The 288358-nt window shown below is 43.4% G+C and overlaps 4 protein-coding genes across 12 annotated transcripts in view; 3 read left to right on the forward strand and 1 right to left on the reverse strand.

The window, feature by feature from the left end:
- Window positions 1–1814: 1814 nt before the first annotated feature.
- Window positions 1815–31702, reverse strand: CA5A (carbonic anhydrase 5A). Of its 2 annotated transcripts, none has more exons than XM_082229218.1 (7): window positions 31457–31702; window positions 15277–15474; window positions 8600–8718; window positions 8184–8279; window positions 7195–7257; window positions 6056–6211; window positions 1815–4334 (listed from the first exon to the last, which is right to left on the reverse strand). In XM_082229218.1, the coding sequence occupies exons 1-7, from the start codon at window positions 31599–31601 to the stop codon at window positions 4125–4127; spliced, it is 987 nt and encodes a 328-aa protein (XP_082085344.1). In that variant the 5' UTR covers window positions 31602–31702; the 3' UTR covers window positions 1815–4124. The 2 variants fall into 2 exon arrangements, with proteins under 2 accessions (XP_082085344.1, XP_082085343.1); XM_082229217.1 differs by lacking the exon at window positions 31457–31702 and adding an exon at window positions 17837–18108.
- Window positions 18514–26900, forward strand: LOC309535811 (E3 ubiquitin-protein ligase TRIM17-like). 2 transcript variants are annotated; one of them, XR_014221405.1, is made up of 4 exons: window positions 18514–20463; window positions 20984–21079; window positions 22710–22889; window positions 26886–26900. XR_014221405.1 is itself a non-coding variant. In XM_082229229.1 (4 exons), the coding sequence occupies exons 2-4, from the start codon at window positions 20053–20055 to the stop codon at window positions 22716–22718; spliced, it is 516 nt and encodes a 171-aa protein (XP_082085355.1). In that variant the 5' UTR covers window positions 18722–19323; window positions 20041–20052; the 3' UTR covers window positions 22719–23520. The 2 variants fall into 2 exon arrangements, 1 of the variants encoding a protein (XP_082085355.1); XM_082229229.1 differs by lacking the exon at window positions 26886–26900 and having other exon boundaries at window positions 18722–19323; window positions 20041–20463; window positions 22710–23520.
- Window positions 31703–35706: 4004 nt separating the features above from the next.
- On the forward strand, window positions 35707–190026 carry BANP (BTG3 associated nuclear protein). 3 transcript variants are annotated; one of them, XM_082229209.1, is made up of 13 exons: window positions 35711–36129; window positions 49608–49736; window positions 50358–50452; window positions 52458–52657; window positions 69537–69659; window positions 72193–72368; window positions 89406–89645; window positions 107056–107223; window positions 115973–116103; window positions 120707–120769; window positions 122911–122955; window positions 179989–180135; window positions 189171–190026. In XM_082229209.1, exons 2-13 carry the CDS (start codon window positions 49667–49669, stop codon window positions 189240–189242), a joined length of 1530 nt encoding a protein of 509 aa, XP_082085335.1. In that variant the 5' UTR covers window positions 35711–36129; window positions 49608–49666; the 3' UTR covers window positions 189243–190026. The 3 variants fall into 3 exon arrangements, with proteins under 3 accessions (XP_082085336.1, XP_082085335.1, XP_082085337.1); XM_082229210.1 differs by lacking the exons at window positions 120707–120769; window positions 122911–122955; window positions 179989–180135; window positions 189171–190026 and adding an exon at window positions 118883–119971 and having other exon boundaries at window positions 35707–36129; XM_082229211.1 differs by lacking the exons at window positions 35711–36129; window positions 49608–49736; window positions 50358–50452 and having other exon boundaries at window positions 120698–120769.
- Window positions 190027–193058: 3032 nt separating this feature from the next.
- The window catches only part of ZNF469 (zinc finger protein 469), a 290027-nt gene continuing 194727 nt past the window's right edge, over window positions 193059–288358 (forward strand). For 2 of the 5 annotated variants that reach the window (XM_082229174.1, XM_082229178.1), the window contains exons 1-2: window positions 196267–196375; window positions 230940–231030. The gene's annotated coding sequence lies outside the window, so the exon portion shown is untranslated. Of the gene's footprint in view, window positions 193079–196266; window positions 196376–214874; window positions 214894–226445; window positions 226520–230939; window positions 231031–288358 lie in introns of those variants that run through there. The other 3 variants (XM_082229176.1, XM_082229177.1, XM_082229175.1) reach the window with 3 other exon arrangements.

Raw genomic sequence — 288358 nt, forward strand, 5'->3', positions numbered from 1 at the left:
AGGCACAAAGGCTTCCCATTTTCATTCCTTCTGTTGCGAAGGCAATGGCAACCCCCATTTTATGGATGGAGAAACATATCCTGCTTGAAGGAGTAGAAATGTGCGGTATACACCCTCTGAGGAGCCTGTGGCCAGCAACCATTTGAATTCGGGTCCAGTGCTCTTTCCACCCATTCACACGGTAAAATTAGATTATGTCCATTTCCAGCCATTTCAAATATATGAAACCCGTTGTCTCTTCTGCAAAAGGAGAGGGGATTATTTTGCACTTGGAGCTTTGAAGTTACCACGCAAAACATAGGAGTAACAGCTCTGAGTGCTTGCCCTATTACCACTCCAGTCCTTGCATTCAGCCACGGACCCTTTGAAGAAGATTCAATTATAGAATCAGTACTCCATGTGCTAATACTCAGACAAGCGGCGTTTGTCACATCAAAGGGACTCCTTGCTCACATGGGATAATTATACCTGAAGCAAAAGTGGCCCCAAGGCCAGAGATAATGCACAGGTGACTTTCAACTATCAGGATAATTGCTTTGCTCCAAAATGTAAGCTATTGCTACACACACACACACACACACACACACACACACGGTTTTACGTTCTAGCCAATATCTGGAGCTGGTCCTAGCATTCAATAGCTAATTGATTTAGATATCATCTTTATGACACAATCCTGCAGCAGACGATTTGTATAGAACAGGCACGTCCAACTCCCAAGTGACTGCGATCTACTAACAGTATAAAAATACTGGCAGTGATCTACCCATTGTCATTGTCAGGCAAAGTTGTTGAGCCTTTTGGGTGGAGGCAAAGCTGTTGTTGAGCATTGTTTGGGGGGAGGCACAGTTACTTTCCCCCCTACTTCTTTAATTGTACACGATCGACCATTAATGTCCTGCGATCGACTGGTAGATTGCAACCGACCTGTTGGACATGCCTGGTATAGAACAAAGAATCTCCACTAGCCCCAGAACTTGCTTCAGTTTAGACATGTTCTGTTCTTGGGACAGCATCAGCTTTATCACAGGGCAAGGATTTGATGGAGGGTCCCACACACCCAGAGGCAAGATGCTGCACCCAGAGGCCCTTTTGCTGCTTCACAGGCATTATGATACTGGATGGTGTAGAAGTTTCTTTCCAGACATTGATTTATAGCAGCCAGGAGTCAGGCGGAAGATTGGAGAGGGGCATTTTTGTACAGTTGCACTCAACACTGAAAACGCAAGGAGAGAAGAGGCAGATAATGTTTCTGCATAAGAATATCTGTAAAAAAATAGGGGTCAAAATAGGAGGGAGTGGAAGAACGGGGTCAAATTATTAATATTGCTGAGGCCTAGTTACAAAGTGAGTTTTATTCCTTGCAATGCATATAACGTGGTTCCCCCATTAAAAGCAAATGGTATAGACATTTATCAGCTTTACCCTATCACATATTTTATATGCAACCAGTTCTTCCATTCTGAGATGCCAAAGAACTTTTTTTTTTGCAGACGTATCTATGGGCTTGTACATGCCCCCAGAATAGCTTGCAAATCAGTGCTCTCTGCTTCTCTTATCTTGAGAGGTTCAAATGCTTCTGAGCCATTTCAGAAACCTCTGGCCTAGCATTCATGAAAAGCCCTGCTTGGCTCCGGGGTCCCGCAACACTGTATTGTGCCAGCACGTTCATGCGCTGCTTCTGCACGCAGCCTAGCCACTCCACTGGGAAGATGGAGGGAGGCGGCCAGGCAAACCATCCAGCCTCCATCCAGATCTCCCCCGGGAGGCCCCAGTGATTTACAGATTTAAAAAAAAAAATGCCTAGTAAGCAGTTTGCTTGGTATTCTTTATGGTTACTGCTCAAGCGAACAGGCAAATACAATGGCATTCAAAGCACCCAGATTGCTTTTGGAGTGCATGTTTCATGCAGTCCAGGAGCATAATGAACCATTACGTTATTCTTCAGCAAGTACTGCTCTCAACACAGTGTGTTATTGTTCTTCCGTTCCAAGTACAATGCAATTCAGTAGATTTTTTATCTAGTCACAGGCGCACTCCATACAATGAAACAGTTCATTTTTCCTCCCTAAAAGGAGGATAAAACTGGAATAACTTCTGGCAACAGGAGGAGAGGCTTGTAAATACGCATTGTGTTTAACCAATTCACCAACTTAAGTGTCAGAGGTTTTTCGTTTTAGAAAACAGGTGTTAACAGCCTATATAAATTGTTTCTGCCTGGTATCCAAGCCACATGGAGACACATTAACTAAATCAGAATCACCGCATCATACTATTACTAATTTGAAAGCAATTCATTTAGCATATTCAGAACAAGGGGTATATATGATAGCAGATTTTATAAATACACAGGCATAAGAACAGTCAGGAAGATAAACCATTTATCAAAAAGACAACCCTGAAGTACAGAAGCCAATTCCGTTTCCTAAAAGTTGTGTAAACTACCTGGCTCCTGTTCTCACCAGCCTAAGTGGAATTAAAGGGTTGATGCAACTAGGCAGACCCACTGAAATTAATGGGCCCAAGTTAGTCATGTCCATTCATTTGAATGGGTCTTCTCTGAGTAGAACTATCATTGGCCATAACCTAAAGTTGCCACCTTCTGCAAGGATTAAAACCATTGTGCATGCCAAACTGAGCTCCTATCCTTAGGCCAAGTGTGGGGACTCTCTAGATGTTGCTGAAGTACAACTCCCATCAGCCCCAGCAAGCTTGAGCAATGGGCCAGGGATGATGGGATTTGTAGTTCAGCAATATCTGGAGGGCCAAAGCTTTTCTACACCTGCCCTATTTAGTTTCTGAGAATAGATTGGTCCAAATATATCCATACGGCTGATGCCATATTCTAATTTTTGCTATACTCAAGTTATATTTGGCACACAAGACCCACCAGCCTATGGTTGAAATGGAGAGGACACCCTTGCAGAAAACAAGCCGTGTGCTGAAGACACTCCCTGTGGGCAAGTGGGAAACGTAAAATTAATCCCACTTTTGTATGGAGCAAAATGAGGGCATACATGTAAACAAAAACTGATGCTTGCAGAAAGTGGATTTCAGTTCACCCTATAATTTAAGTAACATGACTAATGAAGCTTGTTTTTCAAAACTGCTAGAACAATTTATTTCTACTTTTGACATGTACATGTTTTGAAACTGTAACAGAACACTCCTCAGTACTATTATGTGATATTTGGGGGGGGGGGTCTGAAAAGGGCTGCAATGCTAAAAGCAATTGATTAATTCTGGCACATGATAAATCTCAAGATAGCTTTAGCAGAAGATGGATCCCGGATGAGGCTTGTTTCTGCTGCAAATGCTTTGCAGGCTTTTGTTTAAAAATACAATTGAGACTTGAGATCAGCCTACAGAGTAGGGGGGAAATATATATTTATAGGTGTGCTCATGCCGAAGTCTACAAGTGGGAGTCCCAACCATGTCAGTAAATATATACTGATGTGTACATACACCAAAGCCCAGTCCTATGCCCATTTCCTTAGAAGTTGGTCCTGCTGATCTTAATTGAGCTCATTTCCAAGGAAGCACACTTAGGATTTCATCCAGAATCCATTTAAATCCACTGGTTTGTGGAAATGGCTCATTCCCTGGATCTAAGAGAACTAAAACAAACACCTCTGGTAGGCACAAAAGATACAGTGAAAAATTATTTAACTGTTATAAAGTTAAATGCTCAGAGGTAGACAGAATAGGACCGTGTGTACCAATATAAGCACAAGTCCACGCATAAAAAAGTCATCTACTTGTGCAAACTCTCCATTTCCTAGAGCTATGCTTTAGTTATGTCTTTCCTTGAATGTGTCCTCTTGAGGACATCTTTTGCCACCATACAGCTTATGAAACTGAGAATCTGCAAATATATATATATTGCAATAGAGAAGTCTTGATGACAAAGCTTGGAATTCTACTTGATGTATACTCTGAATGACTATTTGTGGGAGGGGTTTAAGTTAAAGCAGGTTATTGTGCTACAGAAAAAGCAGCTCATTACAAGAGGAAAGGACCCCAAAACAAACCCAATACCCTTTAAAGTAAGTGACCTTGCATCAAGATATATTCTAAACATATAAAGTGCTAATAAACATTGTATATATTCCGCCCCCCTCTCCTTAAAGGCGCACGTGCCCCGCCTGGGGCGTTTCCTGCTGGGCATGATGTATCTGTTCATCTGATCTTGTTTCAATGTTCCGTCGGTGCTGGATTAGGAAAGAGGAACGGACGGTACGATCCATTATTGGCTGAAGTGGACGGAAATTGTCCACCATCCTTTGCTCTTCTTCTCCCGCAGGGGTGAAAAGCAACATCCGAAACACCTCAAGCTGGAAATGAGAAAGGGCAAAGCCCAGAAAAAGTTAGGGAAGAAACAAAATTGGTCTCTCTCTCTCTCTCTCTCTCACACCCACACACCCCTCTAATACCCAAGTTAATGGTTCGGCTCTCTTCCAGAGCTGCTTAAGAAGAGACTGGGCCGCCCTTGGCCACCTGGAGACAAAATCCATCTCTTATCATTTGCAGCTTGTCAGCCTTTGAGAACATTATCAAATCCTAGACATTTGCAGGATGGCGGCATGCCATCTCTTAATCAAGCCTACATTCTTAAGCTGCCCCAGTTTCCAGGATTCAAACACCCAGAAGTTAGAGGCCCAGTGCAGTCACAACTATGGTTTGTTGCCTTGGCTCCGAAGATCCCAAATGTGCAACAAAAGCAACCACAGTTTATCTTAACTAGCTAAGCTCTGCACCCAGAGGCCATGCAAGACCAGGCTGCTGTTAACAGGGAAGCTGCCTTAACCATGGTTTGCTCAACAACAGTTATTACTTTGTTGTTGTTGTTCTGATTATGTTATACATTTTTAAGTTAGCTTTGTACTGGCCTTTTTCTCTCTCCCTTAACCCGAATTCTAATGGCCACTACAGATCTCTTCTTCTGAGTCAAAAAAGGAATGTAAGTCTTTAAATGAAAGAAAACATTAATCACAAGCCACAATTTCGCAATCAGGTTTGTGATCAATTCTTACTCATGACTCAGATGCAATGCTCAGCTTTGGCTAAAGGAAAGCAAACCATGGTTAAGCATTATGACTGTACCGAGTTAGTGAATCCTGGAAAAGGAATCTAAGGAGAAAAGTGAGAAGCCCATTGCTAGGAAAAGAATTCAAACATAATTTGACCCATAGAAACTGCAAAGGCCCAATGCATGCCACAAAAGCAAGTGTTATTTTAGAGAAGGAAGGAACAGAGCTTAAAAAGAGGGAAATAGCTGAAATCCTCAGGACCCAACCAGGAAAGTAAATCCCACTGAGATAAGCAGGAATTGCTTCCAAATGAGAATCCGTATGATTTTGCTTGTTCCAATAGTGATATTATTGTACTTCCACTGTTAGGAACAGGAAGCATTTCATTTTGTTTCTCATCATCTGTCTGTCTCTCTCAGCACCAGACATTGTTTAAAATGCTCATACTTGGAGCCAAATTGAATGTAATGCTCAACATGCCATTTGCAATCATGTCAGTTTACAAAACAATTACCGGTAACACAGGAACTGGACAATTTTCACTGAGAGGGCTTAACCTCCCCCCACCCCACCATGATCCCAAAGTCACCCAAAACCCCCAGAACACTATCTCCCCGGAAGCTGCAATTAGCATTGGGTGGGAAGCTTTGAGATACCAAACAAAAATTACATTTTTTTTACCCACATGGTTGCAAGTTACATGTTCGTGACTACTAGTTTAGCTTGCAACACACACACACACACAAACCTCCACAATACAGAGTTTTAAAGATTTGCCTTTCCACATATAAACTCAGCCTAACAGTGTTGGATACGTCTGCAGGTATTATTCAGCAGTATGTGCTTTCTATACTGCACTTGCAGAGGTGAAAATAAAGTAGAGTTGCATTCACAACATTTTAGAAGACATCAAGTTCCTCCTAGAAAGCTTTTTCCCAGCTGAGAATCTCATTCTCCCTTCTGCTTTCCCACATCCATCCCCAGCAATACACCAGCTACAGATGGCGAGTTTCCATTTGCTCTACCTGATCATCATCAACCTCTATCGCCTTCTTCTTGATGATCCAGGTGACAGACTCTGAAAGCGGTGGGGTGGTCAGAGATCCTGCGTACGTCCAATAATCAGGGCATGATGGCAACAAGCAGGATGGGTCAAATTCATCAAACTCAACAAGATCATCCTAGCAAATGCAAGCATCAGTGATTAGTCTGGGTTATTCTGTGCAATTGCCTTAAAACTTAGGGAACAAGCTGTGATATCATCATGATTAAGGTTTTAAATGACACTTCAGGTTATATTTTAGTGAGTAAGATCTAATTTATATATTTTAACTGCTGCTATATCTGTACTGTCCCTGTCATACCGAACTGCTAATTTAAATGTATCCCTATTGTGTTTCATGACTTCCCTGATTTTGTATGTGAGCTGGAACTGGTCTGTGACCGAAATAATAAATTCATTCAGTCTGGATTATTTGTGATGGGATCCTCAGCTTGCATTACTGGTCTTCCTGGGTCCTCAGGCACCAAGCGTGGAGAGAGGAGCCACAATTCAATACAGTCCTCCAGCACAGCATCCCCATCACATATAGTAGGCCTCAGCTCCTTTTGTACTGCTTCTGACAGAGCCTGTAGCCAGGGACGATCTTATCTTTCTATGTATGTACACAGGGAACATGGAAAGCTATCCTACAAGAAGTCAGACCACTGGCTCATCTTAATATTGTCTACATGGACTGGCAGCAGCTCTCCAGGGTTACAGGCTGGGTTCTCTCCCAGCCTGACTTGAAGATGCTGCCAGAGATCAAACCTGGAACCATCTGCATGAAAGGCAGACGCTCTTCCACTGAGCTACAGCCCTTCCAGAAGCCGCTGGGAGAATGGCACACACATCCTGGCTCCTCTGTTTGGAATCAGGCTGCTCAACTCTCTGAACAAATGCCTGGCTCAAAGTGGGAGCAAGGCCTTGTGAGGTTCCAGTGCTCTAGGCCACCTGTGACATAACACAGGCACCATAAGGCCACCAGCATAAACACAACAGGCGAAAGCATCATCCAGGAATGATCACCGTCTTCAGGCTGACTTCAGGGCAAACCTACTGATTGCTCCTGTGCATTGTGTGAGATGGATACTGAATAGCAACTAAGGTTAAAATTCTCTTTACCTTGTGTTTAATTGATGGCAAGGCATCTACTAACTTCTGAAGCCCACTGTGATTGGCTCCAAGCTGCGAAGGGAATGGGAGAAAGAGTATGTTTTTATTCACTGAAATCTAGAGATCAAGTGGTTTAGTGCAAACTCCTATGACACGAGGTCAGCCTTCTCTAACCTGCTGCCCTGAAAATGTTTTTTACTACAACTCCCATCAGCCCCAGTTGGCTGGGACTGATGGGAGTTGTAGTCCAAAAGTTCCACAGGGCAACAGATTAGCAAAGGTTGCACTATGCCATTAGCCTTTGCTGGACACAGTTGAAATATTTTCTGGTATTTATTTGTTCCCACCAACTGCATCACACTATGCAAGGGAATGCTGGAAGTTCTCAATCAATACAATAATTGAACTGCTGCAGGGAGGACACACATGCAGTTTGGGTGCTGAAAAGTCCTCACTCTTTTCCCCCTTTCTCTCTTCCCCCCTCCCTATAATTCATTTTTTTCTCCATTTATTCCTTCTTCCTGCTCAGTACGATCCTTGGTTTCTGGTTTTGTAACTGAACTAGTTAACCAACAAGATGTATGCTTATATTACTGTGATATAAACAAAAAGTTAAAAGGTTACTTGCAGTGCACTCCTATAGATGTCCACTCAGATGTAAGTGCTATTGAATCACAGAATCATAGAAATGTAGAGTTGGAAGGGACCCCAAGGGTCAAGTAGGCCAACTGCCCACAATGTAGGAATCACAGCTAAAGAATCCTTGACAGGTGGTCATCTGTTTAAAAATCTCAAAAGAAGGAGAGTCCACCACCTTCCGACACTGCCCATTCCATGGCTGAGCAGCTCTTACCACTGAAAGGAAGAGTTCAGTTGGACGTATTCCCAGGTAAATGTGCAGCCTTGAAGGTGCTCTTTGTGTAAGGAAGTGTCTCCACACTTATAAGTGACAGTTCAGAATGAACCACTGGAAGATTACAGGCTTCCCACCATCATACCTTCAAGAAAACTCCAATCACAGCCAAACCATTTTCTTCCATCAAAGCTTCTTCAAAACTTTCATATTTGCAAGAATTCCAGTGTACCAAATGCAGCTGAAATTAAATTCAATCCATATTTTAGAACTGTGAAAGAAATGAGATGGAACAATCTTTTTCTTCAGAAACTGCAATGAATCGGGTATGGTTCTCAAAGACCTTGCAGTAGAGTTCTGAGCCTTCTACTCTTGGCTGCCCAAGAGCAACCCCACCCCCACACAAAAAAGAGAAATGGCCGCATGGCTACCGGCCAAATCTTTCCACGTGTTGACAGAACACAGAGGAAATGTCACAGGCCCAAAATGCTTTTGTGAACACTTCTGAGTAAGACTCACTGGTGCACAACATTCCAGAATCTCGCGAAAGTATCCTCTTACCTCTGCTGGGAAGACCTTACAGTCAATCGTGTGCTCCGAGCCCCATTCATTTATGGCCCCCCAGTGAAAGTGGAATTGCTTCAGCCGGTAGTTGTTTTCTAAGGGGCCTCCTGTAATAACTTGGATAAGAGGAAAAATAATGTTAGGAGGCCAACACTTATGCCCCAAGCCTATACAATTACCTGAAAGTAAGCTCCCATGAAATAAATGAGATTCATTTCTGAATACACATGGGTAAGATTGCACTGTTGTATCTCTCTCATCCCTCTCCCTCTTAATCTAGAGACACCTGGCAAGTAGGAAGTAGCAGCAGAGTCTGCCTGGTTCTCCTGAAAGTATGTGGATGGCATCAAATGGCAACAACACAGAGGCCAAAAGCAGAAGTGGGGCAGATTTGGCTTGGTGCACAAAGTGCATTGTGCTGGAGAGAGGAGGGGTGTTGCGGGATTGGCAAGAATCTTACAGCAACGTCCTTCTAACTGTTCACACTTCAGAAGGGGAACAAACCACAGCAGGGCTAGCAAAATCACAGTGAAGATGCACAGTGTGACTTCTCTGCTGCTGTAAATAGGAGTCTCTGGGCTGGCTCACTGAGATATTATAGGATGCTTACATCCACAGTATCCAAACATAGTCTCTGCATTGATCCCATGATCTTACAGGGATGCTTCTGGAAGCCTGAAAAATATTGGTGACCACGAAAGACAGAGCTATTCCTGGAGTTCTAGCTGAGCCATCTGAACACAAGCCTGGCATGTTTACCGGGAAGTTAGACTCGGTGGTTATGACCGACACCTTATATACATATAGTAAAGCACACTTGAGATCACAGATTAATTACATTTCTTATCCACACCGTAGCAGCAAGAGATTGCCATTAATGCAATGCAAGAATTCTCACGACTTGCTTTTGCTTAGGAAAAGTAAAATTCTGGAAAAGGTTTTCTGCAGTAACACTTTAGTAATTTAGCACCGTTGCAAGGACTGTTCTTCTGGACTATTTTCCTTCTTTCCGATGGAAGCAAATGTCAAACACATCTGCTGGATACACATCATCAAAGATGCAGAATCTTTGGCACACCTAGCACATGACCTAAAAAGCTCCAGAGGAAGAGAACTACCGTGTGTGACAGCACCTACAGTATCCAATGTGGTCTGGTGTGCATGCATTATCCCTCCTACTTCACTCCCTATTATTTCAGTTTAATAGATGTAACCATTGATGAAAAGAATGGATATTGAAATATAATTTTGAATTGTTACAATTACTTGCCTGTCTTCCCCAATCTAAACATCCTATGTTATTGCACATCGTAATGTCATTGTAATTACTCTGGCATTCATGCTCTCCCATAACTCTGTCTACAAGTTCAAAATGATATTATTTTGGACTGTTTTATTTTATTGTATTGTTGTAAGTTATACGTTGATATGCAACCAAATCTGTAAGCCTATGCAAATGTATTTTTAAATTTTACAAGAAAATCAATTTTAAAAGCCTAAGTTAGAATTGCCATATGTGGATAATTCCTTACAGAAACAGAGTCCCCATTTAGATTTTTCATCACTAGGATGGCAGCTGAAACTTCCATTGGGCTCACATACGAGGACAACCTAATAAAGTTATCTGTTGCTTAATGACGCCAAATCCTTTATAAGAGATTGAAAACGGTATGTTGTTATGCTGTGTTTAGTCTGTTACTTGCTAGACGCCATTCCTTTGGCTGACTTTAAAAAGGGGTAATCTACCTATGTGAGCCCAAACATAAGACAGTGCACCCTGCACAACTAAAACCACTTTCCTCCAGGATGTATAGAGAAAAGGGTTTGTGAGCATCTGCAGAGAATTGTGGATGAATGTAGCAGAAAATGAGGCTGAATATGACTGCCCCCTTGTGGTAAAAATAAGTACTCGCATTCTTAAGTCATGTGCTAGTACAACAAAAACATTACTTCTATGTTACTCGGCAATTTCTATACATGCGTGATTACAAAACAAGCGTGATTTTGCAAAAAAAGTGCATATGCAGACACTGAGCAAAATTCCTGAGATGCTTGCTGCCCTCTCATGCCTTATCCACTTGATAGGAAGTGCTGAAGGGTCAAAAAGCGACGTCGCTACCACATGCTTGTTTTTCTACCACATGCTAAATAAGCAGTTCCTAAAGTTTTAAATTAAGGAGAATGGGAGGAAATGCAATATAATGTGGTCTCTTTTGCACCATAGCCTGTATCTCTAGGTGCAGGTGGGAAAGTCCCTGTATATTCTGACAGAACAATCCTAATTACAGAAAGCCAGTGTAAGTGACTCCTCCATGCAGGAGGAATTTGACTGCTTGTCAGCTAAGTTCCACTGGGTTTCCAGTCACAGACCAAAGTGAAGGAATAAGTTTGGAACAGGTGTAAGTCTCTCCTCGTCCCTTCATGTGCCAACACACCCCTGGAACACTGCTTTTGGGAGATTTGCACTGACATATATTATGTCATTTTAAGTTCCACCAGCTGAGCCTAGTTTATGCCGGCATAACTCTGGCCCAGCTGGGGTGGGGGACTTACACTGGGCGCAGCCCCGGCTCAGCCGAGAAAGCTCAGGATCTGACGAATCCAAGTTCTCTCTTCCTGGTGGATCTTGGGCTTGGACTGCACTGCCAAATAGTAACTGCAGGCAATCCCACAATGCACTGGGAGGTGCCTCTAACTCCACTTTGGAAGTTCTGCCTGTCACCAAAAACAGCGGACACCAACACCACAAAGCACCCACCAGAGGGCAACACTGTGCACACAACCACCAGCACTTACCTGCCTTGTCCAACGCCTTTGTTTCTCATTTCCTTCTCTCTCTCGCCATTTGATTTCATTCTACTCCCAGTAGTGCAGCTAGCCTCATCCTTGGAACAAATCTGATTTAGATCCCATCTCAGGTGCCACCTCTCTTAAAAGCACGCTCCTTTATTCAGTTTACTGCCATTGTCTTCCTTCTTACTTTTTGACTCTAATCCACTCTTTTTCCTCTTCTCTATCTGTGCAGCTGCCTATTACTGTCAGACAGCAGAAGCAAGGAGAAAGAAAACAAAGGAAGAAGAGAGCATCAGGAGCAGGTGGGAAATAAGAGTAAGTTACGTGTTTAGGAGTCAGAAAGAACCACAAAGAAGAAAAGCATTATAGTAAAGCAAGAACAAGCCTATAATTTAAGTCCCTTCCTAATCCTGCTCCCATTGGAATGAGCAGGGTTTGCAGCAGGGGGACTGCAGCACAGGGAAGGTACATTTATTCATTTTGGGGCTTGAGTAATGTAAATGACACTTGGCTGGATGCTTATCATGCAAGTTAAGACATTTTTATGCCAACAGCACAAATGTGTTTTATTTTATTGTCTTGTAAAATGAGCCTCAAGGATGGTCCATCTAACCTTAGCATCCTGCTCTCACAGTGGCCAACTAAATACCCTAATGGGAAACCCAAAAGCAGAACCTGAATGCAATGGCATTCTGCCCACCTGCAATTGCCAGCAACTCGTATTGAGGTAAAATGCCTCTCTGACAGCAGAGGTAGCATATAAGCATCACCACTAGCAGCTGTCTCTGCTTAGATATTTAAAAAGAGGGAGAAGTTATAGGCATATAATGATTAGATTGAAAAGAGTGACGTGGATCAGAATGACTTCAAAGCAAACCTAAAGAGTTTCAATGGAAACCGGCAGAGAACACCGGATGTTAGCAGCTGAAATTTAGAGAGCAAAAGTTCCTCTCGAGGAAGGCTAGGAAACTTGAGCAAGAAGGCCAAGATAGAGAATGCAGAGGAACAGGAAAGGAGGGTGGTGTCTGAAGTAAGCCACAGCTATGATAATCATCAAATTTGGAGGGGAGGGGGTTGGGGAGAGAGACCGCTGTGCAATTTCTCTTAGCAGAAACCAAGGGACAGTGTGCAGGATAATGGGAAATGTGAGTCATATCAGGATGCTAAGATAGAAGAGAGATCTTGGAAATGCAAAGCAAAGGTGCTGTTTTCTGCTAGTAAATCTATCAACCTTGCCTAGTATCTTTTGTCCATGTTTAATATATTAGAAGCCTGCTTAAGGAGACCCCCAACACAATTTTAATGTTTTCACTTATACTGCTGGATTGTAAAAATGTATCACAACAGTTTACAACAGTATACAAACATCAAACCAAACAATAAAATCACAAAAAGTTAAAAAAATAAAAATAAATTAAAAACAAACCTCAATAGACCATTGTGGGGAGTGTACCCTTAATTGCCTGCAGGTCATAGTTATCTACATATATTTATACACCAGCATGAACATAAAAACCTGTCTTATGCTGAATGAGCCCACCTGGCCCAATAATGTCTACTCTGACTGCTAGCAGCTCTCTGAGGATTTTGGTGGACGTTTCTCAAGCCCCACCCTCCAGGATGCTTTCTTAAGGTGGAGATTACAGGGAACTGGGTCTGTGACCATCTGCATCCAAAGCATGCCCTCTAACACTGAGCTACATCCACAGCTCATCCTCTCACAAATATGGATCTGTGAATTCCATCACTGTAGGTAAATGGCCATGTTACTATTAGTACACACTACAATTTTAACCTCTCCTCCTCTGGGACTGCAAGACAAGCAAAAAGAAAAGCCATAAAAAGCAACTGCAGTATCTAAAATAGCTTTCTTAAGATACTTGATACAACCCAAACACAAGCTCTAAGCTTCAGCCCAGGAAAGTTACTACCAGAGAACGATTATGCTTCTTAAAGAGTGCTGTGATGGGCAGCCTATGGCTCATAAATTGGATCCAGGTGAGGCCACACTAGGATGATGCCTTATAGAATCACTAGTCCATCTAGCTCGGTACTGTCAACACCAGAGGGCAGCAGCTTTAATTGGTATGAGGAATTTCCCTATATCAGGACTTGAACCCAGGACCTTTTGCATGGATAACATGTATCCCACCACAGGGCTATGACCCTTCTCTAATTTAAACATACTCTTTGCATAATGGCTACTCAGGTAACTGGACTTAATCCAAGTACTGTGTAACGTACAACTTACTTAATGAGTGCTGCTAAGTGTTCTAACCACACACCACTAACAGCCACCACAATGTTAGTTATTGGCTAAACAGATTATCAAGGTACAACTTTTGAGGCTCTGTCTTATCTGTTTAAAATTAAAACAATCATTACAGCATTAAGCACAGAGCACTTGGTTCCAGTGAGCTAACAAAACCTGACTTTTCTTTTCATGAAGAATAAAAAGAGCTCTTCCAATGCCAGAGAAGGCAGCTATATTCAGTTTCCTTCAATTTACTGAGGTTTCAATACAATTCCAAGGGGAACCAGAGAACAAGGTGCTTTGCTAGAACCAAGCACCTATCTTGCCTTCTAGATATTTTCCAAGTACATTATTCAAAAGCTTATCTGTGAAATGCAGCCAAAGTGATAAACAACCTTTTATTTCATTAATGTTTAATGCCAGTGTTATACTATTCATTTGGGAACATGCACACATGAAACCTCCTCAAGGGCTTCCTCTACAAAAATGAATGGGTAAAAGTTGAATGAAAAAGCATCCAAAAGAATGAAAAAAATGCATCCAAATAAAGAACGTCAGCTGCTCCCCAAGTCTTGTATGGATTACAGCTGGAGTGAATTTTAGCCAAGAGACAAAATTAATGGAAATCATAGCAAAAAAGAATAATTGCTGGACTACTGGACTAAGATTGCTTGACTAAGACCCTGATGGAAAAACTTGCTTGGCAGTAAAGTTCTCTGAGCTATTGTGCTGCACCCCAACCTACCTCAGAGGGTTGCTGAGAATTAAAACAAAAAACAAAAATGAGGAAGTTTCCAGCTATGCTGCCCTGAGCTCCATGGAGGAGGAATGTGTGTGGTTAAAATGTAATACATACATAACAGGAAACAGCCTTTGTTAAGGATTAGTTCCTACATTGAATGTACTGTAAATATGCATAGTTTCTCAAAAACCAGGGATGGGGAGACAAAACTAGATACTGTATTAATTATCTTAGAGATTAGTTAAGAATTTCCACCCACACACTTCACTCATGAACATTTATACGGCCCTTTTCAGGTATAAAACGCGATACAATTCTCATCTGAACAGGGGCCTTTATTTGGTAGGGCTCTGGGGTCAGGAGAGCCACGTAACCAAACCCACGTAATCGGCCTCCTGGAAAAAGGGGAGATTTGAATATAGATCTCCAGACCAAAAACCTGGCTTTTACCCTAGCAAATTAGCAGGGCAATTGTCACTCGTATTTTAAAGATGTGGATCAACTTTCACAAGGGCATGGATACGAGCAAAAATGCAAGGATTCACATGACACATATTTGCCCAGATATTTAGGGAAATGGGAAATAACTTGCAGAAATGTCTGCCAACGTACTTAGCTTTTGCCAACTGGAGGGGTGGCGAAAGGTGCCTACTAGGCCAGAACTTAACAGCAGGACCAGTGGGTCTTAGGAGTCTGCTCTACACCAAGTCAGATCATTGGTGCATCTAGCTCAGTACTGTCTACACTGAATGGCAGCAATGGGTCTTCAGGGTTTCAAGCAGGGGGCATTACCGGCCCGAGCTGGAGAAGCCATCAGGCATACAAAGCAAGTGCTCTACCACGGAGCTATTATCCTATGATCCCAGTCATCCCCTTAAGTCTTACTTGATTTGTCTGTGGTATCCTCAAACTCAACCAGGAATGAGTATCCGTTGTTCCACATATGGAGGCATGTGGCTGGATCGTAGCGTATTTCAAGGGGTTTAAGATGGGGGTCATAGACGCTGTCTCTCCACTGGATATTGATCGGAGACTGCCGGCTGCCCCCCGGGATTGTAATCGGGCTCTGCCACAGTGGATGTACTGGAAGAAGAGGAGGACACAGGAAGTTTCTCATAAGCTGTATGGAACTTACAGATATGTTTTAGGCTGATCGATCAATGGAAGTTGCTTGGAAGAGTAGGCAATCAATTCTCCAAGTTGTTCTGCATGTCCAGGGGGCCTTTGGCTGCAAAACAACACTTGCCCAGTTCTGAAACGAAGGGGAGTTTCAAAAGCAGTTTACAGCAACGCATGAAAATTCAAAACATCCCACCAAGCGATGGGAAGCTCTTCAGCTCGCCTGAAGTACTTCTCTTGACCCTGGTGACAGCGTTCCAGCTGGCAACCATATTCCAAGCCAGCCTGCTTCCAAAAGTTATCAATGAACAGTGGCGTAGCGTGGGGGGTGCAGTGGGTGCCGGCCGCACCGGGCGCAACATCTGGGGGGGGGCGCGCTTGCACTCGCAGCTCTCTGCCCCTACCTGGCTCACTCACTCTCTCTCACTTCAGTGCTGGCTGTGCGAATCCGATCTGAGCCGCTGGGTCGCCGCCCACTGTGGAGGGGGTGGGTGCCAGGCACGCGGTGCAGAGAGAGAGCGAGGGACTATCTGGGGGAGGGACAGTGCAGCGGCCACCCAGCGCAGCGCTGAGCGCAGGAGAGAACCACACCAGACCAGACCAGGCAGCAGCAAGAAGAAGCTGGCAGCGGTGGCAGGTTAGGGGTTAGGGGGCGCAAATTACTTGCCTTGCCCCGGGTGCTGACAACCCAGGCTACGCCACTGTCAATGAAAGTAATAAACAGTTGCAATTCAGATTCACACAGAGAAGCCAAAACTAGATTTGCACTTTAACACCACCCTGAACCTGATGCTCCCTCACACTGTAGTCAACACCTTTGCATTCTCCAATAATTCTTTTAGGTTTCTGCACTGATTTTAATGCAATTGCTTTCAAAAGATACGCTGTCACATCATTCCCTAATCTGTGGTCTTTCCTGCCACTGCTAAATATCAGCACAATTCCCAAGAAAGCCTGGATGTCAGTGCAAAGGAAAGGAAAGGAAAGCTGCTCTGGGGAGAAAAGTCTGACAACTGAGTATGGAGCATGGTTGAGGGAGACTTCCAACAAGTGGCAGACTTTTGGGCTCTCAAATTTCAGCAGCGCCGTGTGCAATGCTAACATTCAGCACTACACCCCAGCCCATCTCTTGCAATCCATTCTATATCCTGAGGTGCCAGCACCTAGTTCAGCCAAACCAGTTCCACTATCCTCATATCATATCGTACAACTCCATGACTAGGGGACTGTCCCCTATGAGATAAATCCATGATCCATTTTTCCAATCAACTGTTGCATTTGTGCAATACTGAAAAGTATGTGGGGACCCCAGATGTGAACAACAAATAAGGAACTACAGGTGTGCATTTGGGTCACCCCACATTATACATCCCCTCCCCCTGAAGACTGTCCTTTGCAAGATGGCATCAGGACATACGGCTCTGTGACATTTCCCTGCAAAGACCAGCTGAGACCAAAGGGGGCCACTGTCTAAAGACCCTGCTGTGCTGTTGCTACAAAACCATGGACTAGTAGGTTGGGACTTGGGGGGGTTTCTGAAGTGGGTGCAAACAGGTGAGGAAGAAACTGGGAAGGACAGTGCGAAGTGTGTTGCGATTTAATTTATCAAAAAGTTTTAACTCCTCCTTTACCTAATGAGAGCTGGTATGGTGTAGTTGTTAATAGAGTGTTCGGTTAGGGCCTGGGAGAAACCAGGGTTCAAGCCCCAACTCAGTAATGTAGCAACTGGGTCACCTTGAGCCCGTCACTACCTCCCAGGGCTGTTGTGAGGATAAAATGAGGAGAACCATGTATGCTGCCTTGGAAACTCCTTAAGAGAAAGGTATGGTACAGATGCTATAATAATGTACATATACACAACAGCAAGGTATGCAGAATACAAAACAAGAAGTCCACACAATAATCCACCATACAATATTGGGGTGCTAGGGAAAGGGCACAACCACTGGGGTTCATAAAAGCAGATCAGAAATGAAAAAGATTTAAGGTGGGGACAGGTGGAGAATGAATTGAGAGGGGTATTTTGGGCAGGGGCGAGATTGTAATAGTACATTAGGGTTGTACCTAACTAAGCAAAAAGCAAACTCTATTGTGTGTGTGGGGGGGGGGGCTATTAGAGAATGAGAAAAGGAACATGGGAGGGGGATAATAAGCAGGGTGTGGACAGCTGGGGAAAGAGATGGGGAGGGGGGCGAAGGGGAAATATTAGGGCCTTATGGACTCCAGGTACAGACCATACTTTTTTGGGGGGGAGGGAATGTTCCTGCAGAGAGAAGAGGGGGAGCCTCTTTTCGGGGGGGGGGTCGCCGCGGGGTGTGTCACTCACCGCCGTCCCGGAGGCGGTAGGAGGCGCAGGCGCCCAAGCTGCACCGCCTCACCCCGCCGCCGCGGCGGACGGGGAGGGCGGCTGGACCCGGCCGAGGGTCCCTGCCGAGGCGGAGGAGCAGCGGCGGCAGGAGACGACGAGCCATGGCTGAGGCGGCAGGAGAAGGCGGCGGCGGCGGCGTTGTTTGGAAGCGAAGGGCTCCCTCAGTCCTCGGCCGGCCCAGCCGAGCCAGCCCCTTCCGGGGCCTCGCCCACCATCTCCGCCCGGCAAAGCGCAGCGGCCGCCAGCGGGAGGGACTGCAGAGTCATTTCCCCGCTCGCCGCCTGAGGCGCCAAAAACGCTCCGCGCCGGAGTTGGCGGGCGAGAGAAACTTTCCCGGCTCGATCCGGCAAAGAGCAGGTTTCGGTGCAAGTGGCACTGGAGAAACCTAAGGGAAAGAGCGGGGCACCTCCATCCCCTCGAGGCGCATTTTATTAAGAGATTTGGCGAGGGAGATAACAAGGCGCTGCAACGTTTTTAACCGGTCCGATGATCGGATGGCCTGGAGCGCTTTCAGCGAGGAAGCCCCGTTGTGTAGGGCTTACTCCTGAGTAGACACCAATAAGGACTGAGGTGTTAACGTGGGAGAGAGAGGGCGGCCACTTAGGCATGGCGTGGGGGGGGGGATTTGCATGAAATTATCACTTGCTAATGTCAGATGTGTATCAGATGCAAATTTCTAAATGATTACAATACTATGATTTTAAAAGGCACGCGAGAGCTCTCACCCAAGGAGGGAAAGGGAGTTTCTCTGCGCCTGCTCAAGCCACTGACTGACTGTTCATAGGCAGCTGTTTTATAGGCCTATAAAACGCTGTACTAACTGCTCCTTCTACTGTTTTATAGGCAACGTTATATAGGCTAACGTCCAAACACCCAGTCTTTCATTTCTGGGCTATAGAAAAAAATTATACTGCGAATGAAGCATACAGACAATTTGATCCTCCCTTTCTTCCCTGGAAATGAGATTAAGAACACAATTCCTCAAAGAGTTAAATGAAGATTCACAGTGCAGTCCTACTCAGAAGTTGAATCCCGTAGGACTTACTCCTAGATGGGTGTACAGCCTGAATATGGAAAGGTCCTCGAATAAGCAAGGACTCTCTCATTAGTGAGCTAACTGGTTACAGGTGCTCCAATGACCAGGTGTGGGGGAGCTTTGGCTCGCTGGATGTTACAGAACTACAATTCCCATCAGCCCCAGAAAACATGCTCAGTGGTCAGGGATGATGGGAGTCGTGGTTTGGCAACATCTAGAGGGCCAAAGGTTTCTCTTAACCTTCAGAATACTATAAAATCCAGGCAGGCTTCATGTTAAGGATGCTGGGAATTGTAGCTCCATAAGGGACAAGCTACAGTTCCCAGGATTCTTTACAGAAAGTAATGTGCTTTAAATGTGTGGGTGAGATCTTTGTCTGGATTCCAGTATTTCTTGGTGGTGTTTAACTGTAAGTAAACTACTGGATTAAGAAAGTAGTGTGGTTATTTAAAGTGATCAAATTTAGTACATGGCTGTTTAGAATGGTGGCTCTTTCTCTGGGGTAGACACTCCTCATCAGAAGGTATTTGTTATACTGTGATCCTAGGTATCTTTACTTAGAAGTAAATTAAGCTGAGTTCAATGGGACTTACTGTCAGATAAGTGCACAGGGTTGTCATCTTAAGTTTATAAGCTTATCCTATCAACTGGTATGCAGTTACCTAAGAGTAAACCCTAGCGCTTATTTTTAAAAGAATACATATATAGGATTGGGTAGCTGTGTAACTTCAACTAAATTCCTGTTTAAAAAAATAATATGAAACACTTGTGTTTAGTTTGGCTTATTGGTCGAACTCTTGAATTGTTTTCACCTTTTTTTAGGTGGACTTTAAAAAATTTATGTTGAAATTATGGTGTAAACTTGAAACATATGCTACTTATGAAATATTTGTAGTGTCCTCATCAAAAGACTTGTCCCTTAAAATATGTTGGATGTTGATAGTTTGGAAGGAATTTGTGCTCTGTAAGTTTTGAAGGCATTTCTGTTCTGTAAGTTTTGCAACAAAGTGGATTTGGACTTTATAATGAGTAAGACCTCATTGTTTTGCCCACTACCACCATTTTTGTTGCTCTTGAACTATTTTAAATTAGAAATGAAACCCAACCTGCTGTTATTGCCCTCTAGGGAGAAGTAAGGATGGCAACTGAGGGACCTCTTGAGGAGCTTATTGATGCAATTACTTGTCCCATCTGCCTGGGATATTTCAAAGATCCTGTGATGTTGGACTGCGGGCATAATTTCTGCAAAGCCTGCATTGTCCAGTCCTGGCCTGAATCTGAGGGAGCCTCTGCTTGCCCCGAGTGTAGGAGACTCTTTCAGCCAATGGACAGCAGGCCAAACTGGCAACTGGCAAAAGTGGTCCATCTTGTCAAGCTGTGGGTGGAGAGATGCACAGAAAGGAGAAGAGAGGTGTGTAAAAGGCATCGGAAGCCCCTGAAGTTCTTTTGTAAGGATGATGAAGCCTCGCTTTGTATGGTGTGTAAACGGACCAAGGCGCACAGCGGCCATAAGGTAGCCCTGTTGGAGGAGGTTGCCCGAGAGCTCAAGGTAAGCAAGGCAAACATTGTAATCTGCTTTATACTGAGGCTGTTTGGGGGAAAGGCCACAGCTTAGTGGTAGAGCATCTGCTCTGCAGGCAAAAGGTCTGAGGTTCAGTCTCCAGGTAGAACTTAGTCTGTATCCCTAGAAAGCTGCTGCCAGTCAGTGTAGACAATACTGAGCTAGATGGACCAATGGCCTGACTCCTTATAAGGCAGTGTCCTGTGTCCATGTGGCTCAGAACTGGCTGGCAGCAGCTCTCCAGGGTTTCAGATGGAGAACATTCCCAGCCCTACCTGCAGATGCCTGTAACTGAACCAAGGACTTCCTGCATGCAAAATATATGCTCCACCCCTGAGCTCTGACCTTCATTAGTGGGATTTGCTGCCACCTTATAAAGATGTGGAGGTGGCCTTGGGTTGTTTTAACTTGGGGGTGGGGGGGGTGGACAAACAAATCAAGTAAAGGGGAAATCTCCCTGATAAAGCAAAAAACATCATTATTTGTTGTTGTTGTTGTTGTTGTTCAGGAGAAAACCAAAGCCCAGCTGAAGGCTATGGAGGAAGAGAGGAAGAACCTTGAGGGCTGTAAAATTACTCAAGAGCTGGGAAGATCAGAATGGCTGGTAAATGTTTTGATTTATATAGCTTGCACAACCTTGCCGCTCCTCTCTCCTGTTTTCCAGCCCCAGGCAGCAACTGCACTGCAATGCCCCACTTCCACTTGGGAAGAGGTATTTCTTCTTTTAGGTTAAACTTGTCCTGTTCAGTATTAAGTGGTTGAAACAAATGACCCCACCCCAGAAAATCCGCAGTAAGAAAGGTTACAGGATTTTAGCAGGGAGCTGCAGGATGTGCACTGATTGTAAACGAAGCTGTGTCAACTCTGAAACTTCTGCAGGCACAAACGGTACTCATAGTAATCACCCTGACACCCACAATCATTAATTCATGATATAAAGGCTTTATGGGTGGCGGGGCTAAGTTAGTTGCTGCCCTTCTTCTGATAAGAGGCTTGGAAGGAAAACAAGGGAGTAAGTAAGGTAATTTCCTGGCAGTGATTAAGGAAGTGTCTGGGAAGAGGAAACCACACTGCAGGTCTCTGGAGACCAGGTGATGCACACACCCCACCAAGCATAGTCCATCTGGCCACTCCTACTAGTGAATGCAGACAGAAATGAAGCAGCCCATGGAGATTGCGAAATGAAAGGGAAGCACTGGTCTGCTCTGAGGACCCCTGAGTTGCTGGATCTTCCATTTGCACAGGGAGATGGCACTATCAATAAATCTTGTCCTGTCCAGCTCTGGGATTATGTCTTTTTTACTGGAGCTGTGGGAGTTAAATATATACAGTGGTACCTTGGTTCTCAGACTTAATCCATTCCGGAAGTCTGTTCCAAAACCAAAGCGTTCCAAAACCAAGGTGCGCTTTCCCATAGAAAGTAATGCAAAACGGATTAATCCATTCCAGACTTTTAAAAACAACCCCTAAAACAGCAATTTAACATGAATTTTACTATCTAATGAGACCATTGATCCATAAAATGAAAGCAATAATCAATGTACTGTACTATAAAATAAATAAGTCAGTATAGTTGATGATAATTAATTTTTTTTCTTATTTTGTGAGAAAAAAACTGCTCCTTTTCCCTTATGGGGTACCCAAGAGCCCATATATGTAGGTTCCTTATGTAGGTTTTCTATTGGTAGGAGAAAAATAACAGAGGCCAGCCAGAGAATATTGAGAAGCAAAGCAGCTAGTAAGCCTGATCTTTATTAAACTGTTGCAACAGGGTGCTCACCTTAAAAACAAAAACGCAAAATAAATAGCAAAAACAAAAGCATCAAACTTAATTCGTTTTGGAAGTCCGTTTGACTTCCGAAATGTTTGAAAACCAAGGTGCAGCTTCTGATTGGTGCAGGTGGCCCAGAAACAATAGCTGACAGCCTCATCAGACGTTCAGCTTCCAAAAAACGTTTGAAAACTGGAACACTTACATCCGGGTTTTCAGCGTTTGGGAACCAAGGCATTTGAGTAGCAAGGTGTTTGAGAACCAAGGTACCACTGTTTATCTTAATAACTAGCCACTACATTCTCTTTGTCCTTGACTTGCCTCTACTAACTTGAAGGGAGTATTTTCTGCTCTCTGCGAGGCTTCCTGACCAAATCCATGTGAAGTTTGAAGAGAGAATGTTTTGTGAATCTGCATCCCCTGATCTCACCCATCCTTCTCCTTTTCTTTCTCTGCCCTGCAGAAAATGTGACTGGACCCAGGCATAGCACCCTATCCCCTGTCAATCTGTCTGAGGACCCTAAGGGTGTGAGACGCAAGGTGTAATAGATTTGGAACCTGCCTGTCCACCCTCTGATGTTGTACAAAACAGAAAGGAATCCAACTCCCACGAGCATCACTCTGAAGAGAGAGGGACCACCAGGTTGTGAGTCCTCGGAAACTTTAGCCCCATCCCATAATTCAATGTGCGTGTTCAGTCATGGGTGGGGAGATGGCAGGCTCCACCTCCCCACCTGTAAACTTGCATTTGAACTCCCATGTAAAATTCCCACGTAGAGGGATCTGTTCAGGAATTCAAATGCACATACTGAGTTACTAACCCTATGCTTCTGTTGAGGAAGCCTTAATACTTACGTTTACCTAGTTGATTCTAGGTTCTTAAATTCCTTCTAAACTAACACTTTTGCCCAGGGAGAAGACTGTTTTTTTCCTCTGGACTTTTAGAGGATTTTTTAGAACTTTAATTTCAGCCTTGCTTTGTGAGGTTTGGATTGATCCCTAAAATAAACTGCTGGGAACAATTTTTTAACATACCTCAGGCAGGGAGTAAATATACACCTTAGTGACCAGAGTCCTTTACTTACAATGGTTCCTAGAGCAAACTGATAAGTGTTATAATGCCATCTCATCCATCTTGCATTTTTATGTGCTTATCAGATATTCTGATCAAGTGGCATCTCTTTGCTGAGGTTTGTTCTTATATATTTTTGGGGTGGGGCGGGGGGTTGGTTACATATGAGCACTGAAAAAATAAAAATAAAGCTTTTAACAAACTAAGCAGAAATGTATCACATTGCTGCTTATCAAAGAGAAACTCTTCCATGATCACCCTGATGGCTCTTGCAAGAAGATTTATCTCCAGCCCTCAGTCGTCTAGAGATGCTTGAGAGCCCGATGATGTTTGAGGGAGTTGTTTCCTCCAGGGGCATAGACCTGATTGCGAGCAGAGGGAGAGGGAGGAGGGAGAAACACCTGGTCAAAACTCTGTGGATTAAACAAGCAAGGAGACCAGGGTCTTAGTGTGGGAATGTTCAGGGAGGCAGGAGAGGATATATTGTTTAATGATATCCTTCCTAACTTGTGTTAGCAAGTTCTGTATCTTAACAGAGTAACATTCCCCTTTAAACGCACAGCGGTTTGCTTGTTGCAGGCTCGTCTGAGCCTCTCAATACAGTGGTACCTCAGGTTACATACGCTTCACGTTACAGACTCTGCTAACCCAGAAATAGTACCTCAGGTTAAGAACTTTGCTTCAGGATGAGAACAGAAATTGTGCTCCGGCGGCAGGGCGGCAGCAGGAGGCCCCATTAGCTAAAGTAGTACCTCAGGTTAAGAAGAGTTTCAGGTTAAGAACGGACCTCCGGAACAAATTAAGTACTTAACCTGAGGTACCACTGTATAAGATTCCTGGTAAGATCCCTTATTGTCCCTTTTAAAAAGAATAGAAACGACAATCTTATGAAAGTCAACATAAAAGTAGTTTACTCACAATCTTTCAGTTCACAGTTAGATCCCTGAAGGCAGACTTAGGTTGCAAAAGTACAGATCTACATGAACTATCCCATAAGGGAGTTAGTCCCAAGTGACTGCGACTGAGCAGCCACTTCTTTGAACACATAGGAAAACAAAATGGAGAAGAAGACAGCAAGAGAAGAATGTGTGCTCCTTCTTGCCCAGATTAGGCCTCTCTCTCACGCACACAGGCCTCTAGCCACATACAGAGGAAGTTTGTCACAGCTCAGGAGGAAACAGGAAATTTTATCATGACTGCATACAAAGCACCCCCTCGCATGTTCATTCTAGGAATGTTGTACTTGACTGCTATGTGTTTCACATTCCACACTTAGAGGCAGCAGCAGCAGCAGGGGATTTCTGTTGCCTTTGCGCTGCACTTGTGGGCTTCTAGTAGTAGAGCACTTTTTGCATGCAGAATGTCTCCCAGGTTCAGTTGCCAATGGGCCACTCCAGGACTGGAAGAGACCCCTTTGAAGAGATTCCCAGGGCCCTCAAATATTTTAGTAGGGGGTCTGAAGGGACCTCGGACTCTAGGAGCTGGCTTCAGAGCTTTTAAAACGTGTTGGAACAGTTCCTTAGGATGGAAAGAACATCAAAGGGGAGGGATTACATTGAAAGAAAAGCATGTAAGGTTAAAAAAGAGGAACCCGTTTGTTTTATTGCTTGAAATATATGTTGCTTTAAAAGTTTGCCTAAGGATAAAAGTAAGGGAAAGGGCAGGATTGCACCATTAACTGATAAGAGCAGTTGTGTTCTGTCTACCTACGCAAATAGCTGAGGACACATGATCACTCCTGGGATTCCCTTGTCATGTGGATAGACAGGAAACTGGTTTTTGCCCACACTACTGAAATTAACAAGTTGTAGCAGTAGAGTGGTTCAAAACTACACACCTAGTAAAATTATCCATTTCATAGTGAGTGTGTGAAACAGTAACAAAAAGTCATGAGTAACAAACTTTCCTCTTCGTGTAGCAAGCAATGAATGTACTGATTTTCCTGGCTGCTTGCCATCTGGCAGATTTCTGTGTTATCTGGCAGGTTGCTTACTGACAGCACAAACAGAAGAAGGTGTTCCAAAGAAAGTAAACAGAAATAATTATTTTCTAAAAGCAGCAGGAGGTGTATCTGTTCCCCCAAAAAGCCAGAGAAGCAAATAGGTGGGATAAATGAGTTAAATAATAACAATGAACGTAGCAAATACAGACAGTGGGTATGTTGTAATATTTGTCTGGCCCGAAGTCTCCAAAAGTAGAAGTAGCACTTATTAACAGTGAAGGGCAGACAGAATAATACATTTCTTTTTTTTAAAGAAAAGACTGGCTATGTTTATGAGAGACTGCTCAATATGGTGATTAGGACGATTAATGCTCTTTCTGAGGGTCATCCCCCCCCCCCCATCTTAAACTTCAGTAGGCAAGAAACAACCTGGAGGGAACAGGGATTTCAGTTTGTAGCGTGCTTGTACTATTGTAAGTTTCCATAAGGGGCTGTGTTTTGTCAGTGTCAACATTCAAGCATGACACACAATTATCTTGACTCGGTGAAGTTGTGTTTTAAGCTCTCTGTACTTTTCCATGCCAATGTGAATTCATATTTGCCTAATATTGTGGCTAAAAAATATCTGAAAGGGCATTAAATTAAATCTTCCGCTGGAGTAAGAACTCTTATCCAAATTGCAATATTTGGGGGAGGTGAAGAATAGTGGGGGGGAGGAGGCATGTGCTTTTTTAAAGAGAATACTTTTTTTAAAAAAGTTTTTGTAGCAAAATAAACAAACCCCTGAATAGGATGTGGGCAGGGGAAATGGAAACTGTTCCTTTCTAACAAAGAGGCTTTTCGTTACAGGCTGAGCTAGTATAATTGCCATGGTGATACATTTCCAAACATAAAACAAATTTATATGGCTGAATATGTTGCTTCTTTGTTGTTTCGTCTCCTTCATATGCATGTCCAAACCAATATAGGTGGTTTTGTATCCCCAACATCTCCTCCCAGTGCCATAAATATTTCAAATCATCCCTATTCCCTACCCATCCAATCTGCCTCTTTAAAAACAAACCCCCAAAAAACTGTCTGTCTTGTAGATAGTTTCTGCGCTAGGTTGCCACTTCAGCAGTGATCTTTAAATGGGTTGGAGAAACTGTTGTGCAGTCCCGTCCCACCCCTTTGTTTAGAGACGATCAAGGGGTCTGCAATGGATTTTGACAAGGGAAAACCCACCTGTCCATCATGTAATAGCAGTGACATCATGTGATTGGCAAGTTGATTGTCCCACCCACCTGTAAAAGTTGGTCTGCAAGTTAGTTCCCCAAAAAGTTTCTCCATTCCTGATTTGTATAATATACGTGAAAAGCAAGAGTAACACTCCATGCATCTATTGAAGTGGGATCCAGTTCAGAAAGTGTCTGCCACAGGGACTCATCTATAGTGGGGCAAAGATACTATAGTTCACCCACCCCAAATTATGTTATTCAATACATAAACTCCTTGCGGGCAAGGACCTTTCTCTTTTTGCCTGTGAAGGCCAGGAAGGCGCTAGGTGCGCTGTACAAAGAACAATAAGCACATTTTCTCGCTGAGACGCATCTTGCCATAATCAGCATAATCTGTTTGCTTGGCAGAGTTCTGTTTGGGAGGATGTCACTCTTTCGAACCAGGAAATTGCCAGCTTCAGTTGACTAAGGCTTTAATCCCTTTCAGGCCTCAACAAAGAAAAAATACAGAAGGTATTTTCACCCCTCCCCCTGCAAAAAAAAAAATCCCTATCTGAAGGTGCACTGGATTGTGTCTGAAACTTGTTATGCAGCATTGCCTGTGAAATATGAAAGAGGAGAGAGGACATAAACATATGAATTCAGAAGCTGCATGTAGGATGACTCAGGGCTGATGCCATTCCTGACCCCACTCAGCATAGATAGGGGTGGTATGAAGGGCAGTTTCTACAGGGCCTTTTTACATCCAAGCACAGCTGATATCCAAGTGATGTAATGATGTGATACAGGAGATCTGAACACCCATTTGCAATACAAGTCACTCTCTACCCCCATCTTCAAGCACCAAGTTTGCCTTTGCCCTCCTCTGCGCCCTTGCCAAATCCTTTTATTTTTGTCTCATGTCTTTTAGATTGTAAGCCTGAGGGCAGGGACTGTCTTATCACTGACATCTGGAAACCACTCTGGAGGCCTTTTTTTGGCTGAAAAGCAGGTGCGTTTTTTAAAAAATGCTTTAAAGTTCCTATTAACATTGTGTGACCTCCAGACAGTGGAGCTGAGAAGGGATTGACATACCTTCCGGGAACCACGACAACATCCAGCACATCAACAGTGCTTGTATTCCCATGATCTCAGTGCCTCTTTTATTAGGTCCAACAGACCCAGGTGTGGCTAAGGACAGCCTTTGGCAGCCTGGTGTCCTCTTCATATACTATGTACTACAGCTCCTATCAACAGGGACGCGGGTGGCGCTGTGGGTTAAACCACAGAGCCTAGGGCTTGCCGATCAGAAGGTCGGCGGTTCAAATCCCCACGACGGGGTGAGCTCCTGTTGCTCGGTCCCTGCTCCTGCCAACCTAGCAGTTCGAAAGCACATCAGAGTGCAAGTAGATAAATAGGAACGGTGTTTCCGTGCGCTGCTCTGGTTCGCCAGAAGCGGCTTAGTCATGCTGGCCACATGACTTGGAAGCTGTACGCCGGCTCCCTTGGCCAATAAAGTGAGATGAGCGCTGCAACCCCAGAGTTGGTCACGACTAGACCTAATGGTCAGGGGTCCCTTTACCTTTACAGCTCTCATCAGTCCCAGCATCATATGGCTGCAATGGCTGGGAGTGATGGGAGTTCTAGTCCAAAACATCTGGAGGGCTCTGTGCTGGGGAAGGCTGACTTAGGATAACAAACAACAGAGATGGGTGGGGTTGGCTCTGCAGTATAATCACATTGTCTGCCTGGAGGCATCTGACTGTCACTTGGTTGCCTGAAGACAGGGAGGGCAAAGTTGTTTTCTCCTGGCCAGAATGTGCTTGAAATAGAAGTGCCAGGTGGGGAGGATGCAGGAACAAATTGTTCTGAAAGTGGGGATGATATATTGCGGATCTGGCTGAGCTGCTTGTTAGGCTGAAGTATTGGGAGATAATGGACAAAAATCCAAACCATCTAGAGATCACCAGGTTGGAAAAGACAACAAGGGGTGGATCAAGGTGGATCAAACTTCTTGGATTAGTGTAAATGTGGCCTGCATTGGACATGCTGGTCTTTGGAGAGTGCTCAGAGAAAATCTAGGTCATGTGGGTATAGGGAATTATCTGCCTTGGATGCTATGGGAAAGGGAATACAGGGCTGGCTGGATCTGAGAGTGAAAATTTCAGGCATCGTGTTCAAATGGATTTATTTCAGGAGGCCTTTGCACCATGGATGCTGCTCTACTTTTTTTACTCTTTTATGTTTGGAACATACAGTGAGTCAGACCACCAGTAGTGGCTTTATGATCTGTGGTGCCCTATGTGCAGTCCACTTGGGGGCCCCTATTAGTTCACACAAATAAATTTGACTATGTCAAGTGTATTCACAACAGAAACAAAATACCCACTTAGCAACCCCCACCCTGATGGACCAGCCTCCTCAGTTCCTCACCTATAAAACAGGAGTGGAATAGTGACTTACAGGGCCTTGTGAAAGTGATCAAGATAAAGGTTATCATGGGCTTGGCTCAATGAGCCTACACACCTAAGAATGCTCATTTGGGAGTAAATTTAATTGAAATCACTGAAATATAGTCCTGAGTAAGCATGCAAAGGATCAGGCTGCAAAAATGAGAAGATGTGTTGCTTTCAATCATCATTATAGCTAGCTATATACTGTATATATCACATAATAACCTGTGCTTCTTGAATAAAACTCTGGCGCTGAGAGCAGGGCATGGAAAGTGAGTTTTTTTAGGCTGATAGCATTGGTTTCAGAAAACATTTTGAAAGGCCAGAAAGGGGAAACTCCCTGTTACAGACACACTTCTGAGTCATACCATGTACTAAGATGGGAATAGATGACTCAAAATGTCCTGCGGATTTGCTTTAGTGTTAAAAAGATTTGGCAATAATTGTGCCTCAGTGGGGGGAGGCTGGAATGATGGAGACTAGCACAGAAATTATGAAATTCTGTGCCTTTTATGGTTAGAAATTGTATATTTTGCTCCTTAAGTTGTAGGAGTCCTTAAAAACCTTGATCTTGTTTTCTATTCAAAAGTAGTTTTAGCAGATTAATCTTTTCTAGGCAACATTCCAAACCCCACAGTCAGCATTACCTTTGTTAGGACCAACAAAAATGCCTCAAACTTATTTTCACTATTTTGCCCCTAAACTGAAAAATGTCCTCCCTGATTTGTATCCAAAAGCTTAAAAGTTCATTTACTATTTTGTGAAGGTGCTGCCTGACTGGATTTTGGATTTTTTTATTTATTTTTTTGGTGGATCATTCACACAGCTTCTTTTGGCTTTTGTGCTGCCAAGAAATGTGTTTTTCTTAATGTGAATCATTAGTGCAATTAGTTCCACTTTATCAATTGACAATGTTCTGAATGGATTTAGTTCTGCTTTGTTCTGTGTTTCAGTTTTTCCTGAAAAACAAACCTGTCAATTTAAACTCTTTTAAAGAAAATCTTGCATACACTGGTCAGAAAACACCCCAAAGTTTGTTGGCTTGGTTCCTTAAGTGAACAATGCACCAGCAAATTTTATACAAACTTGAATGAATCATTCTTAATAATCTCCACAGTAGCATGGTATAGAGTTCCAAGTTCAAGGATATTAATTATTAGAGGATTTACAATAAAGTATACATCTGAATATCATTCCATGTCACTGGCTTCTTGAAATACTAGACAGGCAATGAATGGCAAAGGGTTTTTGCTCTCCACTTTCTTGGGCACATTTGGAAATCTAGGAAACAGTTGTGGGCATCACAAAATACCCATTACATTAAAAGAAAGAAATAAAGGTGACCTTGGTGGGCACCAAGCATGTTTTCTGAAGATTCCACATTGGGGATTTCAGCAAGGAACACTACAGAAACATTAAGGATAACTTTTCCTGCCACTTGTCAAAAAACACGAATTAATGTAGAGGAACGCAAGGATGGACATTTAGAGAAAGTGTGACATTGCCCAAGTATCAGCAAGAATGTGGTATTACACCATCTCTCATTCTCTAGAACAAACACACCAATTACTTCGCACACCTAATCCTTCTTCAAAAAGCAGTCATTTATTATGGAGCAAAATTCTTCATAAGTAATTAGCTCCCTCATTCTCATAATAAATCTTATGAGGTGGGTTGTGCACACCCCCATTTTAAAGATGGAAAGCTGAGTCTGGGGGGAAATTATTCACCTGCAGTCAGGTTTCATCCGAACCAGTACAAAATCCAGTTAAGAAAGCTGCAGAATGGGTGGGCTAATCGTAAAGATGGCAATTACTCTGAGCATGCACAGAATGCATTTTTGCTCCACCAATCAACCACAGCCTGCACTTTCACATTTAGAATTGCGGGACAGGTTTTTCTGTGTATTTTCTAGGCAGCTTCATCCCCAGCACCCATTTTTAGAAAGGTAGCCCTGCAGAGAGCTTCTGCTCCAGAGGCAGTTTCAACCCAGCTCTTGTTAAAATGCAAACAGTTCTCTATTTGCAACACGACACTAGCATTTTCCTCCTCTCTGATATTTTGTAGAAGCTCAGTATGCATTGGCATTCAGGCTGACTGGCAAGAATGAAAACTTTTTCCTATTCAGTTTGGCTCCTATTAGATAGCTAATGACTTACATTCATTTTCATATAATATAACCATTACAGCTGCTGCTTTCACCAAACTCACAATTTGTAGAATAATTACTAACTCAAATGTACCAGCAAACTCGTAAAGGGTGACATTTTATTCCTATGCAGCTGGCAAGGAGGAAAGTCCACTGAACATTGGCAGTGAATATTCAATTTCTCCTTTATTCTCTTATAAAATTATATTTCTTTCCCCCTGTTTCAATCACAGTATAAAATTCCCTCTGGGTTCTTTCTCATCTGAAATAATGGCCACCATTTTCCTTAACTTTCATAAATGGGTTTCACCCTCACAGTTTCTTCTGTGCTGCCTCATCCTCACACAGGTGCCAGCGATGCACTTCTAACAAGAAGGATAACAAATATAGATACTTACATGAAGCGTATCTGTTTTTATAAGTACAAGTGGCCAAGCTGCATGCCCTGGCTGGTATCAGATGCTGGTGCTGCCCCCAGAGAGTTGTCAGCTGCTTGCTGAAATGTGTCATGTTCGTTACCTTCAGGTTGGTCAGAAAGACCATTTTGGACCAGCACCAAGGCCTCCTGCAGGGTCTATATAGCCAGAGGAACGAGTGCTCTCCCAACGCAAAGTTGGAATAATATGCTATGAGTGATCGGACTTGAATAAACCCAGTTCTGTTTATGAACTATTCTGATCACCCAGGGGCACACCCATTTGGTGGTGGTGGTGGTGGTGGTGGGGAGCCAAACAGATAGTTAAATTTCAACCCATCACACAGCTGGATTCTTCATTGGTTCTAATTTTTGGTGGAGAGGCTGGACTCACTAGCTGCTGCCTGTGAGTTTTGCATATAGAAATGGCCCAAATAAATTCCCTGCCTTGTGCAGGACATTCTTCTGCAGAGTCCGGTGTGATGCTTTAGTGATTTGCATACCTTACTCTTCTTTTGCTTCTTTTTAAAGATAGTGTTGTTTGTTCAGTATCCATCCACACTGTTTACAGATGGCAAACAGGCAGATGAAGGACAAAGTGCTTGTGGAGGGGGCAATGGTAAGAATATTGTTACACACCATTGCAATCCCTGAGCAGTAAGAGACTCTGCAGGTTCCAAGCGCTTACCCAGTGTTCATTTTTGGGGGAATGAGGATCAGTGGAGACTGTGGTGTCTTTAGGATATATGGATTTATTTACCCATGTATATAACCTGAGCATAGGATGGTGGGGCTCACAGCATTAACACTGCCATAGATATTGCTTTCGCCTTAGGTTTCCAGGGGAGCCCCAGCACAGAGCAAGACCTGTCTCTCTGTAGCTACTGTTTTCATATACAGTGGTATCTCGGGTTAAGTACTTGATTCGTTCCGGAGGTCCATTCTTAACCTGAAACTGTTTTTAACCTGAAGCACCACTTTAGCTAATGCTGCTGCTGCGCCGCCGGAGCCCGATTTCTGTTCTCATCCTGAAGCAAAGTTCTTAACCCGAGGTACTATTTCTGGGTTAGTGGAGCCTGTAACCTGAAGTGTATGTAACCTGAAGCGTATGTAACCCAAGGTACCACTGTATATACGTATCTATATATATGTATCACACACAAAGACTACTGGTATATTTTTCTCCTATAGTCTGCTTAGGTGAGGGGTGCAGGAAAGGCTCACCTATTTGTTCTGTGAGCAACTTTTTTTGGTTATGCTAAATTGTGCTATTTAACTAGTCAGTCCAAACCATTACCTTGAAAGATCCCTGGCAACATCACTTCACAGTTTATTGCTTTCTGTGTTTGTTGGGGACTTTGCTTCACTAGAAGGATTTCAGAATGGAAACAATTTCCCAATAAATGCTTTTTGGGGTGTGGAGTGGGATTGCAGACTGAGTGTGGACTACAAAGAAAAATTAAGTACTCTGTGTCTACTGATTCCAGAATAAAATGTGTGAATGCAGCCTAAGAATGTCTTAAGAACTGGGGCCTCAATTTGCTTGTTTTCCTTCCCCACCTCACCTTCCTTTTCTCTCATGTATCTTAGATTATAAACTTGATGGAAAGGACAATTTTATTTTTTTTAACCTTTGTACAGCGCCTGGGAAACTTTGGCACCTTATAAATTTTATAATTTTTTATTAATAATACACATGTAATGTTTTGAACAGTCACAATCTGCTATACATTCACTCATGCTATATAAAATTTTTAACTGTTTATGACAAGATTTCTCATCTATCTTTTTCTGCTCTATATCTGGAGACCTGCTATAGGTTACACAGGAAATTTCTACAGATGAACATGTATGATTTTTTGACCTCTTTACATGGGGCAACCTTTGCACTGACCCTTTGCAAAACTGTGTGTACAGAGAGTTAATTTTTTACATTAAATCGGTGCTCCCCCGCAGGGGTACGCATACCCCCTAAACATTTTTTGAATCTAAGTTTGGCCTCATTGAGGGACAATATTTCAATATAAGTAGGAAAACGAGAGTATCCCTAAACATACTTTTAAAAGAAAAAAAGCACTGCCTTAAATTATACACTGGGTATATAGAATTTGCTTTGAATAATAATATTTAAAAATGCATTGAACTGATAAATGAGGTTATGGACAGTGTTTGTCAAGCACTGATTTGCTTGGGAAAAGCAGAGAATCCCAGGGCCCTGCCATGGTTGACAGAAACTTAAAACATCAGCAAATCTAGTATGGCATAATACATGTGGAGGAATAAAATCTACATGAAGTGTTATTTGCAGTTATTAGGTGTAGAAGTTGGAGGGACCTTATAAGTTTCTGTAGATGAGAGTTCTCATCAATAGATATATGAACTGTTATTCTCATGAAGTGGACTGTAGCCCATGAAAGGTTATGCTGAATTGTTAACCTTTTATGATGCCACATACAGTGGTACCTCAGGTTAAGTACTTAATTCGTTCCAGAGGTCCATACTTAACCTGAAACTGTTCTTAACCTGAAGCACCACTTTAGCTAATGGGGCCTCCTGCTGCTGCCGCGCCGCTGGAGCACCATTTCTGTTCTCATCCTGAAGCAAAGTTCTTAACCTAAGCACTATTTCTGGGTTAGCGGAATCTGTAACCTGAGGCGTATGCAACCTGAAGCGTATGTAAACTGAGGTACCACTGTGGTTCCCCCTCTCTCTGAATTTGTAACCAGTGAGGCCAAAAGACAATGAATCACAATGGGAAGCTGCAGTTCAGTTACATTTGTATACATAATTCAACATACGCACCAGCTGTCCCAGTTTACCAGAAACAGTACCCTTTTCTTGCTACACTTGCCTTGCAAATTGCTATCCCTGTTCTGGCCATTTGCAGATGCCATTTCAATTATTATTATTTTGCATGAGATACCACGCTTCCAGCTCCAGCTCTTTACCTAGGATCTCTAGAGTTACACCCACAACCTACATTTACAGCACATGGCTTCTCCTGAATAATCCTGGGAACTGTAGTTTCTTAAATGTGCTGGGTATTTAGTTGTGTGAGGGGTAAACCATAGTTCCCTGGAATGTTTTTTGGGGGGGCGGGCAACCATGTGCTTCAGATGAATGGCACTGGATGTGGTGCTGCTATCCTAGTGAGATTTACTTCTTGAGTAATCATGAGTAAGAGTGTGCTGCATATAGACACATGGCTAGACAATTTGTCTACCTGGCTTTGTAAATGCCTTAGAGATTTTTATGTATTTATTTTATTGAGTGGTCTATAAATCTTGTTGAATAAGCAAATAAAATAAAAACAGAATGGTATTTGTACAAAAGCTTACGTTGGACTAAATTGAAATAAAAAAATTCCTTCCAGTAGCACCTTAAAGACCAACTAAGTTAGTTCTTGGTATGAGCTTTCGTGTGCATGCACACTTCTTCAGATACACTGAAACAGAAGTTGCCAGATCCTTCTATATAGTGAGAAGGTGGGGAGGGGTATTACTCAGAAGGGTGGTGGGAATGGGAGATTGGCAGATAGCTGAGATGAGCCTGTTGACGACTCTTAACGACTGCAATAGGTCTTACAGGGAAAGGCAAGGGATGAGAAGGTGAAAAATGGCTTAGTCATGTATAATGAGATAAGAATCCAATGTCTCTGTTCAGACCAGGTCTATCCATGGTTTTAAGTTTGGACTAAATTGGTTCACCTTTAAGGTGCTACAAGATAAATTATTTTGCTTTCTTACTGACCAGCACCAGCTTTCCAGGTTTTCAGACAGGAGCCTTTCCCAGCCCTGGGACCTTTTGCATGTAAAGTAGCTGCTCTGTCACAGAGCTAGACCTTCTTCCACATTTCTGACTGGTTTTAACACCAAGCCAGTTCCTCCTTGTTGTTCAATGTATAGGACTAAGATAGGGGAGACTGTGATTCCAGTCCCCACTCAGTCGTGAAGCTCACTCGGTGACCTGGGGAAAATCGCTGTTTCTCAGGGTTGTTGTGCAGATAAAATGGGAAGAGGGAGAACAGTGAATGCCAGCTTGAGGCCCTTGGAAGAAAGGCAGGGTATTAATGTGATAAAATGAAAATAATGATGTCTCTCTCCCTGTATATGTAATGTATCGGTCTCTGTCTATGTGTTTGAGCCACACACACATCATATATACAAAATCACGCTACACGCTTATTGAGGCTTTGAGCAATATTTGCCGGGAATGACAATCCGTGAAAACATGACCTAACCATCGCTCTGCTTTATTTCTGCCGCCTGGTGGCCTTAAGCTTTCAAACTCTGAGCCCAAAGCATTATTGAGCTTTACAACTACACTCCCCAGCGTCCACTTCTTCTTTCCCTGGTTACTACAACTCCCAGCATGCCTCGGGAGAAGCGGGCTTCACGGGAGTCCCCCGCGCGCAAGGCCCTCCGGGACGTGTAGTCCACCCATTCGCCGGCTGGAGGCTCTGGCGTTGGGTTGGCTGCCGTGGACCAAAGGTGGGAGCCCTTCAGCGCGCGTGCGCGGCGCCTCGAGGCAGTCGAAGGGGAGCGGCGGGGCTTTGTGGCGCCTGCGCAGTGGCGACTCTGGAGGATCTCTCGCGAGGAAGGACGCCATTATCGCAGCCGCCCGACCAAACACCACGAGAATTCGGCAAGGCAAACGGTAACCTCGCTCTCCCCCGCGGCTGGGCGGCTGGCTCGGGCTGGAGCTCCTCGGCGCGGGCCTCGCGCGGCTCCCTCACGACGCCGGAAAACCCGCTCGGTTTCCCTCACAGCGCCTCGGCCGCTGGGCCGCGAGGGGGAGGCGGGAGGAGGGCGAGCGAGGGGCGGGGCTTCACTCTCAGCCTCTCACTCCCCCCCCCGCGCCGCCGCCGCGAGCCGCTTGGCCCCTCCCCTCCTGGAACGGGAGGCGGGATTTCCCTCCTGATCTCTTTCACCGCCCCACCGCCTTGCACGAATTTAGATGATAAGACACCATTTATTTAGGATTATAAATGTTAAATATGTGTGCGTGTATCTGTCTGTTAGCTTCCTGATTTGCATATATTTGCATACCGCAGTTATTCGTATTTAACTCGCATTTAAACGAGTAAAACCACTCGTTTAAAAACGTAGGGTTGCAACTTTTTGATTTTCTAGATAATATTGATTGATCCTTATGGTTTCATCAGCGCGTGTGCTGGTGCCTTTTAAAAAAACGAACAACAGCAACAAAATACAGATCCTTGCCCGGAAGGGCATGCATACCTACTAGACACAACACAGAGATAAGGTTATAATCTAATCTGCTTTCCCACAGAAGAACAGCGTTCAAGGTGGATTGTAGTATAGGAAGTGAAAAACCACAACAAGCATGTGTGATTGAGTAAAAACAAATTTGAATAGGTTGAAAATGTGTTCTTAATTTGGTGGGAAGCCACTTAAATATATGTATTTACATATCAATGGGGTATTTTAGCCTATGGAAGCCTGGTGTCAGTCCTGCCACCAAGGTTTTCCTCTGTTGCTGTGCCTAGGCTCTGGAGTATCAGCTACCTCCCTGACAACATTTGTCATCACTTGAAGATTGCTCTGTTCTGAGAAGCATTTGGCTTGTTTTTGATTATTTTTTGATTATTTGCTGTTTCTGTTGTATTTTTGTTTTTCAGTATGTGTTTACACACACACACACGGGATCTCCCAACCTTAGAACTTAATAATAATGATAATAGGATGCTTAATTAATCTTGTCATGATGGAGTCTGAGTGGATAATGTTTAGAAACACATTCAAACTACCTCTGTTTTGTAGTCATCCTCTTATTAACTCCCAGATTCCTCCTTTGCTACCAAAGTTTCATTGCCAGTTTCGTTCATTTTAACCTGATGAATTTTTTTTACACTTGTTCAGTTATTGTCAAAAGGCTAATTGAACGTTACAATTTCAGTAATGCACACATGTTGGAACAACAACCACATGAAATCTTGATTGTGACACTGTGCAAAGAAAAATCCAATGAAAACATGTTCAATATTTTGGAACCATATTTATCCTTGGCTGGACTTGAAGTGAATGCACTCCTTTTGATTAAGCTTGACGTGAATACAATACATAATCTAGTTTTAGGACAAGGATAGGGAATCTGTGGCCCTCTGGATGTTCATTTGGGAGGATGGAAGTTGTAGTCCAACAAAATCTCCTGGAGGGCCACAGGTTCCCTATGCTTGCTGTAGGGCAAGCACATGTTTTCTAGGCTCTCACTCCCCATTGTTGATATAAGCTAAACTTCAGTGATCTCCAGGCTACTTTACAATTTTGCAAAGTTGTAACCGGCAAGCTTTGCATATAACTGGGATAGGCAACTTGTTTAGTGCTATTAGAAAGTGAGATGGGCCACAATGGAGCTTGCTGCAAGTTTATTATAGGTAACTGATTATTAATATATTAATATTATTTAGATAATTTCTCACAACCTAGTTAAATGCCAGGCGTGGCATGTAAATGTACTGTATTTCTGTTTTCTATAATGCAGAACTTGTTTATACTGTGCTCTCAGTATGCATGAAGATATGATAATAGAGAAAAAGGGAGCTTACAATTTATCCAACCAGAGCAGGAGAAGCAACAGAATAAGTCTGGAAATGGAAGTGACAAGTGTTGCAAACAGTAGCCCTTAAGGCATCCTCATGGGTCATAATATGGGATTACAGTGGTACCTCTAGATGTGAACGGGGTCCGTTCTGGAGCGCTGTTCGCATCTAGAAGCAAACGTAACTAATGATGGCACGTCTGCGCGTGTCACTTTTCGCCGTTTCTGCGCATGCGCGTGACATCATTTTGAGTATCTGCGCATGTGCAAGCGGAGAAACACGGAAGTAATGTGCCCTGTTACTTCCAGGTTGCCGCGGAGCGCAACTCGAACGCGCTCATCCCAAAGCACATTCAACCCAAGGTATGATTGTACAAGTGAATTGTTGCACCCTGTTTACATTTCTTAAGTGCCATAACATTTGCCCTCAAACTACACGTTGCCAGAGAGTGAAGTCAGTTGCATGAAACTGTTTAAATTCTTAACCCCAAACACACAAACAATGAAATGAGATTTGAAAGCAAGAAAATTAGTTCAGCTGCCATTGCAAAACCTGCTTGGAACCAGGGTTTGTGGGAAATTCAAATACTATTTATTGTACATATATTTATGGTCTAAAAAGGAACATGAAACTGCCCTCCCTGCTGGAGCCATGCAGGTCTGGGTCAGATCAGTACCTGCAAACCACACGTCTGCCACTTGGATTTCCATGATGGAAGAAAGACAGGCTATAAATATAAGAAAAATAAATTAGGGGGAAGGAGGCAGATTACTGTTCTTTGAATATTGATGAATTGGGAGGTATACAGAAGAATAGCTCAGAGGTAGTTTTTGCCTGCTTTGTGTGCAGACAGGCCCAGCTTCAATCGCTGAGGAATCGTTGATTGAATCGGGGTCAGTGGGAATGCTGGTGGGAAGGACTCTTCTGATTGCCTGAAACCACCCAGAGAGCTTCTGGTCACACAAGACCAGAGTGTACTAAATGGACAAATAATCTGGCCTGATAAAAGGCAACTTCCTACATTCCTGTGAAAACTAGTCTGTGTCCATCCTTGCTGAAATAATATTTCTTTTTTGCTTGGATCCATTCCTCCTTTTCACTGGTTTAGGGTCAAGATAATCTCCCTTATGTTGTTGCTTCTTATTCACTGCTTCTTTCTGTTCACACCATTATCCTTTACCATCTTAAACAGAAAAAGTGTAACAAAAGAGTGCTATTTGGATTTGCAGCTGCATAGTTCACCTGTTTTGTTTGTTTGGTTTGCTGCTCAAGACACTTGTGGTGCATTCTGCAAGGACATACTGGTTTTTCACCAGATGGCGCTCTGCCCTTGAAAATTATGAGCAGCAAATGTATTACTGTACAGTATATTCAGTGCTATTTTTCTAGAAAAAGAGGTGCTGGAACCATGAACACCTCCCTCATTCCCTTAGAATGGCAAATGGCGCCTACCTGAGTGGTGCCGGAACTGAGTTCCTGAGTTCCCCCTGAAAAAAATCCCTGATTATATTGATAATGCAATACAAATTTGACATACTAGCCAATCATTGGCTCTAGCAATTGCTTTCAAACAGCTTCAGTCTTGTGGGTTCTTTTTTAAACTGTTGGAAACCTTCTGAAGGATATTTAAAGCAAAATCTTTGTTAAAATAAATATTTAAACTCAGAACTGTTATGTTGTGTAATTTGTTTTGATGATGTCAATCCAATCAGTTTGGCAAAGTTACTCCATAATCTGTGTTCGGAATCCCTGAAGTGGATTTACAAGTACAAGCAATTTCTGTTCTCCCTGCTCAGTGATCTGCATTGTTAAAATAACTATGCAGAATCCAAGTGTGACTTTTGCAATTGGATCTTGTCCTTTCTAACTTATACGTAAATTTCTGAGAAAAACAAAAACTGCTCCCTATAGGTGTGTTAAGGATTGCAGCCTTAGTTTTTCTTCTTTGTTGCTTCTTTTTGTACTGTTCATTAACTTGGGGTGAAAGGGGGTTAGACATATGGTTTAAAGTGTTGAAACAGTATATTGGAAATGTGTGAGAGCACGCCCTTGGCAGCCTAAATCAGTAATGGCATATAGTGCTTGGGTTTGTTTTAGATGGCTGAAGGCTGTGAAGCAGGCTGAAGTACTGGAACTCAGCTCTCTCTCTCCATGTGGGGCTGGGTTCCAGTCCCACAAGATTCCCTACAGCTGTGCTTCCCAAACTTAGAATAACCGCATAATGCTTTTGAGAGTTTAGTCTCACTGGCATACCCTTTCTCTGGCAAAGATAACTTGGAGGTAGTTTTAATAATACTATTTTATCTAGACCAGAACAAATTCTGCCATATACCCTTTGAAAGCCTTTTGAATACGCCTGAGAGTATACCACACTTTGCGGAACACTGCACTACAGGATAGGAGCTTGCCCTCTCTGCTCTCCTCCCCACTAAAGGTGTATTGCGGGGGGGGGGGGGGAAGGGTTTGCTGTCTCTAGATACTGTGTGCTCCCAGCCCCATCTATATATGTGGGTCAGGGTTTGGAGTATGCAAATACCATTGGGGAAAAGTTAAGCAGAGTTCCATTGTGGGACTTGCTTCGTCATTCTCCCAGTCCATTGGTTTAATCTTCATAACACAGATGGACAGTGATACTCTTGAGTGCAGCAAACACAATACCATCATTTTCTTCTTGCTCCTATTAATTGATAACGTGTGTCAGATGGTCACACTTTTTAGTAAAAAACTAAAAAAGAATACACCGAATTCTATTTTAAAGTGGCAATCTTCTTATATTTGTTTAAAGTTTCTACAGTTCTCTCCCAAGCACTGCCCACCCCCATATATGGCAAGCACCCATATCCCCCCAAAGTATTAGTTTTCTGCAGCATTCTAAAAAGAGGTCCTTTATTTAAAGAGTTAGTGTAAATTCTTTGGATAATTTGAAGTAAGATGTATCCAGGTTGTTTGCACTTCAATCAGCATGTACAAATATTTTGATTTACAGACAAGTTGACTGCCGAGAAATGTTTCTTTGCCTTTGCTGTAAACATCTAAATGGTCAAGAACATTTGGTAAATACAAACCATTTGTCCACCACAACTCCTTCCCTTTCTGCACCAGTCATACAATCTTATTTTCTGCTAATATTTTGTAGGCACTTCTGTTTGAAGGCTGTTCATATTAAAGGCTAATGATGCAGCCTCTGTAAAGGGTTGAGATGGAACAGGAGTTTTGTTTGTGTTCTTCCTATGTACCTGTGACCCTGTGCCTGTGATGATACCGCGTGACGTTGCTCTGTGTCCATGGGCTGGTGTGGTGCCAGGAAGAGAGACTTATCAAACCATGAGGCCATGTAGATTCACAGTATACCATATTTTTTTGTGTATAACATGCCCCCATGTATGACGCCTCCTATTTTTGGGGACTCCAAATTAAGAAAATGGGAGATTGCCCAGAGTTGGGGGGGGCTCAGACTTGTTGAGATTTTTTGTGGGGGGAATGCCGAAATTTGGTCACCTAACTGCTACTTGCACATGGTGCAAAAGCTGCCTATCGTCTGTCCCCTCGCCAGCAGAAGCCGGCAGCCACCCAACCAATTGCCGTAGCGACAGCCAGTAAAAACTAGCCCTTGATGCAACCACCAACAATATCATGCCCAATAGCTGCTGATAATCTCCAGCTCGTGGCAGCAACCAATCCCAAGTCCCCCCATGCACATTCCGTGTATAAGACAACCCCCAATTTTTAACATTTTTAAATAAACCTCGTCTTATACACAGAAAAGTACAGTAGTTTAAAACTGCAGTTTGGGTTCCTAAGAAAATTACAATGATGTTTGCCCTTTTAGGCCTCCCCAGTGCCAGAGAAGCACAAGTGACCTTACAAAGGGAGCATAACATGGAGTGGATAATGCACGTTTAGATTTCTGCATAGGAGTGAAATAGCATTACACTTTGCACAAATGAATGTATAGGGTAGATGTATTTTACCCTTAAAGCAAAATGAGGTAATGAGTGCAAAGGCTATGGTTGTTGATAAATGGTTTCTTTTAATTGCCATTTATCAACTCGGAGAGGTTGAGGGTTCTTGACCACTTCAAAGGCCACACAGTAAGCTTTGTGACTGAATGGGGAGCAGTGTAGAACATGACTCTGAAACTTTGTTCAGTGCCTCAGTCTCCCCTAGTGCAGAGAGAAGAAATGCCTTAGTGCACCTGCAGCAGCGAAACCCGACGCCTTCATCTACCCCACCTGCAAAACATACATTTTTCTCATATCGGTCTCTACAGCTGCATCAGACGCTGTAACTCTCCCAATGGTTTGACTTCACTCTTGAATGCACACTCTACCATAGTCTCCTGAGACAGATGCCAACAACCATGTACATATTGCACAGCAGTCCTACAAACACTTACTTGGGAATAGGTTCTATTGAACTTTATGGGAATATCTTCCATGTAGGCTGCATCTATGTAAGCCAAAAGAGGCATTGGTTGCCTCTTGGTATCTTTTTGGCATATCAAGGCCTTTACACTGCCTGTAAATGGAAGCTTCCAAAAGCACAGCTGTAGTTTCACATGACAACTCTGTCAGATCAGGCCAAGGCCCTTCCAGTATGGCATTCTGGTCTCAGACTAAATGCCGATTTATGTTCTGCACCATGCAGGCTTTTGATGAATTTTTGATGATTATAGTTGTGATTAAAATTAGTAAGAATCCGAAGTAGGCAAATGAGGATTGGAAGAACACATTAAATTCTGAAGAGCCAACATTTAGGGGAAAATGCTTCATGGAACTGAGAAAACATCAACATGAATGACTAGTTGCCTAGGGTTTTCCCAGTCCAGATGCAAGCAATTTGAAAAATAGCTCTATATGGAGGCAAGAAGGAAGGCAAAAACTAAGAAGAACTGGAGTTCTGTAATCTTGAGACTGGACACGTTTGGGTTCCCTTTGTAGTTTTATGAGGGTGCCTGTGTAGCATGAAATCTCTCTTTCCAGTGAGAATCCTTTTGAGGTTCTGCATCTTAATTCTACCCTTAAAAGTCATGCAGAAAAGGCCCTCGGAGAACTGGCAGGGCTCCTGCTTACAATGCGGTTGACCTTCTTTTACTAAAGGGCTGCTTTTTATTATGTTATGCCTATTAATCAATGTTACAATATGTTGACATATGATGTAATTGGTTAGGGAGCAATGGGCTAGCATGAGATGACTAAGATCTAGCTGCCAACAGGTCTGCCGATAGGAGCCAAGTGTAAGGTTTATAAAGTTAGAACAAATCACAGAGGTGACTGGGTTTGTAAAAGAGCGTTCTTAGCTGTTTATGTCAGAGCTGGATGAAGGGCAAGTGGGCTACTAAAGGAAGATTTGGCTGTCATTTGGTGCCTGGGAAAGGAAAAATGATGCATTGAATAACCATGACAGCTATGTGTTAGAATGTTCATAAATTCTCACCTCACACTGGACTTATTTAATCTTAAGTTTTTGGGTTTTTTTAATACCAGGAAAGAATTTCTGTTTGGGCAGTAAATTACTACAGTACCACAAACATGCATGATAGAAGAAAATTGGTTCGGAAGGCAGTTAGTTATGTGACTAGAAAAGCCAAGAATTACACTTCAATTAAATACCCTTTAAGTACTGGAAAAACCTTTGTATCTTGACACGTAGCTTCTTTTTATTAATTTTAGTTTATTTTGTATGTTTTAGAATAACTGTGACAGGTTTCAAATGCTGAGTATAGTTTTTTGGATTAAGATGTTGACAGAATGTTATGATTGTACTTTGTAAGCTGTAAAAATGTTTGGGCAGTTCTATTTTTAAACTGATACGGCTTTTGATACCTAGTTTTATTTTGGAATAGGAAATAATTACAGATTCTTAGATGACAATATCAAGTATTTAGGTGCCCACACTGAAAAAGCAGAGGCCATTGTTCCTAGGTGCCCGGGATCTCTCTCTACTCATGTTTTTTACCCTTAAAACAGCAAAGGATGGCAGCTGTGAAGGATGTACAGGATTTATTAGAGTTTCCCCCTATATTTCTATTACTGTTATAGCTGTCACTTGGAACCAAAGTTAATAGACAGAGACATTGTTGTAAATATGGATCCCGACCAAGATTTTTAAAGCCGCCAAAAATATGACAGCATGAGTATTCATTGACCTTTTCTGCTTTTGTGAAATATATTGTGGGCTTTAGCCCACATATGTTTACACCATGCTAACTATGAAACCTTAAACATGCTTCTTCAGAAGTAAATCCCACAGAACAGACATACAGTGGTGCCTCGCAAGACGAAATTAATCCGTTCCGCGAGTCTATTCGTCTAGCGGTTTTTTCGTCTTGCGAAGCAACCCTATTAGCGGATTAGCGCTATTAGCGGTTTAGCGGCTATTAAAGGCTTAGCGGCTATTAAAGGCTTAGCGGATTAGTGGCTAAAAGGCTATTAGCGGCTTAGCGGCTTAGAAAAAGGGGGGGGAGCGAAAAAAAATCAGAACACTCGCAAGACGTTTTTGTCTTGCAAAGCAAGCCCATAGGGAAAATCGTCTTGCGAAGCAGCTCAAAAACGGAAAACCCTTTCGTCTAGCGGGTTTTCCATCTTGCGAGGCATTCGTCTTGCGGGGCACCACTGTACTCCCTATTTGCAGCGGCCAGCAAACTTTTTCAGCAGGGGGCCGGTCCACTGTCCCTCAGACCTTGTGGGGGGGCCAGACTATATTTTGAAAAAAAAAAAAATGAACGAGTTCCTATGCCCCACAAATAACCCAGAGATGCAATTTAAATAAAAGCATACATTCTACTCATGTAAAAACACCAGGCAGGTCCCACAAATAACGCAGAGATGCATTTTAAATAAAAGTACACATTCTACTCATGTAAAAACACGCTGATTCCTGGACCGTTCACGGGCCAGATTTAGAAGACGACTGGGCTGGATATGGCCCTGGGCCTTAGTTTGCCCACCCATGCCCTAGTGAATGTATTGGGGATTGAAGCTTACAATTCCTTAAACCTCAATGGTGACACAAGACCCTCTAATTCTCTGCAACAGACTTACACGACTGCCTCTGGGTTCACTGTTAGTGTTCTCTTACCTTAGTATGTAAGCTATTTTTCAGGCTGAGGACTGCATTTCCTTGCAGGTAACCCCCAGGGTAGGGGTGGGAGGCAGAACACGTTAGTAATAGGTGGGGCCAGAGGTGAAGTAGAGTGGACCGACAGATGCAACTCTCATCTTTGTACAATGGCAAACATTCTGGCCTTGTGAGGGCTCATGGTTTCTACTGAGGGCATGGCACCCAAAATTGGGATGTCACATTTCAACTGGGACAGTTGAGGGTTATGGGACACATTCCAGTTTTGCAAAAGCACTTAAATGCCTGGATAAGGGCTGCTGAGGGGTGGCTTGTTGAAAGAAGTGTGGGGCCTGGGAAGATTTCTTAGGGCCTGGTAGAGAGCCCTAGAGTGTTCATTCTGCTTCTGGGCCAAACATTCTCCACCCCTCATATAAACTGTCATTTCAGTTTTACAAAATGTGTAGATGGCCAGAAGATGTAAATTGGTAGAATTCTGTGTGATGCATCCCAATGATGTCATTTGCCGAATACCTGATGATTTTCATGGATTTTGATTTTTTCTTTTAAACTGTGACCCAAAGCATGCTTGGTTGAAAGTTAGTTCAGTTTAAGAGGTTATTGCCAAGTTGCATATGTTTTTAGGATTGAAGTTCCAGTAAGGAATGGATAACTGACAGCTCACAAATCAACTCAGGCCCAATTTTTCTTGGCCTTCGGACACTTAATGAAATTGAAATAATTTTCAGTTTTCATTAAAATGAAAAGCAAACACCTCAGTACTGCATAGAATAATAAGCTATTTTTGTGGCTTTGGAGCAAAGTGTGGAAAACACATCTGTGACAAAGCCCAAGGCAAGATTTCTTGAATTGGGAAAAAGACTCAGCTGAGTGCTATCCGCATATGGTACCAAGTTGAATTTGAAATGGATAAACCAATCTTATGCATAAAAATCATCTTACCATGAAAAGGAGGGGAAATGCCTTTCTTATAACTAAACAAACAAAACTAAGCATGGGTAACAAAACAATGTAGTGTTTTCAAAATGTTTTGGGAAGTAACCCAAAGCAGTCCCATGCATTGCCCTTCTGGTGGGGGGCTGCCAGAAACTCATTGCCACATTGAGTCCTCTATGTTGGGACAGCTATTGGCAAGGCTGCTATATGGCATTTCAAAGGCACTCTATCTTGTCTGTGGGCTTTCCATGAGGCATTAGGTTGCATCTTATGGACCTTTAATCTGATCTAGGAAAGCTCTTATGTTCTTAAGTTCTGTTCAAGATATGCTGGCCAAAAAGAGAACCTGCACAAGAGCCCAAATATTCCCCAATTTGTTCCAAAAGTTGTGTAATCAGGCAGGAGACACTTGTGAGTGCACCTATAAAACTGCAAAAGGTACTTGACATGAAGAAGAGCATAAACTGAAAAATGGAGCAGGACCAGCTGGTCTTAATGTGCAGTACTATAATATGCTTTATATGATTCAAACTTTCCAATTTTTTTATTTTTAAGAAAAGTAGGGGACTAGGCTGATTTCTTCTCCCTTGGCAGGATGCAAAATTGATTCCTAAGCCTGATAATTACCCAGCATTGCTTGAGAACTGTCTGTCTATCTCTCTTAGTGTAGATAATAAAATACCAACCTCTGCATAATAAGCCATTACTAAAGCATTTATTATTATTTTATTTTATTTTATTTTATTTTATTGCAGAGGAGGAACATATTATAAAATACAAAACATATAGTGGTGTTTGTCACTGCAGAAAAGGCCTTTGATAGGCTGGAATGCAAGTAAGCAGAGAATGCAACTTATCCTAAATAATATAGGGATTATCTTTTAAACATAAATACCTAGGATGAACAGTACATTTTCAAATTGTATTTTAAACTTCAAGCTAAAAAAACCCAAGGATAAAAGGACACTGTAAAAATGGGTGTGACCTCTTGGTGAACTGCTCTGCATGTGGAACACTGACTACAACTTTATATGATTTTGGACTCTCTGGTTGGTCACCAGAACCTGCAGTATGGTGATTGTAAAATACACATGCATACATATGTCAATATTACTTTAAATTGCGGGACATGTATTGTGTTAATCTGTGTGAATTTTGATTTTCTTACGAGTAAAGGAAGATGAAAAGCGGGTGGGGGATTTTGACTTGTTCTTTCCCTTTTCTTAATGCATGGATTGAAATATTCTTTCCCTTCAAGTTCAGGGCAGGGCTTCCAATAGCTTGCAGTTAGTGACAATATGAAACAGTAATCCTAGCACAGCTGTTTTATTATGTTACAACTGGCTATTTTCCAGGACTTCTGAGAAATGGCAAACTTAATTTGCCAAAATGATAGAAATGGCAACCACATGCCCTAAATCTCTTGCTAGGTTACTTGGGCATGCTGCCACAGCGAATGCAATCACAATAGTTTCCACGGTGATCCGAATTTCAAATGAATCTCTTGGCAGCAGAAGTGTTTTGAGTAAATGCCTCCAATACCGTGTAGTGTCCTCATTTGGAAGAATCTAGAATGCATATATTTTTTGTAATGAGCAGCTGCTGCCTTGGCTGGTCCAGGAACCTGGGCGATGCTGTGGTGTTCTCCACCTGCCTGTTTTAATTGCATTCTTATATTTGAGCAGAAGAAGGGAAAAGTCGTTGTGTGCAGTTGGCTTTGATTCAGTGCTAGTGGTTAATGATAAATTGCCATTTCCACTGGCAAATGAAGTTTATTTCCCCAATATTTTTTTGCTTCAGGTATTGAAAACCCCCCTCAATCTGCCTGTTCTTCTCTCTCTCTCTCTCTCTCTCTCTCTCCATTTCTCCCCCTCCCCCAAGTGTGGGAAATGCAGATGTGAATTGCTCCAGCAATTTTAATTCAGCTTTTGGAGGCTGGAGATTTCCTTTAATAAGACCTCTAACAATCCCTGACAGGGAACTCCAGGGGGACAGTGCTGAAAAATGTTTGGCTCTAGAACCAGAGCTGAATGCTGGGATTGGAACTGAATATTGCAGGAGCTGAATTGTGGAAACTCTGGAGGCTGGAGAGAGAAAACTGATTTAATTCAAACCAAAGCAGCTTCCAAATCTCATTTTGTGCTGACAAAGAGAGCCTATGACAGCCTTCCTCAACCAGGTGCCCTTCAGATGTTTTGGATGCTGCTGCATGATGCTAGGGCTGATGGCAGTCGTAGCCCAAAAAAATCTGGAGAGCACCAGTTTGGAGAAGACTGGTTTATGAGAATGTCTCACTTTTTGGCATAATTCCTCATATATCTGTGTGTACAGATGTACACTGGATCAGTCCAGGACAAGGAAAGAGGACTTAGGGAAGGAAGTGGCAGAGCGCAAGCCACTCTATCACTTGATGGCAGTAAAGACTAGTCCCATCCTCTCCTCTTTCCTGCAATCCACCATGCTGCCCCAATCTGCTCTAGAGAGTTGGTGTATTCTCCAAGACAGTCCGGGGTGGGGTGGGGTGGAGGGCTGCAGGGGGCGGGGGTGGTGAGGAGAGGAAGGGAGAATCCTATTGTAGAAGTGGAAGTCTGCTTGTGGGACATTTGAGTTCACCTCTTACTTTAATTTTCAATCTTTTGTCTGCTTTGAATATTATTGATTTGTTAGTCTCCCTTGGGGATAAGGTGGGGTAGAATATTAATAAATAAATGCCGTCTTGCTTAGAAGAGAATAATAGAATCATAGAATTATGTCGGTGTTAAGAGTATGCATGTTACAGTGTCTGCATCATCTAAAAACAAAGTTCCTGCTTTAGAACTATTGCTTGCCTCCATATACACATTTAATTTTCTAGAACTCTGCTGACTTACTAGGAAGCAAGCACCACTGAACTTAGTGGGACTTAACGTCTGAGTTGACAAGTATAGAATTTCACTGTTAAGCTAAAAAAAGGAAGACATCAGCTATCATTTCTTTAACTGTCCTAGAATCTTAATATATAAGCATGAAAATGGTGAGAAAAATATGTCTACCACTATTTACGCACCTCTTATGGTTTACATTAGAAGGCTAATTGTGCAAGTATGTTGTGGTAACTAATTTCAAGATGAAGAGCTTTTGAGACTTCTCACAATGAGTCATCCAAGGGTAAGAAGAGGGTAGCTTTTTCTTCCATTTTCTTCCTTTTTCTTCTTATGAGTGCAGTGGGAAATTCTAACCTTAGCATTTAGTAATTGTGAATATTGAGTTTCTCTCTCTCTCTCTGTGTGTGTGTAGAGAGAGATTTCAGATTGCTATAGTAATATAATTATGTATATGCAGCATGAATTATCTGCCTATTGTTGCTGTTGGAGACAGTGCTGTACTAAATGACCGATGGAAACCTGGTTCTTTATGAGGATCAAGGGGATGTTTTCTAAAAAAAAGAGAAATGAATAAAAATATTTTTGAAAAAGCTCATAAATATGATTTGAACATACTCTTACCCCCTTGTGACATATGGTGACTCTTGCATCCACTGTGTTTATTACAATTTCTTCTTAACAATGTTTTACAGGATCAGATTTGCATGAACTGATACATCTCTTCAGGACCAGCGCTGCTGCCTGTTTCTGAATGATGACAGAACAGGATTTAGCTGAGGTGGTTCAAATTGCTGTTGAGGACTTGAATCCGGATCATCCAGGTATGCTGTTGGAGGGGACACACAGTGGGAGATGTAACACAGAGAGGAATAAATGCTAAGGCACCCTATATTTTGCTGTTGGTTGCATGTATGTTTTATTATATGACTTGTACAAATGAAGAATGATGAAGAACTGCTCTATAGAATCTCATGTTTCTTTGGGACTAAATAAAATAGTGCTTTAGTAGTACAGGCTACCACACACCCAGAGTTTATGTGCTCTTTTTCCAGTCCCTACTTCCTGTGTCTCATATTGTACTATGCCCTAAACATTTCTTATGATACTGAAGCATGACAACTGAGACTGAGGTGCTGGCAGCCACCAGCAACAGAATCCATGTTAGGATTCAACATGATTGAAGATGGTTGGCAAGCTTGATGTAGACTGTGGCTTGGCCTGTTTGGGAGCATGGATCTAGAGCTTATCTTAGTCTGAATCAACCATTGAAACACCCTCGGATAGGAGGTAGCTTCAGCTGTTAAAATAGGACTGGAGAAAGGTATTTCCTTGCATGTACTCAAGTGGCAACTTTGCATTCAAAGGCTGTATTTAATTTGTACTGGTTGTGCAGTGTCCTTTCTGGAAATTCTGGAAATAGCTTCTCTGTTTTTGTTTTGCAGTTGTGTTGGAAAATCATGATGTGACAGAGGAAGATGTAGACCCCCCTATAAAGCGTCAACGGATCGAAATTAATTGCCAGGATCCCTCAATTAAGGTGCCTGTGGACATTTGTTGTTATTTACTACATGTTGTCAAGTATTGGATGGACAAGGGTAGGTTCTGTTACTGCAGTCATGGGGACTTTGTGGCCCTCCAGATGTTGTAGCATTCCATTTCCCATCAGTGCCAGCCATCATAACCAATGGTGATGGGAGTTGTAGCTAAGCAACATCTGGAGATCCACAGGTTCCCCATCTCTGTATTGTGGGCTAAAGACTTCTAAATTGTCTGCAGCTGCAGGTTTCTTGTTCTCCTTAAGAAAGACAGAGACAGGTGCTTCAGAAGCTAACCCAAGAATCTTGCCACAGCAGATTGACTCCATACTCCTAGTACTAGGTGCTTCTTTATGGGGCTATTGGGCAGATAGTAGAGGTGGTTGCATCAAAAGCCCTCCAGGGGCTAGATTTCATTGTATGCTTTAGCTCCTTCTGTAGGGAAATGGCTTAATATTTTGTTAACTAGTTAATTTAAGCTTTGTATTTTTTCCAAGCTGTTTTTTCTATCTTGAATAACTAACCTAACGGGCTAAATTTGCTGCTTCTGTGTAACTTTTAATTAAAGTCCACCAGGGGGCACAATAGAAATTTCTTTAAGTAAATCGCAACAGAGTGAAAATCAAAACAAAAATATTTCGTAGTGTGGGGAAGGTTCTTCTTAATGCTGCTCTTTTGTTATTTCTTTAGGAAATTAATCACAGTAATTGCACAAAGGGTGTGTGTATGTATATTTACCAAACTTGCTTCAGAACCCAAAACTTTGGGAATTGACTATAAAATATTTATATCCCTCCTTTGTTTCCAAAAACAACCAAAGTGCCGCTTAGTTTAAAACCTATTGGAACATCAGATTAAAAATTACTTTGGTGGGAGGCGTAGGATAACAGATCAGATATCAAGCCCTAGGGCCTGCTAGAGCAATATAGATCTTACCTGAGATTGGGGTATCATTAAGAAAAAATATTTCCACAGCCTAGTACAGTGGAAATGGCCTCTCCACATGTCCCCACCACTTATGTTTCTAGAAGTGGTGGACATGTGTGTTACAAAGACCTAAGTGATCTGCTTAGTTGAATGTTTTATGTTAAAATGAAAAGATTTCATTAATAATAATAGTAATAATAATTTTTATTTGTACCCGGCCCTCCCCAGCCAAGACCGGGCTCAGGTCAGCTAACATCAGGTATAATAACAATTGATTCAAATACAACTTAAAAACAGGATTAAAGTACAACTTAAAATGCAGCCTCATTTCAGTGGACACCCAGATCAAAACTGGGGGAGAAAACGTGAAATCTTCACCAAGGCCAACTATCCAGATTGGTCCTACGTGGGCCAGAAAAAAGCCAGGGAAGTGCCCAAATAGGGGTTTCATCACAGAAGGAAAAGGAAAGAGGGGGAGGGGATCAGGCTGATTCCAAGCCAAAGGCCAGGCGGAACAACTCTGTCTTACAGGCCCTGCGGAAAGAAATCAGATCCCACAGGGCCCTGGTTTCATGAGACAGAGTGTTCCACCAGGCTGGAGCCAGTGTTGAAAAGGCCCTGGTCCTGGTTGAAGCTAATATGACTTCCTTAGGGCCCAGGACCTCTAGAGTGTTGCTATTTATGGACCTTAAGGTCCTCTGTGGGGCATACCAGGAGAGGCGGTCCTGTAGGTACGAGGATCCAAGGCAGACATAGGTATTATGACCATTTTCTGGAAACCATTGCATCTGATTTGATGACTGCATATCCTCAGAGACACCCATATTAAGGGTAAAGTTATGGCATTGAAAACAAGGTTCTGGAGTTTGACCTCAAATTCAGAGCCATCTAAACTGAGACTTGCAGGTAAGCCTCAATAATGCTGTGATATTCCATCAACTTTGCGAATGATCATACTTAGAGACCAGGTGGCCTGATAGTGCTCCTTTAGTAAACGGGGCATTTAGTTGAATATTGATGTGTGTGTGTTCTTTGAAGATATATATACCACTGTTTTATTTGGCTGCTTCTCTTCCCTAGTCGTTCCTGTATTCCATTAATCAGACAATATGCCTGCGATTGGATAGTATTGAAGCAAAGCTGCTGGCCCTAGAAGCTACTTGCAAATCACTGGAAGAGAAACTGGACCTTGTCATGAACAAGCAGCATAGCCCTATCCAAGTCCCCATGGTGGCAGGTTCCCCGCTTGGTGCTACACAGACATGCAACAAAGTGAGATGGTAAGACATTAATGTGTGAGGACAGCCTGTGCTGTCTCCAGAGCATCTGCTTGGCATGAACAAGCTGGGCAGCTTTTTGGATAACTGTCAGGAGCTTGGTATGCAGTTTAGAATGACAAATGAATTCCTCTCAGGGGCTATTGCACTGTCAGGTTCACAGTGTTGCTTTCTGTGAGACAGAGACTGAACACGCCCCCTTACTTTGTGAATGACTTGGAAATGCTACCACATTTTGCCTTAGCTTTTGCCTGGGTGTAGGGTACATTACAGATGGAGTGGCTTGGCTTCTGTTTTAGCTTGGTGGCAGATCGCTCCTGGTTTATCCTGGGGCAATTGGCTGGGATTTCATTTTTATCCTTTCAATGAAGAATTCAGCATTCTGAGAATTTATTTATATAACATAAATACAAAGACTAGGGTGATATACAAAAATAAATACCAATAATAAAAGATTACAATCAGTGAAGAACAGTTAATTAACTACATGCTGTGGTCCAGACATATGCATCAAAGGCCTGATGAAAAATATGGTTTCACAATTTGAGCATTTGCTTTTTAAAGCAAACTTCTAGCTCTTAGCTAATGCGTCTGTCAACAGCCATGGCCTTTCAGATGTTGGACAACAGCTTGCATCATCCCTCACCAGGGCTGGAGGGACTTGGAGGACCAGATGTTCCCCATCCATAGTGTAATGACTAGCAATCTCTTGGAAGCCTGAGCAGGCAGTGGTTAGAAGGCATGACTTTGGGGCTCTGTATAGATTCTGGCTACTCCACACTAACTTTGTATAAATAGCACAATTAGATTTGCATAATTATTTTTGTCACAGAATTAAGCTTTCTTTGGTGCTGAATTTGGGATGTATTGGTACTGATTTGGTATGTATTTTAGTGTGGTTCACAGCCCCTTTACCTTTAGTCTCATAGATAGTATGGTCCAGTCAGAGGGCAGGAAGCCAAAATGCACCAGACATATAAAATGAAGACATAATATGGGTTGAAGAGAGCATGCTTGCACCTGGAGAGCCAAATGTTCCCCACACCTGTTTTAAAGCAGCCAATGAATTTCTGTTATCCCTTTATTTGGAGGATTTTCTGTAGTATAATACTTTTGATTCTTAGGGAGGTTCTTCCCAACCAATTCTGAACAATAACTACTTTTTTGCTTTGACTTTTGTACTTCATTTGTTTATACTCTCCTTTCCTTTTACTGTCTTAAATAGCTGTGTTTGAGCAGTTACTTCTTTCTACACCTGGGTGTATTTTCTATCTGTATAATATATCTATATCTGTATCTATATATATCTTTAAAATTCATTGGCGAACTCTGCAAGTTTCTGAATATTTTTCTGGTATGTGATGCTAGAAAGTGATCTCAGTATTGCAGGTGCCCTGGATACTCACAGAAAGAAGCTGTTCTCTTCTGGCTTCATAATGACAGGCTTGCACATCAGTAGCACAGAACATCTTTTGTTGACATACAAATCCTTTCCTATCTGATTTGGCATCCATGTTTAGCCCTAATCCTTTACTGGATGGCTTCTTCTTTGGTTTCTTTCCAACTCACGCTCCTCTCCTTATTTTTTTTAATAACATTTCATTCCTTACAGATACTAGCAGATATACTCAGTGGAATCTATTTATTTCATGAATGTACAATTCATAGCTTTGCTACTTTTTAATGCACATGTTAAAATGATACTGGACTTTTTACAGTGCTGATCATCTCAGCCATCTCAGTCTATGATTCCATACCCCAAGTATTATATAAACATAATACTAGTAACCATGTATCCCTCTGTGGAAGGATTATTGTGAGTGAATCACTGGTGAAAGCATTCCCCTGCATTGGCAGCAAGACTAGCGTGTGCTGCATTGTGGTCAAGCTGCTGCTGTGCCATAAACTTCAGTTTGTCTCTATCTGCTTACCCTCCTATAGAAAAGGATCTTTCCAAATATTCTGGATGTTTGTCAGGATGGTTTCACCCAAACCTAAGAAAGTCTGCTTGTGTCCCTATTGGAGCTAGAACTGTGAACTTTGGTGTGCCTTCTTATCTTGCATGAAAAACAGAAATTAGGTTGCATTGATCCAGTTCTTACATAATGCTAAGCCAAACCATGGCTTAGTGCAAACGTACAGGTTCTGAAGAGATCACAGGCTTCCATGCCCTGCTGCTGCATTGCTGCGACCTAATCCATGGTTTATGTAGTATGTAGTCCAAACACAGGCTTGTGGTTTGACTCATTTCAGACAAACTGCAAACTATAACCAAGGGTTGTTCTTAGTTTACAGCTTGTGGTTTGCCTGGAGAAGATTAACCACGAGCCTGGTTTTGGATGACACACTATACTAAACTATTGCTCAGTACATCAGAAGCAGTACATCTGGAGGAGGAACAAAGTGGCTGCAATCTCCTCTCCAGGGATATGCATGCTTGCACATTTGCGCTAAGCCATAGTTTGGGTTAGTGTTACAGGCAAACTGAGCCATTTCCTATCCATAATTTACTAGCATGAAGCAGTTTTTAATGTGTTGTATTACTACTTGTGTGTATACCCTGTCTTGTATAATCTTTCTCTTGCGTTGGCCTTTTTGCTGAAAATGCACTATGAAGGAGATTTCTTGAGGCGAATAACTTGGTTAGGAACCCAATAATGCATGTCCAGCGAATGTCACTCTTCACCAGCTTTTACTAATTAGACTCTCTGACAGATTTAGCATGTGCCCCAAGGCTGTGCTTTGCCTTCTGAAGACTTGGGGGCCATTGATAGGCATTCTGATGGAGCTTCACAATTAATCTCTCACCTGGGGAAGTACTTTTATTGAAAATGTTTTCTTCCCAGGTGGAAAGAACACAGTTTTGTTAGTTGAGATATATGTTATATAGTGATGATATATGGTCTTGCTCTGCTTTCCATTGCCATTAAATGCCAGTGAAATGAGCCTTGCTGTTTTATGGGCTCATCATAAATATCAGCTTCCATAAAAGAAAGTAGAAATTTATGCTCTTCAAGACAGAAGCGGTGCTGTAGGTAGGGAAAGAGCAGGAGAGAGTTGTTATCACTTGCCTTATCTTTAAGAGTCTTTAATTAGATTTGTATGCTTTACTAAATTACTTTTTCCTTTGGGCTTAAAGGAAAACTGGTTCGGGATTTCCCCTTCTAAGAAGCATTTCTCTTTCTAGGTAGCAACCACATTTCTTTTGTTATCTATATTAATGAAATATGAGTGAGAGGTGTAGCATAGAACCTTCTCCAGCCCCTTCCAACCTGGTGACTTTGACTGCAGGTTAAACAAAAAAGTTGTGCTGTCCCCAGGGTAAAAGAAAAGTAATGAAGACATTTACTTCCTCTGTTCACCACAGAGGTGATGGAAAGACTTGTGAAAATGATAACTGCAGTCCCATGAGTTGGTGTGCATATGGGAGTTGATGTGAGAGCCATTGTTCTTTTCAGTCACTTTGATGGTGAGGGTGAATTCACTTGGGCATCTTCGGATCAGAACCTAGGACTGATAATGTTTAGCATAAGTTTAGAACCTGCAGTTCAATTCTCGGTCTCAGTTTGATGGCTGCTGAAGCAGCACCAGAGCTCTGCTCTCCTGTAGTGTAGCCAAATGCCCAGCACCTAGCCTGAGTCTTGTTGTGACTTGCATCTAGCCTGAGCCTGGCCTGAGATCAGTTATTGCTTCACAATAGTTATTTCTAGTAGAAACTTGACACTGTTGCGTTTACCTTTTCTCTTTTTGTTTCCATCCTCTGCCTTGAGTGTCGACTGTAGTGGATACGTGCCAATTTCAGTAGGCATTTTTTTCATTTAGGTGCTCAGCTTCTTTACCTGAGTGAGAGGGATCCCTACCTTCTCTGCTGCTTGCCATAATTATGGCGGTTAACGTTCCTCTCCCCCAATCTGTAACACAAACTTTGGGTGTTCTAGTGAGCAAAAAGGTGTAGGACAGATGGTTTTAAGCCCAACAACACTGTCTTGATTGAGTGCCCAAAAAAACAAGCTTGCTCTTTCCCCCGTCAAAAATAAACACTTATACATGTTATGGTATTTTATTTCCAGTGCCTGCAAACTTTGTTGGAGTTATATGTCAGTTAACTGCTTACAGTGATGTGACATGCATTTTTCATAATCAAGACCTGAGCCAGTTTTACTGCTTTAGGCTGCTCTTTTTTATTACATTTTTTTTAAAAAAAGTGATACTGTTTAAGTGTATTCCTTTTGGCATATTAGTTTCCCAGTCAGCAGTCTCAATCTCTGGTGGCAGAGCCCTTTTTTATATGTTGCAATCTAGAAATTTGTGATTCTCAGGTCATAGCATTGTTTAAATTTGCATGAACATCCCCTAGGCAGGATCGGACTGCTCACATGGATGAAAATGTATTATGTAAATTGTCCTTAGAATCATAGGGTTGGATCCAGTCTTAGTTGTACTCGGAGTCGATCCATTGACGTTTACAAGCAGAACATGAACACAACAGCACTCCTTTTTTAGTTTTCCATAGCATCATGAATTTTAGCATTACACGGTCACTTTCCAAAAAGTTCCTACTACATTATCTCATTGGTTGAGATTTAGTCAAGGATAGCTGATCTCCTCATTCCTTTCTGCCCCTTACTGAAAGAAAAAGTTGTCAGCAAAGCATGGCAGGAATTTGTTGGAGATTCTGTGCTTAGCGGTGTTTGTTGCCCAACAGATATCAGAGTAGTTGAAGTCCCAGATTGCTACTGACTATCTGAAACATGTGTAATTTGAGACAAGAAAGCGTCATTGACATCCTTACCTTGACTTTGCAAACTATTGTGGAATGCGGCTACAATGTTGTTTTATTTCTATTTCCATTTATTTTACCCAAATGGGATACCTTGTTCACTCTCTTGAATTTCTGAGAAGGCATACACATTTGACATATAATGTTATGTCCTCTCCTTTTCTTTTGCATCTATATTTTATTTATTTATTGACCAACATGAGTCATCCCCATCAAGTCTGTTATTCCTATCAAAAAATACTTACTGTCCTGAAGTAGTAGTTGCTGCTCATCTTGTTTTCCATACCTGTTAGTGTATAGACACAGAAAGCACTGAATATTCTGCTCTGAGTTTCCCCTACTACGGTATCTTAGTGTTGAGTTTGGCACCTACAGTACCTCCTGGTTTTTGCTGTAGCGTCATAGTCCTTGTCTTTAGTGAACTTACCTTCAGGCTGTTTTCTCTTTCCCTATAGGATTTAGTTTAAAGTCCTCTTGATCAGATTCATCATGCTCTGCCAATCATCTTCATGAGATGCTGCCCATCTCCTGACAAGTAGGAACATATAGACTGTGGTCCTAGAAACTGAACCTCTCTTATTGACATTTTCTTTGTGGGTGGTCATTTGCCTGAAGTACTCTTCTCTCTCTTTGTAGTCCTCTACCTTTTGCAAGAAGAATGGATGAGCACAAGGTCTGAGCTCAATCTCATCAGTTCTTCCTCAGATGATTATCTGTTGGGGATAAGGGTGATTCCTGTATATCTGGGTATGTTTGTTGTAGCAAAACCAGCAAAGAACCTGAGACAAAGCAAGAGCCCAAGAGCCCAAGAAAGAAAGGATAATGATACAATAATTACATTGATATTTAAAGTGCCAAAGGGCATTGATTTTTATTCCACTGTCCACTCCATCTTTCTGTGCCAACTTGGTGTTGCAGTGTGCTGGCTTTAGAGGAACAATTTAATTTACACATCCCAGCTTTTCATTCCTTTTGGATTGTGATATAGAATGTCCGAGTCTTCTGATGCTGCACTTTGCAGTAGAATTTCCTTCCTTTTCAAAATTTTGATTGAGTAATTCTAGACTGTAGAAGCCCCTGCCTGAGAAATGCCCATCCTTTCCTGTATAGTGACAAGGGGCCCATGAGTTTCAAGGTTTTGTGTAGAAAATGAGTGGAATTGAAAGGGATCCTTGCCTTATTGATCAGAAAGTGCGAAGGCGTTACACACAGAGAGACTATCTCCACTCTCATGCACATTCTTTTAAAAAACAGTCACTTAATGGCCCATAACTAAGGAGAGTTGTAATAATGATTAAATAAATAGGTGGGAAATAAATATGTAGCTTTTAGTCTTATCTACCAAGCCAGGCCTGTGGCCCTCTAATACTATGTGGATGTTTTTATGTGCTCTATTTATTTTTGTTGCTAAATTAATATACTAGAGAGGGAGCTGTTTTCAGATTTGTGTTTTACCATGGAGCTTTAAATCAGCCAAGAACTGTGTACCTTTTTCCTCTGGGAAAGAGAGGAAGAGAGAGGTGTGTGTCAATAAGAAATATGACTACTATGTTCATCTGCGGCAAAAACAAAGAGTTTTACGGCACCTGAAAGACTTAATTTGTTGGTTGTGAGCTGAGCTTTTGTGGGCATATGCCTGCATCTTTGGATGAAGTGCATGTTTTAAATATTTTAATATATTTGGAGTATTCTCAGCCTCACTTAGCTTTCTTCAGCTCTGTTCATCTTTTCATCCTGCCTGTTCCCGACATGCATTATCTGGCCTTGGGCCGCAGTCTCTTTAATTTCCTAAACGTCTGGCTCCAGAATTATCTTATCCTTCAAGGAAATATGCTGACCACAGCTTCCAACATGATAATTGACAGCCATGTTTTCTTTTTACTGCAGTATGACATCAGATTTCATCATATTGTAACCATCATGATTCTGTTAATGTGCTAGAAAATGTGCAGTGGCACACAGAATCAAAGCTCTGATATACCAAGTCCAATGTGTTGGCCATGATCCAGCCAGGTGGCACCAGTAGTTCTGCTTGCCCAGCAAGCTTTTATTTCTAGAAGCTTTTGTTCTGTAGTGTAGATTCTTTATCTGTTTTAAAAATGGGTCTAAACTACAAAACACTTAGGAAATGTTGACTTGACTTGTTGTGTGTCTTGGATTTGTTTTCAGCACAGCAGCAAAGGAATAGTTGCCCTTTCAGTTGCCAAATGTAACCAAGCATTTATCATGTGTGTTTCATAAAAGGAATCTGGTGACTGCCACTTTATGTAACCTTGGTATGTGTGCATTTTGTAGGTGTAGCTTTGTGATATGCAATGTGTCTTGCCCTCTCTCAGGATTCAGCAGATTTGGATGTGTTAGGTTTTGATTGATGGGATACATCTTGTGCCATATCTCTGGTATGCCAGCTGGAACGGTTTATTGGCTGGTGTACTGGTATAATTCAATAATGCAGGGTGAGGAAAGTTGCTGTGTATATTGCCCTTAGGAAAGTAATGTGCAAATATGAACAAGAATATATAGACTCAATAAATAAAATAAATGAAAGTTTAGAATCCTAAGGGGAAAGTAATTAAGTTATACATATATACATTTGCATCAACACCAATACATTAGCTAGGCTATCTTCTGGCTGTCAGCAGCAAAGCTTGGTGCGTGTCCTTCCCCCCCTTTTCTTTATATTTGAATCGTAAAGATGTTCATTGATTGCAATAAACTATCCCACAGGCTTGGCCATGTGGTTTAAAATAGGAAAATGGGTTGTAGTTTTAATCACAAAACTTTGATGGCTTAGTCTCTGGGGTGTGCGCTAATCCTCCTTTTCCAGCACTTAAGAGTAGCAGATGTGGAAATTCATTGGATAATGTATTCAGCCCTCAAAAATTTGGTTTACGTATGAATTCTCTTCCTTTTACCCTTTTACCTTTCTTCCTCACTCTAGAGCACCAAGTATGCAGATACAGGTTCTCTTCAACATTCATGATAGGAGCTTGTTCCCATCCTTGCTGAATCAATGTACTTGAAAATTCTTTGGATGTCTGTCTGCTGCAATTTCTCATAATTCTAACCATTACTATTAGGACTAGCTGATGGTCAATTGCTGACTGCGTGAGTAACAACTTAATTTATATAACACATAGACATTGCAAAGTGCTTTACAATAAGTTTTTTATGGCAAGCATCCTTGCTCCATTATTAAGCATGCAAAAGGTCAAAGGTTGAGTTATTGGCATCTGCACGTAGAGTTGGGAAGGTTGCTTCCAGTTGTACCTGAAGTCATTTCTGAGCTAAATTGGTTATGGTTTGACTCTGTAAAAGGCAGCTTCCTGTGCTCCTACAAGTACAATGGCTTGGGAAGTCATTATTCTTCCCATTTTATCTGTGGAGAATTGAGTCTGAGAGTGACCTGCGAAAGACTGTTCTCCAGATTCGTGAGCTCAAGGGAGTGTGTGAGTGTCCCCTGAGAGAAGACTGTAAGCCTCAGACAAGAGGAGAGTTGCCCCCTTAAATTGGTTCAGCACTTGTTCTGTCTGAAATCTCACATTCTTCCATTCTTGCACTTAAAGGTGAAGGAGCCAAGGATTCAATAGTTTGGTGCTGACATATTACAAGTCCTGGAAAAACATAGCCCTTTCCAATATGAGCACTGGTGTTGAGTTTCACAAGGTCAGTTTATAGAATTAAGAATTAAAGCCAATGCTGCTTATGGGACTGATAGTGGAGTCCAATCATTCATGCGAACACATTGCAGAATTACATTTGTCAAACCTTCTTGAACTGACCGAGATCTGAACTGCATTTACTCCATGTTTTCAGAGCCAGCTGCTATTGTTTTCTAATAAGCCATTTATTTTAGGATTGTTGAAGGCTTCATGTAACAAGTTGAGTGCTTCAAGCAACTGATAGATAAATAATAAGATCAAATGCAACTTGCCAGGTTTTTTTTATACATGGCTTGGGGGGCGGACTAAAGGGATTGTATCTGAATTTTTAATCACGTATCTTAAGGCAAAGAACAATAACAAGCTTCATGTTGCAAACGATTACTGTAAAAAGATCTTGTAAAATCTTAACATCTCTGCAAGCCAGAAAACTTTATAAAAGATTTCAAAGAAGAACGTAAATTAACAAGGTGATAACTATAACCAGAAAAGAAGAAATATGAAAGCAACAAAACCAGAGATGTTTGAGTTCTGATGTTCCTTTAGAAGGATTGTGATCCATCCTGAACAGTCAGGAATAGCAAATAGTAAGGTGGAAGCAGAATTGATCTAGCTTTCATAAATCAGGAGAATTGGTTTTCAATTTGTGTGATTATCAAACTGTAATCCTATACACTTTCCCAGTAGTGATGTATGGAAGTGAGAGCTGGACCATAAAGAAGGCTGATCGCCGAAGAATTGATGCTTTTGAATTATGGTGCTGGAGGAGACTCTTGAGAGTCCCATGGACTGCAAGAAGTTCAAACCTATCCATTCTTAAGGAAATCAGCCCTGAGTGCTCACTGGAAGGACAGATCCTGAAGCTGAGGCTCCAATACTTTGGCCACCTCATGAGAAGAGAAGACTCCCTGGAAAAGACCCTGATGTTGGGAAAGATGGAGGGCACAAGGAGAAGGGGACGACAGAGGACGAGATGGTTGGATAGCGTTCTCGAAGCTACCAGCATGAGTTTGACTAAATTGCGGGAGGCAGTGGAAGACAGAAGTGCCTGGCGTGCTCTGGTCCATGGGGTCACGAAGAGTCGGACATGACTAAACGACTAAACAACATCAAATCCTATACACATTCCTGTGGAAGGACTGATTGCCACATTATACTCCTTATGAGGGAATTTGTGTATGGAGTGTGTGTGTTTGAGCTCCCTTCTGTCTATTTTGAGGTCCCAAAGAATGGAGCAGATGTTCACTAATTCAGGTTAAGGGGGTTGAAGACAGTTTCTAGAGAGGAGATGGTATCTCTCTTTGCAAAGTATGCAGTGCATTGCCATAGGTTGTGCACATGTTTATAGAAGTGTGACTTTTTGCAGTATATATATATATGAGCAAGGAGGTCTAATCTCTGTTAAGTTGTCATCTCCTTTGTTTTAAAGAGATCTAACACTTTAGCCACTGACTCATGCTGGCTTCCATTTGCTGTGCCCTTTAGGGTACTTAGCAGCTTCGCCACATGTTTGATTTTGGGGTATGATCTAGAAACTTCATGTGCAAGCCATATTATTCTTATGGAACTTGCATCCATATCAGTGAGGTCCATAGTGCAAAGAACATGTGAAGATACCAGAAACCATCATTTTGGAATTGACCTCTATGCTGGTAATTCTGGATATCTTAGTAAATGTTTGAAAGCATTGTTCTCAAATTCAATGAGTTGCATGAGATTTTTCTTGGTTTAGTTAATAGTAAACAGAAGGGGGCAGAAAAGTATTATATATAAAGCTGAACTTTTGGCACTTATGAGCTCAAAATACTTGGCATGTATCTAATTTTTGCATATGGGGATCAGGTTGAAAATGCAAGCTTTAAAAGCCACCTTGTAGTAAGTTGGGGTGCATGACAGTAGGGGTGTCCTTTAAGAATAAGACTGAGGAGAGCCTGTATGTAAATTATGACTGGAAAGGATACAGAGTGTTACCTGTATGTGTATATGTGTGTGTGTGTGCGTGCGCGCGCGCGCGCACACACACACACACGTATACCCCCCCCCCGAGTGCTAAATAAGTGGGAAGGTGCTTTGGGTTGCCCTGAGCACAATAAATCAACTAACAAATGTTAAAAATGAAGAAATAAAAAAGCTGACTTACCTCAACATGGACATTGTCCAGATTTATTTCTCTTCTTTACCAGCTTCATAGCCTGCATTAAAAGCTGGGGCCAAAGGGTTATTTAGAGACCTTTACATTTAGGGATGTAAATTTCATTATCAAAGCTTTTTGGCCATGTTTAAAAATAACAGCTCATAACAGGGAATGTATGAGCAAGTTCCTTTTAAAAAAAAACCACGATGTCTAGGTATTGTAAAACAGCAGCAAGCTTCTCTTTCCCAGTCTTGGGATCTGTGAGTCATAGAAGCATCAGCCGGACAATTGCTCCATAAATGAACCTTTTGCAATTGAATGCAGTATTTTTTTTCATGAATGGTTACAGTGGGCAATGCCTCTGTGTTAAATGGCCTCCCCCAGAGGAAAACAAACCGCAACAGACTTTATTTAAACAGGCTTTCCGTATTGGTTGCTGAAGTTGGACTTGAAACCATTAAATCATCCCTATGTGCTTGTCTGCCCATTCAAAGGGACTCTTTGTAGAGCTAGGGCTGAGGGGATAAACCCCAGCATAAATGTCTTCTGTAGCTTAGAGAAAGCCACAGTTTTTTGTGCATATCTGAACTGAAAGGTGCTTTTTTAGAAACATACTCGGAATGTTTTTGCTGTTTTAATAAATGCTGCTTTTTTGCCTGTTCATTTTGCAAATTGACCACAACTTCATAAATCTTTCAAGTTCATGAGTCACATTGGGAGGATGGCTGGTATGTTTTGGCTTCTAACCATAAAGTGACTTTAATAATCACATAGGCTATCATTATAATGTCTGCCTTGTTGTGATGCTCCAGATACTTGGGACCCAAAGTGAAGTTTCAAGGTGTGAAATTAAGAGCTGCATTTGGCAAACACAAACACTGTTTGCCCCACCTATTCAGTCAGCTGCAACCAGGGAGACCAGTCATGCTAATGAAATCAAGCACTGTGAAGGTTTTTCCAGTGCAGTTGTCCTTCCACCATGACTTGTGCTGCCACTTAAAGGACCCCCTCATTTGTGTGGGGCTTGTATACTTGTGATCCTTTAGAAGGCAATTGTCTCCCTTGGCTTCAGTTTCCCACATCCATAGCCTGGGCATATCTGAAGCATTGCCTCTTTTCTCTGTCCTGTTGCAGCTTGAGGGCCATGGCCAGATAATCTTAATAGATGTGCAACCCCCCGCACCCCATGTTGGAACATGAAAAGGACCTGCCTCTTAGGGCTGGTCTCTATATGCGACAGAATGAGGTAGTATAGAGGATTGTCTCTCTTCAGAATGCAGGTGTGTGTGGGAAATCTGCCTATAAGTAGAAAGCTAGCTCTTCAGGGAGAGGGCAGGGGTAGAATCTTTTTCTCCTGAGGTGCTTAAAAGTTAAAGGTAAAGGGACCCCTGAAAATCAGGTCTAGTCATGGCCAACTCTGGGGTTGCAGCGCTCATTTGCTTTATTGGCTGAGGGAGCTGGCGTACAGCTTCTGGGTCATGTGGCCAGCATGACTAAGCTGCTTCTGGTGAACCAGAGCAGCGCATGGAAACGCTGTTTACCTTCCCGCCGGAGCGGTACCTATTTATCTACTTGCACTTTGACATGCTTTCGAACTGCTAGGTTGGCAGGAGCAGGGACCAAGCAACGGGAGCTTACCCCGTCGCGGGGATTCAAACCGCTGACCTTCTGATCGGCAAGTCCTAGGCTCTGTGGTTTAACCCACAGTGCCACCCGCGTCCCCCTGAGGTGCTTAGCTTCTTGCTAATGGGGGCCTTTGGTTTGTTTTTACTTGTTTATTAATGCAAGCTTTCAGAAATGGTACTGATTGAAAACTGTGTCGGCAGGTCATAAGAGCCCTGCTGCATCAGACGAAAGGTCTGTCTAGCCTAATATCCTGATTCCCTTAGTGGCCAATCAGATTCCTCTGAGAAGCCCAAAGATGGACATGCAGGCTGTAGCTCTCTTCTGCTGTTGCCACTGCTACTCCCCACAAGTGGTATCTTTTCATATCTTTACATATATGTCAGGACAGTGGGATAAAGATATAATAAAATAAATCCCCAGCTCTTGTGCTACCATCTGATTCTGATGCTAATGTCGGCTAGAACTGTGGTCAGTATCGGAGCAAACAAAGTTGGTACTCTACAAGCCTAGCAAAAACAGTTGGCTCAAATTCTATTATCTAGTATTGCATACAGATATGGGCACTGACAACTGGTGCAGACGCTGAGAAGCAATATAGCAAGCCAATTAATTTGTAAGCGTGGTTTAAGTAATGAAACAGTTTCACTGGTCACCCTTGAAAGTGTGTGTGTGTGTGTGTGTGTGTGTATACAGTCTTGAAAATAGAGACAATGCATGTACTTTTGTAACCCAAGAAATAAAAACAACAGTAAAAAAGGAAAACAGACTGTACTTATAACTGTGTTTAAGGAAAGGCGTGTATCCACTGTACTGCATATTTGATGTGAGTGCATCTAGGATTGTGTTTATAAAGAATGAACAAAGAATACATTTCAAGCCAGGTCCTGGAAATCTCGCTGCCCCTCCTTCATCTCTTTCACCCGGCGAAGTATTTCTATAAATAGCCCATTGATCTGAGCTGTGAGAGGAATCAGCTCCATGCCCAAAGTGTTCCTGTGTGAGTTTTCCCATAACACCAGTCTGACCCAACTCCTTTGATCATTTACCTTGAGGGAGGTGAAATGTCAGTTGGTTCCTTCTGGTTTCCTTCTGGTTTCCTTCTGCCCCACCCAATTCCTTCTCTTCCAGAGTAATGCAGTCTGGAGGGTGCCAACAGTCCTCTTCTTTTACTGGCTGCCTCCTGGGTAAGTGACAGGTTGTGGGCCAAGAAAAGCGAAATGCTGATGGTGATGGATATGAGTCACACATGCTCTTTCCATGTTAAAACTTACCTCTGGCAGGAACTTAATTGTGAAGTACAAACACTTTTTCAAAACAGAGGCCAAAATATGAGAGCCTGAAAAGCCAAGTCCCACAACTTTATTAATGGCATAAATAACTGGTTGAGGCATTTATGCTTTTAATAAACCTGTGCTTTATTTTTCCTCATACTGAGACATAGAAAAATATCCCATATTGTGCAAACCCCTTCCCCTTCTTCTCTTCCCTATTGTAACCCTGTGCCCACCCCACCCCCCTTGGATCTGTAGGGTCCTCCAACTCTCCTGAGCATATTTAGGAAGTGCATAGAGCAGATGAGAGGAAGAAAAGTCATGTTGCCTGAGCAGAAGTCCATTCCACTTGCACCCATAAGCAATACAGCTTATTCTAAAAGTGTTTGTAGTTAGTATATCCAGAATAAACAGACGTCTCAAATTTTTCAGTATATACTGAAGGACTGAACAATGTCCTCTGTCTGAATGCAATGTTGTGTGTCTTTCTCTTCCTCCATTCTGTAGTTTGCTTCCAAATGTTTCCAATTCCCAAGTTATTTTGGTGAAGCTATGCTGGCAGCTCTTCTAGGAAGAACCTTCTTACATTGGGTTTGTACAGACAGAAATGTTTTTAGTTGATGCTGATTAGCTCAGATGACAGGCCTTCTGGCTAACCTTCCTATGATCAGTGGAATCTTCTTCTTCTAACTGAGAAATGTTTTTTAAAGATCTGATACCACCTGCAATTAACCTTTATTCTGATTCTTTGGGGGGGAAGAGGGCTTGTTTGTTTGTTTGTTGTTGTTTTATGCTTTGTTTTGTTAAAAGGTAGAATTGCTTTCACCACATCCTGCTCTCTCTGATTTAGGTTGTTCCTTCTACCACGTGTGGCATGATATATAATTAATTTTAACACTCTTAACTATCTACAGGATTTTGTTTAATCAATACATTTTTAGTTTTTTGCTCATGTGTGTTAAGTATTTTGGTTGTAGTTTGTAGCTAATTGTGTTTGCCTTTTAATATCTGTTTTACCCCCCCCCCCCAAAAAAAAGTATTTGAATGCAAATTGCTTCTTTGGGTCAAGTCCTTTGTGTCCATCAGATAGTACAATTATATGTACAGGAAAAAGAATCTTGGCAGAAGCTTGAGAACCCAACTTAAGCAACTGATATCATGTAGACTTAAGCATTCCTGTCGTCTTAAAAATAGTACCAAGCCCTGTGCAATTAGGATGTGCTTGCTTTCAGACACAATGTTGGCATCTGCCTGTCTCAAGAGACAGTGGAGTGCACCTCCAAGGATGCTCCTTTAGCAGCACAGAAATGACCTCCACAGGGCGCAAGCCTGGGCAGTGTGGATGGAGGTCCTGGACTGCCCAGATAACAAAAAGCCCTCTGGGTATCTCTGATGTGGTTCAAAGGAAAGCAGAACAATACGTTTGGCACCAGCTTGGTTGCAGGAACTGCCAGAAGTCCCAAACTCACTGCATGCAACATGTTTAGTTTTATGTCTGAACTACCAAATTGATTTTGTTGCCTACATCTTGGATAGTTCTGTCCCAAATGTTTTATGCATAGTCATAGCTCTGGATTTTGCCTCTGACTAGAGAATGAAACCATCTCAAACTATCCTGTTCTGAACACCTGACCCTGGTAAGTTGGGAGATAAACCTCCAAAGCCACAATGTCCATTTCTGATGGGCCTTCGGGAATAGTTTCCACCAGATGTTATCAAAGAGCTCCTTAACCCAAGAAATAATACTGGTCTCTTGTGCTAACCCTCTCATCTTGCATGTGTCTTCTTGGCACCTGTGCATACCTGAAGCAACACACACACATGAACGCTCCCCCTCTGCATCCCAAGAGCTGCTTCTCAATACCTCCTGCAACTTCCCACCTGAATAGCACATTCAAGCAGTGTACGTGAAGAGCCATTTCAGCTGAAAGAATTTTCCTCCAGATCTGTTAATGAATCCAGCACATGCAGTATCAATGGCTACATTTAGAAGTTCACCCGTTCACGGAACTTCCACACCAACTTGAATCTTGGCACCTCTGTTTGTACAAATGAAGCTGTGAGTAAATGCATCCTGCACGTAGCTCCAGTCGCTTGGAAGTTCCTTTTGCCAGAGATTTTACTGAGTAGAAGAAGGAAAAATGTGGCCTAATTCAGTGTCACTTTGGAAAAGGGCACAGCTAAAGACAGCTGGGGCTGGGGACAAGTGGTACTTGGTGAGACCACGTTCTCTGCAGTGCAGAGGACCCATAACCCTTTGTGCTCGTTAAATTAATTACTAATGGCTTATATCAGGGCATTTCTTCTCCTTTCATTTTTAAGTTGTTTTAAGTTAATTAAATGCCATCAGGCACACTTTAAAATGGTCTACAAAAATGAATTAGTTCTTTTCTTAAAAAAAGGACTTTCCCATTTTATATCAATTTTCATTTTAAAGATTTTTCTATTCAAAGGAAACTACAGAATGAGCAAAAGCCTGAGGTCTCCATAAATGGAAGCTTAATTTTATTGCATTTATCTCTATTGCTGCAATTAATTATTCAGAGTGTTCATTAAAAATTGCAGCCTTGGTAAGTGACACTTTTTAAACAGGCATTCTGAGTTTATTGAAATTGAGGGATGTGGGTGATAAAGAATTGGACATCCAAAGGAATGGCATTAAAGTGTCTCAAAGAAGGTTCAGAATGTCATTTAAAACTCACAAGTCAAATTGTAGAATACCTGAAAAGTTCTGGGGGAACATGAAATAGAGCAGATAAGTGTGGTGTTTTGTTGTGACCCCTTTAAGCCAAAGGGCTTCCTTCGAGCATGCAAATGGATGCATGGTTGGAGTTGACCCTTTTGTTGGAATGAAATGGAGAAGACTGTTTGTGCAAGAGTATCATGTGTACAACAGCACATGCGGGTTCCTGGACACTGTGTGTAGTGCATCCTTTAGCGTTACCTAAGCTAAATCTGCAAATGCTTTATTCATCTTTTTCTCTCTGCCCCTTAACTTTTCCTACTTCTTTTAGTTAAAGGGTCCCACAACTGGAGTTCCTGTGTTGAGCTGAAAAGGAGAAAGGAGAACATCAAGCAGACTCCCCCCCCCCTTGTGTGTACTTTGAGTTGATAACAAAAATTGAATAATTTTGCTAGAGGTCAGAAAACATTACATAATCCCACAGAAACAGTCAGCCCCTTGAAAGAATTATGAGTTCTAGGAATGGTACAGAGATCAAAATATGATGGATTACAAGCCTTAACAACTGATACATATTAAACAGCCTTGAAACCAAAGAAGGGGAATAACCCAACACATCCGTGGAAGAACTCATTAAAATACCAAGTGTGGCTTAATGAATGGCAGAAGAGCTTTTGACTTTCATTCTGTTTATTCTTCTTTCCTCTACATTTATTGTCTTTACAGTGTTGTCCCTCAGACCACAGTAATCCTCAACAATGACCGTCAGAATTCGATTGTAGCCAAGATGGTAGGACAGGAAGAGCCATTGACCAGACCAGCGGATTCACTGGAAAACATCCTTAGCACGTTAGTAATTGCAACTTAGCAATGCTCTTCCTTCAGTGTACATAGGAAATTTCTTTATACTGAGTCAAGCCTTTGGTCCACCTGACTCAATATTGTCTACACTGAACCGGCAGAGGCTCTCCAGGGTGAATTGTTGTGAGGTTGAAAGGAGTGGAAGGGATGTGAGACATACCCTTGCAACTTAGTGCCCTGGAATTATTTTAGCTCCCTGTATTGGAGCTCATTTGCTTGCTATTCGTCTGTGGCGCTCAGTGCCATGGACATTACATGAATGTATTTATGTTTGCAGTATTGCAGAGAAAATGCTGTTCTGGATGAGTTGATATATGCATGTGACATACCATGGTATGGTATGGTATGTTATGTTATTGATGTATTTTAAAATTATTTCTATACTGTCCTTCATGAAATATGATTCCAGAGCTGTTTACAACAGTGCAGATATCCCTGTACAATAAAACCAGCTTATTAAAATATAGTAATATTCCAACCACAGCAAACCTGTCAGATTTCTAACCATAAGCTCAGTATTAACAACCAACTAATATGGCCCAGATAAAGTGCTTTTTAGACTGAGCTTAAGACTCTGGTTTGCCTAAAGGGAAGTGAGTAAAAAGAGCACAGCAAAGGCAACAGAGCAGCTCACCTCTGGCACAGCTGCTCCCTCTCTGCCCTTGGTCAGTAAAAACACTTGCAGCCTTCAGACAAAGGAGCAAGGATACCCAGTCAGGCAATGGACCACATTGATTGCCTGCAGGATGAAAGCTGAAGGGAATAGCTACAAGGATCTACTGAGAGCCAAGGTTTTGGGTGGGAGCATATGCCTTGGGTCGTCTTCAAGATTGAAAGGCAGGATAGAAATCTAACAAAATAAAATATATTCAGAGTTTATATTTTGAGTTCCTTTATATAGTATGTTGTTGGCATATGTCTGTCTCAGGAGACAATGGAGGAGTGCGCCTTTTGGGGTGAAGTCAAACTGTTGGAAGGTTGCAGTGCCTTCCGTGGCTGTAGAGACTGATACGGGATGTGCTGCTACAGATGCACCGCAGTGTTTCTTCTCTTTGCGCTCCTTCTGGTGGTCATTCCTCCTCTGGTCACTGCTTTGGATACATGACCTGTCTCCAGGCACTGCAGTTGTCTGCAAGGGATTCCCACATGTTATGGTTGATGTTACTAGCTGCCTTGTCACATTTGCAGGCATCTTTGTAACAGAGAGTTGCTAGTGGGCCTGGTGCCTGAAGCCAGTTCCCTGTAGAGCACACCCTTGGGGATCCTGTCATCTTCTGTTCTGTGTACATTACCAAGCCAGTGCAGACGTCACTGAAACAGAAGTGTGAATGTGCTGGGAATGTGGGCTTGGGAGATAGCCTGTCGGTAGAGCATGAGACTCTCGAGGTTGTGTGTTTGAGCCCCATGTTGAGCAGAAGATTCCTGCATTGCAGAGGGATGGACTAGATCAGTGTTTCCCAAACGTTTTTGGGCAACGGCACACCTGTTTACTGAAAAAAAATCTCGCGGCACACCACCATTAAAGCCCCGCCCCGTGACGTCAGCGCGCAGCGAAACGCCGGGAGGGACGCACAAAAGTGAAAGTTTTTTCCCTCCCCCTTGCCGGGGAACCTCCAAGCTTTGGGCAGGCAGGCAGGCAGAGCTGGGAAGGGGGTTTCCAGGGGACACGGCAGCTCCTCGAAAGGCTTCTCTCAGCTGCGCTCAATCCTCCTCGGAGAGGATTTCCCCTCCGGTCCCATGCCTTCGTTTGGGGCATCGCTCCGGCTGCTCCCTCTCCCGCCGCGCAGGAGCGATGCCTCTCTCTGGCTCTCCCTCCGCGCAGGCTGAGGGAGGGAGGGAGGTGCGCGTGTGACCCGTCTCTGCTGGGAGACCAAACCCAGCGAGGCAGAGTCGCGCGGAGGCGCCCAGGCAGCGCTGCTGCCTGCGAGGAGGAGCGCCAGGCAGCAGCAGGAGGCGCGGCCTCTCCTCGCCGCCGCCGCCCCGCCTCTCGCCGCCCGACTCGCCCGCCTCCCTCCAGGCATCTCGCGGCACACGAGGCAACGTCTCACGGCACACTCGTGTGCCGCGGAACACCGGTTGGGAAACACTGGACTAGATGACACTCATGGACCTTCCAACTCTATGATTCTATTATCTGTACTTGAAATTCTGCCCTGCCATGTGATACCCAAAATCATCCTGACACAGCACATGTGGAAGGCATTGAGGTGTACCTGCTTTTCATGCAAAAGGTCCAGATTCAATGCCTGGCATCTCCAGGTAGGGCTGGGAGAGATTCCCTGTCTGAATTCCTGGAGAGTTTTTGGCAGTCAGGGTAGGCAGTCTTGAGCCAGATGGACCAATGATCTGATTTGTTATAAGGCAGCTTCCTATAGTCTTGTGTTCCTATACATGTTGCTGTCCTCCTGTTACATAGAAAGCTCACTTGATAAACTTAGTGTTCTGCAGCACCATGCTGAAATCAGTAAAGCTGTGCAAATATGATTTCCTCAAATTGTATGAATTTCTCCCACTTCCTCAGTGCTGTTCCTGGACGGAGGCAGAATACCATTGTTGTGAAGGTGCCGGGGCATGAAGACAGCCATAATGAGGATGGGGAGAGTGGTTCTGAAGCCAGTGACTCAGTTTCCAACAGTGGCCAATTAGGAAGCCAGAATATTGGGAACAATGTTACCCTTATTACACTGAATTCTGAAGGTAAGCAGATAATAGTTAAGTTCTTTGTCCAAATTAGGGTTGATTTGAATGTTGGAGCCGTAACAGCCTGGTACGGTGCAATCTTTCTGTTCTAGGAGAGGCATGCACAAAGTAGTTTTCCTGTTTCAAAAAAACTTTATAGTTGCCTTTCCTCCCTATTTTTGGCTTGTAGTCTGCAGCACTCTTGTATTTAGCACACCTGCAGTCCCCACTTGCTCTTTTTCAAATGGCATTAGCATCTAAAGAACTATTTGCTCTGGTTTTGTTCAAGGAGCACTGGGTTAACTGAATAGTACTAAAGTGTATTGATGTGTTCTCTGGTTATTTCTTAAACTGTCAATTGGGGGATGTATTGCTTTGTTTTCTTCAAGCAGCAGGTGATGGGCAGCTCCTAAAATGCCAGGGAAATTCACCCCCTTCCACTAGGGTTTGATGTCACCCGTACTCTATGTTCTGTAGTTTTTAAAGTGGCAGATATTATAACAAACACTGCATACAAACCAGCTTTTTTTCATTACTTGCTCTTATTGGTCCAAACAGGCGTTGTGTTCCTGGGACATATCCAGAACAGAATAATTTTTTCAAGTGATTCTGGTAGTCTAACAGATCAAGAACACTTGATTTCAAAAAGTATATAAGGCTTTCAGAACTGTGACTTAATTCTGTGGTTGTGCCTAGAGTTGAAACACAGTCCTATGAAAACAGCTTCATTTCTCTAAGAAGCAACATAATGTACCAGCATGCTGCCTCCTGTAACTCATTATGCCCTTCTGTTAATGTGGAACTCTTCTGAAAGTAAACAGTTACTTTGGCAACTCTAAACAATATTTTTAAAAACAGGAAATTCCCATCAAAAATGTATTGTTTATAGGATAGCCTTGTCAGCAATTTCTTAGTTTCCAAAACTCTGTTCTGGTCTTCAAATATCTGAAAATCAACATTGCTGGAATGCAACCATTTGGAATATGTCTCTAATAATCCTTTTTTCCCCTTCATTGTATATTGAGTCCATATATAATTCCAAATGAAAAATAGGTGCAGCAATCAATAGACGTGGCAAACAATACAGAGTGTGGCAACTGAGAGGAGCAGCCTTGTGTAATTTGAGGGAGTCAGTCTGTGTCTGGGTTGGGGAGGGGGCCTTCCATTATAGTGTTCCTTCTTCGTACACAAAGTGTTCCTTCATGGATAAAACTCTCATGTTGAGAAGAAGACTAGGCTTTTACTATTCTTCCTACCATACCCATTTTCTGTATGGAGGAGCCCTTACTGGAGTGGTACAGCCTAGAACAGTTGTGGCAGATGGGCTAGATACAGAGGTATCTCAGGTAACTGGAGAGCCAGCCAGTCATTAGCACTTAATGCAGTTGCTTTGTCCCTTGAAGTATTAAGAGGTTGCCAGGGATTGATGCATAGGTGATCTTGTTAGGACTATGATCAGAAGGTGACTCTTGTGGGATTCTAAAGTTAAGAGGTGTGGTGATAAATAACTGCAGCAAGATGTGTTGTGGGTGGCAGAGAGGAGGAGGGTGGTGAATGAACTGGAGTGAAGAATTTGTGGTTCGAGGACCCGACCCCCGCGAAGTGAAATGAAGACACAAGGACACGTGATATAAGGTTGATGGGCTAGAAAAGGCCACAACTTTATTGATTACAGCAATGAAAAGGTATTGGCTTAGGCATTGGATCGAAACAAGTGGGTTTATTCACCAGTAGGTGGAGCCTGTTGATGCTAATCCAACTATAGGCTCACCCCTGCTGTCACCGAGGGTCGTGCCATGGCCTCCCGCCAAGGAGGCATCGGACGGAATACACGACCCACAGATTCCTTTAACGGAATACCCCTAAAAATTGAAGGCATAGGCGATGGCCACACCTAGCACTTCGACACACCACAACACATTATTCCAGTGCCTAATCTACCCACCAATACCACAAAAGTTGTGACGATTGCTACGAGGTAGGTGAAAAAACCAAAAAGCCTAATGCCAAATGGAAAAACTCCTACCAGGCCCCCCGGGCAACCAGGGCGACCAACCTAAGGTCCATAGCAAGGCCAATGACCTAAGCCCTAACTAGGGGAGTGGAGGGTGGGTGACTCGCGAGGGGACGACAAGGAGGAATGAGGCCAGGGAGAAGCTGGCGCTGCAGCAAAAGGCTGCTGAACACGCCCCCTCCGCGGCACCTGGTTGGGTGGCCACCGGGGGGGGGCGTGAGCGCCAGCCAGGTGAGCTGGAGGCAGGGGGCCACGCCCCCTGCTGGGCGGTGCTCGGGCTCCTGCCCACAACCGCTCCCCTCTCTTTCAGGGAGGAGAGTCTTTGTCATTAAAGATGTTTCTGAATGGTGGTGTGCCCCCATTCCCATAATGAAGGTGTAACTGCAGAAGCAAAATTCAAATTCTTCATTCCAGTCCATGGGAACATTTTAAAACTCAGAAATAAATAATACTTAAGAAAATTGGTGGAATGTTTTATGTCTTTTGAAAAAGCTCAAATATGAACAGGATCTCCTCCCCCACTTCCTTATGAGAATTGGGATGTTTGTCACGTTGTAGTCAAATTTTCTAAGCAGTAGACTACAGTTAAAATTTTCTGCCCGCAGTATATATTGGAAAAGGCAATAATTTTGAGTAATTCTCTCAGCTGTTTATTTAAGGGAAGCAATTTCTAATGGAGTAAAAAGAGGTTGTAGCAGTCTGACCTTTTCAACATGATTCTTTGGCACAGATTTTCATGCAGACAGATGTTGGACTTTTAATAGGAATCTTGTATATATAAATGCTGGTGAAACCGCCTTTGGGACATCCATCCAGTAAAGCTCGCACCAAGATTTATGAACGCTTTGAGAACAAAGATTAGTTATAGGAATTGCCCTCCAGGCCCCACCCTTGTGTCTCTTGCCTTAAAAGTCTAGAGGTGACTTTGCTCAGCTGTAGAGAAGGCTCAGAAGATAAATTCACTGCATGTCAAATTATTGGGCATAGCTTAACACACATAATGTGCCGTGTAGTTTACCGTGTCTATCATGACAGAAATGTGAGAGAAACACTACAACAGACCCATCATTCAGAAGGAAAACTGGGACTGACCCTGACCAAACTGAACAAATGGTTGCAGAGAAGTGTAGGTCGGGCCTATTCAGTTTCCTCATTCAGTGTACAAGATTTCATTCTCCCTCCTGCCTGGTTTCCTGATTTCCCTTTGCCAGCAGTCAGACAGTTTTCTGGTCCCATGGAACATGCTCAGTCCTCATTGTATTAGGGGTCTCTCTCGTCTAGGTCCCCCTCCCCAGATATTTTTGTATACCTATGCAAACTTCTGGATTTCCCCAAACCTGCTGATATCTCCCTCTTGTGTGTTGGTAGTATGGTTTTAGGCTATAAAAGCCACACCACTTCTGCCTCAGCATTGGAGATAAAGGGAAAGGTATGACTAGCATGCTCTCTCTCTCTCTCTCCCACCCCCCCCCCACGTGGCCTCCAGTGCTGCATCATAAGTTGCTTTTAAATTTAGGATAGCTATTTGCAAAATGCACCAGGATATGCAAGGAAGAGTTAAGGTTAAAATGGCTGAAGAAATTTCTGATTTGGTCACAAAATGTTCATTTCTTTGTTAATGAATAGGAAGATGTTGTGGTCCAAACAAACATGTAGGGACACAGAGTACGGAGCACAATCTGTCACATCAAAGGAATCATGTGCATTTCAGTTGATTTCTGAAACAAGGTTTCAGATTGGTTTTAAGAAGATGAAACAGGTAAAGTCATTTACTAGCCTTGGATTGCTTATACTGAACTCATCAAATGCCCTGTTTATTTTTTTGGGTCTATATCAGTCAACAACTACTTTTTAAAAAGCAGAGTAACACTTAACTGGGGTGCTAGAAGCAGATGAGAATTTTTCTTCTTCTTACTAATCAGTAGAAAGCAGTGCTTTTAAAACCAACAGTTCTATAGCATTATTTTATACTGCAGGGGGAGCTCTATGTCAAGTGAACTTGAAAACATTCTCTGTGTATCTGTGTGCGAGTGTGAGTGTGCACATGTGTTAGTGGTATTTTACAGATAGGGGGTCATTTTCTTCACCACTTTGAAACCTGGAAAATGATGTCACTTTAAAAGTGTTTGTAAACCAACCCAATCAACCTATTTTTTATGATTTTTATAGGCATGATACAGCTTAGTACCTTAAAATAGTTTATATCAGAGGTTTTCAACCTTTTTGAGTCCACTGTTTCCTTGACCAGCTACACTCTTTCTGTGGCACCCCTGTGGAGAAACATACAACGAGCCTCAAAAGGCCAGTTATGTCACCCCTTGCCTGCAAAGGCGGCAAGCTCCTCACCCCTTTTTGAACACCCTCCCTTGTGGAGTGTTCCCTCAGCCTCCTCTCCCCTCTCCTTGGCAGTCCCCCCACCTCAAAAAGAGGTGCCTCATCATGCCGCCACACAGGGGCCTGGGAAGAAGATGCCCGCAGCCTTAATGGCCCAACAAGAGGAAGGGAAGGGAAGAGGGATGGAAGCCAGTGTTGCCCGCGGCACCCTTGACCATCTTTCGAGCCACCCCAGGGTGCCACGGCACACTGGTTGAAAACCATTGGTTTATATGTTTCTACTGTAACCTTCACTTTTAAATTTATTCTTATTTTATGCCTTTAATACATTTATCACTTACTTCAAGAAGATTTTCCAATGAGGGCTCCGGGTTTTCTAATTTTAATATTAATACACACAAAGAGAAAATGATATATATGTCTCTTGAGAAGTGAATTCTACTAAATTCACTGGGGTTCACTCCCAGGTAAGTGTCTACAAAATTGCAGCCTAAGAAACAAATAAAAAGACCCCCACTTTTTATCCCTCTTGGCAAAATGTCTGGACAACTTAAAATTCTGTGCATTTCTTCTGGCTGTAACTGAAGATTTGGTGAATTCCCAAATTTACAAGCCTCCATTTGTGCTTGGTGCATAAAAGGGATCATGAAGAATGTTGAATTTTAGATTGTAACCTCTTCAGGACAGAGGGCTGACTTCTTGTCATTTCTCTATAAACCACCATGCACCCTGATTGTTCTATATGAACAATAATTTAAGAAGCCACTCTGAACCTGTCACCCCTTGGATGTGTTGGGGCCAAGCTGGAAACTTGTACCTGTGCTTGCATTTCCGTGGCAGAAAGCCACCAATGTAATATTCACATCTTCTCCCCTGAAGTGTTTTTAAGTAAGTGGCAATGTAATGGTTAGAATATTTTCCAAATTAACCATTAAGTATTCTTTCAAAGCTATCCCTTCTGCTCTGAAGAACAGTTTGTAGAAACTTGACAAATCATTCAACTATTTCCATGTGCATGGTAGGCTCCCATCTGCTTTGGTTGTCTTTTGGAAACTGCTCATTCTTTGATTATATAGACATTCTTAGTTTATATAAATATTTGCTTTTTAAAAATAATTCTTGCAAGTTATAGCATAACCTGTCAAATATTTAAACAAAGCATTTTGCCATTCCAGCATATATCTATGTGGACAGAGGCTGAGCTTCTCAAACGTTTTGGTGGATGAAAACAGAATAAACATTCAAACAAACCCATTTTTGTTTTGCCTCTTTTCAGCCAGAGAACATTTTTCTTTACTCTAGAGAAATTAAAGTTCAAGACAGAGCATGGGGATATTTTTCTTCCTGTTGGCCACAATGAATATTACGTTTTTAAAAACCAATATGGATTTTGTGATTGTGATTGCAGACATTTGAAAAGAGGGGTGGTAGAATTAAGGGGATGTGTAATGTTGGCTTTGGAAGCTAGTTCATCCGTGTGACCTCAAGACCTGTTGGCTGTACTAAGGTCTACTCAGAGTAGATCTATTGAAATTAATGGGCCAAGGTTAGTCCATTAATTTCATGGAGTCTGCTCTAAGTAGAACTAACATTGGTTGCAACCCTGATATATTGTATGTTGGAGATTGGCAACAGGTCAGATCCACTTCCTGTTGTACCATTTTGCATGGTGATGGTGGGGACAGCCATGGCAGTGGTCTTGCAACTTCATGGCAGCCTAGTTTGGGAGCTGGAATTGGGAGTATGGTCTACTGTAATCCAACCTGGTTGAGGTTATTTAGCTTTTGAGATTGAGCTGCTGGGCAGGGTTATATGGCCTTTGAGATACCAGCGGAACCCCAATAGGCAAATAGCTCTCAGTCTTATCCAATTACATTAAATGTCTAGCTGCTTGCAAGCTGGGATATTCAAACAGCAGGTGCTCTGGCCAGTCTGCTCATAATCATTCCTAGTAGCCTTCGGAATATGGTCTGTGTTGAGCGACTGCAGATAACTTCTTTTATACTTTAGAGAGTTTGCTGCGTGATGAAGAAATCAGATTGTGATGAGCATCACAGTTTTAAGATGTAGTTTCATTTATAAAAATAAGCAAATGCTGATTGATCTAATATTTTTTAAAACAATTGAAACAAATGAAAAATATTAGCCAAATAAGGAAAGTTATTAGTGTTTGTAGAAACAGACTTGGTGACCATTGTTCAACTAATTAAACACTGCAGTTGGACTTTCTGATTGATTCCAGACATGCAGATGACAAACCTAACCATTATATAAGTATGCGTTCTTGAAAGCAGAGTTGTGCAATTTAGCAGGCCATCTGTGGAGAATTTTAATATATTTGAAATAATTCCTCAGTTGCAAAGAGAGAAAATCTCCCTTCTCAGTAATGGTGGCTTTTACATTTTAATGCTAATACAGCAAAGAATGAGACAGACTGAGATCTCCGGAACTGGGAAGACAATAGCATAGTAATAGCAGACAATAGTAGAAATAAGGAATCAACTCAGTAAGCTGAACAAAACTACCCAATATTGTTCACACAAACATGATTTGAGACTTCAGTTTGCTAGGAAATGGGGAAAGATTTGGTGATTCTTGTGTGATTTGTGTTCATTTTACAGCTGCTATATTGAGTACCCTGGAGCAGCAGTGCAGTGAATGGGAGACTAGTACATTCCTGAAATTGATAGTTACAGGCTGCTCTTCTGAGCAGAGCTATACCAGTTTTCTGTGCTCCTTAAAAAAACAAATTCCCTCAAGTTTCCAATCTATTTAAGCTCTGAACACTGGCACTCCTGCATTGATAGATAATGGGAAGGATAGAGAATGAAGGTGGATTGGTGGAAGACTTTGTGAAGCAGAAGGTTGGGAGCTGGTCCCTGACCTTCTCTGCTGTTGTGTGCACATGTTGGGATGGATGTATTATGTTTGTCCTGATGGAGAGACCCTCTCTGGCCTCTCATGGGATTGCATTGGAATTTCTTCCTGTTAACTGCTAATCTTGAATTCTTTTCCCAGAGTGCCCACTACAGAGTGACTGGGCTACAAGACAATAATTCCAAAAGTCTTCATTATCACTACTCTGGGATCACTACTCTAAATGAATAGTTTATGGTTGAAACTCCAGCCGGCAGGAAACTTCCTTGTGTTTTTGCTAGAGGTAAAAAGCACTGCCAAACAGAAGCCTGTTGCAACTGAACAACAGTTGAAAACTTTGTTATCTGAGAATAACTTACCTCACACATCGTTTTCCTTGGATGCAGTTGTTGGGTGGAAGCATAACACTTTATCTTCAGGTGAATCTCCTTATAGTTAGTGAATTAGTATGAGTTAGTAAAATGGTTTGTTTGGGGAAAACACTATTTCTTTATAAAACTGAGATCGGTTTTACTTGCCTCATGTTTGCATTTGCATTGAATTCAATCTCCCCCCCCCCCATCCCCAGCTGTGTTCTATTTCATTTTCTGTCAGGTGAAACTTTTATAGGCATCAGGGGAACATAGGAAGTGAATCTTGTGAGTGGATCCCTGGGCGCACCTGTGGTTTTTTTGGACCTTCTTATCCCCACATGTCCTCACAATGTTTACTGCAAATGAGTTCCATGGTCCCAAGAGTGCCATGGTGCTTCTTCCAGTGGACCTTTGGTGGTAACTCATTCCATATGTTTAGAACCCTTTGGGTGATACTGTTTTGCCAAAATAATTTGCGTTCCCAGTTTCCTAAGGTTGAGATCATTTTCCTTGGATTTGTTTTCTTGATCATTTTTGAAGAGTTTGTCAGTTTCATAAATCTTCTCTACAATGTAAGGAAAAAACAATTAAGTCACCAGCAATCCATTTGTCTTGGCCAAAGATAATACATTGAACAGACGAGCAGCCAGTGTTACAGTAGAACTTGGAACCAGTGCTTGGTTGGAAATCACGGAAAGGCCTGTATGTGCTGCATTTGGGATGAGCATTTGGGCAAGTTAACTGAAGAATGAGACTTCGAAGTTAATTCTTTCACAAATAGTAGTAGTTTTGCTGGGGCCAGGAATTTAAAGTTGAACAAGTGGCTGAGATGGGCAACCCTTAGTTTTGTTCAGATATGGAGTTGCTCTTATATCTGACAGGATATGTGTTAAATGAATCTAAGAGTCCCAGATTTGTTTACAGCTAGGCTGTCTTTCATCTTGAACCTTCAGATTAGTTTGCCACTGAATACCAGTTACTAGGAACATAAAACCAAGGAGAACTATTGCCTTCATGCCCTGATTCCCTGAGGCACCCACTAGGAAGAAGGATGCAGGGCTGTTGTTATGTTTTCAAGCATGTATACATTGACGACAGTACCAATCAAGATAATTATGCATAAAGTACACAGATTAGATGAGGCAATCCAACAGAAATATGTTTTCAAGGTTTTCTTACTAATGGCCTTCAGAGAGAGAGTGAGAGTGTCAAGTGCTTGGAGCCACACCCAGGGCTAGAGCTACTTTCCTGCAGTTTGTTTTCATGCCATTATCCTCCTGATAAGTTTTTCCATTTCCCGGTGTACCTGTCAACACCTTACAGGGGAAAGATGCATCATGAGAAGAGAGCTGGATTTTACTGCAGTGAAAATAATTTTGGTCACTGTGTCAGGGGAAAGCTTGGGAATATCTCGCTTGTTTAGATTCTCCATCGAGGAATTATTTTGGTGGAGGGGTTCTCTCCGAATTGCCTTTCTGCTCTTAAAGCACCTGTTTCCCCCTGTCACAGGTATTTTGGTGAGCTTCCAGTCTGAGGAAGAGTCCCCTGCTTCAGTGCTCTCAGCATACAAACTGGGCTGACTAGGTAGTGTTTATATCATCCCGGCTTCAAGTTATATGGATGACATCAGTGGGAGAAAAAAGTTGGAAAAGGTTCATAGACTGTACTCAAAATGGCAACACTTGGCTGACCTGCAAGCCCATAATGAATAGGCAGCACTTTTTGTTGAGGAGTCTCCATGGTCTTACGTCTGGCAGCATCTCACCTGCATCAGTTTCTCCGGACCTAGCCACAGGTCTGACCTTTCTGTTCCATGCTAGTGCCTTGATTCATCTGCCCTCCCAAGTTTGTAGCACCTGTTAGAGTCTATCTCCAATTAAGAAGGCAACTGTGGAACCCCCATATTTGTCACAGCCCAATGGTTTGCCTAGCACCAGAGATACTTGTTGCTACAAAGCCCTCCTGTGTGGAACTTTGTTGTGTTGGGGGTTTGGCAATCAACAGCCTTGGGGTTCTGGTTACAAGGCAGCAGCTGATGAATAGTAGGGATTTGTTAATGGCCAGTTCAAGCCTTTGGATATGAATCCTGGGGAAATAGACCGTAGCCGTATGCTGCTGGATTTCTTTGTGCCAAATGTCATATTGCTTAAACTTTTTTATTACCTTAATAAGCATTGTGACATTTCTCTCCCACTTACTCTTCAGTGTTGACTCTTAAAATGAGTTCTATCAACCTGTTTGATAAAATGTTTAGGATGTTGGGATATGTGTACAGTTGACTTCTTGTCTATCCCAAGATATTTCAACTACTTATTGTTAACATTTTGGCGAGTATTTAGCATGCTTTCTGCCTTTTATTTGAAGGTCTTGATTTAAAACTTTATGAAGGGCAGTATGCAGGCAAAGAGGATAATCTGCACACTGAGGAACTGCACTGACTCTTCTTGCCAGTGCTAGCGCAAGCGTCTGAACCTTGGTAGAAACATCAGGTGTACCTGAGTTCCAGCACAAGCCAATCAGCAAAGCAGTTATAGCACAGGAAACAACATGTTGGTTAAGATTGTTTTATAGAACAGAATGTGTGCAGTTAAAGTAGGACTTGTAGTTTGATACACAAAGAGAGTTGTGCTTTCCTATGTGAGATGCATTATCAGTTCCATCATTCCTAATGCATAAGTAGTGAGGAGTGACTGCTGCCCCCCCAATCAAGAAAAATAAATAAAAATACATAGAAAACTGAGGTTCTGCCCCCCTAACAAAAATACTGGCTACGCCTATGGTCTGCCACTCTGCCCCCTTAAACATACTGCAATGTCTGGCTGTTAATACAAATTAGGAAATCAGAAACATCAAGAAGTTAAATGAAGAAAACTAAAAGAAGCACTGCATCTGGATTGCTATTGAGTTGTGCTTTCTTTGTCAGTACCAGCTTTCTTTCTTGTGTGGAAATAATTTTGATACCTCCCCCTCCTTGATGAATGAGGATCCAGTATTTGTTGGTCTTATCTCTCTGTGTGTATTTAGATATGTATGTATACATCTACATATTTTTGCCATATCCACTGAAGTGTTTTGGCTGCAGTGTAAAATTTCATGAAACAGTAGTGCTGAATTTGATGCTCCTAAAAAGGTTAGAGTCCATCATGCCTTTTTTTCAGAATCTATTTCAATGACAATAAATGGACTTCTTGTTCCCTTGTATATAAGGGATAAAAATCAGCACGACCTATCCTGTTTATACCACACGAGTGTCCCAAAGAAAAATATATCTCTGTTAGTTCTATTATGCTTGATTAAAAGGAGTTTTTAAAAAGTCCAAACAGATTTAAAAGAAGAAGAAGCTGAAAGGACTATTACATTTCAAAGGAAGATGATATTGAACTAAAAATGTTTGCTCATGAGGCACTGCACTAAAAATGTATGTGCATGAATAAAGTGAAGGTGCTGTTTTATTTTTGAAAATCAGCACTATTTATGTAGTTTAGCAGCTCAGGAAAAACCATAGGGAGTTTAAGTTTTAGTTCTATGTGCTTTAAAAGGTTTTCAGAGTGAAACATACTGGAAATGAGCTTCTGAGAACAAAATAAGCTGGGGTTATTTGGGGGGTAAAGTACTTTGTAAAGCATTTTTGATTTTGCGCATGTGTAAAAGGTTTGGCACAAATTTCATGATCGGTGTCAACCTGAAATAATCCTGTGTGACAAAGGCAGGCTTTGTGTGTGATCTGTTCATACAAATTCAAAATCATGAGCGCTTTGTATTCCTGTAGTATTGTGACTTCTGCTACATCAGAAAAAAGCATCCTCTCCTGATTTCTTAAATATTGGCATTTTGGCTGTCTCTTGCTCCCCTCCCCCTTCGACTCCGTCCCAGATTCTTGTGTCTCAGAAGTGAAGTTCAAGCTAAATCCTAGTTGACATTGCTTTGTGGAATGCAATAAGAACAGCGTTTGTTTTAACTCCTCAGTGACATACAAAAGCCAAATAAAACCAAAGAAACTGAATTCTTCCGGCCAAACTGTTCTCTCAAGATTCCCTTTTAGTTTTTAAATGCATTATGTTTGTTTTCAGATCAAGAGGAACATACAAATTGGTAATGGTTTTAAAGAGGGATTCCTTTCTGTTTGTTTATTTTTAATAACACCTGGAGTAGCAGCATGTGCAAAGATGATTATCACTGTGCAGGTTAAGCTAGAAAGAGTGAGGGGCTTAGTAGTGGCTGTTCTAAACTTAATATCCTTGAGGGTAGAAAAGGCAGGGTAAAAATAAGTTAAATAAAATAAACCAACTCATGCTTATATTTGGCTAACCTGCTAGCCTCAAAATCTACCCTTCATACCTTTTAACTCTGTCCTTCCCACCTACATGCCTTTCTATCTGCAGAGTTATGTTATAGACTTGGGAATTCTAGACTGGCAATCTTCACTGAAAATACCCATTAACTCTTTCAGTTCAGGTTTTGCTGGTCTAAGGTTAAAAGGTAAAGGTAAAGGGACCCCTGACCATTAGGTCCAGTCACAAACGACTCTGGGGTTGCAGTGCTCATCTCGCTTTATTGGCCGAGGGAGCCGGCGTACAGCTTCCGGGTTATGTGGCCAGCATGACTAAGCCGCTTCTGGTGAACCAGAGCAGCGCACGGAAATCCCTTTTACCTTCCCACCGGAGCGGTACCTATTTATCTACTTGCACGTGCTTTCAAACTGCTAGGTTGGCAGGATAGACATCCTTAATGATCAGTTCTCTCAAACAATATTCAATGTTTTCAACTTTCTCATTGGAAAAAAGAATGGCTGATGGCAGTTTATGTTACATTTAAAAAAGGATCTACAATTTTGCCAAGAGATTATTTAATTGTGTGGTGTTATATTTTTAGTGTTCTGTTTAAGATTATTTCTGTGTTCTGCCTTTCTGGTGCAACTACCAGCTTGACTGCCAGACTTACACCCAGCTTTGGTTCATCAAATAAATAAAAACTGTTCTGACAAATGGAACCAGTTAATTATCTAAATATTTACATGGGCAAGTGTTTAGTTGGCTTTCCCTTTGTTTTAAAGAGTTGATTGATGGCACCTCAAAGTGAGAAAACATCTCTGGAATTTTCCTTCTAGATCTTGGTGATGTTCATATGTCAGACAAGTTAAGGGAATGTTTCCTGGTGGATTAAAGCGAGTAGCAAGGCCAGGTCAACAATCTCCTTAGGAGAGGAGAAAATGTGCACATGCAGATGTAGGAAAAGCCTTCTAAAAAGGCTGTTTCTTGGTGATGCAAGTCTTGCATCTATCCAGAATTTAGGTTATCCCTGGTGGTTTGCTTCCACAGCAACAAATTTTCTTTGACTACCCTCATTCCTCCCACCTTTGCAGACATGCGTCACAGCAGGTAGCCACCTGACTTGTGAGTGAGAGCGCAGTAAACTTAATGCCTCTTGGAAGGATCGGTTTTGTGAAGCAAATGATTTTCCTCTTTGTGCAGGGTCAGAAATAAAACATCTGACCCAGGATTGAGATTGAGTGGAACCTGTGTGCACGTGTGGGTGGGTGTGGCATAGGCAAGCATTAAAATGATGATTTATGGGTACTTTCCTCCCTCTTTAGCTAAATGCTTTAAAGATAGTGGAGCCTGCTGGAATGCCTCGTCTATCTCATGCTTTTCATGAATGCCCTGTGTCTTTTGTACATTCTGGGAGCTTGTGTACTTTAAGCCGAGGAGATCAAGCAATGTGTTCCTTTTACAAAAAGGGAAGAGGTCTTCCCCCCTCTCCTATAATTTGAGCAGCAAGTTCTCATAGAAGTAACTGAGGGCTGGAAAAAAGAAAACCACTTTTATGTCAGGCTGCATTATTTTAACTCTAGGCATTTTCCAGCACTGAAGCCCTGTCTGCTGTCAGAAAAGACTTCATTTCAAATGCAGCTCTCTTGACGTGGGAAAATTAAAGAGTGTGACATGTTCAAGCCAATCTTGTTTTAACTGAGCCAAAGAGAGGCTATTGAAAGTTTCAGGATAAAGGAGCAAAAGAAGTAGTGGCAGTAATAGTATATTATTGCAGTTATAACTACACTGCAAATGCACACAGGATTTAAACTGGTCTAACTATTATGCTTTCCTCTAGGGAGAAGGTAGGCAAAAGAAGCCAGTGGAAGCCACCTCCATCTCTGTGACCAGTCCAAGTGGTCTGGGGATTCCTTGACCGAGCTAGCAGTTTCAGTGCTGGTCATTTCTGGCTTGGACTGGGGGGAGGGGGAAGCAAAGAACCAGTAGTGTAAATAGCATTCTCCTAGCCTGAAACACCAGTGATTGGTAATGGTTTTTATAATGGTTTGAAGAACATTAGCAGATGTAACTCTCTTCCACTGAAATCAGTGGCTGGCTGAATTTTTTTAAATTCTCCCCAACAACCCTTCGAGATTGATTGTTAATATTCTAGTTATCTAGATGGAGAGATGAGATTAAGAGATTTGAACCCAGCATCCCCGTCCAACATACTCCAAACATTGGCTTCCAAAGGTATTGGGGGGAGGGATGCTTTTTTTCTTTGAAAAAAAACAAAACAAAAAAACAATTCCTGCAAAAAAAATCTAGTGGAAGACTTCAAAAGCTGTTTAGCATTTCATGTTATCACAGTTCACCTGTGTTAAACTTGGATCTACTGATAGTTACATCATTATGCCTTTGATGAGGTGTTAGACAAATGATCCTGAGCATCAGGCCTGCCTCTTGGGCTAGACATTTATTGCTTTCTTCCTGGCATTCTATCTAACAGAATGCAGGCCATTTAACTTGAGCCAATGGCAGGAAATAAAGATCGTGCTTTTTAGGGGTCATGCATGTGCATTCAGCCTGGAAAAGGCTCTTCTATCTGAACTCTGCATGGCTTAGAGCTTTCAAATAGGATAGGCATGAAAAACAGGAATTTGTGACTTGGTGTTTATGGGGTGCTCTGCCTATGTCCAGCCAGATGAAGGCTGTTTTTCTCCCCGCTCCTGTTTGCCTCCCACTACCGCCAGCAGCTGATATTTAGAGGGAAACTACCTGTAAGCTGGGGTGGGGGGTAGGGGGAGGTTCCATTTTAGCTGTCAGGTCTGTTACCTATAGATAGACCTCTCCGCTTCCTTAAATTAATCTGAACCCCATTTAAAGCCATTGGCAGCCCACCATATTCTGTTGGCAGTGAATCTCATAAGATACCGTATTTTTCGCCCTATAGGACGCACTTTTCCCCCTCCAAAAATGAAGGGGAAATCTGTGTGCATCCTATGGGGCGAATACAGGCTTTCGCTGAAGCTTGGAGAGCGAGAGGGATCGGAGTTCCCGCAGGGCTCCCTAGGCTGCGGATAGCAGCCTGCTGTCTGGCGCGCGGGCGCCCTGAAGCAGAGCGCCCATCGCGCCGGGCAGATATCCACAGCCTGGATAGCAGCCTGCTGTCCAGTGCGCGGGTGCCCTGAAGCAGAGCGCCCCTCGCGCCGGGCAGATATCCGCAGCCTGGGGAGCCCTGCGGGAGTTCCTGCAGGGCTCCCTAGGCTGCAGATGGCAGCCTGCTGCACGGAGCGCGGGGCGCGCTGAAGCAGAATGCCCCGTGCTTCGGGCAGACATTGGCCAGCCCCACAAGCTCGGGGGACAGCGGGGAGGTGCAGCGCCGCCATCCCGCTGTTCCTCGACCTGGTTTTGTTTCCCCGACCTGGTTTTGGGGGAGAAATAAAGGAATTCCCCCCCTTTATTTCCCCCCAAAAAAACTAGGTGCGTCCTATGGGACGAAAAATACGGTAGCTTGAAGAAATACTTTCCTCTGTCCTGAATTTACTACTGCCAGTCAATTTAATTGGGTGACTCTAAATGTTAGTACTATATTTTTAAAGATGGAGAAAAGTACTTTGATCCTCTTTCCTCACATCACGCATTACTTTGCAAAAAACATTGACCATGTCTCTTAATCATCTCCCCCCACCCCCTGTACAAACTTTAGGCGGAAAGACCCCTAAATACTTCAGCCATTCATTGCAAGGAGAACCTCCAGTCTCTTGAGCATTTTCAGCAACCTTTTCTCATCATCAATTTATTGCAGTCAGCTGCAGTCAAATATATTAAGTAGGCATTGGACAGTGTGTGGTATGGAGGTGGCAGGATAAAGAAGAAAGTGATAATAGCAGGAGCTGTAGGACAGGGAGGTAAAATGGTCCTAGGAGTTTGGCTCTGCCATGGGCCTTCATTCTGCATCTTGGTCTTGACAATATAAAGTTGAAGTAAAAAGACCAGATTTCCCATGTATACTGCTCCTTTTGCGAAATCGTGACAAACGAAGTAAGCATATTTCTTCAGCTGAGTTACTTATTATATATTAAATATCAGGACTGTATTAAAAATAAGGCAAAAATGGTCTTGAAATAAAAGCCAAGTTGCTGTGCCTGTAGCTTGAGAATAAGCCGTCCTCTTCCTCTGTCCCTGCCACTTATAAGTATTATTTGCCGACATAATAAAAAACGCTTTCTGCTCCTTTTGATGACCTCAGCTTTCAGATGCACTTGGGAGATGAACTATGGTGATTCATTTTCAGTGCTGGGGTCTGCCGATTTGGTAAATGACGTGTTTAGGAAATAATGCAGGCTCCCATTCAGTAAGTCTGAAAGAAAATGCAAATCCATTTCCATTTGGGAGCTTTGGTTCCAGTTGAGTGACTTCCTTTAATAAACCCTGCTAGTAATTAATCAAGTAAATTGCCACTTGCTGCTGCTCATGTGCTGCATTTTCCAAGTTGTTCCCAGCTCCTGCTGAGTCAACAGTCCTGTTCCCACAACTGTTGTGACTCATATCTCTACGTTTGCTGACTAAGATTCCATCAGTTTTTTGTAGACAGCTCTGAGCAGTGAGCGACTTCTGTTTATCTCTAAAGTGGTTTTCAGTAGTTGGGATGTTAGTGTATTGTAGACATGTTGTAAATCATTGAACTGGTTGAAGAACGTTTATAAAATGTCACTCTGCAAAGAGTTCCAATTTCTAATGTGTTATGCAGAATTCACCAAGTTTACTTCTGTCCCCATGTGTCTTATTCTCACTGGTGATAATAATAATAAATAATAAAAAGTGGTTCCCCAAGTTAAGGCAATACAGAAAATACTTTTAAAAGTGAAAGTGGAAACTTTTAATCTCGGAGGGAGGGGGAGCATGTAAGCTTGCTGTGGTTCTTTCATGTAGCACAGGGCTGGGGAACCTGTGCCCCTATATATGTTGTAGGACACAATATTTTTTAAAAAATGTTTTAAATATAATTTTACATGGGCGTTTTTTTCCTGTTGTTGCCCAGTTTGGGGATCTACAGTTGTGTGGAAAGGAAGGATAGAAATGCGAGAAACAAGAATAATAAATATTAATTAGTTCACATGCTATCATAGCTTCCCAAAAATTCTAGGGGGGAAATGGGAAATACCAAGAGTCTGGCTACTCTCTAATAATGTGATATAAAATATCCTGTATGTGTATTTTTTAGAGGATTATCCCAGTGGGACGTGGCTGGGAGATGAAATCAACCCTGAGATGCGGGTGCGTTGCCCCATCACGCCAGCAGACATGCTGCACATTAGCACCAACTGCCGCACTGCTGAGAAGATGGCGCTGACGCTGCTTGATTACCTCTTTCACCGGGAAATCCAGGCCATCTCCAACCTTTCAGGGCAGGGGAAGCATGGGAAGAAACAACTAGATCCTCTCATGATTTACGGCATCCGTTGTAAGTATACGTTCCCTTAGGAATTTGGAACTCCTGCCATTAGTACATACTTTACAATTTGTTCTTGGGCAGTTCAGAGAGACAGATGAAGTTAGATATGTAGCAAATATAGATTAGAATGTTTTCCTATTTCCTTCTGTTTGTGTGTGTGGTGTATTTGTGTGTAATTATTGTATTGCTCAGTGGGTTCTTTCCAAGTATCATACGGTCCAGGCTTACAGAGGACCTTTGCCAGCAGCCCTGTCATGATGGTGCAGAATGGCTGTTGTCTCCCAGAACCAGTCTGACATTTCTGCACCAGTCCCACTGAAATTTGTTTGGAAGATGTATCGGACTTGACTGGGAGGAAGTTTGAGACCAACTCTGTTTTGCGGTGATGTGTGCTCTGGGTTAGCAATTGTGTGGCTGACGTCTAGACCAAAGACTTCATCAGTCTGGGCATACATGACCTATCAGTTTCCCACCTGCTGCTGTGGAAAGCATCAGAAGTTGGTGGCTATGCAGGGGGTTTGCTTTGTAATTTCTGAAATCAGTGAATCACATTTAAAGGATTCAGCTGCCTCCGATGATCAGATTCCAGCTCTGCATTTTTGCAGATGTTGGAAACTGGTTTGTTTCCCCTTACCTCCAGGCAGATGTTTTGCTAGCTTCTTTTAAAGGCAAGTTCCTCGAGGACCAATTAGGGTTGTAATGCACTCAATGGCTCCCCTGTAGCAGCATCTCAAGTCCTGTTTCGGTTCATGGTGTCACTCTGAATTCATTTTAGCTTGCAGTTAGAGAACATACCCAGGTGTAGCACACATTCCTGATGGAGGAGGTGATTGAAAAAATGGAACCTAGTAGTAATAATAGCTGCATCTCAAAACACAGATGTTGCTCAAGTATTCAGGATAGCCACAGATTGGAAACAGCAGCCAAAGCAGTCAAAGCAGATACATTCTCTGTTTTGAGCTGATCAGAAACAGAGATCCAAACAGGACAAGCTCATTTAATTCTTGTTTTCCACATGCATCATTTCAAAAGATTGAATGTTGATCATGTTGAAATGCACAGAACTAGAGCAAATTTCACTGCTGCTCGTAAAACTATATATTCCTCTGCTTAAGGAAAAACTTAAACTGACATACAACTTCAATAAAACCCTCTTAAGAGCTGAAGTCTGTGTTTTCTGTCCAGCTAGAAATGAATACTTAGGAGGTGGTTAAGTTCTGCTAGTTAGGAAGAATGCAAAGTCAGGTTTGGAAGGTAGGGTTCAGGTTTTTACAGGGGTGCCTGGAATGCCCCCAAGCAATCACAGGAGGAGGAAGATTAAGGCCTGCAAGGAACAGTCCGTTACCTGATAAGGCAACACAGAAGGGATAATACTAAGCAAGGAGAGGGTGAATTTCAAGAGCACGTAGCTCCCACTTCCACCCTGTAATTGTTGTGTGTATTCGTTGGCCCCTTAGCCACTGTATTTCCTCATTCTTTGCTCTTGCTTTTGAGAGGAGAAGTAAAGGTCGCTATGGCTCTTTTCTTATCCTAGGACAGAGTGGGGAATGATAGGAGAAATGATGTGAGTTGCAGTCCAGCAATATCTGTAGGGTCATAGGTCCCCTATTCTTGCCCCAGGGAAAAGGGAAACCACTAACTAAATTTACACATCACACCAAACCATGGTTAATGAAGATTTTTTTTTGTTTTGCTATGATGTCTGAATTGGGAAACAACAGTTTGTAATTGGGCAGCAAACTAGAATAAAAAAGCATGATTTGAAGTGGGCTTGTTATCCATGCATTAACTAATGTTTGGTGTGATGCCTCCATTGACAAACTATAATTTCAGCCGTTACAGTGGTACCTCTAGTTACAAACTTAATTCGTTCCGGTGGTCCGTTCTTAACCTGAAACTGTTCTTAACTAGAGGTGTGCTTTCGCTAATGGGGCCTCTTGCTGCCGCTGCGCCACACGATTTCTGTTCTCATCCTGGGGCAAAGTTCTCAACTCAAGGTAACTCTTCCAGGTTAGTGGAGTTTGTAACCTGAGGTATTTGTAACCTGAGGCATTTGTAACTCGAGGTACCACTGTACTGAGTGCTGATAGAAGGGGAAATGAAAGCAGACAAGTAGCTCTAAACAATGGTTTATTGTACATCTAGAAGCTCAAAACTATGGTTTGGTTCTGAATCACAGTCAGCGCAAGCCATGGTTTGGTATGTGGACTCTGTACTCTGCTGTTTCCAGAGTTTCCTTGGAATAAGACAAGTTGGCTTCTAGCAGAGATCTGGCAACATGTGCTGGAAGATTTCTGGTTACAACTTTTGGTTCATATACCATTTTCAAGGGCAGTGGGAGATCCACCAGCAACTCTGAAAATACCACTTGAATATTATGGAAGTCGAAGCATCCAGTGTGGTGTAGTGGTTAAGAGCGGTAGACTTGTAATCTGGTGAACAGGGTTTGCATCTCTGCTCCTCCACATGCAGCTGCTGAGTGACCTTGGGCTAGTCACACTTCTTTGAAGTCTCTCAGCCCCACTCACCTCACAGAGTGATTGTTGTGGGGGAGGAACAGAAAGGGGAATGTTAGCCGCTTTGAGACTCCTTCGGGTAGTGATAAAGCAGGATATCAAATCCTACTACTACTACTACTACTGTTCTTCTTCTTCTTCTTCTTCATCATCATCATCATCATCATCATCATCATCATCATAATTCCTGGGAACCTCTTTTGTACTGGTCCCTCTCTGGACCTCCTGACCCATAATGGACTTGTTCAAGTTGTATGTGGGTCAGTCTGGTCCTACTTTGCACCTTTCTCTAGAATGGCACTCCCACCGTGCTATTTTCAGCTTGGATGCTGAATGAATGTCATCACCAAATGCCAGCTACACAGCGTGATTGCCAAAGTCGCCTTTTACTCAAGTCTCTTCTTTCAGCTTGTCAGTGGAAAGATTTTTGTCCCTTTCCTTGTTCTGGGAAAAGAGCCCCCAACCAAATCTGTATTTAATAGAAAATATTTTGAAAAGTATATAGTACTCCGAAGCCACACTTTCCAAACTCAGGGAAATATGCTTATTAAAAATTCTTGATATACTGCATAAGCTTTCCCACAAAGCATTTATCTTCTTGAGGTATATGCTTTCATTTGGTTGTTGCTGTAATGGCAGTGGAGGTTGCAGAGAGAAACTTTGGGGCAATTAATTGATGTCTGTATGATTCAGGCAAACAGTATGGTTTTAGTAACTTGTTACATCAATGCTACTAAAATAACGGGATTTGGGGATGGGGGTGAAATCTGATAGGCAGCAGTTAGGAGTATATGTGTAATTGAAAATATAGGCTTGGATATTTTGATATTTGACAAGAACCACTGCAAATTTGTGCCTTTAAAAAAGTCCAGCCTCAATGTTTAAAGAAAATGATACATTGCCTATGCAACTTGGGATTGGAGTATCTTAAGGACCACCTGCTCCCAAGTGTAGCTAACCATCCTCTAAGGCCTGCATCAGCGGCTCTTTTCCAGGTGCTGGGCTGCCTTTGTGGCAGCACCCCCAATAGAGGCATGGTCTTTCCAGGAATGCTTATCCAGTGTTGACTTTTTATTAGCTTTCAAGCATAAGGTGAAGATAATTTTATTATCCTGACAGTTTAGTATATACTACTTTAATGTTCTCCTCCTTGTTTTATTGCTATTTACAGCTTTTCTGACTGCTGATTATTTTTGGTTGTTGTTTTTTTATCACTTCCCTTTGGTGTATGTTACGTATTTTTGTACTGAAAGGCGGGATAGAAATGTTTTAGATTAAAATAAATAATGCTTAGATAAGTATTCCAGATGCTAGTTAGAAAAGTTGAGGTTGATAAGGAATTGTTGTTGCTTCTGGTACAGGGGAAGTCACTTAACAAATAATGCTGAGATTTTAAATTATCTCCTTGGCAATATAGAGGATGACCGTTCATATTTTTATTGATGGGCCATGGCAAAATGACACAGCTTCCTCTGGACATAAAATGTCACTCATGTTGTACATGGCATACATACTTCAGTGGTCTTCCAAACAAAAAGGGAAAGGGTGGGGGGAGTTTGTGGAGGATCCTGAAATCAGCAGTTGTAAGTTTTACCAAATTCTGAGTAGTTATCTCATGGTGTTGCAGTTTTGCTTTCTTCAGCAATATAACGAAGGAGTAGGAAAGAGAATATTAAAGGAGAGGTTGGGGTGTTACGGGGAGCATGACTTGAGGCACTAAGAGAGAGCATGATAGCCATGCTTGGCATCCTCCCCAGGGGACATTAAGTTAAACTCCTTTGGCAAAGGTGCTGAAAAATTCCAGAAGTGGACACCAGAACCACAGAACAGCTATTGTCAGCACAGCAGAAAGAAATAGCAAATTTTAAAATGCATCTTTATAAAATTATTATTAATAATAATCTGTATAATGTCAAACAGAGTGTAACAGCCTGGCCCTCTATATTGAACCTGTTATCGGCTTAATTCATCTGCTCTTGGGTGTGTTTCATCTGGAACCCATCAGTGTTTAAAGTAGCCCAGACAGACTGCTGCAACCTAAAACTCAGATTACGCAACCCTATCAAAATAGAACAAGGAAAATAAGCTTCTACGTTCTTCCTGTTAAATCAGAATGAACTTCATCTAAGGGTGTATGATTTGCAGGTACTATAGAACTATTCCTTCTAATGTTGATCTTGTTTAAAACATCAGGATAGCATAAAAAAGAAGAGGGAAAATCTTGGGAGGATCGAACTATATAGTATAAAGCTTAGAACTGTATAGTATAAAGCTGACAATAGAAAAGACAATGCTTTCACAGATAGGCAAGCTGTCCTAGAGATATGAAAACAATGTCAAGTGGATTGGGAGTGAGCATTCCTCAGAAGAGGTGTGAGCTGCTCCTGTGTGATGCAGTGCCCTACTCCTTTTCTGCTAAGTTGCAGACCACCCAAATGGATTTAATGGGGAACACATTTGAATCCTGCTTGATTTTTGATAGAATATTCACTTCAGTGTTCTCTTCCATCTTGTGAAATTGTCCATCTGTTTATTTGCCCACTGTCCAGGCTTCTTGCATACATTGTAATATAAGAAGCCAGTCAGTTGAAGCTTAGATAACAAATATATGGTCAGTTGTTTTGTTGGAAGCCACCCAGAATTGCTGGAGTAATCTAGTCAGATGGATGGCATATAAAATCATCATCATCATCATCATCATTTCACCCAAAAAAAGGGCTGTTAGGTCAGAGACCTTTGAGTGCATCACAGTTTCAGTTAGATTCATTTCCAGTTACCCAAGTATCAGTCTCATTTTCTGCTCTGCACTTGATGGTAGTTTCTATTAAGTCCTAACATTTGTTGCATGTTCTGCTCAACCAGAGTTCTATTAATAAAAATCTATTTGAGCACATGCTGTAACTCATAATGTTCATATTTCTGCTATTAACCTGGGGAGTTGTTCCTACTCCCTTGCTTTCCACTAAGCATCCCTGGGCCAGGTGTTAAATCTGGAAACTGATGAGGCTCACCACAACAGCCTCTGCTTGATGAACTGTAATAAGAAGCCAAGCTGAGCCAGAGGAAACGGGCGTGCCTGCCATTTCTGAGCCTTACCACTAATAAAACTGTGCACGGAACACTTGGATTCCATCTGCGGAACCAAAAATGAAAGCTGTTCTCATGCTGAACTTGCTATCTTGTTTTACTCAAATGCTCGGTAAGTATCCTTAACCAACTTGTTGAACAAATCTTTATTTTGCTCACACCAGATGAGCTGTTGAAAGTTACTTCCTGTTGGGCTTGGGGACCCCCTGCCCAACTTTCTTTAAAGAACAGGAGTGTATGAAATTATACCTGAGTGCCCAGAAACATGAATGCTGAAAACATACTTAAAATTAATAGTGATTTTTTTATCGACATTCCAAATCTAGCAAGAGTGGGTTAGCTTCAACAAGGTTTGCTGGATCTGTGTGGAACCATTTCTAATATTACAGACTTAATAAATAATATGTTTTCTTTACAATTCTCTATACATATTCTCAGGAATCTACAATTTTGCTTACCATGGTGAGTGCTCCACCACCTTTTTGCAAGCTTGCCATGCCCTATGTTTACTCCCATCTTTTGGGTTGGGCAGGGGGCAGGGATTTCTCTATTATGCAGCTGGCTGTGTTTTAGAGGTACTGGGTGCAATTGTGGGGACATTCCTACCCCTTCCTGGAAACCTGGGGTTTGTATTGGCACCACACTTCCCTGGTACAGTCATACTTGGGGTTGCGAATGCTGCGGGTTGCGCGTTTTCGGGTTATGGACACACCGAACCCAGAAGTACCGGAACGGGTTACTTCCAGGTTTCGGCGCTCACGCATGCGCAGAAACACTAAATCGCGCTTTGCGCATGCGCAGAAGTGTTGAATTGCGTCACACGCGTGCGCAGACACAACACCGTGGGTTGCAAACGCTGTGGGTTGCACACGTGCCTCCCGCACGGATCATGTTTGCAACCCAAGGTTCCACTATACTTGAAGGTATGAGGTGGAGATGGAGGTGGGACTTGTTTTTTGCATCTCCACACAGCGCAATTCCAGGAACAAACCAGTGTCCCAACTCCCAGCTCTAAGCTTAGGGTTAGCAATGGTAGCAAGAGAGTGTCACTGCTTCTTTGCTGCATTTTTGAACAAGGTTTTCCCCTTGTCAAGGTCTAGGTGACCACAGATGGGTGTTCGCCACTAAGGTCAGCCAAAATTTGTGAACTCTGCTTTTCTTGAACTTAATTCTTTCAAATATGCAATGTCATAATGAGGCATAAAACAGCCCAAGTGTTTTGTGAATAGCATCTTTGGTGTGTTCAGAAGAGGAAGTCTCCAAGGCTTGCAGGAGTCAGCTGGTCCATATGTCCAGAACTGAAGCATCCAAACTCCCGCCTCCAACATCTGTACAGCCAACTGCCCTGAAGTAGGAGCCTGGATTGCTGTTGTGGTGCTTCTCTGCAAACACTTTCTCCTCTTTATTGAAGCTGCCAGAATCTGGCTTCAATTTCAAACAGCTCTTTGTAAATCAGTTCAGTCCTGCCATATGGAGGGAGGCAGTCACACATTTCAAGGCGAGGGGAAAAGATAGATGCAAATGATGAAGGCCGCAGCCCTCTGCATGCCAAAACCCCTTGGAATCCAGCAGGCTTTGCATTTGAGTGAACGTGCTCAGGATTGCGCTGCATGTTCTCTCCAACTGTAGTTCTGTGGAAAACCATATGGACTGGCAACTTGATATAAACCATGGGTAGGCAAACTGAGGCCCGGGGACCGGATGCGGCCCAATCGCCTTCTCAATCCGGCCTGTGGACGGTCCAGGAATCGGCGTGTTTTTACAAGAGTAGAGTGTGTCCTTTTATTTAAAATGCATCTCTGGATTATTTGTGGGGCATAGGAATTCGTTCACCCCCCCCATATAGTCCGGCCCCCGACAAGATCTGAGGGACAGTGGACCGGCCCCCTGCTGAAAAAGTTTGCTGACCCCTGTAAACTCATTAAACGTTGCTGTCTGGCATCTTCCCATTTTGCCCCCCTGTTCTTGCTTCCGTGTGGTGTCACTGACTAGTTGCAGTTTGAAACAAGTGGTGCAATATAAGGAAATGAATAACTGGCAGTGGTGCATTGTACGCTTGCCTCCCCCAGCACATTTACCACAAGCTGTCCATCATTCAAGAATGCAAAATAAATGAATTTAACTTTCTAGTTATTTCCTACTAGCAGTTTTCTTGGTTGTTGGTCGCAAACAGAATATTGTTCCACTCAATCATGCAGAATATTATATCAAGAAGCCCCTCAGTTCCTAGAAAAACAAGAAATGGAAAGAAGTGGTCTTAAACATGGTTTGCTCTAAATCATTTATTATAATTTATATTCATAAAATTTGTATATCACTTTTCACCAGTGAGATTGTCCCAAAGTGGCTTCATTTGCTCTTCAGTGCTCTCTCCCATTTGGTTTTAAATTAGGTTCTCCTCTGTTCCAAGGAGGTAGTCAATACAGGTTTAATATAAGTACCTCTGTGCTCTTAATAACTTAAAACGTGCCCCTCTGATCAGAGCAGAGTTCATCTAATCCAGTGTTCTCTTGGTAACCAGATTCCTCCAGGAAAAAAACCCCACCATCTAGACATGGGGGCAGCAGCACTCTCTTGTTGCTCCCCAGCAATTGCTTCCCAGAGATACTCTGCTTCTAAAAGAAAGGATCCATTTAACCATCACAACTAAGAGCCATGAATAGACCATTCGACTTCCATGAAATTGTCTAAATGTGGCACTCAGTTGGATAAATTAAGTGTATGCTATACAGCATTTTGTGTGTGCTTTCAATAAGCTTCACTGGATGACCCTGAGTTCTAGTATTTTAAGAGAGGAAGAAAAGCTTACCCAACTCCTATTCATTTCAGTGGTCCTTGTGCTGGAGATCTTCTTAAGGGATTGAGCCCCATTAATACAGAACCTGACCAAAATCTAGGAAGCCATAACAGCATTGTTATGCTTGCCTTGATCTGTTCATCACCATCTCATATCTCTGCAGTTCTGTGAAAACTGCTTTGATGGAAAAGCAGCTAGAGCATGTGGATGTGTTCTGAGGGGTGTCTGTGTAGTTTTGAGTCTCTTATTTTCTGCTTGTCCCACTAGTTGGACACCCACACCAACCTCTTTACAGTGGCTCATTAGCCCATCTGTTTTTACTGCTTGCACAACCTTTTCCTCATTTGCTGGGATTCTCATCCCTTCTCAATCTTCCCAGTGATGTGTGCTGTGCATCTTTTTTTATGGTGATGTTTGCTAACATACAGTACAACAGTGTGTTCCTTTCAAGCTTTGGAAACCTACTATTTTTTCAGTTGTTTTTGCCATACTCAAAACTTTATCCAGCCACTGACTCTCTGCCTTTTAATTTACAATGAACACTCGTACTGCCAAGTGGTGAAATGTCCTTGGCAGTGTAGGCATAGTGATATCTTAAAAGACACTAAGCGGTTGATCATTGGTTCAGAACTGTAGCTATTTCTTCCCTTGGAGAGGCAAGAGCCCCTCAAGATATGGGTCCTGGCCAAGAAGCTCATTTTTGCAGGTGGTAGGGGTCACTGTCAAATGCTTTGTGCACCTACAAGAGATCCAAGTGGTTGTATTACAACTCCAGTTTTAATTGCCCAGTTTTCATTTTTGCATACCTATGAGCGGAGCTTGGAGTATATGATTTATAGCAAGTAGCGCTAGGTCCTTCGTAGACTTTGTCATCCTCCTGCTTCTTCCTGTCTTGCCTTCTGTTGCAGCAGAGGGACAGGGACTGAGTTATTGGGTACCTGACAGGATGGGGCTCTTCTTATTGCAATTCCTACCTTCCTCTGTGGATGAAAAAGCAGGTGGGAAAAGAGTGGTGGATGAATTTCTTTGCATCCTGGTTTGTGCTAGATCGTTATGGCTGTAGCGTCTGGCATGTGATTTTTCTCTTATAGGATTTAGAAGTCAGAAGGCATCCCTGGAATCACTTAATCCCTGTTGTCATTGAGAGAGGAAAAACAGTCTCGCCGCTGAATGCGAGCTGTTGCCTTGCGTGAGAATTAATGTACAGCTCATCTGGAAAATACATTGCGTGATTCAAGGAAAGTGATGAGTTCATGAACACTCGTAAATTGAATTCCAGAAAGTTGCATTGCCCATTCTTTTCAGACACACTCTCTTTGTCACCCTGAAAGAGTTAAACCATCAAGAATTGGAGCTGCTGGTACCATTGTTGGCAAAATGTAAATAATTTTACGTATCCATTGGTTTTCTGTCACGCCAGGGCTTTCCAAAGCCGCAAGCTCCTTTGGAAGGGGAGAAATTTGTGTTGTTGATTCCTAAGTTAGTTTTTCTTGGCGGCACATAGGGTGGCTTTTGCCATCCAGCTGGAATTCTGTGATGCTGTGGAAAAGAGCTTATGTAACAGGATGTCTCAAGAAGGCTTTTACATTTTTAAGATATATATTTATGGGGGGGGCGGGAGCAAGAGCACACACAAATTAGTGGGGGGTGGAAATATCTCCCTCAGTTTTTTCCATCTACAGATTCTGAGATGTCAAAATTGAATCAGGTTTCCTTTAAAAATATAAACATTGTTTGTTTACTAATTTATTGCTACAGACTAGAAAGTCAGACTTGACAATGTGCAAGTTGCCGGTACATTAGTGATAGGTTTGTTGAGGTACTTGTTTTGTTTTTAAAAGGTGTTTTATCTTGGTTGAGAATACCATAGTGCAATTAGATGAGACAGTGGGAAATACATGGTAGGATCTCCTGTGATTTGTTTTCAAAAAGAGAAAATCAAGCTGTGGGACACAGATTTGATAGGGAATGATAAACACACGCGCACACACACACACAGTTGGCACAAGAAATTTTGGTGCCTGAGGCGCATCCCCACCCCACCCCACCAGGGAAGAAGGGGTGAAAATCTACATTAGAAATGTGTGTGTGTGTGTGGGGGAGATCAAATTAACCTTGCTCAATGGTTGAAGTGGAAATCAAAGGCCATTTGGGGGGTGAGGGCTGCTTTGAATCACACTGGATGGGTGCAGTGCCCAGGAGACCCCAGAAGGCAGCCCCCCCATTTTTTCCTTAGGAGTGGGAGGAGAGCAGTAGTGCCTCCTCCTTGCCAAGAGGCTGCTCTAGAGGTGGCATTTGGGTGGGGGCTGCTGAGGAGGAGGCAGATCTGACCTCCAAGGAGGATGCTGCAACTGTTGCTGTTACTGTGGCAGCAGCAGTGGATGGTGCATTCCTTAGAGGCCAGATCTGCTGCCCCTGTGGCTACTACTGCCTGAGATGATCACCCTAACTTGCCTCATGGGTGGGCCGGCCCTGCACACACACACACACACACACACACACACAACATTACTGGGTATCCTATGACTATCCGTCTGTTTGGCTGTTTCACCTTTATGTGCAACCACATGTGCCATTTGAAAAGGGGTGAAAAGCAAAGTTCACACTGCAAGCGTTTATGTACAGATTCAAAAAGTCCTTCCAGTAGCACCTTAGAGACCAGCTAAGTTAGTTATTGGCATGAGCTTTCGTGTGCATGCACACTTCTTCAGATATCTGGGTATCTAAAGAAGTGTGCATGCACACAAAAGCTCATACCAATCTTAGCTGGTCTCTAAGGTGCTACTGGAAGGACTTTTTGATTTTGTTTTGACTACGGCAGGCCAACATGGCTACCTACCTGTGTCTGAAACTGTGGAAGTGCACAGATTGTCTTTAAAAGTGCCAGCTGCAGGTTCAAACAAAGTAAATAAGTTTGCTAGTTTCATATTTCACTTTAGGCTTTGCCCATATTCATCCAGTTGCACTTAGGGATGGGAATGCACATACAGTGATATGTACATTCCATTGAAAGTAATGCAGTGTATTCACACAGCTGTGTATTCATGTACAGTCTGTGGTTTTTCTCCCTCTCTGCTTAGCTTGCACAAGCGTTTGCACACGTATCTTCTAATGATTACTTCCCCTCGCATTCCCCAGAAAGGAAATTTGAGGGGAATTGGACAGAAGGAAGGTTTGGAGTAATTATCCATATCCATAGAGCCACCAAGTGCACCTGATGGATCCCTTGTCAGTGAAGAACAGCATAGCTTTGGTCAGGTTGGATACATAATAAAAGTTATATAAGTGCTTGAGAACACTTTCATCCTTCAGAATGATGGGTGGAAACAGGATTCCTCAGATAATTTATGAGCTTTCCCTTCTACCTGCTACCTAAATCCCATTTTGAAACTGCCAAGCATAATATTGATTGGTTGTTGATGGTCTTCCTTTTCTGTCTTCTGCTATTGGACATTCTGTCTGTTCACCTTGGTTCAGTGATCATATATGCATCTGGAATCTCTCTCTGGTTTTGCTGAAACTTCTGGTTCTTTCTCTTTGCCCTTATACTTGTACTGATGCTACACTTCTTCCCAAAATTGGTACACAAGTCTGCAAGACCACTAGATGTGGCCAATATGTGCCTTCAAATATTTAATCATATACCAAGAAATCCTGAAATCCCTGGTGGAGCTTACTTTTGAGTCGACATCCTTCTGAGTAAGATTGTTCTGTTATGTTCTCTATCATATTCCATTATGACTGGGGGCGGGGAGGACTACACAGGTAATCCATTTTGACACAATGCCCACTCTTTTGAACTTATGACATGTAGAAGAAGCATTCCTGTGAATGTCAAATAATTGCATGAACCTGCTTTTAGACAGCAGATGAGAAGGTCCCTCCCTAGTCTTGATAAGGTTAACAATGTCATGAAGCATAGGTTCATGAGTTTTAGAGGGCTATGCTGTTCAGATTCCTTGAAAGAGAATTATGTTTGCGCGCGCGCACACACCCCACACCAGTTTTGGTATAAACTAAGCAACAAATACTTGCAATGCACTAACAATTATTCTCTTCAAAATGATTTCAATATGAGAGTGATGCATGACCAGCACGGAAGAATTGAAGCCTCCAGGCAAAGGACCAGCGTCAGCCGTGTTTATGCCTCTTTGTTTTTTATTATTACTATCTACTGCTCTCTGAATTCTATTGTCAAATGTTATTAGTTTAATATAAGAATTTGTTATTGCCTTCTATGTTCCTTCTTAGCGTAATTTTCTGTGTAACAGCTGTTGAGCCTGACCAACTGCTGCTTCTGGAAGGATTCTGAGTGTAAAAAAATATATGAGAAAGGCCCTGCAGGACCAGGCCACTGGCCCATCTAGTCCAGCATCCTGTTCTCACAGTGGCCAATGAGGTGCCTGTGGGAAACCCTCAAGCAGAACCTGAGTGCAATAGCGCTCTCCCTTTCTGTGGTTCCCAGCAAGTGGTCTTCAGAAGGATTACAGCCTCCAGCTGTGGAGGACAGAGCATGGCCATTGTGGCTAGCAGCCGCTGATAGCCTTATCCTCCATGAATTTGTCCAGCCATTCGAGTTGGTGGCCATCACTGCCTCCTTTATGTTATCCACCCCAAATCTTCCAATATTCAGCTTCATTAGATGTCCATGTAGTGTTACCTACCTCGATCTACTTTCTCCATGCCATGCATAATGTTAAAAACTTCTATCACTTGCCTTAATGCAGAATAGCATTTATAGGTGCTATTGTTGTATTGTTCACGGGAGCATTTTACATTTCATTCAGATGGACAGTATGCTCAATATGGGCATGAGGCCTGGATCTGTCAGCATTTTCTATCCTTTGGAAAGGGTTACCAAAGTGCTATGTAGGACCAGAATATTTACCCATTATTATCCATTCCGGAGCCCTGTTCGCATCTAGAAGAAAACGTAACTAGCGACGGCACGTCTGCACACATGCACGCCGCTTCTCGCCACTTCTGCGCATGCACGTGATGTCATTCTGAGTGTCTGCGCATGCGCAAGTGGCGAAACCCGGAAGTAACGTGCTCCGTTACTTCCGGGTTGCCGCAGAGCGCAACTCGAACGCACTCATCCCGAAGCACATTCAACCCGAGGTATGACTGTCCTCTGACTGGCAGCAGTGGGGCTAGGGTAGAAAGAGATTCCTCCCATTGCCTGCTGCCTGATCCTTCTAAATGAAGTCTTGCTGGGCTTTCAACCGGAGACCTTCTGCTGATCCCTGATGCTGGCTTTGCCATCTGCATATAAAGGATATGCTCTACTGAGCATATGCAGTCCTTTCCTGAAGGGAGGAAGCTCACCACTCTCGCTATTGCCCTGGGAGTCTCATTCCAACCTCTCCTGATGTCTAAATCTGCAACAGAAACTGCGTCCCCGTATTTCTCTAGCAGAAAGAAGTACAGAAGTATCTTTTAAAATATGCTTTGCATTCCCTATGTATGGTGTGATGGTGGAATCCAATTCTCGGCCCCTCAATTCCTGGTGTGATCCTGGCCATTCCAATGTGTAGCTCTGCCACATGTAGCTGAGACATGCCCTGCTGTAATTTCTAGCAAGAAATTGGCCCGCTTATTGTGGGTAATGTGACATGATGCTTTAATTAAAATAGCAAGATGGGTTTTAACTGGGAACTTCTGAAATGCTGACTGTGTCTAATGCATTAGTTTTCCATTTATTTTTTTGATAGTACTCTCCTGGAAGCTTAAGCCATGGGTTCCTTCCACATTTGCTGTGGTCGCTCTCTTTTCAGACTTGGCCTTTGTTTATACTATTGTCAGCCCTGGTGGAGCTGGCTGCAGTCATTGCTGAGGCAAGCATTGCCCAGTGTTGCTGTTCCTTCCTCTCAGTTGCTAAGGACCCCTCAGCTGGTATCAGGATGTAAGACCTGCTTTTGAAAACAAGGGACACTTCCTTGCATTTATCAGTTCTGCAACTGTTGCCTAGTGAGGGCAATATATTTCTCTTTATACTGGGCTAGGATGGGTTGGTTGATCAGTTTGAAGGGACATGGAATCCTTTCTTCTGCCATGTGGAGGCAGCTGCAGTGGAGCAAATGTCATGTGTGCCACAAGTGGTAGCTGCTTTATGTTCACCAGGTAAACTGTGGGAGCATTTTGTGTGGGGCAGCGTTTGGGTACAGGGCCTTGCAAAGCTGTCAGAAGCTCCCTCATCCTCAGTCTGGCCCATCTAGCCCATGCTCTGATTTGCATTTTCTCTCCAGGGTCTCCTTTAACTGGACTAGAGCCTGGGACATTATATATGCAAAACAAATGTTCTGTCACTGAGCTATGAAGTTGCCCAGAAGAGTGGTGAAATTTCCTTCCCTGGAAATTTTGAAGAAGAGACACTATGTGCAGTTCTGACAGGCCTGGTGCTCGTCTAAGGCATCCTGCTGTTGAGGGAAACTGGCTGTAGGCATCATCATGCTTAAACTGGTTTATTAAACATTCCAGAGAACTGTAGTTTAGTTCTTGGCATTTCGTACATAGAATTCTCAGTGCCCTAACTAAACTGCATTTCCCATAATTCTTTGGAAGAAGCTGTGTTTGCTAAACTTATAAAACATAAGTTTGTTGTCTTTTTAAAAAAAATGATATTTATTAAGCATTTTAAAATTATAGAAAAAACAAAAAGACAAAGAAGAAAAAAAACAAGAGAAAAACAAACAGCAATTAAACAATACAAATCGATAAAAATCAAAAGCAAAAAGCAAAACCAAAACACATAACACATCAAAATCAAAAAACAAAAGTAAACCACAAAAATTTAAAAACAGATCCAATAGTCTCAAATCCTTAACTGTCATTGCCTTATTTCATCGACCTCCTCACACCTCCCTTTTTTGTATTCTAGTTATTATCACAGCAAATCCTTCCCATTTTTCATAATATTCTGTCATTAAATTACCTTAATCTATTTTAACCTTATCTTACTATAAAAAACCCTAAAACTTAAATCTTATTTATACCAATTTCTCATAACCATAACATATTCTTGCATAGTTCTTTTTAACATTTCTGCTAAAGCCAAATAATTTCGTTCCAACATTTTTCTAATACTCATTAATTTTAAAAAACAATCCTAAATATTTTTTTAAAAAAACTTTCTTCCAATCTTCATCCAACGTCTCTTCCTCCTGGTCCCGGGTTTTGTCAGTCCTTTCTATCCCATCCATCTAGTTCATTAACCTGGTAATCTTATGTCCGAGGCCCTTAAGTCTCTTCCATGTCCCTTCCGCAGATCTTCTTCATATTTATACCTGTACTTTACTTTGTCTCCTGGTCCTTTCACTCGTGGAAACTCCAACTTGACAGTATTTTTGTCCCTTCTCGACAGATCAGCCCCTTTTCCATAGTCCACACTGAACTCCATGTGGTATTTAAAAGCATGTTTCAAGGTCCCTCCAGAGTTGAGGACCCCCACAACCCCAAACTCCTCACGGCCCATTGCCAGACTTGAAAAGTCAAGACATCCCTGCATAGGGGGGTCTATCCAGCCCCCCATCTCCAAGCCAAACAAAACTTTATCTCTCCAAATCTGGCTTTTTCCAAGTTCATTTGTCAGATCCAACAACTCATGTTCCTGCTGGGCCACAGCTCCCTCCATCTCTGCCACCCGAGGTCCAGCAACAACCTCCTCCCTCATCTGATCTGTCAGAGCACACTCCTGAGTTGATTCCTGGGTGGGCTCTATATAGATACCCACTACCTGTCCAAAATTTCTAATCGCAACAGTCATCAAATCCGTCTTCTCATGTAACTGTTCCAATAAAGCACTTGTCTTGCAGAAAGCACGCACCAGAGCCTCTGAATACATTGTTATGCAAGGTCAGAAGTCTGTTCCCACGATCTTAATTTGTTTGCAGCTGCGAAGCTCCCCAGTTCAAATTTAATAACAGTTTCACAAGCTCCCTCTAGGGGAAGAACTTTTATTTGTATCAATCTCTTTTCTTTTTTTTCCTTTTTTAAACAGCAGATCTAACAACAAAGTTTCCTTTTTCAGATATTTTGTCAATATTTGTTCCTTTAAAATGCGAAAGAGAACAATGGAATCACTATGTTTCTCTTCTTTTAACTGTCTGTCAAAAACATTTGTCTATAGTCAATGAACTTCCCAAAAACATCTGTCCTGACACCCCGCTCCCAGGTTCAAGATGGTGGAAAATTACTTTTCTTTACACTCTCTTCTGCAGGTTTAAACAGTCCGGAAAAAATCCCCCCTCTTCTCCTACTTCCGAAGGGGGTTCAGTAGTTTTAGATGATGAAAGTTGATCCTTTAGAAATGATTTTCTAAACTCTAGTTTGCCATGTCTTTGCTTTGATCTATCTACAAGAAATGGAAGGCTGACTTCCTGTTTAGACCTTCCCGCTTCAGTGCCAAATTAAGAGGAATTTCTTAATCCAATTTTCCATTCTACTCACAGATTGTTGTTTAAAATCCAATTGTCCAAATTTAATCTGCTCACGGGTAGTTGTTTTTGTAGCCACATTGTCCCAGGAAAAAGGTAGCGCTCTCCGGCAACGGCTGTGCGGCTTCGCTTCATGGAAGAAGCAGTGGACTCTCAGCACCGCGCCACTAGCCCCTCTTCGCTCCGGAGCCCGTAATTGGCTTCCTTTACGAATTGGGGGTGCGCAAAAGGTGCCCGCCGAGTCCCATGGTCACAGGCTTCATCCGCCTGTGATTTTTTAAAGGGTCCCCACTTCGCTGTAGTGGAACAGACCCGTTTTCCGTGGAGCTAGTCCCTTCGGATCAGAGGGAATCCGCCATTACCGATGGCGCCACCCCGGAAGTCCCAACATAAGTTTGTTTTCATATGAGCTCTGAGTGCCTTTGTGCTGGGTATGCAGGTATGATCCATATATGTACAAAATGGAAGTGGCAGAAGTTGGCTTAGGTGGCCATCACATGTTTCTAAATCTGCAGCCCATTAATTGAAGCCCACAAACTAAAATATGGATTTTGGCATAGTGCATTTTTTTTTTTGCTTTGCAGGTCACCTTTTCTATAAGTTTGGAATCACAGAGTCTGACTGGTACCGGATCAAGCAGAGCATAGATTCCAAGTGCCGGACAGCTTGGCGGCGAAAGCAGCGAGGCCAGAGTCTGGCGGTGAAAAGCTTTTCAAGACGGACACCTTCCTCATCCTCTTATAGTGGCTCAGGTAAAAAGCATCCTCCTTTGCTGGAAATTAGCAAACTTCTGATCTTCCTTATTTAATTTTATTAGGGTTAACACTATTCTAAAAAAACCAAAACCCACTTTCCCTTCAAACAAAACTTAGAATGTGAAAATAATTAAGAACATTGTCAAAACACAATAAAAGAGCACGTAAACAACAGCAATAACAAGACAGCTCCTTGCTGCTGATGTATCCACGGCTACTGTTCACTGCGACTTGCCACTATAGACCACCTTTCTCTTCCTGGAGAAAAGAAAAAAATATTGAGAAGCTACATCAGGAAGTGCATTTAGATATGTTTCATTTGCGTTTTCTTCATGTCAAATTTAGGAGCACTTTTTTGTTTGAACAGCCCCTGCTAATATACAGGGGAGGGGGAACTATTATCACTAAAAGTAGGATCTTGCAGTGTCTAGTAAATACAGGCCACTAGATAAAGGCTGTGAGTGAGTGAAAGTTTTTATCCTAATCGTATGTGTTCCTTTTGTTAAATGTACTGCTGCTCCTGAGGAATTACTCCTGTGGATGAGCCGAGGGTTGAGTGGGGTTGGTGGGGATATCTGAATAAAGGATCCCTTAATACTGCATTCCAATCGAGGAAGCATTTCTATCATGTATTGTTATTTTGACCCCTGATTATTCAATGTCAAGTTTGTTTACACTATTTCTAACTTGCCCTTCTCCAACTCGTCCAAAGTTCTGCCATCTGTCTCCGCTCTCTCCTTTCCACAATGTGTTTCTAGAGGGTATTGTGTGTGTTCCTTTTTTGCCCACATCTAGTTCATGAATGCTTCTGCCATGATAAATCTGTTAGACTTTGTGTTGCAGGTGTTTCATGGAACAGTTTATATTTATCAGTGGTTTCAGTTTATAATAGGAACCGAGTCAGGCACATTTTATTTATTAGTATATGCTTAATTTCATTCAGAAAAAAACTTTTTCCACTACCACCACCCCTCCAAGAAATGTACACATTCTCACAAATCTTGTGAGCTGCTCAGCTTTCTACATAGATTTAAGCATGAATGATAAATGGCAAAATATTGACCGAAGGAATGTCCTCTCGGGACCCTTCTGGCTCATGCTTATATTAAAAGCAGGGCTGTGGGATGTTTGTATATCATATATTAAAAGCAGGGGTTTGGAATGGAGCCGAAAAGAGAGGAAATAAGTTTATTTGCCCACATGAAGGTTTGGGTTACATGTTAACACTAACCACTATATAGTAGGCAAGGAATGACAAAATCTGCTTTTGCTGGAAAATTCTGATATATGATCAACTTGATAGCCTTTACCCAAATGACAGCTAATTAGCACTGTGTCCTCACTGACTATATCTATTGTAATGGTTCTAGGGGTTGCTTGTGCGTAAATCGGTGCCACACCTGGCTGGGTTGCCTGAGTGAACCCTTTCTGTCTGGACAGCCACTCGCCCATGGCTGTCTCAATCGCTGGCAGAATCCGTCAGTGGGCATTTCTTGAACTTCTTCCAGCAAAGAAGCTCTTTGACGCCTAGTCTCTGCCTAGCTTCCCTGCGCGGAAGCCTTCTGCACAGGGAGGGTGTGGGCATCGGAGGACCCGTGCTCTCCCCATTGGTTCCCGGCGAGGAGTCTTGGAGCCACCTCGCCTATTCCCCCATCTGCCCCCCCTCTCCACTGGTGTTACGCTGATTTCCTTCCCCAGAAGATGTGCTGCTTCTCTCCCTCCCGGGACGCTCTCCGGAACCCCTCTGGAGCCCTCCCTCTCCCTCTGGCTCTGATGGCAGTTCCCTGACATCCATGGTGGGGATTTTTCTTCTAAGCTTCTACTTCTTTGCTTTGTGGATCCAATAGGCATGTACTTATTTGTCTGTGCATTCCCTTGATACATACACTGGAAAGTCTTTTTATCTGTAGGATGATGTTGGAACCACACACCAATATGGTCCTATTAGAAGTGTACCAAGAGGAAACTCACCTAGGGGTGGCCCTCTCTCCAGCTACAAAAAAGACACCACAAATGTGCCACTGAGACAGTTTGCAAATGGAGCATGTCGGTTTTTCATTTTCTCTTCCTGCTTTTATTTATTTGTTTAGTTAGGTGAAGGCATATTAGACAACTGATAAAAAATGGCAAAATGTGGGAATTAAAACAAAATAACAGCTGCAGAATTAATGCAGCAGCATTAATTTTAAAACAAAAATTTAAAAGGTATGATTTGCATTTCCCCCTAAAAACTTTAAAGTGATGTGCACAGGGGTGCTGTCTCTGGGCGTTGGGGTTTTAGTGGGAAAGGCCCTGCTTCTTGCTTGAAGTCTTCTATCGCCTGGTCTAAGCATGTAGCAGAATGGAGTGGTAGAGTGCTGAGAAGAGAGAGTAGACTCTCTGGTTTAAAATGCTGCACCTTCCCCTTAACAAAAACGCCCTGCAAATAGAAGGCCCTCTTTCCATAGAAAATACTTACCACACAACTCACAGCTAAACCATGGCATTTATTGCTACATGATGTGGGGATACCAACCATCTGGATGACTTTAAGAGGGGATTCGACCAAATCCACGAAGGAGAATAAGACCCATGATAGCCCATATGGAGCCTCCAGGTTCAGAGATGACATACCTCTGAATCAGTGGCTGGTGGACACTGATGAAAGAAGGCCATTGCCTTCATGCCCAGATTGTGATCTTCTCAGTTGCTGCTGTTTGTCTGCCATAGGAAGTAGGATGCTGGACAAGGTGGACTTTTGGTCTGACACAGCAGAGGTTCTTCCATTTATTAGGAGTGTAGGAAGCTGCTTTCTACCAAGCCAGTCCACTGGTCCATCTAGATCAGTAAACAGCATTGTCTACACTGTATTGGCAGTGGCTCTGCAGACGGGAATCCTTCCTAACCCTACCTGCAGATGTCGTGGACTGAACCCGTGACCTACTGAATGCAAGGCAGGTGCTGTACCACTGAGCTACTTGAAGCAAGATATGGTTGCTTCTTGAAGAGCAGGCATCCCATGCCATGTAGCAAACCACTTTGGAAACTACACAAGTAGCTTGTACCATGACTGTGTGTGTGTGTGTGTGTGTGTTTTCATGGTACTTAAAGAGAAAAAGTAGAAAGTTCCACTGGGTCTGCCTGTACCCATGGGTGTACCTATAATAGAACTGTAAAACCTAATTGCTGTTTATCAGGTCCCACAATTCACCAGTCAAGTTTGTGAGCCTGCAGGAGACCAATCTGATGGTTGTAGATGTGCCTTGTGAAGTGGAAGCTTCTAGCACTGAAAAAGAAGCTGGGAGCACCTGAGAAACCATGTGAGGGGTACTCCCTGCATTAAACCTGTGTGAGTGAAGTACACCTTTTTCAGGTGCAAAGTCCCAGATTCCATCCCTAGCCATTGCTGCTGGAGGATCCCAGGGTTACATAAGACCTTGAAGAGCTGCTGCAGTCAGAATAGACGACACTGGGCTAGACATGCCAATGATCTGACTCAGTATAAAGCAGTCCTTTTGTCACAGTGCCAGTGTTCTGTTATAGTCCACTTCAGATCAAAATTTGCCTGCCTCACTCAGTTGGTAAGGCTGATGTTGACTCTCCTTTTTAGGGCCCATCCTTTTATCTTCCAGCCAACAAACTTGTCTTTCTGATGCTCACACAAGATAAGGGGGGGGGGGAATGATGGCTGAGTATAGTAGTAGCATTTACTTTCTGTGACCAGTTTTGGTATGGAAAATAGTTGTTGAAACAAGAAATGTTTTGGAAATCTCACTCCACCCCGAAAATGAGCCTGCAGGAGAACAAAAGAAATGGTAGCGATCCAGTTCACAGAACAATTTTAAACCCAATACATAAATAAAAGCAACAAATGAAAATAGTTATTCTGAATGTGTTTCTCTTGATGTGGAGGGATGGCTGGATTGGGCTCTAACCAAATGGGCTCCCTGCCATGATTTTAATGGTCTGCTGCTGCCCTATTGTGTAAAGGGGGCCTAGTTTATTCTTTCATAGGACTCTAAATGATCTGTAGCTTGGAACAGCTCTATCCTGTTGACTGGCAGAAATGAGGATAAATGTGAAAGGATGTACCTAACGGGATGATGGCAAATCTGATAGCCCGAAGCCTGAATCTCAGACCTATAAGATTGTTCAGTACAGTACAGGATCCCCATGTTCCAAAGGGACAGCCATGTTAGCCTCTACGGTGCAGCAGGACTTGCTTTTTAAACCCTGGTATCAGGCCCTGGCCCTAACCTGTATGACTGGTAGACCTGGGGCAGATTGAGTAACAAAGTGTAGGACTGCTCCCATACTGGTCCCAATTGGCAGCCATCAATCATGGAACTAAATTGAAGAAAAGCTAATGTGCAATTCCAGGCAGAAAATGCCCAATGAAAATAATGCAACTCCCCACCCGCCTTGCTGTCATGTCCTTCCTCCACCCACCCCACAAGATGTTTATTAAGGTTGCTCTCTGTTTAACTGACTGAGCAAGTTTACAACTGTCACAAGATTTACTAGTTTATTCTCATAGTAACCAGAGCTGGGTTACCCCCCGCTCGCCCATTTCTTTTGGCACAGTTGCTCTAAAAATATTGCTTTTTGTGCTGGAGGTATTGATTACTGTGGTTTGGGCTATGTTCCCCAGAATCAGGCTTCTAGCTTCTGCCTTTCTGTGTGTTTTAGTTTTGTGTTTTTCCTGATGGGGGTGGCAAGAGAGGCTGCTGGAATTATTTCACCAGGTACCCTTTCCAATAGCACATTTTTAAGAGCCAGGAACAGGGCTCGGATTTGGGATGCTGCTTTCCTCTCCATCTTTTAAAATTTGCTGTTGCAGGCACCCCCAAATTCCCCAGTTAGGTTTGATATAGCTCTGTGTTTCCCCGAATTCCCTCTAGTGAGATGTGCTCGTCTCCCACCCAAATTAAAACTGGAGCCAGTGTGGTGTAGTGGTTAAGAGCGGTAGTCACGTAATCTGGGAAACCGGGTTCGTGTCGCCGCTCCTCCACATGCAGCTGCTGGGTGACCTTGGGCCAGTCACACTCCTGTGAAGTCTCTCAGCCCCACTCACCTCACAGAGTGTTTGTTGTGGGGGAGGAAGGGAAAGGAGAATGTTAGCCGCTTTGAGACTCCTGAAGGGGAGTGAAAGGCCGGGTATCAAATCCAAACTCTTCTTCTTCTTCTTCTTCTTCTTCTTCTTCTTCTTCTTCTTCTTCTTCCTCCTCCATAAAAAAAGTGAGGGAGTGTAATAGACTCCCTCCCCTGGTGCCTATATGTGGGATCCTGTGCTGGGAATGCTACCTTCAAGGGCTGGTAATTCTGCAGCATGAAGAGTAATTGGATGACCCAGTCACACCAAATGCACCAGACCCTCCAAGTGTCCCTATTTTCCAGGGACAGTCCTAGATTTACAAAAGCCCTCCCAGTTCCTGATTTGATCCCAGAATGACCCTCTTTTCCTTAGGCCATCCCTATTTTCATAAGAGAAATGTTGGAGGATATGAATGCACAGATTCAGCATATAAAAAGCCCACTGACAGTGGAAGCTTCTTGAAAGGAGACAAGACTGGAGGAAAGGAGACTTAGACTGAGTCACAGTGGGCAGCCCGGACTCAGAGTCTTTAGTGATGTTCCTAGCACACTTGTCTGCCCCTGTAGAAACGGTAGAAAGAACTGCAATGCCTTAGGGCAGGCTTGTATTTGAGCCATCACCTGGTCACTTTTCGTCAGCCTGAGGATCACAGAGTCAGGCTGTTGCTACAACTCTGCTTCCTTCTTTAACATAGAGGCAGGGTTACAAGAGAGCAGGATGAAGTGACATCAGGGAGTGGAGGAACCTGGGGCAGTGTGCAGGAAGGCAGATGAAGGGCAAGCTGGTGATAGTTCTTTTGCTAAATTCATTTTTATAAAACATCTGTGTGAATGGAGCTGAACTGCCAGCCAGGACTCATTTTTGCAGCTGAAGACACATGTCAGCTATGCACAAAGCTGCTCTTGGTCCAAGAAACCAACTTTACCCGTTTACTAAAAGGAGATGACTTTGAACAGACGTGGGGTTTGCCATGGTTTTGAGCAGCTGATTAATATCAGATGGTCTTGGGAAGACAACTTCTGACCTTTTAGATTTTATGGGGTTCTTTCAGCCCCTACATAAACCTTTAGAACGATTAGGCCTAGATTATTTTAAGAGGCAATGAAGAAATGGAAAAATGGAAAAAGCTATGTGGCAACAGCCAGAGGTTTCGTCTTTGGGGTGAAGAATGTTCATATTTTCACAGTTTGAAAGCTAAAAACACTCACTTTTGAAACAGTTACAAACTACTTTTGTCTGACAAATCTTCCTGTTCTGACTTTTGAAGGAGGTGTACCTTTTGGAGACAGGCCACAGAAGTGTGTCTATGTCTACAATGAATATTTTTCCAAAATGTTTAAAACTAGCTTGATGAGTATCATTTTTTAAATGAAACAAAATATCTTTACCCTGGCTTAGTTCTTCTAATTCATTGGGGCCCTTGTTTTGAAATGAGAATATTTTAAAGAAATCTGACTATTGCAGTTTTTCTCTCTACTTCGTTATCCTCTATCTGTAGAAATTCAGGACCTAGTTTGCTAAAGGGCTGTTTGATTTTTGGCTGTTCCAACACTTTACTGGAAAGAAGGATGCTGCAGATATAAGCTTGTTACCTGCATTGCCACAACAGTGTTCAGTTGGGTTTTTTTTGACACTGGCCCAATGTAATTTCTGTTTTATAAGCAGCACATTAGAATGTTTTAAATACAACAGCTCTCCTCCAAGCCATGGATTTTTCAGTATATCAAAGCCGCAAAAGAGAGGCCAGATTGCTTACATTTTGACGATCTGTAACTATGGATGTGTCCCTTCCATTCAAGCTGCCTGCAGTATTCATATTCCTTTTTATGTTGAAAATAAATAAATTTTACTTCTGCCTAGCCTCACAGGTTTTTTTATGTGGTGGTGCATCCAGCAATTATGCATGACTGATGATTTTAGGGTTTAGATATGGATAAATCCTCTCTTTCCCTTTTCTATCTAGGGCCATGACATTGCTGACAGATGCTGAAATTCTGTTTATAAGCAAACTTGCTTCTTTCGAGATGTAGTTGTGAATGCATGACTTTTTTTTAGTGTTATGTTTGCGGCATTCACCAGTACACTACTTTAACCCGGGAGATGTGAAAATAGTGTTTAAACATCTGTAGAGAAGCAGCTGGCCAGCAACAAATATGGGTCTCTTTGTGTTGTTCCATTACAAACAAATTTCAGTGCTGCTTTAATGTGCTGTAGGTCTTGTTACTCAAGCACATTCATGGATTAATGGGACATTACTGGTCAGTAAGTAAACCTGTTGGGAGTCTCTTTTCCCAGGAGCACAGCACCACCAAAAAATGCAGTTTGAACATGGGTTGGGAGCTAGCTCAATGCCGAGGATAGCTCCATTGTCTGGCTCACACTCATTATGATAAAAACAATGGCTTAAAATGGCATTATAAAACTCAAAACAGGCTATGCTGGTAAATCCAATTTAGAAATATACTAAAATGTAGTCTCATGTCCTGCCACCAATATATGTTTGCCCAAACAGGAAATACTTGGTTTTGGAAGATGCCTGCTGGAGCATTGCAGCTTCATTGCTTATTTTAATGGCATCTGTTTGGTGCATAAATAGCATGACTTAGTATGCTCTTCTGCATTGTTTTGGTAGACTTCAGGTTGTGAGGAACATATCCACACATTTGTGTACATGTATACTGTACACAGAGAGAGAGAGAGAGAGAGGGAGAGAGGGAGGGAAGGAAGGAGAGAGATGCATGTAGTTATGGGACTTCCCCACAGTACAATTTCACGCTGCTACAGAATGTAGTTCTGAGATAGTAATAAGTGAATGTGATGTGGAAACATTTTCTACATGGATTTAGAAACACAGGGGATCTGACCATCTCTCTTTATTTTGGAATCTCTAACAGATTTAGAACCCCATTTTAATAAAAATGAGGAGTCTAATAATATGTCCCATAAGCTGCTTGAAAGCATCTCCTGCTTTGCATGTAGATTATAGGTGATGCATTCCCTTCGCTTCTCCTCTTCCAACTCTGTACTGAGGCAATATTAAATACTTGGGTACTTCCAAACTGGCAATCTTTTTATGAGTGAGACACTTTTTTATGCTATCCTTCAGTTGTGTTGGGAGTTTGGCACCTATTGGGAGGAGGGAAAAGTGGGAACATTTGAGATTATAGATTTGGACATGCAGACTGGCCAGCTGTTAAGTTGTAGGGTGGGTTTGAACGGCATATTGGAAACATGAAGTCACAACTGGATGGACTCAAAGTAATCAGTGCATTGAAGAAAAAAAAGGGGGGGGGGAATAAAACTTACTTTCCAAATTGGAAACTATGTTAATTAATCTGGAACCATTCATAGGTTAATAAAGCAGAGCTGGTAGAAACGTGAACTTACAGAAAGTTTAAGTTTATGCAGCTGGGTGAAAAGGTGCCGTATAATTTTTATCTCCCCGGGAAGTGTTTTACTCAATCAGTCAGTCTATCAGACATCATCGGCTGCACACATTTTGGTTAGCCCTTTTCATTACAGATGAAGGATCAATCCCTTTCTTTTAACTGCAGTTCTAGAATGACCAACAGCACCTTCCTCATTTTCTTCCCTGCAGTTTCCAAGTGTTCTTAATGGCCACAAGCAGACAGATTCCTAATGAATAATGCTGAGCTTTGGTTTGTTTTCCAGAGAGTGCTCAGAGTACCACATCGGCACCAAATGAAATTCAGGCCAACCAGCCACAAGCGCTTCACTACGCCCTGGCCAATGCCCAGCAAGTCCAGATCCACCAGATAGGAGAAGATGGCCAAGTCCAAGTAGTATGTACTCATTCTTTACAATCTCTTCTTGTCTCCTGAGCAGCTTTCAGTTTTATGTACTTGCAGCTTAGCTTCAACTTTTCCTTCCTTCCAAAAATACTTTTTTTGTTTTGTTTTTAAATAATGTATATTCTGCTGCCAGTTGTACACATGCAAAATATAGGTGCACCACTGATATGAATAACTAGTGATTTTGTGTGGATATATGAATTTGCAAGCAAATGATCACCTACACTTTCCAGTTCTTCCTTCCACATTCAGGGCACATTCACAGGGGATTATGCATTTGTACCCCCAGCCCCTGAAGTACTAGCAGTCTGGAAATCCATTTTAGATTCATTTAGCCTCATTTTTTCCAAAGTGTGTTCTGAAGCATTTTTCAACATCTGTTAGCTGAATTCCTTACATGTGTATCCATTTAAATTCATGTATATAAGCAAAGCTTATAAACATTGACATTAAATTCTTCTTTCAAAAAGTTTAAATAAAGTTAACACTTTGACCCAAAACCCACAGAAGACAGGAAGTTTAAAAGTTAAGCGTGACACTCTTGCCATTACTCAAGCTTTTGTGTTTCTTTTTTTTAAAAAAATGATTGCGCTGGTGGGCCATGGAAAAGCTTGCATTGGCTTCTGTAGCTTTGCTTCGTATCATTAAATCAAATGCAATGTTGCATGGAACTTAAATATGATCCCCACAGTTAGGTGGAGGGAATGCATACTTCGCCTACTGATATTTTCATAAGTTTCCAAGTAGTGTAGTTTTCTCCAGCAGTGGCGAATGTGATTGGCAGACAACTAGTTCACTGCGGTTGGCTGAGTACTGTCCCTTCTAGGTCCAGCAAGAAAGCTCTCAATCCTTGTTGATCCCACTTTAGTCTAAAGCAGGGGTCTGCAACCTTTAAGACAAAAAGAGCCACTTGGACCCATTTCCGAAGGGGAAAAAAGCTGGGAGCCGCAAAACCACTGCGACATTTAAAACAAATATATCTCTGGAGCCGCGATCTGACAGCGGGCGGGAAGGTGACGTCGGGATGGTGCGTGACTAACGCATGCACCGCCCCCATGCGACGTCACAGCCAGTACAGCGCCCGCCACAGTGGGGAGTGTCGGGGCACACAATGCGCCTCCTCCCCTCGCTAGTATCCGCCCCGGAGCCGCGGCAAAGGTGTAAAAGAGCCACATGCTGCTCCGAAGCCGCGGGTTGCAGACCCCTGGTCTAAAGCTACCAGGCCAGTTCAGTAATCCCCTCACTCATCCACGGACTGCGGGGTGGTTTATCCATTTGCGTGATTTGGGGCTTTATTGTTGTCCACTATATTTACATGTGAGGATTTTTTAATAAAAAAACAACCAATAACAACACCTGGGTATATATGACCCACATTTTACTGCTTTTCTGTTTTGAAGTTCATTCATTCTCAGACCTGTGATAGCAGCAGTGCTAGCATCTCCACTTAGAACCAGGAGTGCCAATTTGCCCCCACAACTGTGGGTGCCAGAGATCATGGTGCTATGCAGCGTGCATGGCCCCGGCACCGAAAATTGTGGGTGCCTGGCCCCTTCATGGGGATTTTTGTGGGTGCTCAGGCACCCAGGGTCCCAGGGAGTTGGCACCTATGCTTAGAGCTGAGATGGCCACTTGTTTTCTGATGGCCTAGAGACTGGCAACATCTGAACCTGATGGGAAGGTATAGAATATGAGTGGCTCACAGTGTGAGGAACATCCCTCAGGTGTGTAGTTTATGTGCAGCCATTTTGAATGAAGCTGGCTTTATATTTACAATGAGCCACTTCAAAAGGCTGTACATTCTAGCCAGAAAATATTCAAGTCAATCCAGTACTTGAAATTGCTTGTACATCACAGCACTAAGAACTAGACTGGAGTATCTTCCCTCTGATTATTTTACTTGTACATAATATTTGAAGGTGTCCAAGATAACAACAAAATAGGTTTTGCACACATGAATGAACAAATGTTTTGAATGAAGAAGACTTTTTCATGCATACCATGGAAAGCCCTTTTCCATGTCCATCATGATCCACTGAGAATGTCATACTGATTATTCCAGTTCTGTGCCATATTCACATCTTAGGGATAAACTAGCCACCTTGAGCACCCTTGGATGGAAAACTGGAGTATAAATTTACCATGTTGAATAATAAACAAACAAACAATATGAAATGGTTTTTAAAAGGACCTCCCATTTAGTTTGCTATTTTTCATAGCAACCTATTCAGTTCAGGACTATGGCACTGAGTGAGGATTAAAAACAAAGAACAGAAGCACATTTTTCACCCTTGCTTGTTTCTCAATGTAAACCACCCCTCAACATTGCTATTTGCCTGGGGTGGGTGGAGGAAGAAACATACAGGTATGGAAACCTTCCTTTTTCCCACCTCCTTTGAAAATTTTGTGTGACTTGCAAACAGCTTAATGAGATTAAAATAATAATAAAAACCAACCAACCAAACGTTTTGAACATTTCCCCCTAGAAGCCAGTAAGAGCTTATTATTGTGAAGGGAAGGCGATTTGATCTCGACATGGATTGGATCTGTGGTCTAATTTTATATACAGTTCCTATTGTCGTTTTGATACTTTCGGCATGCTGCTTCTCCCTATAAATAGACAGTTTCCTTCCAAAGGAAATGAAACTGTTTGAAATAGAAGGGCCTGTGTTTCTTTGAAATTCATGTGCAATTGTTGGTACGTTATAATATAAGGAAGGCCTTTGACAAAATTCCACATGGATATCTTTAATCTTGGTTTCCTACACAGGCATGTGAAAATGAACACAAAAGACTTTTACAAACCAAAGTAGCAGCCAGTTTGCCAGCAGGTAAATTTCTCTTGCAAAGGGCCAGTCAGGATTTGGGAGGAAGTTTCTTTGCCTTCCTTGATCAATTTTTTCCCTTTTTAAATCAAGTGATATGCTTGATTTTATTGCCGAGGTAGTTGTACAGGTCAGTGATGTATAGTAGTGATTTCTTTAATATATTAAAACTCTTCAGGCTAGATTCTCTGCAGTTGTTATCTGGCACAACTTCAATAGAGAATGATTGGACAGCTGCCATTCTACACCAGTGGAAATGTTGTCCTTTAGTGTTTGTGTGTGTGGGGGGGTGTAGTGCTCTTCTCCTCTCCATACAGAGCAAAGGGCATAGACAATTCATCACATGAATACTATGGCGGTAATTATTCAGTGATGGTGGCAGTGATCTTAAAGGGAACCTTTCAAGTATACTTCTCACCCTGTGCCAAAGCCATGGTGTTCCTAGTGAGCATTGCTTTGTGATAATTCTTTGTGGGGTGGGAAATGCCTGAATGGTAACCAGTGTCATTTGCAACATAGGGTTGGAAATACAAGACGGGGCAAACATTTAATTCATTAATTTACAAAAAACATTCATATCTGGCTTTCAAAGAAATATGAGACTCTGCAGAACAATTAGACAATGGAAAAATGTGACAATAAAAGCTATCAATAAGACAGCAAAACATAACTCTTGATTACAGTAACTAAGCATGCCAGGAGCTGGTATTAACAGCCAGGGTGCTGTGTATCAGTATCAGTATCAAACTTTATTTCGGTCACATATCAGCATAAGATAAAACATATGGATAAACGAAACACATAAGACTTAAAACAGGTAAGGGATAAAAGCTAATAATTAAAAGGTGATAATACCATACATAACTTAAAAAGATAAAAACAAGGACAGATAGTTGAAAGCGACTTTAAGGGAGGGAACCATCTTTCTATCCCTTTAAATAATTTGTCCTGTTTCTCAGCATCCTATTGCAATTAAAATGTTCATGAACATTCCATGGCACCTCTGTAGCTCAGCTTTGTTGAAACAATCCCTCCCTCTCTCCCTCCCTCCCTCCCCCCCCCCTCTCTCTCTCTCTCTCTCTCTGTGTGTGTGTTTTTGGGGCAGGGGTTGTTTCAGTATTGTCAAATCAACTGAGGGCCTGGGATCTATAACCTCTTGTTTTAATACAGTAATTGATACAGGATGACTGTGTGTTCAAGTGCTTGTCCATGCTAGGAAAGGTCAGGGTGTACCTGTAGCTTATTCTCTCCTTATGGAGGGATAAAGCTTTCCTAAAGAGCTCGACCTTGCACTTCCCAAACAAGCCATGCCTCAGTGGATATTTTCCAGGCTCTATACCAGGGAGACAACTTTGAATTCTCTTTTGTTGTTGTTTAATCGTTTAGTCGTGACCGACTCTTCGTGACCCCATGGACTAGAGCACGCCAGGCACTCCTATCTTCCACTGCCTCCCGCAGTTTGGTCAGACTCATGAATTCTCTACAAGCATCTAAATTATACTCTTTCTGTCACCACCAGAGTCGGAAAATCTCTAGATACTGAGAAAATAAAACCTTGGATAATTTAGTCATGTACCACCCAGGGCTCAGCAATCCCATCTGTACTTGAAATGGAATGCTGTTAAAGTGTGCGTGCAGCAAGTATTCCGAAACAAGAGGCATTGATTTCTTCTGTGTCTGCTGAGTTGATTTGCTTTGAGCCTATTGTATTCCACTGATTTTGACTGATGCTTCTTGTGTTTCTTTCCCTCCGCTCATGGATCCCACAGGGTCACCTCCACATAGCCCAGGTGCCACAAGGAGAGCAGGTCCAGATCACGCAAGACAGCGAGGTGAGTCCATAGACTGAGTGGCCAGCTGGGTAAAACCTGTCCTGCAGTTGTAGTGATCTTACAATTCTTAGCATGGCTAACATGTTGATAGAAGGAGGCAACAAGGATGAAGTTAAACTTATGGCATTGTAAAGGAAAGCAGCACATTCCAGTCCTAGGCATGCACCATTGAAATGAAGATATGTAGGACATTGCATATGCCCTTAGTTTATTCTCCCCACCCTTGGTTTCCAGCTGTATTAAAAACACAGCAGGATGAACCAAGGATCACATTCCACTTTATACATTTATATACACAGATCCACACTTCTTTATAATGTAATGTATGAGCATTCATGCAGGGGTTTCCTTTTCAGCTCAGTATACATGACTAGAAGCTGATCTGTATTTGTGTCTTCAGCTATTTTTGCTTAAAAGGTGAAAGTAGGAAAGTAGTGCCAGAAGCTGCTCTAAAACTATGTGTATTCAGAACTAGCCATGTATAGCCTAATGATAGTTACTCTGGATCTCATGTGGTGCTGAGGAAACTCCAGAGAGGCTTTGTCTCTTGCGATGTTAACAAATTACGGGAAGAGTCTGTTCCTGCACGCCCATATGACTTAAGAGGGAGTTGTCTTGGACATGAAGGAAAGCAGGATCAGGTCCTTCTTTCATCCATGTGGATAGAAAACATCTGGATTGGAGTTTATTCCAGTTTATTCTCCATTCCTTTGGATGGAAGCAGAATAGTTGCTGACAGCATGAAAAGGATGACAACTGACTACCCCCCTCTTAGAGGAATACTCATTTTGCCTCTTACCATGTGAAAAATCTATGGGAAATTACCTTTCCCCCTTTCCCCTTGCCTTGTTTCAGGCAGCTACTAAGAGCGTAATTGCAGATTGCATAGAAATGTCTTCCTGTGCTTCATTTCTTCCTTTATGCTTCTAGACCCAGAGGCTTCTCCCAAAATCGGCTGCAACATTTAGAATCTTTTATAACTGATGTCTTTTGTGACTTCCATAATGGAGCCCCTGTTTGCCTGTGGAACCGAGTTTTGACAAAAAGAAGAGAAATAGTTGCTAGCTAATAGAAATGAGAGCCCCAGTATAGCAAATATTGTATCCATTTAGGAGAGTTGCATTCTATTCCAGCCAAAGCTGTGCCATATTACTCTGCTAATTTTAGGCTGATAGACATTTTGATTTTAGGTATGTCTGCATGTTTGCAAATCTGAGCAAATAAACAAAGGATGCTATTGCTTAAAAGCTAGAACAAACAACAACAACAACAACAACACCACTGTATGTTGATCAGCCACGCTTTCCAGAGAATCACCAGCAGGGCTTTGCATAGTTTGCAAGGCATGAACAGAGAAATTCCTGTTGGGTATAGTTTATAGCACCCTGAAGTTCTCGGCTTTTTTTAAAAGCAACAATGAAGTTTCTAGCCCTCATGGCTGCAAATAAAGTTCAAAAACTTATGAGGAATGGTAGATAAAGCCTTAGAAAACAGAAGCAGTCTGAGTAGTTGTGATGTGAAGCTGCACTCCTTCTAACCTCCCCATAGCAGGTAGCAAAAACTGAACACTTAATTCAGGCAGTGACAAAAGTCTGGTGCCCCCGCTTTGGGGGGGACATGCAGCTGTGCTTGGGAATAGTTGCTTAGAGCTGGGAGATTTGTGGCGGGTTTTTAAAAAAGTATTTTAATTTTCATTGACTACCAAATGCTTGGGAGGAGAGATAGGCTACGGCAGAATAGAGTCCCATAAGAGAATGAGCGGGATGGGAAGTTGAGAATTTAAAATTGCATTTAAAATGTTGTATAATACCACTGTAGGGACCTGAGAGTTGAAAAGTGAGTAGGACCTAAATAAATAAATCAGCTCATTTGCTTAGTTTATTTAGATACACCATTCTTGGTGCAGAATATACACATTTATAGCCATTAGCCCTGTCCATGGGTTGGATAGCTTTGTGTATATAAAACAAGGGTTTTATATGGTTCTTACTGCCAGGCACGATAATTCACTTCTAAAACTGGGTGAATTTCCTTAAGTAAAGTAATGAAGAACACTAATAAGGTACAGAAATGTGCCCTTTTTGCAGTCTTCCTTCCTCTTAATTCATAGCTTACATTTAATGTATAATTTTTCCCCCCAGGGTAACTTGCAGATACATCAGGTTCATGTCGGACAAGATGGCCAGGTAGGGATTCACCTCTTGAATGAACTTCTAAGAAGCATTTGTGATCTTGTTGGTGGGAAGCACACTTTTCCTGCATCCTCCTGAGACTAGGCAGTGTGTGTTTTTTTTAATGTAAACAAATTTGAAATGTAATCCAGCTTGTAGCAAATGTGGCTGCCTGACATCCTTCTGTCAGTATATCTTAAAACTTCCTTGAGTGCTGGTTGCCCTGGTGTTGTGCTGGATGGAAAGGATGTTCCTCCTTCCTTATCATCGGCTGTCAGCATGGCCAGATGTGATCAACAAATTCTCCAGACATGGGGATGTTTGATGCTAAGATGATAACGGACACTTGACTTAATCACCATCGTGAGAAAGAGAAGCCTTTCCACATCTGCTTTCATTTATTTCAGTAACTGCAAACTTTTTTTCTGTAATTCTCAGATGCTTGGGGATATGGTTAGGGATTCTGCACATGCTTAAACAGCTCTCTTCTTCCTGTTTTATATGTCCCAGAGCAGTTCCATGACTGTGGTGAGTCTTTTTACCATGGGAACTTCCAGTCAATAGCCTAAAGTATGAACATACCCTCACAAGGACCTTTGAACCTAGTCCATAAAACTATAATGTGCAGAATTGTCTTAAGATTGCGCAGATGTGTGGCACAAGGTGCTAGAAAATCTTACCTAGGAAATATTAACCCAGAGAAAAGATAGCCAAGCTCTAGTCTGTAGAAGTGCTTGTAGTATCAGCGTCTCTGGTGTCACCAGTTGTGCGTCTTCCTCCATTCTCTCTCTCTCTCTCTCCCCCCCCCTTGTAATTTTTTTGTCCTGGTAGTTGCTTTGGATTTAGGTCTTGTTTTTCTGGCATGATAGTCCATGGAACCAACAAAATCCTGCCAAAAAGAACTCTCTCTACCTCCACATGTGTTCTATTAGCTCAACGTTTCATATTTCAGTGCACGTTTAATAGAAATACCAAACTGCAGAAATAATTAAACGTTGTATTTTAGCTAATGGAGTGTATACAAGTCTTCAGAACAATGGGAGAGTTCAGTTCTTGGCAACAGATATAGATTCTCCCAGAGGTTTCCTCATTGTCTGTCTTTGTTCTTTTTTGACCTCCATCTACTCTTCTGCTGCTGCCCAAACCTCCCCCTCCCCACTCTTCTTCCTAATGCTGAACTTCAGGGAGTGACCAGGCCCCACAGGTATTGGATGTGTCTATCCTACACAAGGCATGTGGAGATAAGCCCTCAATGTCCTGTACAAGGAGGAGAGCAGAGCATGTTAATAAATGCCTTCTACTTATTTTCTCTGCCATTTCCTTTGTGCAGCCCAGCAACAGCCCACCTCTTCTAATAACAGAAAATTTAGCATGACTCTAGAAAAATAGAAGTTGACTAAAACATTAGATTTTCCAGCCTGCTCAGAGTTTGCTCGCAAATTCTGGCTTTTCAGAAATTGGAAATCAATGATAGGGAGACTTAATGCCCACCGGAGCACTCTTCCATTGTCTCCTGAGACAGATGGATGCCAACCAACCAACCAACCAGATTTAGTGAGCTCCACCTCTTCAATCTTGAGCAAGAGGTGGAACCTGCATAGAGCTTTCAAAAGGTTTCCTGAGAGCAGGGAGAACAGGGAAGAGAAAAACGTGTTGAAACTGTGTGTCTGGTGTTCCTAGATGGAAACGCTGAGTGCTTTGAAAAAGATCCCCTTTTGTGGTGTTTGAGGATGGATTGATGCGGGGTGTGTGAATGAGAGAGAGAGAGAGAGTGCGCAAAAGCAAGCATGTGAAGTGGTGATGCATCACCTCAGTTTCTCAGCACTCACAGTGTGGGGTGGGGGGTGAGCAAGAGCAAGGCTCTGTCTCATCTACTTTCCTCACGCAGTTCCCAGCAGGATACAGAGCTTTGCAAACTTTTCATGTTGGTGACACATTTTAGACATGCATCATTTTGTGACACAGTAATTCAGTTTTACTAGCAAACCAGAGGTTAAGCTAGCCCCTTTGCAGCCCTGGGAGGAGTGTGGGGAGCATTCGTGCGGCACACCTACACACTGTAGCTGACACACTAACATGTCGCGACACACAGTTTGGAAAGCTCTGTTCTACACTACAGGAATACACATTTGATTTGAAGTGGGGTGGGGAAATTTTCCCACCCTTCTGTAAACAGCCTGCTGTTAGCATGCAAATAAATGGGAAATCTGGTTGCAGAATCTAATCTTCCTACACTCCAAATTTAGACTCCTTTTCTTCAGAATTAGGAAATGATTTGGTAGAAGTTTCACAGGCCTTTGTTACCCTTGAAAGAAGGGTAAAGTGTTAGCTTATATACTTATCCAGGGCAAAATGTATTGACAACTCTTGCTAAAACAGCTGCTTGTGTTGCCATAACAGATGCATGCTCCTCTGCAACCTCTTGTTCGTTTTAAGGAGGCTTCTGCAGGATAAGATCCCAGATGATAATTGTCCCTGATGTGATGCTGTGAGGTCTGTGATATTTGGGTCTTCCTGCTGCACACAAGAGCTGAATTTACAGCATCTGTTCCCAGCATGATCTGCCATAGGAAGCTGAACAGTTGCTATGTGAAGTGCAATGTGGACGAGTTAGTGTGTTCTACTTACCTCACAGCCTTATCAGGAACTTCCAAATGCAGTTATCTGTGGGAGGACAATCTGTACATCTTAGGGGAAGACTAAAGGGAAAAAACAAGGGGCCCACAAAGGATGTCTATTTTCTCTGCCAGTCACTGCACTCTAGAAGCTGTTTATTTGCAATTAGCTTATGCCAAGAGGCAAATTTGCTTGTTCACAGAGAGATCCAACTATTCACAGAAAGGTCTCAAACCAGCCCTGTTTTAACATTAGCTTTTCATGATACATGTCCCCTTCCTTCTCTTCAAATTATACTGATTGCATCTTGCATTTGATTCGTATCAAAGAGGCATCTCATTGGTTGGAGTTTGTTTAATATCTAGTTTTATCCTGTAATAGCAAGTTTGTTGCAGATGTTGAAAAAAATAAATATACCAGCCTCACACTGTCATTTTTTAAAAATGAGACTTGCTTTGACTGACCAAGTTTAACATAACCAGTCCATGGGCTAGGAATATCTCCCTGGTTCAGAAAGAAAGCAAAAGCAAAACAGCCTTCGTTTTTCTCGTTGAAATAGCTTTCTGGCTTAATATATATGTTTTATTTTTCTGTTTGTGCAATGGTATATGGCTTCCAGGATTAAATGCAGTGTCCTACACAGGAATAATAAAGGGGACGTGGGTGGCGCTGTGGGTTAAACCACAGAGTCTAGGACTTGCTGATCAGAAGGTTCGCAGTTTGAATCCCCGCGGCGGGGTGAGCTCCTGTTGTTCGGTCCCAGCTCCTGCCAACCTAGCAGTTCGAAAGTGCTGCTCTGGTTCGCCAGAAGCAGCTTAGTCATGCTGGCCACATGACCCGGAGGCTGTCTGCGGACAAATGCCGGCTCCCTCGGCCAATAAAGCGAGATGAGCACCGCAACCCCAGAGTCTGTTATGACTGGACCTAATGGTCAGGGGTCCCTTTATCTTTACCTTTTACACAGGAATAAAAAACAACCAAACAATCAAAACCCCTGTAGCAAATACATGTATTGGTCTTAACCGCAGAGTTGATCAGCACATGAAAAGTGTTAACTTGCATACTCTCTTTACACTGTTCCTGCTTAATTCTGAGATCACCTTACTCCACCCCAAACTCCTTCAGCTACAGAGCCTCTGATTTAAAAATGTCTTTTGTGCTCCTTTTTTATTTTAATATTTTATTTAATATTTTAATGTTTTATTTTAATAAAAGTCTTTGTTTTTCTCTTTTCCCCTGCCCCGGATGACAGAACTCTGTTATGTGTCCCATGCATAGCCAGGTTTAAATAGGGTTAGGGTTACAGGATAAGAACAAAAAAACCAGATAACTAAACAATAGCCAACACATCTACTTAAATATAAGCAAGAAGCAGCAGCAGAACAACCTGGAAAAAACCAGTTGCACCAACTAGCTAGGGATGTTGCAAATCATTCAAAGATCCAACAAAACAGACTTAAATTTACAAAGCAGGAGATTGCCTGTAGTATGGGAGTCTCATACAGATCTTCAAGCGGGGCGGCGGGGGTGTTCTACAACTGGGCACTGCTACTGAAAAGGTTTTGTCCAATGCCTCTACTAGCAGCACATCTGGCAGTGGTGGGAAGAAGGCCTCTGCATCCAAACCATACAGCTTGAAAGAGAGTGACCAACATTTTGAGTTATGCTCAAAAATGAATTGGCAGAAACCCCACACTCATTCACACAGTGTAGAGCGATGCTGAAACTACTGAGCTCTAGTTAGCTTCCAGACATTGGCTGAAACATGCGCTCTGTTTTCGTGCATATCTGTTCAATGGAAGATTCTCCCTCATCAAATGTGCAAATTTCTATAAGAAAAGTGAAGCTTGTGAGAATTTGGTTCAGCTTGAAACATTGTATAGTTTCAGCTTTAAAAGATTGCTGCTTGCCCTGATATCTTCTTGATCAGGCAGTTAAAATAAATGCATGCACAGCTTTCAAAGTTTTTTCTTCTTCAGATTATGAAACATAAGGTTGCTAAGCACCCAAATGTAATCCTTTTAATTCTCTTTACTGACGGCTCAAGTTTGGTTTCTCTCGGGATGCAATTAGGTGGGTGCTTTAAATATAGGCCAGTTCAGTAATTTTTGTTTTGTAAATACTATCTTGACACTCACTCGTGGGGATAGTCTTTTATTATAATGTAGGAATGTTACTAATGTTTCTTGTGTTTTGGCCTTTTGTGGCATCCATGCCAAAGAGCTGATTCTGCTGGAATCTCTCTCGCTCTCCTGGGCCCTTCTGTTATTTGCGTGTGACCAACAGAGGGCAGTGCTAGTAAGATCTTTGTTGCACACTTTTCTAGAGGTTTGAAGAAACAGAGAGGAAACAGAGACACTGGACATCTCCTGCATCCTCTAACTCCGTGTTAGGGGGACACAGGCATTCAGAAGGTGGTTGTTCCAGCTCCTCCAATGCCAGAGGCTCTTTCACTCTTTTGTGTACACGAAAACTGTTTGCCTGTTTCAGCACATCTGCTTTGAATAATCAAGGCGGAGAAACAAACAAGATTGTTAGGAGAAAAACAACAAAATGAAAAACTAAACGCTGTGCAGCTGGAAACAAGAAACTGCTCGCCTTTTTAAAGAAAAAAAATTGAAAAGGAGAAAAATTAGCGTCATTACTGGCAATTCGTTGATAAATGATTGCAAACAGCTTTTCCTGGATTTGCCCTAGTTCTTAGAAACTAAAATATTAATTTGAAGTGAAGAGCTTTAAAACTGTGTTCATAGGAGCTTACAGACAATTCTTTTTTTGATGAAATCTTTTGCAGTTTTCATTCTTGAAAACAGTTTCCACATAAACTTTAGTGGTTTTTAACTTTCCAGAATTGGGAGCTGTCTTATCCCTATGTTCCTGGGATAAAGTATTCCAAACGGGCATCTCCTTGGCACTCACTTTTTTTAGTGAATAATTTTGCAGTGTTTCCATGCACACTTGGAACTCTTTGTGCGGAGCAGCTTTTTGTTTATTTCTCCATTTCAGGAAGGTGGAGCTTGGAGCTCTAAGGGAGCACAGAGCTTATGGCTTCCATCCCTTCCTGACTCAGAAACGGGTCTTGATCTAGGCAGGTCCTTATGTGTGTTTCCCCCCAGCTCCTGCATCAGCTAGCCAGGAACTTCATCAATAGCCCTGATGTTCCTGCCATGGTTTGCTGTCATTGCTGCAGCCCTGGGGTCGATGAGAGTAAGAGCCAGCCAGAAACCCATGTGGCAGGAGTTGTGCCTCTAGGGTACAGGCCATAACTCAGTGGCAAAGCACCCACTTTGCATGCAGAAGGTTCCTGGTTCTGTCCTTAGTCTTTTCCAGCCAGGACTGGAACCCTGGAGAGCTGCTGCCAAACAGTGCATACAGTACTGCTCCAGATGGACCCAATGGTCTGATTCCATATAAAGCAGCTTTCTATGTTCCGTGTTCTTTCCATCTGCTACTGAACTGGGTCTGCCACATCCTTCTTGTTGAAAATCTCCTAAATACAGATGCTAAGGAGTAAGTGTCGCTGAACACAGTAAACTTACTTCAGTCTTTATATGTATAGGATTGAAATGCATGTCTAAGATGTTATATCTCCATTGTAGTTAAGTAGTTTTGATTGATTATCAACCGGTCATTTAACTGATTATTCAAATCAACACACAAATAAATTTGTGTATCTCCAAAATTTCAGTTTTGGTGCCTTGTTGACATATAGAAGGTAATGCAGAATAACATAAGCAAAAGATTATTTCTCATTGTTAATGTGGGGTTTGTGCAGTAGTTAGTTAAGGGTGGATTGGTTCCTTGTTTTCCCAGCTTATTAGAACCTGAAGTTAATTGTTTAGTATATGATAGATATGCTTCATTATCTGTATGGTCCGTTTTCATACTTCTAAGTTGGGGGGAAGCCATTGCAGAAAGAGCAGCCGTTTAGCATTTTACAAATTGCTGAAACTATTTACAGTTCAGGTTTTAGCAGTTTCTGTTTGAGCATTAAAATAGAACTATAACTGTGCCTCCACAGCGTAAGTTCTTTTTAAGTTTTAGTTTCTTTTTTTAAGGCAAATTATGAAGGCATATCAGATGTACATAACTTCTGTCCAATTTTGCAAGCGAAGGTTGTTGCCGTCCTCCTTTTACATGCTATTTGTCATGGCAGAGAAAGCAGCAAAAAACTCTATCCTCCCGTGAAGTTACTGCTTTGGAATAACAGCTCTGGGTGCTGTATAATGGCTTGTGATATTAAGTTGAATGTAAAATGTCTACTACAGGTTATAAAATTTGATGGCTGCTCTGCAAAATTGTTCATGCTTTAATGGGAAGGGTAAATGCTTAATACTGTGATTGTTATAAGTGTTCCAACACAAGAGAGTGAGTCACACTTCAGCAAATTAGGGCAGGTGCTGGTATTCAAGAGAATTTCAGCAGCTGGGCATACTATAAGCTCTCAGAAGTAAGCAGCAGGAATCGGTGTACTCTTCAGTCTGGAGTGTAGTTTGCTAAGTATGCTTTAATGGCAGCTTCACCAGACACAATTCAAAGTAGGTTAAACACATTTAAAGTCCCTTGGAAATAAAATGAGGCTTTCAGCCCTTAACTACGTGCTAAAGCCCTGTTGATTACAATGGCAACTAAATTTGGTTTGATATTTATTTATTTGTGGGGCTGTCACCTGATTAAAGAAATATTGGTCTATGAATCATATAAGGTTTAGTGAATCAAGTGAATTCTGCCTAAGTTTGCACATGAGAAAACCATAGCTCTGAAGAAAAAGCTTTCTAAGTTTATTTTTAGGTAATGCATATGTGTGCCATAGCAGGCATTGTCTTAGATGTGTCTCTGTCACATAAGGAGTCGATGCCTTTTTAAAGATGGTGCATGTACTGTGTTCATAAGTGTTTCTGTTAGAATCATTTTACAGATTTTTAAAATAGGCAGATTAATCAGTGGGCGCCTTTTCAGTCAACCAGAATGGTTTTTAACCAGCTAATCTAACTTGTTGCCATTAAGCATTATAGCCATATTTACTGATCGCTTGTCCCCTCCTGAAAGTGCAGAGTGGGTTGCCATTTTAAAAGCATAAAGTCCATTAGGATACTGTCATGCAGTTGAGCCATTCTTGCCCCCAACCAATCCACTCTCTGAATAAACATTCATGCTGCCTGACTGAGAAGATAAAAAAGTTCAGATGTATACAGCCAGGACTGTATTGATAAGAAAGTGATACTTCCACACCCAATATGTGAAATATTTCAACCCATGCTGGTTGCTCTCTGGCTGCCTGTGATCAGTGCTGGGCCAGTGTATTTCCTGCTGTAAGGGGCAAATATGAAAGTGTCATAAAGAGAAAAGCGCCATCCCCATAAAATAGATGCACTCTATGCTTTATGAGACTGCCCAGAGTACATAGGAAGCTGAGTATTGCTGCATATAGCTCAGTACTATCTACACTGACTAGCAGTGACTCTCCAGGGTTTCAGGCAGGGTTCTCTCCCAGCCCTGCCTGGAGATGCCAGGGATTGAATCTGGGACACCTGCATACAAAGCAGATGCACTGCCACTGAGTCATGGCCCTCCCCAAACTGTAGAGGAAACTTGTTGCTGCTTCTGTTGTGGCAGCTAGTCAGAATAGATGAATGCCGTTTCTCTAAGAATATCAGCTCTCTTTTTATCCATCTTTTTATATCTCAAGTAGCAGCATTCGTAGATCACCACACCATTAGTTTAACTGCACTTGTTAATACAATACATGTTTACAATTTTGTAATTGTTCCACACCATTAGTTTAACTGCACTTGTTAATTTAAGTTGCTATTTTTAATCTCATGAATCTTTTAAACATGTATTGTATTTTAATGCCAATGCCATCCTGCTTTTAAGAAACTTGACAGATGGAAGGAACTATTTTAGGAAGGAAGGCATTGAGCAAGTATTATTAACTTCACCTCCCCCAAAACACTCTCTTATCCTTTCTTTCTCTATTATATCCTCATGGCCATCACTACTTTGTTTAGATTACAGATAGGTAGCCATGTTGGTCTGCCATAGTCAAAATAAAAAAATTCCTTCCAGTAGCACCTTAAAGACCAACTAAGTTAGTTCTTGGTATGAGCTTTCGTGTGCATGCACACTTCTTCAGATACACGGTTTAGATTAGTGCTGTTATGGCTCAGTAGCTAAGATGTCTGAGTCAGGAAGCCCCCAGTTTAAATGTTGCCCCAGCTACAAGACCCCAAAAAGGATCAAGGCAAGACACCTGGTTTTTTTTTTTTAAAAAATGTTGTTTAAACATTTAAACAACATTTGGCTCACTATGATCCAAAGACCTGCAAGTTGGCTCTGCTGGCTTTGGTTTCAGATGTGCATGCACTAAGGGAAGGTATAGGGGACAGCTTCTTCTTTTGAAATGAACAAGGGGTTCACCAGAGCTCCGCCATGCTCCCTGGATCCTATACCATTCATGGTACACATGGACAGTTTCATGGGACCGTACAGCTCATATCCTGCAGGTGCCTGCTTTGGGTGGGGTTTCTGAGTGTCAGAGTCCATGGACTAGTCTCTGGTGAAGCAGAATGAGCTTTCTGGAAAAGGATAATTCCTCTGTCATATTTTTGGCATTCTCCTAAGAGGATGGGTTGTGCCATTAAAATTCCTCTCACAGAGCCGGGAGTATTTACAGTGCTTTAAAGGATCTGTTCTTTACTTGGAGTATATTATGTTCTTTATTCACCCAAATCTTGTTTTAATATTGCTGTAAACGTAATAAGGAGAGATATGATAAGACAGGGTAATCTTTTAAAATGAAGGGGAAATAATTTTCTTTGCTTTCAAAGGTGATGTCTGGGCCTAGAATTCATCTCATTACAATTTTTTTTTGTAATAAAAACTGTCCTCTGTGTGGAATAGCAATGATTACAAAGCTATCTTTCTAGGGAAATCTATGCCTAATCTATGGAAATAATTCTCTCTCTCTCCCTCCTTTTAAAAAAACATTCTTCATTTGTGATTCTCTGATTATCTGATGAGAACTCTCCCTTAACACTTTTGTACTTGGCCACATGCTACCTCATTTTACCCATATAAAAATCTGAATCCCCGACCTTTCGCTTCTACTCCCCCTGCTTCCAGCAACCTTTGTTGTCGTTTCTATGTCTTTCCATGCTGTGCCTGCTACAGCCTGTAGTCATGCTTCCTTATTTTCACATAAAAGTGTACACTGTATTGCAATGCCCCAGTTTGGCTGGCTCTGAGCTGCTAGTAGCCTTTCAAAATGCACAACCCCAGGGGTGGAGGGCTCTCCCCCCCCCCAATTAATTAGTGCTCTCCTAAAGAACCTGATGCATTGGTTTTCTCAGGCCTGGGATATACAGTGGGATTGATCCAAAGGTTGCTTCTTTCCATCATCCATTGCTGAACAGATCACCCAGTTCCTTCCTTACAAGCAAAACTTTCAGTTAAAGGCAAGTCCCGCCTTTCATTGCTTTTACCAGGCTCAATTTGCTTTTCATTGAATGAGAGTGTGGCTCTGTGAGCATGAAAGGTAGAGGATGCAGGAAGGGCAGCAGACGGTTGCGCAGAGTTGGCACATGGTTGGCTTCCAGATTGGGATCTATAGCCCAGTTCATAATCAGGCAGTCGGAGGACATCAGATGGCCTGGCTGAGCCTCTCCAGTTGGCTGTTGGGTCCCCTGCCATCTCCATTGTCCTGCACTTCTCTTTTAACCCTGATTGCACTGCTGTCCAACTACCATGTCCCTTGTTTTCCTTATGTGAGTATTGTAAAGGAACCTGTAAAGTGTGCGCAGGACAGGCTGTAAAACACAATCTGAAGAGTGCTACCCTAAAAGGAGGAAACAAATATATTTCTGCTTTTAGCCAGCTTGAATCTGTGTGATAATGATTGTACTACCCTGTGTAACAAATACACCAAAATGTGCACTTGTCTTGCTTGTTTGCACAGCATCACATGTCTTGAGTGTTTAAGAAGAAAGGGGTGTGGGACTGGTTACAGGGCTTTGGGGTCCTTGTGAGATTTGGCTGATAGGAGAGAGAAAACTTGAAGAACTGTACACTGATGAATTTTAATTCACATACTTAATTGTTGAACTAGAAGATCCTGAAACTTACTTTGGTTTATGAGAAGCTCAAGTGGTGTCCTAGCATCTGCATTCCTCACAGCATAATTGCTTTTTGGAGGAAAGGGGGGGGGGTGAAGTACAGGAGGTTACATGAGGCACAGGAAATATTTTATTCTTAATTAAAACATTCTACAAATGAATAACACACTTGTCTTGGGAGGAAAGGACTGGCTAGTGGGTGCCAATTTTTCAGCTCTGCCAAAGCAGGCATGTGAGGATCAAATTAATTGACTTTCTGTTGTTCATTTGCTTAATTCTTTCTATTACTGCTGGTGTGTGTGTATGCTTTAATTCAGTCAAAAGAGGGCAACATTCCTTCCTTTTTCATTGTCTTTTTCTCTCATCACCGCATTGTGTATTCAATAATTAATTTTTTTCATAAATCAATATAGCATTTGTGTCTTCCCCGCCTCCCAGTGCTTCTGAAACATAGCAAAATATTTGTGTTTAGAACAGCCACCGCAAAGTAGAACAAAGGGCTAGCTTATACCAAAAAGCTTCCCCCCAATCCCTTTTTTCCAAGTTGGTGTGATGTTTTAGTTCAGTGTTTTGACAAACTCTGGCTTGAGCTGCAATGGGAGAGTGTGCCAGTCATGAAGAACCCAGACAAAAGCTGATTTGTTTTCAGTACAGCTCATCTCTCCTGTCTTTTTTTTTTTAACCCTTCTAAGAGTTTGTGGGCTTTATTTAGTTGGTACAACCATATGGTTTGCCAAAAGTAGTGTATTCCTTGTTTAGTTGTTTAGTGGAAACCTTCAGTTGTTCGTTAGAGCCAAAGGCTTTGGTCTTTGGCAGTGGTGCATTGCTGCCAGGATGTAAGTGACATTATTGCTGTGACTGTGAAACTCCGAATAAAGACCATGCCAGCTGCTCCTTTATTTCAAACTAGCAAAATATCTGTAATAAATATGGGGTGGAGTGTGTATATGTGTGGTAGGTAGGTTTGTTGGAGAATTTGGATGGGAAGAAAATGGAAATTGCTGCAGTTTGCATGTTCTACTGTGATCAGGAATAGAAATCAGTCAAACAAAAATGAGTGGTATTCATTCATGTAGTATTAGCCTCTTGGGCTTGCTGATCAGAAGGTCGGCAGTTCGAATCCCTGCAACAGGGTGAGCTCCTGTTGCTCTGTCCCAGCTCCTGCCAACCTAGCAGTTTGAAAGCATGCCAGTGCAAGTTGATAAATAGGTACTGCTGCGTCAGGAAGGTAAACGGCGTTTCCGTGCGCTCTGGCACTTGTCATGGTCCTCCGTGCACCAGTAGCAGTTTAGTCATGATGGCCACATGACCTGGAAAACTGTCTGTGGACAAACGCCGGCTCCCTTGGCCTGAAAGCAAGATGAGCACTGCAACCCCAGAGTCGCCTTTGACTGGACTTAACCACCCAGGAGTCCTTTACCTTTACCTTTACCTTTCACCTTACTAGAGGGAGTTGGACAATATGGTCTTTGGGGGTAATCTTTCCAGTTGTCTTATTCTATAACACCAAAAATATAATACAGCAGGGAACTGGGAAGCACCTCTGAGCTCTCTTGGTTATACCCAAATGTTGTGCAGGTGGAAGGCCACTCAAACAACACCTCCCTCCCAATGCAGTCTGCATAACCTGCCCTGCCTCTGTTGGGAGTTGTTAGTAATGAAGTGGGCAGGTTTGTGCTTGCTGAAAGTCTGAGCTAGGTAAGGCACTGCCCCTTCTGTCCCAAAGGTCCAGCCTCCATAAATAGGTTTTCAAAGCCCATCGAAAAATGTGAAAAGAGGAAAGCTATTCAAGCCAGGGGCTATGCACAACAACTAGTGGTAGTGAATTCTGCAAATTCATTATGCATTGTGTAAGGAAGGGACTTCAATGGAATTTAGAGGCGGAGAAGTGTAGGAGTTAGTCTAAGGTATAAGCAGTACAACATACTATTGCATTGTAATTAAGGCTATGCAGTGCCTTATAGTGAACATAGTAACTGCTACCTCCCTCTTGAAGAAATGTACGAAGTTCACATTATACGGGGAAAGTGGTTTTGTGAAGGCATTTACCACAGTAAAAGAGCCTGTAGGAGCCCCCACATGAGTGCCACAAGACGAGGCAGTTTGAATTTGAGGGTGAGACTCACTGGACGTAGTCCAGAAGAAATGTTAAAATGGGAGTTCTTCTACACTTTGTTGACACTGCTTGTGTTTCCATTGAAGAGCAATTTGAGCAGCTTGAATTTCACAGGAATACATGGGGATTCTTGTACAACCTTGAAAAGCTACCACAAGAGATGCTTACCTCTACTGCATGGATCCACATAGAGCTTTCACTGAATACAAGCACTCCAACAATGGTGATGCAGCTCTTTGTATTGTAATCTTTGTCACATTCTGTCTCCTGGAAAAGGTTCACCGTGAGGTACATCCATGATACCAAAATAACTGATGTATAGCTGATACCAAAATAACTGATGTCCTCCCACATGTTTGGGTAGCACTATTAATTCCCTCTGCATTTCCAGTTATAGTTGCCAGTGACAAGCATAGGTTTCCAAAGTTAAAGCTCATCAAAGCATGCTTGCAATCTTCCATGGTGGATGAGAGGTTCACATCATTTGATAGCCTATCCATCGAAAGCAGCAGTGCTCAAAACACGGACCTCTCAACCGCTACAGTTTGCACAAGCCAGAGCTAAAAAAGCCACATTCTGAGTAGTGGCAGTGCACTAAGCAACACAGAACTATCACAAGTTTTGCCTCAAATATTTTTGGTTTTGTATGTAGCAGTGCCTATCTTTTGGTAAGCATTCTTTATTTTAAAATAACAATTCATTTTATCTTTATAAATAATAAAGACGTTATAAATAAAAAGGTATCCAGCTGACCTCTTACAGCTTATGCCTTTATTTTATTATTATCTATATAGTGCTTATAGTGCTTATAATATTTGAAGTGCTCAGTAACATTGCCTCAAAGTAAAGCTGTGTTCCACTGATTTTTACCTAGCAAAAATGACGTCTAACTGGAAATTGTAAAAGAAACATACTTTAAAGCTAATTGAATCTCAGGGTTTTAGCCCCATGTTGGGCAAATATTTCTGCATTGCAGGGGGTTTGACTAGATGACCCTTGTGGTCTCTTTCAACTGTATAATTCTGTGAAGGAATATCCTTTTTGTAGCCAGTACCTAAACAACCTATAGAACCTTGGAAAAAAGGTTACAGATATTTGCTTTTTCCCACCCTAGTTCACTGTAGACAGCACATGCCATGTAACTCAATTTTGTGCTCCCCACTCAGTTTGGCATACCAGGTGACTGCCCAGTTCACCCATCCCTAAAGCTTACCCTTTATTCCAGGCTCAAAAGCTGTGTCACACCCCAGTTTCCAAGGTCAAAGTTATGTAGATAAAGGAAGTCTTTTGCTAAATGAAAATATTTTTTTTCAATGAACATGAAGTTTTACAGCCTAATAAAAAGAGCTCTAGGGCAAATATGGGTGGAGAGTCAAATTGGGGAGTTGGCATTTCTCTTTATTTCATTTAAAAGGTTCTGGCTATGAAATCACTTTAGCTAACTATGAGCCATTGTTTCTATATGTTATTAAACAGCTATCTCTAGTCCAAAGTTGTATAACTTTTTGAACTTTAGGAGCAAGTTGACATTTAGGAAATATGGACATGCCACTTTTGGAAAAGGCAAATGAAGGACCAGTTTCGTCAACCTCTCCAGCTGTCTGCACAGATGACCTGAGGCTGCAAAGAGTATCAGGAAGGATGTGCTTAATAAATCTGCTTTTCTCTCTCATCCCCTTCCTCACTTTCCTTGAGCCTTATGTCTGCGAATCGCATGCACTTCTGGGGCTGATCTTCTTATTGTTTCCCCTTTAAAACAAATCCTGATATTACCCCCAAACCCTTTGACTGCGGCTAATAGGATTAGGCAAAACTGTGCCTCTGAAACTGCATGTAGTTCCCAGGCCGTTGAGTTACATCCCCAAACTGCGTGAAGGTAAGGAAAGTTAATGTAGGAGCGCCAAGTGCAAATGTGTGGTGGAGAGTACTGAAGAGTTCCTTTCCTTTCTCATTGCCACATAAGGGGGAAAGTGGTGGCCACAATAGGACAAAGTCTTGCCCCAGAGCAGAAAACCCTTGTTACTACTTCCATGTGGTTATTTAGGCAGAGCTAATTACAGTTGACAGGCCTGGGATAGAAAAGCTGGTGGAGCATCAGATTTTTTTTTCATTTCCCATCTGTTCTTTTGGTAGTTCTGTGTGAAATGTAATCTGGGTTTGATTGCATTAATTTTGTCTTTTTCCATCCTCAACATACTCCCTGGGTGTTCCTATAAAGTGTTGGTTAGCCTTGTGCCATATGTTCATGCTTGACATTTGCTTGGAGACAGGGAACTCTCTGAGCCCTTCTGCTTTATGAGAGAATGAATGTAAGATGGCATAGGGCTTCCAACATAATTAGCTACCAGCTAATAAAAGAACTGGTTGTTTCATGATTTTCTACCATGAACACTGTTTTTTTGGGTAAAATAAGCTTGAGACCCCTTCAGAAAGAGAAAGAGAGAGGTTACTAATTAGTTTGCAGGCCCCACTACACTGGTATGCTTCAGACACTCCTGTTTCTGGGGCCTGTGTTATTTTGCATACCAGTGAATCTGGTCCTAATATGTTAGTTCCTGATATATATGGTTGTATCCAGTGCTGTTGTTCTTCTTGCACCACAAACCTAGTCATTCTTCCCTGCACCACCCTGCACCTCCTCAAAATCTTATTCTCAAGAGCAGATTGTGGAGAGGGGGGGAGTAGAAAGGGGAAGTCTCATTTCATGAGTGGAACTCCATGCACACAGTGTTGGATACAACCTGTAATATCTACAGCATCTTTTTACTTTCACCTTGGAGTAAATTTCTCATTGCTTTTGTCCAGAGCAGGGCAGTCCAAACTTTCATACCAAGTGGGCCATAAGAATACTTCAACATGGAACTCTCAGGCCACACACTGCCTTGTTGCGTGGGAGCGGGAAACGATCCCAAAATTTGACACACACCCCATCCCTCATGCTGCCTTCCCAAAGCTGACTAAGCAAGGCACCAAGTTTGAGAAGGAGACAAAAGGCTCTAGCAGGGTCCTAGAGCCCTCCCATCTCCTTCCCAATGTTGGGAAAGCACCAATTAGGCCTTTGGAAGGAGGATGGAGGACTCTAGTAAGGACCCTGTCAGAGCCTTTACACCTCTTTCCCATAGCCTGGCACTTTGCTTACCTGGCTTTAGGAAAGCAGTACAATGGCTGGGGCAGGGGGAGGCCTGGAGGGTCATGTGTTGGACTGCTGTGGTCCAAAGGATGTTGTTTGCTTGTTTATTGTAAAATATGTCTTCCACATTTCCTCCAACTCTGGCCGGCCTGTCTCAGTGAATTTCATAAATGAGGGCCAGTATCAAGAAGTGGATCTCTCAGAGCCACTTTCCCTTGGCCACTTCTACAGACCTCAATGTCTTATGCATTTTATGGACTGAACGAGCTGAAAGTTTACAGCTTCCTGTGCAGCCTTGAAAAACAACAACCAAAAACATCCAAGGCAAGAGCAATAAAAATATTTAAGTCCACACCCATTTCAGATGATGTAAATGAAGCAGTCCAATTTCTACCAACTAGCATTTAACTTAAAAATAGCAGTGTTCAGGATTGCACGCTGTGCCAGCCATGTTTTTTTTTTTTTTTTTAAAAAGAGTCTTCATGTTATTAGCAAAAATTTCTAGAGCGGAGTAGAGGAGAGTAGTCTAGCAGCTTTAACTTGTATCTTTTGAATTTGGATGGGTTACACCAGTAATTTTATTTACTGAGCGTTGTCCTTCCCCAACCTTAGTGTTCAAGCCAGTCTCCATCCAGTTATCTCTTTAGCAGATTTTATTCATTAAGTCACTTTAAGCTGCAGAGCTGATCGCAGCATACGAAGCTTTGCAAAACAGCATAAACAAAGACAACTCTGTGGTCACAACTATCTGATGTGTTCTCCCAGCAAGGCTGGGAGTGATTGGATTCACGTTCTCATCATTATTGTGGCTTTTAATTCCCATTGCTTGCAGGCTAGCTGGAGCAATTGACCTCCATATGGAAGACACCATAAACATCTCAAAATTTAAATGTTGGTGGGAGTGTTTGTGAATCGTTTCTTTTTTCAACCCACTTATAAAGGAAAACAGGACCCAAGCCTGATGTGAAAAATGTGCAAGATCAGATTTTCTTCTTTTCTCTTTTCCCTCCCCTTTTCCCTGTGGTTGCTGTTGTTTGAATCTGTTCAGTACATTGTTTCGTCATGTTGAGGAGGCTAGGATGTTTAAATTTCTATTTAACACCTGCAAAATTATATACTGGACTCTTATCTTTTTTTAAATGGAGTTACAAAGGAATATTTCACTAAGCGTGCTTCATAGACAGAATTGAAAGTTCATCCAAGATACAGTTGAAATGATTAGTTCCCTGGATATATATATTGCACAGGCAAACTGGCAAATGGTTGTTGGCCCAGTTTACAGCTTTAATGGTTGGGAAAGCATAATACGTTTTTTTGACACTGTAGTGGGAGTCTTCCCCTTGTCTGTGTTTCCTGGGGCCAATGCAACATGTCAGCCATATGTCGAAGATCACAGATCATACGAGATGGGATGAGCTTTAGGTGACACATCTTTTCTTTATTAAGCAAGTTGTGGTACAGGAAAACCCAGTCCCTGGCTTTGTGGTCCAGAAATGCAGCACTGGGGATGGTTTTCTCTCTGCTCATGGAGTTCTAATTTACTTCATAGAGAAAATTATGTATCACTGACAGACAAAACCCCCTTCCTACCCTCCAGTATCAAGATGAGAACCCCTATAATTCTGGTGGACCATGAAAGGGAGTGTCAGCAGGAACAGCTGAAAACATAAAGACATGGTAAACATGAATCCTTTACATAAATTACATACAGAGTTTATTATCTTTCATTTTCTGTTGCATCGAATATAGGACAACCATATTAGTGTGCAGAGTCACCTATTTCAGAACCTTCTTGGAGTTGTACAAGAGCAGTACCATTTGAAAAATAGCACAGGGGGATTTTTTTTTTTTAATGCCTGTGCTCCAGAGAGAATGAAGAAATCTACATGCATGGGATGCAGAGGCAGGGAGAAGGAAGAGTTAAAAAAATAACCATAATAAAATGAAAAAAATAACATCATCACTACTGTTGTCTGTCTTTCCACCTCTTCTGTGTTAAATATCCATTAAATGAATGTTAGATGTGGTTCAAAAAACTGAAATGACATGACCAGTTTCCAGAAGATTTAGGCTGCATTAGCAGGACATAAGGAACAGAGGGGGAAAGCTGGGGACTGAAGGATGGTGGAGTGGCAGGCAAGGCGGGTTCAGACATGGTTCAGGCATGGATGGTTCAGACATGGACAAAAAGTTGGTCTTGAGGGTGGGACATAGGAAGCACTTGGACTGCATAACCTGTTAAATCTCTTACAGCTTTGCAGTTCCAAAGAAAGCTGCCTTATACCTGCTTAAGGCTCTGGTGCGAATCACCACTTAAAATGTTCTACCCTGTTTGCAGCCAGAGAAATTTGGGGAAGGGGGAAACCGTTTCAAAAGATGAGAGCATCTTTTATGTTTTTGCTGCTTGATCCTTTTTAACTGTCTATGCCATGGGCTGAACCTGGAACCTTCAGCATGCAAAGCTGGTATTCTGCCCACTGTGTCGTGGTCCTTTCCTCATTCTACCAGATTTTCCATGACTAGCTTGTGAGATGATTCTTTAAAAAATGATAGCTGATTCACATTTGCAAACTTGGAATTCTTACTATTTCTTTGTACAAAAACTAGTGCTAAGGTTTAGTTAGTTTCCAAATATGCATTAGAAGGTTTGTTTTGTTTTTGTCTTTTTAGTGCATAACTCACCCTCTTGTATTGTCTAGATTTTTGCATTGAGAAAATAAAACTGTTTTGGCTTGCATTTGGCTTCTGCAACTTGGACGAGTTTCCGTGAGGGATTCTATTGGCAAACCTCAGAGGGAAGTGTGGGTCTTTTCTTGAGGTTATCTGTCACAATGTACAAAAGGTTAAAAGAGAATACAAAAATAGTACGTCTACAGGGCCAGAATTATTTCTGAGAGTAGACAGTTGGCTTCAGCAAGTCCTGAAAGGGATAAACTTTCAGCCTCTGATTGCAACATGTTGATTAGAAATGCTGTAACTCAGTGATGGGGAACATGTGGCCCTCTAGATGCTGTTGGACTCCAGTTCCCATCATCCCCAGACAGTGTTGCCAATGGCCAGGCCTTTGGGGAGTTACAGTTCAACTAAAATACCTGGAGTGCCACAGACTCCCTTTCGCTGCCGTAAATCAAACACTTGTGTATGCTTCATTGTTCACATGATACTTCTTTGACATGTACTTGGGCATCTGAATCTGAGTACAGCAAGAAGCAGCCTCCAAACGATACTCCAAATGTGTGAACCAGTTACAAATCTGCTATCACTGAAACTGTAGCTCCATGACCAGCAGTAGGAGTTGACCTGGTGTGTGAGATTCTGTGTGTTTTTGTGTGTGTAACTATATATCTATAGCTACATCTATCTCTCCATAGTTTGTTCAAACAATTTGATGTGGGACCCCCCTGACCCTTGCTTCACTAGGACTTCACCCATCATTTTGCTAGGGGGAGCAACTGAGCATTACCCTTCCATTATATTTATTTCATCTCAAAAAATGCCTAAAAGCTTGTATGAGCCAATGAAGAGCAAGGTGAAACTAAGGAGGTGTTGAGCCTGATCAGTGCATGAGTGGTTGACCACTGGGAGCTTCATGTAAACCACTTTCAATAGAAGAGCAGGATATAAGTGTATCAAGTACACAAAAATATAATATAACCAAACCACATATAATATAATATAATATAATTAGCACAGCATTTGAACCACAGTATCCAAAGCCAACCAGTGATTATTCCAGTAATAATACACCACCAGCAGCAGCACCAGCACCCCAACCAATGAAACACCACCTTCAGTGGCAGCATTTTTTGAATGGAACCTACTCATGTGCACAGAAGTTCCATGTCCGCATCAGTGTTCACAGGGCTGTGGATCAGGGCAGCTGTGTGAACCTCTACCATATTGTTGTTACTATTGTTGACTTTATGTAGCCAATGGTGTGACAGTAGCAAAAAGTCCCATTTCCTGTTTTCCCCCTCCCCCCAATACTGTGGTGTGATGATCATCTGTTCTTGAAATGAGTGAAGGTTGTATGTTGTCACCATTGGGACCTGCAGGGAGTAGCAAAAAGAAACTGGTCCATTTTGTTGTCAATAGCTGCTTTGTTTGCACATCTACACTAGAACCTTTGACCTGACTAATTGAACCTACAATTCTTAAATTGCACTCAAATGTGTTAATGTTAGATACTGGATGGGCATGGAGTTTTTTGGAATCTTTACCTACACAATTGCTTGCATTGTTATTTTTGAGCAAAATGAACTGTTGCTTTAAAGCATTTGTGTGGTCTTTAATCAGAGCATCTCCTTTCTCCATATTTTTTAATTTTATTTTTAAAAAGGTACTATCCATTGCAAAGGTCCTAAACAATTATTCTCCAGTGGCAAAGTCTTCATTTATTTTTAGACAATTGGCATCAAATACATGCTGGCCTTAGAATGCTTCTTTGATGACAGTCTGTGATCCAGCTGGGTTTACTGAACTCCTGAATAAACAAAGACAGGGAAGAAAATGGGGAAAAGAAACAGCTTATTTTTTTATGTATTTGAAAAGTTGGCTTTTAGCAAGCTGCAGGTTTGATTTTTAAATGCCCAGCTTGAACAGCCTTATGACTGTCAAGTGGCCTTTGATTTATCATTGTGGAGTGCCAAAGGTTATAGAAAGGTTAGTCACACAGTCCAGAAGATCTACACAGGAATGGCACAAAGCCACACATTCTGTAATTCACAGACTGCCTAAACGCTTGTGCTTATACTTAAGCTAGTTTAGTCCCAACAGCTGAATTTCAAGGATTGGGCTTAAGTGGCTTGTATACCATGAAGAGTTGAGATGAACGCAGACAGTCAATGTGTATTATAAAACAGGGGTGGGCATGGTTTGGTTGCATTTTTTCTGTTGAAAGCCACATTCGCTCAGGGGTAATTTGGGCAGAGCCAGGGTCAAAACTCTTCTGGATTAACCAATTATGACTTATGACTGCGGTGCTTAATTTTTCACCATAGCTAACTTAGATTAAAATTCCCGAGTCTACTTAGAAAGTAACCCCCTCCCCAGGTCTGATGAATTGCCTTCAAATTAGCATACAGAATAATTATATTTTAAAGCACACACTAATACAGCTACTGCTCTGGAAAGCAAGTAAAGTAATTTTGATTTCAGGGTTCACATTCTCTCTGTGTACAAACACACACCAATGGGGTAGCAGCTGGGGCACTGAAAGCGTCTTTCCTCCAAGCCATAAAACCAGAAAAAGTTCTGAAAAATCAGTTTACTTTTATTGTACAAAATACTGTTTTTTCAGTTCTGAAATTATATAGAAGGAAAGGGAAAGTCTGGAAAAATAAAGAGTACATAAATAGAAAAGAAGGATGGAGCAATGGGGCAGCTTCAGGAGGAACGGGGAGGGGGGCTGCATAAAATGAGACTGCAGTACGCCCACCTAAGTTCCGTATAGAATGTGGGATGCTCAACAGTAAATTGAGACATGCTTGAGGGCTGCTCATGGCACTGTAGCTGTCTTTGTTGCTTTCAGAGAATAGCAAAGGGAGGCTGTTACTCAGAGCCAGGGAGTTACCCAGTGGTACTCTGCAGGGATCCATCACCCCCCTCACCCCCTCTGCTGTTGTTTAACACCCATATAAAGCTTTTGGAAGACACCAACAGGAGATTTGGAGTCAGTTGTCACTAATATGAAGACGTTCTAGATCAGTGCTGGGCTGGTTGTTGGGCAGCAGATTAGAACAAGATGGAGGTGTTATGGGTCTGAGGGATGGGGAGAAATCTGCTCTGAACAGGGTTGCACTCTCATGCAAGGAGCAGGTGCATAGCTTGGAAGTTCTATTGGATCCAGCTTTGTCACTAAAGCCTCAAGTAGCCTCTGGCTTATTTCTAGCTATGCAGCCAAAGGCCCTTTTGGACAAAGATGACAAAAATTCCCATAAACCACTCTTTTCCACTGGCCCTACAGGAGGGATGTGAAACCTGTGGCCCTCCAGCATGACCAATGGTCAGGTGTGATGGTGCTGTAGTCCATCAACATCTGGAGGGCCAATGGTTCTCCTTCCCTGACCTAAAGCCTTGTGTCCATCCATGTGCATGCTGTGTTCCTAGTTTATTTCAATGAAGGAAGAAGATCTGTGCATGGAAAAGTACACATATGCAGGGCTGAATGGGTAAAATCTTGAAGGTGGGAAAAAGTCTATATCTTTTTCTTTACTTTCTGTGCACTTTTCTATATAAACTCAGTGGTGATAGCAAAACCACATAACTGAGATGATGACAGAATCACAGCAGCCTTGCCTATAAGAGAGACCATCTTGGCTGCAAGACCTAGAAGACCTTCTTCCTGCCTTGCAGGCCTTTTCCCACCTGGCCTGGGAGGGCAGGGTCTTGACTGACTCCAGCTACAAAAGCTTCAGCTGCTTGGACTGGGGTGTTTGGGGTGTCTTGTTGGGGCAGGGGTTATTGCTGGGTTTTTTAATATCTTTATTTTAGATCTTGTGATTTATGTGGAAAAGTTTCAGGTTGGTTGTGTATATCTGAATGTTTTACTTATTGTTTATGATGACTTTTGATATGTTGATATGTTCCTTCATGTTGTAAGTCACCCTTAGCATGGTTTGAACTGTGGAAAGGCAGCATACAAATAAAATTATGTAGGTAGGTACATACATAAGTCCACATCCTTTTTTCTTTTTTTTTTTTTACTAATCAGTTTGTCCAAGGTATTTCAGTACATATGATCTGCAGCCTGGAAAAAATACACTTCTGCAAAAACATCTGTGACTGCTTCCCTGGAGACTATTTTTTACTCCTCATTAGATGAGTGAATAACAGCAACTCTATTCAGTAATTCATTTATTTCTAAACCACTTATTTTGTATAGTGCTTTTTGAGTGTTTTTGACCTTCCATTGTCTGGTTGTAAATCTTAACAATATTCCTGTTACTGTAAGGAAAGCCAGCATTATCCCCATACTGCAGATGGAAAGCTGAGAGAAAGTGGCTTGCTGAGGGTGAGATGCAAACTGGGGCCTTAATTAAAAACCTTAATTAGAAAGCATGCTTTTGCCTTCTCTATCTCTGCTTGTTTTCATGCAACCAAGAAGGGAAATGTATGCAATTTAAAATAAAATAATAATAATAATAATAATTTTACTTATTATTCCCCTTATTATTCATTTCTTGGGAACTCCTTTGGGAACTGGTAGCCTGTTTGCAACAGAGGCCTGCAGTAACCCCTGCTTTGAAGGCTTTAGTAGCAATTAGGCCCATGGAAATTCAAACATTTTCACTATAAAAATATTTTTTCAGGTCAGAGTTGCAGCACAAAAGTTGTGCAAATATTTTTACTTTGCAAATAAGCTGGTTCTGCAATGTATTTTATTAGTGATCTCTGGGTGTTCACATTAGAAGCCATTTTTAAATGTACCTAAAGTAGGTGCCCTGCTGGGATTCAGGGTTGAAGTCCAGCTGTCTTGTCAACATGAGAGGTTGTTTCTACCGTATGGAACAATTAAGGTGGCTGAAGAAAGCTCTGCAGGAACTTTCTTCTAATAATCATATTTGTCTTGGATTAGCAGCTCTCAATCCGTTTATTTTGAATATTTTCTCTTTCCCTCATTTAAACGCTGAGAATGGCCTTTTGCAAAGCAAATGCTGTACTTGGTCTGAATTATTGCCTCCCATAAACTATTTATCTTGAATGTGTTTTTTTAACTGCTTTATCAAAATCAGCTCTTGCCAGATTGGGTGGATATAGAAGATTATTTGGCCCAGGAAAGAGTAGGAGTAAAGTCCGCTTGAGACTAGTTAAACTTGGAGACTTCTAAAGTAGTCAGACTTTCTCTGACCTTTCCTTAGAAAGACTTAGAAAGGCTAGCTGACTTCCCCTTAAGTTCCCTCTTTTTGACCCCACATCCCTCAAGACCCTTCCGGACTCTCTACAGGCTGGAATCGTGGTGTGCGTGTTGTGAAAACACGTGTCAGAAAGGGGAGGGGGAGGGAATTGCCTTGTTTTCCTGCACTGGAGTGCAGTTTCACTGGGGAACATGACATGAAGTAAATATGAGTGCACTATTTCTGTTAACGTGAGCCTGGCCACTGGAAATGGCTGCAGCTCAAAACCCGTTGAAATGCAATAATTAAAAAGTACGTTTGTGACTGTTATTCATTCCAATGGAACTTGAGAAGAGACAGTTCCATCTCTGTAACAATAAATTATACTTAGTAAGAATAAGTTATAAATATTTAAAGAATGCTGTTGACTCTGGTAAAGCTTCTATGATTTAGATGGCAATAAACTGGCCAGGCGAATGATAATTTGGGTCGGAGTGCTCCAGCTTAGGGCCAAAATGATTGCTCAGATTTTGTGCTTTCAAATTAATCTTGTTGAGTCCAAAATCCCCACCTGTTTCAGTTCCAAGGAAAACATCCGGTCATTTAGACCAAACAGTCAGCAAGGGTGTAGTTACTCAGGGCTGTCTAATATGTTAGCCCTAAACTTTCAGTTCAATGCCGGATATAAATGTCATACCCATTCGTCTAGAATGCCCCTAACTTGATTTGAACAATAACCCCCTTTTAAAAAAAAATTATCATCAGATTACAAAACATTTCTCTAGCTGAGAAGACTTTTTTTCTAAATAACTTTTCCCTAGAAGAAAAAAAAATCATTTGCATTACAATATACAGTACTGGTGCTTTTTGTTCATCAGAATAAATTGCATAAGCTTTACCTTTTGGATCAAAGAAATGGAATGACTCCTGCATCAATGAATGGAGTATAATTTGTTTTTACTGGTTTGCTTTTGGAAGGGGGGATTCTGAATCCTCTTAATCTTTGCCCAGAAATTAAAAAACAACAACCCTGAAATGTCACCATGAATTGGATTACCTTGCATTAAAGTAAATTGTGTTTGTAAAGTTCTAGCTGAGGATCTGGAATATATGACTAGTTCTTAGTAACTCTAAGAAAGTCAGCAGCTGAAGGCTGAAGCATTTTTGTATGAATTAAGGCTTCATTTCCAAGCCTTTTCCAAGCTTTTGTGTTCAGGGTTAGGTTGCTGTGGTCCAAACACGTGCATTCTCAAGTCAGTGCTGATTTTTATTCATTATTTATGATTAGCCCACTAAAGATTTGGAGTAATGTTTCTGTACTTAAAAAAAAAGTCTAGTAGCAGCCCATGAAAGTCTGGAAATGAAGGGACAATTCTCACATGCATGCCCATGTTATTTTACATTGGATGACTGACTCTTGTACTTGAAGCTTTATCTGTGGTGTTAGAGGAGTGAAAGCAAGTCATCATCACTGAATGTTGCACCCACCAAGTGTTGAAATGTATCCACGTGAACTAGCTATAACATATTGACTGAATGTTGTAGAAATGAATACTTTAGTGCAGAAGTATCACAGGCAGGAGTTTGTTGCATTCCTGAACAGCAGCATAGCTCAGCAGTTCTGGCATATTTGAGACTCCACTCCTGCCCCTCCTGTCCTCTACTTTTGACTTGTCCCCAATTCAATTCACTTGGAAAGACCACATCAGTGCAGTTGGTGCTGCATCTGTATTTCAGTGTGTGCTACAGTGAGCGCTATCTTATAGTTTAGACTTGATGTGTGGCAAGTTTGCCAAAAGGGTAGGCTGTCTGTTCCTTAGCTAGTTGGTGAAAACAGAGCTGTGTGAAATTTGCCTGATCTCTACAAGCATGGGCGATCACTGTCCGCCTATCTCAATTTTGCAATAACTCCTACAGCCACCTCTCTTTTAAGAAGGGAAAATACAAATGGAATTACCTCTTGTTTTAAAACAAGCATAATTCTGCAGAAATCTGGGCAGCTCTTCCAAGAGAGGCTTCTTATTCTTTGCGTTCAGATCATTTTGAGCAGCCTTCCAACAATAGCACTGGCATCCTTAACCTTGTGTCCTTGCACTATTAAAAAAACATTTTTCATAACTCTTTTAAAACAATCTTTCCCATTAAATAATTCCTTGGAAGTGTAGAGGGGAAAATTTTTAGGACGAGTGGGAATGGTCAGTGATTTTTACATTTCAGTCAAGATATTCCATTTTTGTTGGCTTTGGGGCAGGGGCTTCCCCCCAAATGTTTTTTACCTCCTTTGGTAGCTTGTCACATCAGGGAAAATGTACTTAATTTTACAGACAGCACACTGTGTCACTTTTCTCCTAATAAAAGTGTTCCTTTGTTGGATGCCAGAACAAAAACAGGAATCTTGGAGTGGCTAGGTAGCGGAGGGAATTGATCCCTTATGAAAAACCCTTTCCCTACCCAGACAAATGGAAAATATCTTTTAAACCATAAAAGGGTGTAAGTGAGAGGGCTCTGAGGTTGATCAGCTCCAAGAAGCATCCCTGAGAAGTCGCAAAAAAACAACAACAACTGCACATCAAATGTAGGTTGACTTGAAAAGGAAAGCCCATCCAAAAGAGGCCCAGGACGGAGTGAGCTTGACAAATAGACAAGGCTCACTGCTGCTTATTGTGCATTGTGTGGGCTCTCTCTCCTTTGAATAGGGAAGTGGAGCGAGTCTGCTTTCTGTTGGCTATGAAATCCGTGCAGGCTGATATGGCGCTGAGCATTTGAAAATATTGACATTTTCTTACAATCCCCAAGTGAGGCAAAAGCTGCCTCTGATTTGAATGCCAGAGAGAAGCAGAGAAGCAGCCAAATGATTATGACATTCCAGAAGGCAGTTGGTACGTCCTTCATTTAGTGTTGTCTCATATTCTCAACACCTTATCTCTGCTGCTTCACTCAGTAGCACAGGGTCAGTGCAGGGGCAACAGTTTTGAACCCCCGTCTTAAACTATTTCAGCTCCATTTGAAACCTCTCATTTTGCAGATTATAAAAGGAGCAGTTTTGAAAGGCTGAAATACCCATTTTTCTGGTTCTGAGTTCTGGGCTTCTGCTGCTGAACTGCATCTTTCTGTAATGCACAGAAATTACCTCAATGGTGAAATGCAGCATCCAAGGCAGTGGACGAGATACTACACCTGTGACATGGGGTCTCTCCCCCCCCCCCCAGAAGCTGTAGCGTGATACATTGAAATAAGATTTTCCTTTACATGTTATGCCCTGGGTGTTATAAGTTACTTATAAGAATGAGGTTTAACCTCAGCTTAAAGCAGTTTCCTGTTTTCAAATGTAAATGATACCCACCGACCCCGCAAATTCCTGGCCATTTGGAAGGTCACAGACTTTCTCAAAAAGAAGGGAAAACATTTTTATTAATTCATATTATTTGTTAGACGTCTGTACTGCCTTTCAGTATAAAGATTAACCAGGGCAGTTTGGAGTAAGGGAAAAAAAGCAGTTAATGACACTTTACGTGTGTGTGTGTGTGTGTGTGTGTGTGTGCACGTGCGTGTGTCCATCCTGCCCCTTCCAGTTCCTCGTTCCCGAGACTGTTGAAAACGTGTGGACATGCCTTGACAGCTATGTTAAAATATTCACTGCATGTGGCTGTTTAGGTAGCCTGAGTGATTTTTAGGTATGCTTTGGCAGCTTTCCAAGAGTTTGCCGTTTGATAAATGGTGAACGTGAGCAGGGTTTGTAACAGGCTTTCATCTGTTGCATGAGCGTGTGTGGCTTAAGAGCCTTTGGCATTCTCCTCTTAAACCTTGAGAATATATATTATACTTTAGATTATGATAAAGTCATGGGACAATTGAGAACAGAGTGCTTAATATTGTGTTACTGAAATATATTGATGCATGCATCTATCTCTTTGTGGAAATTTAAAGGCTCTGCTCTCAATAGCTAAACTCAGCACCTATTAGTAATGCAATGCATTCAAACTCATGCAGTGGAAACCCACCAATGTAAAACTACACACAAGTTTGATGACTTCTTCCTTACCAAGGGACCCTTTGTCTGACGTTGCTATGAAGCTAAAGCAGTGTTTTTCAACTACTGTTCCGCGGCACACTAGTGTGCCGCGAGATGTTGCCTGGTGTGCCGTGGGAAAAATTGAAAAATTTGAAAGATTTTTTTAAAAAAAATAATGTCAAATTTTCGCCCACTAGGCAGGCGCCGGACTGTGTCCACCCTATTTTCCATTCGTCCTGGGTGGGGATCAGATAGGATGGGATCAGATGAGAGCGGACAGGCGGTCCGCTCTCATCCGATTCCCCATAGAGAGCAGCGGGGCTCTGACATCTCCCTCTCCACACACAGTGCGGAGATGGAGCTGTCATCCGCCGGCTCAGCGGGGATCAGCGGATCAATCCCCGCTGAGCAGAGAACGGTCCGCAACGTTCGATTCCAGCCAGAATATCAGCTTTGTGTTCAGCCAAACAGGCCCAGGTTGCGCACTGAATAAAGTATTTTATAATTTTTCATATTTCTGTTTACTTACTATTTCATAATAAAGTAATTATAAAATACTTTCTTTGTGTTTATTTGATTCCTATTCAAGAGAATTACTTTATATATAGTCAATACAGGCACAGAGTTAATTTTTTAAACATTTTCTAATGGTGGTGTGCCTCGTGATTTTTTTCATGAAACAAGTGTGCCTTTGCCCAAAAAAGGTTGAAAAACACTGAGCTAAAGCACCTCTTTAATTACAATAAATTAAAAAATAAATATTGTTCAGTAGCACCTTAGAGACCAACTAAGTTTGTTCTGGGTATAAGCTTTCGTGTGCATGCTGGACAATTTTTTAATTTATTTCGACTGCTTTAGACCAACATGGCTACCTACCTGAATCTTTAATTACAGTTAACCATAATATAGTTTTATATTCTCAAATACTCATATGGGACAGGTCTGGCTCCTGTGTATCTCTGCAGAATGGGTGTCATTTCTGTGAGATGGGAATCCAATGCTGCAGTATTAATGTCAAGAATTGGAGAGCAAATGATTCATTTTTCCACCAGTGTTGCAAATCTCCAAAGAAGTAGCCATGACACCCACCATATCTGCACAGCTGCAGTTTCAAATGTTACAAAAGCGCAAACTATTCCAGAGGTGTATGCATGAATCAATCAATCAATCAATCAATCAATCAATCAATCAATTCTTTGAATTCCTTCTTCATTCATGTGTAAAGTTATTTTCCACTCTCCTGAGTACAGGCCCCTGCCCACTTATGTGCATCCCACTCATGCACGGCCGCATTTACGTGGATCAGTGCAAAATAAATAGATTGGCCGTCTCTTGTTTGAGTCTGCTTTTATCAACCAATGGAGCGGGTGGGAGGTGCCTTCTCTATGACTTCACTGCTCCATCGCATGTCCACTCTCCCATCCTGGCACCAGTTCTGCTGGGCTCCCTTCTCGGCCCTTGCCCTCCGTGGCCAGCTGCCGCACACACTGACTCCCCTCAGGCAAGCAGGCAGGCTCGGGGAAGGCTAGGCAGTGTCTCTCATGATCTTCCAAATAACAATGCTTTAATATCAGAGAAGTAACAGAGTGAAAGAGAGAACGCTCTTCAGGTACCCCTGGCAAACAAGGCGTGGAAGCATTATTGTGAGGCACAAATGCAAAAGAAGAAACCCCTCCAGTTGGAAGATGAGCTTCACATAAATTATTAGGAACCAACATTCTTTTCACTCATCTTGAGGATAGAAGAATATATTTAACAGAACATGTAGCTGATACCATTGTCACAACAAGATTGTTCTTTTCAACGTGTTGCCAAGAGTTTGTCCAATTCATTTTTCAGCACATGGTGGCGGTGGCTTTGTTTCAGCCACAATGTATTCATTTCTGGCAGCAGTTAGTGTGCACAAAGAAACAGTGTGGGAAGAATGCAGAGAGACTTCCTTGGATGGAGATAGCAACACACATAGGGTGATTGGACAGCCCAGTGCCAAATCTGAGAAGCTTATAATGGATAGTTGGGCTATTAGTGAGGAAAAGAATGTAACTTAGGAGCCAGTTGGCGCCTGTAAAAATCATGCACAAACATGCATATTGCAGGGCATGATCCGTTAGGAAAGCCTCTACTGAAGCCCCACAGAAATGAAAGGACTTTGTGCAGGAGCACAAAAAAATATATATGCCATTTTGCTTTTATAATTAGACAATCCCATCTGCACAATTAGCCCTGTTTTGTGTTGGCCTCTGTTACTCTAGTGTGGACCTAACATTGGAATCCTCTCAGTCTAGTGTGGACTATATAGAAGTCTCCATTAAAGCTGGCTCCAATGATATCAGAGAGAAAATGGAGCAGAGCATGAGAATTGGCTTTTACAAGCCATGAAGATGTGGGAAAGTGTTTTCAGAGGCCAGAATGAGGGAACAGTAAGAAGGAAATGAAGGATCAATGGGATTTGGAGTAGCTCATATGTTAAAATGAGCAAGGGATTACATGAAAGAGTTATTTGCTTTATGAATAAAGACTGTACCTTATAGTCGCCATCCCATCCCTGGCCATGTGTGAAAGATCTAAGTTTCCTCTTTAAAAACAACAGTAACAAAACACTCCTATAGCGCAAAGTCCATGTAAAAAGTCTCAAATCAAACCCAACAACAACAGCACTGCTATTCAGATGATGCTGATAACTGGCTTTTAATATATAATGATCTATCTTGCATATGCAGTTAATAAACATCATGCATGTGAGTGAGACCAGCATTTCTCTGGCCAGCCTTCTGTGGGGTTTATGAGTATATTTTGATTTATACAGCATTCATTTTACAGCTGTAACTGTAACCAGCGCACCAGTGCTGCCAGCATGTCACCAAAGGCATTGGGTCAGTATAACTGTCTTGCAACGGTCAAGTAGCTTTGCAAAATGTCTTATGCCTGTTTTAACAGAATGATGAATAATCCTTGAGATTCAGTGGAAGCAATATCATACGTGCGGTTTTAGTACTCAAGTTCTCTAGTGTTTAACTGCCCTTGATTTAAAAGCCACTGACAAGTCTGCTATAATTCTGCCAGCAACTGCTTTCACACTTTTCTTAGCAACTGTCTAATAACACAAGATGTTGCCATCTAATAGGCCCAATGCATAAAGGAGCAAAAAAGCTGTTCATGTAGGTGGTTTCAAGTGGCATCTCTTCTTACACTCCGCGGATGAACAGAAGCTGATCTTATAACTAAAAGTATGTTACGTAAAAATTTGCTGCTCTTAGGCTCTCTTGAGGACTGTCCTTTCAACTGAATTTTGTGGGATTGATTCCTAGCTTTGGTTCTGTTTGTGGTGCCTTTTGCACATGGGAAATTTCAGCGTACATTCTTGAGTAGCAAACATCTGAGATTGGAGTCAGGGTGAATTTCACAGGAGGGACTGAGTTATCATTTCCCTATATTACAAGAGCTCTCCCCTCCCAAGCCTTGGTTGTGTGTTGTATAGCTCACAACTGGAGTTGCGGGAAATGGTATTGGAGAAGGGACGAACTTATTTTTATTTCTGCCCTTATTATGTTGTCATATTACATGGACAGCACAATCTGCACTGTGGAGTTAAGAGTAAATACTATGAGGGATATTTGTGTAGCTTGGTGGTTCAAACACAACATAGTAAACAGACATTTCTGGAGTGAGAAGCCTGTGCCAACCCCCTAACCCCCAGTTGCTAGCTATGACTCCCATAATCCCTGATTGTTTGCCATATTGGCTGTTGCTTAAGGGACAGCCACGGGTTCCCTCTCCCTTCTCTGATTATTTTGTGTTTAACTTGTTAGTAATGTGTGTTATTATTTTGGGTTTTAAAAGTAGAGGGTTGTATAATAAACCACTTCCTCTTACTTGCTTTATTACTTTTTTTTTATAAATAGGAATAATCATCACACTCCAGAACCAGACAGTTTTGCCTTTTCACATTCATGGATAGTATAAAATTTTGGTAGTGCTCTGCATCTGTCTAGTCCTGTTGTGAGCTAAAAGAATTCCCCCCTCAAGTTGGCTTGGTAGTGATCTGTTGATTGTATGTGGGGTGTGTTTTCTCTTTGTAGTGTGCCTTTGGCTCACCATGGGTTATTCACCCTTCTTTCCCCACAGCACCTGCTTGGGCAGGGCCAACTGGGTGACTTAGGTTGCTTTGGAGTTGGACAGTTGTTGCCTTTTCTTGCCTTGCAAAGAGTTGGAATTTGGTGGGCTGCCTTGCCTGCTTTCCACTCTTCTTTCTTTCCACTCTTCCTCTGATCTTTCTGCTGAACTTCTTGACTTTATTTCTTCTCTGAATTTCATAGTCATAGCTAAGAAATAGAAACAAGCCATGAAGCGTTTCTCAGGCATTCCATTTTGTTCTCTCAGAATGAGTAAATGTGGAGAAATGTGCAGCTTTGTTTCTTTGCCTTGGTACTTTGGTGGTCCACTCTGGGTGTTATCTAACAGAATTCCAAACAAAACCAACTTAAAAAAAATATGCGTCTCCCATTCCATATCAAGCTTGTTTTGGTTACTCCTAATATCATGTGCTCTTTTGGAGAAGCAGAGGCTGGTGGATATAATCAACTGGAAAAACATAATTTATGTAACTTCTTTAAAAGCCAACACTCCAGATATTTTCCCCCTTCCTTTCTTTCTTTCTTTCACCCTGATCCTTTATATCTCAGCTATGCCTAATTCGTAGTTTCTGAGAAAGTTTACGACTGTCACACCCATTGGATGTCTGTTTAATAGCACATAATTTAGCATGAGCTTCATCCTTCATTACCCAGACTGGAACCCTCTCTCACTCCTTTAGTTTAATGGGTCAGTTTCATTGCTGTGTTTCCCTTGGCTGGAAGCCTCATGCTGCAATCAAATTTGGGAATAAACAAAGATTCATCTTTAAAAATGAACCTCAAAAGAGTTCCCTACCCTCTTCGGCAATAAACTGTTGTTTGCAGATTATAGAAGCAGAAGGCATAAGCCTGACAATAGTAAGGTAGAACTTGGCCATTCTCTCTACCCCACTTGCCTACAAACCAATAGGCATTATCTTTAAAGTACAGATGTAAAGCAAATTGCTACAAATGAATTCTCTCAAGATGACTCTGCAATATATTTATTTGTAATATGTACATACTGAATTACTGATTTGAGCATATGCACCCAAACAAGTGACATCTTGTTTTAGTGTTGGCATTGACCTGTAGATAGTACACCAGGGCCTTGCATGTCCTAGTTGAAACTGAGGTTTTGCAATGGACTTTTGGAATAGGCTTGAGCAAAAAACTGCATTCTAGGTTTGCTATTAATTATAATGTGTCTATCTCATAAAACAGTTGGGGGATGGAATAGTGAGAATACTAGCACATTGTGATATAGCTATAATATAGCCTTTAGCTAATTAAACAATTGCTGGCCTTCTAAATTGTAAGGGGGTATTGTTTTTGTTTGTTACTATGTTAGGTCTTTTTGTGTTTTTATATTGTAAATCATGTGTGTGTTTGTGTGTTTTAAATCCACACATTAGGGTGTTGAAGCTGATCCGGAACTCTCTCCCTGACTGATTTATTTACTGGGTCCAGTTTAAGTAGTGGGTTCAATATCTCTGCTTAATGGTATGGTGCGGTACCATTAAGGTCTCTGGATGCAGGATCTAGGTTGCACTGTAGAATTAAGGGTACCTTTTTCACTCTACTGAAAACCAGACATTGTTTGCATTACAGTGGGTGAAAACATTTTTCTCACATTTTTCTCATATCTCTCTCTAGAAGTAGCATATAAAACTCCCATGAGAGTGTCCGAGTGAATATTGTTTTTCCCAACATGCTGGAGTGAAGGCCTTTTTTGTGTGAGAAGCACCCACTTCCAGACCTGGAAGTGAAACCATCTAAAAATGTGTTGTTACACTGCCCCACCAGCTGCTGCTAGCAATGAGTAACCCATCCAGAGTTCCCTTGTGGCTGCTGATCTACCTGTTGCACATTCCTCTAGCCTTCTAGCACCCACCCATTCACCCCAGTTCACATGGACTTTGCATCACATTTTCTGCATGTCTTGATAGGCCAGCCATTAATCCTTGAATGTCAGACGCAAGGGTCCTGCTCTTGCATTGTGAAACCCCACTGATTTGTAATCATTTCAAGAAGGGCATCAATCTCTGTGGAACTTGGCACTGCAATCAAAAGAATTCTTTGTAAATAAAGCATGTAATGAGTGTAGCACAGGCCTGTGTGGGCCCCTGAAAAGAACACAGTAAATGTCATGAGGAGCAAAGCACAATTATCTGCACAGAATGACAGTATGTTTGTACATCAGTGGGAATTAACACTGTGGCAAATTTTGAACCCAGTACAGAAATACCAAGGGTCGTCAAAGGTTCATTCCATAGTGTGTCCCTTGTAAACATTACTCATAGCTAGTTTTTTTCCACACAAAGGCATACATTTCTTAGCAAAAGTGATGGCACACTTTCCCCAACTTTCCGTCGAAGAAAATAGGTGCCCTTATTCTATATTATGACTGCATCCAGTGATGCATACTGGTTCTGGTGACTTCAGTAATATTGTGCCGGCCAAATAAGTCCAAAAGTCAGGTGGGGTTCCTTGCAGTGTACCATTTCACTGGCAGAGAAAACATTTGGAAGAGTACAGTCAGTGTCTGGGAAAGGATTAGGTGCTCAACTAGTGAAGTTCTCCTTGTATCCTTGCCTCATGGCCTCTGGCTGCATTCCCCTGCTCCAAAGCCCTCCTGATTTCCCTCAGGCACACTACCTCCTTCTGCTGCCATATTGGCCCTTGCCAAAACAAAAAAATCCATTTTTGGCAAACTAATATCTGATTCATTGTAAAACAGGAAGATTACATCAGCTCATACGTTTCTCTAATTTGCCAAATTTATTTAAAACCATCACTTTCCTTTTTTATATATTTATTAAATTTTATTAAAGATACATGCTAGGAGGTTCATATGCTGAATTTGGTGGAGGGGATGACAGAGTATGAACATAAGGTGAAAGAAGCCAGAGGGCAGCCATCAATCCATGTAGAGAATTCAAGGCAGAAGCCAGGGTTGAAGCAGATGAAACATATTATAAAAATATCAAAATCTCATAGAGAGTCCCATATGTCAAATACTCATAAAAATGTGAGCAGCCTTACTAATGACACAGCTGACTGGAGAGTGAGAGCAAGAGAGAGCTTTCATAAACTGCGAATTTCCTAGAGAGTTATATATTTGATTACTACCATACCCAATTCCAACAGCCGTTTATTATGTGCTTGCCCTAACAACCCTGTGAGGTGGATCACTACTATTCCTTACCAGCTGTCAACTAAGAATATTAGTTGATTAATTATGTACTCTTAGACTGCTGAGCAAATTAAATGTGCATAAAACAACACTCAGTATTATGTAACTCAAGAAAATGATCTCAAACCTATCAAGATTAAATATCTGACCTATCAATTAATATTTGCTCACTAAGTTATAAATTAACTTTTAAACTGATGGACTAAACAGTTTGAGACTGCAGCTCTATTATTCTCCTGTACAGATTAGGAGCTGAGGCCAAGAGATCTGATGTGACAATCAGACCTGCCAGTTTCAAATCAGCCTCTCTCTGTCCTCTGGGTCATGCGAGCTCCCAATTTTTCATATCCTCTGGTTGTTGCACAATGCAGTGCCAGATTTTAAGAGATGCTTCACCTAGAGCCAATTTGGAGCACAATTTGAAGGGGAGCCATCAACTGAGCACCCCTCTACATTTTTTTTAAAAAATAGTTATTAAATTCCCATACTACTTTACAGCAATAATAATAATAAATTTTATTTATATCCCGCCCTCCCCAGCCGAAGCTGGGCTCAGGGCGGCTAACAACAATCAAAATAATCCAACGTTCTAAAAACATTTCATTATAAAAATTATTTAAAATCAAATTGATGGCAACCATTAAGCAAAATTCTGTGCAGATTGCAAGAGGAGGGGGTCAGGCTGTGCCCTGACCAAAGGCCTGGTGGAACAGCTCTGTCTTGCAGGCCCTGCGGAAAGATGTCAGGTCCTGTAGGGCCCTAGTCTCTTGTGACAGAGCGTTCCACCAGATTGGAGCTGCGGCCGAGAAAGCCCTCGCTCTAGTTGAGGCCAGCCTAACCTCTCTGTGGCCTGGGATCTTCAGGATGTTTTTATTTGCAGACCATGAGTTCCTCTGTGGGACATACCAGGAGAGGCGGTCCCGTATGTACGAGGGTCCTAGGCCATATAGGGCTTTAAAGGTTAAAACCAGCACCTTAAACCTGATCCAGTACTCCACCGGGAGCCAGTGCAGCTGGTATAGTACCGGATGAATGTGATCACGCAGCGAAGACCCTATAAGGAGTCTCGCCGCGGCATTCTGCACCCTCTGGAGTTTCTGGATCAGTCTCAAGGGCCGCCCCACGTAGAGTGAGTTACAATAATCCAGTCTGGAGGTGACCGTCGCGTGGATCACAGTGGCTAGGTCAGGGCGAGAGAGATAAGGAGCCAATTGCTTAGCTTGGCGGAGATGAAAAAATGCCGCCTTTGTTATAGCTGTAATCTGCGCCTCCATAGAGAGGGAGGTATCAAAGATCACACCCAAACTCTTAACGGACGATGCTGGCACTAATTGCACCCCCGCAAGAGATGGGAGTTGCCCCCTCAATCCCATATCGTCCTGTCCCAGCCAGAGGACCTCTGTCTTCGAAGGATTTAACTTCAACTGGCTCCCACGTAACCATCCAGCCACAGCTTCCAGACATCTGGTCAGTGTGTCTGGGGCCGAGTCAGTATGGCCATCCATCAACAGATAGAGTTGGGTGTCATCGGCATACTGATGGCAACCCAGCCCAAAACTCCGGACAAGCTGGGCAAGGGGGCGCATAAAGATGTTAAAAAGCATCGGGGAGAGAATCGCACCCTGAGGCACTCCACACACCAAGGAGTGGCGTGATGACAATTCCCCCCCCAAGCGCCACCCTCTGTCCCCGACCAGAGAGAAATGAGCGCAGCCATTGAAGGACTGTGCCCTGGATCCCCACGTTCGCAAGGCGGTGGTCCAGGAGTTCGTGATCGACCATGTCAAAGGCTGCTGACAGGTCTAGAAGAATCAGCAGCCCCGACCCACCTCGATCCAGCTGCCTGCGGAGATCATCTGTTAGGGCGACCAGAGCCATCTTGGTCCCATGACCAGCGCGGAAGCCGGACTGGAATGGATCCAATGATTTCTGAGCGCTTTACAGTACAGGACTGAACAATGAAATACACATACACACACACATGCACACAGATCATCTGATAAAATGTCACCCAAGACCAGAATTAACTCTGCGTGCGCGCACGCTCTCTCTCATCAATTTTTGTGCAAGGAGCTTGGTGGTAGATTATGCCCCTGTTAGTTTCTTTTGGAAAACTTAGAAAATTGCTATGCTGTAATAACCGGTCAAAATAGGTTGTTCTTCTTTTCCTTCAGGATAGGCTAGGGATTCACTACTTGTGATCAACTGTCAATGCTGCGTGCAAGTACTGCAAATAAGAGCTGGATTTTGAGCAGGTCACATAGTGTAAGGTCATGTAGCATGAAATTTGGAGATCTCTTTCCATGAATGCCATGATTTATAGCAAGACATAACCAGATGAATAATTTCTGCACAGGAAGGCTTGGGACACAGGGAACAGACTTGTTTCTGGGAATTCTGTTTTTATTTGGAAGGGAAGGGAAATATAGTTGGAATGATACCTAAATGTCTCTTCTGTGCATTAACTGCAAACGTATGGCTAGATTCTTCCTGTCTTATCTACCCAGAGGGGCTTTTTTTTAGCCCTCTTAAGTCAGCACAACTACTAGAGTGGGGCAAGTAGTCCAGCATTGGGGAGAGCATGAAGACCTTGGAAACAGAAATGGATGGTGGTTTTTTCACACAGCTGTACCATGTTCTCACCTACATATGGAGGACCGTTTTTCGGTCCCAAGGCAGTTGCAGAAACTATATGATAGCTGCAAATCTAATTGCATTGTAATCTGTACGAAAACCAGATTTTATCCACTCCAAATGGGCTTCTCCCCCATTTAAAAAACTTAATCTATTTTAAGGAGTTCAGCAATACTAGCTATATAGGTCTGCAATGAAAGGTTACATTTAGGAGATTACATGAAATTGTTTTTTGAGTTTACAGATCTACATTAGATAAATTAAAACTGCAGCTGGAAAGGGGAGTATAAAATATACCAGCTGCAGTGTTCTTGGACTTCTATAGTTTTGTGTGTGTCAGGGAACTGCCATCAGAGGCAAGAGGAGAGGTAAGACACTCCAATGATACAGGGGAGGGAACTAGCAAGGAGAGAGAGAGAGCTTCCCCTGGGGAAGGAAATCCAGGGGACACCAGGGAGAAAGGGGAGGCTGGGAGTACTGCGGAGGGGAGGCTCCGAGACTCTTCCAGTGAAATCAGCGGAGAGAGCACAGGACCTCCGCTTGGCACGCCCACGCTGCGCAGAAGGCTTCCGCGCAGAGAATCTAGGCGGAGACTTGGAGTCAAGGAACTTTTATGTTGGAGGAAGTTTAGGAGACACCCACTGACGGATTCTGCCAGTGACTGAGACAGTCGCGTTGTAAGGGCTGTCAAACCAGGGAAAGGTTTAGCTATATAACCAGCTTGGAGCAGTTTGCAGTTTACACACAAGCAACCCCAATTCCCACTACAGTGTGTTTCTTAAATATGGCTCTTGGTTTCTTCTTATTTTAAAGTTTATGGATTTTAAGAGGAAAACGGGGAGACGGTGAAGCCCCAAATTCTAGATTTTGTGTATGTAAAATGAAAGAAGAATTGCAACCTCTGTAGCATTAATTAGTTTCTCAGACTTTTAACATGCTCAAGTTGCAACCTGTCAGTGTTGATTGCTGGCCATTTCCCCTGAAAATAGAGTAAAACTTTCTGGCTGGTGAAAGACAATTTTGTTTAGCAAGCAGGGGACAATTGGTACTACATGCTTGTGTTTTATTCATTTATAATATAGGGCTTTTTGTTTTCTAATTGTGAGAAAACTAGTTTTCTCAAAGTCTTCTTTTTGTGTGCAAAAGAAAAGATACCTTTCTTGCATCTTCAAAACTCCATTTCTGCATTTTATGCTTTTATACAAAAGTAGCATTTCTCATTAGTAAATATTAATTGGTTAGTTCAGCTAATTACAAGTGTTGCTTGAACCCAAATTAGTGCTTCTTGCCTTTATTTTTGGTTCCATTCTAGTTTTATATTCTCCCAGTTGGGTATTCAACTGAGTTACAGAACTGGCAGTATACTGGGGAAAGCCAGATGTGTACACTAAGAAAACAACAGTTTTGGGTCCAGAACTTTCATAGAATCTGCTTCAAATTCACACCCCATATTGCTCTCTCTGCTTCCCATAAAGAAACTGGGAGACATTCAAAAAACTTTTCTTTAAAAGACAATCATCTGCCTATTGGAAAACTTACCATGCATGCTGGACACTAATCGGATAAGGCATCAGAGAGGACTTTGGCTGGCCCAGTGGGTCAGGTGATAGCAAAATATATTTTTGTATTGTGAGGGGGCTGTCTCAAGGTCAGCCACAGGCCAGGAATAGCTGACTGGGACTGTCATTTGGGCCAGTGCAAAGCTCTACAGCAAAGCAAGGTGGAGTTGTAGACTTTTCAACACTTGTGATGGGCCACAAAGGAACTAGAGATGCTGGCGGGTCTGCTGCAGCTGCACATAAAGAGTATAACAAGTTGTCTTTAGCAAAGTCCTGGTCTACCCAGCCCAATTACTTGGCAGCAGACCTCCTCAGGACTCTCTTGAAGATTTGTTTTGTTCAGTTTTGATAACTGAGCACCCTTCAATACAACTTAAGCTATTGGACCAACGAAAGCAAATATTCTTTCACATAGGGATTTGCAAAGGCTAGTGGCTGATGCAAATAAATATTTATATTTTCCACAGAGGAATTCTCATTTCATAAGCTTCTGGGAAGTCTTTTTGTAAGTAAACTCTTTTATTAATGCACAAATATCTTTACATCCATATTTGAGCTTCATGTCTAATTTATAATATATTCACTTGAGCTCAGATAAAGGTATACTATCCTGGTTTTCACCAACTGTTAATAACTGCTGTGTACATGAAACATTTTTTGTAAGTAACACCACTGAGTGGGCACTCCTCAGTAGCAACTAAGTAATTAGGAATAAAGTTTAAGAGAGGGAGAGACCACATGGCTCTGAGATAACACATTGTCACAGCCAGGATTATCCTGCTGTTTATGATATAGATACTTTTGTTCATTAGTGACAGCAGGATAAAAATGTTACATAAACCGTTGATCAAGCTTACATTTCAAGGAGAGTTGCCATGTTGGGACTTGAAGTCCAGAATAGCTTGGAAAATAGCCTAGCATTAACAAGTTTTGGGTTTTTCTAGGATCCAATATGTGACAGTTAGCCCAATACCAGGAACCCACCTGAACTGTTTTGGATCCAATTTCTCTCATGCAATCAACCCATTGAACTCTAAAATCCTGACTAGAACAAAGAAGTTTTCACTTGATTTTCCCAGTGGGAAGTTTAACTGAATCCCAATTCACTTTTTAAAGGAGCTATATAGTGTTAACATGTCAGATTATTGGCATTAAGTTAAATAAGCTTGATTGGGGAAGAGGGTGATAATGTCTTCAACTACAGAGCCTTGCATAAATGGGAAGCCACCATCTGTGTAACCTTAACATTTAGAACAAGACGTAGCCAAACAATCTGATAGCCTTCTAGGATTCATTCTCTCCTTAAGGCTTTAAAATAAGAAATAATATGTTTGGATCACTAGGCTGGTGTGAAAGACACATCCTTTCATCCTTCACCAGGGGATAATAAACATTTGTCCAGTCTTTGCTGCGATGAAAGAGAAAGCAGATGTGTGGTGCATTTATGGCAGGCTCTTCCCTGCTCTGTGCTGTGAAAGAGTTGGATGAAAATAATGGGGTTTGCCTACTTAGGGGTCTAAAATATGAGCCTCAAGCTGGCATTCCAAAGAGAAAGCACTTTCCCCCTGTAAAGCAGATATTATATCAATAGTCAAATGAGTTTCAATAAAGACCATCCTTCTGAAGGGACAAAAAAAAAAAATCCTGCTGCTCCTTCCTTTAACTATCTGATTAGTTGAATCAATTGATTAGAAAGCCATTAAAGTGGGCAAAAACAGCTCATGGCAGGCACCATCTTAGAAAAAGCATTATTGCTGCATACAAGGGAATGTCTTTTTTTATTTATAATGGTGGCTGCGTTTAAAAACAAACCAAAATAAGTTTTTGTTTTTGTTTTGTTTTAGTCATATTCATATTTAATCAGTCCATGGATGAACTGAAATTCCTTCAAGTAATGAGAATATTTATTTAAGCACCACCCCTTCTTAGGACAAAGGGCCACTGGGTGGCTGCACCCCTTCCCTCCCAGGAAGAACATCATGGCTAGTTGGGAGACCAACTGGGCCCAATCTGCTGGCCAGAGAAGAAGCAGCATCTAGGAACTTGCTGTGCCCCACCCCCCAAATCTGGCAGAAAGAATGCTTGGATCCAGTTGCTACCCTGTTTCCCCAAAAATAAGACAGTGTCTTATATTAATTTTTGCTCCCAAAGATATGCTAGGTCTTATTTTCAGGGGATGTCTTATTTTTCCATGAAGAAGAATACGGTACACATTTATTGTCTAATTGTGAGTCAGCCAGACTCCGTCAGGGCAGAGCGAGCAGCAGGCGGTGGATTGTCCTGGCGGCGGCTCGGGCTCTCTGATATAAAGAGACCTTGCACTGCCTGAACAGTGGCCAGTCAGTGAGCTGTGTGGCGGCGCCCACTGCTACGGTCCAGAGGAGTCAGATGCCTTACGGTAGCTTCGGGGGCCTTATATTCCGGGGAGGCCTTATGTTCGGGGGAGGCCTTATTATCGGGGAGGTCTTATTTTGGGGGGATGTCTTACTTTTGGGGAAACAGGGTAGTTGCCCTAGGGCTGAAGAAGCAGTTGTAAGGGAACCACTTCTGCCATGCATTTGCCTTGCAAAAAAAAAAAAAAAATAGAGGCACTGAATGGGAACACAAAAACAGTAGCAATGGAAGTTCAGTTTGGCCTAGATCGCGTATCAATGCTTGTAGCTTACCACTTTGTCTTGGCCTTGAAGGGCTGATCTTCCTTTTTCTTTTCTCTTCCACTCCTCTTCCCTTGTGTGTTTTATCTTTCTAGTGTGTAAGCCTGATGGCAGGGCCCATGTCACTCTCTTTTCATTGAGATGAACCATTTTGGGAGAATGAATACTGGGATAAAAATATAGTAAACAGTAACAACTAAAATAAATTCCTTCTCAAGGCCTGCCTAGAACCTTTCTTAATGGACTTTATGAGGCTGATAGCACTGAATGCACACCTGCCATCATTGCCCTCTATGATTTTATTAAGATGTATGTTTCTTCATCTTAGATATATTGCCCTATAAATCTTAGAAAGCATGCAGAGAGAGAGAATGGGTGAAGAACTTTTCTCTGAGAGCGAAGTTCTGAGCTGGGTTTGGGATCTAGACACTATATGAGAACACACATTCAACCAAAATGAAAATAAAATATCTGATTTTTAAAGGCACAATAGAATAATCCCACTTCATTTTTCCCATCTTTGCAAAGGGGATGTGATTGGCAGCAAATGCCCTGCTCTTTTTGTTGGGAGAAGCAGTGGCACCACTCTTTCCTCCTTCCCTCCTTCTTGGCTGGCTAGGTGAGCAAGCGGTGTTGGGGTGCTTATTGGTTCATGTTACAAAGCTCCCTGGGCTGCCTGGGACCCTGAACCTGTGCCCAGTGGTCCAACTTTCATGGCATCCTTTGTTGGCAAAGAGATGTGAAGCATCTGCCTGTTGGTTTAATTAAAGCAACTTCTGTGTGCTTTTCATTATTTTTCTAATTGCTGATTCTCTTCTCATGCAGCAACCAGAGTGGCAGATGTGCGTATTTTGTAAAGTGCTGGGGCCTTTTTGGCTCTTCCTTGTGACCAGTACAAAGGGCACTTTAGTTTCTGATTTCAGATCCAAGTTGGGCCAATTTGTATAATTGCTCAGGTAAATATATAAATATATAAAAGGATGTCACATAGAGGAGGGAGAAAGGTTGTTTTCTGCTGCTCCAGAGAAGCGGACACGGAGCAATGGATCCAAACTACAAGAAAGAAGATTCCACCTAAACATTAGGAAGAACTTCCTGACAGTAAGAGCTGTTCGACAGTGAAATTTGCTGCCAAGGAGTGTGGTGGAGTCTCCTACTTTGGAGGTCTTTAAGCAGAGGCTTGACAACCATATGTCAGGAGTGCTCTGATGGTGTTTCCTGCTTGGCAGGGGGTTGGACTCGATGGCCCTTGTGGTCTCTTCCAACTCTATGATTCTATGATTCTGTGATTCTGTGAAAGCTCAGGAGATGCTGCATTTATTTCCTTCTCTTGAACTTGCAAGGGAAACACAGCTGTCCTGTCCTTTTGCTCACATGAGATTTGAATCACTGTCAGCTCTTCCTTCAAATTTCTACCAGCTTTGTGCTGCTCTGTAACATGCTGTTGGAACAATGTTTTGTTACCCTGACAACAAAAGCCATATTTTATATGCTGTTTTGCCTGTAATTCTCTTTTGAAAACTCCTCCTGCCAGTTATGATGTAAATTAAAACATTTGTAAAGTTTACTTACTTTTACTACTTGTTTCTGCTTTCCCCCCCTAGTGGAATTTGGCATATCCCTGATGTTTTGAATGTAAACCAAAGGGCTACTTTAGTTTTTCTAAGACTAGGATACTGTGCCCAAGTAATGCTAGTGAACTTTGGAAGATCAGCACAGCTTTGCAGTGTAAAATTATTAGTGGATTCCAAGTACCTTCAACAGACTACAGTTACCATAATTCCTTGGCACGAGCAATGGTAATTACTTAGTTAAAAGTGAGTTTATTTTGATGTGATTTTAATGATAAATATGGGCTGAACACAAACATGATTTGATTTGCTTGCCTTTTGAGGTTGACAAAAGGCAGCACTGAACAAGATTCACATTCAGTGGTTAGATGGCAAATAAATAATGAAGTTCATTCCACAAGAATTTTCACCACCTTGCCATTGTCATCTTACTACTTGCTTGTCTGAACACAAAGCACACTATTCTTGCCAGATGTCTTTTCCTGGCTCCCTCAGTTCCAGCTTGTAGCTATAAGATAACGGATAGCTGGTCCTTTTCTTGAGCAACCTTAGGACCACTTCTGAACTATGTGGGACTTGCATGTGGGCTCCCACACCATGCTTGAACTTTCTTAAGAAATATTAACTTGCCTAAATCCATCTAGTGAGCTTTGTAGGCTGGTAAGGATTTAAACCAAGATCCCAAACAAGAAATCCCAGTAAAAGACTCGGGTCTACTACCCTATGCTAGCCCAATACTGAGCTATGAAGTTGCAAGTTGTAACCTTTTACTGTTACTTCTCCGGATAAGAGTTCATGTCTAGGTACCAGCAGTTCCTGGTTGAAAGCCAAAGACCCCTGGCTGTGAATGTTTTCCCCTATCCATTCTTTTCATCAGAGTGTATAATCAGTTTTTGCTGATAAGATGCTGCACAAAAATTGGTTAGGATGTTATTTCCTCTTGAACTTTGTGCAGACTTTGGCAGACATCCATATTTCTTGCCTTTAAGCCCTTTAACTGAGCTCTTGCACTCTGATGAAACTAATTCCATAAGGAATTTCTCAAGGGGCAAATCAGACATGACTTAGACCCCTTGTTCGCATTTATTGGTCTAGAAGGCACTTTTGTGTAAATTTATACAAAAGGAATAAGTCCTCCTTGACCTTGAAGTATATTTGGCAATCATTTTCCACTTTGGCTACATCGTGTTGCAACCGGATGTTTCCCGCTAGCCAGCCAGTTTGGCAAGTCACTACTTATTAGTCACTGCAGAGCCCATATTGGGGAGAAGTGGGGGAAGCAATTGGGCCATTGCCATTTAGCTTGGTCCTTACCCTTCTGTTGTATTTCCAACAGCTAAGTCCTGATTACACTTCCCTGATCTTGGTTCATTCACTTCCATGAGAAGTCAGTTTCTTTAGCAAGGCTTTACTGTAGGTTTGTACAACCCCATCTCCCAAAGTAACAAGTCGTAGACAAACATTTAAGCTGTCTTCTGTATGTTTCTCAGAACAGAGACTAATTATAGAATCTGGCTCAGGTTGTACTTCAAAAGGAAAGGTTCGAGGGATATTTGTGCATGGGTTTTTTATTTTTATTTTTAAGCAGCCTCAGATTTTTGGCTGCTTTTATTAGAAGCCTTTGGCCAGTCAATGTATCAGCTCACTTTCAAACACTGTAGTTTGGCTCATTTTTGGTAATGGTCTGAGAGTTCAGTAAAAGAGCCTCTTGGGGCAAGAAGTAGTCCATTAAACATCTGTTACTGTTGGTGTATGAGCAAGTCTGCCAGTCTACTGAAGCCAGTTTATGCAGAGTCTTCCTTAACTGCTTAAGCCAACTTGAGCTTGAACTATGACCAGCCAATTAGCTTTTGGCAGTGGCTCCAAAGAAAACAACTTAACAGAAGAAGTAGAGGCTTTGCAACGCACATTCTCCAGGATCCACAATGGCTTGTAGCTTTGTGTATTGATGTAGAATTTGCCTTCACTGACCAGGAAAGCTTTTCTCCTTGTGGCCTCATCCTTCACTTCCAGTCCATGTGGAATGTTTACTGTAATAAGGGATACCCCATAGTGAATCTACATAAAACTGCACTTCATCTTCACATGCAAAGCTAATCATTACAGGTTCAGTTCAGCTTCGCAGGTGCAAGAGTAGTTCCCAATGGGATTGTTTGCTTTTGTTATTAGGTATCAAGTATTCTGTTAGAACTTTGACATTCAAAATTAAAAAATCTTCCTATAAGTATAAACTTAAACAATTTTGGAACAGGGATTATATTTGCTCTGGGGTAATGGTCTTTGACAGCATCGCAGTACAGAGCCCACACATGCTCACATTTTTTAAAGGCATAATAGGATCTGGAACAGTATGTAAAATTCTCAAATTCCAAATTTTGGAATATAGAGTCTATAAAGCAGCACAGAGAGGAGGAGTTTTTCTTGGAATATTTCACATTCTAAAACACAGCATTAAGTGTTTTTTGTATGCCTAGTCAAACAAGCACCTGGTGTTTTCCCATTCTTGACCTTAAATATAGGAATGGCAAAAAATGTGTTACCTTTAAAGAAGAAAAGAAAAAGAAAGTCAGAGGTATTGGACATTTAGGACAAGAATCCAGAAAATTGTCTTTGTTATACAGTGATGCTGTAAATCCTCACCAGAATCACACACAGTAAGAGCTTCTGAAGAAATTATCCAGTTGCATAATTGGAGAAAATAAAACTTTCTTGAAACCGTGATGCATAATTAAATATATATATATATATATATATATATATATATATATATGCAGGTTTTGGTGTCTTCGGGTGTCTTCCCGTGTAAGAGTCGGGGTGTCTGTGCGACGTTTCGACGAGGTCTCACTCGTCATCTTCAGGCTGGTGCTTTCGGCTTCTTGTTACTGGAACAGAGCAGAGTCTGGTGTTTGAGTTCCTATAAATACTGTTGAGGGGTGTGGTGTATAGCCTCCAACGTTCTGGGCAGAGAGGAAGTTCCTAGATTAGTGTGCCTTTTCTTCTTTTGTTCCTTAATTACTTGAGGGATATCTTGGGTGATTTCATGAGTGATATTCTGAATACCACTGGGTGGGTCATTAAGTGTAGATTAGTTGCTAAAGCTTTCGTGTCTTGACGTCTTGAGCTTGTGAAGAGTTTTTCTGAGAAGATGGCTGTGCTGCATTTAGTTGTGCTCTGGCTTGGCTTCGTGTATAGGGGCGAGCTGTGGTTTTGTGCCTTGTGCCAGCCAGATCTGTGTAGGGATTGCAAAAAGAAACACCCCCCAAAAACCAAGACACAGAAGAAAACAATGGCATGGCCCTCCTTCCTTATATCAAGGGCACTACAGACAAAATCAGCAAAATCCTCCATAAACACAATATCAAAACAGCCTTCTGCACCAACCAAAAAATAGCCAATATCCTCAGAAACCCAAAAGACAAAATCCAGCTGGAAAACCAAGGGGTCTATGAAATACCCTGCAAAGTCTGCCCAGCCACGTACATTGGACAAACAAACAGACGAATAAATGCACGTATCGCAGAACACAAGAATGCCGTCAAAAAAGAAGAAAAAACTTCCTCTCTTTTCCAACACATGAAAGAAACAGGACACGAAATTAATTTTGCAGATTCCAAATTGCTCTTTAACATGGAACATCACCACAAGAGAATAATCATGGAAGCCATCGAGATAGAGAAACACCCTCACAACATGAACAAGCGTGACGACACGTCCCGCCTGCCAGACATCTGGAAATTAGCCCTCCCCACAAAAACCGACACCAGAACCAGAGGCACACAGAACGCCGTCACCAATCAACCATACCAGACCCAAACCCAGACCCTCTCCACAGACATATTACAGACTCCATCCAGTAGCCAAACTATAGTGGCACCTCCGGATGCTGCACCCCCCTGCAATCCCTACACAGATCTGGCTGGCACAAGGCACAAAACCACAGCTCGCCCCTATACACGAAGCCAAGCCAGAGCACAACTAAATGCAGCACAGCCATCTTCTCAGAAAAACTCTTCACAAGCTCAAGAGGTCAAGACACGAAAGCTTTAGCAACTAATCTACACTTAATGACCCACCCAGTGGTATTCAGAATATCACTCATGAAATCACCCAAGATATCCCTCAAGTAATTAAGGAACAAAAGAAGAAAAGGCACACTAATCTAGGAACTTCCTCTCTGCCCAGAACGTTGGAGGCTATACACCACACCCCTCAACAGTATTTATAGGAACTCAAACACCAGACTCTGCTCTGTTCCAGTAACAAGAAGCCGAAAGCACCAGCCTGAAGATGACGAGTGAGACCTCGTCGAAACGTCGCACAGACACCCCGACTCTTACACGGGAAGACACCCGAAGACACCAAAACCTGCATTCCTGTACCCGTGAAAATCTACGAAAGCAAATATATATATATATATATATATATATATATATATATATATATATATATATGTATGTATGTATGTATATATATATATGTATATATATATGTGTGTGTGTGTGTGTGTGTATATATATATATATAACCCAACTTTCCTGGTGATGAACCTGACGCTGCTAGCATAACTTGGATTCAGATCTCTTCCCCCTAGAATAGCCTCTGTAATGGTTTACAGACAAGGGACCTAGATGAGGTAACTTTTCCTCCAGCAACTAGATAATATCCTGAAATTGCGTTCCCACTTTAATCAATTATTCATTAGAAAGCGTGCCTTTGTATGAATGCCAGTTTTCCAATCTGATTTCTACCATGAAGTGTTTGTTTTGTCTTATTGTTTGGTGCATCATAATTGCTTGTTGTCTTTTCTTTTTAACTGTTGTGGGGCCCTGATGATTCCTGGTTAAACTGTGTGTGGGGGGGGGGAGAGATTTTTTTATTTCAGCAGTAAATAGATCCTGTCCTAAACTGCCTGTGATGAGGTGGGAAATCCACATTTATCCTTTATTTAGCACATCTCACTTGCTTAGACTCCACTGTGCAAAATTAACAATTTTTACTTGGAAGTAGTTCTCATTGTATTCAGTGGAGCTTATTCCCAAATAAGTGTGCACAACATTGCTACCTTGGTGTAGCATCTTGCCATATTCTCCAGTATTCTCCCTTCCAGGAGCAATGCATTATTTCTAAAGTTTACGTTTTAGGGTGTTTCTGCTTTCTATTAAAATTGCAAAAGGGTGCAAAGCCGAGCATGTTATCTGGGTAGGGGGTGGCTACATGCAGCTCAATTTATCCTTCAGATTTATAGGTCATAAAGAAAAATTGCCCCCATCTGTGAGCAAAGGTGGTCTCTGCCTAAAACCCCATTAACAGTATCATTTAAAAAAGACCCTACTATGTTATTATGTACTAGCAAATACACATTATTATGGTTGGTGGTGTCTATGTACAGAAAGGACTGGTACACTACATTGCCTTCCTCTTTCAAAGATGTCAGGGATGGAGGGAAAGTCTTTCCTCTCACTGCAGCAAGTTCCCAAGAACAGTGCTTTCATCCACAGGATTGAATGGGAACCATTACTAATATGAGTGAAAGTAAAAGGAGCACATCACTGTGAAAGCCAAACCAATTTACGTCCTTTAAGTCTCCAAGCCACTTTGAAATTATTTCTTTATTTATTGCATTTATATCCCACCTTTTTCTCAAAGGAGTGCAAGGTGGCACAGATACCCCTCCTCATTTAATCCCAGTGACAAACCTGTGAAGTTTGTTAGGCTGGGGGGGGGGGTAATGACTGGCCCAAAGACACCCAGTGAGCTTCATGACTGAGTGGGAGGATTTGAACCCTGGTCTCTCAGGTCCTAGTCCAGCGCTCTGTCCAGTACATCACACTGACCTTTGGTGGAAAGCTGGGAACTGTTATAAATAAAGAGCAAATCAGAGAAGTTTGCATTTTAACACAAGAAACACAAAATCCAAGTTTGTAATATCGTCAGCTTAGAGGTGCATTTAAAACATGAAAGTTAAGGAGGACATGCAGAAGCCAGTACATTCTCTGCATTGGAATCCACTGATAGCACAGCCTGTCAGTTGATGTGCCGTTGCAGCTTTGAAACCCTTTCAGCTGAGCTAATAGTTCACAGATTGGTTTTTAATTATTGTGATTATTCTTGTTCCTCAAGAGCCCAGGATCCCCTGGAAGCTATTTGTCTTTGCTTTTGGTTCTTATGCCGCAGCTGTTGCTCCTGCTGCTGAACATACGTTGCATTTTTTGGCTTGCTGGTGTTCTCCAAACAGGCCTGGGGAACATCTTTTGGTTGCTCCTTTGAGGCCTTTGCGTGAGGTTTGCCCTAACAACTAGGCGTAATATGAAGAGAAGGAAAATGTTTTGGTACATGGGGCAGGAGGCCTTAATGTAATGATTTGTTTGTTTAAAGGTGCATGTCTTCCATCCATTTTGTATATCATGTTTAAGCATTAGAATTCATATTCTGTCTAGCTAACTGACCCCATGGGCTGCTTTCAAGAAGCACAGAGCCAAACATGGTTTTAAAGAGCTGCCGTTGCTCTTTGGCTCCTTGGTAGGCTCTTGCTGGCCCTGCATCCTAGCCGTGGTGGGGAAAAATGTCCACAAATTTTCTAGATTTCCAGCATATATTTTCTGGGTCATAGATGCAGTATGATCTATGAGATTAGTATTATATGCTTGTACGGTGGTATCAGTTCTATTTTTTGAGCTGCCAGAATTCACCATGAACACTTTCCTTGTTCTCTTATAATGGCAATGGCATTCCTGTAAGTTCCGGCTGAAAAAAAGCCCTGGGTAGTATGTTGTTATTCATAAAGTAGCAAATCCAAAAAGATGCCAGCTGTTGGATCACAGCAGAGCACAAAGGCAAGTCCTGGGCTTGTTGGTTGCCCACTAGAGTTGCCAGCTCCTGCCCTTGAAATGGTTTCTGTTCCTTTTCAGAGCTCCAGAGTCTTCATGCTAGGACAGTAAGAGAACAACTCTTATTTGAAGGCTGCACGTGGTTCCAATATAATAAGCCATGGCATGCCAGTTGTTGTCTATCTCAGGTCAGTCACGCTTGCCCAAATAGGTATTTCACATTAATTTTGCACAGGGCTATTTTTCTAGAAGAAAGAGGTGCCCAAACTCACCATGAACACCTCCCTTTTTCTCTTATAATGGCAATGGCACCCACCTGACAGGTGCCAGAACTGAGTTCCAGCTGGGGAAAAACCCCTGGTTTTGTATCATTAACCATAACATAATGGACTTCATGTTTCTTGGACATGCTGAAAGCAATATAGAGCAAAACTTTACCAAATCAATTGCTACTGATGATATGTGAAAACTAAAAGCAGATGATAATCTTGGGGGTCAGGTGGTAATATTTATTACACCAGGAAAGAGTCAAGATAATGAATAATATCTGTACAATTATTGGTTTCCTTTTCTACCTCCTGGTAGAGTTAAAAATGGTTTCAGTTTTCATGGCATGTTGGCTAAGGAATCCAGGAAAGGAAAATTAAACTAGATTAGTGGAAGTTAAGCAAATTGCATCTTGACAGATTTAGAGCCTATGCAGAATTAGGTTGATGATAGCACACTTTAAACTACTTAACCGTCACTTTGGTGGCAAGTATTTGGTTGCAAATATTAGTCCAAATTTCAGTACAGTATATCCGAACTTAAATATATGTAAGAAATACTTCCCACATTAGTTAGAAAGGCAAGCACTCTCTCTTCCTTGTGAAAATGTGAGATCAGATGGGTTAACAGGTATGTTTCTTTAGCAAAAATACAGAAGCTCCCCAAATACTCTTTGGAAATAATGGATCCATTCTAGAACACATTTTTTCTCTCCTGTTTTCTTGCTCAGCTGCTTCTGTTTCCTTGCAATTTCTCCAGAAGAAGGAACCTTAGTCCTGAAATTATATTAGAGGTCAATCAGAGCAGGCTTTACAGGATCCAAAGGTCTACCAGCAGCCCTGATTTTTTTCAGCCATAGCAGACTTCCAGGCTTCTAAAGGCTTGCTTTGCAGTCCACAAAAGCTGGTCCATGACACCATATTTCTTCTGTCCCCTCCCTGCACTTTAAAAAAAGTCCATGCAGAAATTATTGAAGCTGTTATTTGCATTGTTGAATATTTCAGTTATGAATGGTTTATAAATAGCTGTACACAAAATAATTAGAATCTTATGTGTAAAAGGAACAATTTCTTTTATTGCACCATAATCTAGGAGACAGGAAGGAATAATGAGAAGATAAAATGAGAGCAGTCCTGTTGTGCATTTCTGAGTTCCTAATTTTTAAAAAAAGGAAACAAATTTGGGATTTGCACAACCTAATTAAAAACAACAACACACCACTCCAAGAAGCAGTAACAAAAATGTATACCCAATATAGCTTTGGCTGCAGAGAGACTGAAGAACTTGTCCTTTTGAGAGAACAGGTTTTTGTTCCTTAGAACTATCCTCCTGCATGGAAATACTTAAAGTTAAAAATGAACATATATATGGTGGCTCCCTGAAGAATAATTGTGAGCAGTAAATATTAATGAACCAAATATGTGACCTGAGCAGTTACTAGCGTTTGGAAGCTTTGCCTTCAGAGAGAACTAGGGAGGCAAGGGAAAGAAGAAGGAAAATGTATTACCTTTTAATACTTTTTTCCTGGTCTGATAGTTAAATGCTAATTGGGAGCTATTCGTTGCAGATGGAAACTATTTTTTAAAGGAATGAAGGGTGGGGGGCAGAGAAAGATGTGCATTCTGGCTCAGGCCATTTCCTCCCCTAATTTTACTATTTCTCTAGAATTCGTAATGCAACCGCCTTCATAGTGCCATTGTTGTGAGAATGTGCAAAAAGTCAGGTGTTGAGGGGCTTTCATCCACCCATCAGAATAATTGACATTGGGTTGTATCTAATGCTGGTCCTATTCAGAACAGGCCAATTGAAATTGAAGGACGTGACCAACTGAAGTCCCATAATTCCAGTGGGCTGATAGTCAAATATAGCTGGATACAACCCATTGTGCAGCAGTTGTCCATGCTCCAACAATATGTGGAATATGCAGAAGAGGGATGGAGAACCTTACCTTTCTTCATAGAATCCAGCATGTTCTAAACAACTGTAGGGGAATGGCTGTAGTTCTGTGGTGGAATGCATTCTTTGCATACAAGAGGTTCCAGGTTCAATCTCTGGCATTTCCAGGCTGGGAAATACAGTGGTACCTCGGGTTACAGATGCTTCAGGTTACAGATCCTTCAGGTTACAGACTCTGCTAACCCAGAAATAGTACCTTGGGTTAAGAACTTTACTTCAGGATGAGAACAGAAATCGTGCGGCGGCAGCGGGAGGCCCCATTAGCTAAAGTGGTACCTTAGGTTAAGGACAGTTTCAGGTTAGGAACAAATTAAGTTCTTAACCCAAGGTACCACTGTATTCTTGTATCAACCTCAAAGAGCCGTTGCCTATTAGTGTAGTTTGGGGTGTGAGACCTGTGGCCTTCCATATGCTGGACTGCAATAACAAAAGTAAATGGAAACCAAAATTATTTTTTCCCATAAAGTCACAGCATATCTCTTCTTTGACCTTCTAAAATTGATTTTCTCTCTCTTCATAGCTGGGCCTAAAGTGTTGAACTCCTTTTCTGCTCCTAAGCTGGGGGGGGGGGCAGGGGAGAGAGGAGCATCTTCACAGCATTTTTCCCTTCCCCACTTTTCCATTTGTCTATAAGTATCTTGCTAAACTGGAAGGACACTTCTATTTTCTTTGGTTTTATTGACCATCTTATATTACCTATTTTGTATCAGTGTGAAAGGATGTCTAAGAAGCCCTCTGGAACTGCAAAAGAAAGTTCAGCCTTGGGGCAAGTTGTTTGTTTAGCGTTTTTCATAGAAGGGTTCCTTTTGTATTTTAAGGTCAGCAGCAGGTAAGGAATACAGAACTGAACTGGTGGTCTAGAGATCCTATGAACGGCCGGACAAAGGCAGTATTCTTGCTCAGGAACCACTTGCCAAAGTTCTCACATAGATCTCCAGGCTTTTTTGCTGTGCAAGAACAAAGACTTCCTTGCATTTGTAGACTCAGCATAATTGTGCCATGGTTATTAGTATTTATCTGTTATCCTTTCCTGTCTCCTTTAAATGTTTTTTGGAAACTTCTGAGCAGGAATGTATTTCTTTTAAAAAGCTCATAAACTTCCATACAGTGGGCGCTCCCTCTTCAGTTCCCAGTCTCACACTGTGCACTCCTCCATCCAGATCTAGATGTCCAAAGACAGAGAAAATCTGCTTTCTCCATTGAAACAAAACAGGGCAAGACTTTGCAAGCAAGTAGCATCTTGCGCTCACTGGAGCTTCTGCGCCTGGCAGAACTATCTAAGCGGTTGCTTGGGGCAAGATCTTATTTTCCAGGATTCTTTGCACTGTGATTGGATTGTTCACAGCATCCAGTTAGGCCCTGGGAACTTTGGCAACATTGGAAAGGGCCCTGGGGCGAACCTCCCAGGCTTGGCGATGCAGCCACTTGCAAGAAATAGTTGCACCAGGGCAACCTGTGTAGACACTCCTGCCATAACCTGGCAGTGTCAGCCTGAAGAAGGATGGGATGAGCACTGTGAATCACACTTTCCCCTCTAATTATGCTCATTGATTTGTCAGGGGTGATGCAACAGATCCCTAGTGAATTTTGGCAAACCAGTCTTACCTGAACTTATTTTCCCATCTTGCAAAATCGCAAAAAATAAAAAATCTCTGCTGACTTTTTAAGCTACATTTTAGCTACCACAGCTCTGTAGTTTGAGTCCAAAAATCCCTGAAAGAATTCTTAGTACTGTAACTGTATGATTTGCAGAAACACAGTCTCGCATTATCTGTGAGAATGGTTGTTCCCTGAAGGTGGCCTGCCACCACCCAGTACCCGTTAAAGAAGCATTTAAAAGATTTAGGGATTCAGCACAGCTGTGTTAATATTTTATTGCTTGTAAAAGCACATCTCTAAATATTCTCTGAAGTCCTGATGAGAAATGGGGGATGTTTGAATGTGTTTCTTTGTAGAGCTTGGTGGTTATTTGCATTGTCTGCTGAAGACAGTGTGGTTGGTGGGGGCAGTGGTGCTTTTGGACTATACGGTAGGTCCTCTTTGTCATTTGATAACAAAAAGATCCTGAGCCAACTGGAGAGGAGTGAAATGTACTGAGCTGTGACTGAGTCTGGACTGGCCCACACTTTGGCTCAGCAAATTCAAAAATAATACACTGCAACGCTATACTGGCTTCCTTTTCACATTCTTCTTCGGTAAAAGGACGAGCTAGGGGGAAAAGAAGTCTCTTTTTTTACCAGTGTTCTTATCTGTCTCAGTAATAATTCCACAGGCAGGACAGTAGTTTTGAACAGCTGTAAAATAAATTAGATTAGAATCTCTACACTCTGCTTGCTCCCTGGTCCTATAACTTCATCATAGTCAGATGGTTTAATTAAGAGGCATCGCCTTCCTTTCCATCCCAGTATGTCTAGAGGCTGTTGCTTTGCATGCTCTTTTTTCAATCTCTTAAGAAACAAGGGACTTTAAAAAACAAAACAAAACATAATACATATTATTCAGGGATTTGTGTGGAGGAGGAACCCATCAGTTATTCTCAGCATTCCACTTGTGTCTACAGTTTACTTACAAACAAGTCTGGTATTTTTTTTACTGTTAGCAAAATATTTAACCAGTTACTTATGACAGTTCATACAAATTTATAAAGCGTACTGTAGTGTTGGAAGCCCTGTAATTAAAGGTGTTATTACGACACATGAAAATGATCCATTGCTGTGAAAGAATTGGTCCATCTTCAGAATAATACAAATATTTAAGAAATACATTGACATTAAAAGTTTGTTTTGCCAGCTATGACACCAGATCCTCATCTGTATTCCTTTTGTGCCTCAAACAGAAAATAGCAATTTGATCCTTTTTGTTGCAAATACCAGGCTAAGAAAGGAGGTTCTAGGCACTGGGTATAATAATGGTATTTTTCAGAGTTTAGTACATTTGTGTTCTTTCTGCATTAAAAAAAAATCCACAAAAAGAAATCGAACCTCTCATTTCTTGTTCTGATCTAAATGAGAGGTAGAGCTGGGTACCATCCGCATACTGGTGAACATCCAACCCAAACCCCCTGATGATCTCTCCCGGTGGCTTCATATAGAGTTGAAAAGCATGGGAGAGAGGACGGAGCCCTGTGGCACCCAACAAGTGAGAGTCCAGGGGTCTGAACGCTCACCCCCCAACACCACTTTCTGGACACAGCACAGGAGGAAGGAACGGAACCACTGCACAACAATTCTTCCAGCTCCCAACTCCCCTCGACAGTCCAGAAAGATAACCATGGGCAATGGCATCAAAAGCTGCAGAGAGATCTAGCAGAACCAGGAAACAGCTTTTCCCTCTATCCCTAGCCCACCAGAGTTCATCAACCAGCACAACCAAAGCACTTTCAGTCCCATGATGGGCCTTAATCCCGATTGGAAGGGATCCAAATGATCCCTTCAATGACCACCCACTCAGTCACCTTGCCCAGGAATGGGACATTTGCAAGACCTTGGAAATAAACAGTGTTTTCAGCAAAAAAAAAAATTCTCTAACTAGAGGAGCTATTTTATTGGATTAACAGGAAAATCTGGTAAAATTAATCTGAATACATAGTCCAGGAATGCAAATGCATTCTCTTTAAACATGAGTATACACTATCTATTCCCCCCCCCAGGTCCAGTTAGTTCACAAGATACTGCTTTTGTCCATATGAGCAATCCAGATATTTTGATGGAATGCTCTCACTTGGCTAGAGCTTGTCATGCCCACCAGGTGACTGTGGAAGTGGCCCCAGCAAGTTCTTGGAAGTGCTTATTGGAAGAGCTGCTGAGACCATGAGGATTTAATCTCGAATGCTTCCATGCCTGAAAAAAGTATTGCGTGAATGAATGATTCCTCAATTAAAATAGGACTTGACGAGCACTAATTTTGTTAAATCTGCTATGAATGGTCCTTATGAGAAGCTGGTGAAATTATCAGAGTGGTGATGGAAAATATGATGTACTTATTATTAAGGGCAGGTTTTCAACAGTTTGAGGGAAATTGGTTCCTTGTTGTTCCTAAAATATTGCCACCTTACCGGTTGCAAAGAAATGTCTAGCTAGATTTGTATAAATAAAAGATAAAACTGGCACAATAAATCTTAACACAATGGACTTCGTTGTTATATTAATCATGAAAATCAAGATATTTTCATCCAATGGAAAAAGCTTTGGATTTTAGACCATAAGAGAGATAAAGCATTATATGCCTATTGAGCTAGGGGGAAAAAATATTTTTTCATCAAGTCTTTCAGACAAGGACAATATTTTCCTCTCCTTCTGGGAACTCTTGTAGTCTAACTTAATAGTTACTGACTAAAGGGTTGGCTGAGCTTTTGGGGGACTTGTATCTGTTCTTGGTCTTCCAGATGTTTCATGATACCTTTGTGGTGATGTCTGCTTACAGGATCTCTCTCTATTGGTTTGTCTGCAGGTGCTGCCGGGCGCTCGATTGATTGCTGTTGCCTCACCAGCTGATCCTGCAGCTGGTGGCGTTGATGGATCTCCACTCCAAGGGAGTGATATCCAAGTCCAGTATGTCCAGCTGGCACCTGTGACGGACCACTCAGCTGCTAATCAAGTACGTAGATCTTTTCTCTGTTAGAAAAGGAATGATGGGCATTTGTCTCCCGCTGGGCCTGTAATTCTCAGTTTTTGTAAAAGTGTTGCCTATAGTAAGTGCAATCTTTTATATTTAATGATAACTATCTCTCTCCTGCCTCAGTTTCCAGTTTAGTGGATTTGCCCTATGATAGCATCTGGAAGCTATGCCTTGGATACCATTTGTATACATTTCTTTATTTTGCACAGTTTGTCCTGTTTTTCATAGCATCAGAGTGGGGGACTTCCCTCATGTTTTTAATCTTGTCTTTGCTATCATAACCCTTGCAATTGCACAGTATTTGAATCGGAAGTTGTATTTTGTGCTCAGTATGATTGCTGGTGTTTCTGAATAGATAGAACATAAGAAAAGCCCTGCTGGATCTCAGGCCCATATCGTCTCACATCCTGTTCTCAGGGTGGCCAACCAGCTGCCTATGGGAAGCCCACAAGTTGGATCTTGAATGCACAGAAGTAGCTTCATCCCCAGCACACCCAATCATTAATCTCCGGGTGGCTTTAAATTCTTGAGGGATAAGGTTATCACTGGCAACTAGCTATTATGGCTATGTTCTGCCTTCAGTGTTGGAGGCAGTAAGCTTCTGAATATCAGTTCCTAGGAAACACAAGTGAGGAGAGTGCTGTTGTGCTGCTTGTGGGCTTCCTATTAGGGCCTCTGGTTGGCCAATGTGAAACAGGATGCTAGACTAGATGGGACTTTGGCCTGATCCAACAGGGCCCTTTTTATCTTATTATGGTCTTACTGTAGGTAGAAGGAGGACATATGCCTAAATATTTCCACCAGCCCTGAGTGAGGAAGCCCATGAGTTATACTTAGAATCTGAGGCTCTCTTTCGAAAAATAAAATAAAAGTATGATGATTATTTAAAGGGTCTCACTTAAGAGTTTTATGTATTTTCATGAAAGACTGAGCTGTTGATCCAGGAGTTTCCCAAAGTTTCTTAAGCTGAACTTCATTCTTGGTGCACATGCCAAGGCTGGCTACTGCTGCTTAAGTGAAGTGTGCCCCAGCATCTTTGGCACTGTATCTTAATAGTGTCCTTGGAAGCAATGTGCAAATTAAGCCAGGGTTCCAAGTCAAGCTGGTTTCAGGCCAAGTCCCCCAAAGCAAGAGGCAGATCCAGGCAGACTCAAGAGCTACTTGTTACCCAAGGGTGAGCTGGAGGCAGGTTCAAGAGTGCTGGGGGTCAGAGCCAGGAAATCAAGTCAGCCCAAGGTGAGTCACTCCAGAGCTTGGCAGTTCCCAGAGCCAAGAACATTCTGTACTCTTTCCATAGCCAAATGGGGGAAGCAAACTTTGGCCTCAAAACCAAAGGATATGACCCCAGACTCTAAATCAGCATGTGTAGGCCTCTAGCTTTTTCTTGGATTGTAATGTGGCCTGAATGAGCTCCCCAGCCCTGGGGCAGATGAAGTGACCAGGGAGAACACAAGGACGAGTTGTGGTTACATCTCTTTTACACACTACCAAGCCATAATACTACTGATACAGTATTGCCGCTTATGGTGCTTCCATTCCTAGAGTTCAGACTGTCAGCTTTTCCATTCCCAGCCCCTGTTTTGTAGCTATTTCTAACCTGGCTGCAACCATTGGCTCAGAATAGTGCGTTCCATGATTTAAGTTAGAATGGTACTCTTCGACTTGACATGCTTCTACACGTTTTTGCCAGCTTGAGGTGCCTTTCTCTATATAAATTATAGCTCTGCAATGGTTTGCCCCCCCTTTTTTTGCAAGCCAAAGGTTTCAGGGACCTCCTTTTGGAAGCAACTCCATTAAGGGGCAGTAGAGTGGTTTGGAATGTCCAAAAGACAGTTGTCTTGTACCTCCTTTTTGGATAGAGACAGAGCAGGTAGAGCAACCTGGAGCACGCAAAGCCTTTTTTTTTCATTAGGCAGCATAAAAATGTATAGAATTCTTGGTGAAAGAAGGAGCAGGGTGGCTGGTTGTATGTTACAAATATCTATAGACAATTTGGGTGCTTTATACTCTTCATTGCAAAACATTTGACAATATAATCTTGCATAACACTTTATATCTGTCCACAAATATTCAAACTGTTTTGTGGAAACCTGGGGTTCCCTGTTGTAAAGATAAGGAATGATGAACCCGCTCCCCCTGAAAGAGATCTTGCCCATTCCCCCCTGTAGCTCCAGGGAGCTTGGGATGTACTTGAGGTTAGGAGTGGGTGAATCTGTCCATTTTTTGTTTTTCTCGGTTTCTAATTTTTCCACCCTTAAGTTCAATTCTCCGCATTTCCACATCAGTTTGTGTTTTTTTTTTTAAAGTCCTCATGACAATTCTTCAGCAGATTTCTAATATCACAATTTTTCCTACTAGACACATATTTAAAGCAGTTTTCCCCAACACTGCACTTTTATGTATGTTATTTCCACTAATACATACATTTATATGCACACTTTACCCTAACATATGCATTTTTGTACACATTGCTTGGCTGGAGAATTGCATTGCAAAATTCGGAGAATGGTGAATTTCAAATTGTCACTTGCTGGTACTGTTTGTTTCCAAGAGTGTGTATCAAACATGGAGCAACCCCTTCTCAAACCCATAATTCTTTATTTCTGGGAGCTGAATGGCCCTAGCACTGTTGATAATACACAGGATGTATGCAGTGTTGTAGGCCTGAGAATAGCTAAAGGAGTACAATTAAACACATTTCTCAATGAAGAAGGAATATATGGGCTGGCCAGTTACTTAAAGCTGGTGTGAAGTTCCAGTCAGTCCCCACCCACAACTGGCAGTACACAAAACTACCCTCATTAATAATAAAAAGTCCTCCTCTTCTCCAATCCCTTCCCGGTCTGAAATGTGCTTTTAGAGATGATCGGGCTGTTGTGGAATATTATATAATTTTTGGTGTTGATGCCTTCTGGGTGGGGGATCACAAGCAACAAGAGGGAAGGCAGCATGAACTCAAGAGGGCATGCAGGTCATCTATTGAACAACATGTGTCATATCTTGCCAAGCCTCTCTTGTCAGCTGTACAGTGTCAAGTTCAAACTTGTTATGTTGGCAAACCCTTTTCAACATCAGCTTGTCTGCAGAAAAGCCCTACTCATTGCAGAGAACTCACATCTATATAGCATGCTGCTCAGGCCCCACAGGTCACTCTGCATGAATTGAGAGCATATCCTCAAAAATGCCCAGTTCTGCAGGGAAAGTTCAGTTGTTGAACTTCCCCTATCAAACTACCTTTCATTGGGAGTTGGTTCGCCATAAGAATCAGTGTGTTGAGGAGCCCTAGATTCCCTGGAGCAAGTGGAACATAGTTCATGTATTCATTTAGGCACCTTAGCTCTGGAACTACCTTCCAAGGAATGTTAGACTGTCCCCAAAAGTAGGAGCAGGAGGGTCTTGAAATATAGTGGCGGAACCCCCCCCCCCAACACATGCAATACAGGAGTGTGGGTTTCTCAAGAACTTCCCACTTAGCTCTTGAATACTGCTCAGCAGTGGGGGGAGAAGCATTTGCATAAGGCAGTGAGTGATTTCACCCACTGAAAATATTTTAATGCTACCATTCTGTGGGATTATAAGAGAAAAAAAGTGAGCGTCACCATGAAAGTGTTACTTATTGGAACAATTCCAAATGGATCTCAGATTTTCTGTGTGTGCCAAACCATTGCTGCTAAATAAAGCAGCTATGGCAATAGCCCATCCTTTCTCTAAGGCACTAGGACTCTTTCCAAATGTCCCTCAGACATACGGAAGGCAAAAACCTCCACTGTCATCTGAGTTGATCCCCTAGACGGTTGTCTTCACAGCAGGAGAGTCCTGCTTTCTTAAGTTTGCTTTTTGACCTAGAAAGTGTTCCGCAGACATCTATTGCTGCTGGAGTGATGAAGGGTTCACGCATCATATAATCAGAAGTGTTCTCTTTTAGCAAACTGCCCTCCTGGTTCCTGGCCTCTGAATTTTCCCATAAATTACCTTCCAACCGGGTGAGAGGCACTGCTCGTGACTTCATCCTCCCCTTTTGCTGCTCAGAGTTTGACAGGAGTCGGCCGTTTTGAATCCAGCGATAAATCTTTACATCTGTCTCCCACACCATTGGCAGCGACAGTGGAATTGCTCTCTTTCAGACACTTTGCGCCGTGTTAGCTTTTAATATTGTGGTTAACCACAGAGATTATACCATGCTGAAGATAAACTGAAAGGAATGTTGAAACTTAAATGAAGGAGCGGGGTATGTTAAAATGCAGACAAGGGTAGAGATGGCTTTGCTGGAACTGGCAGGGCCGTCTGCAGAGCCCACTGATGCAAAGGAGACAAATCAATATGGGCAGCCCATGAAAACAGTTTGATTTCTGAATAAAAAGAGAGGACGTTGAAGGGTTGGTGCTGCAGTAAAGCTGATGCAGGAAACGTGCACTGGATTATACCTTCCTTCGGGGAGTTTTTACTCCTGGGTTTCCTGCTTAGCACTACAGCCACAACCTGAGAAGCACAGGAAAGGGCCATCAAATGCACCCTTTTGGTACAGCTTCAGTTGCTGTGAGGATATATGTTTTTTTGAGTTGCACAGAATTTTTCACCAGTTAGACAACCTTGCCTAACTCCAGCACTTGCATGCTTCCATCCCAATGAAGGCTTGCTGACTTACAGTTTGTATCTTTTGCTCAGTGTAAACAAAGCTATAGTTAGCACTGTTTAATGTGCTCCACAGCAATTGTGGTCTCAACAGGCACCATTTAGCACTTTCCGGATTCAATGCAAAACACAGATATTAATAACCGCCCACCTGAGGACCTGTGGCCCACAAATTAGGTGCTTAGGTGGCTAATGGATAACATTCTTGTGGCGGAATATGAACAAGGCAGCTTCAGGCGTGAACAGATGCCAGCTTGCAACCCATCTCACGTCCAGGCTCCTTGTTTATTTTCACGCGCTGATTAAGTTCTTTCCTTACAGAAGTTCTAATGGTTCCTGACATGTTAAATTACAGCAATAACATTGGGAGTACCACACAAGAATTGTTTTTCCTTCCCTCTGCTGAAATTGGTGCAAGGGGAAATGGCTTCCACTTTAAAGCCAGCCCTTCGAAAGCCTTTCACATCTGGCTAAATTTTGGATAATTAAGCCTGGGTTTGCAAAGAAGCTGTTTTAGAGAGTTCTTTCTTCCAGGTGTTTGGGTGGCCACTTCAGCTGCAGACAAACTGTTGTTGTGAATGTTCATATTGGTAACTTAAAAAAATAAAGAATAAAGTAAGCATTACCCAAATGGTCTGTAAAATTGAAGGCGGGTGGGGGGAGGTGTCGGGAAGTCTGTAGCTGGCAGGAGAACAAACAGAAGTAGGCAGTAATTCATTTTAATGTATGTGACCTTAATTTGAGAACAAAGTGTTGCCATTTTGAACTTCATAGGCTCTCTGTATTAGTAAGCTAATCATTCACCACACAAGGGAGGAAAATCATTAGTTGGACTTTTATTCACTAGACAGTGAACCCTTTTCAGCTAGGACTCCCTGGTCCCATTTTCAGAGATTGCAAAGAGGTGATGGAAGAGTTGGACTATTAAATTTAAAAACAGATAGCCACTGTGCATTGGTTAGAACATAACTCCTACTGGCTTAACACTTGGCCACACAAAACCTGGTTCTGTAAAACCTAAAGCGTTTATGTTGCCTCTGAAAATGCTGGAGCTTTGGTGTGGGCTTCATGGGAAAATAATTTCTGGGGGACAGCAGGGAAATTGACAGAGACTGATTTCTTTACATGGGATGCAAGTGAAAAAGCTAAAATCTGTCTTCTTTGCCTGTACTCATAGTCACAATGGAATGTAGCAAAGAAGGTGTCATTTTAAGCCGGGGTGAGCTGACTTCACACTTGTCCAATTTACCTAGGTTTTTTTTTTAATGGGACCCCCCCCTCGATCTACCAACTGGAGACAATTGGAAAAGACATACAGTATGAATTAAAGAACAGGATGCCTCTGAGCACTGTGGAATTGTTTTTTGTACCAGTCCTTTCACACAATGGTCCACTCCAGGTTAACCCTGAACATTCTTGATTTTAGCACCCTAATTTAGATAGAAAAAGTCATTTCCTTAATGGCTTTTTTCAACAGTCACAAGTCAGAAACGCCTGCTGGACTGCTGCAGATCAGTCAGAAATCATAGAATCATAGAGTTGGAAGAGACCACAAGGGCCATCGAGTCCAACCCCCTGCCAAGCAGGAAACACCATCAGAGCACTCCTGACATATGGTTGTCAAGCCTCTGCTTAAAGACCTCCAAAGTAGGAGACTCCACCACACTCCTTGGCAGCAAATTCCACTGTCGAACAGCTCTTACTGTCAGGAAGTTCTTCCTAATGTTTAGGGGGAATCTTCTTTCTTGTAGTTTGGATCCATTGCTCCGTGTCCGCTTCTCTGGAGCAGCAGAAAACAACCTTTCTCCCTCCTCTATGTGACATCCTTTTATATATTTGAACATGGCTATCATATCACCCCTTAACCTCCTCTTCTCCAGGCTAAACATGCCCAGCTCCCTTAGCCGTTCCTCATAAGGCATCGTTTCCAGGCCTTTGACCATTTTGGTTGCCCTCCTCTGGACACGTTCCAGTTTGTCAGAGTCCTTCTTGAATTGTGGTGCCCAGAACTGGACACAGTACTCCAGGTGAGGTCTGACCAGAGCAGAATACAGTGGCACTATTACTTCCCTTGATCTAGATGCTATACTCCTACTGATGCAGCCCAGAATTGCATTGGCTTTTTTAGCTGCCGCGTCACACTGTTGGCTCATGTCAAGTTTGTGGTCAACCAAGACTCCTAGATCCTTTTCACATGTACTGCTCTCAAGCCAGGTGTCCCCCATCTTGTATTTGTGCCTCTCATTTTTTTTGCCCAAGTGCAATACTTTACATTTCTCCCTGTTAAAGTTCATCTTGTTTGTTTTGGCCCAGTTCTCTAATCTGTCAAGGTCGTTTTGAAGTGTGATCCTGTCCTCTGGGGTGTTAGCCACCCCTCCCGGTTTGGTGTCATCTGCAAATTTGATCAGGATGCCCTTGAGTCCATCATCCAAGTCGTTGATAAAGATGTTGAATAAGACAGAACCCTGTGGCACCCCACTAGTCACTCTTCTCCAGGATGAAGAGGAACCATTGATGAGTACCCTTTGGGTTCGGTCAGTCAGCCAGTTACAAATCCACTGAGTGGTAGCATAGTCAAATATACCTGTAAATCCTGATCTACCTTCTTCTCATCTCTGTCTTAAGCTATGTGGCATTAAGACAGGGGTGGGGACCTGGATGTGGCAGGTGGGCCAAATTGTTATTTCCCCGGCCCTTTGTGGGTGGGGCCAGTCGCCAGCATTGCAGTGATATCAAGTGACTTGCTTGTAGAGCTCCTTTCAAAGCACTATCTTGTGGAGTGCTTTGAAAGGGACCTAGTGATTGGTGGGTCTCACTGCCGACCAGCTGCTTTCAGCTGAGCCATACTGTATACGGTTTCAGTGTAGAACAAGTGGGCATGGCTTGGCTGAAATAACCCTTGTGGGTCAAATGGGGAGAGCGAGGACTGTGGCTAATTAGGCCTATGAAGATAGCATCAACTCTGTGTGTCTTCTTTTTCACATAGCAGAAATTCCTTCCCAGATTAACTTCAGCAATACTTTTGTATTGTTTGGTAAGCAGCCCAAGGAATATTTATTGATTATTGATTGAAAATTTATTGACTAAATCTAATAAATGTGTGGTGGTGGGGATGATGATGATAATAGTGGCTATTTTAGTATGTTGCCTTTGACTGAATAAGAGAGTGAAGAGGATGCTGCTTCTGAAAAGGGATAGCTTTTTCTGTCCAAGAAGGCTGAAATAGTTACATTCAGCTCCTGAATTATTTGCCTCTATCTGCACTGCTGCTTGAAAGAGGCAAAGCAAAATAATTCAGGAGTGGAATGTAACTCTTTCAGCTAATAAGAGCCAGCTACTCCTAAATCTCATACAAGTGGTTGTGTTTGATCCAAATAGTGCTGAAAGCACTCCTGGGGCCTTTTCTGGAACTTCCAAAAGTGTCTCACTGTATCACGTTATAGCAAAACGTGTATTCCCCCAATCTCTGGCAACTTTCCTACTTGTTTTCTAGAAGTAATACAGTAAGGTGGCAGTGAGGTCTCTGGGGTCCTTTGGAGTGTTCTTACCTTGGCGCCCCAGGGAGTTGCAAGGCAAACAAAAATACATGGGTGTCTCGTTGCTCCAGTTTTATTACTCAGATTAGTTCCACCACCTGCTGGGTTTAAGAGGAGTAGAGCTCTTCTTTATTACAAGGAGGCAGTCTAAATGGAGTACCAACTCTGCCAGCTTCTGGTCTCCAGCCACTCAGACTCTCCTAGAAGATTGGCATACATTTTCTGACACTGTTGGCAGAGTCAGATACATTATGTCTTCATGTGACTATAGAGGCGTCATAGCAGACATAGCTGCTCCAAGGCATAGCTGCTTCAAGGCACAGAGCTTCTGCTGACTCCAGACCTGAAGACCCTTAATCAAAGATTTGGATGTGGAAACATGGCTATGAAAAGAGGGCATCCTCTGCTTTATGAATGGTTTTCTGATGTAGGATCTAGGGCAGAGTAAGCCTGGGATTTCCTGGTCTATTTCACAAGATTATATTGGCTGATTCAGCAGAATTAGTCAGAGCCCAGGTGGTACATTTAAATAAAGATTTACTAAGGATTGCCTGTAACACCAAAATTAATGGCCACCAGAGCCTGGGGATAGGCAACCAAGGATGAGATTGTCCCAGACAGTTCGTCTTAGAGCCAGATGGTTGGACCTAAATGGGCCTTGGTTTTGACAAAGCACAGGAATTATTCCGTTGAATGTCAACAGCTTCTAGGATTTCTTGTTGTTGGCAGCGGTTGCTTGGACAGGATAGAAGGCCTTAAGCACCCTTGAACTGAGTGGCCAAGCCTACTAATAATGGTCAACCTGTGGCATGTTTGTTTGTTTGTCTGTCTCTCTCTCTTGTGCAGAGCACAGATTCTCTTCAGTCAGCCATCCAGCCGGAAATGCAGATAGACCACGGAGGCATTCAGATTCAGTGAAATGGAGTCAGTGAGAAGCAGAAGCACCACCACCACCAAACTCCACTCCAGCCACCTTGTCTGGCAGCTGAAGATCTTCTCCCTACCCTCTCCTGTACATAAGAGTGTGAGCCAGCTCCATTGAACTGATTGTTTGGAACCCCCTCCCACAGGTCCTCATATGAAGGAGGAGCTCCCTAGAATCTGATGTGCGGATGAAGAGAACTGCCATCATTTTCACTCCAGTGCAAAAGACTCCTAATGGACGTGGTTTAGCCATACCTGAAAGAAAAAGATGTTTTTGCAGAAGATGAAAGCTAGCTAACCTTAATTAATCAAAAGATTACAAGTGAATTGATGTGCCACCTTTCATCTCCGTGACTCATCCTTGTAAACGTCTCTAGATACCTTATCAGACTCTTGCCTGTCTTGCAGTACATACCTTACCACACAGAAAGAATCAAGAGTGCAAATATATTTTGCTGTTGAAAGAAGAATTTTTTAATTTGCTATGTTTATAACGAGAGAGAGAGAGAGAGAGAGAGAGAGATGGATGTATTTAAGAAAGAAAATGGGGGGAAGCCCATTATCACAATTGTTAGCTTTTTTGCTGCTGTTTTTTCTGTTTTGTTTCAGTGTAACCGAAATTAATTTTTTTTAAAAGGAAAAGAACAAATTTCCATACACATACAACCCTTGCCTTTTTTGTTGATATTGTTGCTTAACTACTTTTCTAAAGAGGGGTTAACTACTATCCAACACTTGTAATTATGCATTTCTAAATAAATAAATGTGTATTTATGAAGAGCATCCTTCTCTTGCCTGTCTGTGGAATATAACTCTTCTGAAAGACTTGCCTTTTCACATAGCAGTGCTTTACTCCCACATTAATTTTACTCAGACATTCTCCATCCAGGATGAAAAGCCCCCTCACTCTCATTCCCACCTGCCTCAGTGACAGGGCCCCCTGGAACACAGAGCATCTGAAGATGATCTTAACATCCAAGGCTGATGTGAAGACAATTGATCCTTTAGCTCATTAAAAGTAGGTCTCTAAACTCTGAGTTGAGATTGAAGCCAGTGTTACTGTTTAAACACAGAGGTGATAGGACCCCAAAGCCCAGATACACTTAGCACCCTAGCAGCTATGTTTTGGACTAAATGCAGTCATAATGCATCACCTCCTACAGTCCCAGTAATATGTAAGGATAGATTCCAACATTTATTTTCTAAAAAATAAAATAAAATTGGGGCTTTGGAACATGGATACTTGGATTAGGGCTTTTCACCGAAAGAAACATTCCTTGCTGGGATGGATAGGGGTTCCCTCAGCTCATAGCTGCATAATTAGATCACGTCACACCTCAGATTTGAAGCACTTCAGGTTGCTTTGCCTCTTCTTCCAAAACCTTGGATTGTAGGCCATAAAGGGTGTGTGTGTCGATAATTGTATGCAGTTGGCAGAATTGGATTAAATTTGCAGGCATAGGTATCCCTATTGTATGCATGAACATGGCATACAACTTAAAGGTGTTCCTAGGCACTGCTGCTGATATGTTACTTCTGCATCCCTTCCAAAAACACTGTAAATTGGAAGGAAAGAGAGAGCCCTGCTATAGTTGCTGAAAGCTAGACCTGCCAGTCACAGAACTACACTCCCCTCCCCAGCCTCTCCCTTCCCCTCTGCCAGGCATTTTCCAGTTTTGGTGAGGTTGGAGGAATGTACAAAAGAGTATCAAACTAGTAAACTAAACAAAAAAAATAGAAGTCCCCCCCAGCTCTGAGTTGGTTCTAAAGCTTCAGAACCAGCCTGCTTTCTTTCAGACTACCTCATATCTCTGAAATGAGCCTCGGACTCATGCTCGTCTGAAGTGAATACATAGTCATAACTGGGTTGGGCCCAGCTGCCCCCCTATCTAGACAGGGATAGTCTAACTTCTGTAATGATTCAGAAACCAGCTGGTACAGAATTCAGCAGCCAGGTTGCTCACCAGGGCAAAACGGTTTGAGCATATTACACTGTTCCTGGCCCGACTGCACTGGCTGCCAGTTAATTTCCAGGCCCAATTCAATATAAAGCCTCAAATGGCTCAGGCCTGCAGCACCCGAAGGAATGCTTCTCCCCATATGAACTGACATGAACCCTGCGACCTGAGGCTCTTCTTTGTGTACCCCTTTCATGAGAGGGCCGGAGAGTGGCAACACGAGAACGGACCTTTTCTGTGGTGGCTTCCTATTTGTGGGATGCTCTCCCCTGGAATGCTCTCACTGGCACCAAAATTACTTCTTTGGTGATCACCCGTAGCCAAGTAAGATTGTCTGGTGCCAGGCAAAAGCATTTCTCTTTTCCTAGGTCTTTGGATAATTAAACCATCTATGGCCCTTTAAATTGTGTGGAGATGGTTTATTGTTTTGTTTGTTCCTATGTTATGTATTTTTGTATCTTTGTATTGCTAACCACCCTGTGATCCTCAGATGAAGGGCAGTATAGACATAATAATGATAATGATGATGGTGTCACTAAAGTGGGTGCCAGGCCATTTCAAGCCATGTATGTCATGGGCAGGTCTATGAGTTGCACCCAGGCATCTAAATGCATCCTAGTTCATTGCATGCCTTGAGGCCCACCTCCTCCTGGAGACAGGTCATTAGGAAATACAAAGTAGTACATTCCATTTTGAAAATGATTGCAGACTGATTTTACCCATATACCTCTTGGCAATCAAATATTTCTTCTTCCCCCACTTTCCCCCTCACTTTTGGTTATATGGCTCCTGAAAACTGGCTTTTGCAACATGAAAAATAACTATTGCACACTTGTGGGATGTCTTTCTTCCAAACAGATCTCAAAGCAGTTAGCTGAGATTTCTTTTTTTCCTGAATGCAAGGGCGTGTGTTTGTGCGTGCATACACAAAGATTCCTGGAAAATGATGTGGGGTGTGTGTGTGCATTTGTAGTATCCTGGAATGAGCAAGAGATGCAATTGTGCTGAGCCACTTGGGATTATCTGGTAGCACAGTAAATTAGTGTTACTTGATACATGCAAAGGGCAACAGTGGAGAATCCAGCAAGGGGAATTTTGCGCGGTGGAATGCAATTAGCCATTTACAACATGGCAAGAAATCCAAGGTTAACACGCTTGTTCTTGTAAAATAGCATTTTGGGAATTTTCAGTAATGTTCTCTCCTGCAGTATAATGAATTAGTCTGGAAGAGAATTTTACAAAGGAACACTTTGCTCTCAGCAGCAGATATGCATGGGAAATTGCAATTGGGGAAAAATATTTTGACTTGAAACAAAAATGTGATCTGGGCTTGACAATTGTGTTCTGGTAGTGTATTCCCCCGCCGCCTTAATAATAAATTAAAGCGTAGTTAAATAGAAAGCTAGGCTGAGCAAATTTGACAGATTGCTACGTACCCTAATCTAGAAGAAGGAAGATTAAGAGTTTTGGTTTGCCAAGTCTTTCCCAGACTTCCTGCCTGACCTTGACTTCATCACTTACCTCTGGGACTGTGTAAAACGGAAGAAAAAATGGCCTTTGAAATTCCATCTCCCATGCCAAGAACAGCCATATTCCTGTACCAGATTAAATTATGTGACTTAAGACTTTGCCTACATTTGCTGATTGGTGAAATTACAGGAGGGAAATTCTCTCATTTCGAGGCAAGTAGGAAAAAAAGTATTATTTGCATGTCCAGCAAGATTATAGAGTTCTGTGGTGGGACAGAATAGACATTATCTAGAAATGACAACATTTCAAAAACCCAACTTTTCTAGATTCTATCAATGAGAAACAACTGCTTTAAAGTGGAATCAACCAGGCAACCATAAAGTAGGCTCCCTGCAAAGCAAGGTAAGAAAAGCCAACACTTTACTTTGCTTTTTTTCTGATGCAGTCTGGATCCCTATATTTAATTTGTTTTAGGAGGGGGAGAATGGGTTTATCCTGTTTTCAAGCAATGCTAATTTATGCTTGCCTTTATTTCCCTGAGTCATCGTTCATTTGATTAAGACATTTGTATAGGGTCGTACCTTGGTTTTCAAACAGTTCTCGAACGTTTTGGCTCCCAAACGCCGCAAACCCAGAAGTGACTGTTCCAGTTTGCAAACTATTTTTGGAAGTCAAATGTCTGACGGGGCTGCCATGGCTTCTGATTAGCTGAAAGAGCTTCCTGCAGCCAATCAGAAGCCACACTTTGGTTTCCAAACGTTTTGGAAGTCGAACGGACTTCCAGAACGGATTCTGTTCGACTTGCAAGGTATGACTGGGCTGCTTTCCCAGAAGCTCAAAGTGGTTAACACTGCAAAGGAACAACAAGCATGGGGAGAGGGAGGTGATTTTAGCAAATCCTTTTCTCTTGAAGCTCCCTCTGTATCACCTTGTAATGCTGTTCAAAAGGGACACAAGAAGAAGAAGAAGAGTTTGGATTTGATATCCCGCCTTTCACTCCCCTTCAGGAGTCTCAAAGCGGCTAACATTCTCCTTTCCCTTCCTCCCCCACAACAAACACTCTGTGAGGTGAGTGAGGCTGAGAGACTTCTCTGAAGTGTGACTAGCGCAAGGTCACCCAGCAGCTGCATGTGGAGGAGCGGGGACGCGAACCCGGTTCACCAGATTATGAGTCCACTGCTCTTAACCACTACACCACGCTGGATTATACCCATGAAGCCAAACTATTATGAATCACAATTTAAAAACCGCATCTGAAACAGTGCAGCCTTGGAAAACTTAAAGGCTTGACAAAATGCAAAAGGTGTTTGAAGCACCTTTGAAAATATGGCAGTTCTGGAACCTTCCTAATTATTACTATTTGTTTATTAAATTTGTTAGTCACCATCCAAAGTGACTTAAAACAACAACATTCCTTCGGGAATGAGGTTCCAAGTCGATCCGGGGGCTCCTGCTGTAAAAAAGCCTGATACACACCAAGCCAGCACTCTCTAGACCTGTTGTGGGGATGGGATGGACAACAAGGACAGCTGACTGGGATTCATATAAGGAAAGGTGGCCCTTAAGCCATTGCTAAAACCAAACAGTCAAAAGTCATTGGCTGTGAGAATGATACATTTCAGGAAGCAAATCATCGAAATGTATGGAGTAGCTCAGCAAGGAAAAACGCCCCCTGAACATAGAATCCTAGAATTGTGCAGCTGGAAGGGACCCTAAGGGTCATTTGGTCCAATGCTCAGCAACATTCCCTATTTATTTTTGTGTGTGTTCTTTTGTAGCCTGCCATTCTATAGATAACAAGATAACTACCACAATGGTAATAAGATAATAATAAAATAACTTTCTCCCCCCTCGTCACAGCTTAATTTGAAGTTCATGTGGGATCATCAGTCTCAAGGCACAGAAAAGCCGGCAGGGCTGGAAACAATCTCCACGGGGGGCATTTAGACCAAGGGAGATTGCAGGATTTGGGAATTTTTAGGTTAGAGAAGAGGCAATGTAACAGAATTGTATAAAATTATAAAATTATAAATGGCATGGAGAAACTGGATAGAGAAAAGTTTCTCTCCCTTCTTTTGCAACATTTGATCTCGTGGACATCCAGTGAAGCTGAATGTCGGAAGATTTGGGACAAGTGATAGAACGTACTTCTTCATGCAGTGCATGGTTAAGATATGGAACCCACTCCCACAGGAGGCAGAGATGTTCACCAAGTTGGATGGCTTTAAAAGGGGATTAGACAAATTCATAGAGGAGAGGGCTATTGATGTCTACTAGCCTTGAGGCCTACGCTTTGCCTCCATGGGCAAAGGCATACTGTCAGAGGTAGTATTCCTCTGAATATAAGTTGCTGGGAAGTTCAGGTGGGCAGAGTGCCGCTGTGCTCACGTCACATTCGTAAGCTTCCCACAGTCATCTGGTTAGTTACTAGGAAAACAGGATCCTAAGCTAGATGGGTCATCTGATCCAACAGGTTCATCTTGTATTCTTATAGCAGTATATTTTGTGTTTTTATTTTGTATGTTTATGTTGAGAACTGCCCTGAGATTTTGGATGAAGGGTGTTATACAAAATTATAAAAAAGTAAATTTTTAAAAAATGAATAAAGTGCTCTTGTACTTGGGACCTGCTTGTGCGTTTTCTACAGGTATCTGGCTGGCCACTGTGAGTACAGGATGCCAGGCTAGATGAGCCCCTGGTCTGATCCAGCAGACTCTTCTTATGTTCTAAGTGCTGTGTGGCTTTAGCTTTAATTGGTACTGACTCCTGTTAAGTCCCCTTGAAAGAGAAAAAAGATAAGCTCCTCTTCTCCCTCTAAAAAAAGGGGCGGGGAAAAGGATTCAACATCAACCATGTAATAACAATCTTCTTTAAGATATATACTAAAATGTGTGATAGGCTTATTGGAGAATTAGAGAGCAGCTGGATGCAGGGCCATCAGAGGCAGTCACTGCTGGACCAGGCCCAGATTCTGAGCTTTCATTAAAGAAAAGTAAGTAAGTAGACCTTTTGGAATGAAAGTTATGAAGCAAAAAGTGCAGACCCCATTCATAGCAATTGCCTTGTGAGAGATGAGCCTGCTCCTTGCTTTCAATGTCTTTAGCTGGTTTTGAAATGGCAACATAGGAAGCTGCCTTATACTGGGAGTCAAACCATTGTCTATCCAGCGCAATGTTGTCTACACTGACTGGCAGTGTCTCTCTAGGATTTCAGGTAAAGGACATTCTGAGCCCTACTGGGAACTGAACCAGGAACCCGCACGCAAAGCAAATGCCGTGTCACTGAGCTGTGGTTCTTCCCCTATGTAACGTAATATCGACAAAACTACAACAGCTGAATTAAGCTGCGGGTTCTTCATGTGTATGTGTGTGTAACAGCTGAGCCGGAAAAGCAGAAATGTCTTAATGCTTTCTCCCAACATTGCACTCTCCTCCTCATTCTCCTCTTGCCTTTGGGAATCTGCAGAGAGTATCTTTCCTGGTTGTGTCCAGGAGGAGGAGGGTTAAGAATGCAGAGAGGAGGGTGGGAAGGGAATCCCTCGCTTGGAACTTGAGACTTTCCAGCTGAGAGGGGGATGCAGACGTCACTCTCCTCACTGCTGCGCTCAGCTCCCATGTCAAAGGAAGTCCAGGGAAAGAGCATCAAGGAATCCAGCACCACTGAGAATACAGATATGTAATGCCATCACTTCCGACTTCGGTGAGTAGAGAGAAAAGTGTCAGTCTGTGAAATAGCTTTGCAAAGGTTTTGAAACTTTCTCTTCGGAGACGGCCTCAGGACCGGATACGGGAATCAATTTAAGAACAGAAGCCTGCTTTGCTACCAGGGGCTCAAGAACAGCCTAATACAGCTTATGCAAATGCTGTTACGATCCGGTGAAATCAAGTCAAAGAAATGTCCTGGGATGGTTATCTGTGATACATGCACACCTGCCAAGAACCCAGAACAAGAGAGAGAGAGAGAGAGAGAGAGAGAGAGAGAGAAACACACAGGGCTCTTAATCTGTGAATGTTCAGGCAGCTTCTGGAAAAGGCTCTTTTCTTTTTGGTTTGGATAGCTGCCTGCTTTGGTCATCCCATGCCTTGAGACTGTTTGATGCTATGCTTATTAAGCTTGTGACCTTTAAGCATTAGGGGTTTCCTCAGATGGTGGGGGGATGTCAAGTCATCCACTTTAACCCAATGTGGGGATGCATTGGAAAGAAGTAACAGGGGACATTGCCCATCTGTAGGTCCCTTTGCACTGCCTTAAAAAAGTAAAGTGTGGCCATGAATCTCCTCCCAACACAGACTATGAATTTATCATAAATTAAATGTCTAAACAATCTATGGCCTTTTAAACCGAGGGGTGGGGGGGTTGTTTGGTTTTGTTTGTTGCAACGGTGTGTATTTTTGTGTTTTTATATTATAAACCTCCCTGCAATGAAGGGTGGTATAGAAATTTAATAAACGATAATGATAATGTTACAGCTGAATGGTTTTCTGAATGAACAATAGTGCTGTGGTGGGTCAAAGTTTTTGCATTCGTGTTTGTCCCTCAGAATGAGAAAGGCAGCCAATATCTTTCCTCTGGGTCAAGCAAGATGCAAGCTTTCAAGCTGCACAGGAGTCTTCAGGCTGCATCTTTTGAGAGTGTGGGTGTTTGTGTGTGAAAGACACTTTTTTGTGTGTCTGGTCATGATGCTTACTCATCCTATGTCTAATTATTCAAAAGGACTCTTCTGTGGATTTTGCTTTACACTGCACAACAAATTGGCTTGGGGAAAATACCAGCATACTTCTTTCTTTAAATGCGGTTTCTGCAAGGAAAGAGAAAGAAATACCTGATGAAATTTTGGAAACTGGGTGGAAGAGGGGCAGTCAGAGAAGGGAATAATGAAAATACGTGTATTTTCATGCTACTTATGAACAGAGGAAGCAGAATAGATTATGAGAAATGAATAAGCTTATGTATATTTGCATTTGCTACTCAGGCTTTCAAGTTCTATTTTGTTTTTAGTCACAGGGTGGTGATGGGGTTGGGGGTAGTGCAGGCCAAGAGATAGGCTTTGACACCCTCTTGCTTAAATTGGTTAAGAAAGGATTCTCAGCTGAACCTGCAATAGTCCAAATCAATTGCCCTACCTCTCTTCCCTCTCTTGGCTCCAGTCATATCCCTCTGAAATCTAAAATGCTCAAAGATCAAATGCAGTCGCTATCAAATACAAGATCAAATACAAGTATCTTCCTGCTAAAAGCCTCTGACACAAACATCACCTGGTGCTTAAGGGCTTCATTAGCTACATATTCAAGCCCTTAAGTATGTTTTAAAAAAAATTAAAATGAAAAACCAAACTGCCAGCATGGAGGGCCTGATCCAAATTGGGACCCTAGTGGGAGCTAGACTTCAACTCTGATGCCTCTGGGAAGCCTGCAAGCAGGGCCTTGGGATAACTGGGTGCTAGCCTGTCTAGGGATTTAAAGGTCAAACTTTTAAAAGCTGCCAACCAACCAGGAAAAAATAAGAAACTTCATCTGCCTGGTGGTTTTGCATTTTGGTCCACTTGCCAGGAAATAAAAATGATCAGTGGGGCCAGGAGCAAAGGAAGAAAAGTGAGCACTGGATGGGATGAACACATGATAGAACATTCTACGAGCCTGGGGTGGAGGGAGTGAAGTCCCCCTCCCCAATTCCCATGGAAAAAGCAATTTCACACTCACCCTTAACTATCCCCTGGTCCTCTGCTATACACTGTACAATGGCACCTCGGATTAAGAACTTAATTCATTCTGGAGGTCCATTCTTAACCTGAAACTGTTCTTAACCTGAAGCACCACTTTAGCTAATGGGGCCTCCCACTGCTGCCGCACCGCCACCGCACAATTTCTGTTCTCATCCTGAAGCAAAGTTCTTAGCCCCAGGTACTATTTCTGGGTTAGCGGAGTCTGTAGCCTGAAGTGTCTGTAACCCGAGGTACCACTGTAGTGGAATGAGCAGATTTTATATCAGGCTCCTCCCCCAATTTGATGGGGGCCTCACAACACTAGAGACCACCCCACTAGGCCCCACCCCCTTGCTCAACTCCCAGACCCACTCTTGACCCTGACCCCAAAGGCTCCACCTTTGTCCTGCCCAGATACGACAATCATTATTTTCTATTTTGAGGTTTGGCAATGCTCTCCGGGTGGTCTCTGTTTTTGATTTCCGCTCTTGTCTCTTCCCCCATGCTGCTTTTGTTAAGTGCATGTTTTCCATTACAAAGCTTTGAGACAGGCTAATGGGACAGCCACATTTTCCTAGTATAAATGTACCCCCTCCCCATTCCTTAGAAACCATAAATTCCAGCTGTGCATCTCAGAAGGAGCCATATTTGAGGCAGGTAGATTTACGAGTGTGGCAGGCTTCTCTCAGTGAGGTCTCCCTTGCAGGGAGAGGAGAGGCCTCTGGGGAGTCAAGTGAGACTATTTGTTGTGGCTGTGGTGGTGGCCATGTGGGAGACTTGAGACCTCTCCAGATGGTTTGAACGGCTCTTGATTCTGTTTGCACTAAGCTTGATCCGGTGGGAGTTTTGGGGAGAGATGCTTTGAGTGGAAATGCATCACCAGAAGAAAGGAAGCAAATTAGCATTAAAAAATGTGTACTTTTAAAAAATAAGTAGAGATGCCTGCTGGATCAGGCCAATGGCCCTTCTAGTCCAGTGTCCCCTTCCACAGTGGCCAACCAGATGCATGTGGGAAGCCCTTAAGCAGGACCTGAGCACCAGAGCTCGCCCTCCTCTTGTAATCTCCAGCAACTGGTATTCAGAAGCATTACTGTCTCAGACTGTGAAGGCAGAACAAGAGCCATCCTGGCTAGTAGCCACTGATAGCCTTCTCCTTCATGAATTTGTCTAATCCTCTTTTAAAGCCATGGTCATCACTGCTTCCTGTGGGAGTAAGTTCCTTAGTTTAACTGTACATTGCCTGTGGAAGTATTTTGTCTGTTTTATCTGCCCTGAATCTTCAAACATTCAGCTTTGCTGTATGTCCATGAGTTTTAGTGTTACAAGAGAGGGAGAAAAACATTTCTCTATCCACTTTTTCTGTGCCATGCATAATTTTATGCACTTCTATCATGTCACTTCTTACTTGCCTTTCTCTAAACTGAAAAGTGCCAAACACTGCAACCTTTCTTTCCTAGGAGAGCTGCTCCATCCCCCTGGTCATTTTGGTTTCCAACTCGACAATATCCTTTTCAGGGTGAGATGGCCAGAACCGTACACAGCTTTCCAAATGTGGTCACACCATTTGTATAATGGCATTATGATACTGACAAATTTATTTTTGATTTCTTTCCTAATGATTCCTAATATGGAATTTGTTTAGATATGTTTGTTGAGTCCATACTGGTTGTACCTTTTATGACTATTTGTGGTTGTTTTGTGTTGATTGTTTTGATCTTGTTGTCAGAAGCTTTGGGTTTCCTTTCAGACAAAAAAAGCAGGGTACAAATATGAAGTGAAATGAATTGGTTGGTGGAGAGATTGGGTGTTCAGGGTGAAGGAAACAGTGCATGTTGGATGTGCACAGGAAAAGCCTATTAATATGGTTGGCTCCAGTTCGTGGCCTATCTCCTGTCCCCCACACAGAATTTGGCACTAGTTAGGGGCCTAGTTTTTCTATTGCTTCTCTACAGGCCCTCTAAACTGCACCCTCTGCCTAGTGGTGGAGAACACACGGATGGCTTGCAGTGGGCTAGGGAGAGTTATCACATCAGATGGAGCCTTTTACTGCAACTGTCACATGTCCAGTGATTGTACAAACAGGCCCTGGCAGAGGAGGATTTAGGGGAGTGCAACTAGATTGGTTACACTGGATGCAAAGCCTCCGGGGTGCTGCTGGGGGGGGCCTACAAGTATGATTTACAGTGGGCACCAAATTTAGGTGTTGCACAGGGTGCTGCTGAAATGTGAGACCCCCAAGATCTTCCACTGGCCCTGAAGTTTGTACTCAAAGAGCCTCAATGCAACACAAAATTTGGTGGGTCTAGTTAAGTCACCTAGTTTAAACATGCTTAACTCTGTTTTTTAAATTTGGAGCGCAAGATAAAACCCTGAAGCAGAGCTCTTTTGACATGTTGGTTACTGATTGTTTTCCAGGTTCCATTCAAGGTTTTGACCTTTAAGACCTTAAATGGCTTGCGATCTGGTTCTCTGTCTTGTTATGAGTCTGATTGGGTGAGATCTGCAGGAGGGGCTCTTTTGAGACTGTTACCCTTACAAAGAAGAGAGGAATAGCAACGCCGCTCTCAGTGAATCAGAAGCTGCATATGTTTTGCTAGCATAACACCTCCACTTGCAGAAGCCAGCTTAATGGGCTTGTGTGGAGAGGGCTTTCTCCAGTGCCGCTCCACAATGTGGAATGATGCACTCCCCTGTAGTTCATTCTGGTTCACTTTGCTTTCACATCTTTTTAATTTGGCCAGTCCAGTTGCTTTTAGTATGCTGCTTTGGTGTTATACAGAAAGGCACTGTGATAATAAAGTCTATTCACTCCATTTTTTCTATCCTTAATCAGCAAATATATATATATTTTAAAAATAGTTCCTAACTTTGCACATTGAGGAAACAAGGTGCAGGAACACCAGAGCATATATTTAAGTAGGCTGCCTCTCTGACCCGTTCACCTGCAGTGCTGGACTCAGAGGCATTTGATCCGAAGTGCGGTCTAAGATTTGCAGTGGCCGAAGAATGAGCCTTTTCCAGTTATTCTTGTAAACCTTCAGAAAGTTTGTTTAGATTTCTGCTTTTTATTTCCTTTTCCTTTTTGCATGGGCACGCACCCCAAGCCTGTGTACATGTGGAGAGGGCAAAATGAATCCATTTCATGGTTTAGTCATGGTGGAAATTTCATCAGATTTTACGGTTTCTCATGAATGCGGGGGCGGCGAATCACATTATAGTGCATACCTAATGATTATGTAGCATGCAAAAGATTTTCAATGGTTGCATATTAAAAGCTGATAAGATGGCAGTTGTGTTGAGATAATGGTTTTTTGGACGGACGATGAAACGATGTGTGGCGTGAGCAGTCTTATTTGTCAATGCGTCATAGCTGGTTGCTGTACCTCTGCGCCTATGTAATCCTTTGCAGAAATGACAACTGGTCTGAGAAATTACCTTTCCCCTCTCTGGATGGCTTTGTGCCTCTCTAGGCTAAGAACTGTTGTTTTAAGAAAAGTTGAAGATATGAATTACCGGCGGGCTGGGCGGGCTGTGGTGAGCACAAATAATAATGATGGTTCCTGGCTTAATCCCAAGTAAAGGTAGCACTGAAGTAGTTCCCTCCCTCCCTCCCTCCCTCCCTCCCTACTATTTATAACCAGCTCTTTCCTAAAACTATGGAATATGCTCCCACAGGATGTACAGTAGTGATGGCCACCAACTTGAGTGCCTTTCCAAGAGGATTACACAAATGGTGTCCACAAGGCACCAGTGGACCTTCGGCTAGGCTCTGTCACCTTCCTTCTGGTGCCACCCACATGTGCTGTTCCTGCTGAACCTCCAGGACTGCAGAACCAGCCTGCCTGAGCATTCTTTCTTCCAGCTTGGCCCCACAGGCCAATCCATACTCACCAAGCTCTAGACATACCCACCACTGGTCCCTCTGTCCCTTGCTTGCTGCTCTAGAATTTGGCTTCTGCCTCTTTTGGACCATGCATCTGCTTGTGTACCACTTTGACTGCCTGCCCCTTCTCCCAGACCCTGCAACTTGATAGGGTCCATAGAATTATGGCCATTCTTAGGGAAGCGTGATGGATGATGGGGACTATGGAATAAGTCATTTCCAGTCAATTTTGGGAGGCTGCTGTCTAGATACATTTTTTTTTTAATGGTTGAAAGACACCGGTTCCTGTTTTCCCATCCACTTGGGCTGGCTGTGTTCTCTGGCTCTGTGCTAAGGGCTTATAAAAGGGTCAGTGTAAACAGAGCCGAGGAGGACTTAATTATGTGAGCTTGTTGGGATATTTACCTTTTTCACTCTCTCTTTTATTAAAAAAGTCCAAACTCTTGATTGGTTTGGATGCACAACGTGACTGGGACTGAAGGAAGTCAAACTTGCAGCCCCAAAGTTCTTTGGTTGGTTTTGAGCCATGTGTCCCCCCCTTTCTTTTGCCTGGTGGTCCCATGTGGCTGGTATTTCTAACTAGCTTCCTGTTTCCTGGGAAATAAAGTTGACATGCTTGGATTGTCCTGCCGCAAAACGGCTTCCTTCCCCCACCTTTTCTCTTGCTTTAGTGCTGACCCAGACTTTGCAGAGAGACCTGTCTAGCACTGCTTGCTCTTTACAATGTTAGATTCCCCACCCCCCAGGACCTAGTGCTCACATTGAGGCTCAGATTATTGATGCAGCCCACAAAGTGCTAAGCAGTACTGAAAAAGAAAGTGCTTTTGAGCATGTGCAAAATGACAGTTTGGGGTGGGAGGCTTCATAGATCAGAGGTCTATCAGAGGTCTAGACCAGATGCTGGGCAGATTTTAGGCTTTCAGGATTTACTTTTTTTTTTTTACTAGGAACCTCGATAGCCCCCCCCCCATCAGCTGGAGCCAGTTGCAAAATAGTGTCCCATTGAAGTTAGATTCAGAACGAATCACAGAATTGCAGAGCTGGAAGGGACTCCCTGCAATGCAGGAATCTCAGCTAGATCATACATGACAGCTGGCCATCCAACCTCTGCTTAAAAACCTCCAAGGAAGGAGAGTCCACCACCTTCTGTGAGAATTCATTCCACTGTTGAACAGCTCTTACTGTCAGAAAGTTCTTCCTGGTGTTTAGTCAGAATCTGTTGTCTTGTAACTTGAATCCATTGGTTCAGGTCCTAGCCTCTGCTCTATCTTCCATGTGACAGCCCTTTAGATATTTGAAGATACCTATCATATCTCCTCTCAGTCTCGTCTTATCCAGACTCAACATACCCAACTCCCTCAACCGTTCCTCATAAGGCTTGGTTTCCAGACCCTTTGTCATCTTGGTTGCCCTTCTCTGTACATGTTCCAGCTTGTCAATATCCTTCTTAAATTGTGCAGGCCAGAACTGGACACAGTACTCCAGGTGTCGTCTGACCAAGGCAGAATTGAGTGGGACTATTTCTTCTCTTGATCTGGACACTAGACTTCTGTTAATGCAGTCTAGAATAGCATTAGGGGTCGTCCCCCGGCACGCTGCATCACACAGTTTGTTCAGGTTAAGCTTGTGGCCTACCAGACCCCTAAATCCTTTTCACATGTACTACTGGCAAGCCAGGTGCCCCCATCTTATATTGGTGCAGTTGGTTCTTCCTGCTTAAGTGTAGAACCTGACAATGAAATGGTTGAATCTGTAAATCCTGATTTTGCAGTTTTCTGATTCTTTCAAGTCTGATTGAGCCGTTGAATATGCAAGCATCTTGGAAACCAACATGAGTTTACGGGTTGTTTTCCCACAATAATGTACACTTGGCATGTAAAAGCTGAAAACTAATAAAAGGGGGAGGGCACAGGGCCATAATCCCCGGGAAATGTCTCCCGCTGAAGCCTTGTTTGGTGGGAACTCTGCAGGAGCATTTGCTGGCTAGCCTTGCACCTTCAAGAGCCTGCAAAATTCCCACCACCCATGACTGGTGTGTGGTGATTGCAATTCTAGTTTAGGTATCTGAAGTGAGACATAAATCTGAATGCGTTTGAGCATGGTGCTGTCTTCAGGATGCGCTATTTGCAAAGCTGAGTCCATTTTCTTAGCTGAGTTTCTGTTGCGGACACCCATTAGTCATGAAGCAGGTGATGGATGAGTTTGTTTATGGGCTTTTAAGTTTTCACACAATTGCGTCAGCACCTTCCAAAGGGACTTGAGAGATGGCTACAGAATTTTAAACGGGAATGACATCTAAATGCACTAAATGTTAATCAGAGACAGCTGTGAGTGGCTCCAAGGAGGCCTCCCCCTTCCCCCTTCAGATTAGAAAGCGTTAATAGCAGTTTAATGTTGCTGCAGCAGCCATGGCAGCCAGTCCTTTGCCTTGCCATCTTGGCCAGCCTTTCCTGATCTGATAATGTGCTGCTTGGAGAGAGCTTTGAGCAAAGGGCAGGGCCTCCTTGTGAACCCCCAGCTCAGGGGCTGCATCCAGATGTGAGTCAGCATCTGTCCTGAGGGTGGGTTTGGGTTGGGTGTGCAAGAGCCTCTCATTCTTGTCAAGAAAAGGACTTCAACCCAAACATGACAAGCTGGGCGCGAGAAGCAGTGTCTTGGCGCTGGGTGTGTTTGCTTGCAGAGCAATCTGGGTCTTGACAACAACGGCTGGCAAGGAAACAGGCACTCCCCCACCCCACCATCAGCTTTTGACATCAGCCTCCCTCTGTGCTCTTCCAAACCTGAGAGCAGAAAAGGTTTTATTTGCTCTCCTTTCCAAGCATTCCCCGGGGGCCCTTTCTGACTGCCCGTGCTCTGCACGCAAGATCCCCACCTGCTGCTCTTGCTGCTGCTGCTGCTGCCTGGAATGGAGTGGCCAGAGAGGAGACAGATGGCTGCGGTTACCTCTCTCCACCCTTTCCTGAAGAGGAAGCCGAATGCTCCAAATGAATGCATGGGAATGAATAGGAAGAGGCAGAACCACCTGCTTGATGGGTCCCTTTCCCAGAGCAAGGAGTTGCTTGGGGATCTGACGGGGGAAGAAAATTCGCATGGCCTCGGTGCAGATGATGTGAAATTTTCACATCTTTTGTGGGGGATTCAGCTGGCTTGTGGTGGGGTTTGTGTTAGCATACAAAGCCCAGCGTCCCTCGTGTGAGCCTCCCTCCAGAGGAAAGAAAAACACGGAAGGCTTGTGCTGCTCTTCCTAAGAATTTTGCATTAAAATAGTGAGCCTCCACCTAAATCATAAGAGCGTAAGAGTCAATGCTAGATTTAAGGCAGTGTAGGTGGTTCCCCTGCACAGGGCACAGAATCATAATCATGATAAATAACTTATTTTTATATGGGGGGAATCAAATTTTGTCCTTGCTCAGGGCACCATATTACCAAAGTCCTCCCCGGAAGATTCTTGAAGCCGGTAGTCCAGCATCCAGTGGCCAGCCTAATACCCTAATGGAAAGCCTGTAAGCAGGACCTGCCATCAGCCTGATTACCCAGCCATTGTCTGCTGTGGTCAGCAGGGGCTTTCTGAGGACCCAGGGAGAGAGGCATCATTTCCAGCCAGGTTACCTGAGAGTCTTTAACTGGAGGTGGCAGGGATTGGATCTAGGAGCCATGGTGTCTGCCACTGAGTTGTGGGTGCTTCCCATCCTCAGGAGAGACCCGTATGGGCAGCTTGTGGATATTCTAATTGTTTCAGAAGATGGTTGCATCTGAACCTATTGTCCAGGGCATGGTGCACCTACCATCAAAATCTGCAGTTCCCTTGATCCAAATGCTGCTTTTCCTTCTGGCTTATACTGAGCAGCTTGGCTGTTGTTCAGCCTCCTCCTTTCTGTAGACTCGCAGCCTTGAGAGCAGTTGTGCAGAAAGGCCGAGAGGGAAAAGGTTGCTGTGAGGGGAGGGGGAGTACAAAAGAGGAGGGGTGGGGGAAGAAATTCATTTTGGTCCGCATTTAAAGGTGAACGTACCTAATTTGCACTTTCTGAAACAATGCACAAACTGAAACGCAGCCATCTATCAGAATTCACAACTCCTCCAAATTTTGCAACCCACTTCTCCATCCAAATGCATATGCTAGAGCAGGGGTAGGCAACCTAAGGCCCAGGGGCTGGATGCGGCCCACTCACCTTCTCAATTCGGCCCGTGGACGGTCCAGGAATCAGCGTGTTTTTACATGAGTAGAATGTGTCCCTTTTATTTAAAATGCATCTCTGGGTTATTTGTGGGGCCTGCCTGGTGTTTTTACATGAGTAGAATGTGTCCCTTTTATTTAAAATGCATCTCTGGGTTATTTGTGGGGCATAAGAATTTGTTCATCCCCCCCCCCAAAGAAAATATAGCCCGGCCCACCACATGGTCTGAGGGACGGTGGACTGGCCCATGGCTGAAAAAGGTTGCTGACCCCTGTGCTAGAGTAATGTGTGCATCAAAATGTATGTATCGTTGAAAATAACATTCAAGAAGTGCATTATATAAGGGGAAGTTGCTTTGCAAAAATGTCTGTGCTAGGCAAAACGGCATGCAAAAATGTGTTTATTAAGAGAACTTGGCACTAAAATACTGCTGAATTTTTATGAGGGCTTTTTTAAGATCTGCAAACTGATGTGGAAATGTGGACAACTAAACTTTAGAGTGGAAATGTAGGAAATGGGGATAAATTAAATTTGAAAATAATTGCCCATCCCTACTGAAGTGGAATCTTGGTGTTGAAAACACAGGCCTCTGCATTGCCCCCCCCCCCTTGCCATCCTCCTGGCTGGCGAGAGCAAGACACATCAGATCAGGAGGGAGAAAGAGCAAAGCTGCTTAAGGTGCACCATCTATTCAGTGGGCTGGACCTGAATCTCCTTGGAGCCAAAGCAGGACATGCATGGAGCCCCTCCCCTCCCCAGCATTGCAGGCAGGTTCCTCCAGAGAGCCCTGGCTTCTATTAACCCTTCTGTTTCCTTGGTTTGGCCCTTTCCCCATCCCAACAGCAGGTGACCATGTGTTTGGCACCAGGCAGCTGCCCAGCCCTCACATGTTTGCCTCTTGGCGGTGGCGGCTCCTCCTGCCATCTGGAACGGCCTCCGCCTTTATCTCTCTTCAAATCTCAGTCGAAAACATGTCTGTTCTTCTTTGCCTGGGATGCCTAATGTGTCTCTCCTCCTGCTACTATTTATGACTTAGCTCCATCCCTTTTCGCTCTCACTTAATGAAGCTGAGGGCTGCACAGCTTCATTTCTATGGGCAGCCGGGGAAGCAGTAAACCTTTGCTCTGTGCTTCATTGGTTTGCAAAAGGGGTGCTTTGATGCCAAGCTACCAGGCGCAATGTACACATTTTAAAATTAAAATTTCCCCAAATCCCACATCTTTCGTGGTACAAGCAGCCTGTACAGGTGTTGTTTAGTTTAAACTGTGCAAACAGAGCAGGAGATTCTTCAGCATTGAAGGGACCACAAGATGAAGCATCTTATATGTTGTTTTACGCAGTATGCACAAAAGGATGAATGACTACAAATGTTGACACATTGCGCACGCGCAAGTGCACGCGCGCGCGTACACAGAGAGCAAATACTTGAGCCTGCAACAATTGTGTTCTCCATCCAGGCCAGGCATACACTTGTTTTACTAGTGTGTTGTAATTTGCTGATTTCATTCTCTCCATATGCTGCTGCCACTGCTGCTGGCCAAACCTTCGCTCACACAACCAACCCAAACACTCTTCCTCCTCCTCTGAAATCTCCATTGTATGGAAGCCAAAACAAAGGAACTGGAAACATTCACTTTCTAGAAGTCTTGGGTATTAATCCCACTGCTATTGCCCTGATGTTGTTTGCACATTAGGAAAGCTTATTTACGTAAGCACACTGAGCCTTTGAAGCCCCTGGGGCTATGCTGTGTAAGAAAGAGGGGGCAGACAAGTGTGCTAAACTGCAGGAGTGTGTTGTGTTAAATGATGGAACTCACTCCCACATGAGGCATTGATGGCGACCAACTTCGACGGCTTTAAAAGAGGATTAAACAAATTCATGGGGGAAAGGGCTATCGACTGGCTGTGCTCTGGCTCCACAGTCAGAAACCGTAATGTTTCTGAATATCAGTTGCTGGAAACTACAGGAGAAGAGAGTGCTCTACTGCTCAGATCCTGCTTGAGGGTTCCCCATTGGGGCATCTGGCTGGCCACTGTGAGAACAGGATGCTGGACTGGATGGGCCCTTGGCCTGATCCAGCAGGTCCTTCTTATGCTCTTACTGAATGTGTTCTGTCTTTTGCTTTTATTCTTTTAATTATTATTTTTGCCTTGAGGAAGTAACCTCGAAGTCTCTGAGAAAAAGTCAGACACTTATTTTTGTTCCCTCTGTCTCCTTTGGCCAACTTCATGTGTTGGGGCTGGAGACCTGGACATCACCAGTCATGACCAGCCACCAATAGCTTGAGATGATCTCCCTCCTAAGGTTTGCAAATCAAAAAGAGCAAAATACTAGCTCCTCTGCTGACCTACAAGTTCCCTCCGGCTTGTCTCTATGTGACAGAAAGAGGGTTTTAAGGTTGTGGTAGAACCCAGCAAGCAGACTTGGGCTTCCCCTGAAAAGCACTGCTGGCCCTGAAGAGTTAAAGCTAAATGCCAGCAGAGCATTACTGGTTGTCATGGCAGGACTCTTTAGGCCGTTGGTCAAAGGGCAGGAATGCCAGCAACCCACCTCCCCGAAAATAACCCTGGCACCTTGAGGAAAGGGGACAAGGTGACAGCCACAGCCTAGCTAACCTTACCTATTTGACCCTTGGGGTTGGGGGCAGAGAGATATGAATCCAGTCATTGGGCCGGATCCAGTCCCCCCAACTCTAACATATTAGTTGGAGGTAAGGCTCAAACAAATTGTTAAGTGTGTTGTTGTTGTTGTTGTTGTTGTTGTTGTTGTTGTTGTTGTTTAGTCGTTTAGTCGTGTCCAACTCTTCGTGACCCCATGGACCAGAGCACGCCAGGCACTCCTGTCTTCCACTGTCTCCCGCAGTTTGGTCAGACTCATGTTTGTAGCTTCGAGAACACTGTCCAACCATCTCGTCCTCTGTCATCCCCTTCTCCTTGTGCCCTCCATCTTTCCCAACATCAGGGTCTTTTCCAGGGAGTCTTCTCTTCTCATGAGGTGGTCAAAGTATTGGCACCTCAGCTTCATGATCTGTCTTTCCAGTGAGCACTCAGGGCTAATTTCCTTAAGAATGGATGCGTTTGATCTTCTTGCAGTCCATGGGACTCTCAAAAGTCTCCTCCAGCACCATAATTCAAAAGCATCAGTTCTTCGGCGATCAGCCTTCTTTATGGTCCAGCTCTCACTTCCATACATCACTCCTGGGAAAACCATGGCTATATGGACCTTTGTTGGCAAGGTGATGTCTCTGCTTTTTAAGATACTGTCTAGGTGTGCCATCGTCTTTCTCCCAAGGAGCAGGCGTCTTTTAATTTCGTGACTGCTGTCACCATCTGCAGTGATCATGGAGCCCAAGAAAGTAAAATCTCTCACTGCCTCTATTTCTTTCCCTTCTATTTGCCAGGAAGTGATGGGACCAGTGATCATGATCTTCGTTTTTTTTGATGTTGAGCTTCAGACCATATTTTGCGCTCTCCTCTTTCACCCCCATTAAAAGGTTCTTTAATTCCTCCTCACTTTCTGCCATCAAGGTTGTGTCATCTGCATATCTGAGGTTGTTTATATTTCTTCCGGCAATCTTAATTCCATCTTGGGATTCATCCAGCCCCGCCTTTCGCATGATTAATTCTGCATATAAGTTAAATAAGCAGGGAGACAATATACAGCCTTGCCGTCCTCCTTTCCCAATTTTGAACCAATCAGTTGTTCCATATTCAGTTCTAACTGTAGCTTCTTGTCCCACATAGAGATTTCTCAGGAGACAGATGAGGTGATCAGGCACTCCCATTTCTTTAAGAACTTGCTATAGTTTGCTGTGGTCGACACAGTCAAAGGCTTTTGCATAGTCAATGAAGCAAAAGTAGATGTCTTTCTGGAACTCTCTAGCTTTCTCCATAATCCAGCGCATGTTTGCAATTTGGTTAAGTGTGTTAATGTTGATTATTGAGCTGAGATGTTGTGTATAGGAGGGGAAACACGGTGCAATCAAGTCAAGCTTAGGGGATGGAAACAAAGCACATAAAAACATGCTATTTCCATTGGCTTTTGTGTCATTGGAAGCCTCTGGTCTTGTTTTGGAACTGGCTCAGCTTGTTGGTTAAAAGCTGGATTTTGTGGCCAGCAGGACACCCCTCAGTTAGGTTGAGTGTTGGGAACTTTTGACCCCCCAGAACCTCTGAAATGCAACTCCCATCATCCCTGGCCATTGGGATTTATAGTTCAGCAACATCTGGAGAGCCAAAGGTTCCCCACACCTAGACTACAGAGAAAGGAGGGGTCTGGGTAAGAAGTGAGCAAGGAATGACCTGCTGGTACCTTGGAGAGGCAGAATGGCCAGATTGTGGCCAGATATGAGCAGAGTGAAAGTAAGGTCCATTTTGAATTCCCCAGCCTGTGATTAGCACCCCCAGAGTTAATATGAAAAGCTTGTCTAAAGTTCAGTGAAGCAAGAAGACTGTTCTCTCCCCGCCCTTCATTATTTCATTATCTTGTTTGTTTGGGCTGATTTCTGTTGAAAGAGTTATTTAGAGTTTGAACCTGTTATTAATGAATGTTTATACTTTGATTCCATTCCCAGTATGGTTCAAAGGTTGATATGATCCCTAAATTTGAGTTTCTCTATTATCTCATTGTACAGGCTGAAGTTCAGGCTCTCAACCTGGGAATCAAAATAATTACTTTTAAAAAACATCCATGTACACTTGAGGGTACACTGGTTACTGAGAAATGGTGGCTGTGTAATCTTACATATCTATGTTTTTGGGGGGGGGGTTGTTGCTCTTTATTCTACTTGGCTGTGCCATCTTTGCTTCTCTCTCCACCTTCACAAGCCTTGGACCCTCTAAAGTTTGTTTTTCTAGAGCCTAAACTGTTAGCGGCATGAATGGGAATAAGCCCATTTGTTTCTCCTGATTGACCAGCGAAATCTGACTGTGTGCCCTCTGGGGGATGAGCGGTTGACAATGAACGATCTGCTTAATTTCTTGTGCATTTCATTAGCCGCCTGTTAAGTGGCTCATTGACTGTTGAGTAATGTTAAGTGGCGGGCTCAAAGGCTCAGGGGCAAGCGTATCAACAAGGGGCGCCAGCTGAATGCAAGAATGGTTTGGAGTAAGGCAGTGGATAGCCAGCCTTGCATCTCAAGTGTCCTAAAAGTGGCACAGGCAGTGGGAGTTTGCTGCACACTTGCATATCAGCAGTAGGCACTGATTAGCCAGTGGGAAACAGGATGCTGGAATAGGGTGAACCCACCTTCTTCTGGTCTTTTGGGGCTCTTCTACTTAGGCTCCCCTTGCTTCTATCTAGTACTGCTGTCCCCCCTGTTTGGGAACTGCCACCACTGGCCCAGGTTCACAGGAGTTTGAGACTGAGGCATGTGAGTCTTACAAATCATTTGGAATACTGGGTGAATTTCTGGTCACCTCACCTCAAAAAGGAGAATGTAGAGCTGGAAAATGTTCAGAAAAGGGCAATCTAAATGACCAAGGAGATGGAGCGACTCCCCTACAAGGAAACATTGCAGTGTTTGGGACTTTTTAGTTTAGTGAAAAGTTAAGTAAGAAGCGACCTGATAAAATTTCATAGAAATTATTCATAGCGAGGAGAAAGTGGACAGAGGAATGTTTTTCTACCTCTGTCATAACACTGGAACTCATGGATAGCCAATGCAGCATAATGCTGGAGGATTCATGATAGGCAAAAGAAAATACTTCATGCGGTCCATAGCTAAACTATGGAACTCACTGCCACAGGAGGCAGTGGTGGCAACCAACCTAAATGGCTTTAAAGGGGGATGGGACAAATTCATGGAGCAGAGGCCTATCAACAGCAACTAGTGAGAAGGGTTGGAGCCAAAACAAGGTGAGGCCTCCCCTTTTTCTCTTTTTGTCACCCCCCCTCTCTCTCTGCTACCTGTGGGTGACTAGGCTGAGGGCCACAGGTTACTCACTTCTGGGCAAGACTGGCAAGTACTTTGCCCTGGGTGTAAACATGGCAGCATGTTCTGCTCCTTTGCCTGTGATTCAAGAGACCCGAGGGTTGGGCTCAGCTGGGGTCCTTGGGCTGCTGAGCCCCACAGTTCTGGCCGCAGCTTTCCCCTTTGCTCTGGTTTTGGATCTGGCCTTTGCCGTCTCCGTCCTTCTCCCAGACTGCCGAACAGATGCTCCGCAGGCCCTCTGCCGATTTGCCTACTCCATGTGCAATGTGACCTCTGTTAAACAAATAGCCGCAGTAATCGCCTCCAGATCTTCCGCTCACTTTGATCAGCTTAAGTATCGGTTTATCTTATGATATAAATATGTAAAATATCCCACTTGTTTTTCCTTGCTGGATGCAAATAAATCATTGCCTCAATTTATATACACCAGTGGGGGAGTGCAGAAGGGCGGGTGGGTGGGTCGGTCGGAGAGGGCCCATAACTCATGAGAGGTGGAGACTTGAAGGTCAATACTTCATGAATGTTGATGGGTCCCTTTCCAGCACGTCTGCACTCAGCGTTATTTAACGGTGCTACTCTCCATCATAGGCTCTGACTGCAGCAGCAATTGCAAAAGGCGTGTCACCAAGAGGCTTCTGCTGGGTTCACTTTGACTTTTTGCATTGAGTTTGCTTGCAGCGTTGCTGTGATGGATTGCAGCACCTTGGTGAGTTGCCGCAATGCCTGGCTGGATGGCAGACTTGGCCCCAGCATGGGCCCATCCTGAAGCAATTCTCTCTGTTAACTCTTTCCAGAGGGGCAGCTCTTGCAGCTAAAACAGCAGGGAGTCTGGTGGCATCAGAAAGATACAATGTCAGGGTGCCTGTGTTATCACCAGCAACTGTTTTGTGGATGACTACTGTTTACATGGGGACACGGGTGGCGCTGTGGGTTAAACCACAGAGCCGAGGGCTTGCCGATCGGAAGGTTGGCGGTTCGAATCCCCGTGACGGGGTGAGCTCCCGTTGCTCGGTCCCAGCTCCTGCCCACCTAGCAGTTTGAAAGCACGTCAAAGTGCAAGTAGATAAATACTTCCAGCAGGAAGGTAAACGCCGTTTCCGTGTGCTGCTCTGGTTCGCCAGAAGCGGCTTAGTCATGCTGGCCACATGACCCAGAAGCTGTACGCCGGCTCCCTCGGCCAATAAAGCGAGATGAACGCCGCAACCCCAGAGTCGGTCACGACTGGACCTAATGGTCAGGGGTCCCTTTACCTTTACCTTTTACTGTTTACATTATTATCACTTTGCTTTCTGCATTGCATTTTGCTCTGACCTCACCGTTTGCAATGCCCTTCCAACCATTTATATCCAGGATAATACTTTTGCATCTGCTGATATGAACTGTGGTCCACCCATGTTTTATATTTAAGGTGCTACAAAACCTCTTTTTTGCTTATTTTTTTCGATGTGAGTGAGAGCCTGTGCCACCACTGAAAAGGAGCAACAACCTTCCTTTGTTGTTAAATATGGCTGACAAAACAAACTGATGCCATTTTTTTTTGTACAGGCTTTTGGTACTGCCAATTTTTCCATTATTTGCACTAGAAATGTTAGGGGCAATAGAAATCCAGCGTGTGTGCCCATGCCTGCCTGTACTGGTGGGGCATCTTATGATACTTTGCACATGCCCAGATGCATCTTCTTCTTTGGAATTACTTCTCTTGTTCCGAGGCTGAAACTTAAGCATTCAAAGATGCTGTAAGATAGAGCCCAGGTAAGAAGGAGCCCAGGCTCAAGAGAAGCCCTGACCAGTTCCTGTTGCCTCTGTGAGTAGCAAAGGTGCTATGCAGACTGGCCCAGATGCAAAGGAAGACGCTAGGCTGTCTGTTCTTTAATAGGGGCATAGAAAAAGGGATTTTTGCACATGCCTCTGGTCTCACTCTGATTTCAGCCTCACCACCCCAATTCCATTTTTGTCACAGACACTCAAAGGCTCTCCTTTGCAGTGGCTCAGCTGATGGCAGTCCATTGTTTCATATAACAATCATGTCCCTTAAATGTATGGTGTGTGTGTGCAGCCAAGGCTTCTCCAAAATAATCCCAGGAACTATAGTTTGTCAAGGGGGCTGGGAATTGTAATACAGTGAGGTGTAAATGGCAGTTCCAATGATTCATTTTGGGGGGATGGGAGGTGGGGAAGAAGTCTTGTGCTATTAAATGTACGGTGATCTGAGCTTAATGGCTGTTGCAACAAGAGTTCCCTTTAGATTTCCCGGTACCAGTGACATTGATCTCGGGGAATGGGCACCATTCCAATTTCAGCCAGCCAGCCAGTGAGATCTGTTGCCAAGAGTACCACTTTCTCCATACCTCTGTTGCTTTGCCTCTGAGTTTGGCAGCTAGGGGAACCCAGGGACATCTCTCAGGGGCCCAGGCTTGGCCCCTTGATGCACCAGTTGCTGACAGAGCGGTGATGGCTGTGTTTTCAAAAACCGAACAAGGAGAGAAACGGCGACTCCCCTGAAAGGAGTTGGATATTGAAAACAGGTGGGGGCTTGATTATATGATCATTTCCCCATGTTTATTTTAATAGGGGATTGCCGATGATTTGTGGCCTAACAGTTTATAATAATTATCGCAATGTTTTGACAGTTTGAATTGCACACTCTCCTGTCAGTAAAATAATACAATATAAAAGTGGGAAGTAAAACACAGCAAAGATAACAGACTCCATTTTTGTGAGTGTTATTGCAAATGCGCTTAATTGCTGCCCAAATATGGGGGGGGGGGAGGATCCAAATTATGTAGAAATCCACATATTTTGTCTTCCAGTTGTAAAGCCTGGGTTTGTTCAATACTTTCTTTCAGAATGCTAATCCCCCCCCCCCGGCACCCTCTTAGAAGATTCAGTTTCTTGCATTATTTTTTCTGGTTCCTTTGATAATCTTGGATACCTGCACCCCATGGTAACAGCCATCATGAAATTGTCTTTTGGGAATTCCCGCTTGCACTATTTGACCAGTTGTGTTTGACAAGCTCATGAAAACCTTTCATTGGGGGAAAACCAGATTCTGTGCCTTTGCTTCAAGTCATCTGTATTTATTTTATGAATTATATGAAGGCCAGGGAAAATTGCAGATGCAAATGTTTGGATACTTTCTGAGAATGGTTGCTAGAATGATGACGGAGGCTTGCGTTTACAGCAACTTCTAGTTTGATATTTTTGATACAATTGCTCTGCTGGACAGGAAACCTCAAGGACCTCTGGCTGGGGATTTTTCTGGGCCCCCAAACTTGAGAACCATTTTTTTTTTAAATCTGGAAATTCCAAAGATTGGACTTCTGGATGCAATGCATGTGTTCTAAGTACTGATATACGGTAAGCTCCCCTGGGCAGCACAGGTGGGATTGGGGACTGCATTCTGACATGTACCTGTATTTGGAACTGAGTAGATTGTGGCATAAATTGAACTTTCTGTGAATAAGTTTTATATCCATCAATCTCTCTCTGTGTATGTATGTACCCACCCACCAATCTGCCCTTTAATCCATTTGCATCCATTTATCCACCCATCTATCCATCATACAGCACTTAGGACAAGTTTGTTCTGGATCCTGGTAGCATGCAGTGAATCACAGAAATCATACATTGGTTACACTGACCAACAAACCAGAGATCAATTCTTCATGGCAAAATGTTTGGGCTTCTGCAAGTGCTTTGATGTACAGGATCTGCTTTTATATACATGCTTGCGCAATTTATTTATAGAATTTCTATAGCACTCCTCATCATAAGTTATCCTGGGGCAGATCACAACAATATAAAAGCTACCTAATGATAAAAGTACAATTAAAATATTCCAGCAGAAATGCATCCACCTTTCACATCTCTTCCAAGTATTCAAAAACAAAACAAAACAGAGATCCACATTTTGGGTACCACAAGTAGAATTGGGGTGGGGTGAGTGCCTCTGTTCTGAACTGAGCAAAATTCCAGCAGAAATCCAACCCCCAAGGAACATGCTTTGGGTCCATCAGTTAAATATTAATAATGCTTAATCCATATTTTATTGGCGTAACTGTAGCTTTGTGATGTCCTATGGAGTGAGCTCAGGAGTGATCCCAAGATAAGATATCCTGCATAAAAGGGCATGGGAAGATTAATGAAACACGTTTGCCCTGGTGAGTGAGATATCGCAGGCAGTGTCAACAATATTTATATTGTGTTTTAAATATTCTTCTTATTCCAATAGTATTTTGCTATCTCTCGGTGCTCAAGGACAGATGGAAAAGCTGATGAGAGCAATGTCAAAAATTTGAAATCTTCCCTGGCTTAATTTTATTCTTTGATCAGAAAGATTCATTCCCCCATTGCGTGGTTTTGTGTCTCTTGCTGCTTAGTCTTTGCATCTTGCAAAAGTACGGTCAGTTTCGCAAATGAGGCCTTTGCTCTTTCCAGGATTCTTAAGATACTGGAAGCAGGAGTGGCCATCACTTATATCTCTTTTAAAGAACCATGAGCTGCCATAGCAGCTGCTTGCAAAATTGTTTTCTTCTTTGCTTTTCTTTGCTTTTGCACTGGACAAATGGGCGGGGGACAGAGCACCCTAAGTAGCGGCTTCAGTGCAGCATTGTGGACAAAATAGGAATGATAATCCTCATCCATTTGTAAGAAACACTGAGGTGATATCTACACAAAAAGTTAAGGTAGCCTTGCTAGCCCAGAATCAAAATCCCAAACCCCATGTTACAAAATAACCAGCAAGCATTTGAGGTCTCCAGAATTCTTAATCTGACTAGATTATAAACTGAGCTAGGAAGATGGTGGAGAGTTCTGGAGAGCTTGAAGCTTGCACACTATTTTGTGATATTTGGTAGAATTGTAGTTTGCAATTTGAAATAGGGCAGCCTAGCATGATGGAAATTGTGGTTTGCAGTGAACTCTGCTGAAAATGGTGTCAAGTCAGTTTCACCAAACATTTTTTTTTTTTGTGAGGGGGTGGAAAGGCGGTCTCTGTCCATGTACATCTGGAGGATTCTCCAAAAGATTTTCATAGGGTTGCATTAAATGAACAAGCAAAACTCAGGCAAAAATGATTCTGCAACTTGATAGACTGATTTGTTCACTTTCAGCTATGAAGGGGGATTAAGAAGTAATTAGTTGCAATTTATTTAATTGCCATTTAATTAAGCCACCTTTAATTGGGCTCTCATTTAATTAACCTAAATTGCACAATGCAACAGTGTGCTTCCTGTAAGATACCTGCTAATTGCATTGGCCCGGGTAGGATAAAACTCAAAACATTCCTGGCAATTAAAAACAGTGCTCATCTATGATTTGTAGCTTCTATTAAGCCAGCACTGGGCTTCTTTTCCTCCCCCCCCCCAGCTCTCCCTCTCTCTTCTCCCTACCCCCAAGATGTAAACAGTGGCAGGAAACATCTCAGCTGACACATGGGCATTCACTTGCTTTCTTTCCAAAGATCAGCTTACACAGCCTGAAAGCTGAAATGAAATACTCTGCAGCAATACTGGCGGATTGACCTTTTCCTGCTTCTCTGGATATTGTGTTTTATACCCCTTTAACACCCACACCTCCCCTCTGGCTCCTTAGCAGTAGTTTGACAGATCCTTGCGTTGGTGCAAGCCAAGCCTGGAGAGCATTGTTTTTTTTAATAAAATAAAATTGTGCTTTCCATCTCCCCATCTGCTCTCCCCATCACCCTTGACGGCCAGCCTGCCTTGTGGCGTTTGGATGTCTCCATATATGCCGAAAAGCGCAAAGCAGACAGCACACAGGTAGCAGGTTTTATGGGATCCCCTCCTCCCTGCTGGGGAAGTGTTTTGTCCCAGTTCTCAGAAAATATACATTTCATTGCTATTTAAATCACCGAGGTTGGTGAGTGAGTCTTCACAGCAAGTGCTCTTGGCTGGATATGAAGACCATAGACACGGCACTGAGCCAGTGCCTCCCTCCCCAAAGCAGGCTTGCTGCTCGTCCTGCCTGTTTTCTGAATCTGGTAAAGTGAGGCTGTCAGGTCACCTGCAAGGTTTAGCAGACGGGCGCATAGAGGCACACAATGAAACATAAGGATTTCTTTCAGACCAGACTTTGGAGTTTGACTCTGTGGGTAGTGGGAACGAGGGAGGGCTCCAGCTAGATGGCTCTCTGAGATAGGAATGGCCCTTGCTACTGCACCACATCTCTGGGTGCATAGGGGGAAGAGCGTTGTGTCCTCACCCACTTACCCTGCAAATGTTTTCTTGACTGCAGACCCTTTTCATAGAATCATAGAATCATAGAGTTGGAAGAGACCACAAGGGCCATCGAGTCCAACCCCCTGCCAAGCAGGAAACACCATCAGAGCACTCCTGACATATGGGTGTCAAGCCTCTGCTTAAAGACCTCCAAAGTAGGAGACTCCACCACACTCTTTGGCAGCAAATTCCACTGTCGAACAGCTCTTACTGTCAGGAAGTTCTTCCTAATGTTTAGGTGGAATCTTCTTTCTTGTAGTTTGGATCCATTGCTCTGTGTCCGCTTCTCTGGAGCAGCAGAAAACAACCTTTCTCCCTCCTCTATGTGACATCCTTTTATATATTTGAACATGGCTATCATATCACCCCTTAACCTCCTCTTCTCTTTTCCTTGGTCCATAAATGAATGGAGTATAAGGAAGGGTCTGCAAGTGGGAAACTTATTGGGGAATCATAGAGCCAACCATAGACCCAACTGTTGAGAGATCCTGGCAGGGGGAAACTCTCTTGAGCGCTTTGTTGTTGTGGTTGTTGTTGTTGTTAATTAACATTTTAATCCTAAACTTTTGCCAAGCACCCCAGAACTAGTACAGCCCCCCACACCGCTGTTCCATTTTATCCTCACAACAGCTGCTGTGAGGAAAATGAGCTGGGGAGAAATGGGCTGGCCCAAAATCGCCCAGTGAACTTCAGAGCTGAGTGGGGTCTGTTTGGCCTGGGTCTGTTTGGCCTGACTCTAACGTCCTAACTCAGTGTTGTCTGGTGCCCATTGGGACTGGTAGGGTGGAAAGCAGGGAGGCTAACAGTAGGTGAGGCCAGGACAGGCAGAACCAACACATTCTAGCTTAGGCCCCATTTGTCTTCTCCCTGCTGAGTTCCACAAGGGAAATTCTGAGAGTAAGGAGGAGGTAACTGACAGGCAGGGCTGCCCCCTGGACTGATTGTAAGAAGGCAGACGGGCTGGCTGAGGTCCTGCTGAGGTTGGCGGGACAATGCCCCTTTTGCCCTCATGGGCTGGCCTGCTCTACACTGACTCTTCCCAAAGGAGCCCAAAGCCTCCTGAATTCTGATACTTGAGGCATCAGTATATTGCCCATTGAGTCCTAGCCGGTGTGCTTTTTCCAGCTGGAACTCACTGGAATTCAGTTCCCGCACCTCTCCGGTGGGTGTCATTGCCATTACAAGTGTGATTTCATGGAGAGTTCCAACACCAGTTTTTCTAGAAAAATAGCAAGAGTCCTGGCAATTATGATTTAATTTGTGGTGAAACTGTCATTGGACCAGCCTGTTGTAAGCACAGAGGCAAATATATTGGACTCCACACTTCCAAGCTACTTTAGGAAAGTGTCACAGTGGCATGAGTCAGTAATTACTCCCTAAAACACGACCATTGGAAGTGACCCCCTACTTGGTCCCACTAGCTGATTATTGTTGACACTGACTGGCAGCAGCTCTCTAGGGTTTCATGCAAGCATCTCTCAGAGCCCCACCTGGAGATGCTGGGGATTGAACCTGGGACCTTCTGCATGCCAGGCATGTGCTCTGCTCCTGAGCCACAGCCTTTTCCTATCCTGTTGTTGATACAGCTGTTTTTAGTGACTGCTTTATTTGGCACTTCTGTAACCTCCCGGAACGTTCTGCTCTGGATGGTGGGTTAGGACGGGCAGCCACAGTATGTTGAGCTTGTTGCCTTTTCACATGGAAAGTTCTAGTTCCTTCCAGCTTCCTCCTTATCTTTTAGGCAACGGAAGCCAATCTCTTATTGTGACCAGGCCGCCAGTCCTCCCTGCTTCCTTTCCCACAAGCGCGAGCCCAGACCTATGCCAAGAAACAGAATATTGTTGCCCAGCTCTTTCCTCTGCCAGGGCTTTGTCCCTCAAGTTGCTTGTCCAAGAATGTCCTCCGATTTCCCAGTGGACAAATTGGCTTGGCTGCTTTGGCTGTGAATGCCTTTTGGATTTGCCAAAGGTTTGGCTTGGAGTGCCTCTTTCAGCCTTGATGTGCCATTAAGCTCACTTGGCCCGCGGGCTGCCATTTCAAACAGCAGGAGGCGTGGAGGTTCTGGAGCCCTTGCTGGGTAATTTTGCCTCTACAGGATGTCTTCTTGTAGACATCCAAGATGCAGAGGTGGAACTGCAAGCCAGCAATCCTCGCCGTAACTCTTTTGTGTTTGAGCAGAGGGTGGAAAAGGAGAGCTTCATTGCATAAGTGCATCTAAACAAAAACAGGTGATGAGTATTAATAAATATAAATCTTTTGTTCTTTGGTATGTTATTACATAACCGGTCGTGTGTCAGAGCAGGAGCCAAAAATAAAGAGTTCCAAATAACACTTAAATAAGGAGATATTCTGCTGTCCAGAGTTAAAGTAAACACAAAGGGCTGGAGCTAACTGAACCTTACTCAGAGTAAACCCACTGAAATAAATGGACTTAAGACTAGTTGCCTCCATGAAATTCAGTGGGTTTATTCTGAACAAACCAGTGGGTTGGATCCTAGTAGAATCATAGAACAGTAGAGTTGGAAGGGCCCTTGAAGGTCATCTATTCCAACCCCCTGCAATGCAGAAATATGCAGCTGCTCCATATGGTGATTGAACCTGCAACCTTGCCGTTATCAGCACCATGCTCTAACCAACTGAGCTATTATTCTTAGCAATGCACTGATTTCACTGGGCCTATTTTAAACATACCAAGGCCCCATTTGCACTACACATTTAAAGCAGTATTATTGCAATTTAACAGTCATGGCTTCTCCCAAAGAATCCTGGGAACTATAGTTTGTTAAGGTGCTGGGAGTTGTCAAGAGACCCCGTATTCTGTTCCCAGAGCTACAGTTCCCAGAGTTCCCTGGGAAGGGAGACTGATCGTTAAACCACTCTGGGAACTGCAGCTGGGGGGGGGGATGTGGGGTCTCCTAACAACTCTCAGTGCTCCTAATGAATTCCAGTTCCCAGGATTCTTTGGGAGAAGCCATGACAGTTAATTTGCAAGTTTTTAAAGTGGCATGATACTGCTTTTAATGTATAGTGCAGACAGGGCCTGAGGCTGGATTCCATGCATCACATCCAATCCCCTCATTCCACAACTTGCCTAATGAGAAGGGCAGCTACCCCAATGCCTTGGACAGTGATCATGACTGGTCTGTAGACCAGGGTAGGGGACCTGCAGCCCCCCCCAGGTGCTGTTGGCTCCTAAGACCCCCAGTCATCATGGCCAATAGTCAGTTATGTAACACTGCCTCATAGAACGTGATTCATAAATGAAATGATAAGAATAAGAATGATGAGGATGTCCGTATCAGTGAACAGGGCCGCCTTGGGCACACACTGGCACCAGCATCGGATGGGAATGCTCCTGCTCTCGCCTCTTTTCTTGTAGTGCCATCTTTACAGTTGTCCTCCTTGGGTGTGGTGCACTTTGCATCCCTCTCCCTGCTGTTGCTTCTTCTTCTTCTTCTTCTTCTTCTTCTTCTTCTTCTTCTTCTTCTTCTTCTTCTTCTTCTGTGTGGGTTTTTCACACACTGCATTCCTTGAGTTTGTGGTCTGTGTATTCAAAGAGTTGAGATCTTGTACCTGGCAGCAGCTCTGTGTGCTCAAAAGTGCTAATTTTTATGGCCGCTGATTTACGGCCCTATGAAATTGGCTTTTCGTCTTGGAAAAATAATGCATATGTGGTGTGGATCCCGGGATTAGCGCCGCTCGCTTTCCATCACCCGCTCCAGCATTCCGAAAGATCCGCTCTGGAGGGGTGTCATCACAGCTGCTTCCTTCGCAACTGTCTGAAAAAAAAGGGAAAAGAAACACCCCCCCAAAACATTGTGCTGGGAAAGCAAGACTTTTCGCAGATTCCAATTCTTTTGTTTCATCTCCGAAGTCAGAATCGTTATTCTCAGTATGCTGTGAGTGAACTTGCTGTTAGGAGCTGCACTCCGCATGTGTGTTTTAAATATATATTTTTAATATCACAACTTTAATAGTACAAAACAATCCCCTCCTCATCTTGTAGAGGGATACAAGGAGTGTCTAAAGTAAAACAAAAACAAAAAACCACCAAAATCATTAATCTTGTCAGTACATCCCATCAGAAAGTACAACAATTAAAGACCACCATGTTCATAGCAGCCAGAAAGCTTTGTTTGCTGCTGGAATATGTCTCTGTTTCACTTTTGGTTGCACAAACCTCAAAAGAGCACCAATATGCTAATTAGACTCCTCATATTTTGTTCCTTTAGCCAAACGTAGGTTATTTGTTAATTCCTTCATCAAAGCAACTCATCAAGTCATCTTATACCAATTAGCTATTTTAGTGCCATTTAGGTGCTTCCTTCCAATATTGAGCAACAAACTAGCTGGGCAGCTGCAAGAATATAACCAACTAGAGGTTTGAAATGGCAAACCCTGTTGTTGCTCTGAAAAACGCTTAATCTGGAGATTACAATAGTTGCTGTCCAGTCATTTTAGTAATTTTTGCAAAGACCACAGTCCAAAACACCCAACACTTTTGCTGAGTCTGTCACATATAGGAGATGCTCCTTTTAAGAGATCTAACACTGGAAAAGGGCTGTCAACATCAGCATTTTAAGGCTGAAACTGATAATCAGTTTCATTGGGCAGTTTTGTCTTGACACTATAGCTTTGGGAGAGCTATAAACCTCTTTAATACCTTTTTGCTGTTGCTTTATTTCCACCTTTCTTCTTCTGTTCTTGAACAATTTGGGGTATGTGTGTGTCTACTGAACTTTCTCCTTCCTAGAGCGTCCCTAGCCAGTCAGAGATCACTTAGCGAATGTGAGAATGTCATGCTGTGATGTAGCTCATCAGATTTGGCTAAGTGAGGACATTCCTGATAGCAAAGGTGACTGAGAATGAATCTTCACCTGGGTGATTCCAGCCAATCACGTCACCAATCTCTCACCACATCTCACGTGGCAAATGTTATGGCTACCAGTAGTTTTTGTAAAAGATTTTCCCATTTGACTTAACTTCCCCCCCCTCCACATTTTTTTTCTGAGAAGCACAGTTGAGGGAGAGGCTAGATAAAAGTTTATAGCTTCTTGTTTCTGACATTATTCAGTTCTTGGAAAGTGAAAAATATCCCAGGAAAGTGCCTTTTTCCAGGGGGCTGTTTTGGCAGGAAGGCTTTGTTCTGCAGTTAAAAGGTACTTACAGTAACTTACTGTGTGGGGAGGAGGAGGAGAGAACCCCTCCGTGCAAACCAATATGTAGAAAGAAATGCAAAGTGACAAATGATGTCAAAGGTTCCCTCTCACCAGCACGTGGCTTAATTTTGTGTGTGTCTACAGATGTGTCCAATTTAGTTTCACAAGCCTCTTTTGGGGAATCCAGATGGCCTTTGAACAGGGTTGACTACAGACCTTATCCAGCCAGGGAGACGTCTCTGGACAGGTGCCTGGATGCAAAATATCCGTTTTAAAATTCAGAGAGTTTTGTGACCAGCTCTTTCAACTTTTCACTGCATTATCTATTGTCTACTGCTCAATTGAAAAGTGCAGTTCTGTATATCCCTCTCTACTTGTTCACTCCCTCTGGAACCTCAATACAGTGGTACCTCGGGTTACATACGCTTCAGGTTACACACCCCGCTAACCTAGAAATAGTGCTTCAGGTTAAGAACTTTGCTTCAGGATAAGAACAGAAATCAGGCTCCGGTGGCGTGGCGGCAGCAGGAGGCCCCATTAGCTAAAGTGGTGCTTCAGGTTAAGAACAGTTTCAGGTTAAGAACAGACCTCCGGAACGAATTAATTACTTAACCTGAGGTACCACTGTAGTGGTGTGTTTTTGGAGGGGGGAGATATAGCTGAATGTTAGAACATCCTTTTTGCATACAAAAGATTCCAGGTTCAGTCTTCAGCATCTTCAGACAGGACTGGGAAAGACACCTTCCTCTCGCCTGAAACCCCAGACAGCCACTGCCAGTCAGTGTAGACGATACTGAGCCTATGCAGTATAGAGCAATAAAATGTCTCAGCTTGAAGCAGCTTCCAGTGTTCCTATGAAATGTTCCTCACACAAGCTGCTGTTGAAATCCGAACAACTGCATCTAAATGGTTTAACCTCAAGGTTTTGCTTAAATGCTCTGCTCTTACGCTTTCCTTTAAAACCCTGTTCAAATGTCAGCCTTGCAGCTGTGAAGTCTCCACGGGTAGCCAGTTCTCGTGCTTTGCCTACAGCGAGGGGTAAACCCTCTATTTTTGTTTTGTGAGTGAAAGATCTACTGTTTTTCCATGGTCCTCTTCCAGGAGGGTCTTCTTATCCGAACGACACTAAAGATGTCTGCAAATATTTTCTCTCCTCTCCAAGGGGGCTCCCTTTATCACTTCCTGATCCTGGCAGGTGGATTTGGTAAAGCTCTTACCGTTTATGGCTGCCACATGTTAACAGTGCAGTCCTTTGGTCCCCCTTCTGGTGTCCTACTGAGGAATGGATTTTCTTCTTACTCTTCTCAAAAAGGACAACAGCCCACTTAAAATTAAGCAGCTATTATTGCAGCATTCTTTTATGAACTGCTCTTTCAGTTTCTTAACTCACCATTGGGTTGCAAAGATGTGACTCACAGCCTTTTACCCATGCATTGCCCGCATGAGACTCTCTGCCTTCAAATACATTTTGGGAGCATCTGTTGGCCCAGAATGTGGCTGCCAGGATGTCAGCTGGAGCTGGCGGATTAGAGGAATGCAACACCAGGAATTTAGGACGATGCCTTATACCAAGTCAGACCATTGGCTCACTTAGCTCAGTGTTTTCTACACTGACTGGCAGCAGGTATTCAGCACTTCAGGCTAGGGAGGTTTTCCAGCTCCACCTAGAGATACCAGGGTTGGAACTTGGGACCTTCTACATGCAGAGCAGATGATCTACCACTGAGCTACATCCTTCCCCAACCAAGTCATTGATCAATCTAGAATAGCGTTGCCCTCTCTGACTGGCAGCGATTCTCTAGGACTCTCCTGCACTTTGAACCTTTTTAAACTGGAAATGCCAGGGACGTTCTGCCTGCAAAGCAGGTGCTCCATCCAGTGAGTTGTGGTCTTCCTCTCCTCTTTGGAATAAATAGCACTGGTATCCATATCATCTGCATTAGCTTCCAGTTTGTGGCAGACTAATTCCAAAGTTTTGAGTTTATTTATTTCGTTCCTAAATTTCTCTCCCACCCTTCCTCCCAAAGGAGCCCAGAGCGGTAAACATCAAAAGGTTAAAATAATACAATTAAAGGTGTGTTTTTAATCACATATTCAAAACGTTTGAAAACCATCTCAAAACAGTTTAGAACATCTAAAAGATTCAAAGGCAATCCCATCCCTCATAGTTGCTAATGTCCAGTGTCCTTCAGCTATCAAATGTTTTTAAATGTCTCCTGAAATAACGAGCAAGACAGACACACCCAACCAGTGGGTGCATTTCACAAATGGGGAGTCACCACTGAGAAGGCCACCAAACCAGGCAGCAGCCAGAGGGCGCACCTTTAATAACCCTTAAGTGGCCCGGGATCAGCTGATGTCCTCCTGTACTAATCATTGTGGTATACCTCTGGGATCTTCCCATGATCCCCTCCTGCCATTGGAAGTGCAGTTGGTGCAGGGAAAAGATAGTGTTGTGGGTCCTGGGGCTGCTCCAGGTTTTGTTTTATATCCGACAGCTGCTTGGCTAGACCTGGCATGGACTTCTGGGGGCTGCTCTAGGCCTTGTGTTGCCTCTGGAGGCTGCCAGGCCTGGCACGGCCTTCCCAGGGCCACTTAGGCTCACGTCGTCTGGAGACACATCGCCTCATGAGCAGGAAGCCAAAGATAGCAGGGATAAGGAGGGGGAAGGGGGGGAGAGCAGGAGGGCCAGGGAGGGGGAGTTGCGGGATGGTTGGGGGGGGATGCCCTGAATTTTCCTCACAAAATGTTGAAGGGTATGTCATTCTCATTTTAAATTGCAATTATTAAATATTTCAATACACCTTTTACACTATTACTACTATTCATTGTTAAAGCTCTCTGAGAATTGCCACTCTGTGAGGGGAATAAGGGCCTCTTAACATAGGGTTGCCGTATTTCAAAAAGTAAAAACCAGGACACCCCGAAATTGATGAGCTTTTTTTAGACAACCCCAAGTTGTTGGCCAAAAAACATGACTGACTTGCCTAAGATCCAGGACAAAGTGCCACCTTTTGGAACCCCCCCCCAAGACGTCAATTCTGCCTTCGAAATCTTGGTAATGTCCGGGAAAATCTGAACGTATTGCAGCTGTATCCTAACAGTGCTTGACCCCCTTAACCAACTATAGGGGGAAGCCATGGCTATTTAAAATGGTTCCACAGTGCTTAAAATGTGTGCTGTGAATGTGGATTCTCTCACTCTCACTCTCTCTCTCTGTACATAGATAAAGATATTCTGAACCAAGAGTCACCACTTTTGCTGTAAAAGCTTTCCAGCCTCAGGAAATGGTAAAATGCGGTCTTGACTATGCTACCACTCAGTGGATTTGGATTTGCAACTGGCTGACTGACCGAACCCAAACGGTGCTCATCAATGGTTCCTCTTCATCCTGGAGAAGAGTGACTAGTGGGGTGCCACAGGGTTCTGTCTTGGGCCCGGTCTTATTCAACATCTTTATCAACGACTTGGATGATGGACTCAAGGGCATCCTGATCAAATTTGCAGATGACACCAAACTGGGAGGGGTGGCTAACACCCCAGAGGACAGGATCACACTTCAAAACGACCTTGACAGATTAGAGAACTGGGCCAAAACAAACAAGATGAACTTTAACAGGGAGAAATGTAAAGTATTGCACTTGGGCAAAAAAAATGAGAGGCACAAATACAAGATGGGGGACACCTGGCTTGAGAGCAGTATATGTGAAAAGGATCTAGGAGTCTTGGTTGACCACAAACTTGACATGAGCCAACAGTGTGACGCGGCAGCTAAAAAAGCCAATGCAATTCTGGGCTGCATCAATAGGAGTATAGCATCTAGATCAAGGGAAGTAATAGTGCCACTGTATTCTGCTCTGGTCAGACCTCACCTGGAGTACTGTGTCCAGTTCTGGGCACCACAGTTCAAGAAGGACACTGACAAACTGGAACGTGTCCAGAGGAGGGCAACCAAAATGGTCAAAGGCCTGGAAACGATGCCTTATGAGGAACGGCTAAGGGAGCTGGGCATGTTTAGCCTGGAGAAGAGGAGGTTAAGGGGTGATATGATAGCCATGTTCAAATATATAAAGAGATGTCATATAGAGGAGGGAGAAAGGTTGTTTTCTGCTGCTCCAGAGAAGCGGACACGGAGCAATGGATCCAAACTACAAGAAAGAAGATTCCACCTAAACATTAATTAGGAAGAACTTCCTGACAGTAAGAGCTGTTCGACAGTGGAATTTGCTGCCAAGGAGTGTGATGGAGTCTCCTTCTTTGGAGGTCTTTAAGCAGAGGCTTGACAACCATATGTCAGGAGTGCTCTGATGGTGTTTCCTGCTTGGCAGGGGGTTGAACTCGATGGCCCTTGTGGTCTCTTCCAACTCTATGATTCTATGATTCTATGAAATGTGGCTTTGATTGTGACAGTCCTCACTCACTGGCACCTCTTTCCCCCCCTCTTCAGCTGCCTGAGGCAGCCATTTTGTGCTGGCAGCCATTACATTTTTATGCTACCTATCAATGACCATTTTGATATGCGGTTTTATTTTGATGCATTTGTTTTATGCTTTGGAGACAGTAGAATAGATACGATAAAAACATCATAAATAGAGCCATTAGTCAAAAACCTAGTGTGGTGTAGTGGTTCGAGTGCTGGACTAGGACCTGGGGGACCTGGGTTTAATCCCCACAGCCATGAAGCTCACTGGGGCCAGTCACTGCCTCTCATCCACCTCACAGGTTTGTTGTGGGGATGGGAACTATGTGCCCCACCTTGAGCTGTGTCCTTGAGCTCTTTGGAGGGAAGCTAGAATATACATGTAGACATATTCAATTATTCTTTTTATTGCACTTTGTATACAAGGAAACGTTTTGGATAGCCACAGGCAGCCTTTCTGGCCCGCACCCTGCCCCACACCCACTCAGAGCAAACACTGAGCAGGCATTCAGTGCTTCCCTCCCTATGCAATTGTACTCTGCAAACAAATTATTCTGTGACATTAGCTTGATATTCTCAAATCCAGTAAGTGTTGAGTGAAAGCTGAATCGGCATAGGAAGCAGGTAAAATGATTATATTGTGGAGCTAATGCTTGGCCTATTTAACGTCTTGTTCTCAAAAGGAGATGGCTGCCATGTTGATTATCGGAAAGACTCACTCTAATGGAGTCTGTGCAATAAAAGGAAAAATAAGATGAAAACCAGGCGGGATTCAGTACATGTGATTGAATCCTGGCCTTTTTGTGATTAGAGTTCCTTTGTTGTTGATGAAGCAGGATTGGTGAATAGCCAACCCTGATGGAGGAACCAGCTAAGGTATCATTAGGCACTTCATTCAGTCCAAGCTCAGCCTTCCCTCCTTTCAAGAGGGAAGAGAGCATCCTCTTTGTTGATGAGCACAATTTGAACATTTGATACTTTAAACTCACTTTTCTTTGCTGATGAGTTATTTATACCAGAGCAAAATCAATGGAAAGGGAGGGTCCCTGCTTTGGTGAAGTGCCAAGATTGCGGTGGGGGGGGGGGCTGAAGTTCAAGTTAGGTTTTACTCATTTCTTAATTTCAAGCATTTGGTATTGTAGCAGTGGAGCTTCCCCCATTGTTTGTAAGTGGACCCACACCCTGAGTTTCTCATTATTTGGGTTTGGGATTCATTAGCTAATAGCACCATGATTGCAATCTCAGAGCCTCTGGAAAAAAATACTTGGGAACAGAAAGAAATGAATCATTTAAAATAAAAAGAATAAATTGAGATACAAATAGCAAAAGAGCAGGGTCAAACCACTTGGAATCAGATGTGGATGTTTAATTATCCACTTTTGCATGGCAGATTGTTCTGTTGCTCAGTTGTTTAATGAACCTGCTGAAGACTGCCTGCTCTTCATTATTTTATGTCTCTTTTTCTCTTGGGGGGACAAAAAACCAAACACTTCCAGATATATAATCTCAAGAAATTTCAAAGCAGTTTAGAACAAATATATAGAATCATAGAGCTGGAAGTGACCCTGAGGATCATCTGGTCCAAACCTCTGCAAGGCAGGAATATGCAGCTAGCTGTCCCGTATGGGGATCAAACATGCAACCTTGGCGTTATCTGCACCTACACTTGTAACCCGCTTTGAGGTGTTGTTGTTGTTGCTGCTGCTGCTGTTAATCAAATTGTATAAATTTTATTAAATAAGACAAATTAATAAAACAGCATTATTCCTTCAAAAAACTCTCTAATACAATAAAAGTAGTAGCTAAGCAGTAAATGGCATATATAAAATATTAATTGTGTTTAATATATGCTTCTTATTGTGCCCTTCCCTGAAATCCCAATATAAGAAGTGACCAAGAAATTTAAATATACTGTATAAAGCTCACAGGAAAAGCATAAAATGCACATCAGGTTATGCACTTTAAAAGCCTGAGCAATTTTGCCATCAAGGTGTGGTTGGCTTCACCTGTGCTGCTCTACCCTCCGGCCCTTGAAGCCTTCAGAAGGGAGTTGTTTAATGGATACTTTGACTTGGTCTGTTGGTAAGCTGTATGCTTACTTAAACGTTTATGTGGGTTAAATGAACTGTTCGTTGTTGATTTTTAGTTTCCCCCCAGGATTATGTTCCTGTGATATTATATGTCTTAGTATGTATTGTTATTGTATTACTGGAATAGATACTAGATACTGCTTCTGGGTTTTGTTTGTAGGGCAGCAGATTGTACTACAAGTACAAAGCTAAGGGATTTCAGCAAATGAGGGGAGAAGTTCTGCAACTGAGAGGTGCAGTTTGGTCCCAGTACATTTTGAACTGTGGTGGTTTCTTTATAATGGGGAAACCTCTTTTTCCTTTCTTTGCTTTGGTGTGTGGGTTTATCATCACTTGATAATAATACAATCATAGCATAATAATAAGCATTTCAGAAAATCATCTAGTGCATTCTTCTTCGTACTCAAAATTTTCAGAAATATAATACATGAGTTATATTTTTCTGAAAATATAGATTCCAAAAACCAATTCCAGCAATAAATTCCATCTTACAGCTCAGTGGTGGGTATAATTTTCTGATTTTGGAGGGGGGTGTAACATTCATTTTGAAGATAAATATTGGTAGCTATTCAGAGATTCCCTCCCCCATGTTTAATGCTTTTTAAAAATCGTATTCATACAGAAGTCCCTCTATACATGTATTTTGTTTTATTTTTTCTATTTAAGGTTGGTTCTGGAAGCAGCAGGGATGATTCCTTCTCAACAAAACCACTTCTTCAATAATCCTGAACTAGGCATGCCCTCATTATGAGGAAAAGTAAGCCACATTTTTCTCTCTCTTACCTGTGCTATACGGAAGGGAATATACTCTACCTTACTCTCACATAATTATGTATACCGAGGTGAAACCTCTAAAAGCTTTCAGTTTTCTGCTTTCCCTCTTGCCCTTGGATGAGTAAAATCTTGTTTGTTTTATTTTATTTTTATTAAATATTTTATTAAGGATTTTCTTGTTTTACAGAAGTAAGTGTAATGCCTTGTATATATTTTTTTCCCATGTAACATTTTTACAAATCCGTTTCATTTGTTGAGGCATTAGGGGGAGAAGAAAAAAGAAGAAAAAAGAAGGGGGTGGAGGGAGGGAGGATGGATGGGGGTGGGGTCGGGTGGCGGTGTTTCTATTATGTTTAATGTATGTAGAGTTTAGTGTCAGCGTTGCTTGTGTTGTTCACTTGTGTTCCTTTGGTGGTGAGAGAGGTTGGCCTAGGGTGTGATTGTTTGTTTGTGATTGGTTGTGGTGATCTTTGTTTTTATGTGTGAGTGAGGTGGTCCACAATCAAAAAACAATGGGAGGATGACATAGGCTATGAGATTAACCCCACTCAATGGAGCAGAATGTGGTCTAAACCCCCCTTTAAATCCATATCAACAAAAAGAAAAGAACTCACACTGAAACTCACCTACAGGTGGTACCTAACACCAAGGACTCTTGTTTGTTTTAAAAGAATTGTGTAAAACAACCTGGATTTTAGTTTTTCTCAGTTGATCTAATCTTGGTGCCTGAATGCCGTTGTACCTAAGCGGAAGGAAAGTTCTCAGTGATGCTGTTATTAAGCTGAAGGGAAAACATTATTTCCACAGGATTGCGCGCAAATGTTACATGCACCTCATTCTCTCAGCAGTTAGGAAACAAAGGGGGCTTGGTGCATCCCTTGGCTTTGCTTTTGTTGGAAGGAAGGTCGCTAGAAGCTTGTCTTTGTGATGTGTGGTTTTATTTGCTCTTATATACAGGCAGAACATAAGAGAGACGGTTCATAGTATTAACACTCCCCAGCAGATCTTGGCTTCCCCCCAGTCAATTAGGCATAGCTTTGGGTTCTCACAGAGAACAAAATCCAACCCTCATTGTGCTTTCTAGCCCCCACTGACAAAACTGTGTGGTCAGCTCCACTTTTCTCTTACAGTCACTGACTTTTGCAGCCAGAGGAGAGGACTTCTCCTCTACAACTTACCTTCTAGAAATCTCTCCAGCTATTTAGTTCCTACACAACACTTTTGCCCAAGCTTAGCACAACAAAGCCAACATTTAGCAAACTTGGCTAGGTCCATTAACATAACAAAGTGTCTGTTTTGACCTACTTTAGCAGTTTCTATTACTTTACAGAAATCCCATCTTACAGATATACAGTTTCAGGTTTGGAGGGAACCCCAAAGATGACATCTAGAGGAAGCCTTAGCAGGACCATCCTATAAAAGCATAAAAACCAATGGCCCATCTAGTCCAGCATCCTGTTCTCACAGTGGCCAGCCAGGTGCCTATAGGAAACCTGCAAGCAGGACCTGAACACAAGAGTGCTCTCCTCTCCTGCGGTTTTCAGCAACTGATATTCAGAAGCATTGATGCTTCCAATAGTAGAGGGCAGGGAACATAGCTGTGGTAGCTAGTAGCTATTGAAAGCAATGCCATCCAGGAATTTATCTAATCCTCTTTTAAAGCCATCAGAGTTGGTGGCCATCACTGCCTCCTAAGGGATCCAGTTTCATAGTTTAACGATGCTCCGCATGAAGTACTTCCTTTTATCTGTCCCAAACTTTCCATCATTCAGCTTCATTGCATGTCCACCACTTCTAGTATATCATGAGAGAGGGATGCATTTTCCATAAGCCTGAATGATTTTTGCTGGATCCACACATGCAATTAAAAATTGTTCATGTGCAACAAGTTATGCAAGCTGGAGCAGATCACACGAGCTTCTGATTCTGCACCATTTTCTGAATGGCTTGGGATCTGATCTATGGCTTGATGGGATGGGAAGCTGCTGGATGCGGTTTTGAAGGAAGAGCAGTGTGGCAGCAACTTATAAATTCATTGCAATGTGCCCTACCGAGAGAGAGAGAGAGAGAGAGAGAGAGAGAGAGAGAGAGAGGGAGAGGAACATCTGTTGCAGGCATACCATCATTTTTCACTACAAGCCTGTAATGTTTCATGGCTTCCCCCTTGAGGATGGACTCGTGACTTCTCAGAGCCCCATTCATTTCCCAGCTGCTCTCTATCCTCACACACTGAACATGTGTAAGAAGAAAAAGCCTCCCCTTCCCCCTCTAAGAGATCCTGAATTTCTGACATGCTTGCGATGCTTTCTCAGCCCTTGGAATCCCAGCCTCTGGTCCATCCCTGCTTGCATTAATGGCCCACAGCTGCATCACATTCACAAGTGACCGCAACACTCCTGGGAGAAGGGAGAGGTTTTGGCTATGCCACCGATGGAGGCTCAAGTGTTCCCCTTGCTTATGTGAGATGCGCCATGTCCCTGGCTGGCTGTTTATGGCCCTGGATGTTATTTACAACTTGGAGAGGCAAAATTATTCTTTGAGAAAGGAGCCAACATTTTAAAAGTGTCTTGAGTGAAGCCACTTCCCTGGAGAGGGGGAGAGAGAGCCAGCACACGACGTGTTTGTCACAGTCTCCCATCCTTGGGTGAAACCAAAGCAACACAAAGGCCTCATATTGGCACCAAGACAGTGGCTGAATTGTTTCCAAATAGTACTCACTGTTTGTTTCATCGTTGTTTGTGTTTATTATCCAGCTCGCTCCAGAAGCTTTCAGTGGCAGAAATAATTGTGAAAGGTGGAATTAATGTGCATGGCGAGGTTAGGGTGCCAGAGAGACAACTGGCATTTGACCCCCACTCAGAGTATATAGATTAAAAAGGCCTGCACTGATCCATGGATCAGTGAGATTAGATGGTTAAAAATGAAAATCTTGTTGACTTAGCTGAAATCTTTAGAATCTGTCAATCTTCTGTTTCATTAGTGTCCTTTGTGAGGTTGATGGGCAAAATGCTGTTTTTAAAACAATTTTCCTTCTTTGTTTGCTTTCTCTCAAATCACTAAATCTGACTTAATTATTTTGGGACTTGCAAGAAATGGATGGTGGCACTTGCCCTTTCCTTGGCAACCCAGTGTGACTTTGGAAGACAGAACTGTTGCATTCTTCTGAGGATGCTTCTTTTTGCATGGTTTTTGGTGTGTGTGTGTGTGTTCGCGCTCATGCACATGAACCAGAGGTGCCATGTTCAGTTCCACTTCCAATAATACCAGTGTAGGATCAGTGCCTCAGTCCATAGACACCCGTAGCTGCCTGCCTGCACATGCACTCAAGGGAAGACAGGATAGACATTTAATAAATAGTTAGAGGAGGATCTGCACCTGTGGAACAGTTGCCTGGCACTGGATCAACAGATGCCCAAGAGACAAGACTTTTAGAAAGGGTTCCAAGGGTGGGAGGGAAAATCTGTCCGTTTGAGTGTCTCTCAGTTTCTCATTGTCCCAATCTTAAATTCAGTTCTCCACATTTCCACGGAAAATCGTGATTATTATTATTATTATTATTTAAAATAAACCTCTTGAAACTTTTCCAGCATTTAAGTAATAATTAAGAAAAAACAACAACAAATGCACCAAGCAACATCAGCAGGAAAATATAGTAGCAAGGAGCCATACACAACACACACACACACAGTAAGGGGGGGGGGAGAGAAGACTGAGCAGCCAAAGGATCTGATCCATATCAGATTCTGTTGCTCTGATGAGGTGAGAGCCCAGGTGGAAGGCAAAGCTGTGAGTTGGAGTTGACCTGAAGCCAAAGGACACCCAAAAATACCGAAGGTGGTAGTCCAGAGACCAGTGGCTAGGTTTCAGAACCATGGCTAGTGATCCTGCAGCAAAGGCAAGGAGTTTGGGACACAATCCTCCCTTGTTCGAGCACCCAGTTTATAAAGTCGCACAATTTGTTTGTCGGCAAATTGCGTGTCAGTTTGTGGGTACCAACCACATAGCCCAATCTGGGGTTGGATTTGGCCACGTAAAAGTGTCCTGGGCGCTTAGCCACGTGTGGTGTGGAAATGGCATCTCAGCCGCCAATTAATATCACCCTGTACTTCCATCATTGGTTGGAAATCATTTATATCCATCTGTTCCTGCGTTTGGTCTTGGAAGAAAGAGAATAATATAAAATATATAATTCTGTGGGCCTCTCCCCCCCCCCCGCCCGGCCCCAGCCATTAAATGTAAACAGATGTTTGAGACATCCTTATGATATATACACATGGTGGAATAACAACTCTGTGGTAATCACTTTAAAGCGGCGGCCAGGGAGATATGAATCTTCCGGTGGATGTGGAATGCAGTGCTGAACTTCTTATTTGTAATCTTGGAAGGGAACATGACATTCACAGGCCGCTTAAGGACAGCGGACGTCCATGGTATTGACATGCAAAGTTTTATGGAGCTGAAAATTGGTTCAGGCTAATTATCCTGGATCGATCTCTGCCAACGATGCAGTGGGGCACAGGGTGGGGGGCATTTAAGATGAGACGAAGCTCTGCTCTTAGGGATTTAGTCTGAAGTTTTCTGCTGGCTTTCAGGGCTAAAAAGCAGCAGCTCAGAATGGGATCATACAGTGATATATATATAAAACCCACATATATGTATATATTCAAACAGCAGCATAGATATTGCAGTCTAGGCCAGAGAATGACTCTCGGCATAACAATGGAAAAAACCAACAAGAGTTTTGGGAACTCCAGCCCGGCATCATCAATTAAAAGCAGATCAGAACAAAAAGATGTTTAAGGCCCCTTGAAACTCATATAATAAGAGAGCCAAATGTGCATCCAAGTGGGAAGCAATTCCACAAGGATGGGCCTGTGCCACTGAAAAACAACTGTCAGGATTCAGCCTGGCTCAGATTTGGGACATGGGGTCTCCTTGGAGAAGGAACAGCAGAAGACCCTAGGTGATCTACACACTTCCAGTGACCCTGAGAAGCCAGCAGATGCAGGCATTCCTGCCTCTGGATCAGAGATCTCCACACCAGTTGTCTGGATGAGTTCCTGACTGGTGGTTGTTCCTCCCCATCATCCCCAGGAGGGCTACAGGCAGTGGCTGACTTTCAGCTCTAAAATTTCAGCAGCACCCTGTGTGACGCTAAAATATGGCACCCCCCCACCTCTCGTGCTCCATTCAGCAGCGTTGTTGTGGTGCCCCCTGAAGTGTGCTGCCCAGTGCTACCCTAACAGGGTATAGATGAGATGGCAAAATAGGCAGGATCCAGGAAAGGGCGAAGTCTCCAGCCCATATATCATCACTGAGTCTGATTACCTTCACTGCTATAGCAGCAGTTAATTTAGAGCTCTGCCTTCCTGAGCTGGGGAAATGGAAAAAGGCCCCGTTAATTCACCATGCCTCAAAAAATCCTATGTTCTCTCTTAAAGGGAAGTCTTCTTTCTGCACATAACTGTTAGTCTCTTTCTGCACAAAACTGCTCCATTTTGGGGAAGCCTTGCTCCTCTTTTGCGTTGGCAAACCACGTATCCCGAAATATTTTTGTCCCATCGACCCTGGCGAACTTATTTTGGGCATTTGTTGGCACACCACTAATCCTGAAATATTTTTGCCTTATTTACCCAGAATGCCTCGCAAACAAGAAAAGAAAGGGGGAGATAAAAGGAAAGTCTTCTTTCTGCACATAACTGTTAGTCTCTTTCTGCACAAAACTGCTCCATTTTGGGGAAGCCTTGCTCCTCTTTTCTCTTGCTTTCTGAGAAGTCTTGCTCGTAGGTTTTTCCCTGCTTTGCACACACTGTACGAACCTGCTCTTCACGCCTAGCTGACCACATCCACAGAACTTGATTATTACATTGTCTCATTGTCTCATGCTATGATCAATCATTAGTAACAGACATCCCAAGCTCATGGAAAACAAACTGTACCTGTTCTCCATGCCTAGCTGATTGTTATATTGTTTGTGCCATATTAATCTCTAGTTATAATTCAATTAGGAGGCTTCATGCCCGTCTAGTTCTAGCTCCGATTCTCAGCCTTTAATGTATCAGTGATAAATGATCACATGTAATCCCCACCTCTCACATGTAATTCCCGCCTTAGTACTTATGTTAACCAATCACAAGTTTCTGTGTGTATGTATCAACCAATCAGCCACAGGCCCACCTGTGGCAATGCTTGTAATATTCAATAAAAGAGGCTCTCAAGGCCCGCCCAGACAGACGCCGCCTCATGTTACACCTGCCTCTCGTCTCCTCTGATTTTTCATTTCTACACTCTCTACACTGTTTTCAATGTATTTTGGAATTCTTTGCTTCTGAAATCTATGCAGTCAAACTGGGGTTAGATACTAGCAAATCATATAAATGTATACTATGTCTCTTAGAGACACCAGGACCTGAACCTTCTGCATGAAAAACACATGCTCAACCACTGGGCTTGATAGTCTCCCCTTTTAAAATGGGTCTAAAAGAAGAAACTGAAGAGTAAATGAATGCTCTATACAGAAAGCAGAGCAGATCCTGGGGAAGGGCTGTAGCCCAGTGGAAGAGTGTCAGCTCTGCATGCAAAGTCCCAGGTTATCTTCAGCTAGGGTTGCAGATCAACCCTGTCTGAAACCCTGGAGAGCTACTGCCAGTCAGCGTAGACAGTGCTGAGCTAGATGGACCCATGACATTCTGTCAAGCTTCCTGTTCCTAATCTTCAGCAATGTGCAATTAGGGTGTGTGTGTGTGTGTGTGTGGTTCAGGAGCTGGGATGTGACAAGGCTGTCCTTATTTTTATCTATTGGAGAAGATCATATCCTCACTGGCCGTCCTTTCCCTTTCCTTGGCCTCCTGCGTCATGTTGCTTTTGTAATAAAACAAAACAAACTATTCCAAACCCACAAAATATCACATAATGTAAGCATGTAAATTGAGCAGATTTAATCTGATTTTATATACCAGGCGGATATTCACATAATTTATTTGGAGGGCTGGATGTCAGTACAAGATATGGGGTTCCTTGGGAGGGAGAGAGGGGAAAGTTACACATCCATTAAAATATTTTTATATGTTATATGCTCTTAATTTTTGCACAGCCGCAAAATGTCAGCTGAGGACAAATCTGACACTGCTCGGGGGAGACACCTGTTTTTCTCAGTCTTTCCCTTTCTATTGCCATTCATGTAGCACTTCTGCGTCAGCCTTGAATCTGACCCAAGGCACTTTGGTTAAGGTTCAAATAATCCCTGAAGCATTTGGCTCCTTTTCCAAAGTATAGTCAAATCTTGGAACTTTTCTTTAATAATAATAAAAAAGACACCCATCCCAAAGCAACATTTTCAGTGTCCTGGATGCATCCTTTTGCCTCTGAATTCTGGATTTTCAGCATTCACTAGCAAAGAACCTGCAATGCCTGTAATTGCTGAGTGTCAAGTTTGTTACACAGAGACTAATGATTAAACACTGAGAAAAACTGATAAAAGTGGTGAGATAAGGGCGATTTGGCTTTTCAGATGGAAATGCCTTTGGGGAGGCTGGCTGTTTGAAGTGGAGGATAATCATCTAAGACACGAGACTGTGGGAGCTGTTGGCTGTTTTGCTCTGGATCACGTCTAATGACTTGGGGCTAGCCAAGCACAGGAGAGGAGTGGGCTATTTGGATTATGGGTAACTGAAGCACTTTCTCTCTCTAACTCTCTCCTACTGAGCTAAAGTACACTGCCCTCTGGTGTAAGTATGAATGGTGATGTTTTGTGCAATCTAGTATTTTTCTTCTACTCTGCTGATTAAGATAATCACTTTGGAGGAAAATGGGGCTCCTCTTCATTTAATTGTTGCATAGAAAATTGGGTTTTGTTTTTTTTCTACTCACAAGCCCAGTCTCACCTGCCAAAATCCCACCTTCTGCCCACCTGGCGAGCTCTACACAGTCAGTCTCCTTCCTATCTCTCGGTCTTAGGGGTCCTGCTATAGAGCTAGTATTTTTTATTGTATTGCTTATATTTGTAGTTTTAGATTGCCCATCCTTTGGGTTGAATTCCTCACTTTAATTCTATGTACATCAGAGACACCATATGAATAAATGCTAATGCTAATAATGCTAATAATAATAATAATAATAATAATAATAATAATAATAATAATAATAATAAAAAAATAGCGACTTGTCAAAGGCACCACAGCCTTGTCCTCTCAGACCCAGATCTTGGTGGGTGGGTGCATTAAAAAGTGTCCTGGCTCTCACTCTCAGACACAGTTTTCAGCCTGAGATTCCTGGAGGCTTTACTTCAAAGTCAGCACACAGTTAAGGTGTAGATGAAGTCATTACATCAGATGCAGACCTCTAAGATGCACAGCAAGGTGCAAGCTTAGACACCTCAACCCCTGACATGCCCCTTTTGTTCTCTTTGTGAAGAGCAGAGTGGGCACAGTCATTTGCACATTTGGTTCTTGTTCCAAGCAAGTGGACACTCCTGGGAGTAGTCTGGGTCTGCCAGCGGAACTTCAAAGATGGGACTTGGGTCTCCTTGACCAGCAAACCTAACTTACTTTGTGGCAGTAGGGATGGGTGAATCAGTCCATTTCGGTTTCTTTGCTTCTCATTTGTACAATCTTAAATTCAGTTCTCTACATTTCAGCAGGAATTTGTGATTCATTTTTTTAAAAAAAACCTCTTGAAAAACCGTCAACATTTTAGTACAAATTTCTCCTAATACTCACATTTTTGCAAAGCAGTACAATCCCAAATACAATGTAATTTTGTGTGTTATTTCCCCTAATGTAATCCATTTTAATGCACACTTTACACTGACATGGTCCAAAGGAAAGCAGAGCAATACATTTGGCACCTGCTTGGCTCCAGGAGTTGAAGGAAGGAGGCGTGCAATGCACCATCCAACCATCTTAGGTACTCTCCAGTGGCACAATACATCTGGCTGTTAAACAGAAGGTTGGTTGTTCAAGCCCACCCAGGGACTGCTGTGGGCAGGATTCCTACATTGCTGGGGGCTGGACTAGTTGACCCTTGGGTTCCCTTCCAACTGTACAATTCTATGATTCTAGGGTTTACTCCTTAGCTGCCTCTTCTCTCAAATATGTGCCTCAAGGCAGTGAGTACAGATTTTTTCTTGGGACTTCCTGGTGCACATCTCCCCAGGGGTTTTGCTAGGTACTCAAAGCACGCAATGGGCGGGGTGACAGGCCCATAACACCATATATGTATAACAAATTAAGACTGTGAGTGGCTGTGAGAGGAGTCTCACCAGCGCTGCACTTTGCAGGGTATATTGCAAAGTGAAAAGTTTGGAACCCACTCAGCAGGAATACAGTTGGAATCAGCAGAACCATAGAGTCAGAAGGGACCCAAAGAGTCATATTGTCCAACCCTCTGCAATGCAACCGCTGTCCCAACCGTTTCTTTGGTCTTTCTTTCCTTTCCTTTTAAATCAATCAGAAAAGCTAACCTGGAGGTTTTCCAGTGAAAACAGTATAAAAACTATTTGAGAGAGAGAGAGATGCTACTAGTACATTTTGGAAAGATCTAATGGAAGGCATCACAAATGACAACAAATAATTATTTTTCGGAAATTTGCAGTGCCAGGGTTTAGGCAAAGGAAAGCAGTGATGGAGGGACAAAGTCCAATGTCAAAATTGTTCTTATGTTTTGAAAATATGGCTTTGTTCAAGAGGCTCCAACAATGCCTACTGCGGCGAGGACAACTTTTGAGATGTTATCGTATTGGCCGCTGGTTAGCAAACCAGAAGCAAAGTGCCTTTTCGAGAGACTGCTCCCCAAGGCCACCCACTCTTCCCCAAAGCCCTGCAGAGGCATGCTATACCATTCTGATTTATGACTAGTGACACACAAACGTACAGAACTGCTGAACTTTTCAGGACCCTCAGAAATGCAGACTTGGTGTGCTTTTTTTATTCTTTAAGGAATGCTGATGTGCGCATGAATTGGTAATATCATAGTGGACTTTGGCTGGTCTTGATATGAACGTCCTCCTAGTTCTATGTGTTTTGGGCCAGAAGAACTCTGAGACCACCGGGTCTCAGCTATGCTCTTGGTTACACCTCGGTGCAATGTACAGATGACTCACTTGTGAGCTGGGTGGGCTCCCTCCTTTGCAATCAGAATTGAGAAGAATAATTCAAGGATGGAGAATTGGAAAGGGTTGGTGAGAATATCCTTGTTTGGGGAGAAGGAGGGCCAACTTTGGCTGTTCCGGAAGGGGAGATGAACAAGCCCTTTAGTTTTTGGAATGGGGTTTTCAGAGGCTTTAGTAGATTGGCCATTGTGTTTCAGGGATGCTTAAAAAACCAAGCTCAAGTAAACATGCAGCCAATAAAGTGTTCAGGCATTATTTCCCTGAACAGAAAGAAGATAAAAGAGAAAAATGATTATTATTAATCAGTGCAATACAATTTGAGCTGACTGTTGCTCAAGCTGAAATTGATCCTGATGGTTCTTGGTGTTGAGGTTTCTTTTGTATGGGTAGACTTGGCATCAGCATTTCACAGTGGGGTATTTCTGCACTGTGTGCCACTTTCCTGGATGCTTATGTCAATTCCACTCCATTTTTGCATTAATTTGCATGTTTTAACCCCCCCATCCTTATTTAAACATGCATATGCATTTTATCTCAGTGTATACATTTCTAAAATAGCACATTCTGAGTACGTTTCCTGAGCCAAGAACTGTATTGCAAAATTCCGAGAAGTGCAAAATCTATGGGGTAATTACATTCTGATCCAGAAGCTGCAGTTAGCACAGAATGCTGCAGAATAGTTGCTGGCAGGTGTGAGATTCTGTCAGCATATATTACCCCTTTTCAGAGATCTGCATCAGCTGCTGATTTGCTACCGGGCCAAGTTCAATGTGTTAGTAAATAAACCCCTTAACAGCTTGGAATCAGTTTTCTTGAAGGATTGCATTTATCCCATATATGCCCACTTGACTGCTTTGATCTGTGGCAGTATTACAACTGACCCATCTTGTTCATTTCACACTTATAAGGATCTCTTAGTGTGGCAGCTCCTACACTTCGGAACTCCCTGCCTACTGACATTAGACAAGTACCTTCGGTGTTGTCTTTCCAACGCATACTAAAAAATGTATGTATTTAGGCAAGCCTATCCAGCCATATAACGCAGACATATATTAACTTATATTGAATATACTTGCAGGTTTTTTCTTTTTTATAAACTTATTTTCAATGTTGATTTTTTAAATCGACAATTTAATATTATTTGTAAATTGCTTAGAGGTTTTATTGACAGTTAAACAGCATTAACATTTTAACCAACCAAACAAAATACATAGTATTAGTCCAAAAGATGTGAATTAGGCCAGTTCATTTCAAGTGTGGGTCAGTTCACATTCTCCCCCATCGTTAGGTGGGAGCCATTTGTTTAAAAAGTCAAATACTTAATATGTAGCTAGAAAATAGTGAAATGAGTGGAATCCCCCTCATCAGTCTTGAGTTTCCTTGTTAGGTTTGTCTTCTTTTCTGTTTGTACAATGGCTACATTATTTTATTAAAATATTCCTTCAAATGAATAATGTGAATATATTTTAAAAATCTAAAACACTTTTAAAAAGACAATTAAAACACAGTTTAGACATTAGGCTGATATTGTGTATTTTCTACCTCTTTTTGGGCAACATTGAGTAACACCAGATTTGCAGTTATTTAGATAAATGTAATCATCAAGACAGGATCCTTCAACTCAGATAAAAATCTTTTTAACAAATGAGCACATGCTGGATATTTAGAGGGTGTTGCTGGTTACCAAAACTTTTTAACTGCTGGAAAAAACCACTCCTGTCTTTTTGCAAATTAGAGTAAATTGAATTTTATTTCCATTCATGTGAGGGCTTACTTACTAGTAAATTGCATTAGACGCTCACAACCTCCCTTTCTCTTGCTCAAAGGCTTATTTGAGGCCTGTTGGATTTCAGCTTGGAAAATGAGCTGCAAATTACGTAAGCTCAGGGGTTGGGGGTTCGAGACGGCAAGCTGAACGCATCCAAACGGTGGTTTGTAAACACAGTTTAGAGTTTAACAAGAGTTTAATTCCAGACTGTATACATTTCTAACATCTGTGCAATTGGAACCAGACATGGGTGCTTTATTAATAGAGATCTATAGGGAGAGTTTTGTAAAAGAAAAAAAAAATCCATAGCTAATTTGCTTGTTTTCAAATGTGGGTTTGGGGCCTCTTTTTGTTTTGGAATAAATTTCCTCATTGGGCTCCAAAATTTCTCTTTAATAATGCAAGGGAAGAACTGATCTTGAAAATAGAACATCTCAGGGCAGCAAGCCATTGAATTCAATATAAGATTATGGAAAGACCCCAAAGCTAGCTAGGCAAGCTCCTCTGAAGCTTTCTGGGCTGTTGAATCTCACTTCAGCACTGGCGATGGGATAAGATGGCACCTGAGGACAGGAAGTGTCAGGAGTGTATGGCAGCCCCAGTGGGATTCACAGCTAGCTGCCTTCCAAAAGAGGGGAACGGATGGGGGGACCCCTGAGGGATGGTGTGTGTGGCGGGGGGGTGTGTGTCTGCCACTGCTGCCCCAACAGTTCTTGCTGCTTGAAGCAGTTGCCGCACTGCAAATCTGCAGTTTTGACTAAGGTACTGTTTTTGTAAGCCATTTCCCCTGATATTTTTGTGGATATATTCCTTTTTAGGCACACATTTCTCTAATATGTATATTTTCATTGTTTGGAGAACTGCATTGCAAAATTTTGGATAAGTGTGAATTTCAGAGGAGGGCTGTGTTTCAGTTTTCGTATTGTTTTGGAAAGTGTGAATGTAATAGATACAGCATTGGGCACAGCACTCAACCGTGCATGTTTCCTGCTCACTATGCATGGTCCCCTTTGCCTTTTCTCCAGCCCCAGTGTAGAATCCAGCCATTTGTCAGTATGAAAATTGGTTTTAAATGCATCTAACGCAGGGACAGTGTTGGCAGAGAGGAGCGTGTTGGAAAACTGGGCATATTGAAACTTTATTATATGCAAAGGGAAGCCATATGCGGAGTGTGAAATGAAATCCTCTGAACCAGTAACTAGCGATTACGATTTATGTGACTGGGTGTTAAATGAGAGGATTGTTCCTTTCAGCATCATCAAACCAGTGTTGTTTCTGGTTTCAGCTTGCTTGGACTAAACAATGCTTTGGAAATGTGAGTCTCTTTCAGTTCTGTTATCAAGCTCCAAAAGAGCAGGGGCTGGTGATATCCAAATTCAGGGCACGAGACTAGCCATCTTCAATTTAGAGGTCTCTTACTTAGCATCATGCCTCCGATTGTGGGCAGCATCTCACGACTTAGAAGATTCTGTGGTCTGAGGAGAAGGAATGTAGATCAGTGACAGACTGTCCCTGGTTTGATACCTGACATCTCTACATTTTTTTAAAAAGGACCAGGGAGCAGGTGGTGGGGGAAAGGCCTCTTTATTCCTGTGACCCTGGGAAGAGGCTGCCAGTCAGAATAGACAATGCTGGCATACAAGAACAACTTAAAGCTGCTCCTTAGACTCCCAGAGTAAATAACAAGGTGTGACTAGTGACCAGTATTTGTCATATTCATTAAAAGCCTGTTAATGTCTTCTTCTCTGTTTTAGCATTCTCAGATTCTGTATTTCAAAACCCTCACTCAGGTCCCCGGGCTCTGAGCTTGCATGGAGCTTTTGAAAGTCTGAAGATCTCAAACACCTGGATTTTGAAAGTGATATTTGGGTTCTATGAGCCTATTGCCAGTTTTGGGGATTGATTTTCATTCTTGATAAACCACAGTTGTTGTGGTCAAGTCTTTGGGAAAAGATCCTGCTAGCAAGGGAAGTCTGCCCCCCATCACAGGCTGTGTGTGAGATATAACTGCTTGGCCCCACTTGCTCTGAGGACCTCACTGGGCTTCTGCCTGGTAGGTGGAAGGCAAAGGGCAACACCAAGAAAGAGGGCAGGAAATGCCACCTGAACAATCCTGGCACCATATGGGCACCATTATATTTCTATTCGTCTTACCACACTTGAATGGGATTTTGTAATCTTTTGTAAACCACTATGAGAAGCTCAGGGGAAATAAATACTCAGAAGCAATTGTTTGTGAAACAAGGTATTTCTGTTCCCCAAAACACTGTGTAATCCCAGGACACAGGCACAGAACAGCAGCAACTTTGTCATGCTGACAAAGAACACAAACTCTGTGATCTTCTAGTCCTTGCATGGTCTCTCTTTGCACATTGGCACCACTGTCCTAGTGACACATCCAACACAGTGGAAGATCTCCATGCAGGCGTTCTCTCCCTGTGCTCCCGTTCTGAAGCGCCTCCTTTCTCTAAGTTGGTTTTCCATTCCTCTTCTCCCACAGTTAACAAGTGTGCTTACGGAATCCATGAGTTCATTGGAATCCTGTTGTTAGATCCATTTCCAGGAAGTCCTCCCCCCCCCCCCACAATGCACCAGGCTGTCTCCATTATCCTCTGGAACGAACAGTGTTAGTGGATGCTGCGAGGTTTAGCCCTGTAGGCGAAGGTGGTTTGGTGTACGTGTTTTGCAAAGGGGGCAGGGGTCGGGAATTAAGCCATACAGAAATGTAGTCAGCTGCTTTGGCCTCTGCCTTCTGCTGTTTATCCCCAGACCGCCTCATGGTTTGAGTAACCACCAACAGCCACAATCGCAGCGCACACAAAAGCTGTCTGAGAACAGCCCACCAAGAAAACATCTGGAAGCAGCAGTGAGCAAATCACATGCTTTCCACCACCAGGGCTTGAAACTTAGAACCACAAGACATGTGAGTGGACAGCCAGCCAGGAGTTGGGTTTCTTTGTTTTTTGAATACAGATTTGGGGAGATAGTATCTATGTGTGTGTGATTTGCCATCCCTCTGCAGCCAGTAAGAAGGGGATGTTGTTTGGCTTTTCCTGGTGGCTGGAAACAAGAGGTGAAGCTTGGAAAGCATCCTGACTACTACCTTTGGTCAAAAATCTCAGACTCTTGGCCTGGGAAACCCCAAAAGCCTTATTGATAAAATTGGCACATGGTCTCACATTAGCTCCAAGTGCAGGATACAGGGTTCACAAGCAGAGTTCTGGCATAAGCAAATATATTGTCCCAACATCTGACTAATTATTTCCACTGCTTTGAAAGAGCAAGGTGAGTCCTCCTACAGGGGGTGCTGCTGGGTCTGTTCATGCCATCACAGACTATGGCACATCCTTGGTGATGGGATGTGAGTTCAACCCTTCACCTCTCCCACTGCTTCCATCTCAGCCAGCTCCTCTGATTGGCCACTTGCCTCCTTGGCTTCTTTGGGACCTCTGTTCTCAGGAGGCACAATAGGGACTGGCCCAGCCAATGCTCCCTCCCTCACCTAAGAACATATGAACATGTTGGATCAGGCCATGTCCATGAACTCTAGTGTGAGGAAAGAGGGAGAAAAACTGTTCTCTATCCACTTTCTGCATGCCATGCATAATTTTTATAAACTTCTACCAGAACCCAATTAAATACAGAACCAAGCCTCAGAGGATTGTGAGGTCGTAATTTAAGGGGTCTGAGTCACAGGAACATCTATGAACTCATATATGTGCTCTGGAGTACTGGAGGTCCTCAAGCTGCTGGCATGAATGGTACATGTTCCAAGAATGGGTGGTTCCCGGTATAAGATGTGAAAGTGCTTGTCAGGGTTACTTCCAGATCCTAGCTCACAGAGGATCACGCTAGCCAGCGATCGTTAAATAAAAGTCTTTATTGAGTTACAGTCTCCATTCTCGAGCTGCTGCGTGCAACCCTACGTCTTATGCTTAGATCGGCGAAGCTCCGTCTGAGTCTCCGCCCCTTGCGCACCAACTTAATATCCTAGCCCTGCTCCACCTTTTCCGCCTGACAGTTCTCCTCTGGGTCCCTCTGCCCCCCTGGGTCTCTTCCTTCCGGGATTCTTCTGACGCTGACCCCCCTGACTCTCCTGTCTCCTTGCGCCGGGCTTTAGGACCTGGCTCCCTTTCCGGGCTGCCTACTGCGCCACCTTCCTGTGCATTTGAACTTGGCGCGCGCGCCCAACCTTCCACTTTCCGTCTAACCGTCACTTCGCTCCCCGATGAAGGTGTGGCCACTCCTGACTCGTGCCCTCCCTCCTGTTGCGAGCTGCCAGCGCTTGATCCCTGGCGCTCTTCCTCTTTCCTCCTCTCTGGCGGTGACGTTGGTCCCGATCTCCAACTGCTCCCCTCTGAGTCCCCTCTGGCTCTTTCTTCCTGGGGTGTCCCCCTAGTCTCCCCCCTTGCCCTGGCCACTGGTGCTCCTTTTTGTGAATCTTCTGATTCACTGGAAAGACTCGGAGATCTCGGGTCGTCGTCATCACTCATCCTTTCTTCTGCCTCCTCCCCCTCGCTCTCTGTTTCCTCCCTTGCCCTCGCCTCTGCTCCTGAACCCCTGACATCCATCCCCCCCTCGAAGCCCCCTCTTCCCCCCTCCCCTCCTTCCGGTGCGGGAACTGGGTGCTGCAGTGTCAAGGGGACGAATGTCGGGTACAGTTCGCTTCCCGTGGCGGGCCTCCATCCGAAGTCTTCCGGTTCTTCCTCCCTGCTCTCGTCGACGACGGTCACCTCTGCTTCCATCTCTGTGCCGCCGTGCTCGAGACCCTGGTCGTCCCCGAAAACGTCCATGTCCGTCTCTCCCTCGCTTCCTTCTGGAGGTGTTGCTCGTCCTGGACCCTCCAGCCACTTCCTGCGCCACTGCTCCTCTGGTCGATCATTCCACCAATACGAGGGTTCTGAAGCAGATCCCGAGGGCGACCCCTCCGGGGAACGGGCGTCTCGTGTCGGTTCCTCATCCGAGTCGAACCCCCGGAACGTGCTGGCTGAAAGCGTGGGCGTGAAAAGCCAGTCGTCGAAAAAGTCCGCTGGCATTGGCCTATGGGGGAAGAGGGCATGAAACTCTTCCTTGAGCAGAGGTTCATCTAAAGCGTAGCCCAGCACCCAGCTGTTGGCACTGGCCGGGGTGCCCTCCTTAGCGAGAAGGTATTCTACCCCCTCTTCCCCCCATCTGGAGTCCAAAATCTCAGTGACTTCGTTGAGGCGCACCTCCTGTGCCACTCCCCGTTGCCTGGTTCCCTCTCGGAGCGGACTCGGCGCCGTTCCGGGTTCCTGAAACCTGTGCGGCGCCTTGTAGGGAGTGAGCACCGATCTGTGGAACACCGGATGCATTCTGGAACCCTCCGGAAGCGCCAGCCTGAAGGCCACCGGGTTGACCTGCTCTTCGACTTGGTAGGGCCCCAGTTGCTTATGCCCTAGTTTCTTCTTGGCCAACGACCTGGCCGGCACTGCGTGGGCTGCTAACCAGACCCAGTCTCCCACATGGATCTCTTCGCCAACCCTTCTGTGTTTGTCTGCCTGCACCTTGTATGCGTGTTTGGCCAGCTCCAGGTGCCGCCGCAGCTGATCGTGGACCTCCTGCAACTCCGACGCGAACGCATCTGCTGTCTGCGGCTCCCCCTCCACCAGTCTTTCCAGTCCTGGGAAGGTTCTGGGGTGCCTCCCGTTGTTGGCGAAGAACGGCGTGACCCCCGTGGACACGTGCTTCGTGTTGTTGTAGGCGAACTCGGCGAGCGGCAGGTAATCCACCCACGTCGCAGGCTGTTGATTCGCATAGCATCTCAGGTACTGCTGCATGATGGCATTGACCCGCTCCGCTTGCCCGTTGGTCTGCGGGTGTCTCGCCGACGCCAGGTTGATCTTGACGTTTAGGAAGCCCATCAGCTTCTGCCAGAAATTCGAGATGAACTGCCGCCCGCGGTCGGACAAAATAGACCGTGGCAGACCGTGAACCTTGAACACGTGGTCTATGAACAGTTTGGCGGTTTGTTCCGCCGTGGCCACCTTCGCACACGGGATGAAATGTGCCATCTTGGAGAACAAGTCCACCACCACCAGCACGGCCGTCTTGCCCCTCGAGCTGGGCAGATCCGTGACGAAGTCCAGGGCGACTCTCTCCCATGGCTCGACCGGAGTTTGCAGCGGTTCCAACAGTCCGGCCGGCGGTCTGTGCACTGGTTTGGCCCTCTGGCAGGTGTCGCACCTCGCCACGTAGTCCGCGACCTCCCCTCTCATTCCGGGCCACCAGAAATCCCTGGCGACTAATTCCACCGTCTTCTCCTTGCCAAAGTGCCCGGCAGTGGGCGCATCGTGCAGCTGATGCAGTACCTTGGCGCGAAGTTCGTCTCCCGGCACGTAGATGGCCCCTTTGCGGATGAGCAATCCATCTCTCAGCTGGAACCCGTCGGTCGCTGCCGTGCCCCTTTGCATCTCTGCCATCTTTGCTTGCACGAAGGAGTCATTCTGCAACGCTCGTCGCACCGCCTCCAGGTCCACTGTCGCCGCAGCGCACGCCCACACTGTTGGTGCGAAGATGTGCATGGCGGCCGCTGGCGTGGCGTCCTCCAGATACTGTGGCTTACGGGAGAGCGCGTCCGCCATGATGTTGGTGTCCCCCGGGACATACTCTATTCGGAAGTCGAAGTTCGCAAAGAACTCAGCCCAACGTATCTGCCTCTGGTTCAGGAACTGTGCCGTGCGCCAGTGCTCCAGATTCTTGTGGTCCGTGCAGACCTGCACCGTGTGCTTGGCTCCAATCAGGAAGTGCCTCCATGCTTTGAACGCTGCATGAATAGCCAGCAACTCCCTGTCCCAGATGGTGTAGTTCTGTTCGGACTTGCTGAGCTTCCTGGAGTAAAACGCTCCGGGCCTCCAAACCCCCTGCGGGTCCTTCTGCAGCAGGACTGCTCCGACGGCCCTGTCCGAGGCGTCTGTTTCAACTCTCATCGGCCTGCTGGGGTCGACATGAAGCAGCTGTTCCTCCGACGCGAAAAGACGCTTGAGTGCCTGAAAGGATTGCTCCGCCTGCGCTGTCCAGATGAACTTCTTTTTCTTGGAACTGAGCGTGTCCGTGATGGCCGCTGTCTGCATAGCGAAGCCTTTGATGAACTTGCGATAGAAGTTCGCGAAGCCGACAAACCGTTGGACCTCCTTCCGGTTGCGTGGGCTTTTCCAATCCAACACCGCTCGAACCTTGGCGCTGTCCATGGCGAGCCCCTTGTCAGACAACTTGTAGCCCAGGAAATCCACCTCCGTCACGTCGAATTGGCACTTCTCCAGCTTGGCATAAAGCCTATGTTGCTGGAGCCTGCTCAGCACTTCCCTGACGTGTCTGTCATGCTCCTGCTGCGATTCCGAAAAGATCAGGATGTCATCCAAGAAACAGACGCACGTCTTGTAGAGGAGCCCCGCCAACACGTGAAGCATGAAAGCTTGAAAAACGTGGGAGCCATTTTGCAATCCAAAAGGCATAACTCTATATTCGTAGGTGCCCAGGGGCGTGAACATGGCTGTCTTCCACTCATCTCCTTCCCGCATGCGAATGAGGTTGTACGCCCCTCGCAGGTCCAACTTGGTGAACACGCTGCCCTTGCGTACTTTTGCGAGGAGGTCGTCGATTCGGGGCATGGGGAAGTCCGATGGCTTGGTGACACTGTTCAAAATGCGGTAGTCCACTACGAGTCTTTTTTGGGGCGTGTCTCGCTTCTTCACAAAGAATACAGGACTGCCCCCCGCTGCCTGGGACTCTCGGATGAAACCGCGCTTCAAATTATGATCTATGAACTCTTTGAGTTCCTGCAGTTCGTCTTCAGACATGGAATACAGCTTCCCTTTGGGCAGCGCCGCCCCCGGCAGCAGGTCAATTTTGCAGTCATATGGTCTGTGGGGGGGTAGCTTGTCTGCCTCCTTCTCGCAGAAAACCTCCAAAAATTCTGCGTACTTGTGGGGAATCGCTTGCAGCGTGCCTAGCAGCAGCTGTGACTCCTCTTGCTCCCCTTCCTGCTGGGGCATGATGCAGTGTTCAGCACAAAAGGAAGAGCCGAAGGTCAGCTGCCTCTGGTACCAAGCCAGCGTCGGGCTGTGCTTGTCCAGCCAACTCATGCCCAATACAATAGGCGTGTCCGACAGTTGAGTGACGTTGAAGCTGATGATTTCCCTGTGATTTCCAAGCCGCAGCACCATAGGTGGCGTCTGCTTCTGTTGAGGTTGGAACTTAACGGGTTAAGTTCTTCCCATGATGCCACACCATTCTGACGTCAATTTTGGAAGCTTGGGAGGAGCTTGGGAAGAGTATGCCAGTCCCACTCTGTACTTTGTGGGGAAAGGATGCAGTTTTGTCATGGCTGCAAATAGTCCTGGAAATTCCTGAGAAATGTTGGAATAAAAGCTGTAAATAGACAAACCTGGACTGTGTGTGTTTGTCTGGAAGCCAAGCTACGTGACAGTTCTACACCGCTGTGATATCTCTGCTACGGCGTGACTGAGAGATCGGAGCAGAGCGTGCGGCAGGAGAAGTGTGCCGGGCAGTAAAGAGCTAATTGAGGATCGTAAATCAATTAGCGGGGGTCGCGCCAGATCAAACAAATTCCACAGGTTATGGGTAACCTAAATAACCTAAATAACCTATCGTAAAACTGTCACGGAAGAGCTGCCGGGAGCTGTGAAATCTGCGGTGTCTAGCAGAGGAGCACGGAAGGAGGCGGAGGCAAGCAAGCAAGCAAACAAGCTGAAAGACGCTGTTGCTGAATGCTGTGGAGCTGTGAGCTGAGAGCAGCAAGGAATCGTTTCTCCACGCCAGAGGAGCTGGTGCTTTCGTAAGTACAGCTTGGGGCCAACTTGGGAGAACGGGAGAACATGGCAGATGGCCAGGAGGTGATTCAAGCTCCGTTTGAACAGCTTGAGGAACTCACCGCCCAAGCGTGGAATACCTGGGCAAGATGGGTGAGAGCGTGGTTCATAGCCACGGAGGTTTGGGACATTTCCCAGAGGGAACCAGTGCAACTGGTGGACAGAGATGCAGGAAAGCTGAAGTCTGTTTCTCTGGAGGAGAAGATGCAGAGGGAGAAAGCTATGAGAGCTGAGGTCTGCATGTTGAGAGCAGGTGTTCATGCAAATTTGCAACATCACCTGGATGGCGTTGAATCTGCGTGTGAGGCCTGGAGTGTGCTGAAACGTCTGTGTGAAGGCTCAGCAGGAGGCCTAGGGCAGATGGAAGCTGAAAGCCTAGAGATGGCTGGAGCCCCTGTTCCTGATGATTTAGCCTCAAGGAGTGCTAGTGAGCAAGTCGGGGGGGCGGAAAGTTCCAAAGGCAAGTTTGAAAAGTTTTCCACTGAATCTGCTGGAATGGAGCGGCAGTTCAGGGGGGGCGGATCTGGCAAGGAGTGCTTTTCTGGAAGAAGGAGGGCCAGGCCAGCTGGGAGGAGCCCCAGGCAGTGTTTTTCCACTGGAGTTCGTCGGTGCTACGTGTGTGGATCTCACAGTCATTTCAAAAGAGACTGCCCACAGAAAGCGAGAGCAGCTGCACAGGAAGGCTTCAAGGACACCTTCCATGGGAATCAGTCGGGTTTCCATGGGAACCAGTCTGGAAGGGGAGGTCAGCGTGAGAACGCAAGAGAAGGACGAGGCAAACAACGTCAGGAGACTTATCAGATCACGGCTAGTCTGGCGTTGGCTGAAGACAGCCGTGGGGCAAGCCAAGAGCTAAGTTTTGTTATTGACTCTGCAGCTAATCGCAATTTGATTCCAGAGACACCTGCTGTCGAGAGGTGGAACTGCACGGCAATTCCTGCTGGGAAAACTGTACTGTTTGCAAATGGACAGAAAAGAAATATGACTAATGCTGTAAATTTGCATTTTTGTATTTTACAGGAAACGTTGGAGTGTTGTACTGTTCCTGGGATGCACCACTGTCTTTTATCTGAGCCTTATTTACTGAAAAAGGGATTTACGGTTTGTTTTCAGGGTGATGTTTGCACAATCTCCAAAGGAGGGAGGATGCTTGCAAAGGTTAAAAAGGGGCAGAATGATCTCTTCATTCTTAAAACGTCTCTGGAGGGTGGTGGGAAGGTTGAGAAAGCACAAGCACTGCGTGCTACAATTCCCAATCATGATTCATGCGTACATGCTTGGCATACACGAACAGCTCATAGTTCTCTTGAAGAACTACAGGTGCTGCCAGAAGTTTCCAAAGGTTGTAATATCTCAGAATGTGGACATGCTGTAAGTTGTGAAACTTGCAAACTGGCAAAGGTAAAAGGATGCAGTTATCCAAAGGTTGAAAGGATAACCACTAGGCCTTTTGAACTGATTCACATAGATTTGTGGGGTCCTGTGAAGGAACCAAGTCTGGGAGGGTCAAGGTTTCTGCTCTCGATGCAGGAGGATTTTACTCAGAATTCCTGGATACATGGTCTCAAATCCAAGGATGATGCAGCACAGCTGATCAAAGGGTGGATTGAGGGGGTGGAACAAAGGTTTTCCACCAAAGTGCAAGCTGTCACAAGTGACAGAGGAGCTGAGTTTACAGGTTCTGCTTTGCAGAAGTACTTTCACAAGAAAGGGATACGTCACACAGTGATTTCACCCAATCAGTGGGGGGTGGCAGAGCGGAAGTGTCAGGCTCTGGTTAAAACTGCACAGGTGTTGCTGGAAGACTCTGGGTTACCTCCAAGGTTTTGGCTGGAGGCAATCAAGTATGTAAGCTTCACCTGGAATCGCACCTACAATTCCATGGTAGGGGACACACCGTTTGGGTTGTTGCATGGCAGGAAACCCCAGATTCATTTTTTGCGTATGTTCGGGTCACGTGCGTCTGTGCCGGTACCTGCTGCTTTGCAGGGGCCAGATGGATCCAAGTTCCGAAAAATGATCTTCTGTGGGTATGAGCCAACAGCGAGTGCATGGAGATTTGCATTTCCATCAGGTGATCAGAGTAAGTTACTGATCAGTAAACACGCTGAGTTCTATGAGCAGGATAAAAAGACACAAGCTGCTGTCAAGCGTGATGTTCTTTCAGAGTGTCTCTCTGATTCAGAACAGGAAGATTATGAGGGGGAGGAAGGAGAGGCTGAGTCTGATGATGACGATCAGGTAACTGACCAAAGTCAGTAACAGGAGGAGGTATCGGTAGTTTCTCCACAAGATGTAAGGAGAACACCCAAAAGCGAGCCCAGTTCCCCTGTGAGTGTAATGGAGAGGATTCGAAAACGTTTTAAGTCAGAGGGGGAATCCCGTGATGCTGAGGACACATTTCCTGGTGGCAGTGAGTCAGAGGTAACATCTGAGTTTATGCCCAGAAGGTCTAGTCGCACAACAAAGGGCATTCCACCTGAAAGGTACCAGGCAACATGTGCGTGGGCGAAATTCGCACAGTGTGATTCTGGAAGTGTTGAAAGGGTTCAACAGGTGCCTGGGAAAGATGCTGGGAAAGAGCACAAGGCAAAGGGTAAGGTGTTGAGCTCAAAAGGGTCTTGTCAGAAGGTGCAGCAAGGGGGGGTGTTGAGGTTGGAACTTAACGGGTTAAGTTCTTCCCATGATGCCACACCATTCTGACGTCAATTTTGGAAGCTTGGGAGGAGCTTGGGAAGAGTATGCCAGTCCCACTCTGTACTTTGTGGGGAAAGGATGCAGTTTTGTCATGGCTGCAAATAGTCCTGGAAATTCCTGAGAAATGTTGGAATAAAAGCTGTAAATAGACAAACCTGGACTGTGTGTGTTTGTCTGGAAGCCAAGCTACGTGACAGTTCTACACCGCTGTGATATCTCTGCTACGGCGTGACTGAGAGATCGGAGCAGAGCGTGCGGCAGGAGAAGTGTGCCGGGCAGTAAAGAGCTAATTGAGGATCGTAAATCAATTAGCGGGGGTCGCGCCAGATCAAACAAATTCCACAGCTTCACCACTTGCCCCCCTAACAGCTCCCTGCCATCCACCGTGACAACCTGCAGGGGCAGCGTGGCAGGCAGCAACTGTATAGCGTGCCGGTCGACAAAGTCCTGCCCTATGAAGTCTGCATTGCTTCCCGAGTCGACGGTGATTGGCACGTCCATGGTGATTCCATTGGGTAGCTGGAGCGATGCGGTGAGCCTCACTACTGGCTTGGGCGGGAGGGGGTCCATGGGCGGTAAAATCTCTGGGGACTGCTTCACTGACACGTCTGGCTGGGCCCCAGTGCCTCTTCCTCCAGCCAGACATCGTCGTTTCCCTGCTGTGGTTCTCCGTGCTGCGTTGCTGCAGTCACCATTGCTGAGGCTGCAGTGTGCTTGTGGAGCCTCTGGGGACACTCTTTCGCCATATGCCCTGGATCCTCGCAGATATAACACTTCCTGTTCCCTCTAGGAGGCTTCGCTTTCACTGCTGCCGGTGCTAGGGCTCTGGCTGCTGACTGAGCCCTTGCACTCCCAACCTCCATCGGTTCCACCCCTCCCCCTGTTGGAGGCGTGGATTGCGCACGCGCTGCTTCTCTGGGAAGGAAGGAGGAGCCCCTGGCTGGTTCGCGCCCGCTGCGCCCTTCGTCCCTGCTCCACGGACGTTCTTCCAGCCGCACCCCCACCGCCAGCGCCCTCTGAACGATCTCCTGCGTGGTCCGGGGTCTCTCCCCCCTCGCAATCTCATCTTTAACCGAGTTGTGCAAGCCCTCCCAAAAAAGGTCTCTGACAGGAGCCGAATCTCTGTCCCATTCCAGGGCACTGACCAAAGCGAAAAAGCGGGCATGATACTGCCTTACGCTGGCCCTCCCTTGCCTTAGTCCATGCACCTCCTTTCGGGCAAGATCCACGTCAATGCTTGATAAAAAACAGCCATCCACCGCTTTAATAAAGGCGTCCGCATTTTGGAGCGCAGGATCCTTATCTCTCCACAAATTGCGCAGCCATGCTTTTGCGTCTCCATGCAAATGGGACATGATGAACCCCACTTTCTCTTGTTCATCTCTAAAGTCTTTGTGCAGTAGTTGCAGTGCACACATTACGTCTGCTCTAAAGTTGGGGTACTGTTGCAAATTCCCATCGAAGTGAGAGACCAGACCGCCTGTGCGTCTCCCCAACCCAATCCCCTCTGATTTGGGTGTCTGTTGCCCTTGCTTCGTAAGCACGTCCAACCTGACCTGGAGATCCCTGTAGGCGGCAGCTGCTTCCTCCTCTCTCTTCCTGGACGCCAGCGCCTCGGCATTCAGTCGTGAAACTGCTTCTCTGAGTTCCGTTATTTGCTGTTCGGCCGTCATATTGTTTGCCGTTCGTGAGCTCTCTTGTAGGCACCCGCTTTCCCTCCTCTCCGCGAGGCCGTGGATGCCCACAATTTGATGAGACGGAGCTTACTGTCAGGGTTACTTCCAGATCCTAGCTCACAGAGGATCACGCTAGCCAGCGATCGTTAAATAAAAGTCTTTATTGAGTTACAGTCTCCATTCTCGAGCTGCTGCGTGCAACCCGACGTCTTATGCTTAGATCGGCGAAGCTCCGTCTGAGTCTCCGCCCCTTGCGCACCAACTTAATATCCTAGCCCTGCTCCACCTTTTCCGCCTGACAGTTCTCCTCTGGGTCCCTCTGCCCCCCTGGGTCTCTTCCTTCCGGGATTCTTCTGACGCTGACCCCCCTGACTCTCCTGTCTCCTTGCGCCGGGCTTTAGGACCTGGCTCCCTTTCCGGGCTGCCTACTGCGCCACCTTCCTGTGCATTTGAACTTGGCGCGCGCGCCCAACCTTCCACTTTCCGTCTAACCGTCACTTCGCTCCCCGATGAAGGTGTGGCCACTCCTGACTCGTGCCCTCCCTCCTGTTGCGAGCTGCCAGCGCTTGATCCCTGGCGCTCTTCCTCTTTCCTCCTCTCTGGCGGTGACGTTGGTCCCGATCTCCAACTGCTCCCCTCTGAGTCCCCTCTGGCTCTTTCTTCCTGGGGTGTCCCCCTAGTCTCCCCCCTTGCCCTGGCCACTGGTGCTCCTTTTTGTGAATCTTCTGATTCACTGGAAAGACTCGGAGATCTCGGGTCGTCGTCATCACTCATCCTTTCTTCTGCCTCCTCCCCCTCGCTCTCTGTTTCCTCCCTTGCCCTCGCCTCTGCTCCTGAACCCCTGACAGTGCTCTTCATCCATGTTTGTCCAGGTGAGGTCAGTCACCTGAAGCGTTTTCTTGTTGAGGTTCAGGGTGGCCCTCTTTATAGGAGAGGGGAGCAGAGAGCCATGGTATGAGTATGTCAGCAGCCTGGGAAAGTGGGGCTTCAGATTTCCTGGATGGCTTTCACTGGTCCTTGCTGTGGACCGTGTAACAGCCAATGCTGTAGATCTGAGGAGCACTGCATTTTGCTCCAAAACGGAGCAGCTTCTGAAGTGTCTCACTGTCACTCTGGAAAACTGGATCCCTGCTTAAGTGAAGCAATACAAAAGCAGCTGACTGTAATATTTTTTGCTTGTTAAAGTTACGGAGTTTCCACTTTGGGGGCTGGCAAGGAAATCTCTGAGAATCTCAGGGCCTGGAGTGTGCGCCTCTGCCCCTTTCCAAAAGAAACCTCAGTATGCGCCAGTTCTCATTATTTATAATGTTCAAAGCGTCCGAGCCTTTGAAAAAAGGTATTATTGAGAGAGCTGGGCTTAACAAATAGATCATTTTCATGGGATTAAGCTGTTCGAAGCGGAGAAGGGTCCATTTGCACAGAGAGAATGTGTCCCATTGCCTGGATTACATGCTGAAGTTTACTGGAAACTTCCTGGCTTAAAAAGAAAAATGCAAAGGAGTTTATAATTTTCAAGAAAATAATATCCATATATCTAACCTCAAGCCACAGTGGAGAAAAAATCTGACTGAACTCTTTGATTCACCACCTGATTATATTTAGTCATTGAGTGTTGTGTGGGTTTTTTTAATCAAGGGTTTTTTTTGCAGATAGCTGGGAAGAATTTGGGATGACCTATAAAATGGGATTAGGATTAACAAACAGGACCAGCAGTAAAACTGTTGCCATATGAAGTGCTCCTGTTCAGGGTTCCAGCCAGCCAGCCAGCCAGGACACTTTTTATGATACTCCATTCCACCCCCACTCCAGTTTTTGTCCCTCCTCCAAAAAAAGAAATTGATCAGAATTCAGTGCCCATTGATTATGCTGAATCCTCATTGGACTGTTCAGGGTCCCCCCCCCCTCAATATTTTAAAGAGACTTTTTGTACTTTTTCAAACCTTGAGGCTCCCACAAGACGTTGGTGCTTCCTGCTTTTGTATGTATATGGTGTTGATTTGCTACATATGGATAGGCAGTTGAAGAATAGCCTTCCTCAGGTGCTGGGGTGAGGCTTAGTACTGTGAAGAACATCAGGGTAGTGGCAGCTGGTGCCCCTTGGGACTGGTATTGCAGAAGGCAGGGAGGTCAATAGTAGGTGGAGCCAGAGCCAATGACAGGCAGAGTCAACCGGTTCTCATTTTGTCTTCCTCCTCTTCCCTGCTGAGTTCTGCAAGGACAGCACTTGAGAATGAAGAGGAAGCTGACATCCTGTGCTGGTTGTAAGTAAGAAGCCCCACAGGATGACCGATGGCAGAAAGAGCTTGGAAAGGCAGCACCCACCCCATTTCCCTTTAGTCCGCCAACACCCACACATGTGGAGACCTTTGTGCATTGAGCGTGAACATCCTGAGGTGGTGTCTCTGCATAATTCATTTTGCTGAGTGCACACAGAGAAACCTCTGTGATGGGGAACCCGGATGAGGCAAGGTTCCCGATTGCGCTGAGGCTTCTAAGCAGATTCAGCTAATTGCAGACAGAACCCCCCTTCAGACCTCCATGCTAAAGACACAAAGGTCTGAGAGGAGCACCCCATGCATGGGGACATTGGTGGAGGCCTGTCAGACATGCCCAACCACCCCCTGCACATTTTTAACCTTTGCATGTGTCAGCGAAAACCTGAAGAGAGCTTTCTCTGGATGGAAGTGTGTGTGTGTGAGAGAGAGAGAGGGGGGGGGATTGTAGGTGTTTACTGGAATTTGGAAGATCGTTCCTGGTTCTAGCTGAGGGATGCGCAGTTGCAAAATGTCAGAAATACTTTGGAAGGAGTAAAGAGAATGCCTGCTCAAGCCTGTGGGTGGGAACCACTTGAAGGAGATAAGCTACTGACAGAGAGAGATAAGAGGCTGATAAACAGGAGAGTTAATGTCAGTTCTGTAAGAACAGAAGAAATTAAGAAGAGCCTTGCTGGATCCAAGCCAGTGGCCCATCTAGACCAGCATCCTGCTGTCACAGTGGCCAGCCTTATGCCTGTGGGAAGCCTGCAAACAGCACCTGAGTGCAACAGCACTCTGCCCACCTGCGTTCCCAGTACAGTGGTACCTCGCAAGACGAATGCCTCGCAAGACGAAAAACTCGCAAGACGAAAGAGTTTTTTGAGTTGCTTCGCAAGACAAATTTCCCTATGGGCTTGCTTCACAAGACGAAAACGTCTTGCAAGTTTGTTTCCTTTTTCTTAAAACCGTTTCCTATGGGAAACCGTGCTTCGCAAGACGAAAAATTCGCAAGACGAAAAAACTCGCAGAACGAATTAATTTCGTCTTGCGAGGCACCACTGTAACTGGTATTCAGAGGCCTAATGCCTCTGACAGTGACTCATAGCCATTGTTGTTAGTAGCTGTTGTTAGCTATTGGCTTGATTTTAACTGGGCCCATTTCTATGTGGACAGACCCCTTGAAGTTTGGCGTATGCCACTTATACTGCTGCTGCACAGTGACAAACTCCCCCTACCCTTGTAGTTTTTTTAACTATAAGGAGCAGCAACGCTCCAGAACGGCTGCCTCCTGGCACCTGCCATTTTCTCCCTGCCCCTTCCCAGTGCAATGGACTGATGCAAAGTCTGGTGCATTGTGGGATAAAGCAATATGGTGGTTTGCAGCTTAATTGTATCTGCTGCCTGGATCTCCATCCTTGAGATGGTGAAGATGGGCAGCATGGAGGGATCTGCCAGAGTATAGTGGGCTCTGCATGACAGGTTCCCACGGATGCTATCCAGTAAACCCTGGGCTCAGTTTCTCCCCAGAGGTGTGTGATGTGTGCTGGTATAGAGTTGACTAATTATTTTGTGTAAAAAAATAAAACCCTGATCATTTGAATGGTCATCATTTATCGTCATCTGATAGGCCTGGTTGCAAGCTGCTTGGAGAACCTTAATCCCTACAGATAGTGGTGTCTATGTAGCCTTTAGATGGGAGGGTTTTGATCGGAGCTGCCTTCTGTCTCCACCTTAAAATGTCTTATTTTGTTTATGGAGGAATTGGAGAGAGGGACAGCGTGAGAAGTTGGGAAAACATCCCTCGCTTTGGACAGCTTCTCCAATGATATAAAACACAGATAAGGCCAATTGCCTTGTAACTCATACATGGAGGATGGAGGCAGCTTTCTCTCCATTTTCCACATATGTGAATTCTCCTGTCCGCCTGCAGATTCATAACAAAGTTTCCAGCCAAAGGGGCTTGGAGTGTGTGGGACCATTTTGAGCCTGAGAAGGAGAGCATCTTAAAAGTTTTAATGGAGTCACAAGCTGAGGCTCTGATGATGTAACAGGAGTTGGTTCCAACAGCTGACAGAGTACGTTTTGCTGTCATTTATTTTGTTATTCACACATTATCTCTCATTTCTAGTAGGGTTTTCTAGTAACCCATCTCTTTCCATTCCTTCCTTCCTCTTTTTATATCTCAGCGTGACCAGTTCACATAAGCAGTAATCATGAAATGGTATGTTGTGAACTGACTTCAGCTACTGATTAATGTTTACATATCTCACACTCTAACCCTCTAACCAATTAAAATATAGTTTGCCCTGCCAGCAGCCCAGTCATTAGACACCTCAGTTTCCAAAGGCCTGTCTGAAGAGGAAGGTCTTAGCCTGCTGGCAGATGGATAACAGAGAGGAAACCAATCTAACCTCTCTTGGGAGGGAATTCTGCAATATGGGAGCAGCCACAGAAAAGGCTCTCTCTCATTGTCACCACCAACCATGCTTCTGAGGTTGGGAATGAGATGAATGAGATGGGAAAGAGATGAAGTTGCTCACGCAAATACCTTAGTACCCATGATTCCCCCCCATGACTACTTGGAAATATGTTGGAAATATTAAATTCTTTTCACCCCCCCCCTTTCTCTTTCTCTTTTGGTGCTCTTCTCTGCTGTTGCCCTAAACACGAGCTTAGTCTGCCTGTTGGCTGATCCATCTAACTCAATATTATCCACACTAATGAAAAGCAACTGCCCAGGGTTTCTTCTTTCACTACCCTAGCTGGTGATGTTGGGGGTTGGCCCTGGGACCTTCTGTGTACTAAGGATGTGCTTCACCACCAACTTATGGTCCCTGCTGACTCCAACCTTCCTGTGTGACGTATGAGGGGGAAACCCATCCATCAGGCCTCTAGGACGAGATTTATTGTGGTTTATTGTGGCCCCTTAACATCAAGCACAGCCCACCCACTAGCCCATCTCTACTTTTGGCTCTTTCTTTCAGTATCCTCTTTTAATTCCCTTGTGAGTTTCTGTTCAAAGAAAATGGACAACTGGTTTGTTTGCTCTGAATGAGAAATCAAATGGTCATTCAAGAAAATGGTGATTAGCAGGCATCAGGGGTATGAATGAGGAAAGCAGGAGTGTCAATTGGGGAAAAGTCAGCATTAGGAAGAACCTTCTGACAGTAAGAGCTGTCTGACAGTGGAGCGGACTACCCGGGAAGGTGGTGGACCCTCCTTCACTGGACATTTTTAAACAGAGCCTGGATGGCCATTTGTCAGGGATTCTTGACCTGCGATTCCTGCGTTGCAGGGGATTGAACTAGATCAGTGTTTCCCAACCAGTGTTCCGCGGCACACTACTGTGCCGTGAGACGCTGGCTGGTGTGCCGTGGGAGGGAGGCGGGCGAGTCGGGCGGTGAGAGGCGGCGGCGGCGAGGATCCGCGTCGAGCCGGGGGCGGCTCCGCGGTGGTGGTGCCGAGCGGCGGGGAAGCGTGCAAAAGGGAGGAGCGCGAGACAGCGGAGGAGGAGGAAGCCGGCATGTCCGGGCAGCAGCAGCAACAACAGCAGCAGCAACTCCCGGCGACGGCTCCTCAAGCCCCGCCGCCGCCCCCTCCTCCGCCCGCTATCGCCGCCACCACCACAACAGCCGCCGCCGCCTCAGTTGCCGCCGTCCCTCAGTCCCTCGCTCTGCTGCCTCCTCCCACCCCCAAAGCTTGGAGGTTCCCCGGCAAGGGGGAGGGAAAAAACTTTCACTTTCGTGCGTCCCTCCCGGCGTGTCGCTGCGCGCTGACGTCACGGGGCGGGGCTTTAATGGTGGTGTGCCGCGAGATTTTTTTCCAGTAAACAGGTGTGCCGTTGCCCAAAAAAGTTTGGGAAACACTGAACTAGATGACCCTTGGGGTGCGACCCAACTCAACAGTTCTATAATTCTATGAATGTACTACCTCCTTGTTAATAATCCAGCAAAAACGTTTGCTGACTTTTCCATCTGATCGCATCAGCTCCAGAATTGCCATTTTTGGTTCCATTTTCCATTTGAGAAAAACAGTGGAGCAGTTTGGAAATCGTAGTTGGAAAAAAAACACACACGGGCAAACCCCCTCAACAGCAGACATATCTCTGGCTTGGCCACACGTCAACCAGACACTTGAGTACATGTGGCTCTCAAGCCAACCCAGTTAACAGTGAGGCTGTCCAGATGAATTTCCCATAAGTTGCCGCCTGGCCGAGAAACGTTTGTGGTCTCCTCAATGGGTAGCTGTTCTGTCAGGTGAACTCGAAGGAAGGAATCCTCCTGCCAAATAGTGTGTGGAATGTTGCTATGTGTGGGATGTTACCCTGCATACCTCTCCAGGGAAGGGCTGCAACAGCTCAATGTTACGATATCATAATGCTGTTATACAAATTTATGGTGCGACCACATTTGGAATACTCTACAGTTCTGATTGCCTCACCTTGAAAAGGATGTTATAGACTGGGAAAAGATTCAGAAACAAGTAAGCAAAATGATCAGGGAGATGGAGTGGCTTCCTTATGCAGCGTTTGGGACTTTTTAATTTAGAGTAAAGGTAACTGATGACATGGTAGACGTTATAAAATTGTGCATGGCATGGAGAAAATGGAACACAGGAATTTGTGGGCATCCAGCGAAGCTGAATGTTGTTTGTTGGCCGAGTGGCCAACTTCTAAAGACAAGGCAAGGGACCGCAACAGGACAGCCACAGATGTCTTTCCCAGGTGGTTCATCTATCTAATCACCAGTGTGATGTAGTGGTTAGAGCAGGGGTCCCCAACCAAGGCCCGTGGGCCAGATAAGGCCTGTGGGACTCATTTATCTGGCCTGTGGCGACCCCTGCCGGTGCACATCCGGGTCAGAGGAGGCCCGTGCACATGCGCACAAGCTATTTCTGGTGCTTCTCCAACTCGGAAGTGCGCCGAAAATAGTGTGTGCACACACGTATGGGCACGCGCACTCCCGCCCTCTGGCACGCCGTGCGATTGGCACTGGAGACACCGGCCCGAGGCGCAGTAAGTTTGCTGACCCCTGGGTTAGAGGGTTGGACTAGGACTTGGGAGGCCAGGGTTTACCTTGGGCCAGATATTGCCTCTCAGCCTAAGCTCATATGACCGTTGTGTGGATCAAATGAGGATTGGGGTGAAACCATGTATGCCACCTTGAGCTCCTTCAATAAAAAGGTGGGATATTAATCAGTTAGTCAATCAGTGGCCTCACCTCACACTCTAGTTTTTTTTTTTTAAATGGCAGGGGAGTCAAAATAAAAGTATTCCCGGCTTCTATTTTTATTTTTCCTTGACTTTGTGGTCTTAAACAAGCAATACCCCCCCAATCACATCATCTTTCATATAACCATTTTGTTTTGCTCTGCTTTTTACTCTCCTCTGTGGAAAAATCCTCTCTCTGTTAGACCAGATTATCAATGGGGAAAACCGAGGCGGCTTCCAGAGCAGGGCTCTTGCCTCTTCCCCCTCATCTCTTGCCAGTTGGCGTCCAATGCGGAGGGCTGCCAGGGCTGCTGCAGCAGCAGCATATTTTGGGGGATGCTCTGAGGTTTCTCCTGTTCCCTGAGGTTTGCTGCTCTATACTTGAATTTCAATGCAAATCTTGAGCACAAACACACACACAGGCACATAGACAGCCGCCTTTAATTGGGCCAGCAACTGGGAATGAGCTGATACGGTGCCACTGAACCACCTCTGATCCTCTTTTCCTGTCCTCCTCGCATTGTTGCTGAGGAAAGCATCCTTTCCCCATTCGGTGGTTGCTTTGCTGCTATCCTCCTTTGATAAGGCAGCCGATGTTTTGTCTCTCCAACGGCAGCAGACAATGCTGTTTTGTTTAGATTCCTGTGTTTTTATCTGTGTACCGAATACCGTACACGGAGAGCACAAAGGGACCCCAGCATGGTATTAATATTCTTCATATTCTTATTTTTCTTCCTTCATTTCCTGACCCAGCTGTGGTTTTGTTCCCGATCGTTTGGGATGCCAGATGTGCTCAGAAGTGAAGTGTCAGCTGAATTAAAATGAGAATGAGGGCACTTTTATGTGACCACTCTTTGTAGCAATGATGGAAATTATTATGGCTCCGGTGACTGAAGGCTCCTTTGTTTGTGTCCACAGGATCTGGACCATCAGGCCACCTTGCTGTGCTGCCCCCCCCTCTCTCCCATTGCTTTGGCCTTGAACTTTCTTGCCAGGCCTGTGGATCAGCATGTTTGTCATTATTCATTATGGCCATGTATATGGAGACACCAGGTTCAGGAATAGTCTAGCTCTGATTTACCAGTTACTGGGAACTAAACAGAGAGGGGGCTCTCTTGCCTTCATTTCCTGCTTCTGGGTTTCCACTGGCCATCACGACAAGCTGGATGTATTGGACCTTACATTTTTTTCTCTCTCTCCCCGTCTCTGTTAAAAAACCCTAACAACCATCAAACTTAATGAACACCTAATTTAAGTAAGGAGAGTAAATGATGCAAATTTGCAGAAATGTATTTAATTTTTATCATTGGGATTGCCTAAGTTCAAGAGTTGGCCTTTTGTTTGATGCAAGAAAACGCCCTGAACCTGGGAATGGTTCCTTTGGCGAGCAGCAGGAGGACAATTGGGTAACAAGGAAGTTTCCGCAGGAGTCAGATTCAATAAATTGCTCTGGTGGGGTGGCTGTGAGCAATACGTGGGCCCAGCTTGTGCACACGTTGTATTTAAGAGAGCAGGAATGAATAACTGGAACTTGCCACATGGGCTTTGGAAGTACAGCTGATGGCTCTCCGAACCCCTATTACATTACTTTCCACAGATCAAGAACAGATTCACTTTAAAATAACACTGCTACACCATACTGGTATCATTTTTCATGTAAGGTGTCTGAATTAATAAATATTTATTCATAACATACCGATCATCAGATGGTGATAATTACATTTGGTTTAACTGGGAAAGCTGAGAACTTCGGAAAGAGCTGCCAGCCACCATGTGGGGTTGTTTTTTATTTGTGAGTGTTTGCGCCCCATGGGTTTCGTACACTAAGGAAGCTCTGAAGAGTTTTCAGTGTTCAGTTTCAGCTTCTCCTCTCTTGGTAAGGAAGATGTAGCTTCTTGCCTGAAATGGGGAGGGGGTTTGCGAAAGGATCTTGAATCTACAGTGCTCTGGCCCCCAATATCCCTTCTCACAGACTGTGTACATGCCATACTTTATGAGCGCCCCCATTCAAGAATCCAGGGAACTGTAGCTTCCCCCCTCACAGAGATACAATTCCCATCTCCCTTAAAAAACTACAGTTCCTATGATTCTTTGCAAGGGAAGGGAATGCGCTTTGAATGTGCACCTGTCATTTGAAGGTGCATTGTCAGCCTGGATAGATCATTTGGTTAGAGTGTGGTGCCAAGGTTGCAGGCCACATATTCCTGCTTTGCAGGGGTTGAATTAGATGATCCGCAGGGTCCCTTCCAACTCTACAATTCTATGATTCTGTGATCTGGCCTTGCCTGCCCGCCTGCCCCTACTCTTTTTTCATGAAACACTCCTTTGGGTGAACCTAAACCACAAACAAGGTGCAACCGTGCCTGTAAAATCGTATCCCTGGTTTTTTGACACAAAGGGATGGGCAAAAGTTCAGTAGTCAGTGCACAGCCACACATCTTAGTGTTGCAGTCTTTCAGCAGATATGGCAGTGGTAAGTTTTTTTAAGTGGGGTTGGAGGGAAAGAGTTTCTCACTCTCCTGAACAGTCAGTCCACTTCGCTCAAGGAGCAGTTTTCAAATAAACTTCTAATTCCCAGCAATAAAAAGAGATGGGTTTTGGAAAGTACAAACAAATTAAGATTACGTGCTGCTGACTTCTTCCAAATAGTATGTTTGTGAAATGAATTCCCAAGTTTTGCTGAAGAAACAACATCCTTGCAGATGTTGTGAATAATTTAAATTTTGAACAAATGAACCTCTTGATCTGTTTTGTTGATCATTCTTTCTTTTCTGAAGGATGGGAACACTTACCAGTGCCTTAAAGGAATGTCCATGACAGATACTGTCTGAAGAGTGAGACTCACAGCTAGGTCATTTTAGACCTCTCTCTCCCCCCTCTCACCTTTAGATTACCCTAGTATGTATTATTGCAATTAACATTTTGGTTCCCTTCCCAGGCTTGCAACCTTTGTTCCATGCTTTACAACTGCTGCTACATCTACTATATGTTTTGGGAAGTGGTTTCTTCACTATGGATTTGGACACATCTTAACCAAATTTTGTATGGTGGTTCCCAATATTAAGCAGCAAGGTTTTTTTTTTTTGAGGCAGGGCTTATTACTAACCAGACTATACCTTTAGACCCTAAACTTGCTTTTTTTTGGTTCTTTGACTCCAATGCTCTGGATCTGTCTCAAAAGGACCTTATTTTTCATCTTACAATGGCGTCGTGGCTCACCATTTTGAATCATTGACAGGCTCTCAGAAGTGCGAAGTCTGGTTGACAAAATTATCAATAGATAAGTTGACAGATAAGGGTATGTAGGGGCAGTAATCAAACCAACACTTTTTGCTACTACATGGTTCAGTTTTATTTCTTATAAGCTTGGCTGGTTGATAATAACCAATTTAATGCAGGTATGGTCACATTTTGGTCATACACATGACTTCCTCCAAAGAATCCTGGAAACTGAGCTTTGTTAAGGGTGCAGGAGATTGTAGCTCTGTGTGGGCCAAACTACAAGTCCCAGGATTCTTTGAGGAAATTCCATGCTTTAAATGTATTTGTGGGTAAATATGTGTGGGATATACATAAAAACACGCCTCAAATTGTGTAAGCATTCACATTCCCCCCTCTTGTTCAGCACCATTCTCCGCACCCACCCCCATGGCTGTAAGCTTCTGGATGGGCCACTGTTGCGATCCTTCCCAAGTGGGACTGTGATGCAATGAATATGAGGACGTTACAACACTATATAGTCTGTTTGATGAGTTCACTGGGTTCATGCGGGGAGCAATATATATATGGCTAAGTGAACATTTTCACAAGGATTGCCAAAAAATCTGTCGAAAGGGTAGGCTCCCTCCCCTCTTTTGCCCTGCCAAAAATGTTCCCTAAATTTGTATGTGGTTTTGGCTTGGCTCTAATCTAACGCAGGAGTCATTAGAAAAATATATCTCTGTGGCGGATATTAGACCTAAGATAGCAGCCAGAGGTGCTTCCAAGAAACCCTCTGACCTTACATGGAGTCCTAATCATCTGACATTAGCAGTGTTTGTTCCGTTAGTGAGGTCTTTTATTGTGTAAGGCACAGTGGGAGTGCAAGAACAGTTTTTCACTTCCTCTGAGCCTAATCCAGAATGAGCCTGCTAAAACAAAGATTTGCATTTAGCTGGATAGAGGCCTAGTGCTTAATGCGTGTGCTGTGCGCTCTGTGTATGTTTGTGTAAAGGCACAAACTTTGCCTCAGGTGGTTTGCGGGTGTGCAAGTAAAGATGCCTTTTCCTGACAGCCCAATCCTAGGATCTGCTATAAACAGCACAATCCTCTATGTGTCTGCTCAGGATAAACTCCCTTTGGGTGCCTGCCTTCCCCCTAGGTGAGTGAGTATTGGAGTGAGCATCCCACCCATACACATACTACTAGCTGCTCCTGCCCTCCTCATCTGCTTTTGCTTGGTTGGAAAGGGATGACCCCTCTTCCATGCCCGGATGGTGTACAGAGAGATGGGGATGTAGAGACTGCTGACTTTTGCGTGGCTGGAATAAGTGCCAGGCCCATTGCTCCACCCACCCCTGGCATGCAGCCCCAATAAGTTTGCTCATGAAATGATGCAGCCTGTGGGCTCAAAAGCTTCTCCATCACTACAGGATGCAGTGTAGGGTTGACATGTGAATGTGGGTCCTGCCCAGACCACCAACGACAGAGGCTCGTACTTGAGAGTAAGGGAGAAATATTGACTGAGGTGGAGAATACAGATAGGCTCAGCAATGGTAATGAATGGCAGCAGCCACTACGCTCAAGCTAGGGGACCAGAAAGCTGAGAGGCTAGCCAGCCTAGAAGTAGCGGTCCAAGCTTACGGAGTCCAAGATCAGGGCAAGGAGTTTGGAACTGAATGGAGTTGTTCCAATGGGTTTGCAAGCCCACCCACCACACTTTTAAAGACGGAGCAAGGCTAGCTCACTTGTGAGGCTCTCATGGCTCGTGAGATGGTTGAGTGTGCAGATGCTCACCGGGAGGAATTACTTGTTCCCAGTGATGGGAGTCCTTGCTGACCAGGTTGGGCCCTCCCCTTCTTACTCTGGTTCCTCCAACCCGGTGGTCGGTTGACACCCTTCCTGGTTCCCTAGAAGAGAAGAAGGGAAATGGGAGTCCTGCTTCCCCTTCCTTTGTTATTCTCCTGTTCTCTCTCTTCATCTGCCTCAGGACTCCTGAGAGGAGGCACCATCTCCACCTGCATATATGCATGACTCTAGCCTTCGTTGGGCATTTTGCTTTGGCGTTTTATCAGTGCATTATGGGCATAGAGCAGCTGTCTTAAACCTTTTCAGATGCAGGACCCACTTTTAACCCAAAGACCCATTTGGGGACCCATTTCTTAAACTTTTATCATGTATTTGCATGGAGGTAGTGTTCCTGTTGCGACCTACCTTGGATCACGTTGTGACACGCTAGTGGGTCAGAACACACCAGTTGAAGACTAGCAGTGTAGAGCATGGATGAGCACAGAAATTCTGCCTCACCTTCGTTGGGAGAAATAACACCTGCAATGAGGAATCATTGCTCCCCCCCCCCGTGTCATAATTTGGAACGTGGCGCTCTAGCTACAGCCTGTCTCCAGTGCTTGCTGTCTGGAAGGGACATTTAAACCATGCTTCAATTTTACACCTTTTGATGTATGTTTTAACTGGAGCTGCTCAGAGAATGTTGAAGAAAACAGAGGAGTTTCCTGGAAAAGAAAATTTCCCAGCAATGGCTCCACTTTCCATTTAGCTGTACTCTTAGCCTTTAAAAGAAACACAAACCCACAGGAGCTGAACCTCTCTCCGCACCTCACCTATTCCATTTTCTTTCTGGAATGGCAGAGCATCCTTCACAGAGAACAGCTGTGTGCATGTGTGTAGTGGTTTGTGTGTGTGTGGTTACTGGCCTTTGAAGATATTATTGTTTTCCAAGAAGGCTTCCTTTCCTTTGTAAGGTTTTGGAGGAGCCAGCAGTCCTGGCTGTTTACCCTCTGCACCCACAGATGAAGCCATCGCAAGCCATCCGTGGATGTAATTAAATCTGTTTTCCAATCAGATAAGAGCGGAGACGATTAGGCCTTTCATTTGCTGTGACTAGTGGGGGAGGTGGGAGTTTACAAGGAATAAACAAAGGGGGCTGCGCTGAAAATCTATTAATACATTTCCATCCTTTCCAGAAGATACAAGCGATAAAGATGTAGGCCCAGATGTGCAAAACCGTATGGCGATTAGCATTCCTCTCGTGCGGCGGGCTGGGGGCAGACAAAAGAAGTTGCATTGCAAAATATAGCCCTGTGGCCACCCAACATTAATCTCTCTCTATATAATGCAATGCATGGAAAAAGTGGCTAGAGAAAGTATTTCTCCCCCCTCATGACACTTGAATTTGTGGACATCCAATGAAGCTGAATGTTGGAGGATTTGAGACAGGTAAAAGAAAGTGCTTCTTTATGCAGTGCACAGTTAAATTAAGGAGGCAGTGATGGCCACCAACCTAAAAAGGTAAAGGTAAAGGACACCTGACAGTTAAGTCCAGTTGCGAATGACTCTGGGGTTACGGCGCTCATCTCGCTTTACTGGTCGAGGGAGCCAATGTTTGTCCACAGACAGCTTTCCGAGGTCATGTGGCCAGCATGACTAAGCCGCTTCTGGCAAAACCAGAGCAGCTCACAGAAACACCATTTACTTTCCCGCTGCAGTGGTACCTATTTATCTACTTGCACTGGCATGCTTTCGAATGGCTAGGTTGGGACCGAGCAACAGGAGCTCATCCTGTTGTGGGGATTCGAACTGCTGACCTTCAAATCGGCAAGCCCTAGGCTCAGTGGTTTAGACCACGAGGCGTCCCACGAGTCCACCAACCTAGATGGCTTTAAAAGAGGGTTGGACAAATTCATGGAGGAGAGAGAGAGAGCTATCAATGGCTGCTTAGGGTTGCCATATGTCCTTTTTTTCAGGACATGTCCTCTTTTTATGGGTTTGTAAAATGAGAGTCATCACAGCGATCCATAGTTAAAAGTAGAAGTCGGCAAATGTGTCCTCTTTTTTGCTCTTAAAAACATGGTAACCCTATGATGACTATTTTGTGTTTCTATGATAAGAAGCAGTAGTGCTTCTGAATGCCAGTTGCTGGAAACCACATGAGGGTAAAGTGTTCTCCTTCAGAGTTTCCCACAAGCATTTGAGAACAGGATGCTGTATGATCCAGTCGGCTCTTCTTATGTTCACAGCTATATTCGAACAGTGGCAGCAGCTGTAGATGGTCCAATTGATTTTCATGCATGACCAAGGTAGCCGAAGTGCCTGGCTTTTGTTGAGGAAGCAGCTGTTGGCATACAAAAGACCCACCAAGCCAGCTTTCCTGCATCGTTCCCTTCTTCCTCTGTGTCTAGCATCCCACCCTGTCTTCTGAAACCCTGGGAGCAGAGGCAGCCCAGCCAAGGGTCATGGCTCTCCTTGTTGCAGCCAGCACAATCTACAAGCCTGGTCCAAAGGGAGAAGAACATGAGTGGGAGACTTGAGAAAATTTGGCAGCTCCCTGGAATTGTTTTCTTCCCCCCCGCTTCCAAAGTTGTCTTAATTATTTTTCACTCTGCTCTGTGAGCTGGGAGTTTGCCTATAGTATTTTGGTGGTCTGATTTTCCTCCTTCCTTTCTTGTCAATGAATCAAGAGGCCTTTTGTTTTCTCACAACACACTGCAAAACTGCAAATGAGCACAGTCATTTACAGCAGGCATGAGGGACATCTGCGGCCCTCCAGGAAATGATGCTGGACTCCAGCACCCATCAGCCCCTGCAGCCAGCATGCCCAATGGTCAGGGAAGATGAGTGTAGTAGTTCCCCCAATCCTTTTTCTGAGTCTGCAAACTGCACACTGCCTGCTTTGATTTTCTGATTCACCCAGATTAGGTTTGATGTTCCTTTCACATTTACCTTGAAAAACTAACCTTTTCTTTAAAACAATAATGGATCAACAGAAAATAAGCTTAAAACAGAATTTGTCACTCTCTCCATTGAGAATGGTCTCCCCTGCCAAATAGCAGGCTTTGTCTAAGAAAGCCACTGCAGCCTAGAGAGCGCCCCCCCCCGGCAGACCTTAACATTGTCTTGTTGCATTCAGTGGGATTTCTCACCCACACTGATTTTTCCTGCACAAAGAGTTTGCAAGTTCTTGGTCTCAGTTTTTGGTTTTGTTTCATGGAGCAAAAGAAGAGATTGATTTAGAGAGAGACTTAGCAGAATGCTCTTCAGTGTTATGGGGGAAATAGAGTTTTCTTGGGGGTTGAGAGAAGATAAGTTTCCTTGTAGTCTGGGCCATTCTGTAGTTTACTGGGGAGCATAGTGTATGATAGTTGAAGTTCAGTTCAATCACTAGGCATTCCTTGTTCTGATGAATAAGATGTGAATCAAAGCATTTTTTTAAAAAAAAGTAACTTCCCCAAAAGCTGCCCTTGGGACTTTCTGACCAATCTGACCTCCAGGAATGACTAAGAGCCATTTCTTAATGGAGATGAGCAAGATGGACCATTGATTCTGGCGCAACAGATTCTGTTCTGGTCTCACATGAATCATTCAGGCCTTAGTTAGTTAGTTCATTGTCTCTTTCTCTTATTACATGAAGGAGATCTGCTGAGTGTTCCTGGAGTGGTCAAGAAAGAATGGTGCAAGCCCCTTGAGGAATGTGATTGCACAGTGACTAGACACAGCTGGAGTCATAAAAACAAACCAGAGTGTATCTGATGTTGTCTTGTTCCAGGCACGACTTGAACCCCATTCATATAAATGAGGGGTGATGGAATGGCCATTGTCAATGACACAGATGTTGCCTAGCACAGGAAGTGGCTTGTACATGATTGCTAGCCTTGCAAATCAAGGGATCACCACTACAAACCACCTCCAAAGTCTGACTTGGCTTAGGACCAAGACTGCAAAGCTGCATTGAGCTGGAGGGCCCAATCCCTATTTCTGTAAGCCAAGACGGGCAGGTGGGTGGTTCAACCCACCTGTCAATCACCTGGTGTCACAATGACATCAGGTAGCCTGGTATTACCTAGTGCAGGCATCCCCAAACTCTGCCCTCCAGTTGTTTTGGGACTACAATTCCCATCATCCCTGACCACTAGTCCTGTTAGCTAGGGATGATGGGAGTTGTAGTCCCAAAACAGCTGGAGGGCTGAGTTTGGGGATGCCTGACTTAGTGCTTCACAAGCCTTTGTCTGCCAGATGAACAAATGAGCTGGCCTGTTAGAGCCGTGGGCATAGCCAAGGGGGCGGCAGGGAGAGGCAGCTGCCCCCCTAAATAAATAAAACTGACTGAGGTTCTGCCCCCTCCCAACAAAAGGCCTGCCCCCCTAACAAAAATCCTGGCTATGTCCATGGAACTTAGAGCTGCTTAGCAGTTGCAGTGCTAAACCTTAGATAGCAGGGAGGGAGGGAATGGAGTGAAGGATGTGCCTGCTGGAGGGTTCCTCCTTTTCCCTAGAACTTCACTGTACACTGCTAGGTGTCTTGCATCAACCAGGGGGCTTCCCTCCCAGCTTGAGAACCACAGTGCTATCTATGTGTTTAGCAAGATGTCACAACTGTTCCTTGTGCTGCTCAACAATATAATCCAGATTTTTTAAAAAAGCAACGAAACACTACTACAATGCTCCTAAACAAGCACCACTTTGTGACACTTTGTGTCAAGGAGTGGGAAGAGGCATTCTGCCAGGTTGTGCTTCTTGTGAAATGTGTTTCTAGCTATGATTTGTTATAATACACCCTGCTTTTTGTTATAATACACCCTGACAAAACAAAGCTTTATTCCTGAGGTTTTTAATTCTGGCCATCTTGGTGAGAAGTGACGTGATTTTGCAAAACTGGCAGGGGTCACATGGCTCCCCCCCCCCGGCTTATGAGATCATAAACCAAATTCTATTTGGCTTCGTCCTTTTTCAGTAAGACAAGATGTTAAACTGTGTATGCACACAAACTTATTTTTTTAAAAAAAAATTAGGGGACAGGATTACGATGAAATAGCTGAGTTCTTTATTCCCTGGTTGAGTCTCACCCGCAGAAAAGGCTTCAGGCACATTCTGCTTCTGGTGCTGGAAATGGGGAACATTGCGGAAATCATTGTGTGCTTGTGGATGTACACACTTCTGCACCGCAACTATTTGGACTGGAATGGTTGACGCCCCACTTTCTGACACAAGCAAAAAGGAAATCTGGTTTTCAGCCTTCTCTTTAATATAGGACTTGGGTGATAAATTCATTTCTTTAACTCGGCATGACCTCGCTTTTTGTGCAAGCAACAAGGCATTTGGGAGAAATCGTCCTTGCCTCTCTTTCCAGCTAAGGCTTTAACTTCCTTGTTCAATTTCTCTGAAAGTGCTATAGTTCCATTTTTTTTGTTTCCATTGCATCATTTGCAAATGCTCCAAAGATTTCCAATTCGGGGCAACATGATGTCGGGCTACTAAAATGAAAGTAAACAATCTGTTGTATCTCAGATTGACATTTTTATTTTAAAAGCCAGGTATGTTTTTCTTGAAGGGCTAAATTTCACACATTGCTCCACCAGTGTGTAATGTTGGTATCGGAAAAGTTTTCCATTTTCAAACTATTGTGCAATTAATAGCTATTAATAAAAACATTAATAGATCCTTTGCCTTAATTGATTCATTTATTCAAACGAAGAAAGCAAAACCAACTTGGGTGAGAACTGAATCTGATAATCTTTAGTATTTCTGCAAAAACCAAAATAGTGGCACCAGTGGGTACTTCCACCACAAATGGAAATAGGGACCCTTGTTTCTGCATCCCCTCCAGAACAAAGAAGAGCTGGAAGCAATGCAGGAACACTTTATGGGAGTATAATACCATCTGTGGTACATTTTTAAAGCCTGCATGTATCAGCAGAGATAGCCTTAAAAGGACAGCCTCTCTATGCTCTCGCCCATTTTCCTTCATCAGTACTCTTCTCCAGGTCTGTCCTGTCATCTCTTGACATGTGCCCTGTCTGTCTGTCATTGCTGTGGTGTGAGAATCACAACAGTCTAGCTCTGAAATGATCAGTACAACAAATTAATGGGCCACTCAACTCATTAGGAGCATCACTTTCCTGGGGTCTATCTGCTTTATACGTCAGTGAGTTTAATTGCCTGTGGCATTTGTTGTTGTTGTAGTTGTCGTTTTAAGAACCATGCTTTAATTCCCTATTTGAAAAGTGTGTGTTGGATTATTTCCTCTTTGTTTACGCAAAGTAATTATGAGCATATTCTGGGAACGTCTCTGGAGCAAAGATCTGGAAATAGTGGAAGCGGAGCAGGAATGTGCAGGCTTTGAAACTGGCATCCTCAAACAAGTTTTTAAAAGGACAGGAATAAAAATAAATGTGCAGCTCCAAACAGCAACATGTGGTTGCTCTTCTGCTTCTTTCTCTGCTGTCAGGTGAGTGATTTACGCAGGATCAGAGTTGTTCCAGAAATTGAGCGCAGATTAGCATGTCTTTTGAAGATGCACAAAGCTCTAATATGTTTTTCTAAAGGTGTGGCATGCCTACGGTGCTGTGATTGACAGTTTCCCATAGAGAGCACATTCTTGCCCCCAACTCTGGGATTTGTAGCCACATGGACATGCCTGCTTATATCCACAGTGAGGTAGCACAGGGGCACAGGAGTCTGCCTTATACTGTGGCCCTTCAGTAACCTCTTGTGCTAAGTGGGCAGGGGTGCAGTTTGGTAATGTTGGCCTCCTGTCTTAGGCTGAGTCTTAACCCTCTGATCATAGAATCATAGAATTGTAGAGTTGGAAGGGACCACGAGGATCACCTAGTCCAACCCCCTGCAGTGCAGCAATATTTTTGTCGAGCATGGGGCTCAAGCACATGATCCTGAGATTAAGAGTTTTTTGCTCTACCGACAGAGCTATCCCTCCTGGAAGTCGCTGAGGGTAACCTGAATGGGGAGGCAACTGGGAAGTGTTTTTCTAAATAGCATTTTATCCTAAAATACACATTGGAAACACATTTTGTTACATTTTTTGAGCTGTAAACTGTCTCACAAAATCTAGAGAACTACAGAATCTGATGGATAATTGTGTTCTGATCTGCACATTAGTCCAATATTATTATTACTCACCGACCATTTTCTAAGCACATGTATTTAAAGATAAGACAGTCCTTGCCTGAAAGCTCACAATCAAATAGACATGATTCAAAAGGAAAAATGAATGGGGAGGGGAGAGGAAAGCAAGTGTTGGAGCAGCTACACCTTTACTGGGCGAAGGATGGGCAAGGCTGGCCTCCCCTCTGTCCCTTGCCAGGATGACATCAAGAACTGACCTCTTCATTTTGGGGCCATCTACCTTTGATCTCTGGGGCAGAGATGACATAGGAAAAAGAATGAAAAGGGGGGTTGAAGGACTACAGTGAAGAAACTGTAGCTACATATATGTAAACTTTGTTACAGTTGGAGATTAGGTCTCCAAGATTAATGGATTTAGATTCTAGGAGAATTGTAATCCAGCACTTGACTAATGTGGAATTGCTGGAGGGTTAATAACTGAAGCCAACCTATATATGCCCCCCTTGTTCTTAAAGCAGCCTCCTCCCAGAACAATAGTTTGGAGAGCTACATGTTGATAAATAACCAGATACCCCCCATAAGCCAGTCCCTAAACAACTCTGCAAAAATGGCTTCATTGCTTGAGACTCAGGCTGCTTTACAGTTTAATCTCTCTCATAAAGACAAGACTGTGGAAGTTAAATGAGTGAGGCTTGGATATTTGTTCACAGTTCTAGCTAAAATAGGATTGAACACCTGGTTGGCATCTGTATACCAGTATTTTATTTCTGTGCTTTAAAAGAAAGGAATTGTTCTGCACAGGCCCCATTGAAATGAAGTGGGTTCTATGCAAGATGAAAGGCAGTGTGCACTGAAATGTCACTGCCCTTCAAGGAGCAAAGACCAGAGCTCTGTTGTCCCACTTATAGACTCCTAAAAAACCCAGAGACAGGCCTATAATTTTTCATTTCAAGGATTTTTCATTTCAAGGATTTTTAATTTCAAGGATTTTTAATCCTGCTCATTAGCCAAAGCAGGCCTATATAGCGGCTGGAACATATTTACACATGATCACTAATAAAAAATATGTTGCCCTGATGCTTGCCATCTAAGAAGTCACAGCATGAAAGGAAAGAAGAGGCGATGTTATGCAAACTCAGGTACAAGAGAGCCAGTGTGGTGTAGTGGTTAAGAGTGGTAGACTCGTAATCTGGGTAACCGGGTTCGCGTTTCCGCTCCTCCACATGCAGCTGCTGGGTGACCTTGGGCCAGTCACACTTCTTTGAAGTCTCTCAGCCCCACTCACCTCACAGAGTGTTTGTTGTGGGGGAGGAAGGGAAAGGAGAATGTTAGCCGCTTTGAGACTCCTTCGGGTAGTGATAAAGCGGGATATCAAATCCAAACTCTTCTTCTTCTTCTTTTTAGTTCTGATTACCAGTCCAAGAGAAGGAGGTGCTAAAAGTTGCTGGCCTCTCAGCTTCACTAGTGGAGTGACCCTATTTCCTTCCTCGGCTGCAGCTTGATATAATGGCTGCTGCCAGGTGACCACTGATGGAGGCAGGAATTATCATATGTGTATAAATGTTGCATATGTTTGTATGGTTGTTGTTGACTGCAGCCCATTTTTCTGCTTGTGTAACGTTTTCCCCACCCCACTCTGCAAGATAAAAGTCTTCCAGCTTGCTTGTGTCCTGACAATTTTGGTCAAACCTTGAAAGAGCTGCAAATCAGAAGCAGCCAATGCACAGCGGGTTACCTGGCTGAGGGCTGCCCACATTCCAGCTATAAAAACACACCACTTGTTCCGTTCACGCAAAATGTGCAGATGCACGGCGAGTGACTGCCAAGTAGGGTTGGGAGGAAGTGCCATTTGGATATGAAAGGAGAGCAACTGTGCATCTCATCCCAAAAGGGGGGGAAATACTACTTTGCAATGCAGTCAAAAAATGCTGCTGGCAAGAAGAGGCAAAGGATGGGGAGCACATTAAGATATTTCCTTGGTTTGGCCCACATCGATGTTATTGTGTCCACTGATTCTGGCAATGCTCTGTTGCCATAACTCACCGTGACTTTCATGGAGCCCAGCTCTGGATGGAGCATAAAATTGTATTTCCACTGATTTCAATTCCTGCAGACAGGACTGAGGATGAGACTCGACACATCCACCTAATCCCAGGAGCAGGATTTTGATCACGAGTCTATAAAATTCTAGATGTGGAACAGAATCAAAATCACTGCTCTTTAGCTCACAAGAAGCCCAGCACCAGATGGAAGCGAGAGCTCAGCTGCACTCTGCCTCTCCAAGCCAAATAAAATGCTCCATGTGAGCCACCCGCAATCATAGAATTGTAGAGTCGGAAGGGACCCTGAGGGTCATCTAGTCCAACCCCCTGCAATGCAGGGATCTCCCTGATCCTTCCAGGGAGGAGGAAGAGGAAGACAGTATAGATTTACAACAGTAGTTTGCAGGAGGTCACATCTCAGAGGCAGATGAAGGGAAAAGTTGGGAAATAATGGGAGATGAAGAGCAGGCAGAGCCGGAGCAGCAGCTGACTAACATGTTGTCACTAGAAAGCATTCCAGACCCAGCATCTCCCAGAGCCTTAAAAGAAGGCACTTAGTGGCACCCGTAGAGGAGATGATGATGATGATGATGAATGGGGAAGTGGGAGAGAAGGGGGGCTGGAGATTCACTCGGGAAAATGTCGTTATCCAAGAGGCTGGTTTCTATAGCCTCTCTCTGTAAAGTTTGAAATAAAAAAGGACTGTAAGAAACTTTTCCTTGTCTTTATAATTTACTGGGCAACCAGGCGGGAGCCGCTGACAGCACCCTGACAGAATCTCAACTAAAGCATCAATGGCAGATGGCCATCCAACCTCTCGTAGGAAGTCTTCAGGTCGAAATCAGCTTGGAAGTCTGAAATGTACACTGTGTGAAAAAGTCTCCCTTTTGTAGATTGGGAATAACACAAATCAGATCAGCAGTTACAGTGGTGCCCCGCAAGACAAATGCCTCGCAAGACGGAAAACTTGCTAGACGAAAGAGTTTTCCGTTTTGGAGGTGCTTCGCAAAATGAATCTCCTATGGGCTTGCTTCGCAAGACGAAAATGTCTTGCGAGTTCCTGCGGGTTTTCTCCCCTCCCCCCTTTTTCTAAGCCGATAAGCCGCTTATCAGCTGATCCGATAAGCCGATAAGCCGCTAAAAGCCGCTAATAGAGCTAATCCGCTAATCCGTCAATGGGCTTGCTTCACAAGACGAAAAAACCGCTAGACGAAGAGAATCACAGAACGGATTCTTTTCGTCTTGCGAGACACCACTGTATGAAGAAATATGCAGAGTTCTGGTCCCGGTGATGCATGCAGTGCCTCAGAGGCAGAGCACCATAGTATCCAGGAGAGGTGGTTGAGATGCTAGACTGGTACTTTGAGGTGATAATTTCAATAAATTGGTGTGGTCTAATAAATTGAGGCTGAATCCTGGAAAAACAGAGGTGTTAAGTGTCCTGATTTTTTGAGAGTGGGTGGCGAGATGGCCTGTTCTGGATGGGGTTGCACTCCCCTGGAAGGAGCACAGCACGGGGGCACTCCTGGCTCCAACATTGTCACTGGAGGCTCAGAAACACAAAATACAGATTCACACATCCAACCTAGACTTAGGCAAGCTTCAAAATGGCCAGTGGACAGCTTACTAAGTGACCAACAAATGCATCACTGGGAAGCTTACACTTTGGAAAATGGACATCTGTAGCAACCCACAGGAAATTTACAGAGCGAGGGATCTAGGAAGCTAGGAGACTTTTTGTACGATTGAGCAATCCTCTCATCCAACACTTTGCAAGACAGTGGAAAACAGAGGAGCCAAGTCTCTGACCTCCAATGATGCAGCCTCCAAGTTATATTGCATTAAATTGCCATCCGTCATGCGAGGTCATGTGGTGTACCATCCAAAAAGGCCTGCAACTCCAGACACAACATGTTATTCCACCTGCCTCTGGTTACAGGAGGGAGCATCCAGCTTGGCGCGTCAATTGACTCCATCCTGAAATTCCCTGAGAACAATCAGGCGACCCTCTGTGGGATACTGAGTTGTGTTTGTGTTGGATAGTCTACCTGCACAGCAGCTTGTCTTGGTTCCTGGTGGTATCTCACTGTGAAGTGACCGGGGCGGGGAGGGTGGGAATCAGCTTACAGCAAGAGGGAAATGGTTGTGTGAATCTATCCAAGGGTCAAAGTCCAAGAATCCACAGTGCAATTCTTTTATTTCCTTTTCTCCTTATTCCCTATTAATCTTTGGAGAGAGAAAGGGAGAGTTCTCAATTTCAGTACAGCAGAAGTAATTGTTCATCTGTATTCATTCTAAGAAATCCATAGCATCACCCTGAACCCAGGAGCACTTTGTGGAATAACATCAACCCAAGGACAGATTCCAACTCCAGGAATATTTCAATTAGGCCTGGAATACAGGGAGAAGGGTCTGATAATACGAACTACATTTTATAATATTGAATCATCAAGTTATCAAACAAATCAAGGGGATGATCAAGGGGGGTGGAGCAACTCCCCTGTGAGGAAAGTTTACAGCATTTGAACCTTTTCAGATTCTAGAAAAGGTGAGGAAGAGGTGATGTGAAAGAGGCATGTAAAATTATGCATGGTGTGGAAAGTGGATAGAGTAAAGGTTTTCTCCCTCTCATAACACTAGAAGTCAGGGACATCCAATGAAGCTGAATGTTGAGACATCTGGGACAGACAAAAGGAAGTACTTCATGCAGCTTATAGTTAAACTATCAAATTTGCTCTCACCAGGAGGCAGTGATGGCAATTCTAACAGAGGATTAGACAAATTCATAGAAGAGGAGGCTATCAATGGCTCCTAGCCACAATGGCTATGTTCTGCCCAGTGGCATAGCATGGGGAGGGGGCCACAGGGGCTGTTCCCCTGGGTGCAAAATTGTTAGGGGCACAAACTTTCAACACTCAGTGCTGCCTCAGTACAGCTATGCACTTCCGTCACTGGGCTCCATTGAAAATGACTTCTCCATGCAAACCTGGAAATGATCTCTCCAGACCACAGAATAATTCTTCTTTTCTTACCTTTGTGGCTGTGGTCTTCTGGGTGCTGTTAGGCAGTTGAATGTGCATACGTACTCTGTCCATTTCCCTCCCTCTGTGCGGCCCCAGGCATGGGCAACCTATGCTATACCACTGGTTCTACCCCTCCCCATCAGAGGCAGTAATGCTTCAGAATACGAGTTGCTTGGAACTGCAGAAAAGGAAAGTGCAGCTGGGCTCAGGTCCCAGTTTTGTGCTTCTCATAGGCATCTGGTTGGCTTGACTAGGTGGGCCAGTAGCCTGATCCTGCAGGCTCCTCTTATGTTCTTAAACAATCTGAAGTTAGCCAGTGTTCTAATCAGAGAGAATATCTTCAAACATAAATCATGCACTATACTCATTCTCTCAAGCAATTTCCCTTTCCTGACTTTGGCAGTGGCAAATTCATAAATTGCTCCAAGTGGCTCAAGCCCTGGGGGTCACTCCAGGACTTGAGGTCACAAGGCTGCCTAGGTAGAGGCTACAGCACAAGTGGGGGAACATTTGATTCCCCCCTCATATCTTGCTGAACTACAACTCCCATCTGCCCTAATAAGTAGCCATGGATGATGGGAGTTGCTTTTCAGTGACATCAGGAGGTTCAAAGGTTCTCCACCCCTGGACTACAGCAGGCAGTTAAGTGGCTTAGCATATGGGGGCACCTATGCACAGGCCCAAAGGTTCCAGGTTTAAGTCAAGACAGCTTCTGAATCAGCTCATCTTTCTTTTCCCTCCTTGGTTCTTTTCCCATCATGCCATTCTAGATTGTAAATGATTATTGTAAACTGCAAACTGCATGAAATGCTTGGGGAGAAATGTGGTATAGAAATACACACTAATAAATGGATAATGTTTGATTTCCAGTGGGATAGCCTGGTCTATTCCAGAAATCAGCACCCACCTGGACAGAATAGGGAAGGATGCAGGAGGGATCCCTTGGATGGCCATGACTGCCTGGGAGAATGTTTCTGGGGCTGTGCGAATTTGCTCTTGGCTCAGCTCAGGGGCAAGATAGTTGCTGCAGGGTGAGGCAGGGGAGCAATACATACATTTTCTTCCCATAAAAGATTGAAAGCTAAGTATGAAGTGAACGGTCTTAGGAATAACACAAATCCCAATGAACTCTGACCCTTTGCTTGATGCGCTTCCAAAGCAAACTGTCTTGATGTCATATCATTTGTTCATTGCCACAACTGGAGGCCACACAGCCTCACACAAAAAGTGTGGGAACTGTCTAGAGATGGGGCCGGCTTGGTTTGTTAAATTGAAAGGTTGCCAGTCTTCTTCTGGTTCGGTCATGGGCAGTGACCCTGCTCCAAAAAGAAAAGAAAAACACACACCATATTTTGTGCCCCAGAATAAATGTATGCATTGGGAGTAAATTAATGCACAAACGCTTATCTTGCATGTGTAATTTGAGTTCCAAAATTAAGGTTTTCTAAGAATTTAGGGTTGTTTCTAGTGTTATTTCTATCCAGAGTGGACCTGTTGAAGTTAGTGGAGCTAAGCTTGTTTATTTTTTTATTTTTTTTACATATGTATTTATCATCCACACTTTTCTAAAACATCTTTCATGACAGATAGCAACATAGGAGAATAAAATCAGCATAAAGGCTTCATTAAAAACATAAATAAATACTGATTGGTTAAAAAATAAAAGCCCTGTCAAAATAGTATACACTTTATTGCTTCAGAGGCCTGCCCCAAACTTTGTTTTGTTTTGACCAGCTTGCCTTGACAAACAATTTAGTTTCTTATATTCGGTTTGAAAATTGTATTGATTTTTATGCATCTGTTAATGATTATGGTTTTATGTACATTTGCTGCTTAGCAAATGAAACAGTTATTTTATCTACAAAACTGTGTTTCATCTACAGTTTTATCTGTGCCCTGCTTGGAGAGCTATTTTTTTATCAAGCAGTTTATAAATCTTCTAAATAAGTAATCAACTAACTAGCCAGTTTGATGGACCTTAGGTGTGATGTGAGATTATCGCACTGGGGATGAAAATGGCCGTACTGTTGTCTGCCCCTTGCAAACTGAAGAATCGTTGTTTTCTTTTCATTTTAAAACAAGTTTCAAGATATCTAGATGGATAAACTTCTTGTTTTGGCATGCCAAGTCATTTTGTTTTGGTCTGAGTTTCTGACATTTGTCTTTTTCCACGAGAGCTTTCAGCACTTCCAGCTCAAGGGAGAAACGGATATTTGAAGTGTCGTCATTTTTGCAACGCAAATCTAAAAACATTTGGCTGATCCATACAAAAAGCAACAACACGAGGCTGCTGACACCTTTGGGGTGCCAAGGGCGGAGTCTGTGACTTGGATTCTTTTGCACAGGAGGTTTTTGAGGAGAGCTGGTTGCTTTCTAGGTGTGTATCTGAGTAATTCTGCACCTTCTCTCCCAACATCTCACTCTCTGGACTTTGAGTGTTCAAGCCAAGCTCTGATCTGTGTTCATTCCTTGCACTTGAAGGAAAGCACACAGAAGTCACTAGAATAGCCATAGACCAGGGTTTCTTTCCTTGACCATGGATTTGGTAGTTCTTGATTTGTCAGAGTCCAACATCTCAACTCATAATCTCAGCTTGTGACCCAAACATTCTCTTGCAATCACAAACGGCAAAACTCAGCTTCAGATTCTTTGTTTCAGTTATCGTGTTAGTCTGATGAATCATATCACTAAAGTTGAGCAAATGATTAAAGCAAAGAACTCCCCCCCCCACCCTGATCTGTCTCCCTTTAAACAAACCTCAGAGAGATACCAAACTATATTAAGAAACTTTGGATACCAAACTATATTATAAATCAGTCATCCATCTGTCATGTATTTTCCCCCCACAAAGCAAACAAAGGCACAGCTTTGCAACTTGACTATCTAATGAAATCATAGTAATATTTATTACATTTTCTTGCTTACTTTGAGAAAGCAAGGCTGGACTTGCTTGTGTTACGATCCCTCCCCCTATTCGGGAGGAATTGATTAATTTCCTCTTCCTTTTCTTGGTGACATGAAACATTCATGCAGATACCAAACTTGTTACACTCAACAGAGGAGGCATATTCATCCTGTATGGCAATTAATTTGAGGCTTCATCAACTTATAGAAGGGGTTTTCCAGGAAGAAATCCCACCACCCCACCACTGCTAGTCTTTTGTGAACATAAATGCACCTATATTTTCCTGTATGTTTGCTCATTTGATCTCTTTGGGTATGGTTTCTAATTAAGAGAAACTTCAGTCGTGTGCCCAGCCCTGAGCACTGACTTAGACAAAGACCCTATGGAAGCAGGATCAGAGCCAGCCTGAGGCAGCGGCTAGAGTGTTGTGCCAGGATTTAGGATAGCCAAGCTCAGATCCTGAGTCAGCTATGAAAGTCACAGGTTGATTTGGTTCAGTCAGTATCTCTCAGTCTAACCGACCTCACAGGGTTGTTGTGGGGATAAAATGAGAAGTGAAGGACCACACGTGCTACTTGGAGCTCCTTGAAGAGAGGCAGGATATAGATATAATAAATAAGTAAATACATGTCTGTATAATCCAAAGGTTAGTGGTACTTCCATCTGAAAAGGAACACATAGCAGTCCTCAGTACAGAAGGCGACAGACCCACATCTTAAGCTCAGGAATTCAGACAATCTGAGTGACCGACTCAAGCTCTCATGTGACTTGGCCTATTCAATGCCTAAAGCTCCTGCAGATCTTTTCCCTAAGACACCAGCAGGACCTACTTTAAACCTACTGAGGGCAGAATGCAATTTACAAGAAAAAATAAAATAATATTAAAAAATTAAAAGCAGCCATTTTAAAACCTTCAAAACTATTTAAAATCCACAGTAAGATTGAAAAACATGTCAACATTCTAGTTATCTGGGTAGACTTGTGTTAAACAAAAACTTATTTAGCAGGCACCACCAAAAAGAATACAGCAAAGGCACCTTGTCTGGTGTCAATAGGCAGGGAGTTCCAAAGTGTGGGGGCTGCCACACTAAAAGAAGTTTGATTCCTTACAACTGGTGCCAGGTAAGGAAGGGAAGGGTGGCTTTTACCTCCCCTCCCACCCCATCACCATTTCCCTAAACAAAATTACCCTTGCCTGGCTGCTGCTTGCCTTTGGCGGGTGGAGGGAGGGGTGCAGTTCTGGTCTGGTAAAAGGGAATCTCTCTCCCCCCCTCCTCTTGCTGCTCCAGACTGGCATCATTTCCCTATGGCTGCACTTTAGCAAAGACAAACCAGACCTCACACATAACTCACCTTGGTCCTCATCAGAGCCATCCTTCTTGGCTCTTGGAGCTGTCCAGGGTCTGGCAGAGCCCCTCTGCGACCTGAGACTCTTCCCCATGATTCTGCTTTTCAAGCTGACCACTGTTTGTCCCTCCTTCCAGTGGGCTGGCTTTCTTTCTTTCTTTCTTTCTTTCTTTCTTTCTTTCTTTCTTTCTTTCTTTCCCCTACCCCATCTCTCTTTCTATTTTTTTTTAATGATATTTATTAGAGGTTTGAAAGTTACAGAAAAAAGAAGAAAGAAACAATAAAAAGTTAAACAAAACAGAACAATACCTTACAATACATCAAAAACAAAAACAAAAAACAGTACAGCAAAACAACCAGAAAAACAAAAACATTTAAAAACACATCCAATATTTCCGTGTCTTTACCTTTCATTTACTTGTTTCATCGACCTCCTCACACCTCCCTTTTTTGTATTCTAGTTCAATTAGCTATTTCAGCAAATCCTTTCCATCTTTCTCAATTTTTGTTCTATAATTTATCTTAACACAATCTAACCTTAAATTTTCCACTTTGGTCCATTAACAATCTATTTTTACTTAATTCTTTATAACATTTCTGCTAAAGCCATATAACTTAATTCCAGCATCCTTCTAACATTCATTAATTTTGCAATATTTCTGTAAATATACTGCCATTCTTCCCGGGTGGGTAGATCTTGTGTCTTCCAATGCTTTGCGATAAGTATTCTTGCTGCTGTTGTGACGTACATAAAGAAAGTTCTATCCTTCTTTGGCACCAATTGGCCGACCATGCCCAGGAGAAAGGCCTCTGGTTTCTTCAGGAAGGTATATTTAAATACCTTTTTCATTTCATTATAAATCATCTCTCAGAAATTCTTAATCCTTGGGCATGTCCACCAAAGGTGAAGGAATGTACCTTCAGCCCATCTCTCTTTCTAAAGAGACCAAGGTGACGAACAAGCAGTAACACACACAGATTCAAAAGAAACATAAAACCCTTAAAAAACTCCAAACATACACTCAGATTAACAAGACCCTCAACTAATAATCGTGTCTTTGATTGTCTACAAAGGCAGTGGCTGAAAATGAATAGCCAGAAATTTATGCAGGTTTGAATGTATTTTTCCGCTTCTTTAATCAGGCTCTTTTGTCTGCCTGTCTCTCACATGCCTGCATGCTGAACTAGGCTTGCCAGGTCAAGAGCACCTCAGACCCTGATATTCCAAGGCCCACACCTGAGTCCTAGGGGCAGCCCCTGGTGATGTCCCAGGAGAGGGAGCTGAGGAGGGCAGATCCCTTGCAGTGGTTCTCAACCTGTGGGTCTCCAGATGTTGTTGGACTACAACTCCCATCATCCCTGAGCTCTGGCCTTGCTAGCTAGGGGTGAAGGGAGTTGTAGTTCAACAACATCTGGGGACCCACAGGTTGAGAAAGGCTGCCTTAGAGTGTATATACTATAATTCGCTGCCAGCTCCTGCCGGGCTGAAGCTTGCAAGGTGAATGCATAGTCTTCTTAATTTTTTAAAAAATTAAAAGCACACTCATCCAGCTGGAGATTTAAGCTCTTCACTTGTCACCTGGAGAGGGCCAGGCCTACTCCTTTTAACTAAGTGTAGCTTTTATACTGCATGCTGCTGCCTTTTTCTAATACGTATCTTGTTTTCTCTGCTGTCTTGTAAATGCCAGTCAGCAGCTGGGTAAGTCTTTCTTCCACCACCTTCTCTGTCCCAGCCCTCTGCTTGGGACCCAGCTGGTTTTCCTTGGCCCAGGGAAGTGTTACAGTTAAGGAAGTCAGAGGTGGACCGGATTACCCCAACCTTGTAAAGAAGGCTGTGCACACTAAAGACCTGCAGGGTTTTGGCAAGTGAGAAGGTACGTGAAGCTCCTCTGCTGGCCCGTTCCCATGCAAGATGTGCAAACTTCCCGATGCAGCTGTCTTTCGGATGCATTGTGGTAGATTGACATGAAGTCTCAGCGCTCTGCAGCTCTGAGGTGGCCTGTGATTAAGGGATGATGACAGCATGACGCCAACTCTTGGCAGCCAAAAGGATTAGCCTTGCGGACTTTTGCTGTGTGTGCATCATAATAAGATCTTACATTAATTTCTCTGAAAGAGCATCTCAGAGCCAGGAGCTGGTGGGGGGAACCACACCAACCCTCCCCCTTCCTTTTGGCCCTGTTCAATCTGCCTTATTAATTTGCCTCCTGAGGTACATGAATGTGGGAGGCAAGCATGTGAGTGCAGGTCCTGGGGGGTTTTGTGACTGAGAGAGAAGCCCGTTTTCAGCCTATTGAATCCCTTCTTCTTCTTCCCTTGGTTGTCTCATGAGTTTGAATATTGCAGTAGAGTAGGTAAGGAACCGAGAAGTAAATGGCACAAAGGCAAGAGCCAATTCATTGAACAGGGAATGAATGTGTGGTGTCAGAAGTGCGATCTATGGCTAAGGCTGAATTGAGCTGAAGGGACAGCTGCTGGGGCCTGAGTTTGAAGTGCAAGGTGCCAGCTTACAAGAAGTCAAGAACAGTGATACCTCGGGTTACAGACGCTTCAAGTTACAGACTCCGCTAACCCAGAAATAGTACCTCGGGTTAAGAACTTTGCTTCAGGATGAGAACAGAAATCACGCAGCAGCGGCAGCAGGAGGTCCCATTAGCTAAAGTGGTGCTTCAGGTTAAGAACAGTTTCAGGTTAAGAACGGACCTCCAGAATGAATTAAGTTCTTAACCCGAGGTACCACTGTACTAGATACAAGATAGTAGAAAGTAGAGGAAAGAAGCAAACATGTTTCCCATAGGTCAACACTAAGCAATGACCGAGGAGGGGAAGAGGCATCTAGTGACCTTAGGAGGCCAGATAACATCCCCATTTTCTAGCTGCATAAGCCATTATGGGCCTCTGTATGAGACAGTGTGGCACTTGCAATATGCTTCTGACACCATGGAGGCTGGTGCAATGATCTCCCTCCCTCCCTCCCTCCCTCTGATAGCCAGTGGTGGCTGGTGCCCATTGGGACTAGTGGGGCGGAGGCAGGGAGGTGGAGCCAGAGCCAATGATTGGCTGAGCCAGAGCCAATGACAAGCAGAGCCAACAAATATTCTAGTTGGCATCCTTCTGCCTTGAGAGACAATGGAGTGCACCAACAGGGGTGAAGTCAAGCAGCTGTGTTAGCAGCACCGAAGTGACCTCCCTAGGACGCAAGCCTGGGCAGTGTGTATGGAGGTTCTGAACTGCCCAAACAACAAGACCCCACACTTGGCCTCATTGATATGGTCCAAAGGAAAGCAGAGCAATACATTGGCACCAGCTTGGTTGAAGGAGTTGCTGGAAGGAGGCGTACAAGACACCATCCAACCGT

This window comes from Podarcis vaucheri, assembly GCF_965113315.1.
Source record: "Podarcis vaucheri genome assembly, chromosome: 7".
In the NCBI taxonomy this organism is placed as follows: domain Eukaryota; kingdom Metazoa; phylum Chordata; class Lepidosauria; order Squamata; family Lacertidae; genus Podarcis; species Podarcis vaucheri.

Bases quoted from the DNA above. Each gene is read 5' to 3' on its own strand.
- LOC309535811 (XM_082229229.1), top strand. From the start codon at position 20,053: ATGGCAACTGAGGGACCTCTTGAGGAGCTTATTGATGCAATTACTTGT. The intron at 20,464-20,983 runs GTAAGCAAGGCA...GTTGTTGTTCAG, and splicing joins AGGTTGCCCGAGAGCTCAAG to GAGAAAACCAAAGCCCAGCT.
- CA5A (XM_082229218.1), bottom strand. From the start codon at position 31,601: ATGGTCTTTCTGACCAACCTGAAGGTAACGAACATGACACATTTCAGC. The intron at 15,475-31,456 runs GTAAGTATCTAT...CTCTTCTTCCAG, and splicing joins TAAAAACAGATACGCTTCAT to TACATCCACTGTGGCAGAGC. The intron at 4,335-6,055 runs GTAGAGCAAATG...TCTCATTTCCAG, and splicing joins TAGAGGTTGATGATGATCAG to CTTGAGGTGTTTCGGATGTT.
- BANP (XM_082229209.1), top strand. From the start codon at position 49,667: ATGATGACAGAACAGGATTTAGCTGAGGTGGTTCAAATTGCTGTTGAG. The intron at 52,658-69,536 runs GTAAGACATTAA...TTGTCTTTACAG, and splicing joins ACATGCAACAAAGTGAGATG to TGTTGTCCCTCAGACCACAG. The intron at 180,136-189,170 runs GTACGTAGATCT...TCTCTTGTGCAG, and splicing joins ACCACTCAGCTGCTAATCAA to AGCACAGATTCTCTTCAGTC.